Source organism: Pelodiscus sinensis, chromosome 5 (genome assembly GCF_049634645.1).
Source record: "Pelodiscus sinensis isolate JC-2024 chromosome 5, ASM4963464v1, whole genome shotgun sequence".
NCBI lineage: Eukaryota > Metazoa > Chordata > Testudines > Trionychidae > Pelodiscus > Pelodiscus sinensis.
Genome location: NC_134715.1, coordinates 45,438,315 through 45,726,672, shown reverse-complemented (window position 1 = coordinate 45,726,672; position 288,358 = coordinate 45,438,315). Strand labels below are relative to the sequence as shown.

At 42.4% G+C, this 288,358-nt stretch overlaps 1 protein-coding gene and 2 long non-coding RNA genes across 4 annotated transcripts; 2 read left to right on the top strand and 1 right to left on the bottom strand.

Moving 5' to 3' along the window:
• Positions 1-82,520: 82,520 nt before the first annotated feature.
• On the top strand, positions 82,521-267,881 carry LOC142829588 (uncharacterized). The gene is made up of 4 exons (XR_012904135.1): positions 82,521-83,041; positions 99,111-99,249; positions 249,911-249,962; positions 267,714-267,881. It is a non-coding gene; the product is annotated as an uncharacterized LOC142829588 (long non-coding RNA).
• On the top strand, positions 140,868-147,950 carry LOC142829421 (uncharacterized). The gene is made up of 3 exons (XR_012903821.1): positions 140,868-140,991; positions 142,234-142,352; positions 147,555-147,950. It is a non-coding gene; the product is annotated as an uncharacterized LOC142829421 (long non-coding RNA).
• PCDH18 (protocadherin 18) lies at positions 264,678-275,249 on the bottom strand. Of its 2 annotated transcripts, none has more exons than XM_006124418.3 (4): positions 272,340-275,249; positions 271,331-271,419; positions 271,059-271,222; positions 264,678-265,820 (listed from the first exon to the last, which is right to left on the bottom strand). In XM_006124418.3, exons 1-4 carry the CDS (start codon positions 274,842-274,844, stop codon positions 265,165-265,167), a joined length of 3,414 nt encoding a protein of 1,137 aa, XP_006124480.2. In that variant the 5' UTR covers positions 274,845-275,249; the 3' UTR covers positions 264,678-265,164. The 2 variants fall into 2 exon arrangements, with proteins under 2 accessions (XP_006124480.2, XP_006124481.2); XM_006124419.3 differs by having other exon boundaries at positions 271,331-271,416.
• Between the last annotated feature and the right edge of the window lie 13,109 nt (positions 275,250-288,358).

Genomic DNA, 288,358 nt, shown 5'->3' with positions numbered 1-288,358 from the left:
GGAGTCACTTCCCGATGCATCACCTACCAATTTCTCGTCTTCATCTGATGCCGCCTTCACGCCAGCTCCACCTTCTGCTGTGAATGATTTTGCCCACTTTAATGCGCTCTTTAAGAGAGTTGCAGCTGAGCATAAAATTGATATGGAGGAAGTCTCCAAACCTCAGCTCGAGCTCACTGATATACTACAAACCTCACCAACATCAAAAATTGTCCTCACCATCAACCCTGCCATTTTGGATCCTGCTAACACACTTTAGCAAACTCCTGCATCGATTCCACTAATGTTTAAGAAAGCAGATAAGAAGTACTATGTATCCACTAACACCGTGAGTGTCTGTTCCCTCATCCCACACCAAACTCTCTAGTGGTAGAAGCTGCTCACCAGCAAGAAAAGCAACATCTTTTTTGCACCACTCCACCAGATAAGGATAGCAACAGACTCGAACTCTTTGGTCACAAGTCTTACACTTCTGCAACTTCACAGTTTAGAATCCCATCCTAGTCAGCCCTGCTGGTTAAGTATAATTTCCATAATTACTCCAAACTCATGGACTTTGTGGATGATATTGTGGAAGCAAAGAGACCTCAATTTATGACCACTGTATCTGAGGGGCAAGTTATTTCCCATTCTGCCCTCCAAAGCAGCACTTGATGCCATAGATACTGTATCTAGAACCACTGCCACCACAAATGTGATATGCAGAACCTCCTGGTTCTTCTCAGTCACCTTCCCTTGGTAGATACAATACACAGTCGAGGACTTACCCTTGACCACAAGAAGCTCTTTGCAGTCAAGACCAATGAAGTCCTTAACGCCATGAAGGACTCTCACCATCTTAAATTTTTTGTTATGGTCTTATTCAGCTTTTATATCATTTGTTTCCTTTGCCTACAATGGAGATGTCATCCAAAATTATTTTCACCCCAGGTAGACTTTACTGCACTTATGTGAGTCTTCTCTGCAACAGCTCAGTTTTGTCTACACTGCCAGGTTTTTGTGCAAGAAGCATTTTGCGGAAGAGATCTTCCACAAAAACTTCTTGTGCAAAACTACGTCCACACCTCAAAAGTGCATCACAAAAGCGATGTGCTTTTGCACAAGAGAGTGTCCATACTGCATGGATGCTCTTGTGCAAGAAAGCTTTAATGGTCATTCACAGAATGCTTTTTCTGATAGGCTCTTTTTGCACAAGAAACCCCTGCGGAGTTTCCACACATGCCTTTTTGCACTAAAGCTGTATCACAAAAAGGGGTTATTCCTCTTGGGGAGAGGAATAAGTCTACCTGCAAAAGCCCTCTATCCTGTCGATTTACAGTATTTTTTTTCACAAAAACCCGCTTGAAGTGTGGCCACTCCACTGGTTTTTGCACAAAAACCTTGTAATGTAGACATAGCCCTCGGGTGATGGGCTTATGCTCAGAAACATGCATAGCCATCTGTAGCAACTAAATGATGTTATAATGGTTGTCAGCATGCTGGACCGTTCATCTAGGCTCATGTGCCAAAAACCTATGCTTAATGTCATAGAAGATAAAAATTCTGGTTTTGAACAGTTCCATGAAGACATCAACTTCAGGCAGATGACAGTATGGGCTTGTCTAGGCAACATCAAAGATTCGAAAGAGGATATGCAAATTTCACAGCAATTTGCATATCTTCTTCTGATCTCACTTTCGAAAGCAGAGCTTTCGAAAGTGAAAGTTATTGGGATGCAGCTTTTTCGGCAACCCCCCCCTTTTTTTGAAAAGCCATGTAAACATTTTTTGAGGAAAAGCAGCTTTTTGAAAAAGGGGAGGGTGCTGAAAAAGCCGCCTCCCTACTATTTTCACTTTCAAAAGCAGAGCTTGGATGAAGATATGCAAACCTTTCTCGAATGTTCCGCGTAGTCTAGAAATAGCCTTTCATCTTCTCACTGCCCAATTCAGTGGCTTTAGTCTTATGCAGATGCTAATTTGTCAGAAGGCCCTTTAAAAAAAAACACCACTATGTGGCTTACCCAGGCTGTCCTGGCCTCTACAAGTGCTTAAGATACCTTCATTATGAAGACTTTTATATCTGATTACATAGTACCACTGGACTTTTCCTTCATGGTAAGCATACAGGTTCCACTGTGGGGAATAGTTCTAGCCATAGGTCTTCTTCGGGGTACTTGTCACTTCTGAAACCTCCTTATGCACTTTTAACATTGTCTTTGCTGTCCAAGGGACTTCCCCTTTTGCTTCTTGCATTACAGCTATACACGTCTAATTCTGTACATTGATCCATGATGTTAGTGTTATGTTAGTACTTGTGTTGGTACCATCAGATATTTTTCAGGACAGTTACTATAATGTCACTTTTCTCCTTCAGGCTGCATTATGCTCTCATTGTATATTATTAAATTGCTCCTGCGGTCTGTAATGGGTAAGTTTGAATCCAATGTGCCCTGAGGAATTACAGTGCAAAAGAACCCAGTGTCCAGCTGATCTGTCATAGGCTGTTTTCCTTTGAATATGGGTACATTTTCCTAGAGGTTGATATTGACTTTTATTACTGTTTACAATTTTACACTGCAGTGAAGAAAAACAACATTCATTCGGGAGATGAAAAGCTACTACTTGGTTATATTGATTGTTCTCGTTTTCAACAAACTTGTTAAGAGTATCTGTTGCTGGTATCACAAACCCCATAACCCTCTCTATCTTGCTAGGAAGAATCAAAGATTTCCCCAAATAATAATGGCATTGTATCAAGATACTCTTAACAAGTTTGTTGGAAATAACAACAGTCAATATAAACAAGTAGTTATTTAAAAAAAAGGCTTTTCATCTTCTGAATGAGTTTTGTTTTTTCTTCTGCGTAAAGCTGTAAACAAGTATCACTGTTCTGCCAAGTGCCAAGGCCAGATATAAAGGCTTTCTTCAGTGAATCTAGGGTTCTTTTCTAAAACAAAAGAAACAATTACTTGAGTCCCCATCCAGAGTCACACACTTATTTCTGACTATGGGAAACAAACATTCTTTGTGATCATCTTGCTATTTCTGTTCTGCTTCCATCAGTTGGGGAGACCAATATTGCAGGAAATCATCTTAGCAATGTAACCATCACCATCAATCCAGTTGAAACGTAGGGTGGTCAGTTCTGCTCCACTGGTCCTGCCCTTGATGTGGATTCAGTTCTGCTTCTGCAGGTCTGCCAGATCCAATCCCACAGATTCCTCTGTCTAGGGCACAGAGTCTAAGGTAGCATTCTTACCTCTGGAACAGAGCTCTCCTCTTACAGCATTCTTCCCTTTGCTGACCCTGAACTTTGAGTCCATTATTCATCAAGTCAGGGTGACCCCTCACACTGGGCATTTCTTACACAATTCTCATACCATTTCACGAATGCAAGTAAGGATAATCCACTATCACATTTACTCATCAAAACATACAAACCACAACAAAACCAAACCATAATAGGTAATATTGCAGGTAAACGTAATTCATGAAACTAGGCTAGACAGCTGGCTTTTACATAGTGCTTGAAAGAGTAAGCAGAGAGCCCTATTCTTTTAGGGTTGGGGCTTATACAAGGAATTCCATTATTTGGGGTTTCTCCAGGAAGATAAGCCCAGTTCTAGATTAAGGAGTGCCGCCATCTAAAGAAAATACATTTATCTTGAAGTGAAATCTTTACTCTGCTCAAAATTTTACACTGAAAACTAGAAGTAAACAGCTTACAATAACAGAAGTGGTGCTCACAATATTACAGAAGTTGGACAGTCTTTCATGATGGGCTTTGTTTGACTTAACAACAGGGTGGGTTAAGAAAAATGAAAATAATATAAAGAGGTAGATTAAAGTATTCTGTTGGAAAATAGATATAATATAGGTTTAACCTCTCTGGTCCAGGACTCTCTGGTCCAGCAACATCTATGGTCCACCCAAAAGATCCCTGGATCAGAGAGTCCTGATGGCTAGGAGGGGGGGGGGGGCAGCTGGGAATCTGGTGATGGACGGGCTAGAAGACTGGAGCCTATCTGAGGGCTCAGGGGCAGAGCAAGAGCCCTGCTGAGGGGCCAAGAGTGGAGCTGGTCGGGGAAGTTGGCAGAACAGAGTCCAGTTTGGAGGTCAGAGGAAGAACAGGAGCCTGTCCAGGGCACTGGGGCTATTTCTACACTATGGGTTTTTTCTGGGATACCGGATCCCAGAAAAACTCCGCTACATCCAGGGAACACATCTGCTCTTCCACTTTTTTTCCAAAAGAGGAGGCTTTTCTGAAATTTGGCCCACTATAGAAATTTGGCCCAAATTTCAGAAAAGTCTCTTCCAAAAAAACTATCAGAAAAAGGTACACAAACTGCAGGGCATAATTTGCATACCTTTTGCCACTAAATCATTGTAGTGTAGATATAGCCTGGGAGTAGAGCTGATCCTGCAGCTGCAGAGCTAGGGGCTAAAAGCCCATCAGGGGGCCAGGACTGAACCCAGTCAAGGAGCCAGTCAAGGGGCCAGGAGTGAAACCAATCCTATGGCTGGGCAGTTCAGAGCTCGGCCAGGGACCCGGGAGTTGAGCAGATCCAGTACTTGAGGCAGGAAGCCTGGCCGGAGCCGGCAGATGAGTTAACTGGTGAGGTCCAGCTGTGGGGTCAGCATCCATGAGGTGAGACTGGGAGGCTGGCAGCCCCTGAGGAGAGCCCAGAGATCAACAGAAAAGCAGCTAGAATTGACCATCCCTGGTCTGGCAAACTACCTTGTTTGGGACCAGTCAGGTGCTGGACCAGGGAAGTCCAACCTGTAAAAAATTTACAAATACAGCCATTATGATAATATTTTGGATGTTTTTAGATATAGTCATCTATGCTGGTTCATTGGGGGACAGTGACCAAAACCCTGAGGGGAGTGGGAAAGTCGGATACCGGGAAGAAATGCAAAGAGGAATGAGCAAGAAAGGAGGACCTCTGATTTGAATGGAGAAGATAGGGTGATCAATTGGTTATCAAATGCGAGAAGCCTGGGCAACAAACAGGGACAACGGGAGGCCCTGGCCCAGTCCAAGAAATATGATTTAATTGGGATAACAGAGACTTGGTGGGATGACTCGCATGACTGGATCACTGTCATGGAAGGGTATAGACTGTTCAGGAAGAACAGGCAGAGGAGAAAAGGAGGAGGAGTTGTACTATATGTAAGAGAGCACTATGATTGCTCAGAACTCCAGTATATAGAGGGAGAAAAACCTGTTGAGAGTCTATGGGTTAAGCTTAGAGGTGCAAACAACAGCAGTGATGTTGTAGTTGGTGTCTATTACAGGCCACCGAACCAGGTGGATGAAGTAGATGAGGCTTTTTCGGACAACTTAGAGAAGCTTCCAGATTGCAGGCCCTGGTTCTCATGGGGGACTTTAATCACCCTGACATCTATTGGGAGACCAATACGGCAGTACACAGGCAATCCAGGTAGCTTATGGAGAATGTTGGGGATACCTTCTCGGTACAAGTGCTGAAGGATCCGACCAGGGGCCGTGTGCAGCTTGACCTTCTGCTCACAAGCAGGGAGGAACTAATAGGGGAAGTAGAAGTGGGTGACAACCTGGAAAGCAGTGATCATGAGATGGTAGATTTCAGGATCCTGACCAAAGGAAGAAAAGAGAGTAGTAAAATATACACCTTTGACTTTAGAAAAGCAGATTTTGACTCCCTCAGAGACCTGATGGGCAGAATCCCCTGGGATGCTAACATGAAGGGGAAAGGAGTCCAGGAGAGTTGGCAGTATTTTAAAGAAGCCTTATTGAAGGCACAGAAAGAAACTATCCCGATGCGTAGTAAGAGAGACAAACATGGTAGGAGACCGGATTGGCTTACAGGGGAAATCCTTGGTGAACTTAAGCACAAAAAGGAAGCTTACAAAAAGTGGAAAGTTGGACAAATGACCAGTGAGGGGTATAAATGTATAGCTCGAGAATGCTGGGAGGTTATCAGGAAAGCACAATTGAAATTGCAACTGGCAAAGGATGTGAAGGATAACAAGAAAGGTTTCTACAGGCATGTTAACAAGAAGAAGGTGATCAGAGAGGGTGCGGGGTCCCTACAGGATGAAGGAGGTAACTAATGCGCTAAGTGACGCAAGATGGGATGAAGATGGACAGCCCTTGGTGGGTAAAGAACAGGTTAGGAACTATTTAGAAAAGCTAAACGTACACATATCCATGGGTCTGGACTTCATGCATCTGAGGATACTGAGGGAGTTGGAAAATGTCATTGAGGATCCTTTGGCCATTATCTTTGAAAAGTTGTGGAGATCGGGAGAGATCCCAGATGACTGGAAAAAGGCAAATGGAGTGCCCATCTTCAAAAAAGGGAAGAAGGACAATCCAGGGAACTATAGGACGGTAAGTCTTACCTCGCTTCCTGGAAAAATAATGGAAGGGATCCTTAAGGAATCCATTTTGAGGCACTTGTAAGAGAGGAAAGTGATCAGGAATAGTCAGCATGGATTCACAAAGGGCAAGTTGTGCCTGATCAATCTGATTAGCTTCTATGATGAGGTATCTGGCTCTGTGGCCATGGGAATGTCAATGGATGTGATATACCTTGACTCTAGCAAGCCTTTTGATAAGGTCTCCCACAATATTCTTGCCAGTAAGTTAAGGGAATGTGGATTGGAAAAATGGACTGTAAGATGGATAGAAATCTGGCTAGAAGGCCGGGCCCAGCGGGTAGTGATCAATGACTCAGTGTCAGAATGGTGGTCGGTTTCTAGCGGAGTGCCCCAAGGTTCAGTTCTAGGACTGGTTTTGTTCAATATCTTTATTAATGACCTGGATGAGGGGATGGATTGCACCATCAGCAAGTTTGCAGATGACACTAAGCTAGGGGGACAGGTAGATACTCTTGAGGGCAGAGATAGGGTCCAGAGTGACTTAGACAAATTGGAGGATTGGGCCACAAGAAATCTGATGGGGTCCAAAAGGTCAAGTGCAGAGTCCTGCACTTGAGACGGAAGAATCCCAAGCATTGTTACAGGCTGGGGACCAACCAGCCAATTTGTAGTTCTGCAGAAAAGGACCTGGGGGTTATAGTGGATGAGAAACTGAATATGAGTCAATAGCATGCTCTTGTAGCCAAAAAGGCTAATGGCATATTAGGTTGCATTAAGAGAAACATTACCAGCAGATCCAGAGATATGATTATTCCCCTTTATTTGGCTTTGCTGAGGCCACATCTGGAGTATTGTGTCCAGTTCTGGGCCTCCAACTACAAAAATTATGTGGACACATTGGAGAGGGTCCAGCGGAGGGCAACGGAAATGATTAGGGAGCTGGAGCATATGACCTATGAGGAGAGGCTGAGGGAGTTGGTCTGTCTAGTCTGCAGAAGCGAAGAGTGAGGGGGAATTTGATAGCAGCCTTCAGCTTCCTGAAGGAAGGTTCCAAAGAGGATGGAGGAAGGCTGTTCTCAGTAGTGATGGATGGCAGAACAAGGAGCAACGATCTCAAGTTGTGGTGGAAGAGGTCCAGGTTGGATATTAGGAAAAACTATTTCACTAGGAGAGTGGTGAAGCACTGGAATGGGTTACCTAGGGAAGTAGTGGAGGTGTTTAAGTCCCTAGAGGTGTTTAAGTCTCAGCTTGACAAAGCCCTGGCTGGGTTTATTTAGTTGAGATTGGTCCTGCCTAGAGCAGGGAGCTGGACTTGATGATCTTTGAGGTCTCTTCCAGCTCTATGGTTCGATGATTCTATGCTGCAGAATGCATTTGATTCTTTAGTTTCCATGCAATTCATATGAAAAAATGTGACTGTTCTAAGCCACAAAATTGGATTGCTGCCAACTCAAGGAGACATTTGGTTAAAAAAAAAATTGTCATGGCCTAACATCTAATATCACAAAGTTGAGCAGATATCTTAGGACAGTAACAAGGAAGAGCCACCAATGTGCCAAAACAAGAACAACAAAAAAGACTGAATAGCCATCTTAGTAGAAGTAAGTAATTCAATGGAGAGTGTGCTCTCTCTTTTATGAAAAATGAAATTAATGTTCAAATTAGTTTACTAAATTTAGAACTTATGTTAAGCATTTATCAAGACAATATTGAGAGTGAAGTCATGGTCTAGAGCAGGATAATTTCAGATATGAATAAAATAAACTTCAAAACATTAGCGCTGAAGATTTGTTGTTGCTCCTTTCTTTTAAAATAAAAAACTTTAAATTAATTTTAAAGAATTTGAAATTAACCAGACTGACACATTTAAGACTATTTAGACACTTCCTGACACTTTAACATTGCAGCTCACAACCTTACCTTTTCAGGGACCACGTATGGGGCGGGGGGAAAGACATTTAGTCTTAGCACACACTTGACACTTGACTGTTTTCCCTGAGAATGCAAGTAATGTTTCAGCTTGTGTCAAGTCAAATGTTAATTTTTGTGATGCAAATACCAGCCCAAGAATAGCAAGACTGGAATCATCAGGGTTTTTTTTTTTTTCCAAAGTAGGTTAGTAAGCAACCATTACTAACTTCTAAAAACATGGTCACAAAAGAGCGCCCTTTTTCTTCTTTACCTGCTTATGTCAATATATGTGTGAAACAACATCCCACATCTAGAAAACTGGCCTCTTATTACAAATGTTCAAATCTAAAGAGAGGTTTTGCACATTCAAGGATCATTACTATTTATTTTATCATGTCCAAAATTCTGCTAGATACTGTGATGGGGAAGCCGATCCCCGCACTCAGCCCAGCTGGCCGGCGGGTGTCGGCAGTGGAGAAGGGCCGTGTGCCAGGGGAGCCTATCCCCGCACTCGGCCCAGCTGGCCGGCGGGTGCCGGCAGTGGGGAAGGGCCGGAAGCGGCCACAGCGGGCACCTGGGAGACCGCGGGGGAGAGCCGAGCCCTGGCAAACCCCGGCGGCCTTCCAGGGGCTGCCCGGAGTGAGAGTGCCACCGGCGCTGCAGACGGCCGCAAGCTGACTGCCTGCGTGGCTGCAGACAGTCAGGAGACCAGGAGGGCGGGCACCAGGGCCCAGAAAGCGCTCTCTGATGGAGGGGACGTAGGAGGGCGGGACGCCGCCCAGGATGCCCAAAAGGGCAAACGCGGGGCTTGGGGATGAGGGAGAGAGCAGGGGCTGGCTGTGCTCTCAAACCCCACAGGTGGAAGCGAGGCACTTGGAGGAGGGACGGATCCACGGGCCTCGGCCCACCAAGGCGAAGCCGCGGACACCAGCAGGAAGTGCTGAAGGGATGGGCGAAGCCGTGCAGCAACCGGCGCCCGACCCGGACGAGCCCGGAATGGGCTGCTAAGAAGCCAAGGAGCCCCAGGGATGCTGGCGGCGTAACCGGCGACCGGAGGATGGCTAGAGTGAGCTGGGGACTGATAGGGAGAGACTGAGAAGGGGGGGGGCCGCAAGGCTGGACTGACAACCCCGCTACACTGGTGGCGAATGTGGGCAGAAAAGGGGGTGAGGTGGTGAACCCTTAAAAAAAATTTTTTTTGGTTTAGGGTAGACACCCTGGGAAGGGAAAATGGAGATAGATAAGTTGCTGGAGTGGCTGGCTGAGAACCAGCAGCAACAGCAACAGCAGCAGACCCAACTGCTTCAGCAGTTGACCAAGCAACAGCAGCTGGTGCGGGAGTTAGTGGAGCACCAACAAAAGCAGGGGGGAGGGGTAGCAGGAGGCCCCGGGGAAGGAATGGGATGCTCGGCCTTAGCCCTACCCCTGAGACTGGTAAAAATGACAGCGGGAGATGACCCGGAGGCCTTTTTAGTGACCTTCGAGAGGGTTGCCACCACCGCTCGGTGGCCCGAAGAACATTGGGCGACCCTGCTGGCACCCTACCTGATGGGGCCAGCGCAGTGGGCGTACAGGGGTTTGTCCGCGAGAGATGCATTGCACTATAGGAAGGTCAAGGAAGCTATTTTGGACCAGGCTGGCATCACCCCAGAGGCCCATAGGCAGAGGTTTAGGGCCGAACGCTACCAGCCAGGCAAACGGCCGAGAGCCGTGGTGCAGCGGCTAAGAGAGGCCGCCACCCGCTGGCTCGACCCGGAGCGCAAGACTGCAATGCAGGTGGTGGATATGGTTGTTTTAGATCAGTTCCTACAGATCCTGCCACCTGACAGCCGGGTCTGGGTACGGCGACACCAACCCACAATGCTGGGGGAGGCCATCTCGATTCTGGAGAACTACATGTCGGCAGAAGGGGAGGAAAGCAGCCCGAAAGTCACTAAGACACCAGGACGAGCCCCAGCGGCTACAGGTAGGGTGAGACTGACACGGGGATGGGGGGCTTGATCCGCACCCCCCATCCCCTGGGGGCGCTGGGGAGAAGGGACGGCACGAGCGCCGATGCCAAACCCTGAGGACGCCAGCAGCGGTCCGCCAGCAGAGGCCCCCGCACGGTCACCCGAACCGGGAAAGCGGGGTGCCTGCTTTGAATGCGGACAGGAGGGCCACTTCCGTAGAGACTGCCCCTTTATGGACTGCTCCTATGGCCAAGCCCGAACCGCCCCAAGCCCACCACCACGCTACCACCCACCCCGGATGACGGTGCAGGTAAGAGTGGAAGGGCAGCCGGCCTGGGCGTTGGTGGACAGTGGATGTAATCAGACACTGGTCAGAAGGGAGCTGGTGGTGCAAAAGGGGGGCCGGGGCCCACCGATAGCCGTGCAGTGCATTCACGGGAAGGTGAGATGGTACCCCACGCAAGTAGTGAGCATCAGGGAGGGACCACGACAAGCTCAGCGCCGAGTGGCGGTGGCCGCGAAATGAGCATACCCTGTAATTCTGGGACAGGACTGGCCAGGATTTAGGGCCTTGATGGCACGGAGGTGGCAAGACTGCGGGCCGATGACCACCGCAGCGGGCCAAGCCCAGGTGGCCAGCCGGAAACCCATGGAGGCTCAGGGAGCCGAGACCCCGTGCGAACCAGAAGGCAAGAGCCAAGTGGGGGAGGAACCGGACTTTGTACACGAACAGCGCAAAGACCCCTCTCAGAGCCACGCGTGGGAGCAGGCCAGCCAGGACCGCAAAGCCGGACAGACGATTCCAGCGGGCCCACGGTTCGAGGTAAGAGCCAACCGGTTGTATCGGGTCGCAACCCGGCCGGGGGAGCTGGGGGAGACGTACCAGCTGTTGGTGCCAGCGCGATTCCAGTGGCAGGCCACCTGGGGGTGGAAAAGACCCTACAGAGGATTTTACAGCGCTTTTATTGGCCTGGGGTCTACAAAGAGGCCAAAGACTGCAGGCTGCTAAGAAGCCAAGGAGCCCCAGGGATGCTGGCGACGTGACCGGTGACCGGAGGACGGCTAGAGTGAGCCGGGGACTGATAGGGAGAGACTGAGAAGGGGGGGGGGGGGGGCGCAAGGCTGGACTGACAATCCCACTACAGATACTAGGAAGAAATCAAATGATGTAGTTCTTGTTCTGAATAGCTTAATAATAAAGATCCAAGCCCTGCAACCCAGGGATGCCATAATATTTATGTCTAATATAATTATATAGGATGAAAACATGGAAGTGGAATTGGGATCAGCTCCATTCCTGGTGCCCTGGATGAGCTTCTGCTCCTCCTCTGGCCCCCACCCTGGGCTCTGAGCTGCCAGACACCCTGACCAGTTCCACTCTTGGCCCCTTGGTAGGGCTCTTGCTCTGCCCCTGGCATGTCAGCCAGGCTCCAGGCTTCCAGCCTCTCCATCACCAGACTCCCAGCCAGCCCTCCATTCCTAGATACTGGGACTCTCTGGTCCAGGGGTTCTCTGACTGGACCACAGATGTTGTCAGATAAAGTTAAAAGCTCTGATCATGCAATTAGTCAGTTGCACATATTAATAGTTTAAATGGGTGAATGTATTTAAAAATGAAAATATATAAACAAATTGAATTGTTGCAATGTATAAGTGAGACTTTTCAGGAGGACCTTTATGAAAGGTTTACCACAGAAGCAAGCTCTTTTCAGACAATATCACAGAAGGACAAGAAATGTCATTTGTAATTACAAAATCATTACTTGTAAGAAAATGAATTCATACTCCTTTTCTTTCAGACAGGTGAAGGACCAAGGCCTTCACAAACAACGACATCCAGAGAGGCTTTTAGAATAGTTCTTGTGAGCTGTTTGCTGACTGGAAAATACTTACTGTTAAGGTAGGGAAAGTTTTTCACTCATTTTAAGCATTCTTTCCCATGACACACCTCCAAACATTCTTATTCATAAATTGAAAAACGGGACAGAGTTGATTCTGAAGGTCTCTAGTTCGTGTCACTCAAATTCAATAAGTAATTTCAGTAATTAGTACATCGTGGATTATTTACTCTGTCAGCTTCATCTATTCTTCTGTTTGTGAACTGTCTGACAATAAGCTGCAGATGTCCATATATGTGCTGTTAACTTAAATGTAAAGTAATTTCTATAAATCTTTTTTAACAAAAAGTCAAGAGCCTTTTACAGAGCTAAACTACTTTAGGAAAATACATGTCCGCACAAGAGTAATAAGCAAGCAATGTACATAATTGATGTTGTAAGAAACACATAAAGTTTATGAAGATTGTTAAAATGATGATAAAGGTTATTAGTCTCTTCTCCTCTCCATGATAAAGAATGAATGCTGTGAATTCTTTGAATTCCTCATATCTTCTGAAGTGCCAAGTAAAGAGTTTACTTTTGGACCCTCATCACCCTGTTAATACAGGAATATTATATTAACAAAATTCTTCTTCCCATTAAATGGCAAGCAAATGACTAACATTTTTGAGAGATTGCATCACAGTCCAAAAATTAATTACAAAAATTAAATTTCTTTATATGCTTTATAGTGATAAAGGGTCATTTTCTGTTCTGATGTGTAGTAATGGAAAAGTTTCCCATTTGGTTATGGTGGCTCTTGATAACCCATGCTAGCAGTTCTGCATCCATTGCATACAATTAAGTTGTTCATGAAAAGTAAATTCTCATTATTTGCAAAAGAATAAAAAGTAATACAATTTAAAAAATCAAGCCATCAATAACACTTAGAAGCCATGTGTATGCCATGGTTTGCACACAAATAGATTAATCCAGGTTGGTGTGAAACAAAGATAAAAAATAATGTTGCACTCTGATAGAGACTCAGCTGTACCAAGAACTTGGTATATCAAAGCTTTAACTTTGGAATACTTTTTGAAAAAAACACTTGTTGAAAAAAAAAACCCACAGTCAAGATGGGGATCTTTTGACAGAAATGCCCCCATTTTGAAAGATCCTGTAACTCATTTTTTGAAAAAAGCCACAGCCACCATTATGTAAATGAAGCGGGGGAAATTCAAATTCTGACTTCATTTACAATTTCAATATGTCTAATTTACATTCCTTTATCAAAAAAGGAATGTAGTTAAGACATATCCAGAGAGAAGCTCAGCTAGAAATATTTCTCTTGATTTCATAGTAAGCCACAACTTCTTTCAAGAACTCTTGAAGTACAGGTTGTTTCTTGAAACTACACCCAGATTAACTCATTATATTTGAATCGCAACCCAAATTTGGTCAGATTTATAACATAAGCAAAAATCAGCAAGGTTTTACCCAGTTCCTATTTAGCAACTGAAGGTTTGTACTATTTTTAAGCAATATTTCAGCTTTTCCTTTCTGTGTAACTCACTGGGTTTTTCAACTGTTACATTAAGGTTTTTCAGAGATTGGCATGTCTACACAGAAGTTAAACACCTGTGACTGTCCCAGGTCTGTAAAATTTGGCCTCTAGCTTGATTCTGGGACCCTCTGAGGTTGAGTAAGAGGAGCCAGGCCAGCTACAGCCATGGGTCTTTTATTGCAATGTTGTTGTCCTTTGACAGGGTAATTAAAACAAAAGCCAGATTACATTACTGTATCAGAATCTGGTAAATCATCTCATATACATAGTATAAATTAAAATGCTATGCTAATGAGTTGAAAGCTACTAAGTGATACAATGAATCCTATAGATAACAATTTTTCCCTCATACAACCACTTCTCTAATCATAGGTTTACCATAACCAAAATTGCTATCTTCCCATTGCAATACAAAAAAAGAATGTTTCATTCCATTTCACTATAAAAAGCTCCATTGTATCCAAATTCACACTACATCAATTCATCAAACTTCTACCAATGCGCACAAGGACAAAAACATAAGGGTGCTGAAAGTGTTTTTTGTTCATCTACACAGGCAATTAAATCATTTTGAATTCAAAAGGAATGTACTATTGAGAACCTTTTTTCTGCAAAGGGTTAATTCCCTAGCATACATATGGCTAAAGCGTAAACTCTTATCTAGGTAAATCAAGATTCACATGCTGATCTGCATTACAAAGATCTATTGCACTTTATGCACTGTTGTATCCTTTAACTTAAACAAAATTCTGTATAAGGAATGAGTACAGAACACGCACAGAAAGGCATAATTTAAGTGAGAGAGGAGAAGGCTGTTCCAAGCTGACAAGGCTTTTTCATTGATAATGTAAAGTACTTGCATCAATTATATTTTCATATATTTCATTGCAAACAGCAAAACGTATATTTATTTTACTACCTGGAAACTTTTTCTTTTATGCTTGGCCCTGGATATTGGAATTCTCATTGGGCTTCTCATTATAGTTAACATGTCTGGATGGTTTCAGTGGGTGTCTACAAACTATCAGTATGGGCACACACCTTTACAAGTAATGTATGATTGTGGTGCAACAAATAAGGAGGGATTTCTTTCTGAAAATGACTTCCAGGTTTGAAAAGGCATTAGTATGTAAAAGGGATTTCTGAATAAAACCAGAAACCAGTGTAGGATTAGATTCATAATATTTGAGCACCTATACTCGAATAAATTTGCATAAAAAACCCCAAACCAAATACCATCCTTCAAAGACTATGTTCTTATAACTGCATTATTTATAATAAATACTTCCAAAAGATACACAAAAAATAAGGGTAAAAGATTAATAGCTTAATACAGTACCCAATATATAGACCCCTAAATAAACTTGACTCCATCTATTATTTTCAGGAAAATGCAGATTTAACCTCTAAAGGAGAATTGTTACACTAAAACAGTACAACATAACTTGGTGCTTTCAATTTCTTAAGTTTAAATAGTCTAAAATTTTCTCTGTAACTGATTATATTCTAAAAAGCACATTCAAGCATCCTAATTATAAAGGTGCAGAACTTTAAAAATACTGAACCATTTTCTCAGACTATGGACTATAAAATAAAGCTTCATTAGAATATCCAGTGTAAATTCTCAGCCCTGCTTCACTTGCTTTTTGTCAAAGTCAGGGAATGAAATCAGAAATTAGCCTTGTCTTTCCTAATAGAGACATTGTGGACAACTTCACAATAGGGATAATAAAACTGGTATGCCCAACTCTTACAGAAACATATAATCTAACTTTCAATGTTAAGGGAATTGCTTGGCCAGTAATTTGTGCTCTGGATACCTCCATCTGGGAGAATTTAGAGCAGCCCACAATGTGCTCTATACTCCATCTTGGCTGAAGCGAAAACACCTATAAATCAGAGAGTCATAATGTGCTCCCTTATAATCTTCTCTCTGCTACATGTAATAGATCTCAATCCTATGAACTGTTCACCGTGGTCAACCAGGGCCTGAAGAACCCTGGAGAAGTAGCCCTTCCGATTTACGTATTGGGCCACTCTATGACTTGGTGCCTGGATTGGGAGGTGGGCTCTATCGATCGCTCCACCGCAGTTAGGGAGTGCCAGGGCAGCAAATCCTGCAACGATCTGGTCCAGGTCTCCCACGCAGATGACCCTGCTCAGCAGGATGGAGTTGATGGCCCTCGCAACCTACAGAAGGATACACAAAACAGAGAATGAGAGAGGGAGTGCCTGAGCCCTTGGGAGGTGCCTACCCCCTTCTCCCCCCCTTCGAACACCCCAGGAGCCATCCCCTATGAGGCTGCCCTCCCAGCAGCAGGGCTGTGTGAGGGTGGGATGGCACAACCTCTGGGGGACTGGGTTTTACCCCCCATTCCCAGCCCACCCCTACAGCCCCCCCCCCCCCAGGGTCTGCAGCCCAAGAGTGCCTTACCTCCATAAGAAGGGCCTCGACTGTGGACTTCCCCATGCCAAAATGGTTGACCCCTTCTCCAGGAGGATGGTGGGCTGCAGGTGGGTGTCCTGTCGTCGGAGGGCAGGGGTGAGCCAGGCACACAGCTCTAAAAAGGTGGCCTTCTGCATGCAGAAGGTTTGGAGCCTCTGCTGTTTATCCCTCGCTCCATGACCAGCTGGTCCCACCAGCCCAAACTGGTGTCCAGCCTCCAAAACTATCTCTCCCCTATAGGGTGCAGCTGTAAGGGTCTTGCTTGGTGGTAAGCTCATGCAAGGCAGCCTGCACAAACTGCTGCAGAAAAAACTGCAGCATGGCCTTGTGGGACCATCGCATACCCGGGGCAGCTCTGGCTCCATGGCAAAAAGAATGCTGTGGCACCCAAAAGATGGGCAACCAGAGCATGCACTGCTAAAGCTTTCCTTTCCCTTGGAGAGGGAGGCAAGCATGAAGCAGTAGCAGAGAAACAGCTGTCCAGAGGGGTCCTTTTAAGCGCATCTCTCAGCTAGGCTAAGGCAACAGCACTCGGAAGCAACTGCTGACCTAACGGCCTGCCTGAACTGGTTCCGGGTGGCCTTATATGTGAGATAGCATCCAATCAATGTGGATGCTATCTTTTGTAAAAGCAGATTGCTTTTTTAATGTGCTTTTGCTGTATAGATACTTTCTTTTGAAAAAAGCTTTTAAGTTCTTTTGAAAGAACCTTTCAGTCTAGACGTAGCCTCAGAGTGGACCACAAGCAAACTATGAATCACAGTGTAACAATGATTCACAAAAAGCAAACATCATTCTAGGATTTGTTAGCAAGAGCATTGCAAGCAAAACAGAGACTGTCAAGAGAGTAATTTCCCATTCTACTCTACTTGCTGTAAGTGGTCTAAATGCCACTACATGGAACAGTGAACCACACTTGGTATGTGGGTTACACTTGGTCCTGCAATGAGGGCAGGGGACTAGACTTGATGACCTCTTAAGGTCCCTTTCACGTTTAATATTTTATGGTTCTGTGGCAAACAAATAGCAACTTGATACTAATAACAGGAGTATTTTCACAATAAATAAATACATGAAAACTAGGAAGAAAAAAACCATAGATTAAGAAAACAGAATGGGAGGAGGTGAAAACAGGCATCTGAGTAGGAAATTTTTTTTTGTTCCAGGTTTATAATCTTGATGTATGTGAGAGTCCAGATCTCCTCCCAAAATAGTCTTGCACTGTCTACTTTATTGCATAGTTGACAGTGTGGTATCCTGTATAAGATGAGTTCATTTTTAATGTCTAGATTTTTTCCTGAAAATTTGCTTAAATTCATTTATTATTACTAGCATGCTGTTAGGTGTTTGATCAGGAAAAAATGTTGCTCTGTCTAGCTGTAAGCTACAAGATGATGAACTTTGATTTACCAGTTGAGGGTTTTTGTTACAGTGAGAAGAAATGTATTTTTCTGCTCATATATATAGATAGTATAATTTAGTCTGCTTGACGTTGTTTTCATAAATAAACAAAAAAATAAATAATTTCACAAAAGGGTTAACACTGCCAGCTTTCTCAACCACAGTGAACACTACAATTCATATAGAAGCTTTGGTTGGTATGAAACATATCATGAAAATTTACTTAATGCTAATAATGGTGAAATCCAAACTCTCTCTTCCACCTTCTCCACAACAAACTGTTTTTACACAAAAATGGAAGCCTGTTTTTATGTGGTACAATAACCATAAAATGAATGCAGGTATTTCATGGATATTAGAGATTTGCAAACATAGCGCTTTATAAAAAGAGTTCCATTAAGAATAAAGATCAAATACTTTCTACAAAAAATAATGATAGAATTTAATATTGAAGGTGTCAGGTATGAAGACCACATGGTTATTGTGAGAAATAACATTTAACCTTTCTCTTGTGGCTGATGGAGGCCAATGGAGTATTTTATTATCAACATTGGCAGGTGATTTATTACCACTGTTTCTACTCCAGTGAAACCACATTAGGCTGTGCTTGATGTATCATTTGTTATCTTCAAATTCCCCACACACTTTCTGCATGCATAATCTCTTTCTTGTAGCACATTTTTACAGAAAATGGTAAATATTTAAACCATGGTTTCAGATTCATCAAAAGCTTGGGGGATAAAATACAGTAGCTAAATGGATTATGCCAGACAATACCTGATGCTAGCACAAAGTTCTCATCTTTCAAAGAGTGATGTAATACATCTAAAACATCAGGTATGCATAATAGAACATTAGTATAGATTCAGGAGTGATTGAGAATAAATCACAAGCAGACTTCAGAGGCAAACAAAAGTTTGTAGAATAAATTCAGGTCAACTATCAGTATGCCAGCTCCTGGTGTCACAGCTAATAGTTTTAAATTGAGGTATTATATGAAATTGTCTTTTAGATACACCAATGATAGATTATCCAGGTAAAATCCCAACACCTTTGAACTCAGTGGCAAAAAATGTCTGTAAAACATAAAACAGGTGCAGACTTTTCCTCAACATTGTAGAGCTAATGCATTAGCCATGTTTGCATTTGGACTTAAGTAGTAATGGAACCTTATTATTCATAAAGATTTGTCCTCACTTATGTCTTCCATTTGGGCCTCTGAGCCCATCGTTAGCTGGATCAACTGTTTCTCAAAACTTGCCTGCTGAGCTTCTCCTTAGGCCCGGGCTTGTTGTGCCCTGCTTCTGCAGGCCCTGACAGGGCCAAACCACACTGATACAGAGATTCTCTTTGTAGTCCCTCTGAGCTGTTCCTAAAATGATTACGAAGTGAAACATTGTGTTCCTCTCCACTATGCTTCTTTAATTTAGTGCACTTGCATTTGTCGGCACAGGGTGTGATGGATTAGTCGTGGGAGCGTATCCAAGTTCTCTCTCATGGGAGTGCATAGTATTAATATACAGCTACCCTCTACACATTTTAATATAGGTTTCACTACACCTTCAACTGGTTACCCTATATGGCCACTTGGGTGACCTCAGCCAACATCTTGGATCCTTTTTAGGCAGGTTGAAGAATAAGACATGATTCTGCTGATAGTAATAGAGGTTATTTGGCTATAGACAATGCATTTTTAGACCACTGGCATTTTCAGCAGCCTCTAAAACTATTGACCAAGGTGCTTATGTCATTCAAGTAGAGACCTAGTAGGACTAACTACAAACTGCAATCTTACAATGGTCTTCCAGGAAGATCCCCAAAATTTAAATGATACTTGCACTTTGCCAAAACCACTGCAAATTCAGTCTCAAAGATCAATACTTTCTCCAGCCACTTCATTGTTGCATGACTTCAGAGGGCCATGAGACACTAAATACTTCAGTGTCACCAGTGTGAGTATAATAGTCATCAGTCCCCTTTTTTTCAGTGGGACCCATAAATTCTAGGCTGTGTGGTCACTTAGAACATGACATCTTTTTACTTTTGAAAACTGAGCATTATTGTTCAGGGAATCATTGAGACACATGATAAACGGGAGTCTGGTTTCCCCCTTTAAGGAGAGTCACTCTTCAGAATAGAGCTGCACTTTTGTAGTAAACACAATTTTGGTTGGGCTCTTTCAGAATGCTTTTACTTTGTAGATTTTTTTGTGTTTACCTATATTTTGTAAAGAAGCTTCCACCCAAATTAAGATTTTCACTGAAAATATTCAAGATAAAGGAACTTTAATAACTACACGCTGTCAGATTAAGAAGTTGAAAAATACATGGAAAAGTACTCACATAGCATAACATGTTTTGCATTATATTTGAATAACTTTTATTAAGGATTGTAATAAGTGACATTATTTCTGAGATAGCTCTCTTCCTTTTATCTTATTTTTAGCATAATTATCCCATAATCTATTAGCTCTCTGCTTATAGTGTTGCTCTTTGCAAAGTGGCATGCCAAAACATCAGAAGAATTAAATTTAAAATGTATATATAATTTCTTGGGAAATTGAAAAGTGTATCTAACAAAGAAAATGCCATATGTGTTCATATATTCTCTTAATTATTTTATGACATTTTGTTTTTCTTATTTGAAACGGGCATGTAAGGAGCATCAACAATTCCTCAAGCGTAACTCCTGTGCAAAACACAGAAGGAAGGGAGTACACAAGTACCATGTATTTATGTCAGTGAGAAAAAATACATATTTAGTTTCTTAAAGGACTGAAAATAATTGGATTCAAAATGGTGACAACCAAATTAGCATAATTTTTTTCCAACTCTTAAAAATCAGAATAACTATAAAGATAGAAATTGGCATTAAGGGGCTATTCCTTGATTGCTTTCATCCCACTTGCCTTTAAATCTTCCCAAATATTTATAAACAGGTTCTCTGGAAATTATTTTTTAACATCTAACACGTCTCAAATGACAGACACACGATTTAACAAAAGCATTACCTCTGATTCCTCAGGGGTGCAGGAGCACCATTAGGTTAACTGGGGACGGGTGAGAAAAAATAATTTTCTTGCATTTTTCTGTTACCTCCGTCTAGGGGATCCTCTCAGCACTGCTTCAGATACTTCATAAGTTTGAACAGACTCAGCACTACTCTAAATTACACCGATTTTTACACCAGCATGGATTACTGACAATAGCCTCCAATCTTTTTCTCTCTATGTTCACCTTTCCCACATATTCACCCTTTCCTCACTCTACTTTGTGTTAGGTTTAAACTTATATTCAAAATGAGTAATTGCCAGACATTAAGAGGGAAAATAGAGGGAGTATTACTAGTGGGTCTGCATAGCAGAAAAATTATTTTTATTTTTAATATTTGAAATATTTAACAACAATATTTATCATGGACATATTTCTGTTTATTTAGCCAATCTTGGTCAATGGGAGCATAGTCGGAGGATTGGGCCCATTATCTCTGTTTGTTGGTTTGGTTATTTTGTATTGGTCATGGGTTATTTAATCATACACTTTTTTTCTCACTTCCCAAGAACCAAATTCATCTTTATAAACTCAAATAATTCTGGACTAGCTTTCAACACCTTGACTTTTTTTTGCTAGAGGGTGTGACGGGGCAGTGGAACCCTGCACTGCCAGAGAGTTGCCTGAAAAAGTGGCCCTGCCAGAAAGCCAGAACCACATCAGCGCGGAGTCCAGTGACATGGTGGCTGGCACAGGCCAGGGGCAGGCAGAGTCAGCAACAGCAGTAAGCCCTGGCACATGCGCAGAGGTGGTAGCCGACACCGGGACATAGGAAGCCATACCTGGAGGTATGGGATGGCACATGGGGATGGGGGATGCTGAGGATTGGCTGGGAGAAGATGGGTTAATCCATCAAAAGGGTGTGACGGGCCCGAGTGAGGCACCAGTGTTCAGAGAAGGGGGCAAGATTACAGGTGGATAGGGTAGCCAGTCCATGGAGAGAATTCCTCCGTAGTGAGAGCCTGGAGGGGATGAGGAAGCAACTGAGGGCAGACAGCTGGAGTTCTGCCTGTGGGCTGATGAGTTTCGGCAGACAGCCCCATCAGCCAGGTGGGGGAGGAGTCCCCCCCACCATTGGGTCCTGGATTGGGACTTGGTGAGAGGGCAGGCCCAGGTCCCCCTCACTCCCCCTTGTGGGCATTGTGGGGAGTGCATATGGTTGGGGAACAACCCAGAGCAGGCATAGGATTCCAAAAAGGGGGCATACTCTGGGCTGTGGGGGGCCGCAGCCCCCCACATGTGGTGGAGAATATGGGCATAAGGTCCAACCCTGGATTTAGGGTAACTGAGGGCAGGCAGGCCCAGACTTAACTAAGAACATGGTTTTGTTTGGAGAAGACATGGATGTATCAAAATTACTAGAATGGCTGATAGAGAATCAGATCCAGCAGAGGCAACAGCAGACACAACTCGTGCAACAGCTGGCCTCCCAGTACCAGGAGCAGCAGCGGCAGTTGATCTGGGAACTAGCCAAGCAGCAGCAGGCAACCAGGAGGGTCCGGACTGGTGGGGATCTGCCACTGAGAAGTGAGGAGAGCCTGGGTGTGGGGACACAGTTGCCAATAAGGCTGACCAAGTTGGAACCTGAGGGGGACCACGAAGCATTTCTTATGACATTTGAAAGAGTGGCCACAGCTGTGAAGTGGCCAAAGGAACACTGGGCCATCCTCTTGGCTCCCTAGCTGACAGGTGAAGCCCAGTTGGCATACCGGGGCTTGTACACAAGAGACACTTTACATTATTACAAGGTAAAGGAGGCCATCCTGGACCAGTTAGGGGTGACACCGGAGATGGTTCCGTCAAGAACACTACAGTACTGGGGAAAGACCACGGGCAGACAAACAAGATTGAGAGAGGCGGGTTTGAGATGGCTGGAGCCAGAACCCAAGACAGGAATGCAGGTGGCAGAGGCAGTAATTTTAGAGCAATTCGTACAGATCCTGCTGGCTGGGGGCCAGAGTTGGTCCGGCGTCACCACCCAGCCACTCTGAATGTGGTGGCCTTGATGGCTGTGGAGGGGGCCTAGGAAAAAGGTAGGATGCCTTTGGGAGCCCCAATGGCTAACCCCCTTCTCCCCCCCCCCCACCCCGTATCGGGCATGAGGGCCCGCGGCAGCTTAGAGAGGAGGGACACTGTGAACCAGGAGCAGGCAGAAGGGAGGAGACTGGCACCAGTCTGGCGGATGCCCGTGTCTGAGGTCATGTAACCCGTTGCCCTTGTGGCCTCCCCGAGTTCGGGTGGCCCGCGTCCTGAACAGAGGACTGGCCTCCTGGCCTTCCGCCTAACCATGGTTTCTGGCCGACAGTGTAGGATGTCTGAGCCTGTGTTGGCTCGCGGGCGCCGGGAAGGGGGCTCGGGCCCTTCCTCACTCCAAGCCCCGACCCAGGGCCCTAAGACGGGGACGCTAGTCCCTAGTCAGTGGAGGGGGCTAAGTTCCCCCAAACCCTCCACTTGCGGGGGTACACGGCCCCACCCTGGATCGCTTCTTCCCGGCCAAATCTCCGTCACGTTCCCCAGCGAGGAGACAGACTCACCCGGAGTCCCTTCCCCCGGGACTCACGTGCCTCCCGTAGGCCTCCCGGTGGGCCAGGGTCTTTCCTCCCATCCCAGGGGCTTCCCCCCTGCTGCCCGTGGCTGGTCCCCTTTTGAATGTCCCGCTCCCCTGACGCCGGGGCCGGCGTGGTCCTGTGACTCCGGGCCCCGCCCCTCCCGACATCCTCCCCATCACCTCCCGTGACGTCATCGGCAGGCGCCGGGTGAACCCGCGGGCTGACGGCCGTCCCGGCCGTGGATGCTGCTCCCGGGTTCCCCGTTTCAGTGCAGGGCGGCGCAGACAATGCGCCTGCCCCGTCACAGGTCAAGAGTGAGAAAGTACCCCAGGCAGAGGAAAAGGAGAGTGAGCATAAGGGGGTGGGAGGAGCAGCTAAAAGTGTTTGTTACCAGTGTGGACAGGAAGGGCACTTTTGACATGAGTGCCCCCTGATGGATTACACATTTGGCCGGGTGATTTTGGCTGACCATCTTCCCACTGGGTCAGAGAAGACCAAGGCAATGATGAAAATAAAGGTGGACAGGCAACTGGTGGAAGAGATGATAGACTCAGGCTGTGGACAAACCATTGTAAGAGCAGACCTGGTGGAGGGAGGCCACCCGACAGGAGGGCCCATTTGGATGCAACGCGTCCATGGCAACATGCGGCCCTATCCCACGGCCTGGGTTCAGATACATGATGGATATCCGGATGGGGGAAGTTATGCCAAGTGGCCCTGGCCATGATGCTATCCCAGTGTTTTTCAAACTGTGTTCTGCAGAGCCCTGGACATCTCCAGGGGCTCCGCAAGGTTGACAAACTGGAAACATCGATAGGTACAACACATACAATCAGTGGACAGCTGGGGCTCCACATACATTTTTACACATGTAAAGGGCTCTGGAGCCCAAAAAGTTTAAGAACCACTGTGCTAGCCGATGCTGTTTTGCTCGGACGAGACTGGCCGGGGTCCTACCAGCTACTATGGCAATGGGGGCAGGTGGAAACCCCCAAGGACCTGGTCGTAGACAGGGAGTTGCCCCTTGCTGCACAAGGGGAAAAATTGACCATGATGCCGGTGATGGGCCTCCGACCTCCTCAAAGTCCTCAGGCATTGCCGCGGACCAGCTGCCCTTCAAATGGAGGTCAGGGAAGGAGATTTTTTTCAGCACCAGAGGGATGACCTGACCCTTCAGAGGGCATGGGAGCAGGCAAGTGGATCTGAGGGGAGGACAAATCTGGCTCAGGCTCATGCCAGAGCCCACGGTTTGAGGTACGGGGGGACCGGCTGTATCGGGTGGTGAATGGCGGGGATGGGAAAAGGGAGAGCAGACAACTGATGGTGTCCACGAGATATAGATGGCAGGTTATGGAGCTGGCCCACAACCAGAACTCTGCTGACGCGCAGTCCGGAGACGCAGCAGCCAGCATGGGCCGGGGGGAGAGAGAGCCAGCATCGGCACTAAGCCCCAGCGTATGCGCAGAGGCGGGGGCTGATGCCAGGATGCAGGAAGCTGTACCTGGATTTACAGGATGGCAGGTGAGGGCAGGGGACACTGGGTATTGGCCGGGGGAAGACCGGTTAACCCATCAAAAGGGTGCGATGGACCCAAGTGAGGCGCCAGCATTTGGAGAAGAAGGCAAGGGTACAGGTGGATAGGGTAGCTGGTCCGTGGAGAGAATTGCTCCCAAGTGAGAGCCTGGAGTAGGTGAGGAAGCAACCCAAGACAGGCAGCTGGAGTTCTGCCCCATCAGCCAGGTAGGGGAGGAGTTCACCCCCACCTTAGGGCCTTGGGAGAGAGGGTGGGCCACGGGTCCCCCTCACTCCCCCTTGTGGGCGTTGTGGAGAGTGCATATTGTTGGGGAACGACCCCGAGCAGTCATAGGATTCCAAAAAGGGGGCATACCCCGGGACCGGGGGTAGGGGAGCAGCCCCCCACAGAGGGAAACAAGTAGGATTGCCAGTTTAGGTTGGATGTATTTCTGGAGGCTTCCTTTCATGGCACAGTCTTTAATTAAAGATTAATCTTCAATTCCTGGAGGCTCCAGGACAACCCTGGCAAGTTGAGAACCATAGAAGCAAGAACAAGGCTTATTTCCCCCTATATTCATGAAATCTGAATGATAATGAAAATATACTCTTACTTAAGTTATACCCATAAAATAATTCAGACTAGCCATATTCAATCTAAACCGTTTATTGTGTTTAACTAATATAATCAGCTTGTAAATAAATATGTGTATTATACAAGTTACATCAGCAGAACATCGTGAGTGATTAAAGAATCTATTTGATGTCCTTTGGTGTTCTTTGATTTAAAAAAGGTCTTGAAAAGCATTTTCCATGATTTTTAAAGCAATTATTTTGCCTGTGTATAAACCACTGCAAGCTTGAAATTTTACTGATGAATACAGATGTGTTATTAAAGGTTTGTTCAGGAGTGCAAAATTAGTGGCGTGTGTTCTCTCTTTCTTTTCTTTCACCGCTTCCCCCCCTCCCCCCAAAAAATGATTGAAATATATTCTGAGGAATTTGTAAACGTTTGTTTTAAGATGGTCAGATCTGAAGACTGGCAGTTTCCATTTAAGAACAGAAAAGTTTCCTGCTTTTTATCTAGCTGGCAACAAAACATGTTTAACTTTTCTTTACTATTCACAGGCACATTACTTGAGCTGTGTCTGAGATACCTGACAATATTTATCTCTGATAAAATGCATGATTATGTGAAAAAATGAGCAAAAGTTAAAGGAGCAAGATAAGGATTATGGAAAATTGTATCACATATTCACTCAAGAGCATTTCTTTAATGCTTGCTGAGATGAAAGCAGAGGTTCCATATGGGGGAAAATGTCCTACCACTGCAGGTAGCTACTCCAGCTGCTGATTTACATGCACAAGCCAGAATGGGTACTGAAAGAATGCCTGAAAAGGAAGTATACAGATCTTTTGTATAAAGGGGTCCCATATTTGTTTAGGGGAAGGAGAGAAGTAAAGACAAATATACCCCAAAGAGATACCTTGGTCTTATATTTGGGCCCAAGGCAATGCTTTGAACTCTGGCTCTATTGAGTACATGAAGAGGGGATTGCCCCAAACTCAAAGTCCCTCCTGCCAGGTTAATATAGGTTTAGTGAACTCAGTGTTCCCAAAGGTACCTGCGGGATATTAAAACTTTGCCAAGCATGCATCCATGGAGGTGGACAATATGTTCATCAAAGATCCTAAGACTATGGGCTGGATAGGGTAAGCATGGAGAGATACAGCTGCACAAATTATGGGTATGTCTACACTACTCCCCTAGTTCGAACGAGGTGTACAGCTAGTTCGGATTAGGAAGCCTAATCCAAACTAGCTAGTCCGTGTTGCGTGTAGCCGCGCGGCATGGGGTCCGAACTAGCCGGCATTTAAAAATGGCGCCGGCCGGCTTTATGCAAATGAAGCCCGGGAAATTCAAATCCCGGGCTTCATTTGCAACTCCGTATGACTACATTACCCCCCCTAGTTCGAACTAGGGGGGTAGTGTAGACATACCCTATGGTACAGTTAAAAGAGTGCCAGTTAAAAAACTGGATGTTCTTCCAGAGGAAAACATAACCCTCTGGTTTGGGAATTTTTAAACTCACATTACTCTTAGCCCAAAGAGAACCAAAGTGGGAGTGAAGTATGCTTTGAAAGAGGGAATTTGGGAAGAGATAACTGTAAATATTTAGGTTGGAAAGAATATATATATGTGTGAAGTTATTAGTGTGATTAAAATGTATACCAAAGAATCCCCTGTACTTGACCCAAAGGAGGAAGAGACAGACATTTTTTCTGCTCTGCAGGGTGGGGACACATTACCAGAGAGAGAGGAAAGAGTATTAGCACCCTCACTGAATTAGCCCTTCAAATTAGCTAGGGTATGTCTACATAGCAGGGCAAAAGTCCAATTAAGATATGCAATTTCAGCTACATCGACTGCGTAGCTGAAGTTGAAATAGCTTAATTTGGCTTTTGGTGCTGTCTGCACAGCAGGAAGCTGCAGGAACTACACTCTTCCTTTGACTTCCCTTACTCCTTGTGAAGGGAGGGTTACAGGTGTCGGAGTAAGAAGTCCTCCATCTCGCCATTATTTCAAAATAACTAATCTACATAGCCGACAGTTATTTCAACAAAATGTCAAAATACTGTTAAGCTGGAGGACTTCTCAAGGTACATCTACACTGAAATGCTATTTAGGGATACCAAAGGATCCCGAAATAGCTACCCTGCGTCATTTGAACACACCCGCTATTGAAAAATATAGTGGATTCACTATTCTGGCATCCTTGTAAATCTCGTTGTACGAGGGATAAGGGATGTCTCGAAATAGTGCTTTATTTTGAAATTTGGTGCTGTGTAGACATGCCAAATTTCTAAATAGCCTATGTCAAAAAAATAATTTAAAAAATATGCACAGAGTGTTCAGACCTCAAGAGCGTTTTTGCACAAGAAAATCTACAGTCAATTGACAGAACAGAGGGCTTTTTGAGGTGTAGGTATACCTCCTTCTATGAGGTATAACTTGGAGAACAAAAAGATGCGTGTGGACGCTCAACAGGGTTTTCTTGCACAAAAAGAGCCTATCACAAAAAGCACAGGTGCTCTGATGGCAAGATATAAAGGAATATTGTTAATCTAGCTTTTGCACATAAACCCTGTAGTCTAGACATAGCCTTCTAGTATGGAAAGGTAAAGTCTGATTTTTATGTCTCTGTGTTTGTTTGTTTTCCTTTTCTTACTATCTCATCTTTGAATCCATGATATTTCTATAATACACTTTTTTAAATTTTAAAAATAAACTTTTAAATTGTACACGAAGTGGGTCTTTGTTATGCAAACAGTGTGATGTGAATGTGCCCAGGGAAATTGGTAATTGGGAGCAGTCTTAATTGCTTTGGGGTGACAAACCAAAGAGGAAAAGTTCAAATAATAGTTAAGAACTTGGGGAGATATATTTGGAGGAATTTGGATTAGATGATGTTGTGGAGGAGTACATAGTTTGGTGGAAGCCAAGGTGTATCTAATTTAGAGGAAGACAAGATGATGCCTTATGCCTGTAACCTAGCTAACAATGTCAAAAGCTCTAGTCATAGCAATGTAGCATTAAGACACCCTGTGTATGGCTACACTAGCCACCCTATTTCGAACTAGGGTGGCTAATGTAGTCATTTGAACTTGAAAATGAAGCCCAGGTTTTAAATATCCCAGGCTTCATTTGCATGTTCCCGGACGCCACCATTTTTAAATGCCCGGTAGCTCGAACTACCTGCCCACGGCTACACACAGCACGGGCTAGGTAGTTCGAATTAACACTCTTAATTCGAACTACCGTTACTCCTCCTGCAATGAGGAGAGCACTCGGATGGGTGTAGGACAGAAGATGGAGTGCTCTGGTCCCTCTCTTCAGGGAAATTTTGTTTCCTTCCAAGGGGACTTTGCCAGTCTTGCTTTACTGCCTTCCCTCCTAGAGGACTCTAGCAGTTCCGCTCTCTATGGATGTGTGATTCAAGGGAGCAGGCAGTGAGTCCCAGATCTACTCTATTCCTTTCTGGATTGTCTAGCTCTCTGGCTAAGCTCAAGTACCTTATTTTAAAGCTCTGCTGGGTCAGCTGACCTGTCACCTTTTGAAAGGGCCAGTATCATTTTCTGAAAAGGTGTTTCCTGTGTTTTCTCTTTTAGGTGTGTGTCATGGTATATGGCTATTTAAATAATTACCCCCCCCTCCTTTTACAAGAGGGAGGTGGAGTTAAAGGAAGTGTCTGTGTCAGATCAAGAAAACTTTTGTCAAAAAGCCATTTTTATTTCAACAAAATAACTAACCATCTTCAGTTTTATAGAGAACAGTTCTTAGAACTTGTTTGGAAATGTACTAAAGCTCTCTGAAATATCTGATCACGCATTCCTAGATTAACAAGGGAACATGCTTCTTTCTTAAAGCCTTCTATATTTCAGCAAAGCGATATTTGATTTCATAAGTTGATGATATTGCGGAAGATAAACTACATTCCAAAAGATAGATAACATTAGGTAACATTACATATTCCTAGCAATTTATTAAACTGCTCCCAGGTATATCGTCCCTTTTTAGAATGCAAGATATGTGATATTAATAAACACAACACATATATTCACATCATCAGTTTAAAACTTCTGAGTGACAAGTTTACCTAAGTTAAATGTAACTAACTTTACCAGATGCAACCCTGCTGAAAGCAGGTACAACTCCCACCATCACTTCAGCATTACATTTAAAACGAAATACCACTTCTGTAAGTAGCTCCAACTCTAGGGAAGTTCTTTCCCAAAAAGAGCTTTTACTTAAAGTGTGAATGCATAGACCTGTCTATCCTGCTAACTGATCGTTACTTATCTTTTACTACTACCTAAAAGTAAAATAATCTATAACTTGCAAAATCTGCAATTAATGGTAATGCGGTGCTCCAGATGCTATGGGGAATGGCAGTTTTATTTCTTACTCCTTTGTTTAACAGTAGGGATATGCCTACATCGTAACATTATTTCGAAATAACTTAGTCCACGTCTACACAACAGGCAGTTATTTCAAAATAATGTCAAATTACTGTCAAGCTAGAGGACTTCTTACTCTGACTCCTGTAACCCTCTTTGTACGAGGAGTAAGGGAAGTTGGAGGAAGAGTGCTCTCTTTCAAAATAAGTACTATGTAGATGCTCCTAATTTTGAAATAAGCTATTGCGAAATATGATACACAATTGACACAGCTCAATTTGCATAGCTTATTTTTAAGTTAAGCCCTGCTGTGTAGATGCACCCTAAGTGTTAACTTTGCTTGGATTGAGTGTCTTGAAAAATAAAATGTGAAGCCCATGAAGTTATGAAGTAACTTGACTTATTTTACGTGAGATAAAAAAATATTACCTAAGATATTTCATAGTGAACTGAGCACCTGAAAAATAATGCTAAGGCTTTAGTTTAATCATTGGTAAGAAAACTAGATATAGGAACAAAATAGATTTTTCAAAACTGGGCATCATTGAAGCATAGTTTAGGTCTCTCTATACATCTCACATAGCAAGAAAGACACCACCATTCTTCTTACACTGAAAACAAAAGTCTGTGTAAATGTCTGAATAAATATATGTGAATATAAGCAAGTTTTAATTTATTTTTTGCCTGGACCATCTGTTGTGTTTTCTTTATCACCTCCTTCACTCTCTGTCTGTCCTTTATCTGTGGAACTCATTACATCACTCTGACTCCCGGGGTAGACATTGAAAGTATCTCTGCACTCCATAGGGCTTTGACATCAATGTCTGGTAATGGGTTGACCATATTTGCTTCCCAATTATTCCTTTTTCTACTGTCAGATCTGATAGCCCCTCCCAGCCCCTGCTCTGAGTTGAAGCAGATGCACTAACTCCTTCAAAATTCATAACAACCCCGATGCTGATACAAAGGAGGAGTCAGCACCTGGACAGTAGCAGATCAAAGGAACTACACCTTTTCTGAAAAGCCTCTCTTTCTTCCCCCAGCAGCAATGGTCAAAGTGACTCCTCAGTACAAAGCTGAAGTTCTGGAGATAGCAATAGGGGGCCAGAGGCACTGCAAAGACAGATTTTTCACATCAAGGCTATGTCTATACTACAGAGATTTTTGGAAAAACAGCCATTTTTCAAAAAAAAAAATCTCACAGAGCATTCACATCTCAAGAGCATTTTTGTACAAAAAAATCAAAAGAACAGAGGGTTTTTTCCAGCATAGGTATACCTCATTCTACGAGGAAGAACACCTTTCTGAGAGAGAGCTCTTTTGCAAAAAGGGGTGTGTGGATGGGGAAAAGGGAGTTTTTGCGCAAAAAGAGGAAAGAGGAAAAAGCACAGATGCCCTGGTGGCCATACTGTGCATAGCAATCAGTGCTTACTCTCGAAAGTAAGCACTGATTGCTATGCACAGTATGGACGTTCTCTTTCGCAAAAGCGCATCACTTTTGCAGTATGGACGTGCTCTTATGCAAGAAGTTTTTGCGGAAGATCTTTTCCGATAAAAGCTTCTTGTGCAAGAAGCCTGCAGTCTAGATGTAGCCTCACAGACCTGCTCTCCTCCAATCTTGAGGGAAAACCAGCTTTAGAGCAGGGCACTGCAGCCTTTTCCATGATCAAGGGAAAAGCTGAGGCCTGCCTTCCAATATACTGATTAGAGCATGGGTTCCCAAGCTGGGGGACATGGTCCCCTGGGGGGACATGAAGAAATTCCAGGGGAGGGTGAGGTGACCCAGTCCCCTCCTCCCCCCATCAAGTTTTGCTGCCCCCGTCAGTTCAGGTTTGTTTCTTTTCCTCAACAAGTTTTGCTGCTTTTTCTTTTTTGGGGGGAGGCGGTAGTGTGAGGGTTTTTAAAAAATCAAAAAGGGGGCGTGATGCCAAAAAGTTTGGGAACCACTGAATTAGAGACAACTGCAACAAGAGAGTTTCTTCCCCCTGCATTCTCTCTTGCAGTTATTACCACAGAAGGGGATAATCTGGACAATAAAATCCAAATTTAACAGGAATTCTATATAGATTATATTCTCCTTCCTCTCCTTTTCATCCTTTATGTATTATTGAGTTATCTCCGACCATGCCTGTGACAAACACAGATCAGGGAATAATACCCTGGACTGGTCTTTCCCAATTAAAGACCCCTACTCCCAAACTATACATGACATTGACAGTGACTTTCTTAAGCTCAAGCAGCAAGGTCACAGTGCCAGAGAGGAAGGGAGATTAAGATGACTAAAAATACATTTTTGAGGCTGCTGCCTTTTGACGGCATAGGTCCTAATTCTGCAATGACCTGCGACTGTATGAACCTCTGCACCAGCAATCTATATGGCTCTGTGCAAGAGGCTTCCAACACAAGGCCCATTGGAAGATCAGGGCTGCAGTTTGTATTCAAGATTTTATAAAACCTGGTTTTATGCTTGAGAGAATTCTTAAGATTTTCTAGAAGTGTTGTAGTACAGAGCTTTAAATTCTATTTGGTGCCACTCATAGCCTCAATGGTGCAGAGAACAAGGGTTTTACAAAGAGAAATAAGAAAGTTATCTGTCTTAACAGCACACAAAACTTCCCCAGGATTCACCATCCTATATGCAGTACATACTAATCTGCATGGTATGATGTCTAAGCAGAAGCATGGGAAAGAATACTACTGGATGGGACTTGCTGGAGGGGCCATGTAAAACAGATTCTATTGTTTCCCTTAGATAACTGACAGTAATTCCTCCAACTAAAAAGAACAGGGAGGGGAGGAGAAGGGGGTAGTTTTACAGGATATGACTTCATATGGGTTACCTTTTGTAGGATCTGTGATTTTCAAATGCTCAGTCCCAGTACGACAATAAATATTCACAATGCATAGAGATTATGAGTGCTCTTTGTAGACAGCAATGACAGCTACTGCAGTGAAGCCTGCCTTCAATATAAAATCTAGAAAGTAAATAATCACTTGGTTGGGAATTCCCTTTGCTGATGAATATGGTGCTTAATTCACTTCCCTGCAGAGTTAGTATTAGATGGCACACTGTTATCACATAAATAGTGCTATTTTCAGCATGAGCCATCTATCATTGTCATATATACATTAATCAGTAAAATGCTCTTATGCTCCCATGCAGTAGGTGAGCTATAATCTCCACAAAATGGAGGTGCTGCTACTGTGAATTGCTCCCTCCAGGAGGCTGACCCTGTAGCAGAGCTGAATATTTAAGGGAGAGACAGATTATCTCTGGGAAATAGTATCAATGATCCCTGCAGTTCAGAGCAGCTACTTTACCCTAGATCCCAGTACAGGTGGAATGTAAGTCTGTGTCTCTGCGCAACCATGCATTGTTGCCACGCCAGACTTGTACCATAAATGCTCGTTGGAATGTTACACTGTGGCTGGGAGTTACCGCTTTGTCATTTTGTATTACACAGCTCTAAAAGGAAACATACCATATAGGTTAGCTATTCCCAAGTTCCTCTGTGCTGTTTTCTGATCACACACCCAGCCAACTATGCTGTTCACTTTCAAAATTTTGTCAGCCACACCGGCAAATATTGAAAACATTAAAACACAACCACAGCCATGTAAGCTATTTTAGTTAGCCAGAACAGATCATATATCACTCCTGTTACAAATGTAACTCCACTATTATAGCCATAACAAAGCTGTGAGCTCCCCCAAAGGGATTTTCATTTTTAAAGCCTCCAATATTTCTACAGACAAAAGCTCTGTGAAAGTTCAACATCTAACTATGGTGCCATAAATACTCTGTCCACACTTAAGAAGGCTCAGGTGAGGGAAAGCAAAAGGAAAGTCAATGTTTAGTGAAGGTGGAATATAGAACCCTCACTTGGACAAGTTGAAGGTGGGGAGGGCATGATTCAACTGCTGACTTGCCTGAGAAGTAAGAATTTATAATCCCAGGTCTGTGTTTGACTCTCTGTGACTATGTCTATACTGCAGCGCTATTTTGAATATCAGCGTTATCCTGAAATAGCTATTCCGCATCTTAGGAGAGCACCCATCATTTCAAAATATAACAGGCTCACTATTCTGATGTCCCTGTAAACCTCATTCCATGAGGAGTAAGGGATATTTTGTTATAGCAATTTATTTCAAATAAATGCTGCGTAGACAGCACCAAATTTCAAAATAAGCTATTTCAAAATAACATGGAAATGAGATACGCAATTTGCGTAGCTCAAATTGCATATCTTATTTCAACCTACAGTGCAGTGGCAGTGTAGATGCACACTGTGTCCCCTTAGGCCAGTAAATTTTGCAACCAAAATTTCCAGACTCAGACATGAATTCTAGGTACCTCCTGAGACAAATGTCAAATAAAATAAATGTAATATTTATCAGCATCACATGGGAGATTTGAGGATCCCTTAATGATTTTAAAACAACTACGTTTTGAGTACCAGTGGCAATGGAATTGACATTCCCAACCATTTTTCAAAAGCAAACCACCTCTCTATCCCTGCAGAGATTTCCATTACAATAAAGTCTCACTATTATAAAGTTTGTACAAGGTAAACTAGGATTTTTAGTAGATTTTAGCATGTTTGCTAGACTCAAGCTGGGTAAATAATTCATGATCATTTATATATTCAGTAAAAGTTACAGATTTCTTTATTCACAAACTATCCATGAACTGATTGGGATTTTTTTTTCATGCTTTGGTCAGTAGATGCTTTCAGAAACAGTCCAGCACAACGGCTTACAATTTCAGTGGTTTTCATTGGTGATTTAAGTCATGAGATATGTTTCTATGCTAATCTGATTAGCATAACTCAGATAATCCATTTTCCTGTGCAAGTACTCATGAATTTCAAATTCCACATTATTACAAAAGGATATAGGAATTACCAGATTAGATCAGACCCTCTAGTCCAGTGGTTTCTAGAATGAGGTTTTATATCCTATCTAAAAATAAAGCATCTGCTACTATAAAACACCAAACATTCTTTTGGGTACATAAACATCCAATGACTCCTTGAAACCATTAAATTCACTTCCTTTTTCCACAGACCTTCTCATCTTTATGGCTGACCTAGAACAACGTTTCCTCAACTCCCGTCCCCTTTCACTCCTTCTCTACCTACGGTACATCGATGACATCTTTATGATCTGGACGCATGGCCAAGAAACACTGGAGATATTCCACAGAGATTTCAACAACCTACACCACACCATCAACCTCAGCCTGGACCATTCTACACGAGAGATCCACTTCCTGGACACCACAGTACAAATCAACAATGGAAAATTAGACACCACTCTCTACAGAAAACCCACCGACTCATACAGTTACCTACATGCTTCCAGCTCCCATCCAGAACACACCACACGATCCATCGTCTATAGCCAAGCCCTTCGATACAACCGCATCTGCTCTAATCCCACTGACAGAGACCAGAAGCTTCAGGATCTCTACCAAGCACTTATAAACCTCAACTACCCACACGGAGAAATAAAAAAGCAAATTGAAAGAGCCAGACGAATACCTAGAAACCATCTACTTCAAGACAGACCCAAGAAAACCAACAATAGAACACCACTTGTCAGCACCTACAACCCACAACTTAAACCTGTCCAACACATTATCAATAAACTACAGCCTATACTGGAACAGGATACCATACTCCAAGAGGCTCTGGGAGACAGACCCATAGTCTCCTATAGACAACCACCTAACCTCAAGATGATTCTTACCAACAACCACAGGACATACCACACTAATACCAACCCTGGTACCTTCCCTTGCAACAAACCCCGTTGCCAGCTTTGTCCACATATTCATTCTGCTGATACCATTATTGGACCTAACCGAGTGAGTTATAAGATCAAGAACACATATTCCTGAGCATCCAGAAATACAATCTATGCTATCATGTGCCGAAAGTGTCCGTCTGCTATGTACATTGGACAAACATCTCAGACACTTCACCAAAGGATTAATGCCCATAAAACAGATATCAGACAAGATCACAAAGAAAAAACAGTTTCTTGCCATTTTAACCAGAAAGGACACTCTCTCAATGACTTAACCACCTGCATTCTGCTACAAAGACCTTTTACATCTGCACTTGAAAGGGAATCCTCTGAACTGTCATTCATGTTAAAATTCGACACTCTCCAAAAAGGAATGAACAAACACTCAAACTATCTTACCCATTACCAAGATAGCTTCCCCAATTATCACCTCTAATACCATTAACTCACAAACATCCCACTCTCCCCACCTCTAATATCATCAATTCACAGACACTTACCTTCCTTCCCCCTCCACCCCCCGCATCTCCCTCCTGTTCTGAAATGTGATTTGTCCTTTTCATATGTGTTCACTTTTTTTTAATTGTATCCTTTGGTATATATGGTTGTGACTATTTTCTTCCACTATTTGATCTGAGAAAGTGGGTCTGGCCCACGAAAGCTCATCATCTAATAAACCATCTTGTTAGTCTTTAAAGTGCTACATTGTCCTGCATTGTACAATAGGAGTTGTGGACGCTTAATATTAATGCTTAACTGGCTGATGGGTGGTCCCAACCTCCATTGCTTTTGGGGGGACTCAGATTGGGGGTTCTGTCCACCCTGCTCACTTGGAGGAACATTTTTGGTTTAATGTGCTCTGAGGTTTTTTTGTAGCTGCCCTGTCTAACTGACTGCATTTCTGCTACTCATCCACTTTGAAAAGCATACACTGATTGTATGCCAGCAAGCCAGGGAAAAATGGTCCTACACCATAGTTTTGAAAATTGTTCAAAGACATCTCTGCTGTGCAGAAATGACTTCAGCTCTTAGAATGGGATAGGTTTGGCACAGACATGTGTATTATTCTATTATATGAAGAATTTATAAACTACTAAAATTTAATCCCGTGCTTTCAATTGTTTATTGCCACCATATGTCATTCAGCTTTGTTCTAATATGATGATTAATATCTTTCCTCTGTTCAGTCAGAAATTATATTGACTTTCCTAAGTTGGTAGATAATTAATCATGCATTTCAGCCTCCTTGCTTATAAACTGTGTTACAACTAGCAAAATTTCAGAGATTAGGTCTGGCCTTCAAGTTCCATGTCAATAACTTATGCTTCCAGCTTTTCAACATTGTATCTTTTAATGGGCTAAAGCTGCTGAAGTTTTAAAGAGATCAGTTTTCCTCAAAACACTAGAGGAGAAAAATAATTTGCCTCTCTTTTGATGTGATGTCAGTGTTGCGTAGATGTGCCAAAGTCTGTTTATATAAAACTGCTTAGGAGAAAACTATATGAAGGTGGTCCACTAAACACTTTTATCAGAGTTCATATAAATTTAATATAAACTAAAGCATTTTAAACACTGTAAATAATAAATGTAAATATATTTTACTAGATATTCACTCCCCTTTGAATGCCAAAAAACCCTCATAGAGCAAGGATGTGGACTTGATTATGTGAACTCATCTCTGCTAAGTGGCAGGTAAGTTTTATAAAATTGTTGCACTTACAGGAGAAAATCTTACATGAGAACATAATGAAATGATATAATGAAGATATGTTTTCCTTCTTGTGTACAAATCCTATGTAGCCTTCCTGAATGCTAAGGATTTTTTACTACCACATATATAATAAACAGATACTACCTTGACTTATAAAACTGTTCTTGCTTTTATATTTAACTCTTACTTATAGTTTAATCCTGAGGACACTGCATGAGTTGTATATCGTGCTATGAAGCATCACTCATGATCCCCTCAACAAGCATGAACACAATCAAACATAACTTCTTTTTCAATGCCTGTTAACAACAAGTTAATAGCCCTGGAACTAAGTTAAAAAAAAACCAAACAAAACAAAACCTGGAAACATTACTTCCATTTGCCAATGATATTTTGTGTGTGTGGCTGGTTGCTCTGTCCTTGCCCTGGATAAGCCAAGTTCTTTTCAGATGGTTTTGAATCTGATTATATGAATAGCTCTAATCTTTCAACAGCATTCTCAAAGGATAAGTCTAATTAGGGTGACAAATGAAGGACGGTCATGGCAGAAAGATTTCCTTATACAGAGGTAAGTGTTGAGAAATTAGGAAACTATTGTGTGCCTGGGAAATGATAAACCTCATTAGTGAGCCAAGAGAGGGTCTCGTTATTCCCATTCCAACAAACCTGATGAGATGGATGAATAGAGGAACTCTAGAAAAGGAAGCTAAGTGCCAGGCTTTCCATAATTTTTCATTTTGTATATTCAAATTTGTTTCATATTTTCGCAAGTACTAGATTATGGCCCCCTCAAACCAAATTTTAAAGGGAGCTCTTTCATTTTAAGTCTTACCAATGTGTACACCACTGCACTACTTCTACTGAGTGGAGTGGGTTTAATGACAAATAGTCAAAATGATGCTGCAAAGTGTGACATCAATAACTTTTTACAAAGAGGATAGATGAAAAGATCATAGGAGATAAATTAGCAATTTTCAAACATTTCGATACTCATCAGGAAATACCAATCTTTCTTTCACTCTTCAGAGTATAAAATAAGACTTTGAGTATCATAAAAAGATGTGCTTTATCTTAACATTCTTACCATCGCTATATGACTAAAATCCACCTCTCTTAGCAGACTTTTAAAATGTACTTCACAGTGTTTATTGCTTGTTTGTTGTTTGTTTTTCCTCCTGCAAAGATGGTTTACTAAAGAGAATCCTTTTCTTTTCATTATAAAAAAAATGATTCCTTCTTTATCCTTTACTACTTAGTCCTAACTATACATAAGCATTAATTATAGGCAGCTATTAAATATTTGCTCTATTAAAATCCACTGCCAACCTTTGACAGAATCTCTCTCATAGTCACAAAAACAGAAGTGCCTTTTTAGGAATTTTTTTAACGCCTAATGATTTTTTTTCACCTTTCTCCTTAAATACTGTCTAAGTTTTTGATGTAATGAACAAAGCAAAGTGTTTAAATGCCCTTCACATAATTAAAATCTACCACAGTTCAGAATGATTGGAGAGGAAAAAACTGATATTTCATCTCATCTACTATAATTAGGTCAGTTACTATACATACCGATTGACAGTAAAGGGACATTGATTAAAAGAAATAATTCAAGTCAGTTTCATTTTCTGCATGTCTCCAACTTGATGAAAAACAGTCCTCTGCTCTTTGTAGTAGACCCTTGAATTTTTAAAATATAATCATGCAAAACACCATCATTTTTCATTAGGATTGAGTTCTATGAGAATGAGCATTTCCCTTAGGCCCAACTATCTGACTTCAATCTTCAGACTTGAAATGCCAATACATTCAGCAGCTGCAACAACTTTTAGTCACTTGGCGCAGAAGAACTGGCTAGAAGGAAAGGCAGATTTCAGCCCACACTTCACAAAATATTGATTTAGTGTTGTATGGGAGAGAGTGTGACTGCCTGGCCTATTCCCCCAAACAGGATACAACAGTTTCAGGTGTCTTCACATGTGTTGAAAACTGGGAGGGAGCTGGTCCACCACTCTAATGACAGCAATTCTATATCCAAAGGAAATATAATGTAAATTTAGCCATTCTAGACCTGTGTAAAGGAGCCCTACTTCCATTCAGGTAAGGAGAGCAGAAGGCAGACCAATGTTCAGTTTTGGACAGTTTCTCTTGTAGTAATCTGACTAGCCTCCAAACAATAGGAACCCCAAATGCAAATCAGAATCTTCAGCTATCCCTGGGTATGTCTATACTACAGCACTAATTTGAACTAACTTAATTAACTTAGTTAATTCTAAGTAAGCTAATTCGAATTAGCGCATCTAGACTTAAAAACTAGTTCGAATTAGCGTTTTGCTAATTCAACTATCATGTCCACATTGAGTGGACCCGGAACTGAGGTTAAGGATGGCCGGAAGCAGTGCCGGCAGGGCATCAGATTAGGACTTAGAGCGTGGAGCTGCTGTCTCAGCCTAGCCGAGGGCTGTGCTTAAAGGGACCCAACCCCCACTCTGGACAGACAGTTCTCAGGGGTTCCCCGCTTGCAAAGCAGTCCTGGGTTGGAGTGCCCTGAGTGCCCACACTGGGCACATCACAGCACTCGGCCATCAGCCCGACTGCACTTGCTGCAGGCTGCCATCCGGAGGAGGGGGGGGGGGCAATCAAGGGGCTTCAGGAGAGAGTCCACCCCAAGGAGCCCACAGAGCCACCCCAGTCCTCCCCATCGGGGGCTCGTACCCCATTCCTCCCTCACCTCCTTCCACTTACCCCTCCCTATCCCCCCTTCCTGATGTACAAAATAAAGGACACGTGTGTTCAAAAATAGAAACTCTCTTTATTGAACAAAACTCAGGGAGACTGGGAAAAGGAGGTGGGAGAGGGGAAGAGAGAGGCTGGGAGAGGGGAGGGCAACTAAAATGATCAGGGGTTTGGAACAGGTCCCATATGAAGAGAGGCTAAAGAGACTGGGGCTTCTCAGCTTAGAAAAGAGGAGACAGAGGGGGGATATGATAGAGGTCTATAAAAGAAAGAGTGGTGTGGAGAGGGTGCATAAAGAAAAGTTCTCCATTAGTTCCCATAATATAAGGACTAAAGGACACCAAATGAAATGAATGGGTAGCAGGCTTCAAACTAACAACAGAAAGTTCTTCTTCACAAAGCAAATAGTCAACCTGTGGAACTCCTTGCTGCAGGAGGCTGTGAAGGCTACAACTAGAACAGAGTTTAAAGAGACGTGAGATCAAGTCATGGAGGTTGGGTCCATGGAGTGATATTAGCCAGGGGGTAGAAATGGTGTCCCTGGCCTCTGTTTGTGGAAGGCTGGAGATGGATGGTACGAGACAAATGGCTTGGTTATTGTCTTCGGTCCATCCCCTCCAGGGTACCTAGTATTGGCCGCTGTTGACAGACAGGCTACTGGGCTAGATGGACCTTTGGTCTGACCCAGTGCGGCCATTCTAAGCTCAGGGCTCAGGGTCGGAGGTCTCAGTGGACCACCTTGATTTTCATGCAAACCTGCTCCTGCGTGGCCAGGCTGGCAGCTATCCTGCCCTAGACGGCCACTTTCCTGTGCCTAGTGCAGAGGTCGTGGTTGAGGTCCATGATGTCTGCACTAGACCAGGTGGGCGCCTGCCTCTTGCGGACCTGGGCAGGCTCCCGGGCACCGTATCCAGACCATGCCCCTTTAAGGGCTCCGGGGCCGGGAGGGGGGCAGACGAGTTTCCCTGGTGGTGCCCAGAGTGGCCAGCAGGGAAAGCTGGGGAGGGCTAGCCTCCCACTAGTTCAAATTAAGTGGCTACACAGCCCTTAATTCGAACTTGTTAATTCGAACTAGGCTTAGTCCTTGTGGAATGAGGTTTACCTAGTTCCAATTAAGCCCTCCGCTAGTTCAAATTAAGTTCAAACTAGCGGTTTGCGTGTGTAGCGCCTATCAAAGTTAATTCAAACTCATGTCTGTTAGTTCAAATTAACTTTGTAGTGTAGAAATACCGCCTGATACTAACACTATTGTGGGCAATGTTTTAGAGAAGTGAGAAAGGAGGATCCAGACATTATCTGCTTGTATTTTGTGCAACATTCAGTTTCTTTGTTACTCTGTCTGGGTACGTCTATTTTTAAATGTCCGCTAGTGTGGACTCCGTGCCGTGCGGCTACACGTGGCACGGACTAGGTAGTTCAGACTAGTAGTGAAACGAGAAGTAACAGTAGTTCGGAATAGGAAGCCTAGTCCGAACTACCTAGTCCGTGCCGCATGTAGCCGCGTGGCACGGAGTCCGCACTAGCGGACATTTAAAAATGGCGGCGCCCGGCTTTATGCAAATGAAGCCCGGGAAATTCAAATCCCGGGCTTCATTTGCAACTCCGGTTGCCTACATTACCACCCTAGTTCGAACTAGGGTGGTAGTGTAGACATACCCTCTCTCTGAAGTTCTTCCTCTCCTCTCTGTGAGAAATTAAATGCTTCTAGGTTTTGTTCAGATTATCCAATAAGGAAAAAAATTATACCATGTGACTTACATCATCCATTTCCTATATCATCAGTTGTATAGCATGCAGGACTAACTACCTGCGGGAACACTCACCATGAAGAGCCCAAAGAATCAAGAATACATAATAAAGGCTATACGTAGAATTACATTAATGCAAACGTTTTCTAGTAGTGAATAAAATATCATGAAATGAAATTATGGTATATTTAAAAAAAAAACCTTCACCATAGCTTGCTTGCAAACAGGTGAGTGCTAACAGGAAGTTTAGAGAGGGAGTTCTCCAGGTAAAGAAGAAGCAGATACAGGACTCTTGAGGGAAGTGTGTGTTGTGTTTGGGGCTTTCTTACTGTGTGCTGAGTTTGTGTTTGTGAGTGAGGGTTGGTGTGTGGTGTTTTTTTTTCTTCTCTGTGTTTGTGAGTGAGGCTTTAGAGAGGGAGCTCTCCAGGTAGAGGAGAAGCAGATACAGGACTCTTGAGGGAAGTGTGTGTTGTGTTTGGGGCTTTTTTGCTGTGTGCTGAGCTTGTGTGTGTGAGTGAGGGTTGGTGTGTGTTCTTTTTTTGTTTGTTTGTTTGTTTTTTCCCCTGTGTTTGTGAGTGAGGCTTTTTATTTTTCCCCCCACTTTCCTTTTGCCCTCCCCTCTCCTTCATGGAATGTGTGCTGTGATTGGCAAGTAGAAACTGTTGGCTTCTAATTAAAATTTGAATTCTAGAAGCCTCTGCTGGTTGGCTGAGCCTTGGCAGGGGGAGGTACTTTCAGGCAGTCCAGGGCTTTATAAGGCAGTGGGCAAGCAACCAAGGAGCTTGCAAACAGGTGAGTGCTAACAGGGAGTTTAGAGAGAGAGTTTGGAAGGGGAGAGGGAAAGGCATGAGGTTCTCTTCGGTTCTTTTTAAATCCCTTCTCCAGGACAGCAGTGATGGATGGTTATGGTCTGCTGTTGTTACTTGCATGGAGTGTGCCATGTTTGTCTTCTTCCTGGAAGAAAGAACAGATTTCATCTGCATTAAGTGCAAGCTGGTCTCCATTTTGAAAGAAAAAATTAGAGGACTGGAAGCCCAAGTGTCGACCCTACGCTCAATCACAGAGGATGAAGACTTCCTCGATAGAAGGCAGCATTTAATCCTTCAAGCATGGCAGGCGGAGGAGCCAGAGAGAGCAGTACAGGACAAGGAAGAGAACTGGTAGCATGTAACTTCTAGAAGGGGAAAAAGGCCAGCACAGGAATCCCCTAATGCTATAGAGGTAAGTAATCGCTTTCAGGTTCTCTCCACAAGATCTGCAGTGCTGAATGCTTTGGAAGGGACCTCACAAAGAAGAAACCAGAAGGAAACACCATCTACTGGAAGGAATGGGATGCATAGTCTTAGGGATGGCAGTTCCATGGCCACCACCCCCAAAAGAAAATGACGGGTGGTGGTGGTTGGGCACACCCTCCTAAGAGGGACTAAGCCATCCATCCGCTGTCTGGACCTGGAATCTTGAGAGGTGTGCTGCTTACCGGGAGCTCACATTCAGGATGTGACTTAGAGGCTTACCAAATTGATCAAACCTTCGGATTACTACCCCTTCCTACTACTCCATGTGGGAACTAATGATACCGCCAAGAATGACCTTGAGTGGGTTACTGCGGATTATGTAGCGCTGGGAAGAAGGATCCAAGAATTCGGAGCGCAAGTGGTGTTCTTGTCCATCCTCCCTGTTTAAGGGAAAGGACTGGGCTGTTGAAGGGATCGTCGAATTGAGGAAGTAAATGCGTGGTTGTACAGGTGATGTTGCAGAGAGGGCTTTGGTTTCTTCGACCATGGGACTCTGTTCCAGGCACAAGGATTGTTAGGAAGAGATGGGATTCACCTAACCAAGAGAGGAAGGAGCAACTTCTCAGGCAGGCTTGCAAACCTAGCAAGGAGGGCTTTAAACTAGGTTCGTCAGGGGACGGTGACCAAAACCCTGAGGGGAGTTGGAAATTTGGATACCAGGAAGAAATGCAAAGAGGAACAAGCAACAAAGGATCCCTGATTCAAATGAAGAAGATAGGGAGATCAACTGGTTATCTGAGGTGTTTGTACACTAATGTGAGAAGCCTGGACAACAATCAGGAAAAATTGGAGGCCCTGGCCCAGTCCAAGAAATATGATTTAATTGGGATAATAGAGACTTGGTGGGATGACTCACATGACTAGAGTGCTGTCATGGAAGGGTATAGACTGTTCAGGAAGAACAAGCAGGGGAGACAAGGAGGAGGAGTTGCACTATATGTAAGAGCACTATGATTACTCTGAACTCCAGTATAAAGAGGGAGAAAAACCTGTTAAGAGTCTATGGATTATGCTTAAAGGAGCAATCAGTAGCAGTGATGTTGTAGTTGATGTCTGTAACAGGCCACCGAATCAGGTAGATGAGACTTTTTCGGACAACTGATCGAAACTTCCGGATTGCAGGCCCTGGTTCTCGTGGGAGACTTTAATCACCCTGGCATCTGTTGGGAAACCAATACGGTACACAGGCAATCCAGGAAGTTTTTGGAAAATGTTGGGAATAACTTCTTGGTACAAATGCTGAAGGATCCAATCAGGGGCAGCTTGACCTTCTGCTCACAAACAGGGAGGAACTAATAGGGGAAGTAGAGGTGGGTTACAACCTGGAAAGCAGTGATCATGAGATGGTAGATTTCAGGATCCTGACCAAAGGAAGAAAAGAGAGTAGTAAAATACACACCTTGCACTTCAAAAAAGCAGATTTTGACTCCCTCAGGGATCTGATGGGCAGAATCCCCTGGGATGTTAACATGAAGGGGAAAGGAGTCTAGGACAGCTGGCAGTATTTTAAAGAAGGCACAGAAAGAAACCATCTCGATGCGTAGCAAGAGAGGCAAACATGGTAGGAGACCGGATTGGCTTACAGGGGAAATCCTTGGTGAATTTAAGCATAAAAAGGAAGCTTACAAAAAGTGGAAACGTGGACAAATGACCAGGGAGGAGTTTAAATGTATAGCTCGAGAATGCTGGGGGGTTATCAGGAAGGCGAAAGCGCAAATGGAAGAGCGACTGGCTAAGAATGTGAAGGATAACAAGAAAGGTTTCTACAGGCATGTTAACTAGAAGAAGGTGATCAGAGAGGGTATGCGGCCCCTAATGGATGAAAGAGGTAACCTAGTGACAGATGATGTGGGGAAAGCTGAAGTACTCAATGCTTTCTTTGCCTCTGTATTCACGAACAAGGTGGGCTCCCAGACTAATGCGCTAATGACGCAAGATGGGATGAAGATGGACAGCTCTTGGTGGGTAAAGAACAGGTTAGAAATTATTTAGAAAAGCTAAATGTACACAAATCCATGGTGTAAACTGGTTCATTCCTCGGAGTCCACTAACGGCCGATCTGACCACAGAAGGCTAGGCCTGGGTAGCCACCCTCTAGGCCGGGGGCCCTTTTTTATTCCGCAAGATCGCGTTTACACCCGAGCTGGATCGGCCTGCCGGCGGAGTAGGGGGGTTCGGGCCCGCCCCCTCTCCGAACCCCAGCCCAGGGCTTAAAGGCAGGGACCCGCGGTCCCTCCCTAGCGGATGGGGGAGTGCCCCAAAACACACCCGCTCACGGGCTCCACGACCCTGCCCTGGGCCGCTTCCTACTCCACCAGGCCTCCCGGCCCACTTCTCTTGGCTCCTCCTGCCTCACCTCTCCCTCCGTTTCTCCTCCCCTTGCTCCGTCCACCGTCCTCCCTGTGCCGTGCCAGCCCCCGAGTTTAAATCCCCCGCCGGCTCCTTTCCCCGGCTCCTGCGTCACTTCCTGAGCGACGCCTCCTGGCCACCCTTCCCCCGCGACGTCATCCCCCTGCGCCTCCCCGGCCCCTCCCTCTAGGGCCCTACTGGGCGGCGCCTGCTGCCTCCCGACGCTCCCCGCGCCGGCTGCCGGCGCGTTCCGGGAGTCCACCGCGGCGGGCTGGGCCGTGTTCTCCGCCCCCCTGTGTGGCTGTTCGGCGCCTCCTGGCGCGTTCTCCGTGCGGGGCGCGGGTACCCCGTCACCCCGCTCGGCGCCTCCTGGCAGGCTCCCAGTGCGGGGCCCGCGTGCCCCGTCACACCACTCCCCCCTCAGCTCTTTGCTTATACTCGCCCCCTCCCCTGCGGCTCCCTCCGACCTTCTCGATAGGCAGTCCGCGTTCTGATGGGCACTCCCCGGTCGATGCACGATTTTGAACTTGTATGGCTGCAGACTCAGGTACCACCGAAGTATTCTTGGGTTGGTGTCCTTCATGGTATTGAGCCATTTCAGAGGAGCGTGGTCCGTTACCAGGGTAAAGCAGGCCCCTGCAAGAAAGTATCGTAGAGCATCTACCGCCCACTTAATAGCTAGTGCCTCTTTCTCGATAGTGGCATATCCCTTCTCTCTGTCGAAGAGTTTCCGGCTTAGATACAGTATCGGGTGCTCGGCCCCCCCTATCTCCTGCGTTAACACGGCCCCTAACCCCGTTTCCGACGCGTCAGTTTGGAGGGTAAAGGGTTTTGCAAAGTCAGGTTGGGCGAGCACCGGCGCCTGAGTCAGTCTCTCTTTTAGGGCCTGAAAAGCCCTCTGACATTGCTCTGTCCATTGGACTCTCTGAGGCTTCCCCTTGCGGGTCAAGTCCGTTAGCGGGGTGGCTAACGATGCAAAGTGTGCCACGAATCGGCGATAATACCCCGCCAACCCCAGAAACTGTCTTACTTGTCTTTTTGTGGTGGGGATAGGGTAGTCCCGTACTGCTTGAATTTTATCTACCAGGGGTCTCACCGTCCCCCGACCCACCGTGTACCCCAGATACATCACCTCCTTCTTCCCAAACTGGCATTTCTTGGGATTGGCCGTGAGGCCAGCTTGTCTCAGGGCCTCCAGGACTGCTGCCACGTGTCCTAGATGTTGCTCCCACGTCTCGCTGAATACTATGATGTCATCAATATACGCGGCCGCGTAGGGCTGGTGTTCTCTCAAGACCCGGTTCATGAGGCGTTGGAAAGTCGCGGCTGCCCCATGCAGGCCGAACGGCATGGTCCGGAACTGGTAAAGGCCGAAGGGGGTCGAGAAGGCCGTCTTTTCTCGGGCCGCTGGCGACAGCGGGATCTGCCAGTAGCCTTTCGTTAAGTCGATCGTGGAGAGATACCGGGCCTTCCCCAACTGGTCCAGCAGCTCATCGATGCGAGGCATCGGGTATGCATCGAACTGAGAGATCGCATTCACCTTCCGGAAGTCAATACAAAACCGGAGGGCCCCCTCTGCCTTGGGAACCAGCACAATCGAGCTCCGCCACCCGCTGTGCGACTCCTCGATTACTCCCCAGTCCAGCATATCCCCCAGTTCCTTTTTTACGACGTCCCACATCTTACGAGGGAGGGGTCTCACCTGGTCCAATACTCGCTTCCCTGGTTCGGTGACGATCTCATGCTGGGCCAGATGCGTCCGTCCCGGTCTGTTCGTCAGCACCTCCCGATGTCTCTCTAGTAAGTCCCGAAGCTCCTGTCGTTGTTGTTCCGTGAGTTCGGCCCCAAGCGTGGCTTCCTTGACCGTCACCTCCGGGTCTCCCCATGGTCCGAATTCCACATCCTTCATCTGTGTCTCTACCAGGAAGGCTTCCCGGGGCACCCACCGCTTCAACAGGTTAATGTGGTAGATCTGGGTAGCCCGCCGAGGCCCATCCAGCTGGATCTCATAGTCCACCTCCCCAACTTTCCTCAACACCCTGAAGGGCCCCTGCCAGCGTGCCAGTAACTTGGACTCCCTGTCTGGTAAGAGGAGCAACACCTGGTCCCCTGGCGCGAACTCTCGGACCTGGGCTCTTTGGTTATATTGCTGGCACTGCCCTTCCTGGGCTTTCTGTAAGTTCTCCCGTGCCCAACCGGCCAGGGAGCCTAGTCTCTGCTGGAGCTGTGTTACGTAGTGGACCACCCCCAGGGCCGGGGTAACCTGAGCTTCCCATCCTTCCCTCACTAAGTCGAGGACCCCCCGGGGCTTCCGTCCATAAAGCAGTTCAAAAGGCGAGTAACCCACCGAGGCCTGTGGCACCTCCCGGATGGCGAACATCAGAGCAGGGAGCAGCTTATCCCACCCCCAGGGTTCCTCCTGTACAAATTTCCTAAGCATACCTTTCAATGTCCTATTGAACCTCTCCACAAGGCCATCAGTTTGGGGGTGGTAGACAGAGGTGCGGATCTTGCGGATTCGTAGGAACCTACACAACTCGGTCATCACCCTCGCCGTCAGGTTAGTGCCTTGGTCTGTCAGTAGCTCTTTCGGCAGGCCTACCCTTGAAAACACCTTGACCAGTTCCTCCGCTATCACGTTAGCGGTGGCCTTCCGCAGCGGGATAGCCTCGGGGTAGCGGGTCGCGTAGTCCACGATTACCAAGATGTAGACATGCCCTCTCCCCGACTTATCCAAGGGCCCCACCAAATCCATGGCTATCCGTTCGAATGGGACGCCCACGATGGGTAGGGGAACCAGCGGGGCGGGGGCCACTTTCTTGCTAGAGGTCCTTTGGCATTGGGGACAAGACATGCAGAAATTCTTGACCTCTTGGTATACCCCGGGCCAGTAAAACCGCTGCAAGATTCGCTGCTGGGTCTTCTCGCTGCCCAGGTGTCCCGCCCAAGGGTGATTGTGCGCTAGCTCCAGTACCTTCCATCGGTATGGGCGTGGCACTAGTAACTGGGGGTTTTCCTGTCCGTCCGCCCCCACCGCCACTCGGTAGAGTCGCTCTCCCCGTACCTCAAATCGTGGTCCCAGCTGCTGCCGTCCTTCTCCCTCTGGCGCTTCCTCTGCTTCCGCCCGCACCTGGGTCCACGCTGTCTGGAGCGTCGGGTCTTCCCTCTGGTGTGTCAGGAAGTCCCCCTCTTCCACCTCCAGGCGTAGCGGGGGGTTCGGCCCCCCGGCCGCAGGTTCTCCTGAGGTGGGGACCTCTTCCCCTTGGGCTGCCAGAACGGGTTTCCCTTGTCCCGGCCCTGGGCCCTCGTGACCCGTCCCCCATTCCTTTAGCAGGGCGGCCAGCCCGGGCCAGTTTCTCCCTAGCAGCGCTGGGTAGGGGAGTTTGGGGGATATAGCTGCCTGGCAGCGCGCCCGGATCTGCCCATCATCGATCCATACGTGGGCGGTAAGGTACGGATGTACGTCCCCGTGCACGCACCTCATCCAGATCTGGGGCCCCCGGGCCTGGGAACCGGGGACTAGGTCCTCCCGCACCATGGTTTGGCCGCATCCCGAGTCTACCACCGCCCTTACCCGCTTCCCATTCAGGCTTATCCACCTGGTTACCTGGGCTCTTGACGAAGTGGTCCCGGCCGCCCCGTCCCGCCGTCTCTGCCCGAAGGTACAATCCATCAAGGGGCAATCTTTTTTGAAGTGCCCCTCCTCGCCACACTGGAAGCAGGCTCCCCTCGGGCTAGGGTCTGCCCTCGGGCTGGGTGTCCCGGGATCCCCGCTCGCTCCGGGTTGGTTCTCGCTCCTCCTTGGCGGGTTCCAGACTGGGGCCAGTTTTCGCTCTACCCCCGGGCCCCACGATGGTCTGCGGGCCGGTGGGTCTGCCCGGTGTGAGGTGTCCGCTCCTCCGCTACTGGCCGGGCTGCGTCGCGGCCCCGAGGGAGTGGGAGGGGGGTGCCTTCCCCCCGTTTCCTCCGCTGCCGAAAAGCGCTCCATGAGCGTGACCGCTTCTTCCAGCGACTCCGGCCAGTGCCGGCGAACCCATTTTTGCCCCTCGGCGGGCAGGATCCGGAGGTACTGTTCCAGCACCACTTGTTCCGCTACCTGCAGCCCGGACTTGTTGCCGGGTTCCAGCCATCGCATGCCCGCTTCCCTAACCCGCTGCCCCAGCGCCCGCGGTCGCTCCTTCGGGTCATAGCGGGTATCTCGGAATCGCTGTCGATACGTCTCCGGGGATATGCCTAGCTGGTCCAACACGGCCTCCTTAACCTTGTAGTAACACAAAGCGTCCTTGTCGGCCATACTTCTATAGGCCAACTGGGCCGGACCTGTTAGGAAGGGGGCTAGCAAGGTGGCCCAGTGCTCCTGCGGCCACTTCGCGGCGGTAGCCACCCGCTCAAAGGTGACCAAAAATGCTTCCGGATCATCTTCGGGTCCCAGCTTTGTCAATCGCAGCGGCAGCTGGGCGCCCGGGATGGCGCCGCCTTCCCCGTCTCCAGGGGGGCCCGGCTCTGCTCCAGGCGCGGTTCCTCGGGCCGTCACCCCTTCTCTGATTTCTTTCAGCATTTGCCACTGCTGGTCCTGGAATTGGGTCATCATATCCCGCAACACTTGATTCTGGTGCTGCTGTTGCTGCTTCTGGTTGTCCACCAGCCATTCTATAATCTTGTTAACCTCCATCCTGCGTTCGGGGGGGGGGGTCAATTGTAATACGCGGGAGGTCAACCCCTGCTTCTCTCCCTACCAACACCCCAAACGGACCAGTAGTCCTACTTCCCTTATTTTATGCCCCCCCCCCTTTTTTTTTTTTTTTTTTTTGTGTTACCCTACTTCCTAGAGCCCCTTCTCACTCCCGGGGCCCAGGGACCCATACCCACATTCTCCACCACGTGTAAACTGGTTCATTCCTCGGAGTCCACTAACGGCCGATCTGACCACAGAAGGCTAGGCCTGGGTAGCCACCCTCTAGGCCGGGGGCCCTTTTTTATTCCGCAAGATCGCGTTTACACCCGAGCTGGATCGGCCTGCCGGCGGAGTAGGGGGTTCGGGCCCGCCCCCTCTCCGAACCCCAGCCCAGGGCTTAAAGGCAGGGACCCGCGGTCCCTCCCTAGCGGATGGGGGAGTGCCCCAAAACACACCCGCTCACGGGCTCCACGACCCTGCCCTGGGCCGCTTCCTACTCCACCAGGCTTCCCGGCCCACTTCTCTTGGCTCCTCCTGCCTCACCTCTCCCTCCGTTTCTCCTCCCCTTGCTCCGTCCACCGTCCTCCCTGTGCCGTGCCAGCCCCCGAGTTTAAATCCCCCGCCGGCTCCTTTCCCCGGCTCCTGCGTCACTTCCTGAGCGACGCCTCCTGGCCACCCTTCCCCCGCGACGTCATCCCCCTGCGCCTCCCCGGCCCCTCCCTCTAGGGCCCTACTGGGCGGTGCCTGCTGCCTCCCGACGCTCCCCGCGCTGGCTGCCGGCGCGTTCCGGGAGTCCACCGCGGCGGGCTGGGCCGTGTTCTCCGCCCCCCTGTGTAGCTGTTCGGCGCCTCCCGGCAGGCTCCCAGCGCGGGGCCCGCGTGCCCCGTCACACATGGGTCCAGACTTAATGCATCCGAGGGTACTGAGGGAGTTGGCAAATGTCACTGAGGAGCCTTTGGTCATTATCTTTGAAAAGTCATGGAGATTGGGAGAAATCCCGTATGATTGGGAAAAGGCAAATGTAGTGCCCATCTTCAAAAAAGGGAAGAAGGATGATCCAGGGAACTATAGGCCGGTCAGTCTTACCTCAGTTCCTGGAAAAATCATGGAAGGGATCCTTAAGGAATCCATTTTGAGGCACTTGGAGGAGAGGAAAGGGTACGTCTACACTAGCTAGTTAGTTCGAGCTAGGTAGGGTAATGAGGGCAAGCGGAGTTGCAAATGAAGCCCGGGATTTAAATATGATCCATGATTCCATGAGGTGTAACGGTAGTTCGAATTAGGATCTTTAATTTGAACTACCTACTCCGTGCCGCATGTAGCCATGGGCACGGAGTTCGGACTAAGGGGGATTTAAAAATGGCGGCACCCAGGAACATGCAAATGAAGCCCAGGATATTTAAATCCTGGGCTTCATTTGCAACTCTGCTTGCCCTCATTACCCTACCTAGCTCGAACTAACGAGCTAGTGTAGATATACCCAAAGTGATTAGGAATAGTCAGCATGGATTCACAAAGGGAAAGTCCTGCCTGACCAATATGATTAGCTTCTATGATGAGGCAACTGGCTCTGTGGATGTGGGAAAGTCAGTGGATATGATATACCTTGACTTTAGCAAGGCTTTTGATACAGACTCCCACAATATTCTTGCCAGCAAGTTAAGGGAATGTGGTTTGGATAAATGAGGACAGGACAAGGAGTAATGGGCTTAAAGTGCAGCAAGGGAGGTTTAGATTGGACATTAGGAAAAAATTCCTAACTGTCAGGATGGTCAAATATTGGAATAAATTGCCAAGGGAGGTGGTGGAATCTCCCTCTCTGGAGATATTTAAGAACAGGTTAGATAGACATCTGTCAGGGATGGTGTAGACGGAGCTTGGTCCTGCCTTGAGGGTGGGGGGCTGCACTCGATGACCTCTTGAGGTCCCTTCCAGTCCTATTATTCTATGATTCTATGACTGTAAGATGGATAGAAAGCTGGCTAGAAGGCCGGGCCCAACAGGTAGTGATCAACGGCTCGATGTCAGGATGGCAATCGGTTTCTAGCAGAGTGCCCCAAGGTTCATTTCTAGGACCGGTATTGTTCAATATTTTTATTAATGACCTGGATGAGGGGATGGATTGCACCCTCAGCAAGTTTGTGGATTACACTAAGCTAAAGGAAGAGGTAGATACACTTGAGGGCAGAGATAGGGTCCAGAGTGACTTAGACAAATTGAAGAATTGGGCCACAAGAAATCTGCTAGGTTCAACAAGGAGAAGTGCAGAGTCCTGCACTTGGGACAGAAGAATCCCAAGCATAGTTACAAGCTGGGGACCAACCAGCTAAGTAGTAGTTCTGCAGAAAAGGACCTGGGGGTTACAGTGGATAAGAAGCTGGATATGAGTCAACAGTGTGCCCTTGTAGCCAAGAAAGCTAATGGCATATTAGGTTGCATTAAGAGGAGCATTGCCAGCAGATCCAGAGATGTCATTATTCCCCTTTATTCGGCTCTGGGGAGGCCACATCTGGAATATTGTGTCCAGTTCTGGGCCCTCCACTACAAAAAGGATGTGGACGCATTGGAGAGGATCCAGTGGAGGGCAACCAAAATGATTAGGGGGTTGGAGCATATGACTTATGAGGAGAGGCTGAGGGAGTTGGGTCTGTTTAGTCTACAGAAGCAAAGAGTGAGGGGGGATTTGATAGCAGCCTTCAGTTTCCTGAAGGGAGGTTCGAAAGAGGATGGAGAAAGGCTGTTCTCAGTAGTGACAGATGGCAGAACAAGGAGCAATGGTCTCAAGTTGTGGTGGGAGAGGTCCAGGTTGGATGTTAGGAAAAACTATTTCACTGGGAGGGTAGTGAAGCACTGGAATGAGTTACCTAGGAAAGTAGTGGAGTCTCCATCCCTAGAGGTGTTTAAGTCTCGGCTTGACAAAGCCCTGGCTGGTTTGATTTAGTTGGGATTGGTCCTGTCTAGAGCAGGGGGCTGGATTTGATGACTTTCTGAGGTCTCTTCCAGCTCTATGGCTCTATGAGTCTATGATTCATAGCTACATGGAGTGAAAACAGTGCTTGTCAGGGTGAAGCAAAATTTGAAAACCCTTAAAATGTGTCAAGCCTAAGCATCAAATTAGGCAGAGAACAGTAAGTTTGTGGCTTAAAAACCTCTCTTGTAGATAACTCAAGTAAAATCTTCAGAAGGCCCTGATACTGCAGCATGAGGGGAGATTTGTGAAGGCTGGGTAGAGGACATAATGCAGTTCTCAACACAAGGGAGCACTATTTTCTGGGGACTCCATCCACTGTGTTATTTCAGGGGGCTTTAGTTTGGAGGTGACCATGAACCAAGGAGACTGAAGGGACATGAGCAGTAGATCCATATCTAACCATATATATTGGTCAAGACTCTAGACAAATTACTGAAGTTTATAAACTCAAGCATCAATTGCAGAGTAACCCTGCTGCCACTCTATCCTACCGAGCCTACATGAAACTGTCCTATGCAAATTCTGTATGCTTTGAAAGAGAATTTGGGCTTAATAAAATAAAAACGGAATTTTCAATTTAAGCAATGTATTTTCAAGAGGAAGGAAGTATAAATAAAACCATATTGGATTGAACCCCCTAGGAGACATAAACAGCAACATGGGAACCTGGGAAAATGTAATCATTCAATTCAGACATTCTATTTTTATATTTTGATTGCAAAGGATAACTCATCCTAAAGCATTCTCATATGCTGGCAACTTGGCTGAGAATATATTCAAGGAACCCATCTGGAAATCTCCCAGATGAGCTATTATAAAGGATTGATATAGATTGTAATTGGTCCTGAACTGAAGTCTGTCAGGAATGCATTTGGTACAGACCAACAGTCTAGAAATCTAACTTTTTTGGCTACCTTCTTGACATTTAAAAGTAAATATATGAGGATCTAGCATTGATGGCATCTGCACAGGAGCATTTCTTCCTTCCTCCCCCTCAAAGAAACTCAGATGGGCTGTTTTTTAAGTTACATGAAGGCAAAAAATACAAGTTTTAAGGGCTTGATGGAGAAGATCAGGAAGTTGATGCTTATATATTTTCTTTTAGTCCTACTATACAACAGAATTATCTACTGTTAACATTGCAGCCATAGTAGAACTCACTGGGATATTGTTATTTGTTAGACATTTACAAATAATTTCTCAGGCCCCAGTTTATCTAATTAAAACCTGTTACAGGTTCATTTCTTGATGGAAAGTAGAACTGAGACTTGTATTGAAGCACCAACAATCAGGTCTGTGCTAAGATGAAAATGTGAAATAATGAGGACATTTTTCAGTACTTCTAACTGGATGTTCCAGGCAAACTGTTAGTGCATATTACTGTTAACTGCAACAACTGCATATCACTTATACTGTCTCCTCTCCCTATGGGCATTACCTCTGCTGATGAGGACTTATGAGCTAAAGTAAATGTGCACTTAAGCAAACTTTATAAGCTACGTAATTTGGGTCAGTTCAGGTACCATCCATAGCTGTTACCTTTTAAGAGGAGAGTGGCCCAGCAAATTCTAAAAAACCTATTGAGGAGAAGGCTCAGCAGCTTGCATCTCTCTCTCTTCTGGCTTGCTCCACTGTGTGGTCTTTAGGGACAGACAGGTAGACAGCTCAATCACTATCCAGTGCTCTTCAAGAAGTGGGGAGCAAGATGCTACAGGTATTGTTCTCCACTAAAAAGTCTGCGCTCTCTCTCTAGGGTATACAACACATTTCTCATTGGAAACGGTGATTATGCCCTTGTTTTCAAGGCCTGGCCCAGCATCTTGAGTGCCATTTCATAGAGGGATAAGGGATCTTTCAGAAAAGGCTTTATTTTCCGCAAGATCAGCGTCTAGACTGGCGCTTTTCTCTGGCAAAGTTCTGTGCCGAAAAAAAGCGGCAGCCATTTTTATGCTAATGAAGCGGGGGAGATTTAAATCCCCGCTTCATTAGCAATTGCGATACATCTAATTTACATCCCTTTTATGAAAAAGGGATGTAGTCTAGACGTAGCCCATGTGTACTGACCCTCTAATATTTGTGAATCCCTACAAACATTGGCCACACCAAGGAAGAGATGGTTGAATTTCCTGGTGAAATTGATAGCAGACTAACTGGTTGCATATGCACTGCACTTCAGTGACCACTCTTCCATCCTAATGACCCCATCACATCATGCTTGTATAACTCATCCATTGTTTGAGCTGTCACATGTACTTTTTGACTTCCAAATGGAAAACTTTAGTTCCATATTGCATTCTTCTGGTCTCAAAACAAACAAACAAACAAAAAAAAAACGCCAAGCCCTAAAGGCTTGGCTTTTTCTACTTCCAAGGTATTTCTGTTCAGTTTAAGAAAGGATTTAGCAACCAATTCACATAATATAGAACATATGGAGCTGTGGCTGAAGTCTATAAGAACACTGCCATTCAAAGCAGGCAGCTTCATAGCTTGTATGATAAGGCTAGCATGGAGGAGGAAGCTGAGGGAAGTGTTTCAAGGCAGGTGAGGTTAAATGAGTACAAGAAGAAAGCTGTCCATTTTACTGGGAGCTTAGAAACCAGATATATAACTTTTAAAGGTAATTTAAACCATTAGCACATTTTAACATAAGAACATATGAAGGGCCATACTGGGTCAGACCAAAGGTTCATCTAGCCTAGTATCCTGTCTTCCAACAGTGGCCAATGCCAGATGCCCCAGAAGGAGTGAACAGAACAGAGAATCTTCAAGCAATCCCTTTCCTGTCACCCGTTTCCAGCCTCAGACAGAAGCTAGGGATACCATCCCTAGGCTATATCTAGACTGCAGGCTTCTTTCAGAAGAAGCTTTTCCGGAAGAGATCTTCTGAAAAAGCTTCTTCCGAAAGAGAGTGTCCAAACAGCAAAAGTGCATTGAAAAAGTGATTTGCTTTTTCGAAAGACAGCATCCAGACTGAATGGACTCTGTCTCGCATGTAAGCTGTGATTGCTATGGGCAGAATGGCTACCAGGGCACCTATGCTTTTCCCTCTTTCCTCTTCTTGCGAAAGAACTCCCTCTTCCCTGTCCAAACACGCCTTTTTCCAAAAGAGCTGTTTTGGAAAAAGGGTTCTTCCTCGTAGAAAGAGGTTTACCAGTGTAGAAAATCTCCTCTGTTCTTTCAATTTTCTTTTGAAAGAACATGATTGCAGTGTGGACATAAGTGAAGTTTTTCTGCAAAAACAACTGTTTTTCCAAAAAAACCTCTGTAGTGTAGACATACTCCTACCCATCCTGGCTAATAGACATTGATGGACCTAACCTCCATGGCTACGTCTAGATTGCATCCCTTTTTCGGAAAAGGATGCAAATTAGACGTATCACAATTGCTAATGAAGCTGGGATTTAAATCTCCCCCGCTTCATTAGCATAAAAATGGCTGCCACTTTTTTTCGGCACAGAACTTTGCCGGAGAAAAGCGCCAGTCTAGACACGGATCTTTCGGAAAATGAAGCCTTTTCTGAACGATCCCTTATCTCTTATCCCTCTTAACAGGGGCTGATGACGGTTTTGCGGGACTCCGGGCAGCATACTTCCGCGGGGCCCCCCCTTTGCCACGGCGCATGCGCAGTGACACCATGCACATGTGCAGCGGCGCCACGGCGCATGCATGGGGCTTTCTGAAGCGCGGGGCCCGGGGCGGCCGCCCTGTTCGCCCTGCCGTATATCCACCCCTGCCTCTTAAAATAAGGGAAAAGGTTTTATTTTCCAAAAGATCCGCGTAAAAAGTACTTCCGTGAAATCATGCCAGTCTAGATGCAGCCTCTAAGTATTACTGGTATGGCAGTTACTTTTGTGCACACTGAATAGAGGCTTATGTTGGAACTAAGCACTTTGGTATATGTGACTAGATAGCTATTAGGAAATATTATTTTCCCCCAAGTAATATAACTTTACGTGTACATAGTCTGGCTGTAGGAATCAATACCAGAGAGGAGCTGCAGAGTAAGCACTTCAGAATAGAAGACTAGGGTAGAGTGAGTTGTATTATTAACTTTCACCTTGTCTCTGCTGTTTTAAAGTCTTTTTTTCCTAATAGAGAAAATGAGTAATCTAGACCATATGTAAATTGGGATGCAAGTTAGGTTTTCCATGAGTTCATTCGTTTGTTGCACAGGTGAACTATCCTGCCCCCACCTTATAAGTGAAATCCATGATATGGAGGCAGTCTGATTCTAAACAGTTCTGTGAAAGAGAGCCTACAAACAGCTAATGCATGCTGCTAGCATATGCAGTTGGCAACCAACCAGAGCAAATGAGAAGGCTTTAATTCTCCTCACTGCTTCTGCATCACAAGAGAGCACTGTATGACCTCAGGGCAATGGTGGATTTAAGCGTTGCACCTAGAGTCTTTGGTTATGGGTTTGTGTACAAGCCCCTACTGGTTAGATAAAGCCCTTCTATTACATAAGGCTCTGGATTACATTTGTGTGTGTGGCGCTATGATGTATATGGTCACAATGCAGGTGGACTTGGGGAGCCAGGCACAACCCCAAAGAACAGGAGCCACCCTCACTTCATGAGCATGGTGCAGGCTCAGTCTCAAGCCTTCTGTAACACTACCTTTGGCAATTAATTAATTTTGTATACTACCTTCAGCAATTGCCTACTGTGGCAAATGATCATTGTTACTGTGGTGGGTTGCACCTTTTCTTTTGGTGAGAGCTGTCAGGGCCCCCTTTTGCACCTATGTTTGGGTACTGCATGCTCTGCTTGTACCCTGGTATGGGAGAGAGCAAAAGGAGTGAAGGGATCTGGGTAGGAGTTCTAGTCTCTTTCCAGTAGCGATATCCTCAGTCCTTGATACTGGGGGGCTGTGTCTAGACTGAATCCCTTTTCCGTAAAAGGGATGCAAAATTGGCATATCGCAATTGCAAATGAAGCCGGGATTTAAATCCCCCCGCTTCATTAGCATAAAAATGGCTGCCGCTTTTTTCCGCCTCGGAGCTTTGCTGGAAAAAAGCACCAGTCTAGATGCGGATCTTTCGGAAAATAAAGCCTTTTCCGAAAGATCCCTTATCCCTCATTTTAGGATGGTCACATTTTAAGATGAGGGATAAGGGATCTTTTGGAAAAGGCTTTATTTTCCGAAAGATCTGCGTCTAGACTGGTGCTTTTTTCCCTGGCAAAAGCTCCGAACCGGAAAAAAGCAGCAGCCATTTTTATGCTAATGAATCGGGGGGGATTTAAATCCCGGCTTCATTTGCAATTGCGATACGTCTAATTTGCATCCCTTTTACAGAAAAGGGATGCATTCTAGACACAGCCGGGCAGTGTCTCCCTTCAGCCAGTTCTCTAATCTTTCAGCCACAATTCCAATCACCTCACCTTTCTCACTCTACCCAGACTGTCTATAGCTTGGGGACGGGGGAGGAGTTATTAGGTTCCTGACAGGGTCTTAATTGACTACAGGTGCTTCAATTAATCTATAGTCACTTTCCCTAATCTATAGGGAACCATGCCTTAACTAGCCTTGTTGGATCACATTAGGTTCCTGACAAGGCCTTAATTGACTACAGGTGCTTCAGTTAGCCTGTAGTAGCCTTCCCTAGTCTACAGAAAGCCATGGCTTAATTAGACGAGGGCTTAGCTATCTCCCCTCACCCACTGATCTCTGGCTCTGCTATATAACAGTAGTAGGCTTGAAAAGTTGCCACATATACCTAAAGGCCACTGAGAAGATAGGATCAATCATCCTCCATCTCTCCTATTAGTTCCACTACTACCTCAGGACACAAGAGGAAGACTGGAAGGAAGGAGAGGAAATAAAGGATTCTGTGATATTGCGTGATAGAGTTTTAAGGAGGACAGTTATAAGGAAGGCGATATGATTGGTGGGGCAGGGAGAATGAACAAAGAGAAAGAGGTGACATTAAAGAACAGAATACCCAAGACAAACTAGGAAATAGAAAAACAAGACTGAAAGGGAAAGGGAGGGAGAGAGAAGAGCGAGAATTTACAGCTGGGAAGGTTTCTTTCTCTCTCTGTCTCTCTGTCTCTCTCTCTCTCTCTCTCTCTATATATATATATATGTGTGTGTATAGATAGATAGATAGATAGATAGATATCATGCCCTTCTGTGTCCACAAGAACAAGCCCCACTCACCCCCAGACTAGCCCTTCTTAGGGCCCATGTGGAAGGCTGGGGCTGCCTATGACCCAATCCTCCCCTCCCCTTCCCAGCAGCCAGGGGGAAAGCCAGGCCCAGCAAGGCTTGGGTCTGGCCCCTCCCAGCAGCCTGGTGGGGGAAAGCGGGCCCAACCACTCCTAGCTGCCAGGGGCAAAGCCAGGCCCAGCACAGCTTGGTCCCCTCCCCTCCCCTCCTGGCAGCTGGGGGAGCAAAGAGCTGGGGCCAGAGTGGGCCCAAGATCCAGGGGGAGGGCAAAAGCTGGGATGGCTTTGGGGCTGGGCCTTCCCAGCAGTTAGGGGGAAGGGGAATGGCTAAGTTGGCCTTGGACTCTCCCCAGTGGTGGTGGGGGGCTAGGGAGGAAGAGCCAGGGCTGGGTCGCTTTGGACCCAGGCCTTCCCCAGCTGAGAGGGGGGTTGGCGAGCAGGGGGGAACTTCCCCCTAGTGAAAAAATAGAGAAAGTTCAGACTCTAAAAGCTCCCCCTTCTTTCCTGTTGAATCAATGTAGGTGGAATAAAGGATCTTAAGAGTTAACGGTAATAACATGACTCAGTTTCTGTCTGGCTCTTTTCTTGTATTAAAGATCCAGAAACAGCAAAACAAATAAAGTATTTCCAATGGAAAGTATTTAATTTTAACAACATCACTTTAGCTGGAGAGTTTTAAGAAGGACTGTGTCCTTGCCAGACAATCACTGACAGGTAGTCTCTTGATCTGAATCATATGGAATTAAATATGCCAATAACTATGTTTTGGGGGAAAAAAATGGTTAGTGGAGTCCTGTTCTATAAAAAGACAAAACAGACAAAGGCAGAGCCAAGCATAGCAAAGTTAGAAAATACAGCATCTGTCTCTGTTTTTACTCTCATGTGCAACCTCACTATTGGAAAAAAATACAGGCACCTTAGCTCCCCCTTCCTGCCCTCTCATATCTGGCAAACTTATACCAACATCAAGCTGTTAAGGGCATACATAGCCTTTACCTGCCTTTCTGGCCACAGGCCAACAATAGTGTACTAGAATATACAGTATTGGCCAGCAAGCTAGAAGCTTATTAGACAAAAGGGGAGAAAATGGGAAAGAAGAAATAAGGTGGAGAAACAAAAGGACATCCCTTTGCAGGAAAGGGGGGAAAGAACAGCCAAAGTATATCATGTGTGGTATTCAGGATTTGGCCAGAACCAGTGTCATCTAGATTCCTTGTCTGGACAAGTTCTCTCACAGTTAGGACAAAGGAAGTGTGAGGGTCCAAGATGAAGAACAGCCATGATGGGGAAGGAGCAAACTTCACTTTCTTTCCAGTCACTTTGCACCATACAAGCCAGCCCCTTCCCCGCCCACCTGGCTATTTTTCCTGTGTTTCTGTTAAAACAAAACCAAAAAAGCAATGGTGGATGAAATAGCTCCTCCTCTCATTTTATCTACCAATTAAATAGAATTGCTGACACACTATCTTGGGGCTCATTAGTTTCTGTTCCCACACTTGGTTACCAGGTATAATCTTAATGAAGTCCTGGAGTTATATTAGTAGACCTTTTGAGTTTGGACTAATTCAGTCTGTTGCCCTTTTGTACTTTTTTCCCACCAACAGCTAACATAGACGATTGTGACATCTTATGAACTTTCACTCACTTCTGTTGAGCTCTACACAGAATTGCTTGGCCAGATCGTGGCAGCGTCTGAGAGACATGGGGCCAGTATGGGGGAGCCTGCCTGAGCTCCACTGCACCACTGATGGGGGCTGCCTGAGGCAAGCCATGCCTGGCTGTATCCTACACCCCTCACCTCTCCTGTACTTCAGTCTCCTTCCAGACCCTGCACCCTCACCCTGAGCTCCCTATCCAAAGTCAGAATCTCCTCATTCACACTGTCTCCCAGATTCACCCACATTCAGGCATTCCAACTGCCTGTTCCAGGTTGGAACCTCCTCCCACATTCCAACACCCACCCGGAGTCTCCTCACAACAGGGCTGTGTGTGGCCTGTGACTGATTTTTGTTGTGAGTCAGAGGTCCTGGTTATAAGGGGGCAAAAAGATTCTCCACTTTTGCCTTAGGTTCTTAACTCTGCATTCCTTGGGCTGTTGTGCCTTTAAGTCAACTTCAATAACTCAGAAAATCATAGTTTATTCCCAGTTTTACCTCTGGACTATTGTCTCGTTACTTAGACTTAAGGCTAAATTATGGATTTACCACTAAGGGGCTCATTATCACAACTGAGTGAACAATCAATTCAGGCACTGCCAAAGATCTGTTTGGGGGCTATAAATCCTGTCCCACATACACAGTAAACACAATCCAATCAAGCAATGAGTCCTGTTTACCGCACATTATATAACTAAAGAAGTAGCTGAGTAAAGCCACGAAGCACAGAGGTAGCAACAGAGGGGTTAAACTATAGTTTGATACAGATGCAGACTTCATTGTATTTCAAGGTGAAAACATTTTTTCATGCTTGAAAGCTGCTTGCCAGGAAAAGAAAAGAGGCAACACCTTAGTGTGAATAATAAGCATGGTCCATAGCAATCCTGCAAAGGTCTTTTTCAGTGTTGTAATTAGCTCTGAACTCAACTGAATCCTTATGCCATGACTCAGTGGATGTGAAATAGATTGAGTAGCTGTGAAGTGCTCAACACACTTGGAAAATAAAATTAAAGTAAACAAAAAAATGCCTGTTTGAATTTGCAAATCAACACTACATTTGGGGTGCTTTGACCATAATATTTCTGCCATTATGGTTTTTATTTAAACTTGTTATCTTGTGTAAGATATTATTTAAGAAGGCCATCTGCTGCATATTTTCTTGTAATAAAATTTGATGTTGTAAATATAAATAACACCTTTGTTAATCCCATTGGAAGGGGGAATGGCTTCAGTTAGAAGACATTCAGGAGTGTGACTTTAACCATACAGATATAACAGTCTCAATGTTACCTTGTTCTTTTTTTATAGTTTGCTTTAAAACCTCCCAAGTGATTTTATTACTATAAGCTACTGAACCATATCTGCATAACATTAGGTGCAGTTTAGCTTTCCAGTCCCTAGAGGTCTCTGCATATCACATTTTAGATTACTGAAGTCCCTGCAGAAAGCAGTTTGAAAATGAGTTCTGAGGGGAATGTGTACGCAATATTTATGATCAGGGACACTATCATAAGAATTTAGTTATCTCCAATAAGTTAAAGAAGCTAGGGGGAAAGGAGGAGATGGGAAGGAAGACGAGACTCCTATGTTAACACTAGCTAAAGCCAAGCACAGTGCAACGCACTCTTCAATATTATTCCTTGGGCTTCAGACAGGCAAACCTTTTGATCTTCAGTGTTCAAGCAAAAGGTGGTTGAACCCAAAGTATTGATTCTTCTGTTACCTGCAAAGTTCAGAAAACATTCCAATCTTTTAGGATCCACAATCAGCCTCATCCAAGCATGGGGTCCTAGAGCCAGCCTTTTCCTGGCCATCTTTTTCCTTCTTCATGTGGTTGGTCCAAACTCTAAAGTCTCTCACAAGAAGCCCCTTTCTGGTCCCCTACAGTTATACTGGCAAAAACCTCTAGTTAGGGATTGTCACTGTGGTACACGAATGTTGATACTGGTATAGCTTATGCTCATTTAAGGAACCAGATCATAAGCAATATCAGAGTAAGTACAATTTCTTGAGAGCTTCTTTTCATTCCCATTTACAGATTATGACATCTTTGGTGTCAAGCTGGGGGACTGCATAGAAAAGCCCCATCCATGGGGGAGGGCAGAAGTACTCTTTTGCTAGGAAATAGTTTGTTCCATCTATGACACGAGTGCATCCTCTGACCACTTCAGTTCTCTCCATCACTGAGGGTATGTCTACACTACCCCGCTAGTTCGAACTAGGAGGGTAATGTAGGCATACCGCACTTGCAAATGAAGCCCGGGATTTGAATTTCCCGGGCTTCATTTGCATAAGCGGGGAGTCGCCATTTTTAAAACCCCGCTGGTTCGAACCCCGTGCAGCGCGGCTACACGGGGCTCGAACTAGGTAGTTCGGACTAGGCTTCCTATTCCGAACTACCAGTACACCTCGTGGGAAGCCTAGTCCGAACTACCTAGTTCGAGCCCCGTGTAGCTGTGCTGCATGGGGTTCGAACCAGCGGGGTTTTAAAAATGGCGGCTCCCCACTTATGCAAATGAAGCCCGGGAAATTCAAATCCCGGGCTTCATTTGCAAGTGCGGTATGCCTACATTACCCTCCTAGTTCGAACTAGCGGGGTAGTGTAGACATACCCTGAGAGAGCTAACAGAACTACCTCTCATGGCCACAAAACTTGTCTTTTTCCAGTTCTTGTCACAGTACAGTTGGGCCACTCAGTTACTTGAGTTACCCCCAAAGCTGGTAGAACCTTTGTCCAACAGGGGGTTTGAAAGATGTGCCTCTTTCTTGGTTATATTTCCCTAAGACTGATGTGGGTGCTTGGGGGAGATTCACATCATATTCCTGCACATGATCTGTCATATCTTTATTCCTCGGACAAGGAATCACGACAACCAAAGCTGCCAGTGTACTTAGCTTCCCTAAGTCTTTAACCATTCTTCAGAAGTTACAAAGCCAGCTTCTGTGCTGAGGTCTTCTGCAAACAGACGTAAGATGCACACCACTGCCCTTACTTCCATACCATCCTTAGCATTTAGTCTAAGACCAGTCTCTGAGACAACAGCAGGGGAGGAGTTGCCAGATGAGAATCTTGACACACACACACCATCTGGCACCACAGACTTTAGCATCCCCTAGATTGTCTTCAGCACTGAAGGCTGTTCCAGCATCATTAGAATAGACAACTCTCAATGCCAAATGCAGGGCACAAGAATATAGAGTCTCTTTTGACCCAATGTGGGGTATAAAAAAAGAAAGAGGGACCATCCAGATCCCCAGAAAGACACTAAGGGGAAGAAGAAAGAGACATTTTACTTTTTGCACCAGTAATGAATGTTATCTTGCCAATCTCAATGTCTCGTTTGGACCTTTTCCTTCACAGCTTAAGGCCCTGGTTCCAATTAACTCATATATTTCACTGGCATATATGCCACCTATGCCATTGCTATCCCCTTTCTTCCCCAGAGAACCTCCCTTGAGGTTCTTGGCTAATACCACTGCTGCTTGATATGTGCAGCGACATTTGTTATATACCTCAATCCAAAATATTTTTGAGGAGCAATGGAATTCTTTGGAGCCAACCAGGCAGGCTCCTCTGATCCAGTGCAAGTAGCCTTTCTACCTCCCATCACCAAACTCCTGAAGGACTTCATGCAGGGCCGCTTCAACTTTTAATGTAGTTTTAAAATCAACCAATCCACGATTTGTTGATGCAGGGTCTGCTAGATGCAGGCAGATCAAACATGGTGCTGACTTTGGCATTGATAATATTATTGGCATAAGAGGCACTTTTTTCAGCAGCAAGAGCTTTTCTGGCACAGATCTAGTTTCAGGCATTGTCTTTACACTGTTGCTGTGTTCCAGTCAGTGTCCACACTGCAAGCTGCAGGACTGACATGGCTTCATTTGCAAGATTTATAGAGTATAATCAAATGAATGGAAGCAGACTTTCTCAGGGAAAATGAAACAGTAATCCTTAAAAAGAACATATGCATAGCATGCCTCTTTAAGGGTACGTCTACACTAGCTCGTTAGTTCGAGCTAGGTAGGGTAATGAGGGCAAGCGGAGTTGGAAATGAAAGCCAGGATTTAAATATCCCAGGCTTCATTGGCATGTTCCCGGGTGCTGCCATTTTTAAATCCCCTTGGCCGAATTCTGTGCCCTCATTCCACGAGGAATAATGGTAGTTCGAATTAGGATCTTTAATTCGAACTATCTACTCCGTGCCACGTGTAGCCGCGGGCACGGAGTTCGGACTAAGGGGGATTTAAAAATGGCGGCACCTGGGAAAATTCCAATGAAGCCCAGGATATTTAAATCCCAGGCTTCATTTGCAACTCTGCTTGCCCTCAGTACCCTACCTAGCTCGAACTACTGAGCTAGTGTAGACGTGCCCTAAGATGAAATCAGTGCTTTATTGGCTTTCTGCCCTGATGAACATAAACATGCACAAAGTTTATGGGAAGAAAGTATCAACTGCTGTAAGAAACCATTTCTCAAAAGGTATGGTCCACCTGGATCACAGCTTCCAGAGCACATACCCTATGTGTGTGAGATTGGAGTCTTTTGGCCAGTGGGAACTTGGATGTTCCTGCACCTCTCCCTCATTCCAGGGAATAAAAGCTACCATCCCTCAATTCCTTTACCAATATAGAATCTCAGAACTATAGGACTCTAGAATCAGGGAAGGAGGGCAGGTCCTGGGATCCATGTGCATAGTACACATTAAATAAACTGTCCTTTTAATTGGTTAAGAAAGTTCTTTTAATTGTTGACATGCTCCTATTTGTAGTGACTAGCAAGTAGTAAACATACCATTGGAAGGTGTGTGAAGAGGTGCACCCTCTCACTGGCAGAGAGAAGACTAAAGAGCTCTTGTGGGCCTGTTTACCACCAGGATGCATATTGCATAGTTTGAGCTACTGGGGGAGGTGCTTAAAAGGAAAGCCTGCGATAGGAAGGGGTGGTGAATAGGAAAAAGGCTGTTTACTGCAGGCAGACTTGCTGACAGGGAGACCACAACAATCCTCACTACTCCTACAGCAGCAATACCCAGCCTCAGATCAGTATAAAGAGGGGGTGGAGTTGTGCCCCGTTTACACATAGCCACTGAGTTCCAGGTCCCCCTTTCCTCTATTTTCCCACAGACTCCCTCGTCCTACAAGGAAAGAGACAAACTTTTTATTTGTTAGATCCAAGAAGCCCCTGGGGGTTGTCTGTTAGGGTGGAGAGAAAGAAACAGTATAGGAATCTGAAGTGGGATCTATAGGGGATCCCGGTCTCCAAAAAGGTGGATGCTTCTAGTACAACTTACACAAAAATTGCAGGGCACGTCAGTTGATTCAGGCATCTGATTTTGAAATTTCAAATATGGAATACTGCAGAATAGAAGACTCTGATGTTTATAGGTGGCTTTAGGTTGGTTGAAGTGGATTTTTCTATCAGTTTAATGGAGATGACCTCTTGCAAAACCATCATCTGTATGTCTATGGGATGTTTTGCTTGCCAGGTACACTGATATCAACCACCTTTACATTTAATAGAGGTGAAGCCTTACAAGCTCTTTTACATAAGTGTAGTAATCTCTGTGACCAATAAGTGAGAGATATGCTCTTCTAATAACATTGGACAAACCTGTGGGCAGTTGACAAAGGCCAGCGTTGTTCAGAATCTTTCTTGTGGGAGACTAGAGTCAAGATCAGTGAAAGTTTATCTGGCTTTTCTGAACTCCTTCTTCAAATTGAAGTGAAGATTGGTTATTGTTATTTCAAGGCTCACTGCAGTAAAAAACATTTGGATTACATGCCACAAAGGGGTCGCCAGCTGTGGTGATTTCTTTTGATTACCCAGTTATCAATATATGGCTAAACTTGGATATTTGCCATCTTCAGCAAGCTGCTAGGCTAGGTAGGCAGTTGGTGAAAACTCTTATAAAGACCAGAGAGCAGGGTCAGAGTTTTATAGTGAATTTTAAGTTCCTGGAAGTGATTTTCTTCTGTGCTAGGTGTATGGAGATAGAGAACTATAAACAACACTTGAGGGGATTGTAGAGGCCAGAGTCACCATCTGGAAATTGAAACATAATTCATTGAGGCATTTAAGGTACGGGTTCTGCCAAGCTCTCAAATACAGCATCAGATATTCTGCCAAAGGAAGATTGAATGCACAGCATCTGAGGAGGTGGCAGACAGTTGCCTGTGTTGGAATCTCTGCTTCTTCCTGAGTGATCGTGATGCACTACTACTATAAAGGGGAAGAGACCCTGCTTCAATGAGCTTTGATGTCTAGCTTGCTTCCTTGCATCTGGGGCACACACACAAGTTCAAAGTGCAAGGCAGCCTTATAGTCTTTGAATAAATGGTGGCCCTGTGAGTGTTGGAGTTGAAGTCACTGCTATAAAAGAGAAGGTGTCCTACAATTGTTCAAACCTTTCTAGGTATTGCTAACAACAGGAATCATAAGGATCTTTGCATCACCATGCTGCCTGCATGTAGCTGTGTCAAACCTATCCAAAAGCAGTCTGTAGGGAAGATTGGGCAGCTGCCTAAGCATGATTTGTGACAGTGGTTCTCAGCCAGGGGTACAGAGGTCTTTGAGGAGGTCATTTAGCCTGTTTTTACAGCAAACTACATAAAAAGCACTAGCAAAGTCAGTACAAACTAATATTTCATACAATCAATGACATGTTTATACTGCTCTGTATACTATACACTGAAATGTAAGTACAATATTTATATTCCAATTGATTTATTTTATAATGATAAAAAGGAGAACGTAAGCAATTTTTCATTAACAGTGTGCTGTGACAAGCATCTGTTTTTTATTATTTTTATGTCTGATTTTTGTACGCAAGTAGTTTTTAAGTGAGGTGAAACTTGGGGGTATACAAAACAAATCAGACTCTTGAGAGGGGTATGGTAGTCTGGAAAGTTTTAGAACCACTGATCTATGATGAGTGATCCTGGCATTGAATGTGAATAAAGAGAGCTCCAAAGCCTTTGGGAGGGACATGATGTGTCATTTTTGAATGGTGTCAGTATTGATGCTGCAATTGGTGTCACACTCCAATGCATCATATGGTAAAGCAGTGCTGCAGTCAATATTTAGCTAAACTCTTTATCGACGGTCCTTTGATGGCTGTGCTGTTTGTGATCCCTGCTTATCAGAATGCAGATGCCACTGAAGAAGAAAGAAGGTTTGAGAGTGAACTATACACAAGATGCTCATGCATCTTGCCCTCTGCCTCAGTGTTCTATTTGCATTTTTGGTACACTGTGGGCTAGGGAGAAGGTGGTTGGGAGTATATTCCCTTATATATAGAAAGAATGAATGACATTATCCTAGGGTATGTCTACATTACAGAGGTTTTTTCAGAAAACAGCAGTTTTTCAAAAAAAAAAACCCTTTAATTTTGTCCACTCTGAAAGAAAATCGAAAGAACAGATTGGTAATCCTCATTCTACGAGGAAGAAGCCTTTTTCCAAAAGAGCTCCTTCAGAAAAAGGCGTATGTGGACGGGGAAGAGGGAGTTCTTTCAAAAGAAAAGGAAAAAGCACAGGTGTCCTGGTGTCCACTCCATCTATAGTAATCACAGCTAACATGTGAGATAGCATCTACACTGAATGGATGCCATCTTTTGAAAAAGCAGATTGCTTTTTCGATGCACTTTGGCAGTGTGAATGCTCTCTTTTGGAAGAAGTTTTTCCAGAGATTGCTGGAAGATCTCTGGAAGCCTGCAGTCTAGACATAGCCCTAGTGTGAGACTCTTCCAGCATCCCTCAGATGAGATTTTTCTATAGTTACTGGTAAGTAACTCTTTTCTATACTGGGAAAGAGCTCTGCCCAGCATAGCTAGTAATAACACTCACTGAAAGTCAGCAAAATGAAACACCACACACAGGTCTCGTCAACAGGTCTAGTAATTCAAAAGGGCTTCTGGCTGCTGCTGCTACCACAGGAGAAGCAGTGGCCACGGCTCTGAACCTTTTAAATCAGTGCTCTAGGTGGCACTGAGGGCTGGCTGTCCTCCTGTCCTGCCCCCTTCAGGGGCATGAAGCCACCACTGCCCCCCCCCCCCCCGACTTTGCCCAGGAGCCCGGCAAATCTGTTGGCCTTCTTAGACACGCAATTCTAAAGGCACAGCTAATAGTGTAGACCTATTTCTCAGACAACTTCTGGACTCTTGGATGCCATACCCTGTCTTCCAAAAGGAAATGTGTGGTTTCTTAGGTTAGACTGGCAGAACACAACTAGAATTGACCCTGAACTGTTCATCCAATGCCCTTTGTATACTCGAGATGTTTAGTCCAGCATAATTTAGGCCTTGTCTATCTATTTATAGTATTTTTCATTTCTGGCAATCAGTGGAGATAGACATGGGCTGATTCCTAAGTTTAGACTAGAACACTCAGGTTTGCAATGATGGAGCTAACTGGCTTTATCCATGTTGGAGGCAGAAATAGATATTGATTAATACATGCAAATTCTTGTAACCCTCTATCTACACCTGAAGCTCACTAGAGGTGCACTAAACTAAGTGTTGAACAACAATTGTTGTAGCAAGACTATTCTAAAATGTAAATAAGGCTGTATAATAACACTATCTCAGAATAGGCGGGCTGACTGATCTCCCATACCATACCCAACAGCGCACAGACCTACTGCCATGAGGCAAAGAAATGGACAGACTATCAGAGGAAAATTTCTTTGTTTACCCTTTTCACATAAACAAAGGTAGCTTGTTATGAACCAGTGGAGTTGCTGCCTTCATTGCCTGGGCCTTTTGTTTTAAGGACAGCACCATTGTGTCTATGTGGAAGAAGAAGGAGAGGACACTGTGACAAGATGTCATTAACTATGAGAGGGAAGCCTTTTGACAGAGAATATACAAGGTAGATATTAAACAGCAGCAGTCAAAGATCACTAGGACAGCAGCTTATTTGCATAAGTACGGCCATATGAGGCCATGCTCAGTTCCATAGTGTATATACTTTGTGCAGGGGATACATTTGCACCTGTGCCTTAAATGGAACATTAAACATTGAGTCAGGCCAGATGGGGGCTTCAGAATTCCGGATTGGGCTCTTAAAGAATTTGTTTAATTTGTTGCTTTTTACTAACAACCTACTTCATGTCAACCAACTGTACAATGGATTTATTTTCAAAATTAAATGTGTGTTTATTTACTGAACTGTACCACTTTTAAAAAATTTCTTCTAAGAAGGCAAGGTACTTGAGAATTTTCTGCTTTGGGATTTATATTATATTTGTAAATATAATGTAGGATTATAGTGAACACTTTTATAAAGTGTAACACTTAAATATTTTTTGGTTTTGTTCTTAAATTTGTAAATTCTCATGAAAGATGCTGTAAGTGGGACTATTCAGAGTTAGCAGAGAAACCATTCTTAATTTATCTGCCTGGGCCTAGGTGTTGTACCACACATAATAGCATTTAATGAAGGAGATAAAGTTGCCCACAAGAGACCTCTTTATCACCATTAAGAAAATAAGTTCATTAATATAGTTTAAAAACCAAGTTACACAATTACATGCGCATTACTTTAAAGTCAAAGGCCCTGCTGGGTATATTGAGTATTTTAATAAATATCTTGTTAGAAGAGCACACACAGTGCACAGAGGCAGCACAGTCTTGGAATAGAACCCAAGTGTAATGTTTAGCATTAATGTGTATTCAAGGGCCCTCTTATAGTGCAGGCCACCTTGCACTCTGGTGTGGCACCACAGATGATCCCTGCCTTGATGATCCCTACCACAGATGATCCCTACCTTCCCATCCCAGAGGATTTATCTAAATTTTATCCTACTTACAGAAAGTGAAGAATTGTTTCTTGGAGAGAGAGAGACATTTCTGTCTCCCTCAGCAGCTGGAGAAAAAAACTGTCAGGACAAAGGCGGCAACCCCAAAAATTCCTTTGTCCTAGTTTGAGATTCCTACCTACATTCCTATTGGCTAACTCTACCTGAGTTAGGTATGGTTAACCCCTTAGTCCCTAGGCTGCTGACTAACCGTCATGATCATGACACCTACCTTCCCAACCCAGAGGAAGTGGACTTTCAGATAAGAGTGCCCCCTGTTCGGGATCTTCTTCATTAGCAGAAAAGGCCTATACAAAATATAAACAAAGCCTTCATCCCAGCTTGTTATCTGAGGGACAGTCAGCGGTCTTCATTTTTTGTCCTACCTGAGTCCACTGCTCACCTCTGCCAGTGAGGAGCCTCAACTCAGATCCTGTTCCTGGAGTTGTTTTAAGAGTTGGGGTCCATGAAGATCTGTCAATTGCCACTCTGCCCCAGGGAAGCATGTAGTACATGGCCAGCCAGACTTCCTGGATTACAGACCACCTTCTGCAGATCTCCCTTGAGAAATATCCTATATTTGGGAGCATGCTTTTTAGGCTCTCCGCTGTAGGGAGCTCTTCTGGGAACTTTTTAGCCCTAGGAGCCACCTTCTCTCTAGAAACATCTTCTCCCCAAGCACACCCGCCCTTACTAACCTCACATCATATTTGTATTAGTTCCAGATGCTCACTTATGAGTTAAGCTTTAAGTAACTCTGAGGGGCAGACAGTTACCCTCAGACAGGCTTTTAGAAGACCATCATGAGTGGGCCCCAATCAAGATTAGGTCCCATTGTGCAGAAGCTGGGAAAATATTGGAGAAGACAATGGCTCATGTCTAGAATAGCTCACAGTATAAAAAGAAAAGTGACCCTCACATGCAGGCCAGGAGCATGAGGAATATTTATAAAAATTGTATATATTTGATTATGTTCATACATACTAGGGGGCTGTGCCCTCTGCTTCCTATGCTCACCAACCCCACTCTCTCTGGGGATAGATGTCTGGCCAGGGGGAGCAGGCTGGGGGTAGGAGACTGTCCAGGGGAAGGGTGTAAGAGCAGGGGAGGGTACAGGAGCAGGCTGGGAATAGGTGTTTGGCCATGGGGGAGGGATCAGGATTGGGCTAGGGATGCAGGGTCTCAGTGGAAGGAGAAGGGATGGAAGGGGAGGGTCAAGCTCAGATGGTGAAGGGGACCCACCTCCAGCAGTTCCTCCCTCATGGTACAGCCCCCGTGTGTGAAGCAGGAGCCGGAGCTGGAGCAGCTCATGTCCAGAGAGTATAACACAGAGGCTGCCACAGCAAGTGGATGAGGATGGAGATGGAGGTGGGCAGTGGCAGCGGCAGCATGTGGATACTGATGACATGATGATGTCATTCTGTCATCCTGCAGGAAATATATGTATGTATGTTTGAGATAATAAAGTGTTAACTATCCTTAGTCTATCCAGGTTAAAGTAGCAGGATTTGTTGCAAGAGTCATTGAAGCCGAGGTAGGTGTAGAGGAGAGAATTGAAGAGGAAGAGTGTCGTGGCCTTATGGATTTGTTCAGAGAACATATACCAAGTGTAAGGGCAGCAAGAAAGAAGGCAAAAATGTTTGTGTGCAGCTGACAAACTGACGCAAGATAAAGCTGTCTTTGTTGGTGAAGCAGAGCAGCCAGGGGAAATACATCTCTGTCTTCTGGTTTTTTTTTATTATAAGGACTAGAGGCTTGAACTTTGCACAGTGAGGCTGGGGAAACAGTGAAAGGATGTGTTGTTAAGTCTGACAAGAAACGAAAATGATCTAAGCATTTATCTTTTGCCAGAACACATGAGGTGAGGGAGGATGTTGTCATAAGAGATACTGGAAAATAGAAGATTACAACAGTCAAGATAGGAGATGAGTTTGGGTGAGAGTTTTGGCTGCATAGAAAGGAGAGCGCCTAAAGGAGAGCACCTAAGCCTTATTTAGGATAGACACAGAAGGATTTTGGATACCAAATGGATGTGTGAAGCAAAAAGAGGGGAAATAAATGGTTAACCACAACTGCTGCAAATACAGTAAACTAACTGGCCTACTTGACAGCCAGAGTAGCAGCCAGATCTGAAATCTGTGTCTTAGGTACATGTAACTTCAACAGTTCTATGTATTTACATACTGCTGTTAATTATTATACATAGAATATAGTATGCAGTTGTAATGTCTGTTTTTTTCATTGTGCCACTTTTAGCTGCATAAATCTGATGCGATGAAACAAATGCCAATCTTGCAAAATCTTGACACATTTCTGACTACACACAGTGCATGAAGTTAAGCACACATGGCAGACCTTTGCACAAGGAGGATCCTAAATTGCAAATTGGGGGAGGAAATCCTGTTACTCTCCGTGTCTAGTATAATGGGGCTCCAAATGCTTAGGATTTGGGGAAATATCAGAATAAAAATTAGTCAGTCATTTCTTAACTTTTGAGCACTTTTTTTTAGCCCTTTTTTTAAAAAAAAAAACTTACCTTGCAACAGCTGCCGCATTCTTTCGAAAGTAAATTGAAAGAATGTGGCAGTTTTTTTGACCGTGGAAAACCTCATTTTACAAGGAATAACACCTTTTTTGAAAGTGCTCTTTTGGAAAAAGGCACTATGTAATGCAAACTGTGCTTTTTCGAAAGAGAGCATCCAGACTGCCTGGGTGCTCTCTTTTGAAAAAGCAGCTTGCTTTTTCGAAAGTCCTGGTTGTAGTCTAGACGCTCTTTTTCGAAAGAGGCTTTTTTGAAAGTATTTTTTGAAAAAGCCTCTTTCGAAAGAGGCTTGAAGTCTAGACGTAACCTTAATGTAGCTGTTTGGTTAGTGGAAATTAAAGCAAAAATGAATGGGGGATGGATGTGCCACTATACTGACTGTCAAGTTAGGTCAGGGATGGGTAATAATTTTTGCCTGGGGGCCATTTCAAAAAAATTTTAAGTAGCCCTGGGCCACCCCAGAAGGGGTGGGGCCTAATCAGGAAGGGGTGGGGCCTAAATGGAAAGGGGTGGCGCTACCCCACCCTCAGACTATAATAAGTCTGGGGGTGAAGAGCCCCTTTGCCCCCCTTCCCACTAGGCACCAATGGCCTGGAATAGTCTTGGCATGCTACCCCACTTCCAGGCCAATCAGGCCCTGCGGGTGAGGGAGCGTGGGAAGCCTCCTCCCAACCTGCAAGGACCACGTGGCACTTTGAAGCACCACGTGCTTCTGGCAGGGCAGGAGGAGGCTTCAGGTGCTCCCCCGTCCCCAGGCTCTAATTGGCCTGGGGACGGGGGAGCAGTAGGCCCCCTGCAGGCTGGATCCACCCCCTTGGCAGGCCAGATCCAGCCCTGAGAGCCCCTTTGGACCACCCCTGAGTTAGATTATCAGAAAGGTTTAGACCTTTAGATCAATGGGACAGAACTTTACCACTCGAGTTAATGGAGTAACTGATACCAATAGCAGACTGTTACACTCTAGTTGAACCAGGGGAGATAGGATGCTGCTAGTGGATTTTTCAGATACTCATTGACAACAAAAGTATATAGAGAGTGACAAAATTAGGAGAGAGATTTAGGTGACAAATCTGAGGAACTGTCCCAAATTGAAGTGTCATTAGAGAACGTTTTGTAACAAATTGATAAACTTAACAGTAACAAGTCACCGGGACCAGATGACATTCACCCAAGTGTTCTAAAAGAACTCAAACAGGAAATTGTGGAACTATTAAATGTGGTTTGTAACCTATCCTTTAAATAAGCTTCCCTACCTAATGATTAGAAGATAGCTAATGTGACGTCAATATTTTAAAAGGGCTCTAGAGGTGATCCTGGCAATTAGAGAGCGGTAAGTCTAATGTCAGGACTGGACAAATTAGTTGAAAATATAGTGAAGAATAAAATTGTCAGACTCGTGGATGAATATAATTTGTTGGGGGAAAGAAAGCATGGTTTCTGCAAAGGGAAATCAAACCTATTAGAGTTTTTGAGGAGGTCAACAAACATGAGAACAAGGGGTATCCAGTGGAAATTGTATACTTACATTTCCAGAAAGCCTTGGACAAGGCCTTAACCAAAGGCTCTTAAGTAAAGTAAGTTGTCATGGAATAAGAGGGAAGGTCCTTTCATGGATTTATAACTGGTCAAAAGACAGGAAACAAAGGATAGGAATATATGATAAGTGGAGAGAGGTAACTAATGGGGTCTTCCAAGGGTCTGTCCTGGGACCAACCCTATTCAACTTATTCATAAATGATCTAGAGAAAGGGGTAAACAGGGAGGTGGAAAAAATTTGCAGATGATACCAAACTGCTCAAGATAGTTAAGACCAAAGCAGACTGTGAAGAGCTTCAAAAAGATTTCACCAAACTAAGTGATTGGGAAACAAAATGCCAAATGAAATTTAATGTTGATAATTGTAAAGTAATGCACATTGGAAGAAATAATCCCAACTATACATACAATATGCTAGTTAATTCGAACTAAGCAAATTCGAACTAATGGATCCAGACTAAAAAACTAGTTCGAATTAGCGTTTTGCTAATTCAAATTAGCATGTCCACATTAAGTGGACCCTGAACCGGGGTTAAGGATGGCCGGAAGCAGTGCCGGCAGGGCATCAGATGAGGACTTAGAGCTAGCCGAGGGCTGTGCTTAAAGGGACCCGACCCCCACCCCGGACAGACAGTTCTCAGGGGTGCCCCGCTTGCAAAGCAGTCCTGGCTTGGAGTGCCCGGAGTACCCACACTGGGCACATCACAGCACTCGGCCATCAGACCAGCTGCACTTGCCACAGGCTGCCATCTGGGGAGAGGGGGCAACTGGGGGGCTGCAGGAGAGCTTCCACCCCCAGAAGCCCGCAGAGCTAGCCCAGACCTCCCCATCGGTGGCTCGTACCCCATTCCTCCCTCACCTCCTTCCACTTACCCTTCTCTAGACCCCCTTCCTGATGTACAAAATAAAGAAAACGGGTGGTCAAAAATAGAATCTCTCTTTACTGAACAAAACTCGGGAAGACTGGGAAAAGGAGGTGGGAGAGGGGAAGAGAGAGGGTGGGAGAGGGGAGGGCAACTAAAATGATCAGACGTTTGGAAGAGGTCCCATATGAAGAGAGGCTAAAGAGACTGGGACTTTTCATTTTAGAAAAGAGGAGGCTTGGGAGGATAGGATAGAGGTCTATAAAAGCATGAGTGGTGTGGAGAGGGTGCATCAAGAAAAGTTCTTCATTAGTTCCCATAATAGAAGGACTAGAGGACACCAGAGGAAAGGAATGGGTAGCAGGCTTCAAACTAGTACAGAAAGTTGTTCTTCACAAAGCAAAGAGTCAACCTGTGGAACTCCTTGCTGCAGAAGGCTGTGTAGGTTAGAACTAGAACAGAGTTTAAAGAGAAGTGAGATAAAGTGATGGAGGTTGGGTCCATGGAGTGGTATTAGCCAGGGGGTAGGAGCGGAGTCCCTGCCCAAAGTTTGTGGAAGGCTGGAGAGGGATGGCACGAGACAAATGGCTTGGTCACTGTCTTTGGTCCATCCCCTCCAGGGTCCCTAGGGTTGGCCGCTGTCGGCAGACAGGCTACTGGGCTAGATGGACCTTTGGTCTGACCCAGTACGGCCATTGTAAGCTCAGGACTCAGGGTTGGGGATCTCAGTGGACCACCTTCATTTTCTTGCACACCTGCTTCTGGGTGGCCAGGCTGGCAGCTCTCCTGCCCTAGACGGCCACTTTCCTGTGCCTAGTGCGGAGGTCGTGGACGAGGTCCATGATGTCCGCACTAGACCAGGCAGGTGCCCGCCTCTTGCGGTCCCGGGCAAGCTCCCGGGAGCTGCCAGCCTGGTCCTGGGAAGAGGGGGAAGGCTGGGGGGCATCGGGTGGCTGGCTCGAGCTGTGCCAGGTGCAGGGTCTGCTAGCTGGGTGCTGGCAGGCTTGCACCTGGCACGGGCACCGTAGCCAGCCCTTGCCCCTTTAAGGGCTCCGGGGCCAGGAGGGGGGCAGTAGAGTTTCCCTGGTGTTGGCCAGAGTGGCCACCAGGGAAAGCTGGGGAGGGCTAGCCTCCCACTAGTTCGAATTAAGGGGCTACACACCCCTTAATTCGAACTAGGAAGTTCGAACTAGGCTTAGTCCTCGTACAATGAGGTTTACCTAGTTCAAACTAAGCGCTCAGCTAGTTCGAATTAAGTTCGAACTAGCGGAGCGCTAGTGTAGCGCCTATCAAAGTTAATTCGAACTAACGTCCGTTAGTTTGAATTAACTTTGTAGTGTAGACATACCCTTGGACTTTTCAGCTTAGAAAAGAGGAAACTAAGGGGGGATATGATAGAGGGCTATAAAATCATGACTGGTGTAGAAAAAGTGAATAAGGAAAAGTTATTTACTCGTTCCCACAATATAAGAACTAGGAGTCACCAAATGAAAGTAATAGGCAGCAGGTTTAAAACAAACAAAAGGAAGTTTTTCTTCATTCAGTGCACAGTCAACCTCTGGAACTCGTTGGCTACATTTACACTTCCCTTCCTTGCAAACGAAAATATGCAAATAAGGCAAAGCGGTGAATATTGCCGCACCTTATTTGCATACTTAATGAGCTGCCATTTTTGTGCAAAGGGCTTTTGTGCAAAATCCCCCTCTTGTTCAAGAGCCGTTCTTCCTGAAAAAAGGTGGCAGAACAGCTCTTGCGCAAAAGGGGGGTTTTGCGCAAAAAGGAGCCATGTAAACGGCTCCTTTTTGCACAAAAGCCCCTTGCACAAAAATGGTGGCTCATTAAGTATGCAAATGAGGCACAGCGATATTCACCGCTTTGCCTCATTTTCATATTTTCTTGCGCGAGATGGGGCAGTGCAGATGTAGTCCTTGCTAGAGGAGGTTGTGAAAGCTAGGACTTTAACAGGGTTCAAATAGAGTTAGATAGATTCATGGAGGTTAGGTCCATCAATGGCTATTAGCCAAGTTGGGTAGGAATAGTGTCCCTAGCTTCTGTTTCTTCGGAGATTAGTGACAGGGGAGGGATCACGTGAGGATTACCTGTTGTGTTCACTCCCTCTTGGGTATCTAGTATTGGCCATTGTTGGCAGACAGGATACTGGACTGGATGGACCAGTGGTCTGACCCCGTATGGCCATTCTTATGGTCTCATGAAGATTCCTGGGTTTGGTTCTAGGTCTGCAGGACAGTGTACTCCAGTGCTTTCCTGCCCCAGGCTTGTTTCTGTTCCCCTCCTCTCTCTCTTGTCCTCTCCTCCCCTAAATACACACTTGTGCTCATCTCCTCTTCTGTGCCTGTCCTCCTTTTTCCCATGCTTTATCCAAACTTGTGATCACCTGTAACCCACTGTCCCATGTTACTATTTCACATCTCCCCATTTCTATCCCTTCTGCATTCCAGGGTGACTGCCTGAATCTTCACAGTTTACTCCTAGCTTTCATTTCCGGTGCTGGACAGCACAGCTGCCAGGAGGAAAATTGCAGGGAAAATCCTGGGCTGGACTATACTCAGTTGTTCTGTAGAACAACTCACATGTCTAGCCTGAGAAATACATAGGCAAGGGGGTGAGGGTGGAGCATGCTTAAGTGCAAATGGAGTCTTTGGCAAACTGAATTACCAAAGCCTCTCAAGCCTCTACTGCACATCTCCAGAGACTCATTACTTGGCCAAATTTGGGTGAATTTTCACAGGGTTAGCAGAAGCCATATCCTTACCTCCTCCCAACAGGAGAGCAGCTTGCAAAGTAGTGGAAATCAGGAGTCAATAAACAGCCAAATACATATTTTGTGGTTATTTGCCTGAAGGAGAATAGCATCACTTTGAATGATTTCATTTTTTTTTCTTTTCAAACCAGAGCTGGAATATGTCTGTTTATTATATTTTTGTATATTGTGAGTAGTGTCTGCTAAAGTTCATCTCTCTTTGAAATAGTTTTGAAATTATCTGATTCAGTCTGTGATTTGCCCTATTTCTTATTTTACAGGCAGTCCCCGACTTACGTCGGATCCGCACTTACGAATGGAGCTTTCTCGCCCCGGAAGTCGGGGCGAGAAAGCCCCGTTCGTAAGCTGCTCCGGTGCCCCTGGTCTGCTGGAGACCGTCTCCAGCAGACCAGGGGCACCGGGCGGGTTCCCGCGCTTCTGAGGCTTTGCCAGAACAAAGCCTCGGAAGCGCGGGAACCGCTGCTGCTGCCACTTGGGTGCCGGTGCCTGTGGTCTGCTGGGGACCGTCCCCAGCAGACCACAGGCACCGGGACCCAAGCGGCAGCAGCGGGCAGGTTCCCGCGCTTCTGAGGATTTGCCAGAGCAAAGCCTCAGAAGCGCGGGAACCCCCGCTGCTGCCGCATGAGACCCAGTGCCTGTGGTCTGCTGGGGACGGTCCCCAGCAGACCACAGGCACCCTGACTGAAGCCGCAGCCGCGGGGGGGTCCCGCGCCTCTGAGGCTTTGCCAGAGCAAAGCCTCAGAGGCGCGGGGAACCGCCGCTGCTGCCGCTTCAGTCAAAGCGGCAGCAGCGGCGGTTCCCCGCGCCTCTGAGGCTTTGCTCTGGCAAAGCCTCAGAGGCGCGGGACCCCCCCGCGGCTGCGGCTTCAGTCAGGGTGCCTGTGGTCTGCTGGGGACCGTCCCCAGCAGACCACAGGCACCCAGACTGGAGCGGCAGCAGCGGCGGTTCCCCGCGCCTCTGAGGCTTTGCTCTGGCAAAGCCTCAGAGGCGCGGGACCCCCCCGCGGCTGCGGCTTCAGTCCGGGTGCCTGTGGTCTGCTGGGGGCCGTCCCCAGCAGACCACAGGCACCCAGACTGAAGCCGCAGCCGTGGCGGGGTCCCTCGCCTCTGAGGCTTTGCCAGAGCAAAGCCTCAGAGGCGCGGCACCCCACTGCCGCTGCGGCTTTGCTCCCCGTGTCCCTGGTCTGCTGGGGGGGGGGGGGGGGCGCAGCTAGTGTGCTCCCCCCCCCCCCCCAGCAGACCAGGCTTTTGTTTTGGACTCTGGGGCAGAGCAGCTGGGGCGCTGCCGATTGGTCCTGCAGCGCCCGTGGGCACTACTGGACCAACCCGGCAGCACCCCAGCTGCTCTGCCCCAGGTCCTGATTCAGCCGCTGCTGGTCAGTTTCAGCAGCGGCTGAATCAGGACGTCTGGGGCAGAGCAGATGGGGTGCTGCTGGGTTGGTCCAGTAGCACCCCAGCTGCTCTGCCCCAGGCGTCCCCAAGTCAGCTTCTGCTGAAACTGACCAGCGCTGACTACAGGAAGCCCGAGGCAGAGTTGCTCTGCCCCGGGCTTCCTGGAATCAGCTGCTGATCAGTTTCAGCAGCAGCTGACTTGGGGACGCCTGGGGTTCTTAAGTTGATTCTCTATGTAAGTCAGAACTGGCGGTCAGTTTCAGCAGTGTCTGAATCTGGACGCCAGTTCCGACTTACATACAGATTCAACTTAAGAACAAACCTACAGTCCCTATCTTGTACGTAACCCGGGGACTGCCTGTACTTGTATATTTTGTTTAGTCACATCTTAGCTGAATAAGGCGATATATTACCGGAGTTTTGAAAGGGGCTGCCCCACAGTCTAAATGGTATCTCTTGAAATAAAGGCTTTTATCACAATGTATTATGAAGTTTTCTTTGTGGTGTTCTATGTGACCAGATATTTCAGAACTGAGGAAAATCTCATTAAAATGTGTGTTGTGACCTAGTGTCCTATAGCTTCCCCAGCAGCAGTGAGAAGGGGTGTTTGAGTTAATTTTGAAAGTGATAATTTGTGTGAGAATAATTTCTAACTAGGTGTTGGCACTATCATACTAGCTGAAAACAAACACCAAAACTCCCAAAACTGCAGAACTTCTCTCAGATATATTAGAAAATAGGGACATAATAATAGCACTTATGGTAGATCTCTGATTTCTCTAAATATTTCATCTCCACTGATTTATATGTGAGTTCATTAAGGGTACGTCTAGACTGCAGAGTTTTTCCGGGATACGGAGGTATCCCAGAAAAGCTCTGCCACATCCAAGGAACACGTCTCCTTTTCTGAAAAAAAATTCGGAAAAGCAGACACTTTTTCCAGAATCCCTATGAACCTCGTTCTATGAGGAAGAAGGGATGTTCCGCAAGAGGCTTTTTTCCCGCCATTTGGCCCAGTGTAGACAGAGCAATTTTCAGAAAAGCCTCTTTCGGAAGAAATGCGGAAAAAGATACGCAAATTGTGGTTCTCAATTTGCGTATCTTTTTCCGATAGAACTTTGTAGTCTAGACATAGCCTACGCTGACCTGCCACCACCCCTCCTGCAAATGTTAGTAAGGATATTTCTAAAGTCTTGTTCCCACTATGATTTAAAACCTTCAGGGAAATATAGTGTACTAGTGTTTGATTGAAGTAAGTTCTATGTTTTAAAACTTTTTAATTATATGAAAAATGAGAAAATACCTGTCACTGGTACTTCATGGATCCTTTATTACTCAGTATAGAGTGCATAGGGTTATTTCCAGCAAAAAACCACAATGCTAGCAATAATAACCTCCTACCATTGGAGGGAGCCAACGGCACTTGTTCAAAAAAAAAAAAAAAAAAACACATTTCTGTAAGAGACAATAACTGACTTGACAAAACTGCTTTACCATTCATAATACCTGAATGCTATACTAAAATTATCAAGAATTATCATGTTAGCCTGAATTCAAGCACTACTTCAGAGGCTTGTTTTGAATTTATATAAAATTAAGGTGTCTGTTATGCTTTTGCTAAAGAGCTGCCTCACATTTCCCTGAGTACATGTTAATAAAGGATTAAAATAACACAAGCAGGACATTTAACAATGTACACTACAGGTCAAATTCTAGCCTCCTTTATTATTATGCAAGTCCCCTGCCATGTTACAGACAATATAAAGAAAACTATATAGAAAAAATAACTTATTTTAAAGGATGGGAGGGTGAGGTATTATGGGACAAAATGATACACAGGTCAGTGTTAGTATATGGGTTAAACCTCTCTAGTCCTACATTCTCGGGCCTGGCAACATCCGTTGTCCGCCATGATTTTAGTTAACCGGATGTTCACTAATCATGGGTGTATCCAGTTTTCTAATGCTCCTATAACATTTGTTTACAGCCATCAGTCATGGCTTTCAGTGTTCTGTGCTGTTATGTAGCCCTAATTTACTCCTAAATGTCTCCTAGAAGCCCAGTAAGCAGTAGAAATGTTGGTAATGCTGGTCAATATTGGCAAATTCTTTGGTTCAACACTGGTCAGGTCCCAAGGGTGCCATACTAGAGTTCAACCTGTATTTATTTTTTTGCATTGGTATTGCTGAAATCTGGGACCAAGTGAACCCTATATTGTTCTGATAAAGAATGTTAGAAATTAGGCACCCATAAGGGATATCCTTTAAAGCAAAAGAAGGGGAAGTGACCTTAACTATGTCAATGCAATGAATAGTCCACTGTGTTTACATTCTTCTATATACATGTATTTCTCAGCTCTTGGTCACATAGCTGAGTTTCACTTTCAGCTGACTAGCATTGAGTTAACGAACCATGGAGAACACCAGAGGGTATACACTAAATAAGAAAAACAACAAAGATTTTGCTCTAAATAATATTAGTTTGATGAATGTTGACGGAGTGCTCCTTTTCCTTTCTGGTTGTAACTAACTGAACTCAGAATACAGACCATTTTATTGTTTAGATTTTATAACTCAATATAAACAATTATTACTGGTGCAAGAATTTCACCTTTGAAGTGATTTCCAAATATTTTAGGTTGGAAACTGGCTTGACAATATCCTTCCACAGGGCAATAAGGGTAAATAAAACCTTCTTTAAGTGAACCACCTTGGCCTTCAGTCAGGACACTAGGCATGAGCATTTGCTAAATACCAGTTTATTCTTCCAGAACACAAAGATGGGGCTGGCTTGCATAATGGGCTGCTGATTGGGGTGTGATTGTACTTTTCTCATTCCTGGCACAAATTAGAGTATCTTAAGTTATGTCTGGCTACCCATGTCCTCACGGGGCTATGTGGTTATTTCATAGAAGTCTTGCAGGGGTTAAGGTAGCACAGAAGGGGCTGCTTAATTACAGGCAGACACCTGGGGGAGAGAAAGCTTCAGAGAGTCAGGCTTGGGTGATGAATTACTAATGAAGGGCAGCTGAGAGAGAAGGTGGGACATTTGTAGTGTAAGGGGGCTGCAGCTAGAGAGCTTTTCAGTTTGGTTTCTGGGTATAGAGAGGAAATCTTGGGGAAAGTAAAAGGCCTCAGGGCCCTGTCCATGATAGAAGAAGTTTACCCAGAATCAAGGGGGAAGCCTGCAAAAGAAAGAATGAAAAGATAGCTAGGGAATGAGTAGTGAGTTGGAGACTATGTAGATCTTGGCTGTTGTTAATTATGTATTCTGGGCTGGAACTGGGACAGGCCTGGGTTCCTCCACTGTCTCCTGAGAACTGGCATAGGACTGGTGAAGGTAACGCCCAGGAAGGAAAATACCACATTGATATTCAGATGGCTAAGTCCTGAAGACCAAGCACCCCATGTCATGGAGCACTGGAAAGACTTCAGGGCAAGTGAGCAATGGAAGGGGAGGCAGACAGGATGGTCCACAGACACAGCCAGGAATGGACTCTGCAGTAGTAAGTGAACTCTGTTACAGGTCATGATAGCAGTCAGAGAAGATGGCTAGGGTATTTCTGTACCTCACTGTTCCCTTTATGCTGGAAAGCTCTAAAGCAGCTCTGCCCCACCCTGAAGAGTCCCCTACACAGGACAAATGAGCAGGGATCTGGATAAATACAGTGTTAGTGCTCACAAAGGGTGGCAAAATGGGGCTTGTTATAGTTCTGTTAAAACTCATTTGTGGGGCATGTAGGCTTTAATTTGGGAACTATTGGCTGCTTAAAATACAAAGATTAAGTAAACACTTGAAATCTGGTGATTACAAGATAAAAATAAAAATAGCTCAATCCTTCAATCTCTCTGTTGTTTAAATGTTAGGATCAAATGACCAAGTTTAACTTCAAAATTAAGATTTCTATATTGCCTCACGTTCATTGCTTTTAGGATATTGATTTTTTTTAAAAAAATCACTATCACCTTCCTTACTGAATCCCTTCATTTCCATCTTCTGCTTTTATTATATCAAAGACCACTTAAAAACAGATTCCAAATCATAACTGAACAGATGAGTGTCCAAGTCATTACTTTCAGGATTATTAATTTCATCATTTTGATACTTCACTCTTTTATTCCTAGTAGGAAAAATATCAATGTGGAGTATAAATTTATATGAAGAGAAAGCAGCTGGCACATCCTGTTGGAATATTTGCTGACTTAAAATTTTAAATTTCCAGGTGGTTGGTACCAGTGCAGTGTGTAGTTGAATTCAGATGATCTGAAAGTGATACTTTCTTTGGGGCTTTAATGATCAAAGGTGTTACACACCCATGACTGGAGCATTTTTGTAATCCCTCTGTGAAAATACCTGAAGAGAATAGGCATATTGTTAGAACTGACTGTATTCTTCAGTTTTGCACTGCAAAGGCAGAAGATCCATTTCTGTCAGTGGGATTTTATAGAAATTCCCTCTGCAATAAAATACCAGCCTTAACTTAATGGAAATGCAACTAATGAAAATGCAGCTTGGCTCTAAAGAGAAACAGGGGCAGCAGCTTGCCTTACTGTAGCTTTATAGTACTGTAAAAGTAGAGCCTAAAAGAGTCAGTGCCTGCTTTGCTATGCTGATAGTCCTGTCACTTTGCCATGCTTCCTCATGAGACCACCTGGAAACAAAACAAGTGTATGTTCCAGCATACTTTGTGTATTTTGATTCATTGCTGATCCAAAATACCAACATAGTGTTAAAAGGACTGTGGTGGGGTATTCTGTCATCTGGAATGTAAACCAGGTTCTATTTCACTACTGCATTGCCAGGGCAATTATTTACAAATATAGACCACTTTAATGCAGTATAACTTACAAAAGAGAGTGTCAGATGGAATCTTTTGTTTATCTAAAATTCCACAGTTCCTACCTGGGTGATAGGAAATACAAAGATTCTTATTTCACCACAGGCTGCCCTGCGGTGGTAGATGAAATGTTTCCTAAACTGATAGTTTGTCAAAAAATTGACATCCTTGTGGAAGAAAGGAGTTCTGCTAATGTTCACTTATACTTATGCAAGCAGCTTTGCAGAACATTCCAAGTATTGGAATGAAATGATTTAATTCATTTGCATTTAATCACTTCTGTGATATTGCAAGATACTTTTTAAACCATTTTTCATTAAATCGTGATGATGCTTGCTTTTTTGTAAGCACGAATACAAATTGCCAATATATGCAATGTTAGTAAGCCATAGACCAATTTCCATAATCTATGCTTTGAATATTTTGACAATGTACTGTGGTTACATGAAGGCACACAAGCTTTGGGCAAATGGTTTCTTTAATAATTTAAGGATTTCTCAAATTACTATTCCACATGTTGCCTCTGAGTATAGACATTTTAAAAAAAAGTTAATGAAAATATGGCTAGTTTATAATGGTATTTCTCTGAGTGAAATCTCTCCTTTGAATCAATTCATTCAAAGCAAAAAAATGTAATCAAGGTATTTTTGTTAAATATTACTTCTGCCTAAAATTTAATTTTAATTATGTAATGTGTTTAATAACAAGAATTGGGTTTTAATGAAAATCCTGTCTGAGAAAAGGCTTCAAGGGATATTTTGAAATTCTAATACCCTATATAGATACAGCAAGTAATATAGTTTTGCTGTGTAGCTTTTAGCAAGAGAAACCATTATGCTACTACTCATTTTCTTTACATAAAATTTTGCATTTGAGTGATTTGTACTATTTATATTGTAAGTACTGCCCTATTCTGCTACTTAGTCACTGGCTTACTGCCTTCAACTTAACATAACTGAAGTTGTATTTGGTACTCCTTAGGTGTAAGATGCAATACAATTGAAATCCTTTTTGGTGTATATCACACTTATTTCCTATGAAGTAGGACAACTTAGGGTTAATATGTAAACAGCAAGAGAAAATGAAAATTGAAGAAAAAACTACCAATTGTTGGAGGTGAGGGGGAGAGGTTTAGTGGTTAAGTTCTGAGATGCCATAATAACGGTACTGGTACAACAACCTGAACAGAATACAATAATGGAATTTTCGGAGACACAAGAGGATGGGGAGGAAACTTGGCTTGTACCCTAGCTTCCTCATAGTTAGTGATCCTGGTATATGCTGTGGGACTCTCTAATGTCCCCGCCCCCTCTCCGGGGTAGGGGGGCCATCACGCTTCTCTGTCTCGCTCCTGAATAGTCCTCCGGTAACTGACCGGGTCGGAGGGGGACCTGAGCCCACCCTCTCTCCAGGTTCCAGCCCAGGATCCTAAGGGTGGGCATCCGTGACACGCCGCCTGACCGGGGGGGGGGGGGGCTATGGCCGCAACTCACCGGTCCCCGGGAATTTCCGACCCCATCCTGGGCTGCCTCCTACGATCCCTTCGGTCCCTTATGATATGGGCTTTGGTTCAGCGGGTTGCCGGGGCGACTCACCCATGCTGGTCGTGGGGGTCCTCGGCTGTCCGTCCTGGGTCCGCTGTTGGTCCGACCACGGCGCCGCAGTCCTCGGTGCTTGCCAGCTCCCCGTCCCTCCTGGGCTCCGTCCTCTCCCTGTGCTGCCGGCCGCCCGGCTTTTAAAACTGGCGCCCCGGACCAGGGATGCCGGCGCATGCCCCCCTGGGGGGCCGGGAGCATGCGTGGGCGGAACGTCTTGGAGGTCCCTGTGCCTGCGCTGGCAGCCGCCGTTGGGCCGGCGCATCAGAGCCACTCGGGCGTTCCAGCGGCAGTTTCCCGTGACGCCCCAGTGCGGGGTTGGGGCTCGTGATCCCCACCACCCCATCACAGACTCAAGTTACCATCACTACAGAACTTAGGCAACATTACAGACCACCCTAAATTGGACAATGAACAAGCCCTAGACCCTTTACATCACCATCAGGGCACAGCAGTGAGCTGCATAAGATTAAAGGGTTAGCTGGGGGAGGCTAGCCCATAGTCCAGAGCCAGCGTCTACCAACCTGGTTTAGGGGCCTGGCAACTCTTTCTGCCCTCTCCCTCCCCCTCTCTTTTCCTGCTTCTATGTTAGCTGTCAACATAGGATCTAAGACTAAGATCTAACAGGAAGTTAAAAATATGTGGTCCATAGAGATGTAAAACTCATCTTCTGTGAGCTACTCAACTCACCTGCAAGTTTTTACTGCTAGAAATCATACAAATAAGCACTTTCTATTTTAAAATAAATATATAGGCAGAGCAAATAAAATGGCTGATTGCATGCATGTTGGAAAAACAATTTATAGATGTATGCAAATACGATACATTGGTAAGAGGAACCTATGGGCTGTAACAGTTGCTGTTGCAAAAAATGAGCATAATTTTATTTAAATTAAAAAGTAGCTTTTATACTACAAATATATGTACTTTTATGTCCATTGAATATAAATATTTTGTATGACTCAGAAATGTGTTTGCAACAATTGAGGACAAACAGCATTTTAATTACATTGCTCTCAATGGTTGGATAGCTCTGACCTCTTGTTAGTGGTATTTTTCATTTGCTAGTAAAGAAGTAGCATTATTTCTACTTGCCTTCAGCAGAGTGACTACTTAGTTCTAAGAATGTGGAAGCTGTCACCAATTTACAGTAGCTTCTCCAGGCTTGTGAGCAAAAACATTTGTCTGATATTTGTTTGTTACAAATAAATGTGGTGTAAACTCTCCATTGTGAAGAAAAATCAAGCAATTCCTCCCCGTCCTAACTTCTCTCCAGAAAACTAATAGCCCAGTTGTGCATCTATGATCTGAACCTTTCATGCGTGTCTCCCTTATATGCTGAAAAGGGACATGGTTGCTTCCATTGCAACATCTGCATCTCCGTCTTCCTCTGGACCCTGTGAGTGCTGTTTGCTGAGTCGAGAGCACAAGTTCCTGAACTTCTTATTTTTTTTCCCCTGAGGCCTGCCCCAGCATGCTATAAAAACCAACACCTCCCTCCCCCAGGCCACAGCTGGGTTTAGAATAATAGAGAATTAGAGTGGGAAGTGGGGATGTGAAATGTTAACTGGTAAACATCATCCAAAACGGGTACTGCTTACTGGTTCCAGTTAATTGATAGGGGCTTCCCACTAACTCTGGGCAGGGGCTGCTCCAGCTCTGTGGGGTCCTGGGCAGGGCCTGTCTGTGGCAGGTCTTGTCTGCTTTCCTCCCCCACTCCCCACAGCAGATCACACCCTGGCTCCCTGGGGGTCAGGACAGCAGAGGATGCTAGCCCTGCTCCCAGGAAGCCAGCTGCAGACCCCACAGCAAAGCCTCCTTCCCTCAGAGCGGAGCTGGCAGCCCTGCTCCCAGGAGGCTTCACTGCAGGCTTTGCAGTATAAAGCTTATTTAAGCGTTATATAGCAAAGCCCACAGAACATAGCTGCTAGGATTATTAGCAGTGACACTGTTACCTTTTGAAACAAATTTTTACATCCCTAGTTGGAAGAGACCTCAGGAGGTCAATAGTCCAACCCTCTCTTCTCCGCCTCTTTCCCCCCGCATGCTCAAACCAATTCCTGCCTGCATATAAAAGCCACATGTGTTGGCGTATAGCAAATGGGGAAATTGCCTGTTCCCATACCACAGAGGCCCCCCCCCCCCTTTTGCTCAGGCTTGGACTTCCACTGCAGATGGTGGGGCTGTTAGCTCCAGACTTTGGCACCAAGTCATAGGTCTTTACTTTCTGCCCTGAGCCCCAGAAAGTTTTAATGTTGGCCCTGCTAGGAGAAGGCCAAAGACTTCTGGTTAAGAATTTCTGGTCTAAAGAGCTATGTGGTAGGAGGGCTGAAGAGGAACATGGGTTGCATTGGGCGACAGGTTTGACCTAAGCCATTCTCCGAGAATCCAACGAAGTTCAGTGAATAAATATAAAACCTAAATCTGTCTTATATTTCTGCAATCTCCCCAGTGTCCCCCCAAATGGTAGTAAATCTTCCGTTAAGTAGCTGGGTTCCAGGAGTAGCCACTGGCAAGCTGAAACCCTGATAGAATAATGCTAGTGAAGCTGCACTGCAAGAGAAGGGAAAAGAAGGGACTCTGCTGACATGGAAGTTCTGGATCTCCTGTTTTATCTCCCAACCCAAGATCTATAGACCTCTTTGGGGAATCTGAGGTTGAAGGCTGACTTGGACAGAACAACTAGCATGAATTTTCTAGTTCTTCCACTTTTAATCGTCTTCCTGAGGCTTTTCCTTCAGGGGAGAGCAATTGTGTTCTACAGTAATTATCAGAGTTACAGGATTGTTTTCTTATAGTATGAGGACATAATGTTTTGGACACTTATTACAGAAGATTGTAGCTCTACTTTGTTTAAATAAATGAAGTAAAATATAAAAGTGTAAATACAAATACTCGCAACCACATTTTTGGGAAGTATATGGTGTTTTTCTCTATGTAGATTTTAAGTGTATAAATAAAATGAACCAAGCTTCCAGTATTATGCATATGTAGCAGAGTACAACTAACTATATCCCAAGTCTTTCTCAGTGGGTACGTTTGGGGGAAACTCCATTTTGTGTTGTGAATATCATTTTTTTTTTTGGTGGTGGTGGTAACTATCGTTGTTGTTTTTTTTTTTTTTATTGTAACCCATGTTGAATTAAGACATCCAGTTTATTGAAGAGCAGTCTGATCTTGACAAGGTCAGTGCATTCTAGAAAATGTCACACTCCTGCTGGGTTGTATCTGGGTCAATACAGAGAGTACAAACAATGAGTGCCATCAGTATGAAATGACTGTGCCATGTGAAGACCATAGGCTGCACTGATAAGGGAACTGACATTGGGATGATTTGTATGGAGAAGCTTATTGGAGAAGAGGGTGATTGCAGTCTGGAATTCTCTTTGCTGAAACAGAAACCTGAGTAGGTAAAGACTGTATTAAAAGATGGGTGCTTCCCTGAGCAAGGGGTCAACCACTTCCATGTGGAAGGAGACTATGCTGGGGGGAGGAGAGACTGTGAGAAGGCCACCCAGCTTAAGGATTCTGAGTGGGTCTCAGACACATAGGAGTGCTTCTCAGGACTGTTACTTTTATAAAGATCTGTAACTCTGGTGTCTTCAAGAGTAAGAGTTAAGTTTTTGTTCTTTGCTTTCCAACCCTGTGGCCCTAAAGTGTTCAGCTATAAACCAACCTCCCGTAGATGAGCTATGTGGGCTGGGAAGAGGGAACGGAAGGATGTGACATGTCTAGTCAATTGGGGGCTCAGCTGGGTTTAGGCTGCACGGTAGGATGCTATTGTCCAGGGAGGGCATCAGATGTGGAATCTGCACCTACCTTCAGGGATGCCAACAGGTGATCAGTCACTAAGCAATGTAAGGGAGACCTAGGATTATTGTTTTTCCACCAATTACTAAACAATGTGTTTCTGTAGGAAATGCAATTAAAAACAAACTATTTTAAAGGAACAGGAGGAGAAGATCCATCTAAAGAGCCTAGGGGATCTGCTGTCCTGACCACCCCTGCTCTCTCTGATGCTTCCCTCACTGAGAAGTGAAGAGATTTTTCTGAGATTCGAGTCAGTCGTTGTGTCTAATAATCTGGTTCGGGTGCTTCAAAATAAAAAGGCAAAGCGTTTAACCTTGTCAATGTCATCTATTTTTTTAACTATAATGGAAAGCTTTTTTTCAAGTGAGCATGAATATTTATAACTGACAAAAAATTAATCAATGGCAGTAATAATTAATAAATAGGCCATTCTTTTTAAATTATTTAGACAGATTTTTTTTGCCTGGGGAAGGCCATATGTCTTCAAAACTTAATGCTGAGTTGTATAGTAGTATGTTTGACTGGTGTGCATATAAACATGGACTAACATGCATTCTCTATACCTTGGATATTGAGTAAACTATGTACATTCAGATATTGTGGTGGTTTACTTCTGTGCATTTGTACAGCCTCACTACAATGGGTTCTGATATGTGTGAGTTACTGTACAAATAAAATAGCTGCTTATGCGTGTGGGGAAATACGGCATTCTTATACCGATGACCATCAGCTAATTGTGGGGTCAGCTGCATTTTGTGTTCTATGTAGTAAGTAGGAGCAGTGCCTCTGAGCTGTAATGCTTCCAAAGAGCCTGGCATAGAATACATACTCTCCAGGATGCTGTCTCTCTGATCCAAAATCCATTCAAATCAATGTACAGACTCCACCAATTGACTCCAATAAGCTTTGGCTCAGATCCTTTATAAAATCAATAGTGCCATGCTAAATGCTTCTGTTCTAGATGATATAAAATATGGCCCCTCAAAATATATTCTTTTGTTATTTCTAAAGATTTTTATCCTTTTTCATGCACTGATTTAAAATGTCTGCTGCTCTGTGACTTAAAACTTCAGATCACATCATACGGGGGATTTATCAGTGTACCACAATGCAGGTAATAATATCATCTGGTTTGTTATTACTGAGGATGCAGTAATTTACTATCATTCACTGTGCACTCAAATTATTTTTGGGTAGCTGAATGTCCTACATCCAACTTACGTTTTTATGTCTCCAATGATCGCTGCTTGCATATTTGAGCAGTCTATATATAGTATCTTTATTTACTGCATCTATTTATGCACAGCCCTCCAAATTCCATTAACATCACAATTGCTGTATATTGATCACTAATGTGCTACTATTCAAAACCTAAATCTGCATTCTGCAACCATACAGGTGAGGAAATTAGGTTTTTTTTTAATGCCCTTGAGTTCTCCTATTGAAATAAATGGGACTATTCACATGAGTAAAGTGCTAAATACATGAAATAGTTCATTCTGTGAAGCAGAAATAGCATTGTAATGTACACTGTTATGTAAATAGTGTCTGATACTTAGGTGCTGTTGAATATCTTATCTAAATGATTTCAATTATTAAATTCCATTTTTATAATGAAATGTAGGCTCTCAATTGCCTCTGATTTTAAGTGGGATTGAAGTCGTGTAAGCATGGTTTTCAAAATTTCTCTAGATGTTTCTTTCCCCACATTCCCACAGCACTTGTATCTGCACACATGAAATAACTTGAAGTTGTATTAGCACAACTTCAACTGCCACCTAGTCAACTACTGTAGTACAATAATGCAGGAATTATTGTGACTAAATAATTCTTAAAATTAAGATAATAAACTACATACTTAAAAAGGTATAATTGCCACTTTTTAAGTAACTAACAACATATTGCTTTTCATTTGGCAGAGACACACAAAGATGACTAACATAAGTTGTTTGCTTTTGGGGGGCAGAAGGGGGTGATGCATTAATGGCATTTCCACAGCCAAAATATTTTGTGGGCCAGGTATTGCTGGCATCATATGTGTAAAGAAGCTTCTAAAAGATGCTAATGACTCATACTTAAGATTGTTTGGTGCATGCTCAGATTATATGCGGGTCATTTACTTGACTCAGATTTTGTAGCTATGAATAGGCCTGCAGTGGAACATGGCATGTTTAAGGAAGATTGCTTCAAGCATTGAATTAATGATATTTGGTATTAAGGTGACGCACAAGTTAATACATACACCTTCATATTTTCAGGCTGGTTTGCCTTTTCTTTGGATTGATTCTGCCTACATGAGCTCATAGTATTAATTAGTGTACGTTGACGTACTATGTGGCATGATGGAAAGAGTCAAGGTGTTAAGATCTTTAAGGCAGGGAGCTTGTTTTTATGACCAAATATAATAATCTCATGGCACACTATAAACTCTTAGGGTGCGTCTAGACTGGCAAGATTGTGTGCAAAAGCAGTTGCTTTTGTGCAAAACCTTGCCAGCTGTCTACACTGGCTGCTTCAACTTGTGCAAGAGCACTGACTTTGTAATGTACAAAATCAGTGCTTCTTGCGCAAATACTTTCATGCTCCTGCTCAGGGAAAAGCCCACTTGCACAAGAATACTTGCTCAAGAGGGCCAGGGTAGACAGGGAAGAACTGTTTTGCACAAAAAAGCCCCGATGGCTAACATGGCGATCAGGGCTTTCTTGTGCAAAATCGTGTCTAGACTGGCCACAGATCCTTTTGCGCAAAAGCATCTGTGCCAATCTAGAGGCACTTTTGCAGAAATACTTTTAACGGAAAATTTTTTCCGTTAAAAGTATTTCCACAAAATCATGCCAGTCTAGATGTAGCCCCAATGATAGCATGGCCAACAGAATTTTAAAGCAATACAGTCTATGAAGTTGTTCACAACTTGAATGTATTGCATGTATCAATATATAATGCATATTCAATAGGTACACACACTTTTGTACTAAATTTCCTTTGATAATATCAGATGGAGTAGAAGTTTTTATTTATTAAATGATAAAAATATAAAATGGAAAAAATGAATCCCAAAAGCATATTGGCAACTCCTTGTGCCCTCAGTAAGCATGGAACCAGTAAAAGGTAGCAGAAACCATGTCCTCTGCATCCTGAATTGAGAAGTTTACATCTCAAACTATTTTCTATTCTTGTATCATCTACAGGCTACAATCAGGGATAAGTGTCCAATCATACTGGACTCTGGAAATCTAAAAAATCAAAACAAGCTTTTTTTAGCCTAGCAGGTTTTAGAGGTGCTAACACTGATTAATAAGAAAAAAGAGGTCAACTGTGTTGAAAGGCTTATGGAAGCCCCATATAATCAATTTAGATTAGGTGAACAAAAAACCTAGATTTCATGGCTACAATGTTGGGGACACAAAGATAACATTGCAGCTCTGAATTAAAATATTTTTGCATGTTTCCAAATGGCAACTGGTATTTACCCATATGCCCTGCATGTTTAAAGGATGCTTGTGTAGTCTCTTGAAGGATTTAATTTTGCAGAGCAACAGGTACCCCACTGACTTATTAATTTTGAGAATGCGTAGCTGCTCACGGGACAGGCACAAAAGCTGGGAAAATTGATCCCTAAAAGGGCTTGTCTATATTGCATTCCTCTCTTGAAAGAGGAATGCAAATGAAGCAGATCAAAAATTCAAATGAAGTACAGATTTGCAAATCTTGCGCTTCATACACATAATCTCACGAGCGCTTTTTTGAAAAAGGGTGGTTTTTTTTTTTTTAAACCCAGAAGTCTAGACAGGGTTCTTTCGGCGGGGAAAAAAAATCCTCTGAGTTCTTTCAAAACTTACTCATTTTTTCAGGAGTACCCGACTGGGTTTTTTCGAAAAACCCCTTTTCAAAAAAGTGCTGTCATGCGATTATGCAAATGAAGCATGAGATTTGCAAATCCACGTTTCATTTGAATTTTTTATTTTTCATTTGCATTCCTCTGTCGAAGGGAATGCAGTCTAGAGATAGCGTAAGTGGGATGGTTCTCAGATATTCTGAAGTTGTAGGCAATGCCGTAACTCTGAAAATCAGGTCGCAATTATCAAAACTTAATTATAACCCATATCTGAGACACCTTGTAGTGTAGAAATATGTTTCAATTGATACTGGAGAACAGCTTCACATAATGGCTCTTAAAAAAAAATACAGAACATTGAAGTTGGGTTGTGCTACAAACTGTATATAGTGCACATAATGCAGTCATACTACTACTGATATGGCATGCAACATAAAAATACAAGTAATTTAAACAAAGTTTTGAAATTCTGAAACTTTGAAATGTTCCAAAATGAGAGTATTCCAAACACAAGGGAATTTTTCCATGGAAAGTTCAGATTAAATTATACTACTTCATGAAAATATCAACAAAATTGTTTTCTTCTCCCCTCCTCTGCTGGAAAACTCTTGGGATTAAATGTTCTGACAAATTCCAGTATGTCAGAATAGAGTTTACAGTGAAATAAATTGTCATTGAAAATCCACAAGGGGCTAATAATACATGTGAGGGGATCATCCTCTCAGTTCCCTGTACCTACAAGCTCCGCATCTATACTGTTCTAGAAACTTAAAGGTCCAGGGTAAGTAGGTTTGAAAAGAGAAATGGCAGGGGAGCACAGAAGAGAGAGAAACTATGAGAGACATAAGGGCAAAGAGAGCCCCTCCCCCCAAAAATAAAACAAATATTATCTGGCTTTAGGGGTAATAGCAGTAAAGCACTATTTTTCTGGAGGAAAATAGTTCCCTTAGCATGCCCTGCTTTCAGACTCGCAATATAGTGCAATTTGGGGTGCTCCTGACCTAAAAGCAAATGTTACCATTTTATTGTCTTCACCTACTATCTGTTCCCCATGTTTTCTATGATGTCTTGAAGGTAGGTAAAGAAGTATTTTCTAAAAAATGTATATGCAACACTTTCCATAACACCCCCAATAATCCTGCTAATTGTCAAACAAAGGGTTATTTCACTCTAAAAGCTGGAGACTGCTTGATTCATAAAATATTTTTCTACATACATGACAATTATAATATCAAGCTCTATGTAGTTGAACAAGTAAACTATCTAAATATCAGCTGACTTTTTTTTTAAATCAGCAAACAGAGTACATAACATTTCAATTGGATAAATGTTTAACTTGAGCAGCCAAGAACATTGATTCCAGCAGAAACGTTCACAACAGGTTGTAAAATATGCATCTGGAATTTTTAAAATCAGCAAAATATACTGAAAAGAGAGATCCTGTATACTATGATTATTCAACTATACAGCTGAGTCGGCAAATTACCATATGGAACTATTTTATTTGAAAAGCATGTTAAGTGGACAGTGTATTTATAACTCATGCAGCCAATTATGCAACTAAATCACCAAGCTATATGAAACATTAACTATGTAGGAAGATTTATACTGAAATAGTCACTGAACTAGTAACACAGTATCTCTGCCTGGGATGACTTTTGTCTTTTAAATGTTTAACTCACTGCAAAATACAGGACTATGTACATAGTCCTGTATTTTGTTTCAGCTACACCAGACTAACACGGCTACATTTCTATCACTAACTCACTGAAGTTTTCCTACCTCATTCAAAATTCCATTGCAGGAGGATAAAAACATAATATGTGGAAGTCCTGATGATTAAGACATATTTTAATATTGACTAATCCATTCCAAACAACTTCGGTTGACTCAGCTCCAAGTAACTGAAGTAGGATTGTTCTGGATGAAATTTCAGCTAGCTTTGCAGTTTGGGCCAATGTGAAGACATAATGCGCCATCTGATATTCTTTTGACAGAGCTCTGGGTTCAGTGTCCAGAATGGAATGAACACTTACATGAGAAGTCTCAAAGGGGTAACTGTAACTTCAAAAACAACGAATAGTTCTGTGGCACCTTGGAAACTAAATAGATAAATAGATCATGAGCTTTCATGGGCAATCCCACTTCTAAGGTTAGTGAGGTATGAGAAGATTGTGCTTTGAATTCCTAACTCCAGAATCAGCAAAGTACAAAGAGCTTTAAATGGATCAGAGAACCAGGCCCTCTGCATTTTCAGCTTGCAAAGGGCAAAACACGTTTACTAAACCTTAAAACCCATGAGCTAGAATTTAAACGTATCCAGTACAAACACACATTTTGTTCCAATTATTAGAGCTTTTTTACTATTGGTCTTAAAACCTGTGAGAACAGAATTTGCCCCCCAAATACAGAAATAAGTTTTATTGGTTTTTTTTAATCTTTTTACAAACGTGCATTGAAACTGCATTAAAAATTATGCAGATAAAATGTAAATTCGCATTCTATGATTGCCATATTATTAATCTCGTCAGCTGTGCATGCTATCTTTTCAGACAAATCTGCCCCATAAAACTGACTATATGACATTTAACAAGATAATTATTAATTATAAAATGACAATTTCATGTCCTTTTATATTACTTCAATGTAGATTGTACGGTCAAGTTTTATTTTCAATGTACTATTTAACACACACCATTCATATTGTTTGGTGTTTAATTGCTTTAAAATTATGAGATGAACATGCTGAAATGTGCTAATGTATATGAACAACCATAAAGGATGTAATGCAGACAGTGGTGTGGAAAGTGTTTGGTATGGTAATATATCCAGGTAAGGATAAGAAAAATGTTTACAGTTTTAGAATGAATCTGAGTTTGGCTCTTCTGAAATTCTGAGCCATGGTAATTGATTACAATCATAGAACTGGAAGGACCTCTAGTCCAGTATTCTGTCCTCCATGGAAGGACTAAGCAACATCTAGAGTGCAGACTATCCCTGACAGGTGTTAGTGTAATTCACTCTCATCTCCAATAATGAGATTCTACAGCCTCCCTGGGCAGTTAATTCATAACCCTGACAGTTTGCTATTGGAGATGGAGAGGGAGCATCCTAAACATACCTTAGTACAATTTAAGCCCATTGCTTCTTGTCTTATCAGGAGTTGAGGCGAATATTTTTGCTCCTTCCTTTTTAGGTAAGGTTGAAACTCTCTTAATAGGGGCCTCTCTGATCTGGCAATATCTGTGGTCCAGAAGGCAGGCTGGTGGGGCAGCGGGAGCCTGACACGTGACGGGGGTGCTTCCCAGAAAGGTAGTGGGGGTAGCCCAGTAGGACAGTGAGAGCCTGACACACATGAGGCAGCAGGGTACTAGATGCTGCAGCCAGAGTGGGGAGCTTGAAGGGGGCTGGTTGCAGGAGGTGTAATCCCCGCAAAATCCCTCTTCTGGGATCAGCCAGGTCCTGAGGGTGTTTTGGGTCCAGTCAGGTCCTGTGTGGTTATGCCCCTTTGATCTTTTCCAGACTAAACAAACCCAATTTTTTCTAGATCTTAAAAAATTGTTGTTGCTCTTTTCTGGACTTCTTCAAATTTTTCCATATCCTTTCTGAAATGTGGCACCCAGAACTGGACACAGTACTCCAGCTGAGACTTAATCAGCAACAATTGAGTAGATACTTACTACTTTGCATTTTCACACTTGCCCAATCTGTAATGTACCAACTGTAGTGGTCTCTTCAACGCCATTTAGCTTTCTTCTGACAGTGCTCTGGAATTAGTGTCCAGAGTAGACTGAACACTTTAAGAGATTAAGATTAATGAGGTATGGGAAGATTGTGCTTTTAATAGGAGTCTTCCTTACCACACTCCTATTAATACATCCCATAATGATTGAGGTTGTTTTTTGCAACAGCATCACTTGTGGTCCACTCTGACACACACCCCTGCCCCACCTGATGCCTTTCTGCAGTATTCCTTCCTAGCCAGTTCTTTACAATTTTCTGTGTGTGCAACTGGTTGTTCCTTCCTAATTGGAATACTTTGCATTTGTCCTTATTGAACTTCATCCTGTTTACCTCAGACTATTTCTCCAGTTTGTCTAGATTGGTGGTTTTCAAACTTTTTTTCCTCATGACCCAGTTGAAGAAGATTGTTGATGCTTGTGACCCAGCACAATTATATCTTTTGACTAGTGTGCGGTTTTCAGGGTGGGGCTGAAGGGTTGTGGGAGGAGGATAAAGGCTTTGCCTGAAGGTGGGCTCAAGGATGGGGCCAGAGATGTGAGTTTTGGGGTACAGGATGAGGAGGGGCAGAAGGGTTCAGTATGTAGATGGGGACCCTGGCCTGGGGCATGGAAGTGAGTACAGAGGGTGCAGGCTATGGCATGGGACTGGGGATGTGAGGTGTCTAAGGTGAAGGAGGGGTTTCTGGGTTTGGAGGGGCTCGGGGCTGGGACAGGGGATTGTTGGGGCACAAGCTTACCTCCAGTGGCTCCCAGTAGGTGATGCAGTAGGATGGCAAGGCAGGCTTACTGCCTGCCCTGGCAGAGTAGTCTGCACTGCACCCTGAAAGTGGCCAACAGCAGATCCAGCTCCACAGGGTTCCCCAGTCCTAAGCTCTGTCTCCACACATGCATTGGCCAGTAGCTGGTCTGTCACCAAGCATTGCCCAGCAAAAACGGATGGAGCTCATTTTGGGCTTGTTTTGAAATGGGAGTGGCTTCATTTTTTGGCTTATGTTGCTCTTTTATTTGGTGAGATTTGGATACTTGACTTCACCTGGAGCTGGCCTGCTGCTGACTGCTTCCAGGACACAGCATGGTCTGCAGTGCCAGGACAGGCAGCCAACAAGGGTGCTAAGGGCAGTTTCCTATCTGGCCACCCTATAGCAGGGCAACCCATTGCCTAACTTTCTGCAACCCAGTACTGGGTCACAATTCGTACTTTGAAAATCACTGTGCTAGAGCATCTATGAGGTGTGTAGACATTGTCTACAGATAATCACACAGCCTCATGAAACTCATAAATGGTAGCTTATTTGAGCAATCTTGAAATCATTGTGTCTAGGTACTGACAGAGGTTAACATAGTGAAGCACAGGCTTCATTGTGAGTTTAAAATTTACTTTTACAAAATGCAAGTTAAAGAACACAGTTTCTTTTTATGAAATAAGGATCCCTCAATTATTCCCACTAAAACTACATAATAGTTCTCAATGTTTCTGAGCTCAATGCAGTTCAACATGTATGCGATAATATGAAAGGGTAGGTAGAAGGGATGTTATTGGTCACTCAAATGCTGTGTTTATAATCGCTTCAATCACTTCAAAATACTCTGTGGAACACAGCAGTAAGGTTGAAATTCTCTGCTTCTCACTCAGACAGCCATTTCCAATAATGCTAGTTTTTTCAGAAGCTTATAAGTACAGCATGTGAAAGCTAGATGTGAGTCAAAACTAGAAATTCTAATCTGACTGTTTGCATGTGTTTGTTTTTTTTCAGGTAGTTAAGTCTGAAATCTGTGGACCCATTTTACTGTGTTGGTTTCAGCTCGTATTGAAAACTGGATGGAACCCATTTTTGTGCTCCCAATGCTGGAAATATCAATGGAGTAGGTGATCAAACATGGCAGAAGTTTAAGGTGAGCTGACTGCATGCAAACAAAAAATCAAGCAAACTAACCACAATCTGCCTCTGAATCTAAGCATTAATTCTGTTGTTAGTAACAGCCATAGCCTTTTTAATGTTCTTGCAGGAATGTTTGCAGTATAACTGAGATTAGAATTTCTGATCATGGTGGATTACATTTTGTAGTGCTTCCTTTAGATTCTTTTCCTTCCATGTGACCAGAGCATTGTGCTGAGCAGTTTACTGGGGAAACCATCATATCCACACATTTCTCACCTTGCTGCACTGATCTCTATGGCTATTATAGATGGCCAAAGGCTATCTCAAAAATCAAAGTTTCTCATCTGAATTTAGAACAGTTTGGTAAATTCAAAGAGGAAAAACAGGGTTGTCATTTCTGTTAATTCACATCAACACAACAGCAAATTGTGGTGGTTATACCATGAGATTGAGGATGAGGAAATCTGACTCTTAATTTTGTATTTCATTCTCTCATAGTTTGGTCTTGGACAGATCATCTCATTTCTTATGTTGATCTGAAAAATGGAGCTATTCTAGTAACTCATGAGTAAGAAAACTCTGTTACATGTAGACCAGATTTCAAGAGGAGAAAGAAATAAAAGGCTTAGCTAGTCTGTTTTTCCACAGGTTGAATCTCTCTGGTCTGGAAACACCTATGGTCCAGCAGAGATGTCCATTTAACACGGGTATAGTCAAGCTTCCTGCCGTCCCATAACATTTGTTTACAGATACCTGTCCTGGCTCTGAATGTGCTGTTCTGTTGTTTAGCTCTTATTTATCCTTAAATGTCCTATAATAGAAGACACTTCTAAGGTAAGCAGCAAAGTGCTGACAACTCTGCTAAACAATATTGACCTCCTGTGGTTTCGCAAATTCTCAGGTTTGACACCGATCAGGCCCTGAGGGTTCTAGGCTAGAGAGTTTAAACCTGTATCAACAGTACCTACAGCAAAAATGGTAGAAGCATGTACTATCGAAGTAAAGATCCTACATTTTCTCCTTGTTGATGTGGGTAATTAGTGCAAGGTGGGAAATGTCACATTGAACTTTTGTAAGAGTTGTGTCCATAACAAGCATTTATCTAATTGGTTAGAATGCGTATTCATAATCCCAAATGAATAAAATTAATCTACAGAGAAAATTATAGAGCCAAGTGGGCAAAATAATATATTTGGAAAAAGGGCTGTAAGGCGGACTGGCAAAATTTGTTTTATATGAGGCATCAACCGTGGTTTTATATATTGTGTTGTTTCATGGTTTGGGTCAAATTGGTGACTTTCTCCTATACAAAATCAGAACTCCTATCTCATTTCAAAATCATGTGTTACAATGTTTCATATTTCACTGTGGTAGTATACACAATAGTGTTCTGGTGTTTTGTTGTGTTTTTTTAATCTCCTTAGGTAATGCCGATTCTTTTATATGATTATTCTGATCACAATCTGGGTTCACTGTGTTTTTTTATCACAATGTGATGTTACATTGAATCCACTGCAGGCAGTTTGTCACAGATTTTCACTGATCATGTACATAAGATTGTTTTCTGGACAGCAATGTTGCATACGGTATTTGTCACTCATGGAATGTGGTATGACAAGGATGGCCTGCTAGAGACTGCTGCCTGTATATAAACTTTGGATGCCTAAACAGTTACATAATTATTATACAGTTTCAGTCTTGGAATTGGTAAGACTGAGAAATAAAATGTCTATTTTTAATGAATCCAGAATGTAACAGTGTGTGTTGTATCAATAATGCTGAGGGTTCAATTACAAGGTTGCCCCATTCTGATATGTACTCTTCTATAAATGTTTGCAACACTTTTTTTTTCCAGTTCTTCATGATATGGGGTGGCCCATGCATAGAGGCAGACTTGGCAGTTGCCTAGAGCGCTGCATTAAACGGTGCGCCCAATGGCGATGCACCGCCATTGAGGGCTTTGGATGCGGGGGCACCGATCGCGCATTCCGCCTAGGGCTCCAGTTGCCAGCAGCTTGTCGTGGAGGCGCTGATTGCACATTCCACCTGGGGCACCAGTTGCCGGCAGCTCGTCTCGGACCGCCCCTGCTCATGATACAATCCAAGGTGCAAAGCAGAAAAGTAAACATGAGTGAAGGGGACTTTAGAAACCTGAAATCATCTGTTGCACCTTTCTAACACTCCAAGTCAATAATATCGATGCAGTTGTCTCAGTGAAGCACTTTGCAAATGCCAAGAAAACCCCCCAAAAAGGAAATTAATGGATATTGAAGGAGATGATTCAAAGATAATTCACTTCCATTAGATCACACAGTTTTATTAAAGCTATGGTAAATTTCCCCTGAAACACTTCTCTTATCAAAGTGCAACATCTAATCAGACTATACTGGGAGGAGGCAGAGAAATCACACAGTTCATTTAAATAGCCAGTTTTTTAATGGAAGGGGGGAAAGTCATTGACGTTATTGATTATGTAGGATTACTACTTCAGCAAAATAAAATTACTCAAAGAATAGCTGCTGAAGCTATAAGTTTAGATTTTTTTTCCCCCCTCATTTGCTCCCATCTTTATACTGCTTGTGCCAAATCCTTCAATGGTATTGTGAGAACTAATTTATTTATGTAGCTGTTATTTGAAAATATATGAGATTGTAAGAACTTGCAGATCAAAAGGAATATCTTAGTGATGAGCAAACCTCTGGACTGCGTGAGATTCAGTTTAGTTGAAATGAACACTTAGTATTTTTGGTGCTTTTAAAATCTGATCTGAGTATTTGTACTGAAATAGGTATGGAGAAACTTCAAGAGTTTTAGTCTAGGTTTTGGTATGATCAGCATCCAAAAGAAAAAAGATAAGTATGATATTCTTTCCACTTAAATTTGGACATGACATTTTTTAGATATATATATACACAGCAATTGTTTGAGTTCAGCAGCACAAGCCTTGGCAGTACTCGTTTCAGATATGGGAGACCCATTTCATTTCCTGCCTATCACCGAAAGGTGGGAAAGGGGAGACCCCTTGGTCCCAATCCTACCTCTTGGGAGCATGCTCAGACTACTGACCTATGGGCTATGCTGATGTGGGTCTGTCTGTCTCCTGTTAAGCTGCTTCACAAGATAAATACTGTAACAGTGATTGCTACAAGAGGACTAAGCCCTTGATTTCCCACTTCTTAACCAGGATATTAGTCTCTTTCGCTTGCCCGTCTTTCCCCATATGTGCTCTGACTGTTCCACAATGGATAAATACTTAACTAGACAACTGGCCAAAGAGGAAATGAGAGCAAAACAGTGATTAAGGTATCTTGGGACTCAAGGCCCAGCTTCCCCTGCTCCGACCACCTTTTTGTAGTTCACCCACAGTGGAATTCATTAGTAGGAGAGAATGAGGGAGCCAAATACCAGCATATCTTTTTTTGGTTCTGTGGCATTATTCTAGAAGAAATCTGATCTGCGGCTATATGGAATGTTTATGTTGGTCAGTTGTGGACAGAAAGACACATACGGTGAATGAACTAAAACTTCATTGTGTTCATTGAAGTGCACAGTGACGATGATAAATTACTTTCTTTTCACCGTAAAAACATCTTTTTAATGGGATTTATTCAAAGTTGGCTGAACCTTTAAATGTAAACAAAGGTATGCACTTAGTGTCTTTTGGTTTTTTTTTTTTTTTTTTGACAGTTTTGCATTTCAAGTATCAGAGGGGTAGCCGTGTTAGTCTGAATCTGCAAATGCGGCGAGGAGTCCTGTGGCTCCTTATAGACTAACTGAAGTGTTGGAGCTTTCGTGGGCAAAGACCCACTTCGTCAGATGCATGTCAAGGAATCTGTAACCTTTTTAGTAAGACCAGTCCAAAAAACTCACCACAGCCCCCTGTATTTAAATCACCACTGCAGGAAGGCTGAGCAGTTCTTGTCTTCTGAGTGGTTACTTATCCTTAATACAATGTGATGGTTCAGCAGTGAGGTGCCTTGCCCTCTGGGTCTGTGGAGAGCTAGTCAACCTCACTCCATCTCTCAGGACACTGATGATTATGGGGAATTAGCAGTGCAGCAAGAGTCTGCAGCTTGAGCCTGTAATCGGGGGCCAAGCAAAAAATACTGTTCTGTAGCCTGGACTCTTGGGCAAGGCAGTGAGTTTATGACTCAGGTTGGGGTTCCGGGCTGAGCAGCAAGTGAAGATAAGTAGCCCAGGCCCACAGGTGTGGTGAGGTACAAAGGTGTGTGGCTCAGGCCTGCATTCAAGATTGAGTAACAAAAGGTGGTGGGTTAACCCTGTGAGGCCTGTGGTCAGGGTCAAGTAGCAAAGGACTAGGACATCGTGGTTCTGGCAGATGGCTGACAAGAACTGGCTCCTTAGCTTCAAGAGGGAAGGACTGCAACCTCATGTGTCAGGGTAGTGCAGGTCCACCCACTGCATTCTGCTTTGGCCCAGGGCTCTACTGATGGCAAGCGGGATTTGACACTCGGTCAGGGACACTGACTGCAACATGCTGACCTATGCTGCAGTCAGACTAGGGTCAGCTGCCCTGAGAGCACTTCCTCCTCAGATTTGAACCTGGTCCTGTGGAAGGTTGTCCAGATAGTACTGGCAACAACTTCACTGTCAGGTTGGCATATGGCTCTTACTACTGTGATCAGTCCTCAGCTCCCCAGAGGCAAGCAGGATGCTGCCACCCAACTGAGCTTTTACGCCTGCCTTTTATACTTTCTGCCCTGCCCACTGACTTCCAATAGGAGAGGTGGGTATGGCTTGCCTCTTCCCATTCTGGGGGATGCCACTCTGTCTATTTAGTCTTAATTTAAATGTCATTTGTGTAGTGATAGAGCCAAATCCATGCCCACTTTCCATATGTGGAGCCTTCAGATAGTTCCCAAATTTGCTGGACTTCACCATCGCAGATTGCTCCCATAGATTCTCCCAAGGTGGCTGAGCTGTCGCTAAATGCAGATGGGGACACAACCCTCTCCAAAGGCAAAATCTAACTCCTGGTTTATATGTCAGGCCATTAGTGACATGAAAGAATATTGTAGAGGATGAGACTTACCGGATGCATAGCCTAAGACCATGTCTGACAACTCAAATTTGCACCTGCCCTTTTTTCTACCCTATCATCTTGATGTAAGAATGGCCATACTAGGTCAGGCTAACAGCATCTTGAGCCCAGTATCCTCTTTCTCTGATGGGGACCACTGCCAGATGCTTAAAAGAATGTGTATGGAACAGGACAATTTGAGTGATCCATATGGCCCCATCTTCTGGTAGTCATGAGGTTGCATCCCTGACCATTTTGGCTGCTAATCACCGATAGTACAATTGTCTGTGAACTCTACCCTAATTCACTTTGGAACTCAGTTATGTCCTTCACATCATCTCTTGGTGATGAGTTGCAAAATTTGATCCTGCAGTGTCAAATATTTCCTTGTTTTTTAAACCTGCCATCTTACTCTTGTCTTATGAGGTGTAAATAACACTTTCTTATTCACTTTCTCCATGCCATTCATGATTTTATAAATCTCTTACAGCCCCCTTTATAATCTTTTTTTTTTCTAGGATGAACAGTCCAGTCTTATACTTTCTTCACATGGCTTCTGCTCTGTATTCCTAATACATTTGTTGCCCTACTCTATGCTTTTTCCAATTCTAATATTTCTTCTCATATAGGATTACCAGAATTGCACATAGTATTTAAGGTGTGCCCTGGATTTAGATAGGAGTCTTTTGGAAAAGGATAAGAGAAAATATAATGCTACTAACAGTTTTTTGACTGTTGCTGTAATTGAGTGGGTGTTCCCAGAGAACTATCCATAAGAATTGGTGGAGAACCAATGTCCCCAGAGGCCAGGGTAGTGTGTTTAGGAAAAATTGATTAGTTTAGCCTAAGTACTAATTTTACATGCTAATTTTTAGCCAGTTTTGCAGCACAAGATATTTTGGTTGTTTAATTTCACATTGGGATACACAGCCAGCAACAGCATGCTGAGCTATGGCTTCAACAAAGCGTGTGTGTGCATTCAGCTGAGCTGCAAATAAATATGATTTGCAAAATTACTGCAAAAACTGTTAATGAATTTGTAGTATTCAAAACTTCTACAAGTTCTCTTCAGTGGCAAGTTAGTTGCTTGCAATGCTAGTTATCCAGAAACCTATCAGAGTAGCCTGGTTTTGTTCTATGGAACTGCTCATGGAAGGTACTGGACTCGCAGCCTTGGCAACTGAAGTCCTCTCTGAATTCACACAACAAATAACATGGATGAAATTCTTTACCTCAGTCCTGCTGCCAGTGTGCTTGACTCGGACCTTTAGGGTAAGAAGTTGATTGCATTTTCCATTGAATCCTTGACTATTCTTGTGAGACTGAAAAATGATCAGTGCCATTAGCTGCTGTATATTTTGTTGATGGGGGCATATGTCCTGTAGAAATGGAATTCCCAGGTCATGTCCCCTACATTATGGTTTATATTTCATATTTTTTTCCTTTGTATGTTTTTCTTTCTCAAGGACTCTTTATATGCAATAGGGACAGATTTTTCAAAGGTGAACCAAAATTACTGAGCACATGCACTCAATATTCAAGCACTTAAAACAGTGCTTGCTTTAATGTTAAGTCATTTATGACCTGAGAGATGAAGCTGCACTCTTGTTGGAACATAACAAATCACTTCTCACAACTTTGAAAATGTTTAGCTAATGTCTCAGGCCCATTGTTTACCCAGATAGAAATTAACCAGCCTCAAAGACATAAAATATTCCACCAAATTTAAAGGCAATGTAGCCCCACTTGGGATAGGGCGTACTCCATAGCCAGGACAACCTTGTTCCAAAATATCTGTAGGATGAAGAATAGAAATGCTGAAGGACAAGAAATTGGGGGAACCACAAGACACAAGGGTTTTTTTTTTTTTGGTTCCTCTCTGTGTATGTGTGTGGTGTGTGTTTGTTTTAAGGTAAGGAACTTTTTGATAGGGGAAGGGTTTTTGTGTTTGAAAAGGTTTTACACTCTCTCTCCCCTTGTTTGGCCTCTCACAATGAACAGATGCGTATGGCATGTTTCTCATTTTTTCCACATCATGAAACATAACTGATACTCAGCACAGAAAATAACACCCCAATAATGCACACAAACATCTTGGAAAGTTGTAAATTCTTTCAAATGCCATGTTCCAAACATTAATCTAAAATTGCCATATCCAAAATGATGACATTAGTTACACAATTACTCAAGATGGCATAGTATAAAATCAACATGGTTATTTTTCTACGTACATACAGGTACTGCATTTCTCTTCTAACAGAAAAGAGATGGTATTCAAGTGAAATAAAAACAACAATCCTTTGTGCAGTATGGACATAGAACAGAACTTGTAACTTACAGACTGAGAAATCTGGCCTGTGTATAGCATCTGCTGAAAACTTAACATCAAATAGATTGCTGAGTATATAAATTATTATCCTTTCTCTCATGGGGAGTACCACAGCAGCTTACTAACAATTGAGCTTAACTGCTGGGTTTTTTGCCACTGGGAAGCATCAGGTCCAATAACTGATTCCATAATTACTTTGGCATTGGAGCAAACTTTTCTAGAAATTGGCCTAATCATTATCTTATTTTACAGAAATATTTGATGGTCCCAAATGAACCAATCTACACCTTCCAAATATGCACTTCCTGTTTCCAGCTTACTTGGTACGTTTTTGTCTCCCCTTTGATGTGCAGCAAAGACACTGGGCTTCATTCTAATGCGAGACGCAAACAGACTCAGCTGTGTGTGCGTACAGTGTCTGATGTGATATGGTATCATATAGCAACAATAAATAATACTATCACTCTTTTCATCAAAATATTTACAAACTGCTCTAGTACAGAGCCCCTGAGGTCTCTCCGGTATAGGCAAGAATATCTGGTCTTTCACATTCTCTTTGAATGATAATGTGCCATCAATCAGACCTGTGACAATTTTACATGTTGGGAACGAAATAACTACACGTTTTTTGAGGTTAAGGTTGCACCATGAGCAGAGAGTTTTCAGTTTTATGATTAACATCTTTTACCAATAAAAGAGCTACTTTGGCCTGATTAAAAAATTCTGAAAAACCCAGTGGTCCCATCTCTTGATGTAGATAATGGCATTCCATTGCTCTTATAATAGAGAAGAAACTCCTGCTTCAGATATTATGTGAAAATTCATTTAATATCTATTATGAACATTTTCATATAAGAACATTTTCATATAAGAACATTTTCATATAAGAACTGCCATACTGGGTCAGACCAAAGGTCCATCTAGCCCATTATTCTGTTTTCCAACAGTGGCCGATAGCAGATGCCTCAGAAGGAGGGATCATAACAAGTAATCCTCACATGTTCACCCACTTCCAGAGAAACAGAGGCTAGGGACACCATTCCTACCCATCCTGGCTAACAGTCATTGATGGACCAAACTGAACCACCATGAATCGATCTAGCTCATTTTTGAACCCCGTTAAAGTTCTAGCCTTCACTGCATCCTCTGGCAAGGAGTTCCACAGGTTAACTGTGCACTTTTTATACATACACTTATAGGATTTGCCATCAGAGTAATCTTAGTGAAAACTGATGATTTCCTATGTAACAATAATGAAAGTTCAACTCTCTGTAATTTTTAACTAGCTGACTGTTTCTAATAAACACTCATTATGTCAATATTCAAATAGACTTCAGTCTTTTCAATGTTCTGGTGGCTTTCAGCTGTCATTGTCTCTTCTAATCTGCACTCATGATACTGAATGGAGGCATGGAGGAGAACTCACTGGCTGCCTTTCAGTGTCAATAAATCTTGATGCTAGCATCTTAAGGAAAACCACCACAGGAATTGGCAAAGCTGATATTTCTCCCTTTGTGTGTGTGTGTGTGTGTGTTTTTCCTATCATTTTAAAAACAATGAGTAGTCCTGTAGCACCTTAGAGCCTAGCAAATTGTAGTATCCTGAGTTTTTGTGGGCAAAACCTACTTCAGATGGAATGATCTTGAAGTTTTCTCCATGAAAACGTATGAAACTTTGTATAAAATATATAATTTGTTAGCCTATAAGGTGCCACAGGACTACTCATTGTTTATAAAGTTACAAACTTACACAGCTACCCCTCTGAGGGTATGTTGACATTACAGTGCTAATTTGAACTAACTTAGTTCGAATTAGTTAATTCGAACTAAGCTAATTCAAACTAACGCAACCAGACAAAAAAACTAGTTCGAATTAGTGTTTTGCTAATTCGAACTAGCATGTCCACACAGAGTGGACCCTGAACCGGGGTTAAGGATGGCCGGAAGCAGTGCCAGCAGGGCATCAGATGAGGACTTAGCGCGTGGAGCTGCTGTCTCAGGCTAGTCGAGGGCTGCGCTTAAAGGGACCCGACCCCCACCCAGGACAGACAATTCTCAGGGGTGCCCCACTTGCAAAGCAGTCCTGGCTTGGATTGCCCGGAGTACCCACACTGGGCACATCACAGCACTCGGCCATCAGACTGGCTGCACTTGCCGCAGGCTGCCATCTGTGGAGAGGGGGCAATTGGGGGGCTGCAGGAGAGGTTCCACGCCCAGAAGCCTGCAGAGCCAGCCCAGTCCTCCCCATCGGGAGCTCATACCCCATTCCTCCCTCACCTCCTTCCACTTACTCCTCCCTAGCCCCCCTTCCTGATGTACAAAATAAAGGACAATTGTGTTCAAAAATAGAATCTCTCTTTATTGAACAAAACTGGGGGAGACTGAGAAAAGGAGGTGGGAGAGGGAAAGAAAAAGGGTGGGAGAGGGGAGGGCAACTAAAATGATCAGGGGTTTGGAACGGGTCCCATATGAAGAGAGGCTAAAGAGACTGGGACTTTTCAGTTTAGAAAAGAGGAGATGGAGGGGGGATATGATAGAGGTCTATAAAAGCATGAGTGGGGTGGAGAGGGTACATACAGAAAAGTTCATTAGTTCCCGTAATAGAAGGACTAGAAGACACCAAAGGAAAGGAATGGGTAGCAGGCTTCAAACTAATAACAGAAAGTTGTTCTTCACAAAGCAAGTAGTCAACCTGTGGAACTCCTTGCTGCAGGAGGCTGTGAAGGCTAGAACTAGAACAGAGTTTAAAGAGAAGTGAGATCAATTCATGGAGGTTGGGTCCATGGAGTGGTATTAGCCAGGGGGTAGGAGTGGTGTCCCTGCCCGAAGTTTGTGGAAGGCTGGAGAGGGATGGCACGAGACAAATGGCTTGGTCACTGTCTTTGGTCCATCCCCTCCAGGGTCCCTAGGGTTGGCCGCTGTCAGCAGACAGGCTACTGGGCTAGATGGACCTTTGGTCTGACCCAGTACGGCCATTCTAAGCTCAGGGCTCAGGGTCAGGGGTCTCAGTGGACCACCTTGATTTTCATGCAAACCTGCTCCTGGGTGGCCAGGCTGGCAGCTCTCCTGCCCTAGACGGCCACTTTCCTGTGCCTAGTGCGGAGGTCGTGGACGAGGTCCACGATGTCTGCACTGGACCAGGCGGGCGCCTGCCTCTTGCGGTCCTGGGCAAGCTCCCGGGAGCCGCCAGCCTGGTCCCGGGAAGAGGGGGAGGGCTGGGGGGCATCGGGTGGGTGGCTCGAGCCGTGCCAGGTGCAGGGTCTGCTGGCTGGGTGCTGGCAGGCTTGCACCTGGCACGGGCATCATAGCCGGTCCGGGGCCGGGAGGGGGGCAATAGAGTTTCTCTGGTGTTGGCCAGAGTGGCCACCAGGGAAAGCTGGGGAGGACTAGCCTCCCACTAGTTCGAATTAAGGGGCTACACACCCCTTAATTCGAACTAGTAAGTTCGAACTAGGCTTAGTCCTCTTACAATGAGGTTCACCTCGTTCGAACTAAGCGCTCCACTAGTTCGAATTAAGTTTGAACTAGCGGAGCACTAGTGTAGCGCCTATCAAAGTTAATTCGAACTAACGTCTGTTAGTTTGAATTAACTTTGTAGTGTAGACATACCCAGAGATTTTTCCTGAAATTTGGAACACCTGTATTCAATTTGTTTGCATCTCCAGGTGCTGTTGGATGATCATATAGAAGCAGAGGCCAGAAATGTTTTTTATCCTCTATATACCTGTCCAGAAATCTGAAATCATTTCTTTCTGATACAGGGACCTTGTTACTATAATCCAGGTCTTTATCTCCTCAGGACTGGTCTTCTGCAGTGCACTTCACAGAGAAATATTCTTTAGGGCAATCCAGAAACTTAATCCTCATCATCAACAATCACAAGCTCAACGCCTGTTGGTGCCCAATGCCTCCATCACTCTTTCCTTCCATCTTTCCCTGTCCAGCAAGGAGTAGCTTAGTTTCTGTAGACTAGCTCTGCACCAACCTACTATGTCATCTACTCATTCTCTGAGGGGTCTGCCTCTCCTATTCAGACAATCCATTTTGCCAGATACCAGGGTCTTAACTTTTCGCTCATTCGTTCTGCAGATATGCCCGTTGTATAACCTTCTGCAGTAGGTTCTCTTTCGGTTGTATCTTCCTATATAATTCCTCGTTGGTGACCTTCCATATCCATCCCATTCTCAGGATCTTTCTATAACATGTTACAGTCTATTGGTGTTTCTTGGTGGCAGTAGATGTTTGCAGTGCTCCATAGTTTACACATTGAATTTATGGTGCTGAATTTGATCTATAAAGCCGTAAATGGGTGGTCCTTTTATCATGAGACATGATAATCTTTGTATCATATTGAAACAGTTGAAATAGGTAAAGACATTTGAGCTGCTTACACAATCTAAAATTGAGTAGGATTGGTAGTAGAGCATTCATTTTGAAGTGCCTTGAGTGCTGCTATAGGTTTTCCCTGAGGTAGGAAATATACACAAGTCTGTCCACCTTCAGATTATGCTACAATGCATCTCTATGTACACTGTTGCAGATGAGGTGGGGGGGGGGGGGGCTTCTGAGATTAATCAAATATTGTGGTGCTGTAAGATTTAATTTTGCTTTCATAATTTCAGGAAAAAGGACTAGGAGACTTTCTAGCTACGTCTACTTTTAAAATCTAATAGTAATCGCCACCTTGCTCTTGCTAATACTGAACTGGAAACAATTTTCTCTGCCACTCCCCCAACTACATCTTTCTGGATTAATAAACAGATGACTGAGCATGAGAAAAAAACAAAAATATATGATTTCTACCATATCTTCCTTTTCTCTTGAGTAGTGTATATTTACCATAATTACCAGCAGGTATCATGGGCCTCTGGCAGTATTCACTGTTCTAAAATCAGTCCCCAGCAGGCCTGAAAAACTCCTGACACACTGTCATAGTATTGATAAAGAATGTCATGTGAGATCTTAAAGGAAAACCAGGATCACGTGAATCTACATAATCACTGTGTGATGTGGGCATGGATATTTAAAAAGCTGGTATATGTACCAAATGCATTTGTTGTTCTCTGTTGCTTATGTAAATTAAATATTGTAGGCCAACAATAGAATGCAAATTTGCTTATGTAGTAAACAAACTAAACCACAGAGGGTTGTCCTATCTCTGCAGGCAGGTGAGGGGGCAGAAAGGGTGATCAGCTTTGAAGAATATAAGTAGAATCTGAGGAGGTCCTTCATTATCCATTCACTGAAGAATCCCCTTGAAGAGAAGTTTGACTGGATGGCCAGCTACATTGTAATGACATTTAAAAAAAAGGATACTTAGGGATGCACAGAGATGGTGGAGTGCTGTGCTGGAGGACGGAGGGCTCGAGACATAACTGGCAGGCAGGAGAAAAGGTGCACCACCAGCCCTAAGCTCCCTTATCCCAAACTCCCTCCCAAAGCATGCACCCTGAACCTACTCCTGCACCCCAACTGCCTGCCCCAGGCTCAGCTCAGAGCCCCTCTCACACTCCAAATTCCTGAGCCCAAGACCAGAACCTGTGGTCCAACTCTCTGCCCCTGCCTGATGGAAAGGAGGGGGGATGGGGAAGGTGAATCTTACATTGCACTTAAATTCAAAAAGTGATCTGTGCTTAAAAAGGCTGGAGACCACTGAGTTACAGACTAACTCAGCTATACCTCTTGGTTTCCCTGATAGCCCTGCAAAAGTCTGAAGTCTATGGGGAAACCTTTATTGAATAGGTAATACAACCACTGATAAATATACACCAAGGCTCCATTTTATTGTTTTGTTTTATACATAACTATTCCGGTTTTTGTGATCATAACTCGCTATCTCTTAAATCTTAGCCTTTGATACTCTTTTATTTATAGTGAGCACCATGATCTTAGTTCTGTTAGATTGGAATTGACCCTACATTAAATCAAACAAGTTGGTGTATGTGCTGTCTCTTAGAAACCGCTTACTGTTATATGTGTGTGAGCAACAAGTGCTGAATATTACAGGGAAAGGTTTCAAGGAGGTTTGGAGTCTTCAGGTTAGCAATTGGTATGCTCCAAAATAAGAATAGGCAAAGTCCTGAGCAGATTATTTGTGGGGCTTCTAAACTGGTAGTGTGCTATGATTGTGCTAACAGGACATTCAGTAAAACCATTTGAAAAGTCTTACTACAGCGTGACAAAGTTACCACAGTGGCATTTTGTGTAGGGGTACCAAGGACTGCAAAATGCCTCACGACTATCTTACCATAAGGAAACCGTATCTTTTTTGCCGGTTGTGGGATTAGCTCCCTGAAACTGTCATCCTCTGGCAACTCAAACACTACCTTCTAGGTCTGTGCAGGTTAGCAACAGGCATAAACCCACCCTCAAATCCTCCGAGCATCCTTCTGAAGTGCTCAGCCCCATTTCCATGGAACACTCACAGAAATCTCAGATTTGTTATTCCCAAAGGAATAGCGCACATCAGCTTTTAAGTCTCAACTTGGGATCACCAGTCAACTTGCAAGAATAGGCTTAAGTAATCAGAACAGAGATTGGAGTGATAATTGGAATGTGGGGGTGCTGGTGGTTATAACATCCTTTCTAAAGTCAAACCTTGACTAATGAGGCATTTCCCTGTCTCCTTTACCCCCTAAGTCCTTTTCCTAGCATTTTCAACCAGAATAGCTGAGACCCCTTCTGCATAGATTACACCCTGTGGTGGCTTGCTTTGAGCTCCAGTTAGTCTTTTAGCATACGGCTACACAGCAGATGAAATAACCTAGTCGGCATCTACATTACAAGTAGTTACTTTGACATGTCAAAATAATGGTGAGCTAGAGGACTTCTTTCTTGGATTCCTGTAATCCTCACTTTAAAAGGAGTAAGGGAAGTTAGAGGAAGAGTGCTCTACCTCGGACTTCCTGCTGTGTAGACAGCTTATTTCGGCTTTTGGCGGTATTTTAACTTAAGCTACACAATTGACGTACCTGAAGTCATTTGGACATTAGAAAAAACTTTGTCAGGGTGGTTAAACACTGGAATAAGTTGCCTAGGGAGGTTGTGGAATGTCCATCTCTGGAGATATTTAAAAGCAGGTTCGTTAGATATCTATAAGGGATGGTCTAGATGGTCCTGCCATGAGGGCAGGGGATTAGACTCAATGACATCTTGAGGTCCCTTCCCGTTCTAGTGCTCTATTATTCTAAGTAGCTCATTTCGGCTTTAGACCCACTGTGTAGATGTGCCTTTTGTGTGTGAGGACATCTGCATACCCCATGTAGTTTCAAAAGTTGATTGCCTTACTCCTAAACAGGAAAACTCCTGCTGTTTAGTTTTTCTTTCCCCTTTAGCCTCCACAATGTACTGATTTAGAGCTTTGCTCAAACTGTGCAAGGGTTTTAACTGTGAAAACTATACAGTTGTCAATTTGCATATGGCCAGCTACCATGAGAGAACCCCATCAGGAATGGGAAAAGATGCTTATGTGGATCATCTTTTGGTGACTTGCCTTGACTCAGACCTAAATAATGTGATATTATCTTCACATAGGTATGGATGCAAAATCTCTCAAAGATCATAATCAGTGTGACACATGTCAGTAGAGACCTTCAAAGACTATCTTTGGTCTAGTAAGAACATAGAACATAAGAATGGACATACTGGGTCAGACCAAAGGTCCATCTAGCCCAGTATCCTGTCCTCCAACAGTGGCCAGTACCAAATGCCCCAGAAGGAGGGTTCATAACAGGTAATCCTCAAGCTATCCCTACTCTTTCACCCACCTCCAGAGAAACAGAAGCTAGGGACACAATTCCTACCCCTCCTAGCTAATAGCCATTGACAGACCTAACCTCCATGAATGTATCTAGCTCTTTTTTGAACCCATTAAATTTCTAGTCTTCACCTCATCCTCTGGCAAGTTGTTCCACAGGTTGACTATGTCCTGAATGAAGAAAAACTTCCTTTTGTTTCTTTTAAACCTGCTGCCTATTAATTTCATTTCATGACCCCCAGTTCTTATATTGTGGGAATAAGTGTATAACTTTTCCTTATTCAGAACTGGTGTCCAGATTCAGCTGCGGTTGAAACTGATCAGTTTCAGCAGCAGCTGACGCCAGTTCCGACTTACATACAGATTCAACTTAAGAAACCCAGGCGTCCCCAAGTCAGCTGCTGCTGAAACTGATCAGCGGCTGATTCCAGGAAGCCTGGGGCAGAGCAATTCTGCCTCGGGCTTCCTGTAGTCAGCCGCTGGTCAGTTTCAGCAGCGGCTGACTTGGGGACGCCTGGGGCAGAGCACCTGGGGTGCTGCTGGGTTGCTCCAGTAGTGCGGCTCCTCGGCGCTACTGGAGCAACCCAGCAGCACCCCAGCTGCTCTGCCCCAGGCGTCCTGATTCAGCCGTTGCTGAAACTGACCAGCAGCGGCTGAATCAGGACGCCTGGGGCAGAACAGCTGGGGTGCTGCCGGGTTGGTCCGGAGCGGCGCTGCAGGACCAACCCGGCAGCCCCCAGCTGCTCTACCCCAGGGGTAGGCAAGAAAAGCCTGGTCTGCTGGGGAGGGCACCAGCTGCACCCCCCCCCCCCCAGCAGACCAGGGAGACGGGGGTGGCAGGACCGCCCAAGTCCTCCACGGCTTTGCTCCATCTCCCTGGTCTGATGACCTGGGAGATGCGGAGCAAAGCCGCAGAGCATGCGGGCAGCGGGACAGTCCAGGTGCGCCACGGCTGTCCCACTGCTGGCGAGCTCCGAGGCTTTGCTCCCCGTCTCCCTGCAGACCAGGGAGATGGGGAGCAGCTTTCCTTGCCCCGGAGGATGGGGGCAGCGGACCGCGGCATATCTGGGCGTCCCGCCACTCCCGTCCTCCGGGGCGAGAAAAGCCCCGTTCGTAACTGCGGATCCGACATAAGTCGGATCCGCATAACTTGGGGACTGCCTGTATTTCTAAGCAGTCCAGTTATATTTACCTCTTGAACCAGATCTTGTGCTCTACTTAGGACTAAATCAAGAATAGTCTCTCCCCTTCTGAGTTCTAGAACCAGCTGCTCCAAGAAGCAGTCACTTACTGTATCAAGAAATTTTATCTGTGTCCTGTCCTGAGGTGTTGTGTACCCAGTTGATATGGGGATAATTGAAATCTCACACTATTATTGAGTTTAATTTAATAGCCTCTCTAATCTCCCTTAGCATTTCATAGTCACTATCACTGTCCTAATCGGCTGGTCAATAATATATCCCTACTGCTAAACTCTTATTATTGGAACATGGAATTACTATCCATAGAGATTCTGTGGATCATTTAGGCTCATTTAAGATTTTTGCTTCATTTGATTCTATGGTTTCTTTCACATATAGTGCCACTCCGCCACCAGCATGACCTGTTCTATCTTTCCGATGTGTTTTGTACCCCAGTATGATGTTGTCCCATTGATTGTCCTCATTCCACCAAGTTTCCCTGATGTCTATTATATCAATACTAGCCAATTAGCCCGTCATAAGACTGGATTTTTAGGTCTCTCCTCCACATCTGTCTTCTCTCCTGAGCCTCCCGTCTCTTGCTCCATGTCTCTTTTTCCTCCTCCTCCTACTACTGCCTCCCCCTCTCTCTCAGCTCTCCTCTGCCTCTCTCTCCATCTCTCTCTTTCTCTTCTCACCCTCCTGACTCTCACTCTCTCTCCACTCTCCTCTGTCTCCGTCGGGGATGCACGCTCGTCCAGGTCACCGCCCCGCCCCCTTTTGCCTCCCTCAATGGCGCTCGGCTGACTTCTGTGCCGCTCAGCTGGGCCGCCGTGTGGGAGCAAGTGGCTGTTTGGGCCCCGCACTCCCCATCCCCACGGGTGCTGCATGGCAAGCGTGGGGCCCAAACGGCTGCTTGTGCTCCTTGCTCCCATACAGCAGCCTGGCTGAGCAGTGCAGAAGTCAGCCAAGCACCATGGCAGGAGGCAACAACGCAGCCCAGAGGGAACAGCCAGCGTTTCAGCGTTAGTCACAGACATTGGGCTACTATATATATGATCCTCCTTTAAAACTAGGCACTCTAGTTCATCCATTTCATTATTTAGACTTCTAGCTTTTGTGTATAAGCATTTTAACAATTTGTCACTATTTATCTGCCTGCCACTTCCTGATGTTACTCTTTTTCATTTGATTGTCTCATCTGATCTGACCCATACTTCCATCCTCTCCTCCTGACTAGAACATAGAGCATCTCTATTAATAGAACTTCCTCTAATAAATGTCTCTGTCCAATCCATGTGCTCCTCTATACCTGTCAACTTCCCCCCAGCCCTTAGTTTAAAAACTTCTCTACAATCTTTTTAATTTTAAGTGCCAACTGTCTGGTTCCATTTTGGTTTTCATGGAGCCCATCTTTCCTGTATAGGCTCCCCTACCCCAAAAGGTTCCATAGTTCCTAATAAAGCTAAACCCCCTCCTCTCTACACCATTGTCTCATCCACACATTGAGACCTCTCTCCTACCCTTCCCTATGTCATTGGTACTTACATGTACCACAACCACCACCAGCTCCTCCCCAGCACTACACATATGTCTATCTAGATGTCTTGAGAGATTTCCCCAACCTTCGCACCAGGCAGGCAAGACACTATAGGGTTCTCCCAGTCATCACAAACCCAGTTATCTGTTCCTAATGATTGAATCCCCCATTAGTAACAGCTGCCTTTTCCTAATGACTGGAGTTCCTTCCCCTGAGAGGTATCCTCAGTTCGAGAGGTAACCATAACATCCTATGGTAGAGGGGTACCAACTTTGGGAATCTTTTCCTCTGCTCCAGTTGAATGTTCTCCTTTCATCCTCCATAAGAGCTCAGGGGCTGTCTGGCTGGAGGTGGGACAGTTCTACCATGTCCTGGAAAGCCTCATCTACATAACTCTCAGCCTCCCTTACCTCCTCCAGTTCAGCCATCCTGGCCTCCAAAGTCTATACGCGGTCTATGAGGGCCAGAAGCTCCTTGTACTGAATGCAAACATATGCCAGCTGCCCTCAGTGCAAGTAATCATACATCCTACATTGAATGCAATAAACAGGATAGCCCCCACTCTGCTGCTGGGCTTCTGCCTGCATTCTCTCTTACAGCTACTTAGGTTATTTATAGGGTTTTTGTTTAAATCAGGCAGTTTTATTTTTAGTTTAAAAATTTTAAAGAATGGCAAGTATACTTCACCCCGTTCAAATTCCCCCTGGAAATTCCCTGTTAGCTGTCCGTGATCGCTTATTAATGGCCTTCTTGATAGCCCTGCCTACTGGCTAAGGCTTGACCAATGTACAGAGGGTTCTAGATTTCAAATCCTCGTTAAGAAGCTCGCAGCTTCTACCTGCTGGCCACAGCACATGGACTTCAAACAAACAGCTCAGCACTTGAATCTCCAAACAAATATAAGCACAGTTTCTTTCAGGCAACTAACAAGTAACCCATAAATAAATAAATAAATACACACACACACACACACACACACACACACACACACACACACACACACGACAGCCACTTACCTCAAGAGTCCTATATTTGCTCTTCTTTCACCTGGAGAACTCCCTCTTGAAACTCCCTGTTAGCTGCCCCTGTTCGCAAAGCTCTATACTCTATATACTATACTCTGGGATTTCTGTAACCCTTCTATACCCCCCATGGCCACTGTCAGTTAGTACTGAAAGGCTTCTGGGTCACTCATAGGTACACTGAGCCATATGCCTTGATTTTTTTCAGGGACTGTCCCAAATTTGAATACTCTGTCCTAGTGCCCAATCAAGTAGTGGAATGTCCAAGAAAGCCCCACCAGACATTTCACTATTTGATGGGGAGGTACCCGCAAAGTGCAGGTACCAGGAATTTCTGGGGGTGAAGCTGAATGGAGGGGAGGGACGGGCATCAGAGGAGAGATGTAATTGAGGTATTAGGAGAGGGAATGGAGGGTTAGCTACAGATGATCAGAGTGGGGCTAGAGGAGGAGTGGACTCGGAAGAGAAGGGCTGGTACAAGGGAGGGGCAGGTCCCCCACAGGGCTGAGGGGAGTGAGAAGGGCAGGAGTCAGGACAGCAGAGGGTGAGGGTGGGGGGCAGCAGCAAGCACCAGGGGAGCAGATGAAGGGAGGGTGGGAGACATGGCAGCAGAGGGAAAAGGGAGAGGTTTAGAAGATATTTATTAATAATGTGGATGCCACAGTGGCACACATCTGAACAAGCCTCAATACTGATGCACAAGACAAAATTCACTCAGCTCATGGGAGGAAATCTTAGAGGGAACACTACCCCCAGCCTCTCCCCCCCCTCCCCCCCCCCCGATAGTCAATGCAATACAAATTAGGTTAATGCAATTGCAGGATAGTTGCTTGAGGGGTTCTATGGAGGCCAAACTCATCCCCATTGGTAGGACGATGGTGGGAGAAGTTCTTAGAGGGGTCACACTATATCCTTTGCTTTTGGTCATGTGTCCATCTTGACCCCAGGAGTACTGCCTTCAGGGGTGAGATTTCTTGTGGCAGGGGTGTGGCTAATGTGTCCCTTATTTTACTTTAGAAAATATGGTGACCATACTCATAGGAAACGTCTAGTTACAGAGAGAACAGAAATCTGCAATTTCTGTGCTGTATTAAAAATGTGACAATCTCTTGCCGTCTGCCTCGGTAATCCACTCAGACATCCAGCATTACTTGTTGGTGTGCTCCTCACTTCCATCCATAGTCATAAAGATTAAGGTTCTTTTTTTAAAAAAAAAATAATTGGGTTGCATTACAGAGTTGACAGGCATTAATCTTCCCCTTCGGCTTGATCTGCTGCTCATCCATCACTACCTGAAGCTGGATAATCAACATGACACATGGGAACAGGATTGCAACACTTTTGAGGTTGCAAGTAACTGTGGTATGAAAGATGTAAGGCCTTTGGTAAAGCTTGATGAAAGCCCGATATGTTCTAAAGTAATTGACTTAATAAATAGTCTGTCTCCCACCAACAGTTAGGCAATTCTGCTAATTTTATCCATCTGGAGGAATATATAGGTCTACACCAAACCTCTGCCACCTTTGATTCCAGACATAAAACTAAGTTATCATGCAGTCATTAAGCATGATAGCAATACTGAGTGTTGGGTACACTTATAAAGTAGTGAGGGGAAAGCAAAGCCAATGTGTGCCTTCAGGTGTTAGAACTATTGAAGTTATCTCAGTCTGACACAGAGCTTTGAAGGTATTTTCCCCTTGAAAATGCTGTAGTGTTTTTCACGTGTTGATTCATGCTCTTGTTTATGGCTTATTCTTTACACTTGATATTGCAAAAATTAAACTGCAGTCTACATACCTCCCAATAAATCTGTCTCTATTAATAGAAAATGGAATAAGCAAAGGGGCGGTGACCATACAAATATTAAAATCCCATTCCAGTTGCTTAATATATTAGAAATCCTAAACACTCTGGTTTCAGGGCACAGTTTAAAGCAATTATGAAAAGCAGGACGATCATGGAAAGAAAAGGTTTCTGAGGCAATCACCACTCTGAATTCCTGTGGGGAAATTCCCTGGTTTCACAATCAATATTATGCTGAGTCTCCTAACACAGTGTTTGCAGATTTAGACTAAAATGGCCACTCCTCTGAGACAGATAAAATATATCTTTAATTCTAATATGAGCCAGGCTTACTAGGGTAAGGCAACCTTGGTTTGTATGGGCATCTAAAAACTAGAATGTTAATTTTAGTTTCTCAAACCTTTAGGATTATACCGGGGAGGTTAACAAAGTCTTAAAAACAGGCCATAGGCCAAAAGTACCAGTATTTTCTCCTTATGACAGAAATATCAGGAGGAGAACTTTTTTCTTGTGGTAATTCAGCTCTTCAGCTTCCAGTCCCAGACAGTCTAGGATTACAGATTGTATTATAATTTGTTTTGACATAGAAATAGATGGAGCCATCCCATCTATAGGATGGTTTGGGGCAGTTGCCCTGGACTCAGCACTTTGGGGTACCTGTAGGGTCACAGGAGGGATTGTTTCAGTCTCTCAACCCACCAGTGGAGGCAGAAACTGCAGGAAGCAGCAGCCATGAAGAAAAAGGCAGGGCGGGGACAGAGCCTGTGGTAGAAGGGGTTGTCCTGCGTTACCCTAGATATAGTCCTGCAGATAGATCAACTCAACAAAAAGTCTGATACTAAACAGAAAAAATACATTCAAATTTAATTTTTAAGGTGTAAGCAAACTAGGTTAACAACAGAGAGCCAGAGTTAGAACATGAACATTTTAGGTATTTGAAAAATACCCCCCAAAAACCCTGTCTCTCTCTTCCTCGGTTTTAGGAATTCAGACCCACATCTAAACTTTTGTGTGTCCAATTTCTGCAGTGTGTTGGAATAAAAATTGTCATTTCAATGTTCCTGAACCTTTGGAAAAGTTGTATTTAGGTGCAACAAATGTAAAAGGGTTAAAAGTGCCCATTCTTAGGGTTGCCAGATAGTTTAAAAAAAAACTGATCATGGCGGGAAAAAATTTGGTTGAGCAAAAAAACCCTAAAAAAGAGAGAGAGAAAAGAGGCACTGCGTTTTTAAATCCTCACACTGCATGTCCCAAGTGGCCTTCCATCCAAGAAAAAACAGAAAATACCGGACATTTTACATGTGTTTTTTCTTTTACCGGACAGAGGCCACAATACTGGACGCCTGTCAACCGTACCCATTCTTCAAGGCAAAACTATTGACTGACTGGAGCTGGAAAGAACCTTAAGATTCTTCCACAAATATATATCTTGTGCCTTCACTTGAAGTTTTTGCAGTGACTGACAGTCTAAAAAGACTGGTTATACCTCTCTAAATTGGGACTCTTTGGTCCAGCAACATCTGTAGTCTGGCAGGACCATAGATGCTCCTAGACCAGAGAGTCCAGGGACAGAAAGGTCAGCAGCGTGGCCAGGAGCCCTGTGGCAAAGGGGGTTCAGGTGGCTGAAGGTGGGGGTAAAGTGGAGCCAGTAGGAAGCTGGGTGGTTAGTGGCAGGGAACCTTCCCTGGTTCAGCAAATTCCCTTGATTGGGACCAGACAGTTCCCAAGGGTGCCAGACCATGGTTGTCCAACCCATATGATGATTTCATTTCTGCATGAGTGAACCACAGTGTTAACGAGGGGACCTGACATGAAAACATTAAAAACTCTCTGCTTTGTATTTTATTAAACCAAGGCACCACTATTTGTTTCAAGATTATAAAGCACTGTATATAGTAAATAAGTTCTTATTTTTCTATGAATCTCTGCCGTTAAATGCTGTGTATAAGAAATTTATCACTTGAGCATGGAGCACTGTTCACTAGTTAGCAATGAATCTTTTCTGTTAGAGGCAGTGTGAAGGCCTGCAAGTCAAATGGAAAAGCAAGATTAATTATTTTGTACTTTTCTAAATCAAGATTAAAATAAGAAATTGGGATGGAGGTTAGAAGATGAGGCCGATTTGCAAGTGTGGCAGGAAGCTTTATGAGTATTAATGATGATGTGTGGCTGAGTGGAAATGGAGGCCTCGGTGTTGGAAGAGGGAAAGGAAAGCTGTTTTTATTAAAGCATTTAAACTAGTGAGATAGTCACACTGTTCAGTCATGAACATGGATTCCCTTTTTGAACTGTTGGAAGGTTGTTCTGGAGGTATTTCATATATGTATGAGACTTGTTGTGCTTGATCTATTATATTTTGAAAAGTTTGTTTGTGGATTTGTTTGCACAAAATAGTCATATTTTCCAATTAGCTGCAGATACCAAATGTTGCATGAAAAATTCTGCCACTTAAATTAGCTGAATGCACTATTTTTTTACACTGGAATATGCTTGATGAAAGGTTTAAACAATTACTTTTGTTTTTCATTGGGAAAAGATCATGACTATTTTGATTAGAATTCATAAAAATATTTTCTAACAATTAAAATCGAATTGTCTATTCAACTGTTATTTTAGCGCAAAGAATGTTTGCTGTTCCAAATCACAAAGTAATTCAAATTTAGTTAGGGAAAAGAGTAATGAAAGCTTTGAGTTTCTGATCCCAATTTACTATGTATGGTAATTCAATAAAATGAATAATGTTTGACGTTGAAATTCTACACATTTTAAAACTGTTGTTTTAATTCCCTTTTGCAAGTACATTAATAACAAATTATATTGAATATATTTAATTTCTTGAACTTTGCTATAAGTGTAATCTATGCAAAATAACTCTGCCCTGTCAACAAGGGGCCTCAGTTGCTACCAGTTGAACTGCTCTAGTCTGGTACTCCTTGGGAACTGACTGGTTCTGAACCAGAGAATTTTCCCGGCTGTGGGAGGTCAATATTGTCTGGCAGCATGAGGTTTTAGCATTGAATAGACAGCTGCAGTCCTAGTGAATTTTACTGTGGATCTACACATGAGGCCAGAATGTGGCTTGCCCAACTTACAAAACAGGCTTTGCTTCTGTACAGCCTACATCCTGACTTGGTTGCTTCTGCTGTATATTGTCTAGCAGCATGACGAACCCTTCTACAGCTTACTGGGCTGTTGAGGACATTTTAGGGATAAATTAGAGCTAAATAACACAGAACAGGGAGCTAGGACTGGTGGGTGTAAACAAACTTTGTAACCATGTGAAACTTGGCCACACCCGTGAGAAGTGAATGTCCAGCTAACTAAAATCATTCTGGATGACAAATGTTTCTGGACCAGAAAGGTCAGGACTAAGAGGTTCAGCCTGTAATAACCTATATTTGCTCCCATGTGTAACTTTTTGATGATGTTACTGATTGCAGAAAGCCAGGATGAGTAGATTACAGACCAGTGATGCTAGTTTCAGACAGCTAATGAGAACTTATGATACTAGCAATACATACATTGGAATCTATATTATAATGATTTTCCAATGAATTGAGGGAAGACGGGGGACACTGAGACCAATCTATGATACCATTTACAAGCAAGAGCACAGTTCTGCAGTTATGTATCTGGAGAGATGTTAAAGATATTTACACACAGAGAGAGAGAGGGAGAAAATCATCTAGATAAAGATCTGTTTGGTGAGGTTATAGCATTGAATAGACAGCTGCAGTCCTTCTGAATTTAACTATGCATGAACACAGAAGGCCAGAATCTGGCTGGCCCAACTTTCAAATCAGGCTTTGCTTCTATACATCCTGCCTCCTGACTTGGTTACTACTGCTATATATTTATTTTATTTTCTCTCCATGGTAGTGATAAATAATAAACATTATTTCTGGCCTATAATTTGATATTGCATCCATTGTCGAGTTTTGCTTAAAACTGCATTGTTGAAATTTCTAGTTTTCCTAAAAATCTCATCCTTAAAGCAAACATTATTAATTTCACAAATGTACTATATCTAAATTCCCAAGTTTGCCAAAGATTCCTTTTTAATACATGTAGTAAAACATGCATAAGAAGGTTTCCTCTGGGGAAAAAAAGGGGGGGGGAGGGGAGTGATTAAAAATTCTCAGCCATATGCAGAGATTCCCTTTTATCGATTACTACTAAGAGATGCCATAAAGGCCTTACTTGATAGATTTCTTGTGTTTGTCCCTCCTTTTGTTACCTGAAAGATTTATAGTTGGTTATTTCTCTGTTTAGATAGATGGGATGAGATTTCATGATGCTTTGTATTCATCACTAAGTGCCACATGTTTCCCATTTCACTGCATTTCTGTGGAAACCTGAAATGAGCTCAGTGTGTCGCCTTTCAGTTTCCTGAAGGAAAAATAACTTTTCATTTCTTTGGCATGCTCAACATCTAAAATAATTAGAATTTCATTCCAAGACTTCCTTTCTGCAGTATATTAAAAATGTAATTAGCTCATGTTGTTTATTTGGTTGATATATACCCATTTGGTTTTATGAACTAAAACTAATCTGAATCACACCAGGCATAGCTATCTGCCTAATAACTTAGATAATGATAGAGGAATATTATATATACAAGAATAGTGTCATTAGTTAGATTTTTGGCCATGGCACTTACGTATGATGATTGATCTGATAGACAGACTACAAAAATCCTATTAAGACCACATGTGTAATATGGGCATTCTGCTTTTATTAATGTTGTCAAAAGTACTGTCTATTTTTCATTATCATGGAAATATCAAGAGTAAAGCTGGTCAAATATAACTAAGGTAATACATATTTAGTTAAATTTGTCCTTTTAATTGAATCAGCCCTCTTTTAGTTATTCAGTTCTACTTGAAAGATAAGATTCAACTATGTTGTATTCTGCTATAATGTCAAATCTTTTTCACCAATGTGCAATTCCTCTTGCAAAGTACATATGGTTTTACTATGTTAAGGACAAATTACGGGTTACTTTATCACCTAACAATGGTGCAAACCTATACTAGGTATGAATGACCTGCTACTTAAAGGGATTGTTTGTAATTCTTGTACATCATATACTGAGTACTGTTTGTGGAATTGAAAGCTATTGCTTTAAGAGTGTGTATTTGTGACAGGGTGAGCTTTCCATAAGGGTTGTAGAGACTAGAACACAATCCATCTCCATTATATGGTTTGGCCCCATCAATATTTTGGCAAGTCTGATCCACAAAGACAAAAGAAGTACATGGGAGAGGAAATGCTTCTGGGAGTAAGTAAGTAGTGTTCAGGAGGGCTCCCATTACTTTCTGGGACCAGGAGTCTTGAAGAGTGGGCTTTCTTTCTCTTAGCCAATAGGGATGATGGTTGGGAGGGACACCAGTATATATTACATCTCCTCCCTCATATCAGTGCACAGTGGCAAGAGAAAGCTACCTGTTGAAATCTCCCAACAGGCTAATGGGGGTGTGGGGGAATGGGAGACTAGCTGAAGGCCACACCATTCAAGGACTTGCATATGGCCTAAATCCCAGCTCCAAGAAGGAGAGCTGAGTAGAAATCCTGCCCTGTTGAGTGACTTAATTGCCTAAGCCCCTTCCCAAGCATCATGGAAGAGAGCTTGGGGAAAGAGGCTGAGCATGGGAATCACCTCCATAGCTAGCTTGGAAGATGCCACAAGGCAACAAAATCCAAGGTAAAAATAGCAGTTTTCAGATGGGGTGATGATGCTACCAGCTAGAATAAAAGTAGGAGCTCCCCAGGGAAGTGGTGAAGAAACAGTCCTTAGCTGAATAAAATAGGGTTCTGAGGCTAGAATTGGGAGAGAAGAGGTCTGGGGTTCTCCTACTTGTTTCCAAGAATCAGAGTGGCAGTAAAGGCATCAGGAGTGAAAGGCCAAAAACCTTCTGGTTTCTGATGGAGGCCGACGGCTGGGCTTAGATCACTAAATGTTGGGACGTTCTGTCTTAAGAATTTCAGGCAAAGGGAACAACAGGCTATTGTGGAACCAGGACTGATAAGAGGGCATTGCACTTAAAGAATGCCAGAAACATTGCCCTGACAGGAGGGGTCTCCCTGATAGTGAGTTAACCACATAGCAGAGGGTTTGCAGGCTAGAGGGCTCAATTCATATAACAAGAGGTGGGTTGAAAAGAGACTGCTTGCTTAAAATAAGTTAGGGTGAGTTGTACCTCTGCTTTAGGGTGCTGCCTGTTTTGTTTTTCTGTTTTGCAGTTCTTGTGTTCACTGACAACTAAGCAACAAAGCACTACTTTTTTTGTCTTCTATCCGAGCATTTATGCCTTTATGTAATGTCTTTGCCTTTAATCATGGGTGGCTATAAGACAAACAGGAGTCTATATGGCAAATATTGTCAATTTATGGTTAGTGTTTCATGTTAAATGTATAGCTCTATTAACTGTATCCTAAGAAGAGTCCTCTTAAATGCTTGTGTACTGATGCATTGTCAGAGGTCTGAAATATTCCATACTTGCAACTTCATTTTTGATTGTCAAAGTAAGAGTGAATGATAGCAATTCTCCACAGAAAGGAGTAAACATGGACCAACAAGTGGGGGCCAAACAACTCTCACCCAGACAATCAAATGGATGAAGGCAGTACTCTTTTTTCCCCCCCTCCCGCCTAGTAGAACAGCCTGACTGACGCAGTTTAAAACCCATCTGAATTAGCCTATGCTAAATATTAGGAACACAGAAATTGCTGTATAATTGGAGGTTGATTTAAGTTTTGACAGTTAAAATTCCTTTTTAAATTTTATTGTAATTGCTGTTTAAACTCTGGATACTCTTGCTATCTGATTTATTTAGCTTGAAGCCCACTAAATGCTTGCCTTTGTGACACACTTCCATGGATAAATGGTACATTGTATGAAAAATTAATTTATCAATTTTTGAATTTGCCAAACAAGCAGGGCATATGACTTTGAGCTGTGGTGGGTTCCCAGTCCGAGCTTAGGTGGCAGCTGGAGCAGAAACAGGCAGCACATTGACCAAAGGTCAGTGCTTTTGTTTGGCTGCAGGTGAGATTCAGTAGTGCTTTTTGCTGGGCTTTCTGCAAGAAAAATTGTTGGTGTGTGGCCTTGTTGGTTTTGGCTTTTGTTCAAGTTTAAACAGGACTTTATAGACTTTGTGAATAAAAATAGGCTCCAAAAATTCTGAGTCTGTCACCAATTTATCTTCCAACAGGAAGCTGCCGCCTCGCATAGCTGCTGCCATGTGGAGGAAAGTTGTATGATGCAATAGCTTTCTAAGCAGGAAACAAAGGTTGCCAATATTCCAGAAACTTGTTGAATGGGAGACAATATTAAAAGTAGGGTAAGGCTGCATGCTCTTTTGCTGCTTCTGCCTGAATGTAGGAGATGAATGCTCCTCTCCGGGCATGGTTAAATTGGTTAAATCCAGAACACCAGCAATTGGGGAGTTTTCTTATTCTGGTTAGCAAAGCCAAACCAAGAGTGTGCGAATGTGTTCTTATTGCTGGGCTTTACTGTGCACTCAGCATTAATATGGTGAAAGATCAGAATTAGATCCACTGGTAATCGTGCTAGTAAAACAATGTGAGCAAAGGCACCTGCTGATGTTCTGCAACTCTAGCTAGCTGAGCCTTCCTCCTGCCCTCTTTGATTTCCATACTTGATAATGTTAGCAATTTTAAAAGGTCTCTGCTGAGCATTGGAGTTGAAATATTGGTGATACAAATCAGCAGCTAGTTGCTGTTTGTCTGCCCAAACAAAGCGGTCTGAACCATAAGAGAGTTGCAATTCCTGTTTGTACAAAAAGTTGAGAGAAATCTTTAATTCGGGATTTTTGTTTTTCAATATTTTTCAGAATAAATGTCTTCAGTGTGTATATAATTTTCAGTAAATTTCTCTCCAACTGAATATAATTCCCTTCAGGCAAATTACCATGTTTGGGGATGGGGTCTTTTTCAGTCATACTTTAATGCTTTTTTTGTTTAAAAAAAAAAAAACCTTTCCTATAATCACTCTATGTTTGCAACAGAGGCTTTCAAATACATTTTTAAACAGAAAACAGGTAAAGGTGCTAAGATTACGGGCATTGTGTGGTCATTTTCATTTAAGATTTTCCAAGGTCCTTGGCAATAAGTGATACAGAAGGTCACTAATATTGCAATGATGGTACAAACTGTTTGCCACACTAAGCGGTATTTAATTCTGTAAATTATCTGCATAAAAAGACAATGTCCTATAACTACAGGCAGTCCCCGGGTTACTTACAAGATAGGGACTGTAGGTTTGTTTTTAAGTTGAATCTGTATGTAAGTCGGAACTGACGTCCAGATTCAGCCGCTGCTGAAACTGACCGCCAGTTCCGACTTACATACAGAATCAACTTAAGAACCCCAAGCGTCTCCAAGTCAGCTGCTGCTGAAACTGATCAGCGGCTGATTCCAGGAAGCCCGGGGCAGAGGCTTTCTGTAGTCAGCCACTGGTCAGTTTCAGCAGCAGCTGACTTGGGGACGCTTGGGGTTCTTAAGTTGTATTCTATATACTTATGCAAGTTACTCATCTTCTGTTATTTTTTTAAAAAAAATCCATTTCATCTGTTTGTTTGGTCTAAAGTTAGGCTTGTATGGTGAAATGTTTATCTTCCTAAAATGTTGCAATATTCAGATTCACTTGGTAGAGTCCTAGTTTAGATTGTAATGATCTGTGGAGTTTTTAGATCTGATACGTTAACGTTTGCTAAATGCACTCTCTAATAAGGTAGGATACAGTAGACTTCTGCAGGTCAAGCACCAAACAAATGTTTGTGCTCCAAAAATAACTAGATAGCTTTCTTAGGAAATACTGATAAAAGTCAAATTAGGACTGTTAAAAATGAAATGGAGCTGTGTAAATTATACAATATGTACTGAGCTGGGGCGGGGGTGGGGGAGAGAGCTATAGTCCTATTTAATAAAAAAAGATGTTCTTGCTCCAACCAGAAAGTATTAAACTTAAGGGTAAGATTCATAGTTTCAAAGCACCTAAAACACAAAAGATCAAGACTCCCCGTCTATAAATCTCATATTATTCTTATCTAATATCTTAGATCTGACTAAATCAGGCACTGAATCACACTTGCCAGAATTTTAATAGCTGACTTCGACACTCAGAGAAATATTGACTTTTCAAGAATATAAATTCTTAAAGAAAAGTGGTGGTGAGATAATGTAAAATCCTGGTTTCATTGAAGCCGATGGGAACTTTATCCAACATTTTAAGTTGATATTTTTTCAGCTTTAAGATATCTCTGTATTTCTGCACTGGTATTTCTTATTGAAGTGATAAGAAAATCAGGAGTCTGGGAAGTAGAAATTTCAAAAGAGATGTGAGCTACATACAAGGTCACCTCATGCCACAGGGAAGCCTCATGGGAGGCAGCTTAGGGGAAATAAATTTCTGTCTAGTTACCCCCACGGAGTTTTCGCTGATCCTACTATTGAGCTAGTTCCTTACAGAAAGGGCTGTGGAACCTGACTCCACAGAGAATGTGAGATTTTTCCAGACTTCTGGGGATCAGTGGCAAGCCAGGTACCTCATACAAAAGCCCTGTGCTCTTCCAGCAACCGGTCGTTCTTCTTACTGCTTCCTCTCTGTAGGGGTTTCCCTCTTGTGCGGAGGGGCTTACGTCCGCCCCCCTCAGTTTCTCCGTCGTTAGCGCCTCAAAGTGGCCGGCTTCGCTTGGTTCCGTTAGGCGGTTGGGGGAAGGGGGTCCGGGCCTGCCCTCGCTCCGGACCCCAGCCCAGGGCCCTAAGGTCAGGGAAAGATTCCCCACCTAGCAGGGGGGGTTGAGACCCCTAAACTCCCCTGCTCTCTGGGTCCACGTCCCCGCCCTGGGCCACTTCTTCCCCCACGTCAGCACGTCCCGCCCCCAGGCTCCTGCCCTGGTCCGGCCCAGGGTCGCCAATACCTGGGTCCGTGCGCTCGCTCCCAGGGGAGGTCCGTCTCCTCGGCGTCCTCCCTTCTTGCTGGGTCGGTGCAGCCTTTTGAATTACCAGCTGGTTGCAGGCAGATGACGTCAGTCCCTTCGTCATCCACCGGCCCCCTCTCGGGCCGGCCTCCCTGTGACGTCACCTCCCCCGCCTCCTCCTTCCCCCGCCCTCTGCCGCTGCCGCTTGCCGGCCCCGGCTCGTCACCTGGCCAGTGCGCCGGCCCCCCCGCTCGGGGACAACAGACGACTCTGCCAGCCGCGTGGGGGAGGGATCCTCCTCCCCGCGAACGCGGCGTCCCGGCGGCTTCCGGGAGGGGCGGGGCTACCCCGCCACACTCTCCCTGACATCACTGCTCCACTGAAGTCCCGTTAGTAGTTACTTCTGGCCATATTTCCCCATCTAAATCATCCCACTTGAAGAGGATGTTCCTCACTGCACGGGCCTGCAGGAAGAGTAACACAGGGACAAACAGCATTCTATTTGACCCCACTTTTAGGCCACTCTGGATCCGGTCCCCACAAAGTATACAGTATTGAAACCTTCGTTCTAAAATACTCTGCACTTTCTGATAGAAAATAATTTCATCTGGAAACTTCTGACTAGCTCTATTTATTACAAACCCTTGATATTACTGATATAAAGAGTTTTGGTATTGTTGATATAAAGAGTCAAAGACAAACAGCTGCATTAAAACTTCATGGGTAATAGGTATTTAAATTGTACCACTGCACCTTCTGGCAATTAAATTAAGACCTGCAGTCAGATAAGTCTCTGGAATCTAGAAGAAATACTGTTTATATTCTTGCATTAGTTATAATCTAGGGAAGATTCTACTAAGCAAAAAGGTAGCCTAGGCTATATTATATTATACTATGCTAGCTGTGCACCTGTAAACTTCAATTGACTTCAGTGGAATTGCTCGTGACTTTTTCACTAGGGTAGGTTAATTGTAGTCAGGCCCATTTTGTTTCAGAGTTAAATATTATAGAACCATATATTGCCACCTCTCTTACCACTCTCAAACAAAAGGAAAACACTATCTGTGCACATTATGCACTATCTGATACATTTTTTTTTTTTGCTTTGACTACACATACTTTCTCAATGGATTCCATTTCAAAAGTCAAAATTTGTCCACTGTTATGACAATGTTAAATTTGAAACACCCTTCCCTATATTTAGAATAGGAAAATGAAATAGCTGTGGTATCTTGGATACCATTTTATGGTAACTAATATAGATATTGATTTTTTTACGCATATTTGTACTATATATTTCATAAGGTAAAGAGTAAAAATTAGCACTGATACTTTAGTTCTGGTATCTGTGCTGGATAGCATTTTTGTAATTTTTTTTCTAAATGTCTTCAGAGATTGAAGCATCGGAGCCATCAAGTGGGAAGAGGCATGTCTGTAAAAAGCATAGGCTAATTTATAGCTTATGTTGTAATTTACCAAAAGGAATATGGCTTTTTTCACCTTGTTTTTAAACTTTGCTTGCTTGACAGCCACAGTAAATGTTTCTGCATCACATAAATAAAATTGGATGAAAAGTTTAACTTGGGCTTTCTGCATCATTTGTGTAATGTGAGCTTTCCTGCAGAGAGAAGTGTCAGTAGAAATGCATGGATAAATTCCTGCTCTATGCAGAAATAAAGAGGTTTTGTTTTCTCTTGCCAAAGGAAATAAAGGACTTATGTGCCATTTTTTAAATAGGTAAGAGTTGAATATTATTTCTATAGCAACAAAAGCTTTTAATTTCCTGTTCCCCCTCATGCTATTTGCTATTAACCTGAGCCTGCTCTGGTATGTTGCAACCAATAAAAAGACGCACAATATTTCCTGAATATGTGCAGTTAGGCTACTCTTAATTTAACCCAAATGTGCACAGCAGTCTGGCACTTGTTCCAAAGCATGCAATTAAAGGTGTAAAAAAAATCCATTAAAGGCAGAGTTAAGGCCACTCTGAATGCTGTTGTGCATTTTTATACTGGTTTCTATTCTGCACTCTTTGTGTGTGTGTCTCTAATATTGCTAGCAGACAGAAGCAGGAAGAAATGAAGGGGGGGAAAACAACAAAAACCATTAAAAGGTAGCAATCATAGGTGCTGGTGAAATGCAATCTTGCCAATTCTTTCTGCCTAATATTTCTTAAATACAGGTTTCCTATCCATTCATGCAGCTACGATTCATGTCCAGGCTCTCAAAGTTGCATCTTGATTACTACAGTATCTCTGGCCTTCACAAATCCCATCTTGCCCTGCTCCTGACTAATTAATTAGTCACTGGTGTCAGTTTTCATCGCTGAGTAGTTTAAATTTTTGAACAGATGCCTTTGTTCTTTCTCCTCTGCTGCCCTTCATACTTGGGAAGAGTTCCCAGCAAACATTCACAAAGTCTCTTCACTGTTCTTCAAACCTTTCCTTAAATCTCTGTTGTGATGTCTCACAAATCTGGACAACAATGAGGTTTCTGGTGAACTGTGATCACAGCTTGTTGTGCTGATCCATATTATCTCAGTGTTTCCCTGTGTTCTTGCATCTGCCCATCCGTTGTTCTTTGTTCTCTCTTGTATTTCACTTAGACTGCAAGCCTGTTTGGAGGAAATATTGTCTCTCTTGTTCTGTGCTTATACAGCACCTGGCACAGTAATAACTTATGGGTCCGATCTGTTATCATTATTACTTGTATTATGGGTAGCAGCTAGGAACCTCAACCATAAATAAGTTATCAATGAAGTGTTTGGTGTTTACTCTATTTTAGGGAAGCTATAAGTTCATAATATCGAACCATCATCTAACGAGTCATTTCAATTTTTGGAATTCACCTAGCTAGATTAGGATGTTGTGGGTCATCATTGAAACACTTGGCAGAGCTGTATAAAGAATAGGAAAGCTAAATTTATCACAAACTAAGGCAGGGGTCTCAAACTCTGACTAATAGGCCATCTACAGGCAGAGCATTTTTGTAATCTGGCCCAGGAGTCCCTGCTGCCTGCATGTGTGTATCAGTCCCCATCCCCCAGGCACTAGGCCTTCCCCACCCTCTCCCTCCCATTGCACCCCATCTCCTGTGGGGAGGGCTGCTGCGGGGTGTTAGCAGTGGTTGGCCCTTGCATGCATTGCAGTTGCAGTTGCTCACTCAGTGAGCTCACTCGCTCTGCTTCCCTGCTTCAGGCCTCCCCATCTAGTAGTCCCTGAGGCTACATCCCTTGGAGTGCAGGGTGGTGGTGGGAAGGAGAGGGAGTTGGGAGACAGGGACAAACACACCAGATTATGGCCAGAGCATTTTTACAGATGGTCTGTGGACTGTGAGTTACAGATTCCTGGACTAATGGGAGGAACTATGCGTGGAAATCTAATAGCATGACTGGAGGAAATTGAGAAGGAGAAAATTCAGATAAAGTACTCAGAAAATTTCTAACAATATGGTCAATTCTCTTGGGCATCTATGTTCAGTTGTGCAGTTTGGAACTACACTTGAACCTCTTTAATCCGGCAACACTGGGGAAAACACTAAGGAATAGTGAGTGGAAAGAGATATGGATAACTTTTTTTTTTTTTTTTAATACAAAGCTCTTGTGTGGACGGAAATATGTTATGGAAGACATATAGAGCTTTTGCTTCAGGCCCTAGATCCTGCTTCCCCATACTTTTCATGGCATAATTAGTGTCTAAACATGCAAACACTTATCCACATATTTAACTGATATTAAAAGTCAGTGGGAGTTTGGTCCCTAACTTCTGTGTGAGCCTTGGAAAATCTTTTCTATATACCCCTATTCAACAGGCTACTAAGCACATGTCTTACCTGTGAGCTACTTAAACACACATCATGATGTTTTTTAAATTGCTTACCTGTACAAATTCAAAAACATACTCATTGGTATATCCACAGGTACTTCTACAAAAAGATCTGTTTTTAATGACAAAATGCTACTGTTTACCTCTCCCAAATGCTGTTGGGCTGGTTGATCATTTTTTGTTCTTTTTTTTTTTCAGAAAAAGGAGGAAGCGGTACAAAATTTATTAATATTGGGGATTGCCCTTCCTCCCCAAAAGTGTGTACATTCTCACTCTTAGGTTTATGGGTGAAACAGGTTTTATTTCCCCCATGAAATTGGGAGTGCATGGAGAAATCACCTTTTGATAGGCAAAATTTCATACTCAATGGTGAAAATGTTGATACCACTGATGTTTATTTAGGTCAGATGAGCTCTAAGCAGTCACATCTCCTGTGGGCTCCCATACCATCCACTGTGTGGTTTTTTATGAGAGGGTTCTCATTTATTAACTACCTCTTCCAGGTAGAAAAGGAACTGGAAAAATAGGAAAACGTTGAACAGCCCGTCCATGGTTCTGCATAACTTTGTTAGGTGGATTAAAGGACAATCCATCTATCCTTTACCTTTTCCTCAGACCTAGCTTTTCTTTGCATTGTTAATGGTCCAAAATGAGTTTCAATAAAGTTTAAAGGATATATTAGTACTGATAAATGTGCACTGTGCAATTTACACTCCAGAACACAATTCTTTACAAGCTAAAAATATCTTAAATACTGTTCAAGTTACAGAGCATGATGTACTTATTGCATCCATTTAATGTGAAAGTTGCTGATTTTTAGATAATGGACTACACCAGAGTATAATAAATAAACCCAAATATGTGTCAATGTAGATTTCAAAAACAGAAAGGATCATTGTGATTATCTAGTCTGGCCCCATGCAAAACACAGGCTATAGATCTTCCCCAAAATAATTCCTTATTTCCTTTAGGAGAAAAAAAACCAAACCAACCAATCTTGATTTAAAAAGTCAGTGCTGGAGAATCCAGCATGACAGCTGGTAAATTGTTCATGTGATGAATTACTTTTTTTTCTTTTTGTTTTTTTTTTTTAAACGCACCTTATCTGGCCTGAATTTCTCGCTTCGACTTCTACCCATTGGATTGTTATGCCTTTATTATAATGTGCTCTATGTGGGGCTGCCTTTGAAGAGTCTTTGGAAGCTTCAACTGGTCCAGAATGTGGCTGCTTGAGTTTTAACTAATACTCGTTATACGGCTCACATTATGCTGGTGCTCCGGCAGCTGCACTGGCCTCTGGTATTTTTCCAGGCACAATTCAAGGTCTTGGTTATGACTTATAAAGCCTTGAATGGGTTGGGACCAGGGTATTTGAAGGGCCATTTCCTCCTTTATGAACTTTCCTGGGGCTGGGGAGTCTCTATTCCGTGTTCCTCCACTTAGAGATATGGCTGACATGTACATGGAGCAGGGCCTTCTCAGCCTTTGACCCTTGGCTATGGAATTCTCTTCCCCCATGACATTTGCCTGGCATGAGATTGTTTTGGCACGAGGGCAAGGTCACCTTTTTTACCCATGCTTTTATTGGTGTTTAGTTCTATGCGTGTGTCCCTCTTCTTGAGGTGTGTTAGCAGGTTTTATCCCCCCCCCCCTTTGGGGTCCTGTATTTTACTTTATATATATAGTGGGGGTTTTTTATTGTAAGCCGTCTTGAATATTTTAAAGAGGTGGGGTAAAAATATTTTAAATATATAAATATCTGCCAAACTGAAGAGTTCATTGATTATTTGTTCTCCATGTCCATTTATATAGATTCTAATCAAGTCATCTTGGTCCTCTTGGTTATTTAACACACCCAATTTTTATACAGGATGGAGGCTCCTAATGTTTTAGGCAAAATGGCCCAACACCTGTCTGCACAGCCACTTTTCCATCTGAGAAGCCAATGAACAGAAAAAGTTGAGCTTGGACACTGATGTTCTAGTCTGAGCAGAAGTTGGATGTCATGGTCTACATTGACAGCCTTTGTAGTAGATAGAGACATGAGACAATTGGGCTGCATCCCCATTGCAGTGTGTAGTTACATGAGGCAGTGCGAAAGACTTCACTGCACAGGTACCTGGTGCCACTGTGGTCACTGAGGGGAAGTGGGGACACTATACTGCTAAAAATGTAGACAGAGGTGGTACTACTTGGGCATGTGGAGACCTGTGAAGGATACTTGCTGTGTGTAGGGCATGTAGAGACCTGTGAAGGATACTTGCTGTGTGTAGGGTACTTCACTGTAATATGTCTTTTTATTCACCTAGGCAACGTGTCACTATCCATGCTGCTATTTATAACCATATTAGGGAGCTCATGGTACACATACTTCACTCATTGCTGTGACTGTAGATATAGTCTTAAAGGATATGAAGTTCTAGATACTCTCTAAAGAATAAAATATCCCACATTTTAGTTAATACTGTACCCTCCATAAATGTTGTCTTTTAAAGCAATCATGGGACATTGACGCCACGTTCTATCAAATCATACTGAAAGGATTAGTGCTTTCTTCAGAAGAAAGTACAGTCCACTGCTCAGAGATGCTATGTGTTTCCTTTTCTGACTTCTCTCTTGCTCATATGTAGATTTATTGGCTCTTTCACCAGAGAACAGGTCCCGTGTTAATGCAGGTTAGACACTGGGAATCACCCTCCAGGTGTCAGATTGAGTGCTCCTTCACCATGTGAGTTGTTGTCTGTAATGCTTGCACAGTTATAGCATGGGGAGGAAACCAGGCCATTCTCAACAAGATGGACTAGCTTCTTGAGCCTGAATCAAGTTCTATGCTCAAGTAAACAAGGATGTAGATACAGTGGTGGACTCTTGAATTTCCACATATGGCTTTCCCCAGTTGTTGCTCTCTGCAGAGACAGTATTCGGCTCCCTAGTGGTGGTGGTCATCTGCATGGTAAAAAGACAATAGCATGCTTGTCCAGAAGTATATGGCTGCTGCAGCAAAGGGATGTTAAGAGATCAACTATGGTGTCACACTCCAGTCTGGAGAAACATGATTCCTCTCTTGAATAAGAGCAGATGCTTTAAGTTGTTGGAACATGTTATTGACTGTCTGGGAATAGCACATCAGTCAACCACAATTGTCTCGGGTTGGGTTCATCTGCCACAGCTCTCCTAGAAAACTTACAAGTAATGGCATCTCATTGGTGGGCTGGTACAGCAAACTGGAGGGTGGTGCTTAACTGAAGCAGTCGTTTGTATATGAGTGGCTGACGTTAGCTCCTTGTTGAACACCTGAGTGTGGTGGTTGCCCCCTCACACCACAGAGAAGTATTCAGATGGAGCAAACACCAGGGCTAATATAGTTGTACAAAGGACCAAATGGTTTGCTCTGACTAGGATAGCTTTCCAGGCACTAAAAGTGGCCTATTACCCAACTGGCCGTACCCACCAAATATTTATAGAATTCCCCACTCCACAGTGGGGGGAGTGAGTGGTCATGGGGAGGGAGAAGGAAGAGAATTCAAGCCCTTGCTGGGAGTGTGCAGTTATGGGAGGAGTCATGTTTTAAATATGAAAATTTTGTACAGTGCACAGGAAAGACTCAGAAGGAGCAGAAAACTGAGACTACCAGGTGGCCTCAAACATTCAGCTCTTCAAGCATAGCTGTACCACCCCAGCCCTTCCATGCAGCATCTGTACAGCACTCCCACCAGTTAGGGCTGGGGATGGTACAATAGTGCCAGAGTGGCTGCCCAGTGGCCCACATTCTGCTCCTTTTGCTGCTATATTACCAAAATCTCTGGTGCAGCAGGATGACAGAATTCCCCACTCCATGGTGGGGGGAGTGAGTGGTTATGGAGAGGGAGACGGAAGAGAATGCAAGCCCTTGCTGGGAGCATGCAGAGTTATGGGAGAGTCATGTTTTAACTATGAAAATTTTGTTGTGGGAAATTTACCTAGGCGCTTATATCCTTATGGGAGTTTGGTCAAGGGCATAAGCCACCTCTATAAATATAATCAATGAGGCTTTTTTAACACTCCATGAAAATGAGAGAACCTCTTAGGATTCAAAACCCATTTTCAAACTATTTTATTTGTGGATCAGAAACTTTCTTCCAAATTGCATTAATGTAGCAACTTAAACAGCTCTCTCTGTGCTGCTTTCACATAGAAGGGTACAGTCCCATGGAAATGATTTTAGAGGTAATTTTACCTCTGGCATTTAAATTTACAGTTGTTTATCATCAGTTTTTATTCATTTATATATAATTATACTAAAGGTAGCTATTTGAAACCAGGAGAGAGAGAGACAGCGAGAGAGAGGTGTGTGTGTGTGTGTGTGTGTGTGTGTGTGTGTGTGTGTGTGTGTGTGTGAGAGCGAGAGAGAGGTGTGTGTGTGTGTGTGTGTGTGTGTGTGTGTGTACGCATGTTGTGGCCACTATTAGAAACAAACAATGTAAGGCTACAAACTGTAGAAGTAGATCAGGCTTTTGAAATGTGGATTATCTGATTTGTTTGGCAACTTGTTTCTTTATCAGAGCTTTTTAATGAGTAGCAAAAACATTCAAGTTATTCCATTAATAAAGTTATTATATGTTTAATATAGACAATGAATACTCTCCAATCAGCTACAGAGATTACCGAATACCACAAAACTACACTAGATATTTTTGGCAAACATTAAATGGCAAATTTTGATGTATTCAAATAACTGGTATGTCTAATGTGCCAATCACCTTTTTGTATAGATCTCATTTTATAATTATGAAAGAGAGGCGGCCATGGCCATGGCTTATTCATTAGTGAAACATGTGGTGCACATTCTAAAGCCGTGGTCCCCAACACGGTGCCCGTGGGCGCCATGGCGCCCGTGGGGGCACTTGCATGTGCCTGCCAGGTGCTCGGAGCTGGCCTGGCCCCGGGCACATGGCGCGGCACTTGCGGGGAGCGTCGGCCCCGGGCGCGCGGCGCTTGCAGGGGGGAGGGGGAAGCCCCGGCCCCAGGCGCGCGGCGCTTGTAGGGGGGAGGGGGAAGCCCAGGCCCCGGGCCCGCGGCGCTTGCGGGGTGGTTGCGGGGGGGGGGGGGGCACCGGCCCCGGGCGCATGGCTATGGGAGGCCCCCAGCCCTGGGCAAGCGGCTATGGGGGGGGCCGCCCCCGGGTGCGCAAGTGTCCCCGCCCCCTGGCACCCGGCGGGCGAACAGCCACGCCCCCTGTCGCCCAACAACCTCAAAAGGTTGGGGGCCACTGTTCTAAAGCACTTATAAATACATGGACTATTGAGTTTATATCATGAAAACCTGTGCTTCCAGAGCTGTTGCATACAGAAGATAGGTGCTTACCCCCAAAGATCTTACAACTATCTAAGCCAAATTAGTAATGGAAGTGAAAAAACAAAAGAAGTCCTTAAACTTATGTCTATACCTGGTTAAAATAGTTTCCTATCAGAAATTGCAGTTTCTTCAAAATTGTTTCATGGGAACATGTTAATATCAACTAAAACTCTTGATTGCAAGAATCACTTAAACTTTTGATAATGTTTGTCAACTGGTTTTGTTTGACTTATCTTATAAATACATATTAAAATGTTAATATCTGACATCAGAACAAAGCTATTCAACATTACTGAAACTTTTCAGAGGTTCTAAACTTAAAACTTACAAAATATTTTTTCTGTAGGAAATTATGAAATTTCAGGATATTTTTGTTTCAATTTGAACAGCATTGTTTAAATGGTTTAATTTTTCCACTGAATGAAAATTCTGCATTCCCACTAACTGCAGTTATTCACTCTGAAAGATAATTAGCTATCTGCCACTATAATATTGTTTCTTGCCTTTTTAATTATAGCCTATTTTCTGGCATATTTGTCTACCTACACTAATTAAGTAGCATTTTCTCTTTTTTTATAACATTGTTTATTTACATTGTATGGTATTGTGGTAAGTTAAATTGATAAAAGGATTAACACTCCCCAACACCACTAAAAAAAATGGAAAGCATGTCATCAGCTCTGATGCTAGCCAATTCAGTTACTTGTCAGTAAAAGTGACATTGTTTTCATTCTTATGCTATTTTTATTACATGTATTCTCCTTACTACAGAGCATAATTCTTGAAAAATTAGCAACCTAACTGGATCAAATGGATTTCCCAACTGTTATTGTTTCCTGTCCTATGTCTACACTTCAGAATGAAACACACCTGAGAACTCATAATACTAAGAGAATAAATCTGGTCAAGAAATATCTCCATGTTCAGCCAGTAGATGTCTCCCTTATACCCATCCAATGATTACATTAATTTGTTACACACACACATTCCCTCCTACCCGATCTTAATGTCCTCTGAACGCTAAAATGGAGAAAGACTATCAATTAATCTTGATTTTTTTTTTTTAGAGGGAAAATAAATACAGTAGTCATTGTAACTTAAACAAAGTCTAAATGTCAAACATTTTACACAATAACCCCACAAGAAAAAAAACTGTGTGTGGGGAGTAGAACTCAGAAACAGTATTTGGTTTGTTGATGCTGCTCTTCCATATGTTATACTCTGCTCTGCTATGAGTGAGAAAATTTTGCTGTGCCCATGCTGTAATACTAAGCAGTTCAGAATCAAAGGATTTCAAACAACAAAGTTGGGAGGGTGGGGGAGAGGAGGAGTATCTCATTTACCACATAGGACTAGAACTAGTGAATGAGAACTAGAGATGGACAAATATTTCAACATGTTTTCCAGATGCATTAATTGGAATTTGCTTTAAATGAATTTGAAACCTCTTCAGTGTCAGATTTCTGCACATATTCTAGTGAAAAAATTGAATGGTAGCAAAACTCACCAAGTAGCATATTTAGCAGTAGTTGCAGAAAACAATTTAAATAAACATGAGTATTTGATTCTAAGTGTCAGCACAGAAATGTAGTATATGACCAATAAGTTCAATAAATACAGCTTGAATTTTGATTTAAATTAATTGCTTGAAAACCGGAGGGAAGTGGGAGGGGGAGGGGGGGAAGAAGAGCAGCACACTTGCCAGACCCCTGGGCAAAGTGTGAGGGGAAGGTTCTGCACTCCTGGAAGGGGCAGGGCTGTGACAGCCCAGCCCTTAGCGCTTCCCAAAGCATACCTCTTTCCCCACCCCCAGCTCTCAGCTGCATAGAGTCTGCTGTGTTATGATCCGGTAGCGATTTAAAGGGCTCGGGGCTCCAGGCAGACACTACCACAGGAGAAGCAGCTGCTGGGAGCCCCAGGCCCTTTTGAATTGCTGGACCCCAAGGCAGCTGCCCCCTTTGCCCTTCCTGCTTGTAAACAAGGTACAAACTGACACGTTGGCAGAAATGACTCGGGAATCATTTAAAATGACTAATATATGATCTTATCCTACAATGCGGCATGTCCACGTATTGGTCCCCTGCAGAGCCCTACTAACTATATCAGCTGCAGGGCTCCTTGAGTACATTACTTTGCAGGCTCTGAGCCAGGGTGGCCAATAACTTTCATTTTACCCTGGGCAAGGTGGGGAAGGGGAGGGGGTGGGATGGCTCTGGGTCACTGCAAAGGGGCAGGCATGGTGACTAGCCTTCCCCAGCCAGCCTTTCACTGCTACCCACAATGTGGACTCAAGCGGCAATTTAAGGGGCCTAGGGCACTTACCACTTCTGTGGTAGAAGTGGTGGCAGCCAGGAGCCCTACACCCTTTTAGATGGTTAGACCTCAGGGCCACTAACCCTTTGCCACCCCAGCCATAAGTGGTCCTGCTCTGAACCAATAAATTTCCGGTTCAGCATTATCAGTATCTGTGTAGTAATAGTGATAGAAATGTAGCTGTGTTAGTCTGGGGTAGCTGAAGCAAAATGCAGGACAATGTAGCACTTTAAAGACTAACAAGATGGTTTATTAGATGATGAGCTTTCGTGGGCCCACTTAATAATTCACAAGCAAAGGGGATCAGTTAAATGCATCTTATTTTCTCAGCTTAAAGATAAACTTGCATTTCATTTTTTTTAAAGGATTAAGAAATGGCATTGTAACTGCATATGACCTCATGTGGTAGCCATCTGTACATTAACAAAACAGTTCTGTTATGCATTTTAGCCTATGCTTTTTTATATAATACATGCAGATTGCTTATAAATACATACATGTTTTTCTAGCACTCTATGGCTTTGTCTACACTGCCAGTTTTTTCCAGTTAAGTCGCGACATCATTAGCATATTTTCTGCTGTTTCTTTTTGCGCATGGGGTTTTTGTGCAAAAAGCAGCAGTGTAGCCACTTCTGTTTTGAGCAACCCTTCTCCCCCCACCCCCGTTTTGCGCAAGATCCTTATGCCTGTCCCGGATAGGATCTAAATGGGGGGGTTTGCACAAAATGGAAGTAGCTACACTGCTGCTTTTTGTGCAAAAAGAAACAGCAGAAAATATGCTAATGATGTCATGAGTTATGCTAATGAGTCCCTCATTAGTATATTTTCTTGTAATGTAGACATAGCCTAATTTCTTTCCATCTCCCATTGTGTCTCTGGTAAAATACATTTTTCTAAACACCATCTTACAGCCGTATTATTCTGATACTGAGCTCAATCCTGCATGTGGAGTGACATTAAATACCATGGACTTCAGTGAGCATTGAGGAAGCTCATGACACCAAGGAAGTCTTCTGTATCATATGTAGAGGTAAGTATGCTAGGCCTGGCAAAGATTTTATCAACTTTCTTCCTTCTGTCACTTAAGAGATGGCTGACTATTGGGTCCCCACACCATAGAACTGCCTGTCTAAATCCCAGATACCTAAAGTTATAAATCACTAACGTGTAGATTTACATACTTAAAGACCAGATCAGCAGACTCAAGGCTCAGGCTGTGGGGCTATTAAATCCTAGTTAGTCTTTCAGGCTGTGAGACCTCATGAGAGGGAAGGGTATCAGATCCCAACCTCCAGCCAGAACCTGAACGTCTGAACTGCCAATTTTAGCCCTACAAAATGAGTTGGCTGACCTTGCTTCTGAGACTGTGCCAGGAATTTTTCATGTCAGGGTACACTTATCTGTAGATGCTTTTGAAAATATCCCTAGGTGCCTATCTGCATCTTTGTGAACGTAAAAGTCTTTTAAAATCTAGCCCCAATGTGCTGAAATTACTTTTGAATGATTTTAAGTTCCTGCATCACTTGTGCCATTTTGATAATTTTATCCTAAATGAATATTTTAATTTCTCAGCTCAATGTTAAGCTGAAATATTGTTACAATTATGAACATTAGGACATTCTGACTAGGCACAGTTCCCAACAAAATGGGCGATTGATTTTTATTTCTTCAGTCCCACTCTGGTGCAGTTTTCAGCTTCACTGGAAGAAAAGTTTAACACACAAAAAAATATTGTGTCAGTGTTACCGACCCAGAAATACTTTCCTTTCTCTTTCCCCCTCTTTCCCCACCCCATTATATGAGGGTGGTTTCTTAGGTTTGGTCCTGGCTCTTCCGTCAGCTTCTTTCCAATCCAGATCTTTTGACTGGGTTAAATACAAGATTCCAACGAGAGGTTATTTATCATGTTTGGTATTGGATGCTGTGGTGATTGCCTTCTATTCTTTTCTGACTGTAAAACTGAATTAGAGCCTACACCATGCAAATGTACACAATGCACATTATGATGGCAGCTGGTGGACTGCTGCTGTAACCAATTCTGAGTCTTTCTGGTCACAACTTCTGTTTCTTCTCTTTAGTGCTTAGTTTCTTTCTCTCCCCCCCCACCACTCCAAAATCACCACCCTAAAGAAAAAGTAAAAAAGTACCAGTCAGCAGCACCAGCTGGTCCTAGTTCTCTGAAAATAGAGATTCATCCACCCTGCTCATAATCATGGTTTCTAAAGTCTACATCTAGGCAAATAAATAAATAAATAAATAAAAATTGCTCGCAAAAAGTAGATAAACCGTTTAGAAAATAGATTTTTGGGATTCTCCTATTCAGTCCTAGTAGCTTAAATATCGAAATAGTCAACCTCTTCTTACCCAGTCCCCATTCACAATAAGAATAAAAAAAGCAAGACTACTGATCTATCTTTCTCAGAGGTGGGGGTATGACAAGGAATGAGTCAATACCTGTTTACAGCTCAGAGGTCTAAAAGTTTAGAAATCCTAATGAGTGCGTGTCCTGATAGCACATATGCTGTTAATTGTTGTGCACGTTACTGTCACGAAAGGAAAACACAAGGGTAACAGCTCTGTGAAACATGGTGTAAATAGCAGCAACCAACAGCCTTTCCCTCCTCCTTTCTTTAACTTTAAACCCCTGAGTTTAAAATGTCTTAGTTCTATAAAAACAAAAGAAAGTCACTAGAAATACCAATATCTATATTCAGAGGTTCTGAGTAACACTGTACATCAAGCCACTTGCTTATGTGCCTCAATATAGATTTAGTTGCTTAACTTTAGGCCACTGTCCACTTTTCCTGATAAGTGTGCACTTAAGTGATCTACTCTGTATCCCAACATAATATAAACTCACCTGAGGTTACTGTTTACTGACACAAGACAATTGATGTCTTGATATGATCACCTAAGTCATGGATTCTCAAACTGGGGGGACGTGAAGAAATTCCGGGGGGGGGGGGCACAAGGCGACCCAGCCACACACACACTCCCCGTCAATCCCACCCCAAGTTTTGCTGCTTATTTTTTTGGGGGGGGAGCATGAGGGTTTCTCAAAAATCAAAAAGGGGGGCGTGATGCCGAAAAGTTTGGGAACCACTGACCTAAGTGATGGGCCAAAAGTCCTTGTTACTACAAGGTTGCTAACAAAGGCTGATTTGATTTTTCTGCTCCCTGATATTACATTAAAGAAGAGCCTCTGATTTTTCAGTTGCTATTTTTGTTCAATTACTAAAGCAGCTGCTGAGCCTCATCTTTTCTCTATTTTCCCTGATCTTAGTGAATTGAAACTTTTATTTAAACTGCAGAAATCCTGAGCTTCACATTTCTGAGCTATTTGAGACTTCCACACAGCTGTTTTACATCTGGTCTAAGGAGCAGGAGACACTATGACACACATTAATCACCCCTAGTATAAATAAGATTTGTGTAAAACCTTTTAGTGTGTACTGCATTTTGAACTATGGTTCATCTGTGTCCTCCTCTTTATCAGCAAGTTTAGTTTCACAAATAGTGTTATACAATCTACTTTCTCTATGTGCTTCAACATGATAGCTCTATCTTCTTCCCTTTTGAGAGCTGAACTGAACTGTTGTGTATGTGAACCTGTCCAGTGTGGAGTCACTTGAATTTTGGTTTTGATTAATTTCAAATACTTCAGTCTGCAAAGTACTTTTTTTACCCACATTCACATTAGACCTCTGTAAAAGATTTGTATGGCATTGATATGAAACCTTAAATCTGCTCAAGTTTTTGTACAAAAGGTTTGTCCTGAGACTTTAACTTGAAAAAAACCCACAGTTTTAATGAATTGTAACAGATGTTTCCATAATTGTAGATTCAGGTGCAGAAGATATAAAGGGAATCTGAGGGTTCATCTACACTGCACGGTAGATCAAAATAAGATACACAATTTGAACAATGCAAATTGTGCAGCTTATTTTGATCTAATTTCAAAATAGCTTATTTTGAAATTTTGCGTTGTCTATACAGCACCAAATTTTGACATAAACCGCTATTCCAAAATGTCCCTTAACCCTCATGAAATGACGGTTACAGGGACATCAGAATAGCGAGCCTGTTATTTCAAAATCTATTTTAAAATAAGAGGCTGGTTCAAAATCCCATGATAGCTTACTTTGCTTAACAGACTTTGGTGAGAGACCTTGTCAAAGGCTTTCTGAAAATCTAAGTACACTATATTCACTGGATCTCCCTTGTCCACATGCTTGTTGAGCCCGTCAAAAATTCTAGTAGATCTCCCTTTTACAAAAGTCAACTCTTTCCCCCTAACAAATTGTTAATTTATATGTCTGTTTTGTTCTGTACTTCAATACAGACAAACGAATTGAAACTGAAGTCAGGCTTACTGGCCTGTAATTGCCAGAATCACCTCTGGAACTCTTTTAAAGAACTGGTATCACATTAGCTATCTGCCAGAAGCTGATTTAAATTTTAAACCACAATTAGTAGTTCTGTAATTCACATTTGAGTTCCTTCAGAACTCTTTAGTGAATGCTATCTGGTTCTGGTGACTTATTTCTAATTAGTTTATCAATTAATTCCAAAACCACCTCCTATCATCCTCAGATTTGTCACCAAAAAAGAATGGCTCAAGTTTGGGAATCACCCTGAAATCCCCAGCCATGAAGACCGATTCAAATAATTCATTTAGTTTCTCAGCAATGGCCTCATCCTTTTTGAATGCTTCTTTAGCATCTAAATCATCCAGTGGCCCCATTGTTTGTTTAGTAGGCTTTCTGCTTCTGATATATGCTTAAAAAACAAAACCTTTTGCTATTTTTGAGTCTTTGACTAATTATTCTTTTTTTTTACTATATTTTTACACTTCATTTGCTAGAGTTTATGTGCTTTTCTATTTTCCTTACTAGGATTTAACGTTCACTTTTTAAAGGCTGCTTCTTTTACTTTGTTTAGCCAGGGTGGAACACTTTTGTTTCTCTATGGTTTGTGGGGTTTGTGTTTGTGTTTTTTTTTTTTTAAGTTGGGGACATAGTTTTAAATTGAACTTATGTTGTTGTGTCATGAAAAAAAATTCCATGCAGATGGTAGAATTTTCACTTTGGGGTCTGTACCTTTTGAATATTTGTTTAAGTTCCTCATTTTTGTGTAGTTCCCCTTTCTACAATTAAATGCTGTGGTAGTTTCCCCACCATCCCATTGAGATGTTAAATGTAATTATTTTCACATATCGTGCCACTCCAAACAAGCATGACCTGTTCTATACTTCTGATATATTTTGTACACTGGTATTACTGTGTCCAACTGATTATTCTCATTCCACCAAGTTACTGTAATGCGTTACACATTTTTGTGGAGGTTGTATTAATGGAAATTATGTATGCCCAATCCATGTACTTCTCCACACTTGTCGGCTTTCCACCACCCTTAGAGGTGAGACCATTCTACTATTTCCTGGAGCATCTCATCTGTGTACCTCTAAGTCTCCCTTAGCTCCTCCAGTTTAGCCACTCTGGTCTCTAACATATGTTAACAGTCTCTGAGACCCAGGAGCTCCTTGCACTGAATGCACACATGCACCTCCTGCCCATAGAGTAGGTAATCCTATATGGCGGCAATGCGTTCAATAAACCAGATGGCCCCTCTTCCCTTGCTAGACTTCTTCCTGCATTCTCTTTTTAGTCCTGCAGCTTGTTCCTTGGTTGTTTTGTTTTATCACAGGTGTGTTTAGGCCTTAAGTTTAAAGAATTAAATGTATCTAGGTCTGCATCAAGCTCCCTTTCTGAACTCCCTCACACAACTGCCCTTTTTAGCCACTCCTGTTGGCTAGCACACCCCACCATAAATTAAAACTGCATGCTCCACAGCATGTCTGCTGTCCCACGTTCACTCCCTGACACCCGTCTGAAAGTTCTAGCACAGCAGTCAGCAGAGCCATTTCTCCCAGGTTGGCACCAGTTTTTCTATGCAGGGGGAGTTCTTCAGTGCTGCCCTCTAGCTGATTTGGTTTCATTTTGTGCCATACGTGTGAGTGAAACATAGTGAACTAGAGAATCCACCCCATCAATCTTATTTTCCAACCATGTCCACACAACTCTACATTTGGAGATGCTTGATTGTTTTACGTTCCATTTCTCAGCATGGGTTCAGCCATAGAGGATGCTAATTGCTTCCACAGAGATGCTCCCAAGCCCCACTGAGTTCATTGTGACCACACGGAATATCATGTGTTGTTTTGCCATTTCAGGAAGGACAATTCTGACTAGAGATGGATCGGACTCTCACAAATTTAGATCTGAATTCAGATCCAAACTTCCCCCAAGACAAGGGCTCTTGGGATCCAGGGATTAGTTCAGCTGAAGATCCTGAACCGACTAAGAGCTCCACTGTGTGAGATCTCACTAGACCCATCATAGAGCTCTGTTTTACTAATAACTGCCAGTTATAGCACTGTGATTTTAAGGTTCTGTTCCTATCACTCTGACCTGTCTAGTGATGGGTAGATCAGGATCAGGTCTATTAGGTAACTTTGGACATCACCAAATGTTGTAATGTTGATGCATTGTTTCCTGTTTATGCTTAGAACATGACTAAACAGCAGCCAAACTTCATGGCTTCTGGAATATATGTTAACCAAACTCTAAAATATTAATACACACAAATAAAGTTGTCTTTTTCCTTGGAAAACTTTTCTCACTGATCAGTACAACAGTCACAAACATTTGCAAAGGTAAACATGGGTGGGAAAAGAGAGAGACATGGGAAAGATATAAAAAGAACAAAATTGTCAGTTTAAAGCCTTGCATCAAACATCATGCTGTAAGCTATCTGCATCATGTTTAAAATTTAAAGCAAGGGAACAAAACATTCAGAACATACAGATAGTAAATAACAAAATAGACTGTAAATGGAAGACAGCTGGAGACAGCAATTTGGAAGCTATAATCTGTCTTGAGTATATCTGCAACTCAGTACTCATTCTTCCTTCTTGATACTAACAAAGAGCAACAGTGATTCACTGAAACTTGTTCTGAACTTCTGTATGAAGAATTTAGTTTTTAGTGACAATGAAAGAAAGCGGCATGCATTTAAAAACCCAGTAGATAGCTGTACTTATGGTTAGAAGACTGGGAGTAACCAAAAGCATCTCAGCTTCTGAGTATCAAAGTGCGGGCTTCCTACCTTTATAAAAATTCACAGTGGAGGATACTGAATCCATTTATTTTAGGATAAATGAGGATTACTGCCTGTTGGTGCAAATTGGCTGAAAACAGGAACAATTGAGAGATCCCGTTACTCTCCCATTCTCCTTTTACAGTGAATTATGCTGGAATCTCAAGATTGCCAAGTGCACTCATTGTGGTTCAGCATCATTTGCAAATAAAAAAAGGTTATGGAAACCCAGGCCTAAGTCACAGCCGGAAGCAGCAGGGGGGATATTGGCTGAATACTGAAGAGCAGATTCCACTCCCATAGATATGAAAATAGAAAGCAAACATGAGACTGTGGATAGGAGAAATGCCTCCTTATATCATCTGGATAACAGCCTAGAAGACAGTGATCTTTTAATATGTGCAAAGAATATATTTTTCAGGACCTTCTCTTACCAAGAGGATGATGTATCATGTTTTGGCTCTCTAGATAACATCTTGACAGTTTTACTGTGCTCTACGATTTACTAAACATTTGTATAAATGTGGTTTTTGTCTTACACTTTCAACTATGTGGTGTTATAAGTATTCAAAATAAGACACATAGACAACTCTAAATTTTTGGTTGTTAGAAAATCCCGAATAATCAGTCTCAGGTGAAAGAAAGGTAAAAATATTACAAACATTAGTTCGTCATATTGCTGCTGCAAACTTTAAGGATGAGAAAATACAACCCTGTGTTTATAGGACATAATCCTAGCTCAACTCTCCAGAACTGCAAATCAACCCTAAATCTGGATATCCTCAGGTACCACCCTAGCATTTCCCCACTCATGAACTCTGTGTATTGGTGTGTGCTCAGGAGAAGGGGGCATGCAGTTTGATTCTCCATTTTGATATTGTGGGAAGCCACCATAGGTTAAAGTAGCTCTTGGGCAGTTCTGATTCACACTACATATATGATCCAACACACTCTGGCTCCAGGATCCACAGCTGCAAAAATGACACCTTTGCTCACCTCCTCTAATCTTGCCCAAAGCACAGCTCAGTCAGCCTGGGGGATCTTGGCACTGGAGTTCTTCATAACTGTAATCTATGTAATACAAAACGAAACAGCACCTGCTTTCTTTTTCACTATTTAAAATATATCCCTAGTTAGATCCAAGTCCCTAACATATGCAAGTCAATAGCCACAAACATATAGCTGCAGAAATTTGTCTATTAACCGACTGTATATAAATCTGAGGTATCCACACAATTCAAATACCTGTCTTGTTTTCAACCAAGAAAGGATGCTTATGTGAGTCTAGATTATTCCTGGTGTGAGAGGGGAGCTAACTTTGTATATGTGAACATATGCACAGTTATTTATTGTGTGAGTACAAATATGGCTTTATACACACAATGGTTGCTCTCTGATTTTGGAGGTGTAATTAAAACTGCCAGATTTGAAATTTTTGTCAGACCAAATTGCAATTTTGATATGCCACAAAATTTTCACTAAGCTATAGATGGAGATGTGGTACAAGGCAGATTTCTGTCTGATAGCTTTGATGCACAATCCGCATGTCAAAAAGTGCTGCTACATGCTCTTTTCTCTTTTACAATCTAAGCACTTGATCACAGCATGCATAGACAGCTCCACAGCTGAAGAAGCTCAATTTGATTAGGTTTTATACCTAAAGGCTAGAATAACTATTTCCTGAACTCAGTGGTGGCTGGTGACCAAAATAATTAATGGAATGCACAGCTTGTGTGCTGACCAAGTATCATCAAGAGTTAAAACAACAGCAATGATCTCATTCAGTTTATATCACAAGGCAGAGCAGCTGCTAAAAGTTACAACTTTGATAATGACAGGAAAGCATTCTGGGGCATTATCTGCTCAAATAATGTTTTGGTTTTTTTTTTAGCTTGTCCTTCATTTTGTGTAGCAGCTATCCAAATCCTGTAGTTTGGATTGCTGTGTCTCACTTTGTCACCACTTCTAGGTTCTACCTTCTCTTTTCCAGTTCTGGGAGCCACTGCCTATAGCATACAGGGGAAGGGAGTAAGGGGGAAATAAGCCCCTCTTTTCAAATGTAACCTCTTTCTGGCTCTGGGGGAGAGAGGGGTACACAAGAGAGTTCAGTGGATGGTGGGTGAGGCCCTCACAGCTACTGTTCTCACCCATAGCCTCCCATTGATCAAGGTGGGGGCAGCACACAGATATATACACATACCAGTGCCTCAGGGAGACAATTGCTGGTAGCTGGGCAGATCAAGCAGCTAGAAGCTGTTCTAGTTTCACTGTGATGTAGATGGTGGCAGGCAGGGCTGGTGGGCAATAATTGGAGTGGCAGGCTGGGCTGGGAAAGAGACCTGGTCCCAAACTTTTGTGGAATCAGCCCAACCAGGCTGGGTATATTCCTGGTGCCCAGACACCATGGGCCCATATCATTTGCCTAGTATGCCCACTGGGGAAAACCAGTTAATCTAGACTGCTCTGTGGAAGCAGGCAGAATTTGATTCCTTCCCCTCAGTAGTCAACAGCATTTACTGGGTAGAAGAGAGGGAACAGCTGATCCCATTCTCACAGAAGGTGAGAGTGAGAGGAGCAGAAAAAGCTCAAGATGGCAATGTGCCCTCCTTTCCCATTTGCTGTGAAAAATTAGTTTGCCAACTCCCAACCCTCTTTCTCAACTCTGAAACACGAAACCTTGGAAAGGGGAGGTGAAAAAACCCTGGAGCTGCAGTGGGAGCGCATGGACCAGGGCACATAAAATTTTATACGGCACTGGTAGGTATAGTTCATAAAGCCTTTTAGAAAGCCTAGGGTGGAAAATTCAGAGCAAATGCACAGTATTTGGGAGAGAGCAGGAGAGGAGAACAAACCTAGTCAAAAGACAACATATCAAGGAGATCATTGCCCATAGCAAAGTAGTAGTAGTTCAGTATGGACTCAGAAGAATAACTAATTTACAGTAATTAAAAAAATCTGAAGTGTTCAAGTAGTGTTTTCAATCTCACTTTTGTTAACATGATGAAAAAAGTGTTTGTGAATTGTTTAGAGTGCCTTCGTCCAGTTTTGAAGCAGCTCTGCCTTCAATCCACTTCCTGTATATTTTGAGTTTGGGTCATAATTGCTTAAAGTAAGGAAAAATGAAGGAGATGATAGAGGATAACATATAGTGTCTCCCTGCATACAAGTTAGTTCTTCAAATACATTTTTGAAAAAAAAATAGGCACTCCCACAATTCCTGGAGTAACTACAGTTATGCACTGACGCAACCAGCTGCTCAGATTTCTCCCATAATCAGCCCTATTCTTAGCTAACAAGATCCACCCATGTGTTTATTCATCCTAACATTTTTGGTGCATTTTTGACTGCCATGGTATAGTGAACAGAGGTTTTCAAACAGCCAGCCACAATAGTACCCCAGTCCAATTTCCTGACTGGCTTCTGTTAATGTAGAGCCCAGAAATGTATGAGTACCTCAAATTATCCCACTGAATATTAATTATCTTACAGTGAAACCATGAATTTCATTATGCTACTATGCCGAGCATTGACTTGGTTTTATCTGACCTTTCTAAAGCTCTTCAGGCCTATCTAGTTTTAACTAATAGAAATAATTGTCATATGAAAATTTTACCCCTTTACAACCTACCTGTGTATTGAGGTCTGATTTCACTAGAGAACATCCTGCATTTCCACTGCACTTCACTCATTAAACAAGGCATAAGCATGCTATTCTTCAGTGAATGTTTTTGATGGAGAAGAAAAGCCACAGGGAAAGACTTTGAATGATCCATCTCCTGTATGCAGCATGCAGTTAAAGACTGCAAAGTGGTACTACACAGACTGTACCTGTTAACCTTTTGTGAGATTATCAATACCTATTGTAAGATGCTAAAATGGACAATTTAATCTGATAACTGGGTCTGGTTGGCCATGTCATAGTAGAAGCTAGGTTGATGTGCTGCAAGCATAGATCATATTTGACTTCACCCCAATCCTGTCATGCTTTCCTCCACTTTATCTGTCTCTCTGTTTGGCTGTGTCTAGACTGCAGACTTCTTTCAGAAGAAGCTTTTCTGGCAGAGATCTTCCGGAAAAACTTTTTTCGAAGAAGAGCATCCACACAGCAAAAGCGCAACGAAAAAGCAATGTGCTATTTTGAAAGATAGTGTTCACATTGGTCGCTATCTCCCATTCAAGTAGTGATTAGTATGAATGGAGTGGCCACCAGGGCATCTGTGCTTTTTCCTGGAGGCCTCTTCTTTGGAAAGAACTCCCTCTTCTGTGTCCACACATGCCTTTTTCTAAAAAAGCTTTTTCGGAAAAAGGCGGCTTCTTCGTAGAAAGAGGTTTACCGCTGTTGGAAAAAAACCTCCATTCTTTCTACTTTCTGTTGAAAGAACACAATAGCAGTGTGGACATAAGAATAGTTTTTTTGAAAAAAACATCTGTTTTTCCAGGAAAATGCTGCAGTGTACACATACTCCCTGTCAGGCTAAGGATTTATACCCCATTTATCATGATAGCATCTAATGCCTGATTTACATTACAGCAGGAGATCAAATTAAAGTATGCAACTCCAGCTACCTTAATTACGTAGCTGGAGTTGATGTGTCTTAAATCGTGTTTCTGCACCGTCCACACAGCGGGTGGCCGATGGGAGCAAATGCTCCCATCAGCTTCCGTTACTCCTCACAAAAGGAGGAGTACTAGACACTGGCTGGAGATACCTTCAGTGTTCGATTTATGGGTCTCTACTAGACCGGCTAAATCAGACACCAAAAGATCGACCTCTAGAACACCGATCTGCAGATAAATATAGATATGGCCCAGGTGCCTGTCAGAATGATCATCACTATATTAGAGCTACCTACACAGGATCTAGTGTCTCTGCTTACTTCCCTTGATGCAGTAGAATGAAAAATTTTCAACTCCTTCTTTTCCATTTCCCTTTTCCCCTTTATTGTTGTTTTTATTGTGTCCGTGTGTAAGCTAAGTTGAAGACATGAGTTTTACACTCTTCTGAAAGTGACGAGATTCATGGCCATTCTTGCCTCCTTCAGAAGTGGGTTTCATGGGCTTCGGCAGGCTGCTGAGAAAACTGTCTCCTGCTCTCACAAGTTTCAACCTCAAGGTTGACAACTTCATAGATCTTAAAAAGGTAGTTGTCTACAAAGATTGTCATTATGGAGATAGGCTGTTTCTGCCCTTTTCAAGAATGTGAAAGACTCCAAACACCCATTTTTCTATCTCCCTCTCTCATTTCCCTAGTAAAGCATGGGCAATGCTAAGCAAAATATTGTCTAGAAAAGGAGAATATAGAGAATTATCTTTTTGTTTATGGTTGTTGTATGAAAATGTGCAAATGCTGGTATCACCAAATTTTTTTATGAATAATATTTACAGCAATATTCTTTGTGTATGAATAGACCCTCATTTCCTTTTAAACACTTCCTTAACTATCAAACAATTCCTGGATAGTTTGGTTGCATAATCCATAGGCAGCAGATATTTTATTCAGCATTCACTTGAACTATTCACTATTTGCTATTTTTATTAGTCACAGGGTATTGTTGCTGCTTCCTGATTGAGTGACGGAAGCTTTTTAAACAGAATAATGAATAGTGAATAGCCCATGTCTAGTCTGAAGACCTCGTTTGTGTTAAAATCCATGCATCTTTTATGATAAGTGAAAAATTTCATGAATACTTGGCAGCTGACAGAATCCTTCTACATTATGAATAATATAACTCCATAGTTCATAGTTACCAAACCTCAGTGCAAGACTCTTGGCACTATTGTAACACAGAGAAATTTATAGCAACAATAATGTGTTGGCAGAGATCAACCCACCTTGTAAAAGTTTAATGAACCTGCATTTGAAGCCATTTGTTATCCAAGAACTGAACAGTCTCACTTCTCCATCAAAATTCTTAGACATTCATACCCCTGTACTCCACCTCCCACTCACAAGCCTCAGAAAAGTTTAAGGTTAAGGCAACTATGTGAGGCAGCAAAGTGCTATTTTCATTTTACAGATGGGGACAGAAGCAGAGAAAGACAAAAGACTAGACATAAGTGCAGCTATGCTGGGTCAGACCAAAGGTCCATCCTCTCTTCTACCCGTTGCCCTAGCAGGGATGAACAGAACAAGTGGATCAAGTGATCCCTCCTGTTGTCCATTTCCAGCTTCTGTGAAACAGAACCTAGGGAGAGTATCTCTGCCCATCCTGGCTACCTTCTGGATAGATATCTGGCTAACTCATGTAGGTTTTTTTTTTTTTAACCCTGGTTATAGTCTTGGCCTTCACAACATCCTCTGGCAAGGAATTCCACAGGATGACTGTGGGTTGTGTGAAAAATACCCTCTTAAGTGCTTTTTTGCCAGGTCATACAGAAAAACTGTAGTGGAACCAGGAATTGAATCCCAGTTTCCCATATCTCAAGCACATATCATAACCAATGCACACTCCTTTCTTTTTTATTCAGGCTTGATCAGGTTGAGCTGAATTCCTCAGCTGATTGTTTGCACACCTTAGAAGCTGATATGCACCTTATCCAAAACTGAGCTTGTTACTTACAAAAGACTTCACCTTTCCTCCATCATTTGTAGTAAGTCATCAGCCAGTATGTGCAAAAAAATCAACATCCAAGCTGTTCACAAACTGTACAAACTATTCACTATTTTGCAGTGTGTGATGTCATTTAGATCATGTGGTATTTGTTTCTTGATTGGATGATTGAAACTGTTGAAATTAGAGAACAACAAATACTGAAAGGCAATTTGTGAATAACAAAAGTTCTTATTAAGAATGGATATTTTTGTCTGCACATAAACATGAGTGTTTTGTCCAAGGAAAATCTTTTCTCCAAACACTTGTGACAACAAAAATCCAGTTTAGATGAATACCAGTTAAATAGGGTATAAACACTGTTGAATCAAAATAAGTTTCAAAATTGGAATGGAAGTGCACTATGCATGAGTCTTCCAGAACTTACTGGTTTTATCTATCTTGGGAATCCCCAGAAAAGCTACTTGCTAATAGTATTTCAATATTTTTGGCCAAAAAATTAGTTAGACAACATTTTAAATATTGTAACAGCTGCTTTTGAAAACTCAAAAGGACTGAATTTAGTTTACAATTTAAGTGCAAGTTCAGGTTAGTTTTTCCACTGGTTCCCCCCCATATAGTTTCCCATACAGGATCCATACTAAATTCACCACTTACTGATTCACCATGATACTAAAGCATACGCCTCACAGGGGAGGGATAGCTCAGTAGTTTGAGCATTGGCCTGCTAAACCCAGGGTTGTGAGTGCAATCCTTGAGGGGACCATTTAGGGATCTGGGGTTAAATCTGTCAGGGCTCATCTAGACTACACTAGAGTGTCAAAAGAGGAATTTGCATATCTTCTGATCTTACTTTCGAAAGTAGGTTTATGTGGCTTTTCTGTAGAATTCCTGTAGAATTTGCACATCCTCTTTCAACACTCTAGTGAAGTCTAATTCAGCCCTTAGGGATGGTACTTGGTCCTGCTGTGAAGGCAGGGGACTGGACTCGATCTTTCAAAGTTCCTTCCAGTTCTGAGATAGGTATATCTCCATATATTATATTAGGCATGTGAACAGTCTCCATTGAAGTAAAAGGTACTACTCATGTGCTTAAAGTTAAGCATGTGCTTTAGTTCCTTCCTGAATCAGGCCTTGGGAACACAAATCCAGAAACATGTCTAAGATATACTTAGCATAAGATTTTCAAAGCTTTAACAGAGGTGTATTTCAGTGAATTCCACTTAAAATTGATGGGTGCTATGAATGAGAGAGAACTCATTTCTTCTCAAGTATTGAGTTTGGTGTAACATTTTGAAATTTATTGTTAGAGAACTAAGACTTACCTTAGCGTAGAAGTATTTATCATAGAATACTAGGACTGGAAGGGATCGCAAGAGGACATAGAGTCCAGTCCCCTGCCCTTATGGCAGGACCAAATATTGTCTAGACCATCTCTGATAGACATTTATCTAACCTACTCTTAAATATCTCCAGAGATGGAGATTCCACAACCTCCCTGGGCAATTTATTCCAGTGTTTAACCCTGACGGTTAGGAACTTTTTCCTAATATCCAACCTCAACCTCCCTTGCTGCAGTTTAAGCCCATTACTACTTGTTCTATCCTCAGAGGCCAAGATGAACAAGTTTTCTCCCTCCTCTTTATGACACCCTTTTAGATACCTGAAAACGGCTATCATGTCCCCCCTCAATCTTCTCTTTTCTAAATTAAACAAACACAATTATTTCAGCCTTCCTTCATAGGTCATGTTCTCTAGACCTTTAATCATTCTTGTTGCTCTTCTCTGGACCCTCTCCAATTTCTCCACATCCTTCTTAGAAATGTGGTGCCCAGAACTGGACACACTACTCCAACGGAGGCCTAACTAGTGCAGAGTAGAGCGGAAGAATGACTTCTTGTGTCTTGCTCACAACGCACCTGTTAATGCATCCCAGAATCATGTTTGCTTTTTTTGCAACAGCATCACACTGTTGACTCCTATTCAGCTTGTGGTCCACTATAACCCCTAGATCCCTTTCTGCTGTACTGCTTCCTAGACAGTTGCTTCCCATTCTATATGTGTGAAACTGATTGTTCCTTCCTAAGTGGAGCACTTTGCATTTGTCCTTATTAAACTTCATCCTGTTTACCTCAGACCATTTCTCCAATTTGTCCAGATCATTTTGAATTATGACTCTACCCTCCAAAGCAATTGAAACCCCTCCCAGCTTGATATCATCTGCAAACTTAATACACGTATTTTCAATGCCAATATCTACAAAACTACAAAACATTGATTACCTCCCCAATAACACCATCCTTGCTACCATGGATGTAGAAGCTCTATACACCAATCTCCCACATGAAGACGGATTACAAACAATTAGAAACACTATCCCAGAGGACACCACTGCCAGTCTGACAGCAGACCTATGTCACTTTGTTCTCACCCACAATTATTTCCAGTTTGAAAACAACTTATACCTCCAGATCAGTAGCACAGCCATGGGTACACGCATGGCCTCACAGTACACTAACATATTTATGGCTGACTTAGAACAATGTTTCCTCAGCTCCTGTCCCCTCTTACCCGTTCTCTACTTATGCTACATCGATGACATCTTTATGATCTGGACGCATGACCAAGAAACACTGGAGACATTCCTCAGGGATTTTAACAACCTACACCCCACCATCAATCTCAGCCTGGACCATTCTATACGAGAGATCCATTTCCTGGACACCACAGTTTAAATCACCAGTGGAAAATTAGACACCACTCTCTACAGAAAACCCATTGACTCATACAGTTACCTACATGCCTCCAGCTCCCATCCAGAGCACACCATATGATCCATCGTCTATAGCCAAGCCCTTGGATACATCTGCTCTAATCCCACTGACAGAGACCAGAAACTTCAGGATCTCTACCAAGCATTTATGAACCTCAACTACCCACCCAGAGAAATAAAAAAACAAATTGAAAGAGCCAGACACGAATACCTAGAAACCATCTACTTCAAGACAGATGCAAGAAAACCAACAATAGAACACCACTTGTCATCACCTACAGCCCCCAACTTAAACCTGTCCAACACATTATCAATAAACTACAACCTATACTGGAACAGGATACTAAACTCTGAGAGGCTCTGGGAGGCAGACCTAGAGTCTCCTATAGACAACCACCTAACCTCCAAGATGATTCTTACCAACAACCACAGGACATACCACACTAATACCAACACTGGAACTTTCCCTTGCAACAAACCCCATTGCCAGCTTTGTCCACATATTCACTCTGCTGATATCATTATTGGACCTAACCAGTTGAGTTCTAAGATCAAGAACACATATTCCTGGTCATCCAGAAATATAATTTATGCTATCATGTGCCGAATGTGTCCGTCTGCTATGTACATTGGACAAATGTCTCAGACACTTCACCAAAGAATCAATGACCACAAAATAGATATTAGACAGGATGACAAAGAAAAAACAGTTTCTTGCCATTTTAACCAGAAAGGGCATTGTCTCAACAACTTGATTACCTGCATCCTGCTTCGAAGACATTTTAACGCCAGACTTGAAAGAGAATCCTCAGGACTGTCATTCATGCTTAAATTTGACACTTTACACCTAGGTCTTAACAAAGACACTAATTACCTTACCCATTACTAAGATAGCTTCCCCAATTATCACCTCTGATATCATTAGCTCACAGACATTTACCTCCCCGCCTTATCCCCTTTCTGTTCTGAAATTTGATTTGTCCTTTTCATATGTGTTCATTTTTTTATTGTATCCTTTGGTATATATGGTTATGCCAATTTTCTTCCACTATTTGATCTGAGGAAGTGCATCTGGCCCACGAAAGCTCATCTCCTAATAAATCATCTTGTTAGTCTTTAAAGTGCTACATAGTCCTGTTTTTTTTTTTGTTTCAATATCCAAATCGTTGATGAAGATATTAAACAGAGCCAGTCCCAAAACAGACTCCTGCGGAACCCCACTTGTTACTCCTTTCCAGCAGGATTGTGAAACATTAATAACTACTCTCTGAGTACGGGTATCCAGCCAGTTATGCACCCACCGTATAGTAGCCCCATCTAAGTTGTATTTGCCTAGTTTATTGATAAGAATATCATGTGAGACCATATCAAATGCCTTACTAAAGTCTAGGTATACCACATCCACTGCTTCTCCCTTATCCACAAGACTCGTTATCCTATCAAAGAAAGCTATCAGATTGGTTTGACATGATTTGTTCTTTACAAATCCATGCTGGCTCTTCCCTATCACCTTGTCACCTTCCAAGTGTTTACAGATGATTTCCTTACTTACTTGCTTCATTATCTTCCCTGGCACAGGAGTTAAACTAACTGGTCTGTAGTTTCCTGGGTTGTTCTTATTTCCCTTTTTATAAATAGGCACTATATTTGCCCTTTTCCAGTCTTCTGGAATCTCTCCTGTCTCCCATGATTTTCCAAAGATGACAGCTAGAGGCTCAGATACCTCCTCTATCCGCTCCTTGAGTATTCTAGGGTGCATTTCATCAGGCTCTGGTGACTTGCAGGCATCTAACTTTTCTAGGTGATTTTTAACTTGTTCTTTTTTTTATTTTATCTTCTAAACCTACCCCCTTCCCACTAGCATTCACTATGTTAGGCATTCCTTCAGACTTCTCTGTGAAGACTGAAACAAAGAAGTCATTAAGCATTTCTGCCATTTCCAAGTTTCCTGTTACTGTTTCTCCCTCCTCACTGACCAGTGGGACTACCCTGTCCTTGGTCTTCCTCTTGCTTCTAATGTATTTATAAAAAGTCATCTTGTTTCCCTTTATTCCTGTAGCTAGTTTGAGCTCATTTTGTGCCTTTGCCTTTCTAATCTTGCCCCTGGATTCCTGTGTTGTTTGCCTATATTCATCCTTTGTAATTTGTCCTACTTTCCATTTTTTATATGACTCCTTTTTTATTTTTAGATCATGCAAGATCTCGTGGTTAAGCCAACGTGGTCTTTTGCCACATTTTCTATCTTTCCGACACATCAGAACAGCTTGCTTTTGGGCCCATTAACAATGTACCTTTGAAAAACTGCCAATTCTCCTCAGTTGTTTTTCCCCTCAGTCTTGATTCCCATGCGACCTTACCTATCAGCTCTCTGAGCTTACCAGAATCCGCCTTCCTGAAATCCATTGTCTCTGTTTTGCTGTTCTCCCTTTTACTCTTCCTTAGAATTGTGAACTCTATGATTTCATGATCACTTTCACCCAAGCTTCCTTCCACTTTCAAATTCTCAACCAGTTCCTCCCTATTCGTTAGAATGAAATCTAGAACTGCTTCCCCCTGGTACCTTTTTCAACCTTCTGAAATAAAAAGTTTTGTCACCAATGCAGTCCAAGAACTTATTGGATAGTCTGTGCCCTACAGTGTTATTTTCCCAGCATAAATCTGGATAGTTGAAGTCCCCTATACCCACCAAATCTTAGGCTTTGGATGATTTTGTTAGTTGTTTAAAAAAAGCCTCATCCACTTCTTCCACCTGTGTAGGTGGCCTGTAGTAGACTCCTAGCATGATATCACCCTTATTTTAATCCCATTTAGCCTAACCCAGAGACTCTCAACACTTCCGTCTCCTATGTCCATCTCCATTTTACTCCAAGTGTGTTCATTTTTAATATATAAGGCAATACCTCCTTCCTTTTTTTCCCCTGTCTATCCTTCCTGAGCAAGCTGTACCCTTCTATACAAACATTCCAATCATGTGTATTATCCCACCAAGTTTCTGTGATGCCAACAATGTCATAATTGTATTTATTTATTAGCACTTCCAGTTCTTCCTGCTTATTTCCCATACGTCTTGCATTTGTATATAGGCATCTAAGATACTCATTTGACCTTGCCTCCCAGTTTTTCCCTGACCCCATTTATACCAGTAATGAAGATGACCTTAGCAATCAAAGTGAGAGGATACAAATTTGTATCTTACGGTTATTACTCTTTCTGTATCACAGTATTATTTCTCTTTCTGAAACTTTACTTTTGTTTTCAAGTATTTTTTCCATGTTTTATAATGCAAGTTGCTATTCAAAAAGAAACCCCAAAAAAGACATTTCTAGCTTTAGTCTTGCATATATATTTGTTTTTGTTTTTAAATTAATTTTGTAAAGCGTTATTAACCACTGCCTAATTTAAGACTAGTTAAGCGCAACAAAAATGAAAAAGAAACGAAAAATTATTGAGGAGAAGTTATACAAATAGTATGTGTGGTCAGATTGTTGATCCAATGCTATTTTGTAAGTTACATCTTTTACCTTTTGTAAACTTTAGAAAAATAATAAAACCTTAAAAATGAAGGCAACTAGCAGCCTCAGCAGTAGTTTTGCTGTAGAATGGAGCATTCCATTTCATAGAAATTTGATACAGTACTTAAGCAAAACAATGGTGTGTCTATTTTCTGCCATGTTGGTTTTTTAACATATACCAGACCTGTCATATGAGCAGCTTGTTTGCCTGCTCTAGGAGAGGTTTTATGTTCTAAAAGGGCTAATAGTGGAAAATAAATCAATTTCATCTGCTGGTAGTCTGATTTCTAGATGGTTGGGGGTTTTTTCCCTTCCTTTGTGGGCCCCTTTCCACAATGCCATATGGCAGCTGAGAGCAGGCTAGGGCAATGATCTGCATTTTCTGCTCTTAACAAAAGATTCAGCAGCGTCAAAGAGGCTCATGAATGCATGAGACACATTCATGTACAGAGAAATGCCTCCAGCCCTGTCAGGGAGGACTAAAGAGAAGGCTGATAGACCTGACACTGCTTTAGTGTAAAGAAAGGCAGCAGTTCTCTCTGCGGCTCATCATGCTCCCATCCGTCTCCCCCCTCCTATTTTCCTTCCCTCCCCCTTTGGTCCCATGCCAAAATCCCATTAGCTCTATTAATGACATGTGGTTTGAAGTAAAAGCGTGTGGCAGAACAAGAAAGGCACAAGATCAACCATCTTATCTATTCGTTTTTGATACGTGTATCACGAGATAGAAGTATATCAACAGGAGCTGTGTCAGCCATGCTTTAGCAGCTTGGCTATGCGAACAACAAAGAGAGAGGCACACAGCACTGTGATGGGTTTCTCAGCTGTTCCAATTCATCGCCTTAATTCTTAACCCATGAAGAGATGAAATAGAATAATTTTTGAAACAAGTCTTCAATACTCATTTTGAATTGTAACTTAAGTTTTATTTTCCCCACAGAGATTTGATCACTACAGTCCATTAGTGGCAAAAAAAATATATAGTATACGTTATTAAAACTCTTTCCTAAGTACTGTGTCTTAGCTAAATAGCAAACAAATTTTAAAGTATTCTAAAGTAATGGTCCAAAATGCCAGAGCTTATAGAAGTGGTAGAGAAGTACTCTACTACATTATTAGGTTTTATGCAGTAGTGGCTCTATTGCTTTAGTATTAGTATTCTCAAAAACACAGGAAAAAAAGAGAAAATAAAATCTCATTTTGGAAGGAACAAAAATTCAAATATTTCACACATTAATGCAAGACCTGATTTTGGTTACCAAGTTTTAGAGGTGTAAAAAGTGTAGAAATATTATACATCATGCTGTTTTTATTCCTTGTGTCCCAGATGAGAGCTGCTGTTTTGTTCACTACAAATCAAGACACAGTTAAACTTTATATTTTTAAAAAGACAGACCTTGTTACAAGCTCAATGCTATTTTAAAAAGTAATAATAACCCTTCAATAAGAATGTTAAAAAGGCACCTGAATCCACTCCAGTGTTATAAACTGTTCATTCAACATCTGTACCTAGGTTTATGTCTAACCTCAAATAACTCAGCCCAGAGCTAATGAATTCAAGTTGTCTCAAGGGCAAAAACATGAAGTTGAATGTTTCTGTTGGATTTAGCTGAGCTGAAAGAGTGGCTGGGTTTGTTGGTCATGGCAACCACTCTTAAAACCTTCAGCTGTCAATTTGAGCAGAGCTAGAGCAGAACAATTCAGCTATTCAACATTTTCCCTTTCTCTTCAGGAACATCTGTTTACATGGCCTATGTCCACTCAACAGGGTGTGGACATTTTATCAGCTATGCAGCAGTGGAAGGCAGCTTTTGGGGCCCAGAAGTCTTTGTCTGTTATGATCTTTACCTTTCATGTTACACACAAGTTTGGGGATTAACTATGGTATTAGGTTTTAAGCAGTCCATCTTTGAACTTTTGTTTCTGAAGTCTAGCTATAGTCAGAGTAAGTGTAATATGCCAAAACGGTCAAGAGTAAATTAAAATGTACCAAAGCCTTTAGTCTCAAAATGTTTAATACCTTGTTCAGACAGTACAAGTGCTCACTATGGGTTGGTTTGTAACTATGTCTCTTTTTCGTCACTGGTTGGCCACATACCCTTAACAAAAGTTTTCTTTCACTTGTGATCAGCAGTTACCTACCTTATTTTATATATAAGGCAGCAAAGTACCCCATTTTGGAGATATGTCTTTTTTCAGAGTGTACAGAGTAAATTTTGCTTCCCCCAATTGCAATGAACAGAACAGTTGAACCTGTGGGGAAGGCAGCTATGTGCATGAATATAAAGTGTATCTGCTTTAGAGAGACCTAAGGTAGTATCGCAGGTAGAAAACAAATTAATCTACCTTGGGTTTTTTCAATAGCTTTTTTCACCATAGTATATGAATACTCAGACAATAGCAAGATTAGGACAATTTGGTTCAAGAGTATTCTTATCTAAAACATAACATCCAAGTCTATTAATGTCAAAACTATACATAGGTTGAACTTTTCTAGTCTGGCACTACTGGAACCTGATGGGTGCCAAACCAGAGAATGTGCCTAACCAGGGGACATCAGTATTGTCTAGGAACATTATCAACACTTCCACTGCTAAATGGGTCTTAAACATTTAGTGGTAAATTAGAGCTAAATAACATCACAGAACACTGAGAGCCAGAACTGGTGGTGGTAAACAAACTTTACTGGATCATGGAGAAATTGGCCATGCTCGTGATATTTGAACATCCGGCTAACTAAAATCATGCTGAACCACAGATGTTGCCGGACCATAGAGTATGATACTGTGTTTTGAACAGTTGTGGTCGCTTAAGAACTCAAAAAGACAAAATACATTAAGGTCAAAGAAACAAATAAGAGGTTTTTTTACCTGGATTTGGAGGGATACTCCAAGCTGCAGTATAGACATGCCCCAAAGTGAACTTAACTTTTAACTAAGAATATTGCAACTGATCATTCCATACATTTACACTGCTTGGGCTTTTGTATTTTCCTCAATGTCTCACTCTTCATGTTTAGTTCCAGAGGATAAAATGCTTCCTGTAAAGTGTAGCAGAACAACATGAAACATATAAATTTCTTCTCATTGTTTGCATTAGCTGAGCTAGAATAAGGTCTTAGCATGAAGTGACTTGAAAGAGAGGTTCATCACCTGGTCTAATAACCACTTGATCGGAACTATCTGCAAAAGACTGACATGGAGCCAAACCACGGGGGGTTCAAGTTTTGGATTAAAATAATTTTTCCCATGTATTTTCTCTCTTCTTAGTCATCATTGTATCCACGCTGGTAGAAACTGTAAGGGTGGCACCCTGGGCCTGGCTGGGTGTAGCATTTTTTTCCTAGCTAGCAACTGATTCATTTCTATTAAAATTCTGTTACTTGGAGCTATTCCTCTCATAGATTGTAACCGTTTTTCTGAAAACAGATCAGCAGCTTTCAGTATAATCTTACTCTAACTGGAACAAGATCCACTTCTAGTAAATCCTGCAACTGTATGTGACAAGAATAGAAAATGTCATTTCATTTCCTGCTTGCCACCCAGACAGGTCGCAACAAAAGTCATTTTGAAGTTTCCTGACTCCAGACCCAGTGTTAATTGTCAGCTTTTAGTGAAAGAATGTGGTTAATGTTAAACATTTTTTCCCCACAACAGCTTTTGATATTAAGAAGAAATAGCAGGGGAAGGGTCATTCCTCAGATGTTTAACTGACAAATAAAAAGAGGCAAGTGGAGAATAAACATGAGAATCTTAGCAGATAAATTAAAAAGGCAATTTTCTTAGCTTGGATGTTTACAAAACAGATGTATTTAAATAAATTAAAAGCAGGACATGCACTATAAATATTGTGAACAAACTTGAAAAGTTATTTGTATCTTGTATAGTGATGAGAAAATAATTTACCTCATGAATTTGGTCTCCACAGCACCTTTTTCTCCTGAAGTTTGTTGTGCATGTATAGAGTCAAAGGGATTCCATTCAGGCGCAGCTCACTCGCAATCTTCACGATATTGCAGGATTGGGGCCTTGTTCTGCTAGTGGAAACTTTGCAAGTAATTTTCAGTATCATTGAATATGGACAATACATTTTTTGCATATATATATTGTAATCTATTGACTGATTGCAATAAATTCATGTTTGAACTGCATTTATTAGATATGATTGGTCACAAGATCAGGGGATTTTATTTGTATTTCTGGCCTGATGAGTGAAATGTATCATCATAGGAGGAATAGAGAGGTGCTTTAAATCTGTGGGGACATGGTTAACAGGTCTAGGAAATCTTAAACTATGAAATGTTGCTTTTCAGACCCATGGAGGGCTCACTGGATGAGTCATTACTGGAAAAATGGACCACTATAAAATGTATTATGTGCTGAGTTCAAATGTAATTTTCTCTGATCTTTCAAACAAAATACTTGCATGTGCAGGCACTGTCTTGATTATGATGGGCACTGTGACATCCTTGTCTGTCGTCTTTACTTTCTTCTGTGCCTGGGTCAGTTAAAAGTCTGTTGGAAATCGTATCCCATCTCATGTAAAACAGGAATTGTGTTGGCATGTGAGATTAAAACTTGCATTCTGTGATTGTTTGTTTGTGTCTCTGTCACTCACGGGCTCAAAGAAAGTGACTGGGGAGAGGAGGCACAAGCACAGATACAAAAATCATTTTAATATGAAATGCACATGAATATTGGCAGAAATATATATCTATATATTGCAGTTATGTATTGTGCTTACAGGGCATGTGTGATCTGCTTCTTTGAACCAAATATCAATCTTTTCATGTTTTCCCATCGATTTAGAGGCAGGCCTAAGAGTAAACCCCAGAATATTTTCATAAACAATACCTCTAGTAATATATAAAAGGATTTAACAGTAATTGAAATGTCTCAATAACAATTATTACATCATACATGCCTGTTGTTATAAAGCTACAGTAAGTGAAAGCAGGATTGGAGTAGGTTTGTAGGATAATAGTAAAATTAACAAATGTGATATTACCCCTATAACAGGGGGGAACTGAGAATATAGCACTAAGCATGAGTGTCTTGTAGACTAGAATGAGCATAAGTATCAAGGACCTTCTAGAAAGCACAAACTCCAGAAGACTGGTGTCTCTCAGATACTGGCATTATATAAGGCTACCATAGAAAGTTCAGTCTATTACTGAAGCTGTACAAAAAACATTTTGGTGGTACATGTTGGACTCTGTGATCTGAAACCTCAGGTCCTGACTGATCTCAAATGAGGGAATTTGCCAAACCAGGGGAGGTCCCCTGACACTGGCCTCCCAGTGCCCACCATCCAAACCTGCTGTTAGCTCCTTATGGCCCCACCCTCCCTGCTGCTAGCTGGTTGTTGCCAGCCCTACAGGACTTCAAGCCATGCCGCCCCCCTGCTGCCAGACCCACATAGTTCCTGGCTGCGCCCTGGGGTTCTGATGGCTTCACTGACCCTCTCCTGGCTACACTGCCAGACCTCCCTACCCTTGGGCTCTTTGGTCCAAGAATAACCACACTCCAGCAAGGGGATACAACTGTAGTAAATTTCAGAGCTATCTGGGTTGGATACAGAGACTGTGATGATGAGCTTCTCCATCCACACCACCCAGCCACCATGGACACATGGTGGTAAGCAGGATTTCCTATAGTCTTTGCAAAACATTATCATCACTATCAACCAGGAATAGCTCAAACAAATTTTTAAACTGTAGTCCCTTTATCACAGTTCCTTGGCTATCTCCTGTGCTTCTAGCTCCATATACATGTGGAGCATTGCTTCCCCTAGGTCTTTTGGCCGGCAACCATTTTGTGCTGGCAGGCTTGGGGAACCAGGTAAGCATGGGGGCTGGATTCGAGGGTCTGGGGGTGTTGGGAGCCTGGGAGGAGGCTGGGCGCTGAGTGTTTGTAGGGTTCCAGGTGCCCAGCATTTTTACCTCCTGGCTGGGGAAAAATTCAGAAAATACCGGACATTTTAGGTGTCCGGTAGTCTCTGAATTTTTTTACTGGATAGGAGCCAAAAATATCAAACTGTCCGGGTGAATATCAGACACCTGGCAACCCTAGCAGCAGAGCCTGCTCTGCAAAGCAGCCGCCTGCTACCCAAAGCAGAGAAGCAAACCCTAGGGCAACACAATGGCAGGGCGGAGGGTGGAGCGACCATGGGTAGAAAGGTGACTTCCCCATAGCCCAGTCTTTGGATGTCCCAGTGGAAAGTGGGAATTCCACCCCACTCACTTTTGGATGAGAGCCCATGGAAAGTGCTTAAACAACCACAAAGCACCTGTGGGCTTCTGTCCTGGACTACAGCTCCACACCCTGCTTGAATGGTACTCAGGGACAGGACTTCTTCTCCTCCCCAAGGTGTCACTCCTAGGCCAGAAGCAACCAGCTGAATGCTCCCAGCCCCCGATCGTGCCCCACCTCCCAGCTACTCTGCCTGCCCCCGCCAGGCTTCTGATGCGACCAGAGCTCCCAGCGGTGATCACGCCCCACCTCCCAGCCACTCCCCCCGCCCCCACCAGGCTTCGGATGTGACCAGAGGCTCCCAGCTGGGACTCCCAGGCTGGGAGGCAGGGCCGTGATCAGTGCTGGAAGCCTGTGACTGCACAGAAGCCTGGCAGGGGCGGGGGAAGTGGCTGGGAGGAGGGGCGCGATCACCGCTGGGAGCCTCTGGTCACGTCAGAAGCCTGACGTCCCGGCCACTCCTCCCGTATACATCAGGTTTCCCTCTGGTGCCCAGCCGGAAAAATCAGAGAATACTGGACACTGCACGTGTCCAGTATTGTCTGATCTTTTTTTACTGGGCAGAAGGCGCAAAGACCGGACTGTCTGGTAGGATACCGGACACCTAGCAACCCTAATTGAGCAGAGTGCTGAATCTGTTGTTGTTAGTTATAGATCTGTAAGCAATTGCTAATGTTGACCATATTAGATACTGGTTATCATGTTTCTTTCTTCCTTCTGCATTTCAAGAGAAAGTCAGCCATATATGGCTCTAATCCTGGGTACATGCCTTGTGTTTCCAATCGGGGATTTGTGCTTTTATCTGCCATATGCAACAAGAAGGGCATAAAAAAGTACATAAAAGAGGAAATGTGTAGATCTAGTCCAGGCAATTACAAAGAAACTTATGCGGGTTCCTAATTATCCCAAACACAGAGATTACTATGCTTAGATTTTACAATGCTGATCATAGGATTTGGGGGGTAAAAGCAGTTTTTACCATTCCCTTATTCCCCTCCTTAACCACCACAAAACAAGACTTTCCACCCCTATCACACATCTGAGAGAGAGGCTTTTGAAGGAAGAGAATACTAGTGAAATGATTCCTTAGGGTAAATCCCAAACATATCTGATTCATTTTACAATAAATAATATACTGTACTTGCAGTACATTTTTAGGTTCCCCTCCCCTAGATGTTTTGTAGCAGAGGGGTCTAGAAAGCATTGCCTTTCAACCATTAGATTAGATAAGCATGCATTTCCAGGCTATTTTTGAAAAGAAAAGACTTTCAAAAATATTTAAATCTCAGATTCTTCTGTATAATTCTATTTCTTAAAAGGATTGGTTCCTGTTCTGGGCCATATATCCTCATTTTCTCTCTATTATACATTTATTTAGAAATTAATGTGTGAGAGATTTCTGCAGTATCAGACTTGTGGCTGTTGGCTAGTTGACTGGAGAGGAGGATGTCTCACAAATATCACTAAGTTCCAGATGATGCAATAGACATGAGGAAAAAGCAGGTAGGACTTGTCATCCTATACTCTTGAATGAGAAAACCAGGCAGTCTGGCAGCTATTTACAGTGTTTTGATACTTGTCAGAGTTTCTGCCTAAAGCAAAAATTAGAGACAGACAGATCCTCATCTGGATCTTTGTTGAATCTATGTCAGTTTACTCCAGCTGACAATCTCCCCAGTGTTGTTCTCTAGGTGAAGCTGTGTGTTGGAACAAGCACACTTTTGGAGAAAAATAGGCAGTGGTCACACGTGTATCTAGTGGATATTGAGAGGAAAATATTATGCAACCTTTTAAGCCCATTTCATGGAGAGATGTGAAGCATTGTTTACTGCAGTAGTGATAGTGCTGACACAATTATCACTAATAACCCAACAATGAATGTGGGACACTTTTAAATTTGTGGCACTAATCCCCATAACTGCCAGCATGCTGCTGGAATGCTGACAGGACTTAAATTATTGCTCTATTCACACTTGAATAGAATTCTACTTGAAAATCATTTTGGCAGGCAAATTCTTTTCTATCTTATAAGAACTGACGAGATGTTCATTCTTTGCTTTTGCTGATGGATTTATAGAATTTGAAAAAAAAGCCCACATAAAGTCAGCTGATAAAAGATACTATCACCTTGGGAATCAATCACTACCACTCCTGCTCCCAGCCACCATCTTCTCTTCAATGTAGTAGTGGTTATACAAAGGACATGATAAATCCACATTTTGTTTTAATAGATTATCAGATCATCAGGCTTTGGTAGCCACTGAATGGCAAATATGAATCTAGATATTGAGAGCTGCAGCAGGAGAGGTGCAGACATACAACCAGGGCTAGCTCAGGGAATGTGCTGGAAGGCAAGTTAGACAGAGAGGAAGTGGGTGGTGGAGTTGTGCATAATTAAAGGTATTGCCGTGGCCAGGCCATCTCATTGTTTGAAGCTATTTTTAGTCTCTGCTATTACAGCTTGGCTTGTCCCTGAAACTCAGATCCAAATCCTCTGCATTTTAGGAAAGGTTTGGTCCCAGACTCTGCAGCTCAGAGCTAACTGTGTAATAGAATCAAATCAGAACTGGTATACTTTGGGACTATGACTGGGAAAATGAGATTTCTTTGAATATGAATAAGGACAAATCAAAATGACTGCATTAGTGAGCATTTGAATTTCAAACCAGGAATTATATTTGTGTGAGTCTTGCCAATGTTATTGTTTTGGGATAAAATTACTTTTGAGGCATAAAACCTGAGTGCTAGGAGGCAGTGGGTCCTGCACTACTGATGACAGCAGAGAGGAAGGATGGTTGAGTGATATGAGTGCTGAATGGGAAGCAAGGGTTCAAGATGCATTCCATGACATACTCCCAGTGGGACCTTGAGCAAGTCAGTTAGCCTCTTCGCATCAGTGGTGTTATGAAGATCACTACCTTAAAATACTGTGAGGTGCTTTAAACAATGGTTATTTAACAGTAATGGGTGTTGAATATGTACCTTAGGTACTGTAGGTAATTCAAAATTGAACATTTCGAACATAGCCCAAAAGGTATTTGCAAACAGCAGTTGCAAATTCTCTTCAGTATTTGCAAACTCTTTTTTATTTCCTTTGCTACACTCAGGTGAGTGAATTTTTTTATTTCAAATATGTTCAAGCAAAGCAAAATCCTCACTGACCTTAGTGTAAAACCTGTTCATTCTGGAAGTGCTTCTGCAGCCATTTTAAAGGCTGTGTGTTTGGGGAATTCAAAGAGAAAGGACTGCAGTTTTAGTGAATGAGAACCAGAAAACAAAACAAACATAAATAGAATCCATAGCCAATAACAAATAGGTTAGTGCAAAAGTATCTCCTTCAGGAGAAGCACTTTACATATAGGGGTGGGCTAGTCATCAAGCAGTGTGCCTGGAGTATGGATCACTCTCCCTCTGGAAGCACTTTTCAAAATGGCATCAAGAAGCTTGTGTGTGATGTGTCCTAAAGAGGCATCACAACCATGCAAAACACTGAAGATATTCTGAGTCAGTCAGTCAGGGAATGGCAGTGAATAGGGGGAGTGGCAAACACCAGGGCTACGACTACACTGGCATGATTTTCCAGAAATGCTTTTAACGGAAAAGTTTTCCGTTAAAAGCATTTTCGGAAAAGAGCATCTAGATTGGCACGGACACTTTTCCACAAAAGCACTTTTTGCAGAAAAGCGTCCGTGCCAATCTAGACGCGCTTTTGTGCAAAAAAGCCCCGATCACCATTTTAGCCATCGGGTCTTTTTTGTGCAAAACAGTACTGTGCTGTCTACACTGGCCCTCTTGCGCAAATGATTTGTGCAAGAGGGCTTTTGCCTGAACGGGAGCAGCATAGTATTTCCGCAAGAACACTGACGATCTTACATGAGATCGTCAGTGTTCTTGCGGAAATTCAAGCGGCCAGTGTAGACAGCTGGCAAGCTATTCCGCAAAAGCAGCTGCTATTGCGGAAAAACTTGCCAGTCTAGACACAGCCCAGTACTGAGAGAAGAAATGAAGCTGTTGATGCTGGTAGATGTGTTGGAGTAGCAGCATCTGGATGCTACTCTTGACACCTATATTTTCTTGTTGAAAGAACTTATTTGTCACGTTCTTGGTTACTTTGTCTCTGACAGGGTGAAAAAAGAGAGCAAGCACATGCTTGTGGTACAAAAAGAGGGTCTTTTGCAGCAGCTACATGATGCTCTGCAGAAGATGTTGAGCCTGAAACTAGGAATGCAAGAATTTAACCAATAAGTTTATCTGTTTCCGTTGTGGTTAAACTCTTCTGCCGGCGCACACCAGCTCCCAGAGAGCCAGCTGCTGCCCCACACTGCAAACTCTGCACTGTAAGCCTTATACTGCAGAGCCTGCAGTGCAGTCGGCTTACTGGAAGCAGGGCCAAGAGCTGGTGCACATAAGCCAGCTGCTGTCCCTACTCCTGGAAAGTTGGCTGTCACCCCGCACTGCAGGCTATGCAATTGGCACCCCTCCAACATCCTTCTCTCCCTAGTCCCACACAGCCAAAAACAGTTAACCATGCAACTGCTAGGATTTTTAATGGTTAAACAATTACTTTTTTTAAAAAAATCTTTTTTATATCCCTACCTGAACCCTTTACCAATACTTCATAAATAGAACTGCATGAGTACAAATAGGAAGAATCCTGGAACACGTGGATCTGATATCTGATATAAGTTGAATGAATTCTTTCTAGAACTGTAAAGAAATTCTGTTACTTCAAAATTTGTTTGGCTCCAAATGAGAGCAAAACCTGTGAATTTCAAAATTTGCCATGCAAACAACATTTTTGAAAAAATATTTTGGGTCAGAAACATTTTACATTTTTATTTATTTCATGACTAACATGACGGAAGAAATTTCAAAACAAAGTTATTTGGAAATGAAAAATAGAGATGATCAATTCAATGTTGAAATGGAATGTTTCAGCTTTATCAAAATACTTTTTTTCAAATTTTATACCAGAAATTTTATCAAAATACTTACATTCTCTCAGGATATTTTAGCTGATTAAACAGTATTTTCCAATGGAAAAACATTATCTCGGGTAATTTTGATAAGCTCCAAGTGTTTCAGGGTGGGATATTCCATTTTTATTTTATTTTATTTTACCCTTTAAAATTGTGTCTTGTATGTGTGGCAGATTCAGTCATTGTCACTGGGGACTCTTTTGTTACTAGATAGGCTCATATGGTCCACTTTGGCAATAGCAAGGCTTAAGACCTAATATTAGAATTTCTACCAGCTATTTTAAAATTTCATTTTTTACCAAATTACACTTGAACACATTCTTTAGTGCTCCAGCAAGAATTTAGAAGTATTTTAATTTACTTCTCTATATTTTTACGTTTTCAGTAATATTTCATTCCTATGGTTCACCAGTCAAGCCTAGGAAATAGGAGACAAGCAGAGACTGGTGTCTCCAAATGTTGTACAGAGCATAGCATACTCCTTACATTTGTCAAAACCATAGTTTTTCTGTTCCCAAATGAGATGCAATGTAAGAATTATCCTATGCTGTGTTCTCTATACTAGAATATAGGCTCATGAGACCATATCTTAGCTAGTGATTGGCCATTAAGTAGTTTCAGGTATGAAAAACCACTCTCCAGCTAATATGGTTATAGTACAAAATTATTTTAGGTCCTGGCCCTGTATCAGCCCTTTCAAATTTTTAATTGAATGGTACATACAATACATCCTATGTCTACACAAACATACATTTTATATGTACATATTAAAGGCTTTTAAAATTTAACATGAACTGCTTTGCCATATTTTTCATTCTATAGAACTGCTGATAATTATAAAGAATATTTCTGCAAAGCACTGTAACTTACTGTAGCAAAGTAAAACTATGTTGACTTTTACGTGTAAAAACATTATACAGGCAACTTCTAACCATATAACATAAGATGAGCGTGATATTTTCCAGCTCAGTTTCACACAGCATCACATAATTTATGTGAGGCACAGGAAATTGGTAATTTTTGTGGCACGATGGACCATATTTTATAGCTTGACTCCTTTCCAAAGAAAACTGGCATTCTGTGATTGAATTATAGTGATAAACAGGTACATTTATGTTGCTGATCTGGGTAACATGTCACTTGGTATCCATGAGCTTGAATAATGTAATTTTATCATTCCATTACTGTCAGCATTATTTAATATCTACTTAAGCAAGTGTTAGCTAAGCTAGTTAGGAAAGAATGTAATATTCTTATCAACCTTTATGATTATTGTAGATCTTCAGCAGAGCAGAATATGTTTATTCCCACAAAATAAGCAATATATTGCATGTGCTAGACAACATTGAGCATGATGCATTTCAATTTGCTCATTGAAATAGTAAGAGTATAAATATGGCCATACTGGTTCCTACCAGTGGCCCATCTAGACTAGTGTCTTGTTGTCCAACTGTGGCTGGTGCCAGATTCTTTAGAGCAATTTTCAAGTCAATGGAAAGACTCCTCATTACAGATCAGCAAGAACTGGATGTGCCATTTTAGTAGAAATGTAAAGAGTTTGACATTTATTTTCTGTTTCAGAATGGAATGAAAACAAAAGAATTCAAAATTTTCAGCAAAAGGAAATTCCCCTCTCCCCTCTTTAAAATCTGCTCCCTCCAACCACCCACCCCCCCAAAAAAAGCTTTGGTCAATTGAAGTATTTTATTTTGATACAACCAAAACATTTTGTTGTGATTTTGATATTTTAAAATATTAAAGAACTTTTACAATATGTATGTCAATTATTTTTAAATGAAAAATCAAATAATTCCCTGACAGAATTCATCAGGTATTTGCTGCCTCCTGCTGGAGGATCCCAGTCTTTGGTTTATCTTGCCTTAAGGTGATGATGTGCTGGCAGGGAAGAATATATAGGTCAAATCTTCAGGGTTACCTGAAGAGTTGATCCTCCAGCACCTAGAAAGGCCCAGAGCAAGAGAAACCCAATCAGGGCCCAACAGACTAGATAAAAAGGGCTATCTGCTTTTGCTGAGAGCCACTTCTGGATGAAACCAAGAAAGGGAAGGAAGGCCTGGCATAATCCAAATAAGTTTGCCCAGTCAGGACCCTTTCCTTGACAATATTGACCTTGGCTTCCTGAGGAGGACTAATGTTTTAAATTGTTTAATTCCCAAGTGGCTGTCTTGGGTTCAACATTAGTTTGTTTTCTGTTAACCTCAGAGACTGAACCAAGAGTTGTTTTGGCTGGAAAGTCTAGGCCATGGGAGTAGCAACCCAATCAGAACCAGGACACAAGAAATGGCAGTGTGGAAAACACCTGCCATATTGCATGTGATACAAGGGGTACCGTGGCAGTTTCATTCTAAAAATGTCAAAAGTGCTATTTCGACTTTTTCAAAGCGGATTTTTCCCCTTAAAACAGAATATAATCATAATCAACTCATTTAACTCTCAACAAACTGGGATTTTTCAGATAGAAAAATGTTGTGTAAGAAAATTCCTGATCAGCCCTACTCCCAATGAACTTTGGTTCAAACCCTTTACATAAAGTTCTAAGTGAAGGGCAGTGCATTACTGCACTGCTCCAGAAGGACTGAAAACTTCTTGAATATTGTTTGAGGGCAGTAAATTACTATAGCATTTAAAAAGTTGTAGGTTGCTTCCCATCCCTGTGAGCAGCTATTTGATTCAATAACACTTTACCCCATATCATGTTGTGTGTATGCCCCATCCTGAGGCAGGATGGCCACAATCTAGAACACAGACCTAGGGTTCAGGGCAGCACAGCCTAATGGCTAGAGTCACAGGGGCTTGGAGTAGCAGCCCCAGTGCAGGTGCAGGGGCAGGCTCACCTAGGCCCACTCTACCCCACTGGGCCCTGACCCATGGCCTTGTCAGTGGGGCTGTAATCCACCACTCCTTCAGCAGGGAATCTCACCATAACATGCTGACCTCAGTCAGGTGGGAGATACCACTTGTGCACTCTCTTTGAGTCACTTCCTATCAGTTCTCACATTGGAACGATCCATGTAGTTTCTGAATCCTCTGGTTATGTATCACCAGTCTCTTAGTGAGGCTTCATCGGCTCTAGAGGCTCAATGCAGTCTCCGGGTAATGTTGTCCAATGTCTCCTGTGGGATTACTGCTGGAGCTCCTGGAGCAGTTTGTTCTCCTCCATCATCCAGACCAGACTGAGCTGAGCTGCTCCCTTTTATACTACCCAAGCCCAGTGTAGCTGGGGCAGGGGAGCGGTCTTCCTCTGCCCACAGGGCATTAAGCCCTTCTTGCCCAGTGCAGAGTATGCACACCTCATGACACCTCCACTTTGTACAAGGTGTAGGGAAATGCAAAATCAACCCCGATGCTGATTGAGGTATTCTAGTAAATAACAGTTATATAAAACATTGCTGTAAATTAGATGCATTTCATACACTAATCTTTGGACAAACATTATTATGATAGAAGTTGTGAAAAGGAAATATTTACCTTCTTAGCCACTGAGGAGAACTCACAAAAAGGACCAGAAAATAGAACTCATTAATTTCCTATGTAATGAAAAGCAAACTCATGAACTTTCAATTCCTGGCAAATAAATATGCCAAATTACTAAATTAACATTACATTAACCCACTAGTTGCTATGGTTTTCATGGGTAACATTTCATAAACATTTCCTTAAAACAGAGCTTCCACTCAGATTAAAAAATGAATTATCTGCTATGAGTTCAGGGTTCAGAAAGCATTTTGTCCATGGCTCAGGAGATTGCATTAAAGTCATAATACCCTTTTTTAACCCAACCTGAATCCCTGCTCCATAGTGGCTTTAGGAGTCTTTGACAGGCCACCCCAGTAAAATCATGTCACTTTCTCTTAGCATTTTCTTGTTTCATCTAACTAGGTATGACAACTGCCAATCTTGCCATAAAGATTCAAACAAAAGTTTTAGTTTCTTGGGAATATAGAACAAAACCACTTCAGAAAACATGAAACAAAACTCACATTGTTTTCACACCACATATTCTAGAAAAAAATGATGTCATTTTCAGACAAATCTATAGTCGTTCTCAGGTCAAAATGATTGGTATTTATTTTCTTCTGGGCAATACAGGATGTGAAAAGATTTTTACATTAACTGCATCTGGTGTACAGATGTCATTTATTGCTAAGGCCGGAAATGTGGAAACCTGTGTAAAGTCTGGTATCAGAACAGTTATTCATTTTTACTGCTGACTGGGAAGTTCTGAACATACTTCTGCTATATTTAGCAAGGGAGTATTTAAATGTTTTCTTCAGTTTTAAAGAAATAAATGTTCTCATGGAACCTTTGTTGTCTTCAATGTAAACACCTATTAAGTAATTCAGACTGTAATGCACTGTAAACATTGTGACTGGTGAGATTACTGGTGCTTTCTGGCTACCGTTTGCCTCTGAGTACTACACAATAAGATTTGCACGCAGTACCATATACTATCACTCTTGCTCCTAGTAGGAATAGAGGCCAAATCATGCTTCTTGTTACTCGCTTGAACCTGATGGAATTAAATGTTGGAATGGATTTTGCCCAGGAACTACAGAAACACTCAACAAAAATTAAGTTAATGTTAGAAGCAGTTAGCCGTGGTTTTTTCACCCTCAAAGGGGGTTGTCTTCAGTTTGATAGAAAATTGATTCATGTCAAAGGACAAACTCACTGGCCAGTATGTTAAATAAAGCTTCTAAAAGCAGCAGCATTTTGGTCCTATTCTTTAGGCTGTGTTTTTTATTTAAAAAAAATCAGTATCACCAAACTCTTGTTGACTCTTTAACTCCTAGAAACACAGGCCTAACAGCCTGGCCTTTTAAAAAACATTTCAATTACGGCTTTTTTTTTTAAATCACAAAATGTTTGTCTTGAAATTCAAACTTTTTTTCAGAAATGTATCAGTTCCAAGAAAACTTTGATCATGCCCAACTCAGAATTTCTGGTCAAAAGGTGGGAGTGGTGGAGATAGAGACAGACAGACAGATACCTTACTAACCAATAGTTTGGTTCAGAGCAGGGATCTAAATCTGGATCTTCAGTTCCCCAGGGGTACGTCTACACTGCATGCTTATTTCAAAATAAACTATTCTGGAATAGTTATTCCAAAAGAGCTTATTTCAAAATAGCATGTTTATGCTGCAGGGGAACCTCAAAATTAGTCTGAAGTAGGCTTCCCTAATGTAGATGGATTATCTTGATCTAGAGCCCTAGCAGGCACAGGGGAGGAATAACTTAGAATGGCCCTGGTGAGGGGCTGTTTCAAAATAGCAGCATTGGAGTGTCTACACACAGCTTATTTTGGAATAGGCATTATTCCTCATAGAATGAGGCTTATGGATTTTGGAATATGCAGCCTGTTATTTTGAAATTATTTCAAAATAGAGGAGTGGCTGTGCAGATGCTCGCATTGTTATTTAAAAATAACACTACTTATCTTGAAATAATGGTACAGTGTAGATGCACCCCAGGTGAGTACCCTAAACACTAATCTGTTAGGGTATGTCTACACTAGCCCCCTAGTTAGAACTAGGGAGGCTAATGTAGGCATTCAAATTTGCAAATGAAGCCCAGGATTTAAATATCCTGGGCTTTATTTGCATCTTCCCCTCTGGGCACCATTTTAAATCCCCTTAGTCTGAACTAACTGCCTCATGGCAGTCAAATGTTAGCTCCACGAGGTGTAACAGTTAACTCGAACTAAGTCCTTCATTTGAGTTAATGTTTGACTGCTGCGTGTCGCTGTGGGCAGTTAGTTTGGACTAGGGGAATTTAAAAATGGCGCCCGGACGGGAAGATGCAAATAAAGCCCTGGATATTTCAACCCTGGGCTTCATTTGCAACTTCGAATGCCTACATTAGCCTCCCTAGTTTGAACTAGGGGGTTAGTGTAGACATAACCTTATACTTTTTCCTCATATATTTTTCAGTTTCATCCTGGTATGGAATGTAGAAATGTTTAGACAGCTTGAAAATGTTCACAAGATGGGGGAATCCTTTCCCATCCAGATGTGCCCTGAAGGTATCCTACTCTAGTCTTTCTTCCTGACTGGTACTTAGATCCCCTTCTATTTCCTTACCTTGATCCTGCATCACCCTCTGAGTAATCTCCCTTCTCTAGGGCATGCCATCTCCCTGCTGACTGAATCACTTGACTCAGCTTGTCAGCTAAACTATGAAATGGAGATTTGGGTCACATGCCTGTACCCAATGATGAGTGCCCTTGGATTTGGATTGGTTCTTATTTGGCCTGAACACTTAGGTTTCAATATACAGTAGACTTCTGATTATCCGGTACCCTTGTGAACCGAGGGGGTGCCAGATTATCGGATATGCAGGCGGATCGGGAGGTACTCCAGGGGGGTGCTGTGATGGGTCTCCCGGGACCTGCACTGCGTTGGGGGGGGGCGAACCCTCTGGCGTGTTGCAGGGAGGCAGCTTGCAAGCGGGGAAAGTCAGTTTCCAGCTTGTAAGCAGCAGTGGTGGAGAGGGGGCGAGAGGCAGGCAGCTGTTTAAGGCGGATGGGCGGGGCTCAGCAGGGAACACTGCCTGCCTCTCATCCCCTCTCCATCGCCACCGCTTACAAGCCAATGGCTGAGTTTCCCCACTTGCAAACCGGCTGTGCGGGGCTTCCACCACGCCTCCCCCCCACCTGCCTTAAACAGCTGCCTGCCTCTCACCCCCTCTCCGCCGCTGCCTCTGGGAAGCTCCAATTGTCTGGCTGGCCGAAGCACTTCTGGGTTCCAGTTGATGCCAGACTATCAGGAGTGCCAGACCACTGGATGCCAGACAATTGGAGTTTTACTGTATTGTGAAATAAGTACTGAAATAATAGGGAGTTGTATGTCATTTTCAAACTAAGCAGGAAATCAGAAGGTCAAACAATGAGTTGTTTTCCCAGCACTGTAGTATAAATAAATGACACATTCATTTAATAAATTCCTGATTGCCCTATTATTTACTAAACACCAGCTTTCTTAAAGGAATCTAAGTTCTTTTCCTGTAAACACAATCTAGCAGTAGGATAGAGTAAGTGAAATTTGTAAGCAAAGTGCAGGGAATGAATGCACAGTAAATTGTGTTTTTATACCTTTCTTTTAATAATAACATATACTCAACTCCAGTATGCAACATCCCAACCATGATAATCAAAAATGTGAACCAAAAGAACTGTATTTTTAACAGCACATAGTGTATTGATATATAATTTCTTTGAATGCAGCTTCTTCATCTAACTGTGTATTTTTCCAGCTATGTATAAATAAGAGAATATTCAAACAGACCTACAACTGACACAGTCCAAAACTGTAATCTAATGAATGCCTTGTGATTATGTGAGAAATGTGTTTGAATTTTAAATTGGGACTATTTGATCACCATCAAAAGTTCTTTCCAGTTAAGATAAAAGATGTTCTTCGGTAACTGACAGTATTTACTCACATTTCTGCCTTTTCAGGCCCTATGCCACTAGAAGATAAAACCATGTTACAACTCAGTTGTATGTTTTCAAACTACTAAAAGTCCCTCTTCAGATCCACTTTAAATTGTCACCACAGCATTCTGTGGACTGGTGAAGCACTTTAACTGTGTTTTGCCAGCATCAGGAATGTATTTGGGGAATACAGTAATGGCCCTAAGGAAGTCTCAGGAACGCTTTTGCAGGATGCACAAGATACATATAAATCCCTCTTTCTTGGAAGAGTCTGTTTTCACTTCTATAGCAGTCCCTTTTCAGCTCAGAACCAGTGCTGCAGAAATTCTTCATAGGTAAAGTAAAACTTTTGTTATACAGTGTTGGCCTTCCCACGAGACCTTTTTTTCACTTGACTTCCCAAGAACTCAGTTTGACTCTAGCCTTCATCGCTCAAGTATCTTTATTTGACGTATAGTAATGCTACACTGGATTGATCAGACTCACAAGCAGGGAGGATGGATGTAGGGTATATCACAACTCCAAAGTTAAACTGAAATCCTCTCCCTTTAATATACATTACGCATTTTATTGTATTTGTTTCACATTGCATCACACATTTAGGTTGGCTTGGTTACTTTACAGGAACCAATAACTGTGCAGGCTGCATTTTCTACATGCTGTCCATGGTTCAACTTTCTTTTATCACTATGTCTTTGTTATCTAGTTCATTGTAAATAGTTCTTCCTTTTATCTTATTTGGCTCAGGCTCTCTGTCATCTTATCCTACTGACAAAGCCATCCCTTGCATAGGACCTCGCAATATGGGGGGGCCGTGTGGGACCCAGGATATCCCATGGGATATGGCTTCAACAGCAGGGGTCAAGTCTGCTCCCACACTCGCTGTCATCTGCAGGAGGCAGAGAAATGACTCAGCCCACCTGCTCCAACTCCCATATGTGTTGATTTCATAGAGAGGGCTTGGTGAAGGGGTGGAACACCTGCCCTTTCTGGTGGCAGCAGAAAGTAGAGCAACATAGCTGGGAATCAGGGGACAGGTGCAGAGCAGGCTGGGGTCAAGTCATTTCATCACCCCCATTGCCACTGCTGGTGATTGAGGAAGTGGGCCTGATCTGCTGCAGATTCCAGGCCTTCTGCTAGTTCCCTATCTGCATGGCATGGAGGAGAGGGATTGGGAAACAAGGTGGAATGAGGGCAGGGCAGAGATTGAGCAGGGATGGGAAGAGTGGGCATGGAGGCAGAGAAGTTTGGGGTGGAGGCAAAGTGAGGGTAGAAAGAAGGAAGGCCTGGGGGCACAGAAGAGGGTTGTTCCAGGCCCTGCCACCCCTTAGGGATGGTCCTGCTTACTGACCTATTAATGTACCTTGTTCACCACAAACATTTTGTTTCACCATGATGATTCTTTTACCTCTGTCATTCAGTCTTCCAAAACTTAAGGCCTCTCTTTGTGTATAAAGTACACGTGAGGCCAGACATCCACTACATAGAGGACCAAGAGAATCCATGTCAACAGCTTCTTTTCAAAAGCTTAAATTGTAAAATTGAAAAAAAAACTTAAAGAACTGTAGCTTCAACACAGTTTCTTAGATTGTTCAATATTGCAGCATTCATTCCTTACTTATCCTTACACAACCAGCTGAAATTCGCAGCCTTGCAAAGTGAATTACATTTATTTCCTTAGTAACAAAATGCTCTCAGGCTTTGTCTATACTGCAGCGTTTTTGCGCAAGAAATCTTTTGCGGAAGATCTCTTCCGCAAAAACGTCTTGTGCAAAAGCACGTCCACACCTCAAAAGCACATTGCAAAAGCGATGTGCTTTTGCGTAAGAGAACGTCCACACTTCCTGGACAGTCTTGCACAAGAAAGTTCTGATTACCATTCACAGAATGGCCATCAGAGGATCTGTGCTTTTTGTGATAGGCTCTTTTTGCGCAAGAAACCCGCGTTGAGCGTCCACATGCAACTTTTTGCACAAGAACTCTTGCGCAAAAAGGAGTTATGCCTTGTAGAAGGAGGTATACCTAAACTACAAAAAGCCCTCTGTTCTGTCGATTCACTGTACATTTTCTTGCGCAAAAATGTGCTTGAGGTGTGGACGCTCCATGGGTTCTTGCGCAAAAACATACGTTTTTGCACAAAACCTCTATAGTGTAGATATAGCCTCAGTGACATATTAAGAGACAAGCACTGATGGGGAAGACCTGAACATTCTGGTTCCTTCTATAGTTTGGTGGCAGACCTCTGAGTGCACGTATAATATTCCAATTTGCTGCAGACCTCTGAGTACACACATAATATTCGCATACAATATTTGTATGCGCTTCTATATCTACACATGTAAATCTGGGGAGTGAGCTTCTCCCTTCCCAGTTTCAATAAGTAAATGTGAATTTGTGAGGTTTTTTTTTTCATGCAGCCCAACAGAAGACCTTGAAAATGTAGCCCTTTAAGTTAATGGTTATTTAAGAATAGATATTCAAACATCCCTTTCAGAAAAGATTTTTAAAATTGTTCTAATTGTACCTGAAAATACTGGCAAATTATCCTGTTTCCTGAATTTCTCCTGTTGTACAGGGTATCACATTTATAAGGAAGATTATCATTTATGTAAAAAAAGGGGGGGGGGGTTGTCTCTCCGGACTTTTGAAGTAATAAGATTACATGTTGGCTGCATCTAGACTGGCATGATTTTGAGGAAATACTTTTAATGGAAAAGTTTTTCCGTTAAAAGTATTTCCGCAAAAGAGCATCTAGATTGGCACGGATGCTTTTGCGCAAAAAGTGCTTTTACACAAAAGCATCTGTGCCCAGTATAGATGCATTTTTGTGCAAGAAAGCTCTGATGGCCATTTTAGCCATCGGGCTTTCTTGTGCAAAAAATTAAGGTGCCTGTCTACACTGGCCCTCTTGCGCAAGTATTCTTGCACAAGAGGGCTTTTCCCTGAGCAGGAGCGTCAAAGTATTTGCGCAAGAAGCACTGAATTCTTACATTAGAACGTCAGTGCTCTTGCGCAAATTCAAGTGGCCAGTGTAGACAGCTGGCAAGTTTTTGCGCAAAAGCACTTGCTTTTGCTCAAAATCTTGCCAGTCTAGAAGCAACCAAGTTATGTATTGCCCATGCATTTTATCGGCTCGTATAAATAAACTACAGTTCTAGTCAACAATCACTGCAAGAGTGTATGAGCACAATTCCAAAGATGAGATTAAACAGAAGCAAATGGCTAAACACAACATAAGCACTCCTGTCAAATTATTAAATAACTAATTCATTAAGTTACAGAGCCAAATAGAAAAGCTGGCCATTTGTGCATGTGGTCACACTGTAGTTAAGATAATTAGGACCAGCTGTTGTACTCTTTTGTTTTTGGAAGAGATCCAACATTACTTGAAGGCAAGCAGGCTGCAAAGTGATCCAAGTGCCCATGCTTTTACCCTTCAAACCTTCTTTCCTCAAGCAGGTCATTTGACTGTGATGACTCAAGTTCTGTCCAGCTTGTCTAATGATCATAAGCCAGCTGGGTCGGACTGCATCCAGGATAAGATGGTGAAAACACATGATTTTAACACTTTCTGGTAATTCTTCCACTATGGATGGTATTTATCTCCCTATAACGTGTATTTATTTCCTTATGGCATTATAGCTGAATGATTCTTATGGAGCTGATAGAAGAGAGGTTTTGGTGATAAAGATTGACCCAAAAACAAAACATTGAACAAATCAATCCATTCTTCTGATACTTGTTATCAAGCGAACATTGTTGTTGTCTCAGATACTGCCCAGTGGTAATCAATAGGCCTAATTCAGACTGCTAGATACTTTTGAACAACCACAACATTTTTATTTACTTATTAATCCTGTTGTTTTATTTAACTTCTCTGGAATTTGGCCTTGAATAACCTTGATCAAGAAATGTGGGCCTTGACAAAAATAATTGAATGCCCCTTTTATAGACTGTGTTATTTTTACAGAGAGACAACAGCTAGCACAGAAAAAGAAAGTTTTTCATTGCAAAACCAAGTAGCACCGTGGTATAAAAATATTTCCCCACACACATAGGATGCCATCTCATAGTATTTGTGGCAAACATATGCTCATTCTCTTTCATCTAGAATAAGTTTGAGAACAACTGGGGTGTTTCCTCGATGATTAAAGAGATAAAAGCTTGACCCACTCATCCCTTATAACTTGAGGCATTTTCCTTCAGATGGGTCTCTTGTTTATAAGCAATATTAATGCCATTACATTTTTAAATAGGTGATAGTATTTTGTCAATGCTCTGTTAAATCCTATGCAGAGAGAATATGAATTACCATCCTTAGTCAGAGAGAGAGTTTAAAGAAAAAATATGTAATCATTAAATACTCTGTTTCCATTGGCCTAACTAACTCTCTCAACTTGTTCCGGATTCCTTATATAAAAGGAACAGTTCCCACTGGCCCATAATATTATGAAATACTTTGCAAGGGATGGAAACAAATTACACACACACATGAACTACACATAGCACAGTCATATTGAGCAATCCTGTTGCTAACTTCTTTCATTAAACTGTTTCCTGGAGTCCTTTTATCTCAGAAGCTAAGTAAGAAATCAACACAATTACGTGCCAGAAATCCATAAAAGTTCCTTCTGAACAAAACCTTTCACCACATCCCTTCATACAAATGTAAATAAAATGCAATAACCATTAGATCTGAATGGTGATGCTGAAATGGCTTTAGGCTGCATACAAAATTAAAGCAAATCAGCTAAGGAGATATATTTATAATCTGATATTATTCCATATCAAATATTAGGAAGTGGATATTAGTATAATATTTAAGGCCAAAATATAATATGGCTAGGTTATAAAATATTATCAATTGGGAGTCTAGGACAAGGTGTTACTGCTCTGCTCCATGAGGAGACCAAGCAACAACTTTTGCCCGGGTGAATCAGTTTTGTTGCTGATTCTCCCTTTGATGTAGAGGAGGGGAAGGACCTTATACCAAGCAATTACTTCTCTTCTCAATGACTCTGCTGCCCATGCCACCATGTTTGGGAAGGCCATGATGCAGTCAAGACTCCACCATTTCTCCACTCCAGCCATCATCCTATGTGAGAGGAGGAACAAGGATCCCACAGTTGAACCAAGAGCAATGCTGGTAGTCTGCACAGGGGAGTAAGCTTATGTTTTGCATCCCTGACCACAGTGCACAAGCACAATGCGTAAATGACAGTTAGAGTTCAACACTGACTACTTAATCATAGAATACTAGAACTGGAAGGGACCTCGAGAGGTCATCCAGTCCAGTCGCCTCTGGACACAGAACAAATGATTGTAAACAGAAGTGCTCATTTGTGTGAAGAAATGCAAAACATGTGGACTGTTTAGACAGTTCTGAAAACTTGGCATTTATAGTTTTATACAGACTGAAACATTTAATGTCTCTTTCTTACTCCCTTGTCCAATACAATAATCTATTGACCTTAATTTTCAGATTTTTTCTTTGAAATGTCCGGATTGATCTAATGTATTTTGACATTCATTTTTTCTAACTTAATAATATTTGGGACTTGGTTCCTTCAAATCTTATCCAAAAATAATTCTGTGGTGACCTGATGGTTACAAGAGGAGTACCAGTGCCTACCAGGCCCGCTTTACTAGACCCGCTGAAGTAAATGCCAGACCATCGATCTCCAGCGCATAAGTATAGACGTGACCTAAGACTGCAAGGCAAGTATTAAGAAAAATTGCAGTGCTTTCAAGCTCTTGCCAGGGTTAAAGAGCTCAAGGGTACCCCATAAGAAGGAATTCCAAATGCTCTTTCCTGGATTCTCAAAGGGGATTTTGTATTTAGATGGTGGCATCAATACCAAGCCAAAGCCAGGGAATCTGTGACCTTGGGGAGTTTTTAAATAGAAGGCTTTAGTGGCAGATTATTCCAAGTCTCTTGTGAGCCCCTACCTTCTGCACTCAGTGCCAGAAGAGGAACAGTCTTGATGGGGGTGATAATGAAAGTTAATTTTACAAAGCTGCTGTGCTATTGGGAATGCTACACTAATATTCAAAGAGATTCTTATCCGAGGAGGAAAATAACTAATGAATACAACTTAGGTTCAATGCTTTCTTTCAATGTATTTGAAACGAAAAATGCTGAGTTCTTGTCACTGTAATTTACATTAACACCTATAGGTTTCTGGTGGGAAACAATAATCTTCTCATTCAATGTAATATCAATATCATCATTGCAAATGATCCCACCCGGTCACTTCCGTCAGGCACCTCTTTTAGTGTGTTCCCACCCCCCCCCCTTCAGTCATCAGCCTCCGCAACCCACTTTATCCTGCTGCAGGAGTTACTGTTGTGGGCGGCGGGGTAGGGGGACTTGGGCCCGCCCACTCTCCCGAGTCCTGGCCCAGGGCTCTAAGGCAGGGAGATCTCTCCCTGACCAGCGGATGGGGGAGTAACCCCAAAACTCACCTGCCCTCGGGTTCCACGGCCCAGCCCATGGCAACTTCCTAGCCCTGGACCACCATCTCTTTATTCCCTAGGGTGCCGTGTGCCCCGGCCCTGGCACCCCCTTCAGTGCTCCCTGATCCTGGGTGCTTACCGGTCTGCCAATTTCCCCATTCTCCAGGCTGCCATGGAGGCTTGTCTCCCCCCCCCTTCTGTGGTCCTGGTGGCATTTTTAAACTTCCCGCCGCTCCAGCGGGTAACATCATCAGCCGGTGCCGCCTCCTCGGCGCTTACGGAGCTGGCGCCGGCATCTACCACAGCCCTGACTGCCCCTCCACGCAGGCTCGGTGCATCTTCCCCTGGCACTTCTCAGCTAGGGGTCCTTCTGGCCCGGGGCCTTTTTCATCCCCCTCCAGTGTGCGGTTGCCTCACCCCGTCACAATCATCATAATAGAGTGGGGGGCATCCTGCAGCCCATCAAGGTTCTATATGTGGCCCTCGAGACATTTTATTTACTGTTGCCCAGACACAGAGTTGCTAGATTCCACTGGTTTCCAGCCACATCATTTTTTTCCTACTGCAGTTGCTAAAGTGACACACACATAAAACAAAGGCACGTAAAGTGAGGTGCATGCTGATTGCACACTACATTGAGAGCTGTATATCCCCTTTGCATGCAATCAAAGCACTGCTACAGTTCAATCAGCACACCCTGCAAATTGTAGGTATGCAAGTGTAGTTAGCAAAACTACCTTGTCCCAGGAGATCATCTTGATTATGACAATCTTGCGGCCCACTGAGATGGAGGGCCACACATGAGGTCGCTCACTAGCCTAGGTTGCCCATCGTTGCCATAATACTTTTCACTCTATAATGACTTTAATCTGAAGATTTCAAAGCAGTTTACATACTTTTAATTAAATCCTCTTTATAACATCTGTTGCAGGCTTAATACTTCCATGTCTGAGCTCCAACTTGGCCCACACACTAGAGGTGTATTTCCACTAGGGAGCCAGTTATAGCTCCCTGATTCTGTCACAACCTGATCTTCACATTAGTTAGAACAGTATAAGGGTTTCTCTCATTGATTCCAGTAGGCTGTGAGTTAAAGTTCTACTCAGCCATGTCCCTGGCCCAATCCAAAAATGGTCACTCTCTCCCCTGGAAGGTTCTTTTGGCCAGGATTGGGATGGGGAGTTTTTGCCAGGACTATGATGGGGAGTTTTTGCCAGACTCTGCAAAAAAAAAAATAATAATGAGACAATCCCTGCCCCATGTAGATTACACTATAAATAGCCAAGACAGACAAAAGGTTGAGAGGCGAAACAGGCATAGGTAGGTACAGTGATTTGATGAGGTTGCCCAGCAAATCAATCACCAAGCTGGCTACCGATTTTCTCATCCCTTGATAAATGCCCTATTCACTTGATCAGTTGTCTCCTGAATATACATCCATCCATATACATATATAAATATATGCATATGTATATAGCATAGATGTATGTTGATGCAGATTTTGTCCAAAAGACTTCTTTATATAAAATAGTTCTTCTAGAAGTGAACACATTTTGGATTTTCTACAGTGCCTCTTACACACTGAAATGCAAGGATGTAATGCTGACGAGTGTGGCTGAAGAAAAGACCCACTCAGAGACATTCAGTTACGAGTAAATGATTGTAATTTCCAGATGATTTCATTAGTGGGCTATACAAGTGACATTTTCCAGATAGACACTGAATGATATATCAGCTGAGCTATCCAGTTTCCAGTACGCGACTAACATTGGCCTTGAGCATTCCAAAATAAAATGGATATCCGTAACCCTGCGTACTTAGTGAACTATGTGAGCAATCACATGGTAAAATATTTGTAATCACTTTTGGACTGTTAAAGTTTGTAGAAAGCAAATTAGTCACAGTTGTAGAAAAATGTTTTGAAATGTTAACAGCACAAGCCTTTTGTTGATTGCAAAAGAAATTTTCCATCTGGTTCCAAGCATGAAAATATCCTGAAGTGACCCAGGGCTCAGCTGAGCTGAATGATAATGTATTCCTGCAAAAGCCTCAAAATGGGGTAAATGGCCTATTTACTTTGGGCGTTATTATGCTTCTACTGATGTAAATTGCAAAACTCAATGGACCAGACTGGGCCCATGTCATTCAAGTGTAATTATAGGTATTGAGAGACATACCATGACCCATGTACTCCCAGAGCAAAAGTCTGGCATTTACAGTAATCTCTACCCTAACATTTTCTTTTATGGGTTTTTGGGGGTTGTGGTCAGAAAAAAAGCTAATATTAAAACCAAACATAAATTAAAACTGTGTGACGAAATTTACAGTTTATGTGAACTAAAGTTAATGAAAGAGATACTTACAATGCAATGAGAATGAGAGCAGCTGCAATATTACTGACACATTTTCCCTCATTATATCTTAAATTATCTGAAACCACAATCTATTGCTGCCTAAAATATACACAGAGTAAAAGCCAATTGCAAACAACCTTTACAAATATGCTCATAAACACACTTGTGCATCTCAAAACTGATACTCTGAGGCATTCCATAAAAGGGAAGAAAAAGCTTGTGAGCAGCCTCCACACGACTACACCGAGAGAGGCTAAATTAACCCTTAGAGTGTAACAGATAAGATTGTAACTTTAGATTATAAAGTCAGAATATTTAAATATTAACATTTTCCCTGGTTGCCTAACAACCAGGCACTATAGTAAGGCACTACTTAGAATGGCTAAGATACAGGCATGCTGTTTTATTGCACATTGGATTTAGTTGGTCAGGCAACGATTCTTATTTTACCCAAAGTAATTTGCTCATTCCCTTTGCTCACATTCTGTATATATTCATCCATTTTATCAGTTTATTTTCTTAGAGTTGTTTAGTGGCTCGGTATAGAAGATTTTGCTGTATTGGTTCCAAGGCTATCTGATTCAGTGCAGTTGTCATGGGGCAGATGACAGAAGAGGTTACTTCCGGTTCATCAATTTTTGATCATTTTGTTTTTATAGGAAACCACACAAATATTAAGATATCTATTTGGATACAATATAGATTTGTTTTTAAAGTATGTTATGCTAGACTTTTACATTTAAATTCTTCATAGCCTCAAATGTGTAGGAATCTAATACTTATAGGTGTAGAGAATTAAGGTCCCTGTGGATTCATAGGCCTAGAACTTGGGACCAGGAACAGGATAAATCAAAAGAAATAGAGTAAACAAAGATATAAATAAATGTGTATAGTGACATTTATTGCTTTGTCATAATCACTGTATCAAATGTATGCTTGTATCATTTACATTGGGAGCTTACTTTAATTTTACTTTATTGAATAATAATAGTCATCCACATGAGATGTTTTCATCAGATATTTATAGTGCTACTAAATTATTTTAAATAACAAAGTGGCAATGCTAAGAGAGAGACTGCCTTTAGGCACACAGTCCCCGGGGAAACCAAGAGGCCTTACTGCCTCAGAGGCACAGTGATGAAGAAAAATTTGTCTTGGGACTTCCCAAGTTGTACTGGAAGTTTAGGGGGAAAATTGCAACACCCTGTTTCTGGGATGTAACGTAATTTCTTGCTGGCATAAAAGGTCAGGGAAATCATGACTCCATCTATCCCCTTGCCCACAAATGTGTTTGGCAGTGCAGCCTCGGGGAGTTTACTCCCTCTTAGGGCAATGGAGACACTTGAGAGGTCAGAGCTTCCCTGTTGGGCTATTTGAGAGAGAATGCACAACACACCCTTCCTGTTCCAAGGACTCTCTGACATGGAAGGTGCTCCAGGAAATAGGCAATACAAAAGTCAGAGACTGATTCCCTGAAGAATCAGTCCAGTCCACCATTTCTCATGAGTGCATCTCCCAACATTCAGAAACTGCCGGAGATGTCCAGGGGCAGATAGAAAAACGATAGCTGTACCTTTAATTCATACTAATATTCTTGTGTTCTGGCATAAGTCTTCAGCCTCAGGTGCTTTCTTTAATTCATAAGGGCATAATTTTCTTTAACTGGTAGCCAGCTTTCCAATGAATGACAAAGTGGTTGCTGAAACATTAGCAGGCTATCTATACCACTGAAGATGCTATAGAATTTTAAATCATCAGCTTTACCTGAATGCTCCCAGGAGCAGTTTTGTTCATAAATGTTTAAAACAAAAGGACCCTATACCAGAAATTGAGTCATGCTTCTGACTATTGTAAGGCAGAATAAGTAGTAACTGAGGAAGAGAAAAATCAAGGTGCAGATGGTGAGCATACTCAGGCGAACACATAGACACCCCCGCAGTGCATTAATACTGATTGTTGGGAAACCCTTAAGGGAAACAGCTTTGTTGAATCATTATTACATTTTGTGGAATTTTTATTTTGCATGCCAAGGTCTATGGAGCACAGCTGAGTTCCCTAATGTAAAACTGTTTGGCAGGCAGATTTTTCTTTTCAAACATTTTTACCATTTGCAGTAAGATTTTAACCTACTATCCAAGCACAATCAAATGTTTGCTTATCTGGTATCAGTGGGCCAAATACATTCCTGTTGTAACTCTGCTGCCATAGAGCTTCACCAAGGAAAAAATTAAGACCAGTATCTTCAATTGATAACACACACTTCTTTCCCCAGGCCATGTGTGTTATGCTCAAGATGAAAGCAGACCTACCACAACTTTGGTACCAGATCTTTCTGTACAAAATAGAAATGATGGAGATCAAAATTGAGATGTGCCTGTGCTGACAACTACCACAATTCCTTCTTTGCAAAAACCTCACTGGATTTCTAAAGGAGAGCAAGGGCACAGGATGGAGAAGGAGAGAGGAGGCATTAAAGGGAGGAAAATTGTCTCTGTTAAGCCCAGGATTTTTAGTATCTAACACAATTTTGAGTTTAAGCTCCCAAACTCATCTTTTGAAAGTGGTATATAGGTTTTCCTTGAGGCTGAAGGCTGAGGTCAGATATAAAGTGACTGCTTTGTAAAGTGGTCACCCACAGGTGATGGGGTGTACTTGTCATTTATCACTTTCCCACGTGAGTTCATTTGACAGCGTAATGATTGGTTTCACTCACATGTCTTGTAGCATTTAGTGCACTGGATGTGCTATGCCACATATGATTGGCAAGTGCTGGTGCTGGAGATAGCACCAGCTGCAAAATTCAGCTCCAGTTTTTCACACATCCCAAAGCATAGAAATGTCCAGATCCATGGTTTTGGTTTGGCTCATTAAAAAGACAGAGGCTCTTTGCAAAATTTGCATCTGATTTTTCATTCAGAATATTCCTAGCCTCCAAGTTCAGGAGCGTCTGAATGAAAAGTTTTGATTCGAATATGTCTGAAGTCACAATGGAATTTGAAAACTCCAGGGAAAGGCTGACGTGTGTTCACATTTGGGTCATGGTGAGTTCAATTTGTTTGAAACTATCCCTGCTAGCTGTGCCTTTAGATATTTGCAAAATGTTTGCAACAGAACTAAAACCTCTCACACAGCTCATGTGGTTTGGAGTTTCATTACAAACTCCTAACTTGCTCAATGTACTCTAAAGGCAGTGGTCCAACTGAATAATTTGGCACAAAGCTCATTCAAATAGTTTTACCAGACACTGTTGGTGAACATTTTGAGCAGTCACCACTACTGCCTCTTCATGAAGATGAGGTTGGAGTTTTCAGAGTGCTGAGTAAGGAACTTTCTCTGCCATGGTGTAAAGAACTTACCTCAGTAAAAACATTCTTCTTGAACATCCCGTAGGGCACACATCCTCATTTCCATTAGCCTGACTTAATTTTGCTCTTGATTCACAATTAGATGCATCCATATGTGATTTTCAGTGATTGCAAAGAGTGCTTTGTTACAAAGCATATCTTCTCCAGCTTGGAGTGGAGTTGAGAGATTTTATCTTTTTGTATCAAGACTACATGAAATTTAGTGAATTAGCTTGACTCTTTCTTTGAGATTTTGACTTCATTCAAATCAAATCTTAAAGTAAAATGAATGATGAACTACAGCTCTATTTATAGTTGTGGGGATCTGAATATGAATGGAAAATAATGGCTAATAATGAAAGAGAATGCTGATTGTCTTTCCTCACGTCGTATTGTAACTTACACACCTAAGCTACATCTACAACATGCATTCTTGTGCAAGAAGATATGCGGCGATGAATATTGCCATGCCTCATCTGCATACCTAATAAGCTGCCATTTTGCTCAAGGAGCTTTTGCGCAAGAAGGAGCGATTTACACTCCTCCTTCTTGTGCAAAACCCCCCTCTTGTACAAGAGCCATTCTGCCACATATTTTCAGGCATGTTCTACAGCCTAAGCTGAGAGTCGTCTGCGTTTATAGCTCAAGTTGTAGAGGCTCCTACCCTAAGTTCTAGAAGACCCAAGTTCAAATCTGCCTGGTGGAGATTACAATATCACCTATTATCCACTTCACAGTACTGATGCTAGTGTCCCTTATGGTGAAGTAAAGATGCTTATTTTCAAGCAGAACGGCTCTTGTGCAAGAGGAGGGTTTTGCGCAAGGAGGAACAGTATAGACTGCTCCTTCTTGCGCAAAAGTCACTTGTGCAAAAATGGCGGCTCATTCGTTATGCAAATGAGGTGTGGTGATATTCATCACCATTCCTCATTTGCATCCCTTCTTTTGCAATAATGTACAATGTAGACGTAGCCCATGGCTATGTCTAGACTGCAGAGCTTTTCCGAAAAAGCAGATGTGTTCTTTCAGCATCACTGTATTCCTCTTGGTGTTCTGAAAGAGGAGTTTTTTCTGAAATTTGTCCCCATATAGACTGGCCAAATTTTGGAAAAGCCTCTTTTGGAAAAAAAAATCAGAAAGACACGCAAATTGCGTTTAGACATAGCCCTAGTATGGTTCACTGTCCCATGTAGTATCATTTAGACCACTTGCAGTCAAAGATAAGAACAAGGGAGTTCTACAGCCTAAGCTAGGAGTCATCTGATTTTATAGCTCAAGCTGTAGAGGCTCCTACCCTAAACTCCAGAGGACCCAGGTTCAAATCTGCCTGGTGATTATTACAATAGCACCTATTATCCACTTCACAGTTCTGATGCTAGTGTGCCTTATCATATATATAGTAGCCCAATGTCTGACTCTGTAATGCTGAAATGCTGGCTGTTCCCTCTGGGCAGCACTGTTGCCTCCCTCCGTGGCGCTCGGCTGACTTCTGCACCGCTCAGCTGGGCTGCTGTGTGAGAGCAAGCAGCACAAGTGGCCATTTGGGGTCCGTGCTCCTCATGCAGCACAGGTGTGCTGCATGGGGAGCGCAGGGCTCAAACAGCCTCTTGTGCCGCTTGCTCCAGCGTGGCGGCCTGGCTGAGCGGTGCAGAAGTCAGCCGAGAGCCGCGGCAGGAGGCAACAGCTCTGCCCAGAGGGAACAGCCAGGGGCGTGGGGCCTGGATGAGCGTGCGTCTCTAACATCAGAAAAGGGTGCTGGATTCAAAAGGAGGAAAGTGGAGCAAGACACAGAAGAGACAGAGAGGAGAACAGAGGAGGCAGAGAGAAGGCGGAGGACAGACAGAGAGAGAGTGATGCAGCAGGAGGAGGAGAAGAGAAACACAGAGTGAGAGATGGGAGGGGGAGAAGAGAAGAGAGATGGAGGGAGAGAGAGGCAGGAGGAGGAAAAGAGGTGAGCGAGAGAGAGGATGAGGCACTAAGAGGAGACGAGAGAGGCCTTTTGTGCTGCTTACTCCTGCGTGGCGGGCTGGCTGAGTGGCGCAGAAGTCATCCGAGTGCCAAGGCGGGAGGCGAAGAGGGGCAGGGAGGTGACATACACACCCAGGGGGCAGGGCATGGACGAGCGTGCATCTCCAGCAGAGACAGAGGAGAGCAGAGAGAGAAGGAGAAGAGAAAGGGAGAGTGAGAGGCAGGAGGGGGAGAAGAGAAAGAGAGAGATGGGGAGAGAGAGGCAGAAGGTGGAGGAGAGCTGAGAGAGAGGGGGGGAGGCAATAGAAGGAGGAGAGAGAGATACCTGAGGCTCAGGAGACCAACATGGAGGAGAGACCTGAAAATCCTGTCTTATGGCGAGCTAATTGGCTAGTAGTTAAGTAAAGACCCTTTTGGAGAAGTAAAAAAAAGAAAAACAGCAATAATAAAAAGCATCTGCACTGGATTAAACTTTGGAAGTGGAAATAGAAGTATGAATTACATTAAGAATGTACACCACACAGCCCATAAAACTTAAAGAATGTGAACTAGTTACAAGCGCTATTCTTAGCATCCATTGTGCCTGGAAGCCACAATCCTCCATCAATGATATATGGAGTCTTCTGGCCAGAGGGTGTTCTCAGAGAGATAGGATCTGTTAAAGGGCTCTGGGAACCTGGAAGGGAATCTGCTTCTTGCTACACTGTTTTGGTCCATGCATATGCTCCTTGTGTCTGTGGCAGTATAGGGACTGTAATTAGGTGACAATGCCATGGAAACTACAGCAACTTCATATCTGGAAAATAATATAACCAAATTACATTATGGGCCAATTTTTTGGCAGACTTACATGCACAGAAGTCTATGAAGTTGCACCAGCAGAAAATTTTGGTGGGTATCTTTAGTTCAGTAAGTTCTTATACTTTCTGAGAAGGTGAATGACTATGTCACCTTGCTCTTTATTTCATTTCTCCTTGCCATCTGTTGAATTTTTCTCATTTGGTAACAATTAATTCCCTGTGGGCCATAAGCGTGAGCTCTGCAGAAAAACAGTGGTTAATACATCACAATATGTGAAGCTCTATCTTATTGTGTAAAAGGTTAGGACCCCTAAGTTCTTCGGGGCACATATACGCAGTACCTGAACTTTTACTTGAAGGACTTTATGCTGCAAATTTATCTCTTGAGTGGAGCAATAAAAGATTAAAAATCCAATAGGGATAAGATCCTTAGCCAGATGCATGAATCTCTTGGTTTTCTCCCAGAACTGGCAACATGGCTGGCCAATGTGCCATTCTGTCCTTTTGGTTCCCTCCATACTTCCAATGTGCTTTTCATTGCCTATGCTGCCCTTTAGTTATACTGAGGTATGTGGTAGGATGATGTTAATATAGAATCATAGAACACTAGAACTGGAAGGGACCTCGAGAGGTCGTTGAGTCCAGTCCCCTGCCCTCAGAGCAGGACTAAGCACTGTCTAGACCATCCCTGATAGATGTCTGTCTAACCTACTCTTAAATATCTCCAGAGATGGAGATTTCACAGCCTTCCTCGGCAATTTATTCCAGTGTTTAACCATATTGACAGTTAGGAACTTTTTCCTAATGTCCAACCTAAGCCTCCCTTACTCCAGTTTAAGCCTATTGCTTCTTGTTATATCCTCAGAGGCCAAGGAAAACAATTTTTCTCCCTCGTCCTTGTAACACTCTTTTAGGTACTTGAAAACTGCTATCATGTCCCCTCTCAGTTTTCTCTTTTCTAAACTAAACAAGCTCAATTTTTTCAGTCTTCCGTCATAGCTCATGTTCTTTAGACCGTTAATCATCTTGTTGCTCTTCTGTGGACCTTCTCCAATTTCTCTACATCTTTCTTGAAATGTGGTGGCAGAACCGGACACAATACTCCAATTGAGGCCTAATCAGTGCAGAGTAGAGTGGAAGAATGACTTCTCATGTCTTGCTCACAACACTCCTGTTAATGCATCCAAGAATCATGTTTGCTTTTTTTTGCAACAGCATTACACTGTTGACTCAGATTTATCTATAACCCCTAGATATCTTTCTGCAGTACTCCTTCCTATACAGTTCCCATTCTGTGTGTGTGAAACTGATTGTTCCTTGGTAAGTGGAGCACTTTGCACTTGTCCTTATTAAACTTCATCCTATTTATCTCAGACCATTTCTCCTGTTTGTCCAGATCATTTTGAATTATGATCCTACCCTCCAAAGTAGTTGCAACCCCTCCCAGTTTTATTTAATAATATAGCTTTATTTCATTTCAATATGGCTTCTCCATTTCTCTATAGTGAGAGAAGCATAGAGGCTAGGGTCCCAACAGACTTGCTGGGACTGTAAGCAAGGTGGGAGGTGGCTCTGCACTCCTTGAAGAGATGGATGCTTCAGGCAGAAGGGAAGGGGCTGTGGAAACCCAGCCTCCAGTGTTGGTTGGAGCATGCTGCACAGCATTCCAATGGCGATTTAAAGGGCCAATTGATCCAGCTGCTACCAATGAAGTGGTGGTGTCCCTGAGCTCTGGGCCCTTTTCTATCACCGGGCCATAGAGCAACTGCCCTCTGTCTTCTCCTGTCAGTGGTCCTGATAGAGGCCTAGGTTATGAAGCCTATGTGTAATACATTAACTGTGTTTATTAATAAAGAGATCAAATACTGACTATGCATGCACAACACTCGAGTTGTGCTCCAGCCTGTCTCATGGTGACCACTGTCAGCCGAGTCTGGAAAAGGGTCCAGAACAACTCATCATCAGTGACCTAGAGCAGGAAATCTCAAACTTTTCCTTTCTAGTTGAAAAATACTAATCTAGGTAACTGCTGAAATGGTTTGGGGAGCAAGTACAAATAATCTTCCCACCGTCTGACCATTCTTCAATAATTCTGTCCTTGGCTTTGCGATGAAGATGAGAAGACCAAGATTTGGATGTGTCCATCAGGGCCAGTCCAATACCATGTCGAAGATGAAATCTGCATCCTGGATGAAAGCTCCATTTCAGAGCTGCCAGGATGCTGTTACAATTATTTGGACTTTTTATGTTCTTCACAGGTGGCTGACAATCAGCTGCAGCCTCCTCCTCCACTTCTGACAAGGACAGAGGTACTTTGAACACATGGAGAACTTCCCTCACATCATCCTCCACAGGCCAAAGGGGTGGTATGACTGAGTCCATTTTTAGCATAGCCATCACATGCAGCCCTCTTCAGGCTTCCTCTGAGTTAGCTTCCTATGAAGCTAGTCTATGATGCAGGATTTCCAGCTCCTGCTTACTGTATATTTCAGTCAGGACAGGAATTGCCCCTATACATTATAATAATATCAAGATGCTAATTAAATTGTAGTCTCTAAAGCATGTATCAACTCTTCTCTCACTCTAATATCACATTTCTTCTCCCTCCTCCCATTCTCCAGCTCCTAAATTAAGAGGATATAAAATAAAATGAAAAACATTGTGGTCTTATTGCAAGAGCTATCATTGTAATACCCGCTTCTAATCAATAATCCTCAAAATTCAGGGCCATCATGCACAAAAAGAACTATAAATTGAACAAACTATCTGAAAAAAAGCTGTCAGATCTCGATATAAGCAGATAGAGTGTTCAAAGTTCACTCAGTCAGGATTTTATCAGACATCTGTCCCACATACGTTGCTGTATGAGGCTACATTTATGGCATCTCTTTTTGATGCTGTTCTGAGATTGATAGGTAGATAGATATCTACAGTGTCTCATCTATGCTGAGGATTAAGCATTTATACATACTTTCTTCAGCAAGTCACTGGCTACTATAAGCTTTAACACATGCCTCTAAGCTCTTTACCACTATCTGAAAAGGGGCACAAGAAGGGTTCATAAATAGCTTCTCATGTTTGGATTCAAGTAGGGCATTGGAGAAGACTCTGGTCTGCCCATTGGCATTGCTACCCGGAAGTCATATTGCATCTGTTTTGCTGAGGATACTAGCAACATTGCACAGCCATAAATGGTGTGTTTAGGTGGAATGGATATGTAGTCAGGTTCCCTGCTCTGCACACCAACTAATGCCAGAGGGTAGTACTGGAGAATATGCAGGTGAAGTAAGTGCCATATTGGGCATACGGTCCCTAGTACCTCTAGAGGCATGATATTTTACTTACATTTAATGCCTTCCCCCACTATTACTCAAGCAATACAGTTGATTCCCAACTTTACTATCTTCCAGAGCTATAATAGTATTTGATGTCTGAGAGGTGAACAATGATAAAAGACTGAGTGTATTTGTCTAGTTGCTGTCCACACTACAAAACTGCCACCATGATAGGCAGTAATTGACACCTTGGTTGTCATTCTCAGAGACATTAAGAACTAAAATGGAAAAGGAAAATGAACTTCATTTCCAGCACTATGAGTGGTCTATCCAGGTTCAGATTGAGACATGTCGGCCTGGGAGAGTTTGGAGGGGTTGTATTGGTTCTGCTTCAGCAGGGTTGGCTGTCTTGATAAATGGAGGTCTTCATATTCGAAAGGGCTGAGAGTTTGACTTAATTTTTGTAAAGAATGTAGTATAGGGACTATGTTAAAAGCAGAAGACATATAGAAGGATGGGTTGCATTGCTACAAAAGCAAATCCAGGGAATTGATGTATTTTTGAGAATCCTTAAAATTTAGGATGCCTTTTTCATTGCTTGTTGCAGTGTTTCATATAAAGCATAAAACAATATAGACTACTGAATTATCATTGCTAACTGTGCTGGGAGCTTTCATTATTAAAAGGTATACAGTTCAGTGAGGATTCAGCCCAAGCATAAATAATTCTTGTTTGCAGCTGCTTGATATGCAGCAAGCAAGAATTCCATCAAGGCCTGGTTATCTCTACTCTAGTTTTAGATTTTTATCCTAGAAAATCATTCAGCATATCCCAAGTCACAATCTAAGAATCTAAATATAACATTTGAAAAATACTGAGAGGGGTGTGTGTGTATAGAATTAGACAAACAATTTCATTCAAATAATCATTCTAAGTGTTTTGTAAACTAGTAAAAACAATGAACTTCACACTTTATCCAGGTTTTTGCTTCAGCTATAAAATAAGATCCCCTGGACTAGCTATTTGGCACCTGGAACAGCTCAGGAAGGTATAAAGGTGGCTTTACATAAACTCATGCTGTCTCAGCTTTGTTGACTACCAAGTGCTGGGCCATTCCTGAGATGCAACATAGTAGGCTCCCAAACGACTGGCGATCAATATGACATAGCAGTCCCTTCGGCCCTGGTATGATGCAAAATATGCTATGCTGCATGTGGGAGCTGGAATGGAATAGAAAATGTGTAGCTAGGTCCCATATTATGACATGCTGGGATTTTCTTAACCTAGGAAAATCCTCAATTAGCCAATTAAGGCAGCCTCATAGCTGATTTGCACGGGCACACCTATTCAAATTGGTTATGCCCAGGGCCAAATCTGTCCCCTCAACTCATCCAGAGTTCTGAGACTCATTTATAACCTACTATAGAGAAGTGAGTTTATAGTTTCACCAATTGTAGTGAATTTCTCTTTTGTACCATAACCTGAAGCAACCCGTAAATTTTTATGAATATATCATTTTGTGATTTAAATAAAATCATATTTCCATAAATGAAATAAAAACTGCCATGGGTTTGTACAGGAGTGGGAACAGTGGAGCCTATTAGTTTTGTACACATAAACATATAGCATATACTGTACTTTATATACCATGGATTGGCAATCACACAGTGGGTTTGAAAGCTTCATTTGAACTCAAATGATATTAGAATAAACATGTAGAAGAGATGGTGATTAAAGGGAAAGAGAGTGAAAAGAAGAAAACTGAAAGAAAAATGTGTTTGGTGGCAGTGACAGTAGTGAAATTCTGCAGCTCCTTAGTCAAGGGTTTATCTAATATTTCTATTAACATAGAATTTTCCCTGTCTGAGTTGCTGAATTTTCTTCATAGTATTCTTCCTCTATGTACACCTTTCTCTTTGAGCTATCTGTTTATTAATGCAGGGTTTTGTTGGAGTATGAATTTTCTCAAAATGCCTGGGCTATTTTTTATAATTCTACTCGCATCATGTGAATCCCATAAAAGAGGCAGCAAACAGCCTTTGTGAATCCTAAAGAGTCAATTCCAGCCAAACCAGTCAACATTTCCTTTGAGCCAAACTCACAATAAGGTAACTTTTACGGAAAAAAATAGATCTCTAATTTGATTACTAATCCAGTGTGACAATCAAAGAGACTCAAAGCCAGAGGATTCAGAACAAAATGTAATAACAGTGAGGATGGGGTTGTGGTAGTAAGTTAAAATCTAATGGAAAAAATAAAAATGGTATTTATACTGTATTCTGTTCCTTGCTGAGGCAGCTTGGCTTTCAAAGGGCTAGGTTAGGAAGTAGCATCTGTAATTCTTAGCAAAAGTTTCCCTTTAGCTAAGCATACTATTTTTTTTTGAATTGTTTTATTCTTGGGGGGGGGGGGGAGTTTTTTTTGGTTCCAGGAAAAAGATACTGTTGGTAAACTCAAATGAGTTTAACAGACTAAAATGTAGTCAGAGATATTTGCAAAACTTTTAGACTTGTCAATACTTCTTATGTGTTCTTTGAAATGATTATAACAGGGGCATTAATACATGTTTAAACACGCATGTCCTTCTAATAGTAGATGCATAAAATGTTCACAATAAACTTTGAAATGTGCAGCATTTGAGCATTGTTTAATTTTAGTATAAATTCAAAATTGGTGCTGTTTGTATTTTGTATTGTATTACCTCATGCTATCCCATTGACTTTCAAGTAGACACAGGGAAAATGTATGCTAAGGGGAAATGTCTCTCAATGGCACAATTTGAGTTACATTAGTTGTGTAACTCACATCAACTTAGCTTAGATCTACTTATTGAGGGATCCATGCCACATTGAGTCAATGAGAGAAATTCTCCCAGGGTATGGCTACGCTAGCCACCCTAGTTTAAACTAGGGTGGATAATGTAGTCATTTGAACTTGCAAATGAAGCCCGGGATTTAAATATCCCGGGCTTCATTAGCATGTTCCCAGGTGCCGCCATTTTTAAATGCCCAGTTGCTCGAACTACTTGCCCGCGGCTACATGCGGCACGGGCTAGGTAGTTTGAATTAACACTCTTAATTCGAACTACTGCTACTCCTCCTGCAATCATAGAATCATAGAATCATAGAATAATAGGACTGGAAGGGACCTCGAGAGGTCATCGAGTCCAGCCCCCCGCCCTCAAGGCAGGATCAAGCTCTGTCTACACCAGCCCTGACAGATGTCTATCTAACCTGTTCTTAAATATCTCCAGAGAGGGAGATTCCACCACCTCCCTTGGCAATTTATTCCAATATTTGACCACCCTGACAGTTAGGAATTTTTTCCTAATGTCCAATCTAAACCTCCCTTGCTGCACTTTAAGCCCATTACTCCTTGTCCTGTCCTCAGAAACCAAGAGGAACAAATTTTCTCCTTCCTCCTTGTGACACCCTTTTAGATATTTGAAAACCGCTATCATGTCCCCCCTTAATCTTCTTTTTTCCAAACTAAACAAGCCCAGTTCATGAAGCCTGGCTTCATAGGTCATGTTCTCTAAACCTTTAATCATTCTTGTCGCTCTTCTCTGTACCCTTTCCAATTTCTCCACATCTTTCTTGAAATGTGGCGCCCAGAACTGGACACAGTACTCCAGCTGAGGCCTAACTAGTGCAGAGTAGAGCAGCAGAATGACTTCACGAGTTTTGCTTACAACACACCTGTTGATACAATCTAGAATCATATTTGCTTTTTTTGCAACAGCATCACACTGTTGGCTCATATTCAACTTGTGGTCCACTATGACCCCTAGATCCCTTTCCGCCATGCTCCTTCCTAGACAGTCGCTTCCCATCTTGTATGTATGGAACTGATTGTTCCTTCCTAAGTGGAGCACTTTGCATTTCTCTTTATTAAACCTCATCCTGTTTACCTCTGACCATTTCTCTAACTTGCTAAGGTCATTTTGAATTATGTCCCTATCCTCCAAAGAAGTTGCAACCCCACCCAGTTTGGTATCATCTGCAAACTTAATAAGCGTACTCTCTATCCCAATATCTACATCATTGATGAAGATATTGAACAGTACGGGTCCCAAAACAGACCCTTGAGGAACTCCACTTGTTATCCCTTTCCAGCAGGATTTAGAACCATTAACAACAACTCTCTGACTACGGTTATCCAGCCAATTATGCACCCACATTATCGTGGCCCTATCTAAGTTATATTTGCCTAGTTTATCAATAAGAATATCATGTGAGACCGTATCAAATGCCTTACTAAAGTCTAGGTATATGACATCCACCGCTTCTCCCTTATCCACAAGGCTCGTTATCCTATCAAAGAAAGCTATCAGATTAGTTTGGCATGACTTGTTCTTCACAAACCCATGCTGGCTATTCCCTATCACTTTATTACCTTCCAAGTGTTTGCATATGATTTCCTTAATTACCTGCTCCATTATCTTCCCTGGGACAGACGTTAAACTGACCGGTCTGTAGTTTCCTGGGTTGTTCTTATTCCCCTTTTTATAGATGGGCACAATATTTGCCATTTTCCAGTCTTCTGGAATCTCCCCTGTCTGCCATGATTTTTCAAAGATCATAGCTAAAGGCTCAGATACCTCCTCTATCAGCTCCTTGAGTATCCTGGGATGCATTTCATCAGGACCTGGTGACTTGCTGACATCTAACTTTCCTACGTGATTTTTAACTTGTTCTTTGTGTATCCTATCTTCTAAACTTACCCTCTCTCTGCTTGTATTCACTACGTTAGGCACACCTCCAGACTTCTCGGTGAAGACCGAAACAAAGAAGTCATTGAGCATCTCCGCCATTTCCAAGTTCCCTGTTACTGCTTCTCCCTCCTCACTAAGCAGTGGGCCTACCCTGTCCTTGGTCTTCCTCTTGCTTTTAATGTATTTATAAAAGGTCTTCTTGTTTCCCTTTATGCCTGTAGCTAGTTTGATCTCATTTTGTGCCTTTGCCTTTCTAATCTTGCCCCTGCATTCCCGTGTTGCTTGCCTATATTCCTCCTTTGTTAGTTGTCCTAGTTTCCATTTTTTATATGACTCCTTTTTTATTTTGAGATCGTGCAAGATCTCCTTGTTAAGCCAAGCTGGTCTTTTGCCATATTTTCTATCTTTCCTACACAGCGGAATTGTTTGCTTTTGGGCCCTTAACAACGTCCCTTTGAAATACTTCCAACTCTCCTCAGTTGTTTTTCCCTTCAGTCTTGCTTCCCATGGGACCTTACCTACAAGTTCTCTGAGCTTATCAAAATCTGCCTTCCTGAAATCCATTACCTCAATTGTGCTGGTCTCCCTTCTACCTTTCCTTAAGATCATGAACTCTATTATTTCGTGATCACTGTCCCCTATACTGTCTTCCACTTTCAAGTTCTCAAGTACTCAATGAGGAGTAATGGTAGTTTAAATTAAGAGTGTTAATTTGAATTACCTAGCCCATGCCGCGGGTAGCCGCGGGCAGGTAGTTCGAGCTACTGGGCATTTAAAAATGGCGGCACCTGGGAACATGCTAATGAAGCCCGGGATATTTAAATTGTGCTAAAATTAAACAATGCACTTGCAAGTTCTAATGACTGCATTAGCCACCCTAGTTCGAACTAGGGTGGCTAGTGTAGCCTTATCCCCATTGACTCCCCTTACTCATCTCATTTCAGTGGAGTAATAGAGTCAAGGTGAGAGCTATCCATGGTGCAGTTAGTGGGTCTGTTGGACCCCTGGTGGATTGATCATTGTAACATTGATCACACCGGCACTTTGGAGACAAGCTCTCAGGCTATAAAGTCCCTAAATCTCTCAAATATGGTATTTAGGCTTCTAAATAACTTAGATGTTTTTGACTTTTGTTTTTTAAATTAGTTCTCCTTCTCTTCTTCCTTATCTACTGTCAGATCCCACTCTAGAATCCCATGCAGCTGCTCATAAAAATTGCATCTTTACAGCCATGACCCAGACCATCCATTTACTTCCTTTGTCATATTCTATTCCTGCCTGAGCTCCTTACTTTTCACATGGCACTGCTGGGCATCCTTGTGGTATCCTTTCTCCATGATGTCCTTTGAGATCTTCGCATAGATGTCAGCATTTCTTTTGCTGCTTCATAGTTATGTCTGTACAGATTCCTTTCCCCACACAGCAGTGAGGTACAGGATCTCCTGCATATTCCTTGCTGGTGCTCATTTGAAATTCTGGGCTTTCCTGGTCAGGTGTGCTACTGAGATGTGCTGCCTGCTTTGAGGTCTGCTCACCATGCTGGCCACACAGGAAATGAAATTTGTACTTTACTGGGGCTTTTCTTGTGCATCTGGAGAACAGCAGAGTTGAAATTCCTAGCCAGAGCAGTCACAGCAGGGGCACTGCAGGACACCTCCCAGAGGCCAAGAATAATGACTTCCCCAGTGCTGCATCTGCACTACCCTAAAGTAAACCATGCAAGATTGAAGTTAGCATTACACCTTGTGAGAAGCAGGACTACTGAAATTGACATTAAGGGCCCTTAGCATCAACCAAATGGGCTTGGTGGTATGAACTCATTGTTTAGAAAATCGACCTAATGTTGCTAAGTTTGACCTAAACTTCCAGTGTAGACTAGACCTAGGTCTAGGTAGGGCTAATCAAAAATAGTTTTTCATTTTTTTTTTTTACAGAAAACCAGGTTTACATTAAACAGAAAACTTGCAGAATGTTTCAATTTTTTTTGTTTAAAATAATAGCAAATAATAAAAATAAAATTTCTGAATTCAATGTGCTACCTCAGAGACTCCTCAAAATTGGCTTATATTTTCCCCTGTTTATCAGGACTTCATCTCCCATGATGCATCATGGCCATGGGGGTGCAAAGTCACACTGCCTCTCCTCACAAAGAGGGGAGATCATAGTGCATGGGAGCAGGAGGTATCCAAATTGTAACTCCCATGATACATGGTGGTGTCATTTCTGAAGCATAATATTTGTGTTGTGTTTTTTTATTTTTCACTAAATATTTGATGTTTTCTCCAGGAAAAAAAAAATCTGAGATGCTCTAATAATTGTTCTGTTACATAGTTTGGTTTAGACATATTAATAAAACTAAATTCTTAAAATATGCCAACTCTAGAGGCATCAATACCTTTGTAGCCCAACCCCTGAAAAATAAATATTAGTGATAGAAATGCTGACAGGCCATTAATAATAGCAGTGATGGTGACTGTCCATATAATAAAGACCATAGAGTGTGTTTTTTCTCTCTTTCACATGTAGGCAGCACATCAAAAACCCAAGAAGTGCAAGTTGAAGAAATTTACTAAACAGATTCCAGGTGTTTTTAAAGCCCTGTGTCAGTGTGGCTAAATACTTTAAGTTCATTTCTGGACCTTTGTTGTTTCATCAGATAGTAGATTTTCCAAAGAAGCGTGTTTCTGTTCCTCATCTGGCTAACATTATGTCATGTTCCTCCACACTCCTGAAGTATGTTTCTAATTAGGACTCATAATAGTGTTTTCTATCAGAGGAAGAAGGTATTTTAAAAGTAGAAGTTTTATTCCTTTTAGGCCAATTAGACTTGAGCCCTGCCCCATTTAAAATAATTAGTATAATACAAAATTTTGAAAAACAACAATTAAAAATAGTAAGTGCATGTTTATTGTATAATATATATAGTAGATTTACTCGTGGCAGGGTATAAGAGCCCCACATCCTGAAATAAAGTAGGAGACTCTTCACAAGTGCAATTTATTTTCTCTAGGTGGTAGATGTGGAACAGAACAGGAATGCATTTGTAGAAGAGCTGCTTCTCAGCACTGCAAGTAATAAAATGATATACTTGTGCTTTGAGTAAAACATAGACTGACATTTTTCTTTCCTTGCTTACAGAATTCCTTCAGGGTGAGGATAGAATGAGTATGCTTATCCCCAGTGTCTAACCCCTGGGAATGTTAGAGAGGGAATTACTCAAAGTCAATTTTATACTGACTTTGCAGTTGTGCCACCACTTAGTTGTTTATTAGCTGTTAATGTCCCCCCCCCCCTTTTCCTGTTCCTTTTAGAAGAAATATTTACTCAGTTGTGTTGCCTTATGAACCAGACCATTTGTCTCAATTTGAGGGATACAGTCCTGGTTTTCCAGTTCCTGGGGGTCTCAAGAACTTTTCAGGACACCAGAAATGTCTATTTATTTTTCCAATTTCTTCAGTAATTCAGTTTGTGTGGATTTTTTATTTAAAAATGTTCTTGACATACTTGTAAGCCAAATACTTTTTTCTTCAAGACTATCAGGAACACACAATTCAGTAGTCAGTATTCAGTGTGATAGACTGTGTTTGCATCAAGAGAAAAGTCAAATGAGTGTAGGAATGATCAACATTGCTTTTTTGGTCAAAGTGAAGGCTAAGTGCTTTGTGACATACTAGAACATTAAAACTGAAAAAGATCCTCCTAGCCGAGAAATATACATGTTTCTGTACAGTCATAGCCTTATCCTGGTCACACCAGCAAAAAAAATTGAGACGCTTTTGTCTTTTTAGGAGTATTTTATAACCCCAAAATTGTTGACACCAAAAGAGACTGTTTTTTATTTTAAAAATGGATGACATAATGCCTAATTAATTTCTTGGATCAAGTGCTGAATTTGTTTCTTGACCACTAGAAAATGCATCCTCCCTGGTTTACTTTGTATCCAATGCAACCTGATTTTGAACGCCTATGGGAAGTTTAGAACAGAAGCTTTCATGTGAAAAGACCCACTTCATCAGATGGCATGTGTCTTTGCCAACGAAAGCTTATGCTCCAATACATCTGTTAGTCTATAAGGTGCCACAGGACTCCTTATCGCTTTTGCAGATCCAGACTAACATGGCTACCCCTCTGATAAGGGAAGTTTCAAACTCATGTTACATACTTTTTGTTCCTTCTGAGCTATTTGTCATATATCTTTCTGAAAGGCCAGAACAAGTGCCAGTGAACTCTTGCTATTCAAGAATTTCATTTATTTTATGAAATAAAACACAATAACTGGCCCATTATAAAGAGGCATATGGCCAGTTACAAAGAGGCATTAAATGCCAGTGGTGAGAGCCTTGGATGAAAGTTGCCATGTAAATACAACATGTAATTTGTCATCACAGGAAGAAGGTACTTCTTTCAGAAGAGAAGAAATCGTCAATTTTATGCACCCCAGTCATTTAAACTTAAACGTGCCTATTTGTTTAATGCTTAGATTAATAACTGGAGCAACTTATGAATAAGAACAATTACCATGTCCATTGTAGAGGAATAAATCTTTGTGGGCTTGACTTTCAATAGATGAAATTTCGTGCAGAAAGACCATAATCCTGATAACCAACCATGCACAGATGAATATGTGTTTAGTGTGTGCTGTTATGGTATTTATGTACACAATGTAGGTGCGTATAATTGTGAGTGCCTATTTTGAGAAACAGGCACTTTAAATGCACCCAGTTGCTATTTCAGAACATTGGAAATGCTATTGATCCTTAATAATAATTATTATAGTTAAAGAGGTGGTGCCCTCATTGGCTCAGATCTGTGGGGATCTAACTTTCAAATAAACAATGCTTCTATGGTTGCATAAGGATAACTTTTTTCCTATGATTCAATCAGATCATTGGAGAGATACCAAGAAATTAATAAAAACAAAGTCTCCACCCTGTTGGTCTGTTTTTTTCTATTTGTCATAAGATCCATGATGAATAGACCAAAATATAAAATTTCCAGAGTCTTGCCAAATTCCATGTGTATATGTCAGTAATAATTATAAGCCTGTATCACAGCCTTCCATTTCTTCAGTGACCATAAGAACAGGAATACTTACTAATAATGTGAAGTTAGTTCAAGTTCAGGTTAAATTTGTAAAAAATAATTTTCAATGTACCTATGAGAGTTGATTGAATAATCAAAACTCTTGACTTTATAAAGGTACACCCTACATCATAGAATCATAGGATGGGAAGGAACCTCAAGAGATCATCAAGTTCATTCCCCTAAATTCATGGCAGGAACAAGCACCATCTAGACCATCTTTAGCAGGTGCTTGTCAAACTTGCTCTTAAAAATCCCCAGGCGTGGCGATTCCACAACCTCCCTAGGCAATTTATTCCAGTGTTTAACAACCCTGCCAATTAGGAAGTTGTTCCTAATGCCTAATCTAACCCCCCCCCCCGCCCCCCCCATTGCAATTTAAGTCCCTTGCTTCTTGTCCTATCAGAGGATAAACAGAATAATTTTCCCTTCTCCTTGTTACAGCCTTTTAGGTACTTGAAAACTGTTATCTCCCATTCTCAGTCTTCTCTTTTCCATACTAAATACACCCAGTTCTTTCAATCTTTCCTCGTAGGTCTTGTTTTCTTGAACTGTAATCGCTTTTGTTGTTCTTTTCTGGACTTTTTCTGTCAGCCCACATCTTCCTGAAATGTGGTACCCAGAACTTGACACAATACTCCAGTTGAAGCCCAATTTTTAAAACTGAAAAGTGGGAAGTGGCTGGTGAGATTTTGTATAGATAGGCACAGGGCAGATTCATTTGTAGCAAGTATGTAACACTCCTTTTGGGATCCTAAGAGGCACTTTAAGTGTTTTCCCTTTCACATCATGACTCTTTAAGGGAGGTGGGAAGTGTAATGCAATGCTAAGTTGTGTTATACTATTCAGTGGTTGTGTGTAAAAAAAATAGTTATTTAAATGAACCTTGGGGATATCTGGCAGGACATTAAAGGTTCTTATGAGGAGCGCACCTGTTGTGTTTAAGCAAACTGTGAGACCAGTACATATCTCATTTAAAAGTACATGACATTGTGTCAAGAGTAAACTATGAACTGTAACAGAAGGAAAACTGCAAGAAAGGTTAAAGGCTGAAGACACAAAGTTGCACAATCTCACCAATATGCCACTTTTCAGTGCCACAGAAACTTCATCTTTGACAAACCTTCACAATGGTGAGCTTGGAAACATTGTTTTGCAACATTCTGAATTTCAAGTAAACTCCACAAAGACATTGGAAATGTAAAGATAGCTATTTAATTTATGCGATGGTGAAGCAGGTAATCATATTTTTAAATCCTTTTATTTAAATGAAAGCCAACACAAAGATGAGTATGAATGCATTCTAGCTATGATTGATGCATATTTTATATCTCAGAGAAATATGGTTTATGAAAAAGCATGTGTTCACCATGTAATTCAAGAACGAGGGGAAAATGTTGAATGTTTTATAAGAGCTGTGCATACATTGGCTGAAAAGTGGTTTGGGTGAATGCAAAACATGAAAATATCAGAGATCAGCTGGTTATTGAGTTAAGAGATAAAAATCCTTCCACAGCAGCTGCAATTGAAGAAAGATTTAACCCTAGCCACAGCTATTCAAATAGCAAAACAGTCTGAAAAGAGATCTGTGGGGATTAGATGTATTTACACCAACAACAAACTATAAACCGCTTGTAGCTCTAATCAACAGACAAGACCCTGAACAAGCACTTTTGAGAAGCCAATTTCTGTTGCTAAGATTAATGTGATTTAAGCCAATTGCAAATTATATTGCTGGGGAAAATCTGGTAGCAGCACATACCTATGAAGCCCAGCATTGGACTCAACATCTGTGAGTTCGAAGATGATGTAAAGGTGTATGTGGATGGTATGGACACATTGGAGTCTGTGTCGGAAAAGAGATTACTCCAGCTACAAAAAATAACCTCAACAGACACTCAACTTCAGGAAGTTAGAAGTTAGTCCTATACAGCATTAGAGAAGTGACAGACTACTTTTCAGTGCTTAGACTTTTAAGCAAGTCAAATGGAGTCTCAATTAAAGGAAACTACATCCTAATTCTAAATGAAATGAGAGGAAATCATAAACCTCCTTCATAAAGGACATCAAAGATTAACTAAAATCTGTGAATACGCCAATCAATCAGTGTAGGTCTGGACATCAGAAAAAACATAAGGAATAAAGTTTCTGCATGTGAATATTGAAGAACTTACAGACTAATCCGCACAAAAAATCCTTTAATACCCCTACTAGACAGATCTTGGAAGAGACTAGCTGCAGTTGTATGTAAATTCAGAGGACATCATTACCAGATCTCTTGGTATAGGTTGTATTTCCCTAAACTGGTATTGGTACAGAAGTACCTGACAGAAATTATTGCCTTATAGATGCACTTGAACTCACCATCCTGAAATTCTTCCTAAGATAAACTGCTCTTGATCCCTGTGAAAGAGAAAAGCCCCTACCGCTGCCTACTAAGGCTCCCTTCTGAGATGGTAGGGATACTCCAGGATTTCTCTTACAACTTAGATACCAGAGTGTCCAATAAAATTTAAAACTAATCAAAATGTAAACACATCTCCCCTCCCCCATACACACACACCGGTTTGAATAAACAACTCCAACAAACACTGAATCTTTCTGAATGAAAGATGTGTATTGGAGTCTCAGCAGCTGGCAATTTCAGCTTAATGTTGTGAAATCAGAGGTGCCTCAACACCCACTTCTTCTCTGTCCTGAATCTCTTCTCCCAATAGGTTTATTTCAAAACACTTCTTGGGAATAAAGAAAGACTTGCTGGTCAGTGAAAGATTAAGGGAATTCATAACACTTCACATTATTTAGCACTTTCCATCAGAGAATCTCAAAGCACTTTACAAACTAATTAAACTTCACCACATTTCTGAAAAGTGAGAAACATTACATGCGCTTTAGGGATCACTACACCCACCATTGCAACGAAAGACATCTGCTCACAGCGGCATTACATGACAGTTTAGAACAGGACTAGAAGAATCCTGCATCAAGCTAAACTACAGAGACAATTTAGGTAGGAGAATGTAATTATTTTGTGTTAGCATTTGGCTAGGACTCCTGGATCAACGCTAGAACCATGGAAATTTCTCATAACACCTCATGTCCTTCATAGAGAGCATGTTCATATGTACTGACTCTTATGCTCTTCAAGATTATTTTGGCCAGTAGTGTCTGTCATAGCTGTACCCAGAGTGTCTTCATGCTTTCGTACTAAGGCATAAAGGTCAGAGCAGGCCCACTCAGTTCCTTCTCACTGCCTCTGTGAGGTGGTGCTCTTCAGCATATGTTTGGAAAGATCCATTTTCCTTAAAATTGTTTAGTGTTGACAAGATATTTTTAATAGCTGGTAATAGTTTGGAGAAGTTTCATCTTCCTTGTTTTTCTTTCCTAACCAGGATCATCTTTGCAATTCAAGGGCTTAATGATGTCCCCTCCCAAATCATTCAACTTTAGGTATTGTCTACCTTTTGAGGCACCTATTCTGATTAACGATGAGCACATTAGATGCCTTTTTGTTTTTGTTGAGTCCCATATCCCCTAAAATGCTCAATATGTAAGTCTTTTTATAAAAGGACTTTAAAATCTATGAAGGCACTACAGGTTGAACGTCCCTGGTCCACCCTCAGAACCTGATCAATCCCGGACCCAGAGAATTTGCCAGGCCAGGGGAGGCCTGCTCTTCTGTTCCTGGCCACCAGCCCTAGGGCACTCCCATTCCCATTCCCTACAACAGGCACTGGGTTTAGAAGGAGGACTGATGTCTAATCACCCATACAGTTAACCATAATAGCTCTGAGTGTTTCCCTTCTAAGAACTTATCTGACACAGCCATATTAATTTATGAGCTTTAATGGGATTTCAGCTCAGAGTCATGTGGCTGCAGATGACAAGATGGACTCAAACAATATGAAGTCTATCAGTACCATTCCTAGATGACCTGGATAGGAAGACAAAGGAGTGCCAAAATTTAAGATGAATTTAGATAAGCTTGAGTAAGTGTCCAGTTTTTTTTTTTTTTTTTTTCATTAAGCTCTCAAAGATTTTCTGATTCATTACCACAGTTTACCCAGATTATGGAACCAGCATGTTTTAGAGGAGGAAAAGGTTTATACCTGATATTAACAAGATGAATATTATCAAGTCAGATTTTGGTGGCAATGCTCCAGGGAAATGAACCTAACTGTTATGGGAATTGGAACGATCTGGTCTGAAGCCATCTGTATGTTCTGAACCACTTGGGAAAGCACACAACCTTGCTGAGACAAATGTTGTCTTTTGACAAATTGATGTTCTCATGGAAAATGTTAAGGATAATTTCTATTAAAAAAAAAGATTCCATTTAGCCACAATCAGCTGGATTTAATTATAGAGAATGAATTATTGAATGTGTGCTGCTATTTTCTTCAAGCTTGAAAACTACAGCCATGCAGACTCAAATCATAGCAACACAAAAGGGCATGTTGTACTGAATCATTTTCCCACATTCCTTTTTCTCTTTTTGACTGCAACCTTTCCAGAGGTAACTTTAACTGAACATGCTAAAAGCAAAAAGAGATAAATGGGAGTCTTCAGTAGAACTGTTTGCTCCATAAATTTGAGGAGAAATTATTTAAAACAAAGTAAAGCAATGGGACCAAAAGTCCTATCAATTAGTGAGGGACTAGTTTGTCATAGTTAGCTTTAATTTCCATCAATGCTCTTGTTGGTGGCTTCATTGCCTAACTATTTGCATGCACTATCAATTCATCCTCCGTCTTCATAAAAAAACCTTTTAGATGTGTGCTTTGTATAAGGTTTCATCTCAGATGATGTCTGTCTTGACAGGAAAGCTAAGCCTGAAGATGAAATATTGAGCCCAGCTGGGCATGTCCTTAGGTAACATTCAGCTTCAGGTATTCTTATCATTTTTCCTTGGGAGGGCCATAGACTATTCTGACCATCTGAGGAAGAGGTTTAAAACAGATCTCTTGAGTGTTGTTGCATAGTGTTACATTGTGCATTTATTAAAAAGATCAAGAGAATAGTATTTGAATAGGGTATTTTAAAAAATAATTTGTCTAGTCAGAGCCCATTTTTTAATAGAGGAAGATCAATCTCGTCTTCTCTGGTCTATCTGTGCCTTAATAAAAGTTCATTATGTTAGGTACAGATGTGAGCGGTTTGTCAGCATGTTACATTTCTCTCCACAACCCTGGTGCCCTGTCCACAGTGGAAGTGAATCTGTTTTCTGTAATTGTTTTGGTCAGGGTAGTTCAGTTGTGATTGCTGAGGTCCTTTTGCTTTCTAATTGATACAATTTGACTATATTTTTCATATTATATATTTCTTAAAATATGGAGAATTAATTTTAGCTTCATTATGTAATAGGTCCTTTTTGGGGTTGCAAAGAGAAAAAGTCTGAAAAAGAGAAAATAACCTACTACATAAAGCAGTGTAGCTAGAAAAAAGAAATATTTAAATGCATCTGTGTCATTAGTCAGTGTGTGTGAGCTCCCTCAGTGAATCAGATAACTTAGAATTGCAGAGGTTATTTATACAGTATTTACTGTGTTGACTGTTGCATAATATTTCTGTTCTTTCACTTCAGTCTGTATGGCATACAGTACTAACAAGATCCATTACATAATGAAGTTAAAATATATATCTCCATAGTTTGTGAAATTCACTACATGGAAAAGACTGAAATTGTACAAAATATATTGAACAGGACTTCAATGAACAAACAAATGTTGCATTAGAGTTGACTACCCTGGCCAAAATCAATTACAAAAAATGCAGAAAGAAATATGTTCTCTATTAACATTGCATTTTCATTAATAATGTATACATTTATATAAGATATACATATACACACACACACACACACGTATACTAAATTAAGTTATATTTTAAAGCATGAAAAAGCAAATTTTTTTTTACTGAAACCTGTTGTCTAATATCCAATGTTTATTATATATACAGAGGTAAATGATTTAAAATTCCAAAAGAAGCACAGCTTGAATAAGAAAGCTATCTTCTTTTACAAAGTGAAACTTACTTTAAAAAGTAAAACTCAGCATTCTTTTAAAAAAAGGACCATAAACTAATACATGGTCTGTAATAACAGGTAAGTAATTTTCTTCTGTTTTCTTTCGTATATCATGGTAAGCTGTGACTGTTTGCTAGAATTTCACTAAAAGGCACCGAGTGTGCTTGCTTCTGACAAAGGTGATTTGGCTGCAAATCTATTTCAAGTCTGCCAAGCCTTTTCTATGAGGTTTAGAAATGGAGCATTTTTTAAAAATCAATCAAGGTTTACAATAATTATTTTAAAATTAGATGACCACATGAATGCAAACTCTCTCATGCTCTTGTTCATACAGTTTAATTTGCAAGAGCCTGTAAGGTATGATATTTGGAGTTCAAAATACATTGTTTGAATGATTCCTTGGGATGAAGGTTTGATGTCACATAACTGAGGGTACGTCTACACTTGCCCCCTACTTCGAAGTGTGGGGGGGGAAATAAAGGATACTGAAGTTGCAAATCAAGCGTGGGATTTAAATATCCCACGCTTGATTAGCATATTCGCGGCCGGTCACCATTGTAAAATGCCAGAGTACCAGTTAATTTGAGGGAAGGGATTTAAATCGGACTACTGGGTCTACACGCAAGTTACATCAGGCGACCAGCATTTTAAAATGGCAACTGGCCACAAATATGCTAATCAAGTGCTGGATGTTTAAATCTCATGCTTGATTTGCAACTTCGATATGCTTCATCTGCCTCCCTACTTCGAAGTAGGGGATAAGTGTAGACATACCATGAGGGAGGAATGAGATGATCCCGAACCATGTATCCTGTCCTCATTGAGCACCTAATGTATTTCTTTATGCTCTAGATACTGTTTGACTAAAGTATTTTGCTTTCTTGTTAATGCCTATGACAAGGTGGAGGAGTCTTCTGTGGACCTCTCCTGTTACCAGGATGGGACCAAGAACAGATCATTATGGTTTAAAAAGTGAGGACAAGTCGAGGAACTCAAGGCACAGAGAACAGACAGTTCACAGGTGGTTCTTGGGGACAAAGAGCAAAAGAAGTGATATACTAGGGCTGAGGGACTCGCATGTAAAGCTTTAGAGTCTGGGAAACAGGGATATACTTGAACACATATGGGAGTGTGCTTAAATGAAGATGATTCATTATTACAGGCAGGAATAAGGGAAGAAGCAAAATAAGGAATTGGATTAGAATTTTCAGGTTCAAAGGTTTGAACTGGAACAGAAGTTTGAAGACCTCAGAATAGATCAAGACACATCAAGAAAAATGATTGGGGGAAGTGTTTATGCATATTGTGGGATTATTTGGTAGTGAGCTACCAAATCTTTGGTAGTGGGATAAACTTGGATTATTAATTATTGGTATTTAGTAGTAGTTGTATTATCATTTCTTCTAGGACCCCCGTTGTCCTATACAAACACAGGGGGGAAAAGGACTGGTTTTTCCAAAGACCTTACAATCACTATATAAGACAAGAGAAAGCAAAAAAGGCAGTACAATGAAACAGTACTACAAAATTGGCATGTGACATCAGTATACCACAGGCCTTAAGTGTGTAGATAAAAATGTGAAGCATTTTCAAACAGAGAATCATAGAATCAAAGAACTGGGAGGGATCTTGAGGGGTCATCTAATCCATTCCCCTGCACTTATGGTAGGACTAAGGCCACGTCTAGATTTTCATGAAGATTGACAGTGTGGCATTTGATCTTGCAGCATTCAATTTATCAAGTCTTGTAAAGACCCACTAACTTAGTGGAACGTGCCTCCATCACCCAGTACTCCTCGCTGTTGCTGTCACAAGGAGTAAGGGATGTCAACTAAAGCATTTTTCTTTTCAATCTCCTGTTATGAGAATGGCACCAAAGTTCTACTTAACGTAGGTCGACTCCAGCTATGTTATTTATGTAGCTGGCATTGCACACCTTAAGCTGACTTTCCCCCATGTTATAGACCTGGTCTAAGTATTGTTTAGTCATTTCTGATGGGTACAATTTCCTTAGGTAACTTATTTTAGTACTTCCCTGACAGGAAACTTTTCCTATTGTTCAACCTAAACCTCCCTTCCTGCAATTTAAATCCATTGCTTCTTGTCCTAGCCTCACAGGTTAAGAACAATACTTTTTCTCCCTCCTCCTTGTAACAACCTTTTATTCATCCTGTCCCCTCTCACTCTTCTCTTTTTCAAACTTGCCGCATAGGTCATGTTTTTAAGACCTTTGATCATTTTTGTTACTTTTCTTGGGACTTTCTCTAATTTGTTCACATCTTTCCTGAAATGAGGGCTCAGAACTAGACACAATGCTGCAGCTGAGGCCTAAGCAGCACAGAATAAAGTGGAAGAATCACTCCTCGCAACTTTACACCTAGTGCAGATACCATTTAAAAACATACTAGCTAGTAAGTCAAGCCTAGGACCTCACTCTAGGTTTGATCAAGACCAGCTAATGCCTTTTTAAAGATATTCAGTAGAGCTATCTGAAGAATAAAAGGAGAAATCAGAATATGTTCATGGAAAAATCTGTCCTTTTTAACCAAAAAATACAAAAATTTGTATTTTCCAACCAGCTTCAATAATAATCTGTTTAATAATCATTGCAAAGTAGTGTTTTAAATCATTAAGCTAACACCTTTTCAAACACAATCTATTTTTCTAAGGTAGAAAGGACCTTAGAACTCTATGGATTTTATTATATTTATTATATCCAAACCTCTATGGATTTATATGATATTTTGCATTACAGGCAGTCCCCGAGTTACGCGGATCTGACTTATGTCGGATCTGCAGTTACGAACGGGGCTTTTCTCGCCCCGGAGGACGGGAGCAGCGGGATGCCCAGATGCGCCACGGTCCGCCGCCCCCGTCCTCCAGGGCGAGAAAAGGGACAGCCTGGGCGCGCTTGAGCTGTCCCCCTGCGGGCGTGCTCCGCAGCTTTGCTCCCCGTCTCCCGACCAGCAGACCAGGGAGATGAGGAGCAAAGCCTCGGAGCACGCCCGCAGTGGGACAGCCGCAGTGCGCCAGGGCTGTCCTGCTGCGGGTGTGCTCTGCGGCTTTGCTCCGCATCTCCCAGGTCAGCAGACCAGGGAGACAGAGCAAAGCCGTGGAGGACTTGGGCGGTCCCGCCACCCCCGTCTCCCTGGTCTGCTGGGGGGGAGGGGATGCAGCTAGTGCCCCCTCCCCAGCAGACTAGGCTTTTCTTGCCTACACCTCGGGTAGAGCAGCTGGAGGCTGCTGGGTTGGTCCCGCAGCGCTGCTCCGGACCAACCCGGCAGCACCCCAGCTTCTTTGCCCCAGGCGTCCTGATTCAGCCGCTGCTGGTCAGTTTCAGCAGCGGCTGAATCAGGACGCCTGGGGCAGAGCTGCTGGGTTGCTCCAGTAGCGCCGAGGAGCCGCGGTACTGGAGCAACCCAGCAGCACCCCAGCTGCTCTGCCCCAGGTGTCCCCAAGTCAGCCACTGCTGAAACTGACCAGCGGCTGACTACAGGAAGCCCGAGGCAGAATTGCTCTGCCCCAGGCTTCCTGGAATCAGCCGCTGATCAGTTTCAGCAGCAGCTCACTTGGGGACGCCTGGGTTTCTTAAGTTGAATCTGTATGTAAGTCAGAACTGGTGTCCAGATTCAGCCGTGGTTGAAACTGATCAGTTTCAGCAGCGGCTGCCGCCAGTTCCGACTTACATACAGATTCAACTTAAGAACAAACCTACAGTCCCTATCTTGTACGTAACCCGGAGACTGCCTGTATACTTGAAATCAGGCAAGCTTCCTCTGGTTTTAAATTTTGGTAAGAAAGTTTTTTATGGCACTAGTTGCAAGTTTATGCTCCTGTCCAGGTTCTGTGTGCATAAAATATGATCTGAAGGGGCATACTTGTTGCAATTTGAGCTGTTCACCAGACTCTTTGGTAGAAGAAAGAGTGAAGAGCAAACCATGAGAAGACAGAAAAGTGGAGTGACAGGAATAAGGGATTGAGTTCAATCATGCAGATATTTTAGTGCCTAGTTGCTGAAACTGTCCTAATCCTTCTACTGCTCACCAAGTGAAGTCTCTTGGGGTACGTCTACACTACAGCGCTAGTTCGAACTAACTTAGTTCGAATTAGTTAATTCGAACTAAGCTAGTTCGAACTAACGCATCTAGAACTAAAAACTAGTTCGAACTAGCGTTTTGCTAGTTCGAACTAGTAAGTCCACATTGAGTGGACTCTGAACAGGGCTTAAGGATGGCCGGAAGCAGTGCCGGCAGGGCATAAAAGGAGGACTTAGAGCATGGAGATGCTGTCTCAGGCTAGCCGAGGGCTGCGCTTAAAGGGTCCCGACCCCCACCCCGGACACACAGTTCTAAGGGGTGCCCCGCTTGCAAAGAAGTTCTGGCTTGGAGTGCCCTGAGTGCCCACACTGGGCACATCACACCACTCGGCCATCAGCCCGGCTGCACTTGCCGCAGGCTGCCATCTGGGGAGAGGGAGTAATTGGGGGGCTGCAGGAGAGCTTCCACCCCCAGAAGCCCGCAGAGCCAGCCCAGTCCTCCCCATCGGGGGCTCGTGCCCCATTCCTCCCTCACCTCCTTCCACTCGCCCTTCCCTAGCCCCCCTTCTTCTTGATGTACAAAATAAAGATAACGTTTCTTCCAACATTGACTCTGTCTTTATTGAAAAAAACTGGGGGAGACTGGGAAAAGGAGGTGGGAGAGGGGAAGAGAAAGGCTGGGAGAGGGGAGGGCAACTAACATGATCAGGGGTTGGGAACAGGTCCCAGATGAAGAGAGGCTACAGAGACTGGGACTGTTCAGCTTAGAAAAGAGGAGACGGAGGGGGGACAGGATAGAGGTCTGTAAAAGCAGGGGTTGGGTGGAGAGGGTGCATTCAGAAAAGTTCTTCCTGAGATCCCATAAAGAAGGACTAGAGGACACCAAAGGAAAGGAATGGGTAGCAGGCTTGAAACTAGTAAGAGAAAGTTGTTGTTGTTGACAAAGCAAATAGTTAACCTGTGGAACTCCTTGCTGCAGGAGGCTGTGAAGGCTACAACTAGAACAGAGTTTAAAGGGAAGTGAGATCAAGTCATGGAGGTTGGGTCCATGGAGTCCTATTAGCCAGAGGGTAGGAGTGGTGTCCCTGCCCAAAGTTTGTGGAAGGCTGGAGAGGGATGGCACGAGACAAATGGCTTGGTCATTGTCTTCGGTCCATCCCCTCCAGGGTCCCTAGGGTTGGCCGCTGTGGGCAGACAGGCTACTGGGCTAGATGGACCTTTGGTCTGACCCAGGACGGCCATTGTAAGCTCAGGGCTCAGTGTCGGGGGTCTCAGTGGACCCCCTTGATTTTCATGCACACCTGGTCCTGGGTGGCCAGGCTGGCAGCTCTCCTGCCCTAGACGGCCACTTTCCTGTGCCTAGTGCGGAGATCGTGGACAAGGTCCACGATGTCCGCACTAGCCCAGGAAGGTGCCCGCCTCTTGCGGTCCAGGGCAAGCTCCCGGGAGCCGCCAGCCTGGTCCCGGCAAGAGGGGGTGGGCTGGGGGGCATCGGGTGGGTGGCTCTGTGCCGTGCCAGGTGCAGGGTCTGCTAGCTGGGTGCTGGCAGGCTTGCACCTGGCACGGGCACCGTAGCCAGCCCGTGCCCCTTTAAGGGGTCCGGGGCCGGGAGGGGGGCATAGAGTTTCCCTGGTGTTGGCCAGAGTGGCCACCAGGGAAACCTGGGGAGGGCTAGCCTCCCACTAGTTCGAACTAAAGGGCTACACAGCCCTTAGTTCGAACTAGCTAGTTCGAACTAGGCGTTAGTCCTCGTAAAATGAGGTTTACCTAGTTCGAACTAAGCGCTCCGCTAGTTCGATTCAAATTCGAACTAGCGGAGCGCTAGTGTAGCGCATAGGAAAGTTAGTTCGAACTAACGTCCGTTAGTTCGAACTAACTTTCTAGTGTAGACATACCCTTGGATATTAATAAGTGCTGCTGTTTCTTTGTTCTCTGCTAACAATATGTTCCTCAGCATCTACCTGCCTGTTCTTGTGGGACTAAAATGTGGTGGTGGTGTTGTTTTTCCAAACAAGCAGTTTACTGTTATCTGTTGTGAATCAGGCTGATTAAATCTAAACACCTAGAGAGTTAAAGGTCATATGTTTATTTTTATATAATTTTCTGCCCAACATTTTTTTAAAAATGTGTATGTTGCCTTTCATAAACCACTTTCAGCCCTGTTCATTCTATACTTGGTATGCAGATTTATTTTCAGATGTCCAAGACATACATTTACTGGCACTTTATTTTTAATATCATAATTTAAAAATGTGTAAGATAAATCATAAAAACAAGGAGCAAAAAAGATAATAGTTCAGCAGCCAGAATGGTTAATATAGGACACAGCTGATTGGCAGTCTCACAGCAGATGAGAAGATAAAAGAGCTGGGAAGCAGAAAGGCAGTGTTTAACAGAAGAGTGAGCTGGCAGAAGTGAGGTGACCAGATATCTCAATTATATAGGAAAAGTCCCAATATTTGGGTTTCTTTTTATATAGGCTCTTATTACTCCAAACTCCAGTCCTGATTTTTCATACTTGCTATCTGGTCACCCTAGGCAGAAGAAGGGCACACCTGTCAACAGACTGATAGAGGATAATATCCCTGCAAGGTGAAAACAAACTGAAGAGCCTGCAGAGGCAGAAGGGGAGATAGGAAGGAGCTCAGAGGACTGTCCAGGCATGTCTACACTAAGAAATTATTTCAAAATATCTAACATAACTCTCAATTTAACAAAATCAAAATAGTGTGTCCCCACTACGGGGAAGCATCAAAATTATTCTGAAATAGTATGTCCACATTGATTGGAGCCTGCCTCAGACTTAAAGCCCCCGGAAGCACTCCAGGAAGGGCACCAGGAGGGTGGATGCTTCCTGTGACTGCTTGGTCACAGGCCTCATGGTGCAATGCTTCCAGACTGCCTGCATGTTGCTCCAGCAGGACGAGGACCAAGACCTGCAAGACGAACCCCCAGCATGGACCATTGGCCCAGCTCACCCAGATCCTGATGCTGCGCATGCCCTTCAGTCTCCTGGATGCAAACTCAGACTTGTGCAACCACATCGTCCTGCAGGGATGGGATGATCAACAGTGGCTACAGAACTTCCGCATGTAGAAGGTCACCTTCCTCAAGCTCTGAGTGGCTTGCCCCTGCCCTCAGGTGACAGAACAGTGGCATGTGAATCACCATCCCTGTGCAGAACCTTGTTGTCCTCGCCCTCTGGAATCTTGCCACACCAGACAGCTACCACTCCATCGGGAACCAGTTCAGCATGGGGAAATCCAGAGTCAGGGCCATGCTCATACTAGTAGTGAAGGCCATCAACCACGTGCTACTATGGAGGGTTGTCACTCTGAGGAACGTGGAGGAACATGGACAGCATCCTGAATGGGTTTGACGCCATGGGATTCCCCAACTTCCCACCAGGCCTCGGACTTCATCAACAGGAAGGGGTACTTCTCCATGGTGCTACAGGCCCTCGTGGATCACAAATGACACTTCATTGACATCAGTGTTGAATGGTTGGTAAAGGCATACAGTGTCCACATCTTCTGGAACTCCTGTCTGTTCCAAAAGATGCACGCTGGTACTTTTTTCCCCAACCACACTGTCAGAGTCAGGGAAGTGGACATGCGAATTGTAATCCTGGGCGACACAGCCTACTTCTTTTCCCCTCAGTTCATGAAGCCCGACACAGGCCGCCTGGAACCCAGCACGGAGCACTGGACCCCAGGCTGAGCAGGTGCCTTATGGTCGTCGCACGTGCATTCAGCTATCTAAAGGGGAGGTTCAGGAGTCTCCTCACTTGTCTGGATGGCAGCAAATGCAACATCCCTTTTGTAGTGGTGGCTTGCTGTGTGCTCCACAACCTGTGAGAGAGCAAGGAGGAGACTTTTCTACCACGCTGAGGCTGAACATCTGTCCAGGGAATTTGAGCAGCCTGACACCAGTGTCAGCAAGAGAGCACTGCAAGGGGCTGTATTCATCAAAGAGGCCTTGAAGGAGAGTTCATGCAAGGCCAGTTTAGAGATTCTCCCCTGTGGCTCTCCACAAAGGGCCTCTGCATTCATTGTGTATGCCTTTTATCTCCCACCCCTCCCTTCCTACCTTCCCCCTGCTCCCCTGCAGAGCAAATAATAAAGACTTGTTTGTTGAAAAAACAGGACTGTTTATTGGGGGGACATAGAACAGGGGAGGAACTAGAAAAAGAACCTGGAAAGGAGGTTGAGAGGTAGGGGCTCAGAAATGGGGCTAAGAGTGGCACCCGCCTCTGGGTGGTCAGGAGGTTTTGGCTGTTCTAGAGGTCCTACAGCCCCATGTTCTGGGATCCCAGAAACTTCTGGTGAGGCTAAAGAGGTGAAGCTATGTGGGGGATGGGGAGGTGGTTAGTGACCTGCTGCATTCACAATGCCATGCACTCTATCATCTAAGTGAGAGAGAAGCACATGGTGTTGTCCTAGCTCACTAGCTAGTCCCAGGTGGCCTTCCCTTGCTCCCAGTCAGCTTGGCACTCCTCCCGGTTGGCAGCTCACTCCTTGAGCTCTCGGATGAAGGACTGGAGGCAGGCCATCTGCCCATGCATCATGTCCTCTTGGGTGTGTTTCCTCCTGTGGGTCACGTGGAGTCGGTAGATGGGATGGGATGGGGGATGCAAGAAGATGGTATGGGGTGGGGGATGCAACAAGATTGCAACTGGCCTAGCTGTGAAGAAAAGTTACAAGAGCGGTTATCACAGGAGATGCTCTGTATGAAGTATAGGCCTAATCTCTCTCATAAGGTCTCAGTTCTGACTACGTTGATGTGCTTTGAACAAGGCCATATGTTACCTAGACAGCAGGCAATTTCCTGCATGGGCATGGATGTCCCAGGGGAACATTGCAACACCCACAGCCTGGGGACAAGCAGTTATAGGAAGGTTTCAGCCAGGAAAATAGACTGCAGCAGGAAGAGGGCACATGCCTTGCTTCCTTCTGCATCCTGAACATGCTTGGTCCGACGCTCGCAGTGTCCCACAGAGAGAGAACTTCTATCCTTGCCCACTGGAGAAGGGGTGAGGTATCGGGGAGGTGTGTTTACAGCAGACCTGGATTGCCAGAGAGTGCTATTTGGTTCTTCTCTTCTTCCTCCTACCATCTGGTTTCCAGTGCAGGGGATCAGTCTCCTCTGCATTGCTGTGCTTCACCAGGAGTGAATGCTGCCTGAGTGCAACATGACCCTCTGCTATGCGCAGCACTGCTGTGTGGTTCCATGACCCCAGGCTCCTTACTGATGACTTATCATGGGAAGATGTCCCACCACAGAGGCCAGAGTAAGGCAGGCCTCTTCAGGAACCTGGTGAAAAGGACCAAGGGGTACCTGTGTGAACACGTCATGGGGCTTAATGCGCTGGACTGGCACTCGATGTGCCCCCACGTGCAAAGGCTATTGGGTAGCCTCCATGCTAAGTAGGCCAAACAAGGAGCATATAGGCCGTTGCCTGCCCCTGCATGTGTATAGGGAAACTTATAGAACACACCTGACGTGCCTTCTCTGGGTTCATCCACTGCCTGGGGAGACATACTAGGAGTGTGGGGACTGGCTCCTGAGTGAGAAGCAGGTCCTGGTTGGCAGGCATGGTCACCTGTCTGCCTTCTCCTCTTTCTCCTCCTCCTCCTCCACCACCTCACCCCCTTGGAGGTTGACACTTGGTGTCTCCTGGCTGGACTACATGATGACAGCAAGGGATATGACCAGCCCAACTCCCAGGATGACAGCAGCTGTGTGGTGCCACCCTGGAGCTGTCTCTCTGCTCCCTGGCCTTGTGGTAGGCCTATCAGAGCTCTCTTATTTTCATCTAGCACTGGCTGAGTGTCCGGGTATGATGTTTGTCATCCAGGCTGGTGGTGATACGGCTGTAGACTTCGTCATTTCTCTTTCTAGTGCAGAGATCCTGTAGGCTGGTCTCTCAGAAATAAGGGATATTAGAGAGGCTACCAAATTAAAAAACTCAATAATAGTGCGGGATTTCAATTGACCCCATATTGATTGGGTACACGTCACCTCAGGATGGACTGTGGAGATAAAATTTCTTGATACGTTGACAAAAGTAAAATCTCTGCAAGCTGCATGGAAACTTTTCAAAGACAGCATAATAGAGGCCCAACTTAAATGTATACCCTAAATTGAAAAACAGTAAGAGAACAAAAAAAGTGCCACTGTGGCTTAACCAGGTAAAAGAAGCGGTGAAAGATTAAAAGATATATCTTAAAAAGTGGAAGTCAAATCCTAGTGATAAAAATAAATAAAGCCATAAACTTTGTCAAATAAAGCAGGAAGCCAGCTAAACAGCCAGTGGGGCCCTTGGGTGATCAAGATGCTAAAGGAGCACTCAAAGATGATAAAGTCATAGCGGAGAAGCTAAATGAATTATTCGCTTCAGTCTTCACGGAGAAGGATATTGGGGAGATTCCCAAACCTGAGCCATTCTTTTTAGGTGTGACAAATCTGAGGAATTGTCCCAGATTGAGGTGTCATTAGAGGAGGTTTTGGAACAAATTGATAAACTTAACAGTAACAAGTCACCGGGACCAGATGGCATTCACCCAAGAGTTCTGGAAGAACATAAATGGGAAATTGTGGAACTATTAACTGTGGTTTGTTACCTATCCTTTAAATCGATTTCCGTACCTAATGATTGGGAGATAAGTAACAGGATGCCAATATTTTAAAAGGGCTCTACAGGAGATCCTGGCAATTACAGACTGGTAAGTCTAACATCAGTACTGGTCAAATTAGTTGAAACTATAGTGAAGAATAAAATTGTCAGACACATGGAAGAATATAATTTGTTGGGGATAGTCAACATGGTTTCTGTAAAGGAAATCATGTCTTACTAATCTGCTAGAGTTCTTTGAAGGGGGGTCAACAAACATGTACACAAGGGACATCCAGTGGATATAGTATATTTAGATTTCCAGAAAGACTTTGAGAAGGCTAGTAAGTAAAGTAAGTTATCATGGGATAGGAGGGAAGTTCCCTTCGTGGTAACAGACAGGAAACAAAGAGTAGCAATAAATGGTAAGTTTTCTGAGTGGAGAGAGGTAACTAGTGGGGTCCCCCAAAGGTCTGTCCTGGGACCCATACTATTCAATTTATGTATAAATGATCTAGAGAAAGGGGTAAACAGTGAGGTAGCAAAATTTGCAGATGATACCAGACTACTCAAGATAGTTAAGACCAAAGCAGACTGTTAAATGAATGAATTAAATGAATGGAGATTGCCTATCTCCTAGAACTGGAAGGGACCTTGAAAGGTCTTGAAACTTCAAAAAGATCTCATCAAACTAAGTGATTAGGCAACAAAATGGCAAATGAAATTTAATGTTGATAAATGTCTGGTAATGCACATTGGAAAAAATAATCCCAACTCTATATACAATATGATGGGGATTAATTTGGCTACAACTACTCAAGAGAAAGATCTTGGTGGTGTTGTGGATAGTTCTCTGAAAACATCCACTCAGTGTGCAGCATCAGTCAAAAAAAGCAAATAGAATGTTAGGAATCATTAAAAAAGGGATGGAGAATAAGACAGTAAATATCTTATTGCCTCTCTCTAAAACCATGGTACAACAATATCTTGAATACTGCGTACATATGTGGTTGCCTCGTCTCAAAAAAGATATCTTGGCATTGGAAAAAGGTTCAGAAAAGGGCAACAAAAATGATTAGGGGTTTGGAATGGGTCCCATATGAAGAGAGATTAAAAAGACTTGGACTTTTCAGCTTAGAAAAGAGGAGACTAAGGGGAGATAAGATAGAGATCTATAAAATCATGACTGATATGGAAAAAGTGAATAAGGAAAAGTTATTTACTTATTCCCACAACAAAAGATCTAGGGGTCACCAAATGAAATTAATAGGCAGCAGGTTTGAAACAAACAAAAGGAAGTTTTTCTTCACTCAGTGCACAGTCAACCTGTGGAACTCCTTGCCAGAGGATGCAGTGAAGGCTAGAACTTTAACAGGGTTCAAAAAAGAACTAGATATATTAATGGAGGTTAGGTCCATCAATGGCTATTAGCTAGGTGGGATAGGAATGGTATCCCTAGCCTCTGTTTCTCTTGAGGTGGGTGACAAGGGAGGGATCACATGAGAATTACCTGTTGTGTTCCCTCCCTCTGGGGCATCTGGTATTGGCTACTGTTGGCAGACAGGATACTGGGCTAGATGGACCTTTGGTTTGACCCAGTATGGCCATTCTTATGTTCCTATGTTGCCCCAGACCTTGATGATGTTGAGGATTTCTGCACCAGTCTAGGCCAAAGCTCTCCTGCTTCCCTGGCCAGTGGCAGCAGAGGGAGCAGCAGGAGTGCTAGCAGCCAAAGGAGAGTCTGCTGGAGCATTGGGATTGCTCATGGCTGCCTCGGTTGCTGCTGTGTTGCACAGGGCTTTCACAGCTCGCCTCATGGGACAAGCCCTTCTCCTGCTACTTGGACTTTTAAGCTGCACAGGAGGAGAAGGAGAAGGGGAGCAGTGGAGACACTTGGTGTGGCCAGAGTAGTCAGAGCAGGAACTACAAGAGGCCTCTGGAGGCCAATTATTTCAAATTAGCAGCACCGGAGCATCCACACTAACACGGTTTCAAAATAATTATTTCAAAATAATCATTATTCCCCAAGAAAAACAGGAGTACAGATTTCAAAATAACCAGGGCATTATTTTGATGTAAGAGGCTTACTAGTTTGGATGCTCCACTTGTATATTTGACCTATGGGGGGTTATATTGAAATAATGCCCTCGTGTAGACCAGGACTCATAGTCAGCAAACCCTAACCCTTCTTAACTAGCTTGAGAGCCCCAAGAGTGGATCTGAGAGGATTTCTAGATTTCTGGACTGAGTGAACTGAAGCTATGTGCCCCCTGTTTGGCCAGAGGAATGGAAGCACCTTTATATCAGCACGCCATCTCATATACACTAATACACTATATCAGAGTAGCGCAGTGCAACCCACATGGTGCTTACTCTCTCTCTGCTCTTCCAAATTTGATGGGAAAACCTCTATTTTTATTTTTCCTAAAAACACTCTTTGGCCTGGCAAACAGCTGCTAATGCTCAGGCAAACAGAAAATACAAATGAAATACAGTACCAATGTAAGATTAAATTAGAGGACTAACCAAAACTTCTTCTTTAAGTGATTGTGCACATATATTCCAGTGTAATTGTATCTCTGCCCAATTCACTGAAGTGGAAGTTTTTTGCCAGCAGTACCACTAGGCAGCACGTGTGTTCTTAGTTTCCTTGTGGTGTCAGGCAGAAACATAAAAAGGGCAGATCCACTATTTCTCCCTGTGATTTGTCTGATTATATATTTGCAACAAATCTTGTATAAAGCGTGGCATGTAAGATGTGTCTCAACTGCTTACCAGTGACATAGAAGGACCCTGAAGGACTCCCAGTCAGTGCTTCTCTTGCTGGGAATTTACACTCCATTTACAAAGAGGAAAACATGTAGGCCACAGTCTTACTCTTTCCAACAATGGTCACAGCATGATTTTAAGAGAAAGGTAAAATCTCCTTACTTATAGAAGGCCCTTCTCACCAAGCCACTGTAACCTTCTAGTGTTCATTCCGAATTCTGTGTTCATTCCGAATTCTGAATCAAGGGCAGCACACTAACCATATCACCTCCCTTTGGATTATACCTGTTCTCTCACTCTTTCATTGTGCCTTGGACAACATTGCCAGACACGTGAGTGCTCAGCATAGTAAAGGAGAGATGTTATGCAATTCACCTTCCTTTTCCCAGCTCACTTTCTCCAGAACTTTTCAGGGACCCTTCCCATGTGACTGAATTACTTTGAAGAAGTTCAGTCTCATCTGGAATTGGGAGAGAGAGAAGTTCCTTCCCAACATGGAGAGGCTTTGATTCCCACTATTTCCTTTTCCCTAAGAGAGCTTTCACAAAGGTAGTTAGTCTTTGACTGGGAAACTTAAGAAAGTTGAACCTTTTCCATTAAAAAAAAACCAAGATGGTTCCCTTGGCTTCTGTTAGGCCTTCTCTAGTGATTGACATACTTCCTTCTGCATGGCTATAAATCCTGTCCACTGGAAGTGTCTTTGATTCATAATGGGCAACAACTGTTACCAGTGTGAAGTATTTCTCTTTAGGCTTCATCAGCCTCAAGATTCTTGACTAAGTGCTTGTAGTGATACCAGCCCACCTCTACCCACTGGGAAATCAAATATTTCCTTACCTAAATGACTGTCTAGTTCAGTGGTCTCCAGCTTTTTAAAGCATGAAATCATTTAAATTTAAGTGCAATCCAAGGATCTACCTCAACCCCAAATACCCTTGCCCTACCTCTTTTTTTCCCCTTCTCCGAGGCCCCGCCCCTGCTCACTCCATCCTCCTTCCCTCCCCTCATTCTCCCTCACTTTCACCAGGCATGGGCAGCAGGTAGGGGTGCAGGATCTGGTCTTAGATTAAGGGATTTGGTGTGTGAGAGGGGCTCTGAACTGACCTTGGGGTAGGTAGTTGGGGTGGCAGAGGGGGTTCTAGGTGCAGGCTCTGGGAGCAGTTTGGATACAGAGGTGCTTAGGGCTAAGACAAGGGCTTGGAATGCAGGAGGGGGTTCATGACTGGGGTAGGGTTTCAGGATGAGGGCTCCGACTGGCACTGCTTACCTCACATGGCTTCTGGGGGGTGATACAATGAAGCTGAGGCAGACTCACCCCTGCCCTGGCTCTGCACCACTCCCAAAAGCATCCAGAAAACACCATCCCAGGTCCTGTTGTGCCCCCTCTCTGCTCCATGAAGATAGGATACAAGATGAGAGAGGGGGCCCCTTGACATCAGCACCCCTCTTCTCTCTCCCTTGCCCTGCATAGCAAGCAGGAAGCTCCTAGAGTGGGGGGAGGTAACTCCAAGGCAAAGGGCAGGTGCACAGCAGTAAGGGGAGGGGCAGCTGAAGTGCCGGTACATTTTAGCTTCTGGGCCAAACCAGTCAAGATCACCTGTCAGAGACGCCAAGATCTACCAGTGGATCCCGATCTACTGGTCAGTGATCACTGGTGTAGTTCATGGAATATGAAGCACCAAGGTCCAAAGCAGTAGTCTTATCAGACAGTTGTTCTCTCATCTGGACCCCTGCAACTACATTTGAACAAATCACAATCACAAGTAACACAGCACAGATGTGAGCATTATGACTATCATGGCTTACCTACTAAGGCAAAGGTTTCACTTGATAGCCTTTCTTTCTGAAATCTTCAAGTCCAACCAAACAACATCAGTGTATGCCTGCCTTCAGTTCCTGGGTCATATGGCCTTGTGCACATATGTAACTCTGAATGCCAGATATAACCTTTGCTGTCTGCAGCCTCGACTCTATTCAGTATGTCATCCCTTCAGGCACCTTTTGGACATAAAGATATATATGTAAAAGTACTTCAGTCTCTAGATTGGCAGTTGCATCTTTGTATAAAGGGAGCACCATTTCTGTCCCCAAATTCACTGGCTACGTCTAGACCAGTGGTCCCCAACCTTTAGAGGCTCCCGGGCGCCCGGGGGTGGGGCTGCACATCCTGGGGCACGCCAGGGGCGGGGATGCTCTTGCACCCAGCGCCGGCATGTGCCCCAGGGCCGGGGCTGCCCGAGCGCCTTGTGCCGTGGTCCCGGGGCCAGCGCCCCCCCCCCGAGTCGTGCGCCCGCATGTGCCCTGGGGCTGGGGCCGCCCGAGCACCGCGCACCAGGCGCCGGTGCGTGTCGCGCACCTGGGGCCGGCGCCTCCAGTGCGCCAGGGGCGGGGCCGGCCCAGGTTGTCAGCAGGCACACACAAATGCCCTGGCGGGCGCCATAGCACCCACAGGCACCGCGTTGGGGACCACTGGTCTAGACTGACATGATTTTCCGCAAATGCTTTTAATGGAAAAGTTTTTCTGTTAAAAGCATGTGCGGAAAAGAGCGTCTAGATTGGCACAGATGCTTTTCCGCAAAAGCACTTTTTACGAAAAAGCGTCCGTGCCAATCTAGATGCGGTTTTGCGCAAGAAAGCCCTGATGGCCATTTTCACCATCTGGGCTTTTTTGCGCAAAACAGTTTTCAGCTGTTTACACTGGCCCTCTTGAGCAAAAGCATTTCTGGAAAAAGGCTTTTGCCCAAACAGGAGCAGCATAGTATTTGCGCAAGAAGCACTGATTTCAGACAGTAGAAAGTCAGTGCTTTTGCGCAAAATCAAGTGGCCAGTGTAGACAGCTGGCAAGTTTTTCCACAAAAGCAGCTGCTTTTGCGGAAAAACTTGCCAGTCTAGACACAGCCACTATGTCTGTGGTAACACGTGTTTGCAAAAGATTGGGAATGGGGGGGCAGGAGACAGGAACAAACTCTTTAGTCACTTTCAAAAGTTTCACTTGATATAAGTGTGCTGGAACTTTGAGCTACTTCTCCAGCCTGTGAGATGTTTCTATCACCATCAGGAACCAGTTGATACAACGTCTTGCAGACAACACTACTCCCATGTTTAGCTAAGCATGCAGGGAGGTGCAGAATAGTCTCAGTTATTAGTCTGAGAGAACACCTCAGCTGCTAGTGAGAGGGGGGGGTTTCCTATTTTTTCTGCTGATAAATCTCCCGATTCTTGAAACAGCTACTCAGTGTTTATCCTCCTCGTTCTGATCCTGTTCCTGCATGAGATCTCAGTCTGACTCCCTCCAAAATAAGATTCCCTGCCTTTGAACCTATGGCTTACAACCTTGTTACATGAATTGTCTATGAAGACAGAATTTCTGGTGGCAACCACCTCAGCAAGGAGGAAGGTTTCTGAACTTCAACCTCTCCTGGTGGACACTCCTTTCAGACTTCTCTAAAGAAAGCTTTCCCTTAGGTCACATTCTAAATGTATGTCTAAGGTAAATCAGTTTTCCATCTAAGCAAAACTATATTTGTCTTTTTTCTCCACTAAAGCTCATCTCAAAAAGTGGGTTTTGCCCACGAGAGCTCATGATACTACAAATATTTTTGTTAGTCTCTAAGGTGCCACAGGACTACTCATTGTTTTCAAAGTTACGGACTAATATGGCTACCCCTGTAAGACTTTTTCCTGAAGCTTTAGTCTTCCAAAATTGAAGAATGATCTCAGATATTTCTGTAGCTTTGGCTTTCTATGTGGATGACACTATTTCCTTTAGAACCTCTTCCAGGTTTCTGTAGCCTATTCTGAGCTTTAAGAGTCAATCAATATCATAGTGTCAGCTCAGCAAATCTCATATTAGACTTCTGACTGCATTAAGCTCTGCTATAATCTTGCTAAAGTCTTTCAACTCCTGAGAATGACTCACTCCACTTCATGAATCCTTCTGAGTAATATCCCAATAGTTGATACTAGCAAAGCATCAACATGTTCATCTTTTCCAGTCATTACACCATCACTCAAGCCTCTGATATCAATGCCACTACCAATGCAAGTCATTCTTACAACCTCTGTTCAAGTGATCAAAAGTCCAAAGTTGATAAAGGTTATCACTGATAAATCGCATGTAGTAGTAGGTTTATGCGCATAATAACTTCCAGGACTGCACGTATCTTTGAGATGTTCCATGAGTGAAGGGGACTGGACTTCTCGAGGTCCCTTTCAGTTGTTTAACTCTATGTATTCTGTACATACACATTCCAGGGCTCCATCTTTCCTTCTACTTGAAAAATTACAAAGCCATTGAAAGAACAGAGTGGGAGATAGTGGACAAGCCCCTTTTATATTCTCACCTGAGAACACAAGGCTATATGGAGCTTGTGCACTGTCTAGTGGTAACACAGGCCAGTCTCCAACTTGAGTGCATTGAAGTAGAACATGGAATGTATATGTGCCCAACACATCTGTAAGAACAACAGTTTACTATCCAAGTACAGTAAATAGTCAGAGCTCTGAAGTCAGTGGAACTATGCCAGTTTACACCAATGGAGGAGCTGTCTTGCACACATCTTCTATGTGTTGTCTAGCAGAGTACAAATGCCAGCTGCTGTTAGGTTTTTTTTCCCTAATTCATATTATAATAGAAAATGCAGTGCCTCTCCAAACAAAAGAATTTCAAACTCATTAAAATAATGTATTTCAATGTTTTTAACACAATAGTGTTAAAAATTAACACATTTCCAAAGAAAGTTTTTATTTCACATCAGTTTCTAAAGAAAAAATATTCCATCAGAAAATGTTCATGTACTCTATGCACAATGAATAATTTGTGATATTTTATTACCATGGTCAGGACTATTAAGCAAAGTCTCTTTCTCAGACCATTGATTTAAGAGATTTTAAAGTTTAAGGACAAAGAAGGAGCCAAACAGGTCCACAAGGTATCCTTGCCAAAATAGTTTTTTTTTTTTTTTTTTTTTTTGCTGGGAAAAAAAGGCACACGTGCAGTATAAAGCTGCTGTTATTTAGGAAATTAAATCTTTTCCCTTTTTCCAAAATACCCACTACCACTTCCAAATGTTTCCTTTGAAAAAACAGAACTTTTGAGCAGAGATAAAAAACTTGTGTTTTTGCATTCTTGCAACCATAAAGCTTACAACCCCCTTTCTCCCCATTTCTCTAAGAAGCGCTGCTCCCACTTGTTATAGTTTGAACATGGACAGAATTTAATTGTGTGTAGGCAAGTCCCTTGAAATTGTGGTTTTAGAATATAAAACAGTCTTTACTATAAAGGAGTGAAGGATCTCTAAATAACACAAAACACAGATGTCAAATGTCAGTTTTTGAGCTATGGGAAAGGGGGAAAATTGTAGGAAACTATAGAATCATAGAGCACTTCCTTTCTATCTAGCACAGCTTATTCCCAGGGTCTACAATGCCAAACTGGATCCTAAGAAATGCAGGTCTGAGTATTCTCTGGGCCTACCAAATTAGTCAAGTAATTTACTGTCACTTAATAACTTGAACTGAGAAGCTTGAATCAATATTGATTAAAAACTCCAGCTTCCAGCTGGGTTGGGTGTTCTCGGGGTTAACAGAACTTTCAAGCAGGTACAAAAGACACCCACAGCTGAAACTCAGGACACAGAAAGAAGACCTTAAACTCTGATGAATTATATGCCAACTCAAGGCCCCAGTAACAGCAGACCAGCTCTCACTTTGAGAGATAAATCAAAGCTTTAATCGGCCTGTCAGTAAAGCAGGTGTTTTGACTGCCTGTATGGTTCATTTTTATGCAAAAGGGTTGTGGGATACAGAAATCAGGGGGGATTGCAAATAAATGGCACTGACAGCACTGATCCCGCCAGGCGAGGGGGCCAAAATCGGCCTGTCTTTTCATATTATGAAATATACTTAATGGCAGCCTCTTTAAGCCTTGGTTATACAATGCACTGTCTGTAAGCCCAGGATTTTTCTTTCTTTTTTTTATATGCCAGTGGCTCTTTTCTATTCTTTCATGATAAACTGCCCCAGCAGCCATAGCAGGTTTAGAATGTTAAAGAGCCATAGCTCACACGATTTGACAAAAGGATTCTGTTTTAAAAGGTTTAAAGGACACTGTAGACACTATCTACAAACCCATTTCAGGATAACATCTTTTTCTTGGTTTTCATAGTTCAACAACAGCAGCAAAAAGCACATCATAAAATGTGTCAATGTAAATTTTCCAGGACTGGAAAAAAGAGTATCACTCAAAAAGAGGCTTATTTTAATGTTAAATTTAAATTGAAAAGGAACATCGGGCAATTCAAAAACATGGGAAGAACTGTGTTGATTATGCTATTTACTCTCAAATTGATGTTGTTTTCTGGGCTCAAAGTTGGCACTCACAATTTGAGATTTATAGATTTTGACTACATTTAATTCCTATATTAAAATTTATATCAGTTGAAATTGTTTGCAGTATTTCAAATGCAATAAGATATTGGAATTTAAAAACACTTCTAGCATCCTCAACCTATTCAGCTGTCTGTTAATTAATATTTTATTTCATGTACTTCTATACGCTTTTCCAAAAACAGAAAAACTAAACACTTTTCTTGACTCTAATAGAACTTAATATTTGTTAAAGTGTATTCTGTATCATAATTTGAAATATTACTGCAAGGCATTGCTAGTCAATTTCATTCATCATTCACAAACCATAAAGCAGGCTAGTAGGAAAGTTTTGCAATGACTCTAGTTTCAGACATATACTTACTCATGTCTAGTAGCTCACTATTCACAAGTGACAGTTTTCCCTGGCTTTATTAAGGATTTGATTATTTTTCTTTTTATTTAATTAAAATATTAAAAAATAATGCACAGCTGGCATTTTCCTAGAACAGACCACCTTGGGACCACTTTATTTAAATTTTAATGAAATACTTGTCATATAAATGACAGATACAATACACTAGAGAGCCATTATGCTCCTGCCTACTGCTGCAACTAGACAAAAAACTTTGCATCAAAGTTAAGAAAAAACATGGAAGCTTTTAACAGCTTAATTACATAGGAAGTGAGATCAACTTCCTTTCTTACAGGGGGTGTTTGATGTTCTTAGATTCTGATCTGGCAAACACTAACACATGTGCATCTTTATAAACACTGGTCCTATGTAGTTCAACAGAACTACAAACATACTCTTCCAAGTTTTTTCAGGATTCAGGTCTTGGAGAGCAACTTAAACCCTGGTTCTCCAAACATTTGCCTGAATGCTTAATAATGGGAATATTTATATGAGCTAAGTAAGCATACATCTAGGAATTTTTCAGAAACAGGGCCTCAGATATAATTTATCGTTGACTTGCCTCGAACTGACTGCTTATGTCAGTGAAGTTACTTCTGTGCATAGTTTCAGGATTGACCCCTCTGGCCCCAGTTCAGCATGTGGCTTGCTGAATCACAGTCTCAGTTTCTGCCAGAATTTAAATGATGAACAGACCCCAGTAATCTCCTGAGAACAAAGATGATGCAATATGCATACTTTGGTCATTAATCACAGCAAATATTTTTGACTCTTGACTACAATATGCTGTAGCTAGAAAGTGTGTCATCTTTTCACACTAAAAGAGTTACTGAGACCATTGTTTTGAGTTATGAAACCAGAAGGTTTATTCTAAAATTTTGATTAATGTTATCTACTTACACACCCCCACATGCTAAAATGAAAGGAAAATTAAGGCTCTATTGTAAATGTTGCCTAGCCAGTATTGCTCAATTTCTGGTCATCCATTTATTCATTACAGTTGGGCTCATTTACTCATAAAATGTGCATATCTTCTGACTGTCACAAACAATATGTGATTTTTGTTAACATATATTCTAATTATAACTGGTAAAAAAAACAACAAAACCAAAATATTAATTTTGGCAATTTTTCTGATGAGTTCTATAGTTTTAATAGTTTTTGAAATAGCAATAGATATTTGATCACCATGAAGATGTGATTGATCCTGGAGCCTTTACTTGAGTAGTTCTATTGAAATCAATGATGAAAACATGTTAGTTAGAACCCAGGACATATCTCATATTCTGGGCCATCAGGGTATTTAGAATGTCCCATAAAACAGTTGCATTCATATATGCTGATGCAAATGACTACAGGTGTCAGGATCTAAGCATTACTGAGCAGCACAGTCTAAACCCTAATACTTTGAAAGTGTAGTCACAAATTTTCAAATATAAGTAATGAGTTCAAGGACTACATTAAGTCTGAAGTTAAGAGGAGAAGAGATGGGGGGAAGGCCCTACACCACTTTTTTTTCACTACCCATTTTAGAACACAGAATATTTCAGGATTAGCCAGTTCAAACCACAATTTTCTAGAGCCACAAAAGGAGTCAGGACTTCTTTGGGGGTAGGTACCAGAACATACACACATGTAATAGTTTTCCTTGAGCTAGTGTGCTACAAAACAGCAGTGCGGTCACAGCAGTATAAGCAGTGGTTCAGGGTAGTCACCAGAATGCAATCCTGCTTAATCCTATCAGTTCTTAGTCAGGTGGCTAGCCTGAGCCACTGCCTATGCCACTCTGGCCTCACTATTATATTTAGCATGCTGGAAGTATGTCTCTTGAGCTAAGAAACATATCCCCAAGTCTCAGTGTAGATATACCCTAAGAGATCACTGTTCTTTCAGTAAGAGAAAGGAGTTCTTAACCATAACTATAGCAGAGCTGGTGTTCCACTGTAATTTGTGGTCTATAGCGCACATGAGATGAAGATGATAGATAGAGAGAGCAAGGAAGTGCATTTCAGGGCCTACTTCAGTAGACTCCTGGGCTTTTGAGACTTTCTTCCTTGTCCATAGTAGCCTAAATTTGTTAGCCTTCTGGGAATACTGCACAGCCTTCAATTGCTCCCTTGCACAAAGAGCAATGGATATTGAGGAGGATGGGTAATCATGGTGTGTGGCTCTTATAGGGACTAGAGCAGGAGTCAGATTGATAATTGTCCAAAGTATGCTGTTTCTGGGTTATTTGATTTGATCTGGAATACCTGAAAGTCTGTTTACACATCACCGTAATTAAAGATTGACAAGTGTGCCCCATAATGTTGGACGAATGCCCTCGACTGAAGTTAGTAAGCATTTAATACATAAATCATACTTTTATGAAAAGTGGCACTTGCTCTTTAACAACTACAAATGGTTAAAACTTCACTTTCATATCTTATCCCAAGCTACATCTACTGGGAAATGGAATTTCCAGTTCACACAGTCAAATTGATGTGATGCTAGTCAAATTGATGCTAAAAACAACAATGTACCCAAGTTAGCATAGGCTATAACTTTGCATAGCCACCCAAGTACATAACCAGGGGATCCAGGAAGCTATGTGTTTTGACAATTAGTCTGTTACTGCTACTACACTGCTATTTTTAGCAGAATGAAGTAGAATTATTGTGGGTATTTTCATACAAGGTGATAATCATACCTCCCAGCTCAAATGTAGATGGACACAGACAGTAAATGCAACAACATCCAACATAATGCCTGAAAACTGACTCCAGGTGAAGAATGGCATCAGCAACACCACTTCCTGCAGGCCGTTGGGTTTTTCTTAGTCTGAACCAAAGTCACAAACTTTGTTGAGCTTTATTTAGAATTAATGACATTACAGGGCAAGTTGGAAAGGTTTCAGGCTTAGCTTGTTAAATATATTTTAAGAGTTGACAGTGAGTTATTTTTACTTTGTGTCTAGCCTGTTCAGATTATTTTAAATGTCACTGATTATCCTTTCTCATAGTACAGTACACATTTAAAAATAAGACAAAGGAATACTCTTTGTACAATGGGAAACTAACCGATGGAACTTACTGTGACAAGATGACATTGTGTTAAAGAGGTTATAGGACTCAGTATTTACATGAATAATGAGATCCTCCACAATTCTATTTGGCAGTTTACTATTAATCTCTATCTTTAACCACTGACTGACAGAAATAGCAAGAAAATTCCCTTATGGGCATGTTGCTTTGTAATTGTCAGCTACAGAATTTATTCCACATTTCTTTGGTGGCACATGGTTATTAACTATTGTCAGTCAGGGTATTGGACTTGATGGACTGCTGTTCTGATCTGCTTTGGCAATACCTATGTAATATGCATTATATTTTTGTATGTCATCCTTATTTAGATGGTGATCTTTGGCTGATCTAATTTTACATTTATTTAAAAAGTTACCCAACTGATACGACAGCGACAAATATCCTATTTAAGTCTGTCTAATTCAGACCTAGACATTTCTTTGCCTACACGGTCCATCTTGATTTTAAGCTCGTCAGTGTTTCATCTATTTTATTGAATGAATAGAGCCCTGAAAATCCACAGACATCAGCAGACCATTGTTGCAGATTAGATACGGATACAAACTACGTATATGGGCAGGGCTCTAATAATCATTTGGTGGTCTCTGAAAAAACCTATTAGCATTCAGAAACTTATGACTTATTAGGAAATAATTAAACTGATGCCACTTCAAGTTGAATATCCTTAGAGTGTCTTACTAACATTAAATGTAATAGTATGAGAACTATAGTAGATATCAATTGCATTTCTATGCCAAATTACAATTTATAAATCCAATTTATATTTTACAACTCTCAAAGTATTTCTGCTTATATTGCAGTTTGCGAATCAAGATATAATATATGCACAATATACAGAACCACTCTAATAGTCAATCAACTTGATGTGTCATGTGCATTATTAAATCACCTGCCCTACTCCCTAGACTCTTCATTTATCTTCTCTCCTGCCTCCATCAAGTGCCTTTTCTGAGCAGTTCTGGCTAGAGAGAATCTTTTTGTCCAGATGATATTTCAACCAACCTCCCTCCCCCAAAAAGGGAGGGGGGAAGTGGACCCTTTGCTACCACAGATGAGGGTAGGAAGTTGATCAGGTGATCAATGCTCAGACATAAGAGCCAAAAACAGGACACCTCACCCACTTCTCTCTCTACTTCACAGCTATTATTGATAAATGGTATAGTCAATTGCTTGACCATACTTTGATTCATTATGAAATATACTCCAGAGAAGACCAAGTAACCAATGTCAGTCAGATTTATTAATATGGCACAGGAAAAAAGTTGTGTGTGATACCAGTCTCTGAAGAGCAGTCCCATGCTGCAATGTTACATTTACCTTATGCAGAAGTTGTGCTCCCCAAGTTACACATTTCAGCTGGTAGTATTTATATGATGATTTTACAGGTAACACTTTTCTTTACACATCACTAAAAGTCAATGTATCTGAATCCATCATTGCCATTCCCTACTTTGTTTGTTTGTTTGTTTGTTTGTTTGTTTGTTTGTTTGTTTGTTTGTTTTGATGCTAACATTCCAGGTGCTGGATGGACCATGAAGATACTTCTCTAGTTTGCGCTATAACAAATATATCTTGACTTTTGACAAGTTTCCTATTTGCTTTTTTACCAGATGCTTACTTCAGCAAATGCAAGAAGTTACGGGATACCGAAAACAAGTGAACAGGATTATAACATAGAGGAGTTTAGCCTTTAAACACAAGCATTTTAACAGTGATAATGTTATTGCTGCCGCTAGTATGTTTTAGGATACATGCTACCATAGTCAAATATGGTGTCTGCTTGAGGGAGCTACAACCTAATTTAGACAGTAGCGATACAAGACATGAGAGTGTGACAGGAAGGGTTGTAAAAATCTTTCTCAGTTTTTATAGTCCCCCATTATTGAACACCTGGCAATGAATATATCATCTCAACCCTTCTTTGAGGCATAGGAATACCATTGTACCCTTTTCACAGATGGGAAACTGAGGCGCAGAGAGGCTAGGTGACTTGTACAAGGTCAGACAAGAAGCCTAAGAGAGCAGGGACATGAGCCTATATCTCCAGCTCATGTACAGTTGACTGTACTGACTTACTTGCTAAAAATATCAGTAACTGAAAACCAGACATCTTGAAATCAAGGATATATTCATTGTGCCAGATCATTTAACTGGTGTAAATCTCCTTGACTCTTTTCACTGCAAAGAATACATCCTGATGCATACTGGCTGCAAATGACATTGATGTGTCATCTTAAACTGGTGAGACTACTATCATTTACCAATTAACAGGTAATAACTGCAAAATCTGTGGTGAATTGCAGAGTTCAGAAGGAGTTTGTAATTCTGTGCATGAATACGTATAGACTTCAGCCCCTGTTGGTTCCTCCTCCATGTCACAATTCAAGATGTCCAAGTAGCTGTCTTACTTTTAAAAAGTGTTTATCCACCATTTAAGTCAGTATATCTATCTGGGTTCAGGCTTTTCACCTGTCAGCCTGAACAGTTCACGTTTTTGTAGTTTTAAGTTTCTGTCCTGTTGTACTGTTTAACAGAGCACAGCCCATTTGGTTTATTATGACTGTGTGTGGCTCCAGACGCCTGCAATTGTACATTTTAAAATGGAACCTTGGCAAAGAGTCTCGACGGAGGGAGGAGGGCTGTAACTGAATTTATACTTTAAAAAAATAACCTTGAGATTCATCCCTCACAGTCATACTTATGCATTCAGTTGGGTGATTTTTAAAAAAAGCTCAGCAAATTGCCCAGTCTTGAATTGCTACCCACATGACCTGGCTTTGGTACTAGAGGTTTAAAGGAATTTGACTTTCAAAAAAAGAAAAGTGACTTCAGAGCAGAAAGGAAAATAAAAGAGAGAGGTAGCAGTTAGTTTAAAAATCTCCTATTTTTACCTAAAGCTGTTTAGGGGGCTTTTTTGCTCTTCATATAAAATGTTGGTTTTTTGATAGTCAAAAGAGCTCAAGTGCCATTGATTTTATATCTGCAAAATTTCCAAATTCATGTCAAGGACCCTTAGTCTTAACACGGGATTCTTTACACAACTGTTTCTTAAAAATGAGCAAATTGTCCAATAATTTTAGTCTCCCCCCATCAGTACCGGCAGGTCTTTCTGTTGGCTGGATCTCTCCTTGACAGATCCTTGCCCACCAATAGTAAGTGGGGTTTCCAGTGTCTGATAATGGAAGGCTGGTGGTAGGGCAAAGACACAGCATGTGTGGCTGGCTGCTTCCCCTACTGGTCCCAGCTGCATGTCCGTTTTCAGGCAGCAGGGCCCCATCACTGTTGGCTTTCTGGGTGGCACTGGCTGGGTACTGCGGTGACTGATGAATGTCACCAGGCGGTGAATGGTTGTCATCTCTGCTGCACACCCATTGGCCCTTTATCTTCTCTCTCTCTCTCTCTGTCCTCTCCCTACTCTGCCCTTTAACCCCTCCCCTTGAACCCTAAGCTCCTCCATATCCTCCCAAATGGTGAGTGCATCCTGCTGCCAGTGCTGTGTGGAGAACCAGCCCCTGATTGAAGTGCTCAGCTCACCCAGGAGCCTGGAAGGAGGGCTCCTTCCCTTCCCCACTGTGTGTGGCTGGGCTGGTGTATTAGGAAAGCCTAAGACCCTCTGGCACAGGACACTAGCCAGAAGGAGACAAGCCCTGCATGTGCCAAAGCATCACACAGCATATGCAGGAGGAAGCCTCTTCACCTTGGAGCTAAGCCTTGGAGTGGGAGGAGGGAAGTGATTTCCAGCCTATGTACACCCCAGACCTGCAGGCTTCACAGCAGCCCCCACAGCAGGAGTTTAGCATCCTCTTACCTGTGCCTCCCCTTCCCTGGGCCCTGGGCTTTGACTCCAGGGAGCAAGAGGCTGCTCCATCCTGTAGGCATCCTCTCCTTGCTGAGCCACCTCTTAGGCTGCATTTGCTGAAGCTGCTGCAGTGAGGTTACCTGGACGCTGGTGCACAATGCATCTTAGGCCTCACCCCGTTCCTGCCTGCACTGAAACAGCCCCTATCCCTTCCCTCCCATTCAGAGCCAAAACACTGCTGCTGGCCACATTCTGGTGTGGACCCTAGCAGAAATCTGGAGAGGAGGATGTGACCCTGCATTCCCTCTGCCTGTGTGTTGCCTTGGGAAAATGTAGTGCCAGGTACCAGGAGAGGTGGGTCTGTCCCAGAGCTCAGCCAGGCATGGAGGGTGAAGAGTTCTGGGAATGACAGTTGGGTTAGTCAGTCACTTCCTCCTGTGTATAAGAGGTGTATGGTAATATGTGTGTCACCTCTACCTGTATCTATATGGGGGCAGAAGGAAGTGGTGTGAGTATGCCCCTCCTCTCCGTGTGCTCCCTATAGCCTTAAAAATAAGGTAATAAAAAGAATCCAACTACACTGTATTTCTCTTTAATAGTGCCTCAGTCAACTTGATATTAATTTGAACATTTCTACGTTTGATTGCTGTTGAACTTATTTGAATACAAGTAATTTTACCAGATGTCCTGTATTCAGTATAGGGAAATATGATCACCCTACCCGTTCCAGATTTCTGGGTTTTGTAAATGGGTTTTCCTAAAACACAATGATAAAGAGGGGAGGGGTTGGTAGAGAAAAATATTATTATTATTATTATTATTATTATTATTTTATGTATTATTTATTATTTATTATTGCTACAGCCTCTGGTAGTGATAGGTTTACTTCCTCACAGTTTATCAAGTAAAATGGAAGGTTCTTCCAACCACAAAATGGAGATGCTATCAAATCTTTTCATTTCTCCCCACACTTGTATTTTCTTTTATTCTCAAATTGTTTACTCTTTTTTCTGGGAACATCTGGGTATGATTCACTTCATATTCTAGCAATATTACTTTTGCACGGCCACAGGGTGGCATGAGAGGTACTTGCCACTCCTTTCTCTCTCTATGAGAGACATGGTCTAAAAGATGATCTAATAGGTGTTTTTCTCTAATTTTCATGATATTATGATCTGCAGAAGCTGCCTTTGCCATGCTTACTGCAAGTCCACAAACCAAAGTAAGGAGCTCAGATCCCACATTTGGCTCTCCCACATCGAAGCAAATTGCAATTGTACCAGTTTAAGAAAGTTACTTCTGTTTTTCATCTTTCACAACTATAACTTAGCAATTTGGCTAATTATAATAGGAATCTGAGAATTTCCATAATTGTAAAATTAGCATGATTCTGTTAATAAAGTCATTTGTTTTTATTTATAGGCATCTCTGTCACTCATGACTTGATTATCTAAGGGCTTGGTAGACTCCAGTTAAATAAAAGTGCTTGTTACAGTGAGAAAAGAGAACATCTATAAAGGAGATGGTTGGGGACAGTAGTGAGAACAGATAAAAGCTCAAGTAGCAGATATTCCTAATACTCTGTGTCAATTACATTGTGTGCACAGTGTGAAGTGTTTTCTGAAAACTCCACTGAGTAAGATTAATATTTTGTAATCTACCATAGGAGGGGCTAGTTAAAACCAAATGTTATGTGGAGCCCTTCATATTTAGGTCAGTGGTCTGAACCTTGTCCAATACATTAGTAATTGCTAAGAGACATTAATCTTTGGCTGATAGGTGGCCTGTCTGAAATAAGCCAGTTTCAAACTTGGATGTCTAAATCTAGGCACGTACATTCGCCTTTTATTCCTAACTACCCATTTTAAACACCTTTACCTGCCGATGTAAGCACTAACATTTAATTCCTGTTTTCCATTGGTCAAAGTCTATATTTTATAAATAATTTCATCCTGGCGTCACTGCAGTTTGTGTTTGGTTTAAAGGAGACAAACTTCCAAGTTGTCTTTTTCTTTGGGCCTTGTATCTCGCTCATCCCAGCACTAAGATGTTGTTCTATTATCATTGGTTTTTTGAAGCCCTGAAATATTTGCATGCTGTAGGTAGGCCCACCGATGAGGAGAGGGAGGGAGCATCTGCCTCGTGACTCAGTGATACAAAAGAGCCTGGAACATCCATGTCCTTTAAATCACTGCTGAAGTACCCCACGATGCTCTCCAGATTGTACTGAGGGAGGTGCAGCTCTCTCATGGCAGCGCAAAGCAGCTCCAACCCTCCCACCCAAAGTCCTGCCCTTTTTGGGGGTGAAAAGCACCCCCACACCACCTTGCCTAGGAACCCAGCAAGATTGTAGGTATGTTTTGTAGGTGAGCTGTCAGAATTACGATTGTTTTCTTTGTATATATCAATTATGAATGAGATTCTACACCTTTTTCCCCCCCTAAAGATCTTAACACATACACTTTTAGTGTTATAGCAGGGAGATATTTTTTTCATATTTCAACTTTCCTGAAACTTGGAATGAGAGTAAATCTATTAATACTATTGGCACCTCTCAATCATTCTCTGTTTCTCCTCCACTCCCTCTTCAAAGACCTAATATTTCCTTTGTACCTGAAGCAAAACTCTAGATCCTGCTGAGGTTTGGAAAAATGTGGCTTGCATCTGAATTGAAACTTTGCAACTTCAGTGTATTTCTGGGTTTGGTGTTACATCACTTTCTTTAACCAGGTATATTAAATTTCTGAAATATAGTTGAATATTTTCAGAATGAAATGTGCTGGATTTATATTAAAAATAGCTTTATAATACAAGTGAATCCCTTCTTCAGGTTCTAGAAACAAGCCTCTCAAGTTCTACTCCCCAATTATATAACAATTGATCTCTTTGATGGAATTTAACTCATGCATTAGGTCAAATCAGGAAAGAGATCTTGGAACTATCGTGGATAGTTCTCTGAAAACTTCTACACGGTGTGCAGCAGTGGTCAAAAAGGCAAATAGGATGTTAGGAATTATTAGAAAAGGGATAGAAAATAAGACCCAGAATATCTTATTGCCTCTGTATAAAACTATGGTACGCCCACATCTTGAATACTGTGTACAGATGTGGTCTCCTCACCTCAAAAAAAAGATATTTTGGTCTTGGAAAGGGTTCAGAAAAGAGTAACTAAAATGATTAGGGGTTTGGAACAGGTCCCATATGAGGAGAGGTTAAAGCGACTGGGACTTTTCAGTTTAGAAAAGAGGAGACTGAGGGGGGAATATGATAGAGGTATATAAAATCATGAATGGTGTGGACAGGGCGGATAAAGAAAAGTTATTTATTAGTTCCCATAATAGAAGAACTAGAGGACACCAGATGAAATTAATGGGTAGCAGGTTTAAAACTAATAAAAGGAAGTTCTTCACACAGCGTGGAGTCAACCTGTGGAACTCCTTGCCAGAGGAGGCTGTGAAGGCTAGAGCTATAACAGAGTTTAAAGAGAAGCTAGATAATTTCATGGAGGTTAGGTCCATAAAAGGCTATTAGCCAGGGGATAGAAATGGTATCCCTGGCCTCTGTTTGTCAGAGGCTGGAGAAGGATGGCAGGAGACAAATCGCTTGATCATTGTCTTCAGTCCACCCTCTCTGGGGCACCTGGTGCTGGCCACTGTGGGCAGACAGGCTACTGGGCTAGATGGACCTTTGGTCTGACCCAGTACTGCCGTTCTTATGTTCACTGCATTTTTGGGGGGAGGTAGAGGGGTTCATTTTTTATATTATCTTTAGTTCCACGTATCTCAATAAATCTAAACCATTTCTTTAAAATCAGACGTTTTTCATGCTAGGTTTTTAAGCTGGTGGAGTAGCTGCACCACTGCCCACCACTACTGTGGATACAATATGCAATGATGAAACTTGGTTTAAAATTGGGTTACTTTGCACCCATACAAATCACACTGTATTGGCTTAAATCGTGGATTTGCATCCAGATAGCTACATTGTTATAGCTCAGTGTTTGTAAAGGATCTTGAACTTCAGAAATGAAAGGTTTTGGTTCATGTAATCAAAATAATCGTATTTCCCTTTTCAGAAGGGTTTACAAGAACCTTGTTTATTTAACAGTCAGACCGTCATGGCCATCAAAGCACCTGGTGTACTTTCTAATGTTCTTGGCAGTGGCTGTTTACAGATGTTATTTTACAACAGACCTTTGGTCAACATTCTTTTTTAAAAACTATTAGATATTCTCTATTCCACTCTTTCAAATATTTAAGAAAAATTTATATACCCTAATAGGGCCCCTTCCAACAAACTTCTCTTAAAAATAATTTGGTTTTCATATTACACAAGGAAAATTACACATCTTTGGCAATATAAGATGATCGGAGTAACAAAGGTCATTTTACTAAAACATTTTACTATGCTTTTGTCCTTAACTAAGGTCTGTGGTATCTCTAAGCCAAACTCATTGCTCCCTGGAGAAAAGTCTTTCTGATTTCATTCCTGGTGTTTGACCCACTTTGTATCCGTATTCTCAAATGTAACTAAAACAAACGCAAACAAGAAAACGCCTCACTTCCAATATCCAAAACCATGGAAACTAGTTTAAAATCATTTAGTAAACAATCCTTCATTCAGAGATGGTTTATGCCAGCCCTTCCCTGCTAGTTTGCCTATTGTGTTATACAATATATTTTAATCCCAATAACATCCAATAACATTCTAGGTTATTGCATATCCCACAGAAACTACATATTCTTCAAATGAGTGTACTAAAGGAGTAAATATGCCTTGAAGGCACACCCCTAGCTGGGCGTTAACGGGTGCATAGCCCCAACATGGGCTTTTTTGAGGCACTGAGCCTTAGACAATTGTGCCATTTAGTGAAAAGTGTCTTTTGTCCTCAGCTATGGAAAGTGTCTCTTATCTGCATAGTATTAATAGATCTTTCTTCTTTCTTTTAGACTATGTCTAAACTACATCCCTTTTCTTGAAAAAGGGATGTAAATTAGAAACTTCAAAATTGCAAATGAAGCCGGAATTTAAATTTTCCGCGTGTCATTTGCATAATGGCAGCCGCGTTTTTTTTTCCAAAAGGGGCTTTTTGAAAAAAAAAACACTGTTTAGATGGGGATCTATCGAAAATAAAACAGGAGTACAGGATCTTTCGAAAAAGGGTTTATTTTCGATAGATCCCCATCTAAACGGCATTTTTCCTTTTGAAAAGCCCCTTTTCGGAAAAAAACGCGGCCACCATTTAGCAAATGAAGTGCGGGAAATTTAAATCACGGCTTCATTTGCAATTTTGAAGTGTCTAATTTACATCTCTTTTTCGAGAAAAGGGATATAGATTAGACATACTGTGAGTCTTACATCTCACTGGAGTGGGGTTAAGGGGCCAAGAAAGGTAAGGAGTGGGGACATTGGGAAGAGGAAGAAGATCATGGTGGGGTGCTACAAAGAGAGAAGCAGATGCTGGTTTTTGAAGATTATTGGGAAGGTGGGAGAAACACAGCAGTATTTATTCATATACTGCTAGTTTCTAGAAGTAACATCTGAGTAAATTCTTATTTCAACCAAAATGGTGCACTCAGACCTTCTGTAATTCTGAACTGAGAGGTAGGGAAGCATAAACATGCCCAATACCTTCTCATACTTACAAAAATCAAATCATACTTTATCGGTGTGGAGAAATATTTCACACGCTACTCCCCTTCATATTTCTACTTCCTGTAATTTCTGCAGTAACGATTTGTGGGAGAATACGATTAAACTCTAGAATGTTGTCCCCATTCCTCTGCTGTTTCAAAGGACATCTTGAAGTAAATATCTATCTCACATCTTGTACCTTACCTATTTTCCCCAATATTCCAATGTTACAAATTTAACTAAAATGTCCCAGGATATCCTGCAGTTCTTATTTAACACAACCCAGTCTATCCTCTATAAGTGGCTCTTTTCTAAAATCCCATGAGAACGTACTGCGCATGCATTCCCAAGCATGAAACTATGACGGAACATTTTTCTCATGAGCAGTTCAGCAGGGTGACATTCCTCTCCCATTCCAGATTTGCACCCTTCATGACCTTGCAGAGATGTGAAGTCTGCACTCAAATTTGTTTGCATTTGCCTCCTGTTGATATTTGTGGGAGCCTTGCTTCTGAGAATCTTGCAGTGCTCTCTAAATGTTGGCAGGGGCTAGTGTATGTGCAAGTGACACAAGTGAATAAGCCATACTCAGTGCTGACAGAATTTATTTTCATTTCTGAAATCAGGCAGGCTTTCATTTAATGTGTATCGACTCTACTGAGAGATAACAACAATACTGCTGGGAAAGAAAGACCGTTACTGAGGACTATACTTTCAGTAAAAATGCCTCAGACCTCATTATCTCCAATCTATTCTTTACTTTGATGATCTCTACCCAGAGGCATTTTGCTTGCTCTGTGGCTAGTAGTGCACTTGAGCCTGTGTGTGTGTGTGTGTGTGTGTGAGAGAGAGAGAGAGAGAGAGAGAGCGCGCGCTCTCTCGGCATCAGCCTGAGTGGAACATCTACAGTGCTACTTTTAACCCCACCACACATGCCCATGTGCTCAAATCCTCTGGGCTAGGCTCTGAGACTCACTGTCACAGAGTTTCTCTTTCTTTTCTTCTCTGAAGTGGAGAGATACCATGGGAGTTTTGGGACAGAGAAAGAGCCTGCATCTAACTGGGCATCAGCCCAAAAAGTGAAGAGAAGAGCGAGGGAGCATGATTCCTCCCCATGCTCCACCACAGAAATGGGCAGATGAGCTGGCAGAATAAGCAGCTTTCTCCTGCCAACTTGAGGCGTCTTGCCCACGGTACAGTCACCATATGTTTGTTCCCCAACCTGGCACCAGACAGCCTAAGGAATGATACACTGAATTCAAACAGATTTCTCTCTCAAGAGCTTACAGACGTCAAGCTTTTTCATTGTTTTGCCAAGTTTTAAACGGACAATGGTGGAATCATGAGACTCAATGATACAAATTCTCCACAAACATGACATGTGTCCTCAACGGTTAATGAAAACATAAAGGAACAAACCTGGATGGCTCACCAATCACAAACAATGAAACACTCTGATTAACTGACCTGAAGAATGCATGTGTTAATGCCCTGTTTTCTGTGGATACATCTATAGCTGTTCTCCATTCAACACACCTTTTCTGAGCAAGATGAATGTTAATGCTGCCATGTGGGTCACATGCTGGGTTATAAGTCAGATCCTGCTCCTTCCACCAACCCCCCAACTTGCAAACCCATGCGTACTCATGTCACTGAGTATTTTGGATGAGGGGGAAAAATGCAGGCTTATGTCCCAGATTTGAAAAAAAGCTTGGTTAACTAGTTATCTGTTTTGTGTATTTTGCATCAGTTCCTGAAATAGTAACAATGGCACGGTGGAGTTTTCCTCCCTGAATTTCACTGAACTATAACATAAACATTTGAAGCTTCCTAATGATAATTAAATTAGCATTGCTGATGGTATATGATTTGGCAGCCTATTTAAGTTCCATTTCTAATGAAACCCTCACAGAAAATGCACTCATGAAGAACTTACTTGCTGTTCAATTGTGAAATATGAAACTACATTGCAAAGGTCTCTTTATCAAAATTGTCAAGGACATGGGAGTATTTAGATGGGCCCAATATAAATAAACAGCAAGTTATACAAACTCTTGATGATAATCTCTAACCTTCAGGCTTCCATTAAAGTAGCAGCTAAACAGCAACATAAGAGAGACACCAGAACTCAAAAAAGAATAAATAGTGCGATCAAAATGTTTGTTGTCTCCCTCTATAGCCACTTATCTCAGTTAACATTCATTAAAAAGCTAAACTAATAAGGTTAGCATTGCTTGTGAAACATTAACTGTAGATGTGTAGATATTTTTATCCTTGCTTTAATTACATACTTATGTATTATTTTGCAAAATTACAGCATATTGTACGTTTTATGCACCCCTAAATCCACATTAGAAATTTTTGTTGTTTTTCATTCTTGTACACATAGACTAGTTTAATTGCCATAATGATCCAATATATCCTTACTGAGATATACTTTACACATATACTCTCTTTTTTCTATGGCATATATGTTAACAATTTAGTTGATGATATATACTCTGTATATATTATTTTTAACCATCAGCACAATTTCCTTGGGTGACATTCAGGGGATGAGAGAATTAGCAATGAAACTTTGTTGAAAATGTAGGTGACCTACATATGCTGAATTTTCACTATAGCTCTGGGCCGTTAACCATCTCTAGCATGTTGTCTAAGAAAGAGTTTACTGTATTCTACTTTACAAATGATTTTTTTGGATCTTTGTAAACTACTGAAAATATTTTAAAGCAATTCAGACACAGAGTAGTTTCGAAATCTGTGTGGTAATCTGTGAATTCCAGACAACAAACTAGTAGTCAACAGTGCTACGCCTCTCCTGTTCTATGTGGAAAACTGTGAGCTTGGCACATGAATTGGTGGATCATTTTTTTCTGCATGAAGTGGGACAATAGAAGCCAGGCACTTAAATATCTTTGAGGAACTGAGTCATGGTGATGACCCCACAGTTGAGTACCCATGAAGAGCTAGCCATAATCCAATCCACATTTTTTATGCTATAGTGTTTTAAAGATCAACAAGGCTATCTACTCCAGCCGTCTGAATAACACAGCACAAAGAACAATATGAGTCAATTTCTGCATTAAGACCATAACTTTTGTATGGCCTTATATTTCAAATAAGTTATCTAATTATTATTTAAACACTGAAGTTGCTGTGTTGTCTTCCCAAACAGGGGCCAGTCACAGACTGATTGGATGAAAACCAGGCATCCAAGCACTGGGGATGTAAGTATGAAAGAATTTTAGTGGTTGCTGCTGCTGTTCTGGTGGTAAATGTACACCCAACTTATTGCAACATATTAATGAAAATTATACAGTATCATGCAACTTCTCCACATTCTGCTTATCTATAAGAAGGAAAGTCTAGAGTATTCTGCAAAATTTGGGCCAGTCCAAGCTTGTGTAATATTTGTTTTAATGTTGTCCCATTTATATAGTGAAGCATTAGCATGCTTCCCATCTAGATACACATCAGAATGCAATTCTGAGAAATATGACCCAATTATCCTAGGAACTTATGTGAAACCCAGGTGGTTCCAAGCCCACCAATTTACGAATCTGAAGTTTTCATTTTATTCAAGTAAAATATGCCTGTCAGTGTTTGTTGTGGGTGTGCTGAGCTACTGTGGTGATTCATCTGTTATATAACCAACCACAGGTTACCTGTCTGTTTGCAAATATTGTGGATAATAAGTACCATATTATTACTTAAAGCAGCATGAGCCCGATTAACAAGAAAATAGAAATTCTTCAGCTACTCATTTCTGTCCTACAGTGTGTTATGATGATTTGGGGCTGGTGGGAGGCTCCATGTTCCCACCTCCCCCTGCAAGCAGTGCATTCAACCAAGAAAGCAATGTTCTTACAGAAAACTCTCTGTATTTGCTCCTGTCACCTAGAGCCTGAGGCCGTGTGGTCACTGCCAGAGCAAGCATGTCTAACCTTCAGCCCCCCTGCAGTACAGCCAGGGTCTGAGAAAGGGTACATCTAGACTACATGGCTCCATCGATGGAGCCATGTAAACTAGTTTACCTGGCATAGTCAATGAAGTGGGGATTTAAATAATGGTTAACAAGGGAAACAAGGTTTAACGGAGTGGTCGACAAAAGCTTCCCTTGTCGACCGCACCGAATCTAGACTGCCGTGCTGTGCGAGATCGTCTGATCATTAGCACAGCACGGTGGCCATTTTTATTTTAATAAAGCGGGAATTATTTAAATCCCCGCTTCATTGACTATGCCGGGTAAACTAGTTTACATGGCTCCATCGACGGAACCATGTAATCTTGACGTACCCAAAGAGTCCTGGGACCTATAAGGAACAGACTGTGAACTGTCCTTTCACTCTGCAGACTGCTGTTTGTGATGTCCCCATGCTACAGAGCAGGACTGTGTGTTCTCATTTAACCTTTCTCATTTTTCCTTATTCTTTTCTTTTTAATCAGTTGTTGTTTAATAAATTGTGTTTACTTTAAACTGTATGAAATGATCACTGAGTCAAAAAAGCATGAAGTGTGCAGAGAGCACCCCAGAGTGGGGAAACCCTAGCCCCTGCCCCAAGTGACTACAAGGTTGGGGATTAAGCCCCAGAAAACCTGGACCCAGCCTTGTTGGGATTTCGAGGACTCTGCTTCTCAGGAGAGTGGAAGGGGAGCCCTCAGGGTCAGGGAGGCCTTTGGGTAAAAGAAGTGGGAGTGTGGACTCAGATCCTTTCACTGGTGCATTTCACCAGGGTAGTTTGGAAGCCAGGAAAGTTTCCCACGATAGCGGGACCATTCCCCTGTTACAAATGCTATAGACTTGATGTGGGGAGGGAAGATTTTCAAGTTAGGCAACAGCTCTCACTGACTTTCAGAGCCAGTCAACATGACTTTCCTCCTTGGGTGGTAGCTCAGATTCTGACCAATGAGGTGAGCGGATTGGTATGGCTATTGTTAGCACAGTAGTGTGAGCCTGAGTCTCTGTCCAGGCACTGAGACTTACTGCGTGGACAGGTGGGATGGATTCATTGTGTGTTGGGGGGTGGGGGGGTAGGGGAGTTGGGAGGGAGTAGTTGCAGTATAGTCATATTTAACATGGGCTTTGTGCCTTTAAATCTCTATGTAACACCACAAAAAGATTCTCAAACTGTCTGCAGCCATTCCACCTTGTAATGTGACCTTGTTCATTCACTAGATAGATGTGTTGGGATGTGGTCAATGCACTGGCAGGTGTCTTCCAAGGAACATGCAGGTTCTATTGGAAAAGGTCTTGGTGATACACGTTGGTTCAGCACTGATTCAGAAGGAAGAGTGCAACAGAGTCCCAAAATGGCGTGAGAGAGACATGCTGCTCCTGAAGTGCTGTTTTCCACTGGAGAAGTTAAACAGCACATGGATGTTTTATTCAATGATAAATGGCTAGAGTTCTATCTGCAATAGTGTAGAGAGAAAGTATGGAGTAGTCTTATTTCAGTCTGAACCACTTTCCAATTCTTCCAGACTGAGTTTCCCTTGCAAGTCAATAATGTACTCTTTACTATCTGTCCTGCAGTGTTGTGGACTGTTTCAGTTTGTTTTAAAATGTTACAATTTATCATCACTGAGAGAGCTGTACCGTAGTGGAGAATTAATTGATTCCTATAAATAAGGTTGTTTTTTTTAATGCTTGCACATTGCTTTGATGGTGTCAAGCACTGTATAGTTGTTAAGTATTATCATTCCATGTTGACCAAAGTCAAAAGGTTAATGTATTATCTACAGAGTCATTGAGTTAATTATATAGTGCTATAAACAGAGAAAGAACAACAACCCAGGAAACTACAGACCAGTTAGTTTAGCTTCGGTGCCAGGGAAAATAATGGAGCAAGTAATTAAGGAAATCATCACAAACACTTAGAAGGTGGTAAAGTGATAGGGAACAGCCAGCATGGTTTTGGAAAGAACAAATCATGTCAAACCAATCTGATAGCTTTCTTTGATAGGATAATGAGTCTTGTGGACAAGGGAGAAGCGGTGGATGTGGTATACCTAGACTTTAGTAAGGCATTTGATACGGTCATGCAAGATATTCTTGTCAATAAATTAGGCAAATACTACCTAGGCTACTATAAGGTGGGTGCATAACTGGCTGGATAACCATACTCAGGGTATGTCTACACTACCCTCCGAGTTCGAACTAGGAGGGTAATGTAGGCATACCACACTTGCAAATGAAGCCCGGGATTTGAATTTCCCGGGCCTCATTTGCATAAGCGGGGAGCCGCCATTTTTAAAACCCCGCTGGTTCGAACCCCGTGCAGTGCGGCTACACGGGGCTCGAACTAGGTAGTTCGAACTAGGCTTCCTATTCCTAGTTCGAGTCCCGTGTAGCCGCGCTGCACGGGGTTCGAACCAGCGGGGTTTTAAAAATGGCGGCTCCCTGCTTATGCAAATGAAGCCCGGGAAATTCAAATCCCGGGCTTCATTTGCAAGTGCGGTATGCCTACATTACCCTGCTAGTTCGAACTAGCGGGGTAGTGTAGACATACCCACAGAGAGTAGTTACTAAAGGTTCTCAATCCTGCTGGAAAGGTATAACAAGTTGAGCTCTGCAGGGGTCTGTTTTGGGACCGGCTCTTTTCAATATCTTCATCAACGATTTAGATATTGGCATTGAAAATACGCATATTAAGTTTGCAGATGATACCAAGCTTGGATGTGTTGCAACTGCTTTGGAGGATAGGGTCATAATTCAAAATGACCTGGACAAACTAGAGATGGTCTGAGGTAAACAGGATGAAGTTTAATAAAAACAAATGCAAAGTACTCCACTTAGGAAGGAACAATCAATTTCACATACACAGAATGGGAAGCGACTGTCTAGGAAGGAGTAGAGCAAAAAGGAATCTAGGGGTTATAATGGAGCACAAGCTAAATATGGGTCAGCAGTGTGATGCTGTTGCAAAAATAGCAAACATGATTTGCGGGATGCATTAACAAGTGTGTTGTGATCAAGACACGAGAAGTCATTCTTTGGCTTTACTCTGCGCTAGTTAGGCCTCAGTTGGAGTTTTGTGTCCAGTTCTGGGCACTGCATTTCAAGAAAGATGTGGAGAAATTGGAGAGGATCCAGAGAAGAGCAATGAGAATGATTAAAGGTCTAGAGAACATGACCTATGAAGGAAGGCTGAAAGAATTGAGTTTGTTTAGTTTGGAAAAAAGAAGATTGAGGGGGGACATGATAGCAGATTTCAGGTATCTAAAAGGGTATCATAAAGAGGAATGAGAAAACTTGTTAACCTTGGCCTCTGAGGATAGAACAAGAAGCAATGGGCTTAAACTGCAGCAAAGGAGGTTTAGGTTGGACGTTAGGAAAAAGTTCATAACTGTCAGGGTGGTTAAACACTGGAATAAATTGCCCAGGGAGGTTGTAGAATCTCAATGTGTGGAGATATTTAAGAGTAGGTTAGATAAATGTCTATCAGGGATGGTCTAGACAGTACTGGGTCCTGCCATGAGGGCAGGGGACTGGACTCGATGACCTCTCGAGGTCCTTTCCAGTCCTGGAATTCTATGATTCCATGAATGTATTGCAGAAAATACTGCAGGACAGATTTGAATGTTAAGGCCCAGCTCTGATCCAGGAAAAAAAGGGAAGATGTGACTCCCCCTACTGTGATAGGTGGCAGCACACATTACAGCCTCCTAAGGGGTGCCAGTAGACTTCCTACACACCTTACTCAGTGTAGACAGTATGTTAATCTTTAAACATGAAATAGTAAACAAACAAGGGGACAGTGTCTAGACTGGCAAGTTTTTCCGGAAAAGCAAGTGATTTTGCGGAAAAACTTGCCAGCTGTCTACACTGGCCGCTTGAATTTCCACAAGAACACTGACTTCCTACTGTCTGAAATCAGTGCTTCTTGCGGAAATACTATGCTGCTCCTATTTGGGCAAAAGTCCTTTTGCACAAAGCTTTTGCGCAAAAGGGACAGTGTAGACAGCTCAGATTTTTTTGCACAAAAAAGCCCTGATCACGAAAATGGCAATCGGGGCTTTTTTGTGCAAAAGCGCGTCTAGATTGGCACGGACGCTTTTCCGCAAAAAGTGCTTTTGCGGAAAAGCGTCCGTGCTAATCTAGATGCTTTTTTCCACAAATGCTTTTAACGGAAAACTTTTCAGTTAAAAGCATTTGTGGAAAATCATGCCAGTCTAGACGTAGCTGGGAAGTGCAGTAATTGCAGAATTGGCTTATATTATTTTAGAATCAGAGCTTTTCAAAGGTCAGATTGCTGGAAAGTCCCTGTTTTTCTCAGCTTTGTGTGTTATAAATAAGCTTTAACCAAGATCTTTTAAGGGTTGTAAGTTGGGAAATAAATGGGATTTCCTGGGCCTTTCTATGGATTTAAACTCTTTATGAAAAGCTGGGAAATTTTTCATCAAGCCTTAGTTGCTTGGTGATGATTTTATTTTTATTTGTTTTATATTCATAGATTTTTAAGGCCAGGAGCGACGATCAGTACCATCTAGAATAACTTCTTGCATATTGCAAGCTACAGAACCTCACCCATACCCTCCTGTAATAGATCCCAAACTCGGGCTGAATTATTGAAGTCCTTAAATCATGTAGAGAATTCAAGTTACAGAGATCCAACATTTACACTAGTTTAAACCTACAGGTGACCCATGCTGTAGAGGAAGCACATCCCCTGCCATCAGAGTCTCTGCCAAAATTCCTTTTTGACCTCAAATACATTGATTAGTTAGACCTTGAAGAGCAGTTGGGCGAGACCCGCCCCCCAAGCCAGACAAATGGGAGAGAATTTCCGTAGTATCTCAGAGCCCTTCCACCCACCCATCTAGTATCCCATTGGCAGCCACCAGAAATACTTGCTACTAGCAATCACATATTGGCTAGGTAGTCTCATCATACCATGCCCTTCCTTAGTTTTGAAGCAAGTTAGGTTTTTTTGCCTCCACAATTTCCCTTGGAAGGCTGGTCCAGAATTTCACACTTCTGGTGGCATTTTTTGTTTGTTTGTTTGTTTGTTTGAGCTAACCTGCAACCTCAGCCTAGAGTATATTTACAATAATGGATTAAAAAGCAAAAAACAAAGACTATATTCACAACCACATCCTCCAAATTGTTTTTACTAATGGATTGTCTGGAGGCTAAAGCATGATGTACTGAATACAAAAAGATTTTCAACACAACTGTATTATGCCATTCTCAAATGATGGCATTTGAACTGCTTCTATTCTTGTATATCACTTCAATGGTATCAGATTTGGTCTTTATTTAACCACAACTAGGATGGATACAAAAACATGAACAGACCCAGGAAGTGGGGGGAAGGCTGGATTTGCACTAAGAGAGGTTGTGGAATCCCTGTAGTTGGCTGTTTTTAAGAAGAGGTTAGACAGTCAAGGTCTAGGTTTACTTGGTCCAGCCTTAGAAAGTAGGGTTGGAAGGAACCTTGAGAGATCATCTAAGCCCAGCCCCCCATTCTATGTTTCTAAACCTCGTATGTGAAACATTCCAGTATTTCCACGTGTGGTGGCAACAGGAGAAAATCAAAGGAAGATAGGACATAATGGCTGATTGGATTTTTATTCTAAAAAACCATAACCATCTAGAATGGTGGAATGATTAGCATACTCACTCAACAGCAAAACTCTTGTTAATTTCAAGGATGAAACCAGGCTCCTTGTTTACAGAGGTTCTATCTAGGGATGTTAGATCCTGTATCAGAGGCAGCAGGGCGGGATAATAGGTGGGAGCCAGTCCATTAGGGGATCGAGTTTAAAAACCAGCTCCCCTTGCAGACTAGCTTCTGCCTCTGTCTATGGGAGGTTGAGCTCCTACAGACAGAGGCTGCACCGGCATCCCATGGAGCAGTCTCTGTCTACAGCGAGTCTGGGCTCATCGTGAACAACCATGGTAACCTTCCCTGCCCACACTCTAATAGAGGCAGCAGAGCTGCACTGCGGCTGCTGCAGCACTGGTTTGTAAAAATGCATTAAATGTAGATATTGTCAAACTTAAAGCAAAGGTATCAACTTGGGGAGCCACGGTCCCTTCCGGATAAGTACTAGTCAATATTCAGGATGCCATATGCATTCTAAAAACCATGAATGCTAAGATGGGAGAGGGTTAAAAGAGACTTTTTATCAGCAGCCAGTGACCCCAGCACTGTGTCCCTCTTTTCTTCCCTTCCTCACTCCAGCAGGAGTCCAAAGCATACCCACCGTGGCCTGTGACCCCAGCACTGCTCAGCTGGGGACAGGGAGCCATAGCCTCATCCCTGGTAGGCTGCAGCTTCAGTGCCAACAGCTCCTAGACAGTATGGCCATGGCACCCACAGCCGCAGGGTTCCGGGCCCCAGAGCACTGGGCAGGCAACGTGTCCAGCCCCAACTCCCTCCAGGAAGTGCAGTGGCTGAGGGAAGGGCCACAATTGGCTGTTTAGGGATGCTTAGCCATGCTTAGCGTCCCCCCTCCCAACACCACCCACAACCCATGCGATTCTATCAGTACAGTATTAACTCATAAATGAGCCAGGCAGAGTCCAGCTATGTTTCTGCCAGTGTCCCGCTGAGAGACAGAGACCTTGGAATGAGGCAGCATCTCAACCACAACTTAAGGAGAGATTTTCAGTTTATTTCGATCAGATAAAGCATTGTCTAAGCAACACAGAAACTCCATAATACTCCTCTATTTAAAAGCTCCTCAAAGTTATTACTGATCTGGTACAGCCAGACTAATCATGGTTGATCACAAGGCTGCTGCCTGTCCATGGCTGGGCAACGTCTCCTCCTGAGCTAGGTCCAATCTTCAGGGCTCAGTGTGCAGGTACTTTATCTCTGACCAACAAGTTCCAGCTGGCAGTGACCAATGAAGATTTCAATTCTCTTGAGGCCAGTTTGCAAAAATGCATCCCTAATACCGATAAAAATCAAATAGTCAAAAATGCCCCTCAGTTGCTCTTTGCAATGCATGTGAAATAGCCCTCGTTTCCTGCTGCCTTGCCTAAGCAACTGGACTAGAGAGTGAGGGTAGCTGTAAGCCTGTCCCAAAGCACATTTAACTTGAATGGAACAGCTACAACAGACAAAAAAGCAGCAAGCCCGGGGCAATCACAGAGCAGGGGTAAACACAGGCACCCTCAAACGCACACCTGCTACAGTCCAAGCCCACAGCCAAACCTTTGGGCTACAGAGGAAGTCAGAAGCAGGTCCTGGCTTAACCAACATTTAAACAAACAGCTTCCATAGACAAGAGGGAAGCATCCCCCCCTCATCACCCAGGGCACATGCACCACAGCTGTGTTGGAAGTGCCTCCAAAGCCCTTCCTTAATGTAGGCAGAGAGAGGATTCAAATCCACAGCACCACTAAACAAGATAGATAGTCTAGCTACTGGACTGCAAAGTTTAGGGTTGTTACTGCCACCTGAATAATATTAAACTAACGTGTATCAGTTCAACAGGCAAACTCATGGGGTCCCCAGGCTTCATCACCACAGATAGCTGTATGACATGGACCCCATGATTGGGGCATTCACCTAGGCAGCAGGTGAGCCATCTTTAACTCCCTTCTATACATCTCTTTGAAGTCCTGTGCTTTGGGTCCTGCCCCTGAAACAGGGTGTTGGTTTAAATCCCCTTACTGATTGTTTAGAAATGAGTGACAGTGTGGTCTATTATCCTCAAGTGTTCCACTTCATCTATATAGTAACCAGGGCACAGTCAACTTCTAAAGTCCTCTGTGGTGTGAATGTCATTTGATCAAACTCCAGCTCTGAGAGCAGAGTCCAGGTAGTTAATCAAGAGGCCATGTGCAGCCCCTCTTGCTCTTTTAATTAAAGAGGAATTGCTGCTGGGCAGTAAACCCCACTACCCACTCTTTGCCACAACCTGGGCTTGTATCCTGATCATGGTGGACGACTCCCCAGAGCACTCCCCTGTTCTTTTGAGGGGCGTGAACTGGGGGGTTGCTACCTACTCAGGAAAGTCACGGATGAGCGGTCTCTGTCCAAATCTGCTCCCCAGCCCAAGAAGACAATGGCCTCTTGAGAAATACTGGGGGGGGGGGGGTTGGACAACCAAAGTGAGTATCCTGACCAAGGGACTAGAGCATGAGGGTAATGGGCTGTGGGCAAAGCCGCTTCTTGAGGAGTCAAGTGCCCCAGCCTGTAGTTCCCCCTCTGCACCACCTAGGCTCTTCCATCTCCCCATTATGTCCCTCTTCTCTCTGATTATCCAGTCCAGGCAAGTCCCCGAATCCAAATGTAGCACATGACATTTGGTGGAAAAAAACCCATTCTTTTAAAATGTCTTTCTGAAGAAAATGGAGCATGTTTTTCACTGCATGCCAGATTGTGAAGACTGGACATGCAGAAGGTACCTAATTAAAAGCTCTAAACTTGGGAATAAAAATGTCAGGTTTTTTTTTTAGGTATCCTGAGGTTTGTCAGAGATTTATTTGCTCCTCCTCCCCCCAAAAAAAGTAGTAAACCAAGTCACTTGTCCTGTTGAACACATTAAATATGACGGAATACATGATATAGCCCTTCTCTGATTACTTCAACAAAGACATTATTTTAAATTAATCTAGTAAAATAGAAAATATAAAACAGTCGGAGCAGTTTAGTGTGTTTCTAACCAAGTTCAGTTTTTAGAAAAAAGGAAACACGTCTTATGAAAATCACACCAAATAAATTAGATATGCTAATGAAATTTCATTATATATTAAAATCTGTTTCTAAAGATTTTAGTCATGCCAAAGGATTGTGTATCGTATTAAGGTATTGATGTTGGTGGAGTGTTCTCTTAAAACTAGTTCATCAATTACCTGGACAAAGCAGTTTCACTTTTACTTCTGACTGTCTGGAAGACCATGAATGTTGTCGCTTTAAGGGTTCTCTTCAACTATAGGCAGGGGTTAAAGGGAATAGAAAGGACAGGAAAATTTGGAAAGCAAGTTTTTGTACTATAGTGATTAAAATTAATCTGTGTATTTTATAGAAGAGTGGGCTTTTGAAGAATTTATTTTTAAAAACTATATATCTAAAGATCTTAGCATTTACGGCTAAAGCTGAATATACAGACTATGCATCTAAATAGCTATTCAAAGATTTTTTTAGAAATGTGATTTTCATGGGCAGTTGGTGAAGGTGTGAGCCAGCCCCACCTAACCCTGCCCCTTCTTCTGAGGCCCCACCTCCACGGGAGTCAAGCCCCCTCCGCATCCCCTCCTATACCACCAGTAGGAGGGACAGCATGCTTCGCACATCCCCCCAATCAGCACGCAAAAGAGAGTGTGGACACTTGCGTGCACCCCCAACCTCCTCACTCCTTCTGCTGAGGCCCTGCCCCCCATGGCAGCTAAGCTATCTCACTGCCCCCTCCCAGCTTTGGAGCATGGGCACTGGGAGCAGTAACACTCTTTCCCCTAGAATGTCTACAGTAGATTTTCTGGGGGGCAGCATGTGGATGGCACAAAGCTGGCAGTTTGGGAAGGATGTGCCTTCCCCCACTGGTTATACAAGATGCCCATGGTGATTTTATAATCTTCAGCAACAAACTAATGAAATATTTAAAACAAATTTTAAACTAAGGCCCTCTAGACATTGTAATGCCCAATTTTTTTTCCCAGTAAATTCAGGGTTGGCACATGTATGTAAAATGGTTTCATTATCCCTTAATTACTCTTTTAGAGGTTTGGTGTTATACTAATAGGTCTGCCAAGCTGAGAGGCTTTTTACTTTATAGATCCACTTTGGGGGAAGAGTCACCAGTCTGCAAGCAGAAACAGCCTCCTGGGGAGGTTGAGCAATAGGACCCTGGGAACTCATTGCTTCCCCCTGCCTCTTAGACCCACCACCCATGATACTTGTCCATGTTTAATAATCCTACCATCATGGGCAATGGGTACCATAGCCTGGGGGAGGGCTGTGCCTCCCCAAATGGCCAGGTGTTGCTTGCCCACACTCCTCCTCCAGCCCTCTCCTCCCCCCAGCTAGAACTTCCTTCTCTGCCTGCAGCTCCAGGCGGCCTGTGCAATAGCCCTGGCAGGTTGTGTGCAGCATGCCCTCCTAATGCTCTGCAGGGCCACTTGCCATTGTGGGAGTGACTTTGACCATGTACCACCCATCCTCCCAGTGCTCCAGAGACTGGAGTCTCATGGTGCTCCTCCTGGTGCCCTGGAGTTGAGAGGTCCAGCCTGGGGTAGGGCTGGTGGCCACAGTGGGAAGGGGGCTTGAGGGGCAGCGGTTTGAGGGCTTAGCCTCCCCCAGCTTGCAGTTCACATGCTCCTTGTAAAGCAATGCAATTTGAGGAGCTGTTCTGACTGCTGCTCCTTACGCATTGTATAACTGATCTCATTACCCGGTAACACCCTTCAGGCCACTGTACAAACCAAATATCCTTACCCTCTCTTGCAACAGAACTTCCTTCCAAGGCAACTTTAGGGTTTTTTTTTATATTTGGATGCACAGTGATACTGAGGAAATTTGCTTGCATCTATTTTTGCTTAGCAAGTCCCCTTTGCAAACAATGACTTTTAAATCATTGCGACTATCCATGTGAAATGGCTGTTGGGTATAAACTGCTTTAAGTATTTTAAATTTAAAACCAGTTGGTAATCCCCAGGGGACTGTGAAAACGGATCTTACCCAGCTGCCTTGAGAGTTTGCAGACAGTTACATTTGTTAAGCCTGAGCCTGAAGGTCAGATATCGTCAGAGAGTTAGCTGTAAGTTTATTTATTAAGGGGGAATATGTTTCACAGGATTTAAAGTGAGGGCTTTAGTCCCTATGTATATCCAGATTAATGAAAAAATCTAAAATCCTACTCTCTATCTGCCATGAAATAGGTGTCAATTTCCAAACCCTCCCTGCTATTATTAGAGGCTTCCATATTTGTGACTCTCTTTCTAATGGTCCCAATTTTTGCTGTGATTGTCCCACATTTCAGAAGCACATTCTCTGTGTTTATAATAATCCAATCCAGTGTTAGGCCTGGAGTAGCTACCTAACGAGGTATTCAGTTCAAGGTTGACCTCTTGTTATGAAAGGCTACTTTCCTAACCAGGCAAAGAGGGATAAGGAGAAGCTGGGGAAGTCTGATTAGCCACCAGACCAACTTTCTCCTGCCTGCTAAGTCAGTACCAAGGAGCTAACTAATACAAAGCATGTTGCCTCTTGTGGCAGTCCCAGAGGTACATGCAGCAGAGAAGTTAAAGGAACAGGAACACAGTGGGGAATGTAGAGTAGAGGACAGGCATGCAATAAGCAAGGAGAGATACAGGCTTGGGAAACATGCAGATTTAGGATCTCAGGGAATTCAGATGAGTGGAACTGAGTTGAAAAGGAGCAAATCTGGAACTGAGCCTAAATACGATGGTGATTGGCACTCTATAAATACCTAAGATACAGAGCAGCATTGCCATGGTGAGCTGGGAGAGGAAGACAATGGTGAAAGGGAGAAAAGGTAAGGGAATCTGGTGAAATACCTTTCACTTCAGAGAAAATACAAAGAGAACTGAAATCTGAGTGTCTCTAGGTGGGAAGGCTACAGGGGAAAAACCACAGTCACCCATCCTGCTGGCAGGTAGGGGAAGAAATGCACTTGGCAGACACTAGAAGTGAGAAATTAACCAAATGACCTTTCCTGAAGTCCACAAGGGGCCATTGGACATATCCCATTCAAAATGGCAGATGCAAGTAGGGTGAGCCCTACCTCAATGTCAGCTACTTGTTGCTAATAAATGCTATTTGGCTATGTCTACACTGGCAGCTTCTTGCACAAGAACGGCTATCATTATGTACTACACTGCACATGGCACACAGACAGTGCACTCAGCCCTCTTGCTGCTTTTTTCTGCCTAAGGAACTTTAAAAAGACTGTCAGTCTGAGGGGTGGGGCTCCTCCTGAACCACCTTGCTGCTTGATCCTTCAGCCCTGGGTCTGCTGATGCTTCTTGCCTGTCCTGCTGTCACTCTGCGGCAAAGGCTCGAGTGAGGCCTACCATCCGGCTGCAGGATAGAAGCTGCCTGAGGGAGAGGAATTTCCGAGCTTCTGTGGGTGCCTTCCTTCACAGCCTCTACCAAAGGGTGTGGGGATTTGTGTTTAGGGAACATCCAGCAGACCACCTAGGTTCCTTCACCCTCTCCGGAATCCTGGTCCGCTCCCTGTGGTGAAAGCCCTCTGTAAGCCAGACCTGAATCTGTGATTGACCTGAGCCTGAATAACATTGTGGGATACCTAGTGTTCCTCCCAGAAAGCAGGTTCCACTGCTGAACAGTAGAAGATGCTAGGATTTCTTCTTCCCTCCATATCCATTGAATACCATCTATCATCTAAACTAGACCTGTAGGCTGTGTCTACATTGGCAAGATTTTGCACAAAAGTGGCCGCTTTTGTGCAAAATCTTACCGCCTGTCTACACTGGCCGCAAGTATTCTTGCGCAAGAGGTCAGTGTAGATAGGCAATGTTAATTTCTTGCGCAAGAAAGCCCAATGGCAAAAATGGCCATTGTAGCTTTCTTACGCAAGAGAGCATCTACACTGGCACGGATGCTTTTGCACAAAAGCACATGCCAGTGTAGATGCTCTCTTGTGCAAATACTTTTAACGGAAAAACTTTTCCACTAAAAGTATTTGCGCAAAATCATGCCCGTGTAGGCCCAGCCATAAAGTATTTGAATACTTACCTTGTTGTATTTGGGGAATCACTTAGTATCTTCTTCTCTCTTCTGATTCAAGGGCGTGGGGTTGATTTACTGTTTACTGGCTGTATTGGGGTCATTGGTTTATATCATCATATGCTGTTTTACTTCAATAGAGTGATTAAATTTATATTTGAGTTGTGGTTTTTTTGGGGGGCCATAAGAAGTACACTGGTATCCATAGATACAGTATCAGAGGACTTGTGCTTCTGGTGGCAAGAACAAAATCAAAATCAGATCCTAGTATAAATTCCATCCATTTCATTGTCGTTACTTAGTTCCTGGGTAACAGTCCCTGCAGCTACCAAAAGTTCCTGTGTGATTGTGGGGAAAGTCCCATAAATCAAACTTTTCCCAGGTAGTCACTAATTGTGTGTTCCTCATTGTATGGGTGCTTGATGTGAGACTCTGGGGGTCTGATCTGGAGATGTGCTGAGCACTCACAGCTGCAGCTAAAGTCAATAGGAGCCATGCTCTGAACATATATATAGTGCTATGAACACTCAAAAATCAGGTCCTATGTGTCTTAACCACCATTAGTGGATATTTGTTACTTCCATCACTCTGTGCCAGTTCTCCAACTGTACAATGGAGTTAATACACCTGTGATATGAAGGGGTAGTATTATGAAAATAAATTAATATTCACAAAGCACTAAGATACTATAGTGATAAGCAGTATAGAGAAGCCAGTGTGGAATTTAATAATTATTTTTTCAGAGCAAGGTTTGAATAGCCTGCAGTAAATAAGGCATTGGGCACCGACTGACCAATGACGAGAAAAAAAATTACTGCATAGCTGCTTGTTAAGTAAGCATCACTGTGCAGTGAATGAGGCAGGTGACCTATGGGAAAAATAGTATGTGATCCTGAATTAAAGCCCATAAAATTCCATTGTAGGCTTCAATACAGAATGAGAATGACTGTTCAGCAGCTGAAAGAAGAAAGCTAGTGGTGATCTGGAGGTAACAATAAGAAAAATTCTTTTGTTTGGGAGAGAGGCGTCCCTCCAATTTACCCTTTTAGTCCCGCCACCAGAGAAGTCCTGACTGAGGCTGACCCCTCTGGGAGAAGTTGAGTGCAACAATCGTTAGGGCTTTTCAGTGTCAATGTTGAGTTGGCCAAAGGTGTATCTCCAAAAGCAGCACATTCTCTCAGTGATGGTTGTGCCCCTTGAGAATGCCCCCATCACTCCTCACCCCTCTTCAGAACCACCAATTAAATGAGCTGGCATAAAAATAAGAACATTTTAGGCTTCTTGGGAGTTGACAACTCTTTATTGTAAGAATGAAACATTGCAACAAGGTGTTGGATCAGTTACTAAAACTAATGTATGGATCATGTTTCAGTGGGGTTGGGTTTGTGCTGTAACAATTGAAACTCTTTACAAACCTGTGAAAAGCAATATCCCTGTCTCTTATTTAGTTTACACACCTGCTTGGCAAGAATGTCTAATAGTGCCAGATATATACACTTAGGAAAACATGCTTGCCATGGGAGTACAAAAATAAAATTTATTTGTTAAATTACACATAAATATAAGGTACAAATGTATTTTTAAAATACAGATAAAGATAATCACACTTGCATTGTGTACATATGAAAATACAGTATTTTAAAATTCAACATACACAGACACATTTATGATAAATGCAACTAATTGGCAATGCCAGTTCTTTTCATTCTGGTTCTTTTCCCCCCTAATTTTCCATAAATATGGAAAATATGTTATAAAAAACCCTCTAATTCTGCCGGACATCTTGCAGCAGCTTGTTAATTTCTGCTACCAGCTCGCTGGCATCCATTAGTTCATGTTTACCGTCACTGAGGTGGTTAAGCACATTGTCAAAGTCATCTTCTTCATAGTTCTCTGGGATTTCCTCCATGGCCGGCAGCCATTTAGAGGAAGGTTGTGCACTCGAGTGAGTCCCTAGAATGGCCCCAGCATTGTTGGCTGGGTTTTGGAAATGTGTGCTGGCTGCCCACGCTGCCACCCCTTGTGGGTAGCTTACAGTCTTGGCTGGCAAATGTCCCTTCCTGCGCTCTAGTGAGTTTGAGCGATTCATTTCATTGCATTCTGTGTAGGTGTCCAGTGAAGGAGGCAACAGGCGCTGGAACACACTGCTCATTTCAGAGAGGAGAGATGAAGTACAGATATCCTCTGACTCTTCCTCGTTTTGACAGTCTTTGCCAAATGTTGAAAAGCTCTTTTTCTTTTCATTGGAATCAACAGGCTGTGAATCTTCTTCAAAGGCCTGCTGCTGCTGCTGGGGCTGAAATTCCTCCCCAGGAATAAACATGTTACTTCTGTAATCAGAAGATGGAGAGGGCAGAGGCGGCATCCAGCATTGGTCAGAGTGTCCCAGAACTCTACATTCCTCTGTGCATAGCCTCATTGCTGTAATAAAAACCAAAACCTGAGACTGATGTTCAGATTCAATTATAAAAATTATAAAAGATTATTCACATATAGAGGAGGTCAGCCATAGTGCATACCAAAAGACCTGAGAGTCAAAGCTCTGTTCAGGATCCAAATTTCTCCAAAGATCAGAATTCAGATCCCGTGTTATTCTCCCACTATAGGAAATTTCTGGATCCAAATGAGTATCTGGATCCAAAGTTCAAGTTTTATTTTTCATCTGTAATTAAGAACCGTCAATCTATACAACTATGTGATTTTTAAATTGGTCTGATGATGAACATTTTATACCATTGTGTTAGTGAATCCTAAGAAAATAAGTGGCCTGGGCGACTTAACAGGAAGAGCACTGTCTTCTCATACCAAATTGTCTGACCAATAGAGACACAAGATGGGTGAGGTAATCTCATTCACTGGACCAACTTCTGTTGCTGAGAGAGACAAGCTCTTGAGCCATGCAAACTCTTCTTCAAGTCCAGGAAAGATACTCCAAGTGTCACAACTAACCACTTGAAATACCTTTTACCAGACCACAAATTGGCCCAATAATATCTTAACCCTCTTGGTTCTTTAACATCCAGGGACCAACATAGCTACAACTGCATATAATATATCTGATTAATGTCTGTCATGAAAGAACATTAAGATATTCCCTTTCATCTCCTATGTGCAATTAAGTGACGAGAACAAGGGAACAGGATGCAAGAATATTGCAGGAAAACAGAAAGGAAAAGAAAATAAGGGCAAAGAGGAGGGTGAGAGCAGAGATGATATGGAATGATAGCCATCTCCAACTCTTGTCTCCTCTTTAGGGGTCTGCTAGTGATGCAATGAATTACGAAATAGCCAAACCAGATTTTAATCCAATCTCATTGCATTTTAGGACACATTGATGTCTAATATATCTCCATTAACTTGAGTGGAGTAACTGTACGGATTCATTTGGTCTTGGGTGAGGAGGGCAGACTGTTTTAATACCTCTAGTTGTTGAGTGACACACAGTGACTATATAAGATCAGAGAAGAGCAATGAAAGATTTAAAGGATCTGGGTCAGTGCTGAATGCTAAATGGAGGAAATGGATTGTGTCACCTTTTTTTTTTTTTTTTGCCCAGTGTTTGTAGGGAAAAGAAGAAAAGGCAAGATTGGATAGCTTCCTCTCCTGCCAGATCCGTGTAGGATCAAATCTGTATTCCTACCCAAAGAGGTACTGGAGCTAATATCCAGCTCCCTGAAGAGTTCTCGTAGAATTGATCAGGAATGTACGCATGTGCAGCCCCTTTAAAGCACAGTGAGTGGAGGCCTGTCCAGAGAGATGATGCCAGAAGAGAGGCCTAATTTCCACTTCTGAATGCTGGAAAAGGACACTTCCCCTTGGTCAGATTTTGAGTTGCAGCAGCTCAACAGCTCTCAGGATTCTCTCAGTAAAATTCCAAATAAGAACATTGGGAACACCATCAGGATAGTGATCCATCTATCCCAGCATCCTGGCTCTTATGGAGGCCAGGACCAGATACTGTACAGTAAAGTTCAAGAAGTACAGCTATAAACAATGATCTAACAACTTTTCATTGTGTGATATCCTCCCCAGATGAGAATCTGCTTCTTAATTCCATCAGTTAATGGTTAGACTATGATGTGAAGAATTAGGGTTTATATCCCATTCTTTTTATTTTATATGCCTGTCTCAAATCTCTTTTTGTCTCTTTTTCTAAACTCAACAGTCCTAAACTTTGCATTGTCTCTGCAAAAGTTTCTGCATACCTCTAATAATTTTCCTCACCTGTGTCTGAACCACTTTAATAGCGATCACCTCATTTTTGAGATGGACTGACAGGTAATGGTCCCGTTATTTTTTTGAATCCATGTGCAGAATTTATGTGCACCAAGGCATTGGGTGGATGTGCCCCACAAGTAGAAACGCACACTGCCAGCTGTGGGCACCCTGCTAATCACCTGGGCAGCATTTGGATCTTTCCTGAGTGGCCACTCCAGCACTCAGATTGTAAGGAACACTGGTGATGAGAACAGAACATAATGTTCCAGGTGAGAAACGAGTACCATTGGTTGATGTAGTGAGACTCTAATATTGCCAATATTATTTCCCTACTATGCTTCTTTATGCAGTCTAACATATTGTAAATACCATTAAAAAGCAAACATTCCTCTAACTTACACTCACTTCCTTTCTTACATATGGATTATGAAATGTAGCAGAAGTATAGATGGCTGGAGGCCAGATTTTTGCATTGGTGTTGCAAATGAGCTAGTGGTGGTGAACGTCAAAAGGTTCATCTGCATAAAAAATGGTATTTAAAGTGTTGGCTTAGGTGTTTGAAATGCCTTCAAAGTGCTTTGTTTCCACTCATTCAATGTGCTCAAAATGTTTCATAGGCAATGCCAGCACTATTGTGATTGCACTAACTCCTGAGAAAAGTCTTGAAAATATCTCTCACCACAATGGTTAAATCAAACTATTTTAGTTCTAGTGTGGATGTGAAATGCAGTATAGCTACACTGGTTCAGTTGCTCCTTCCAGTGCAATGCTGTAAATTAACAGAGAACTGCAGGGCCATTAGTACGTCACCGTTCCTTGGCCAAGTTCATTCAAGGCCAAAAGCTTGTCTCATTTAAATCAGTAGGAGTTTTGTCATTCACATTAGTGAGACCAGGATTTGGGAGTATAAAATAGCAATATCCTCAACAAATGATAAAAAACCCTACTGTTGCAAGTGGGCTTGAACTTACAGTAATTTGCTTGTTCCAGTATAAGGAGAGAGATGCAAAAGGGAGATGAACCATTTCTAACAATCAGAATGTTAACTGTGAGGGTTAATGATGCCCCTACATTGTCTATAAGTCAGCAATTGGAAAGATATACATATACGACGGTATGAGTTAAGCCTGAAATGTCAGAAGTAACTCTGAATGTATGATTTTTTTTCAAAATTGTAAACATATAGGTAGAAGATTTTTTTTCCCCATTTTTAAAGGAGAAAAAAATATTTTCATGGAAAATTAAAATATTCCAATCCTATAATTTTTGAAGTTCTCCCACAAATTCATGTGTATGGGAGATAGTTCTTTCAACATTTCCTGCTTACCATCCAGATGGAATTAGGAAGGAATGAACCATCAGAGTATTTTGACTCTGTGTATTTAGACCATGGGCCAGAAGTCTCAAAATAGACACACAGAAGAAGGAAGCTGAATTTAGGAAACATGAAATAAGTTTCCATTGTAGTTTTTGAGAGAACATGCAGATTAATTCATATTTTTTCTTAAGCAGTTTGTGTATAACTAATGGAGTGTCTAGGGTGATGCACATAAGTGGGATTGTCAAAAGCACTCTGTTCGCCTCACTCTGTTCACCTCAATGGGAGTTTTATCAGTCACTTCAGTGGGTTCCAAAGCCTTTTGAAAAATTCACCCATTGGTTTTAGATTTGGAGGGCTCAGAGGAAGTTCTTTAAATGAACACTAGGAATTTCAGCTATCCAAGAGTGTAAACATTCCTTTCTTCCCTGGCAACCCACAATCATCCAGCCAGGAAGCAGACAATTATTCCTTAGCAGCAGCCACTGTGGAAGGATTCCAGTGCAAGAGTAATGCATTAATAAGTCTCCCTTAGCAGCTGCTGAGAATTAGAGTAACATTTTCACTACTTTACCACCCAAGAAGGGGATGACTTGCATCTAAAGTTGGGTGGTACAGTAATACGTGCCCTCTAAGCAGCAACTTTGTCAAGAAGGGAGAAAACTTAGGACTGTGGTCCTCAAATGAAGAGAAAGAGAGAGTACATAAAATCTTCATTTGAGGACCACAGTCCTAAGTTTTCTCCCATCACACCCATGCCCACTGCTTGGATTTACCAAGGGCTAGGTAGGATTTCTGGATGGTAGGCTGTACTTAGAGTAGTGTGAGACCCTACAATGGAGTAAAATACACAAGAGACATGTTGAAAGTTTGAAAAGACAGAACTATACATTTGGAGCCAAGATGCCCAGGTACATAAGGAAAAGAAGGGTTCCAGGAAGCTTTTCATCTTCAACTCTCCACACAAGGGCCAGCAAAACTGCAGGTTTAGTGCCCTTGGGGGTGTTAGCCATAGTAAAGAGAGGAAGGAGGTGGCAAGTCTTTGACCAGAGTAGGATGTGGTAGAGCCAATGACACTAGCTGGTTACAGAAGGAAGCATGCTATGCACCATTCTAAGGAGTAGTACAGAGGGCACTCTTATGCTGCACCCTAGTGCACAGGGCATTTTAGAGACACAGAAGATTAATTCAATACCCACAAGCCCCCATATGAACCTGAGCCATCCTGGCATAATTTGGCCCTATAGGAGATGGCCTTCATGTGCAAGAATAAAACATTTCCAGTCTGTTTTAAATAAATATTCACATGTAGGCCTCCTCCCATTTATTTTCCAAAGATTTAGGATTTTAAAAGTGCAGTTAATTGTATAGATATTGGGATTCTAATACAAAGCTCACTTCTGTGCCTAATGTGTTTTTCTGTTTTTTTATAGTACTTATTACTGAGCTTGAATTAAAAAAAAGGGTTATCTCTCTTTTGCATCCCCCAGATATACCTCTCTTCTTATGTTGGAACAAATCAACTTCTTCTAGCAATCAGATTGGCAGGCAATGATCTGCCTTCACATTCAGCACAGGTCATACTTATAGCTATTCATTCGTTAGTGGAAAACACAGTGCACCTCTATACTTCCCTATCTAGAAACTACAGCCCATCAGCTAACTAGTGCATTTTAAGCTCTCGAAGTCTGGATCCTATTATGGAAAATGCATCTGCCAAATTACAGTTCAGTGTATTTTTAAACACACCACAGCAGCCTGGATTTCCACAAACATCCACCCAGTCATTAAAAATCTAGGGACACAAAGCAGTTGATGCTTTTTTTGGGGGGAGGGGAAATGGAGGAAGGGGGCAGGGAAGGAGAGATTTAGAGCCAGATCATACAGCTGCAAATAATAGCAGAAACTGCCTACACACTGCTCTGGGAACATTTTCAATAGGGTCCTAGTCTTGAGTGCACCAGCTGTGTGCTGGTTTGGGGGCACGCTATTCGTAGAGCAGAGAAAGAGAGGAAATATAAACTTGAAAGGTAAAGAATTTCTGTTTTCACAATGCTAACTACATCAATGTGACAGCCAGGGAGCACTGCATATAAACTATTCAACTTTCATTGTGTTCTTACCTGCAGGAATTCTCCCATCTGTAAGGAAAAGGTCACTGAATCCTTCCCCAAGAAGTCTGTCAATTGGAGAATCTCTACCCAAATCATAATCACTGTCTCCTGCTTCACTGTCACCACGGCCACTGTCTTTCAAGCTAAATTTATCCATATCTTGTAGGGCATATCTGTAAACAGAAATAACATGATGATGGAATTATATTTTCTTATATTTATCTGAGAAAGAACATACTGAATATGAGATGTTTTGATCAGAATACAAAAGAAATCCTCACCTGTAACTTCTGGAATATTTGTTTCCTCGAAAACTTGGTCTTGGCTGGTATTGGCCCTGATGAAGCATTGAAAGAAGCTGAGAGACCTGCTAAAGAAAAGATGAAAACACTGATTTCTGGAACTAAAACCCAAATGTCTATTTATAAAATCTTTAATGAGTTACTTGTTTTTGGTTTCTGCTTTAAAATTTAATTAGAGTACACTCATGTGCATATGTAATGTAGTACAACTTGGGTATTTACAGTATACAGTGTGTTTGCCATGGAAAACATCTGAAGGCACTTCACAGACATAAAATGCAATGCTGTTAGTTAATCTCAGAACTCATACCAATTCACTAATTAACATTTTAAAACAATGGAACATAGAGAGGAGGGTTTTTTTTAAAGGAGAGATCAAATTAATTTTTGGCACTATGATTGTATTCTGAAAGAAAATTCCATTTAGAATCTGGCATGTCTCTCTATAAATACATACTGTATAAAGTTTTTAAATACAAAATAGGCAATTTCAAATTATGCAGACTTTAAAGATGCTGGATGCATACTCTCTCACACTACCACCATCTGCTAGAGCAGTTGCAATTAAAACTGTAGCAGTGTTTCTACCATAAACCCTTGTTTTCAGCAGTTTGTTCTGTCAACTGTACAAATACTTTGTGTTTTATACATTGTGTGTGTCTGTACAGTCACACAAACACATAGAAAACTGTACATCAGTAATAAAATACTATGTATATTAGGTGTATATTACACAAAGTTGTTTCAACTTAAAGGACAATATAAATAAATTATATTAGGTTTAACCTAGTCTCATGTGCAGGATTGTTTTTAGATTCAATTGACAGAGTGGTGCTGCAGTGCTGCATCCTTGATAAAAAATCTATAATACTTTTCATACTGTCTGTAGATAATCATCTACATGTCTCACAGACAGCATGAGGAACATAAGCACACTCTCAGATGAGTGAATGAGTGAATGTGCATGCAGAACAATATATGACCTTACCTCAACAGCAGGAGTTGCATGGGTGAGTTCCAGTGAGAAATTCTCTGGCACATGATTTGATGAAATTGTCACTAGACTGTTAAGTGACTGGTGACTATGGTGGCTTTGTCGACTGCTCATTTGTCCTCTTTCTAAGGTTGGAGATGATGAAGGAGAAGCTCTATGGTGAGATCTGATGGGTAAAGTGCCATTAACAGTTGGCACGAGTGTAATGTCCCCTTTGTGAATCTGTCTTGATGGTCTTTTGGGGTGGTGCTGATAAGTTGATTCTGCCACCCGGCAGTTGTAAGATCTTGTGTCCTTTTTCTCTCGATTGCATCTCGTAGCAAAGACAACCATAATGACCAACAACACTGCACATATCGATCCAAGAGATATAATTGTTATCATAGAGACATCCAGGGTAGGTTGGCTAATAAAAGTAGCTTCTGTGCTTGGAACTGGATAAACATTTTCCAAAACAATGCATTTCAGAAGTGCTTTGGTACTTAGTGGAGGGTTGCCTTTATCCTGAACTATCACAAAAAACTCCCATTCCTTAGGTAAAACAGATTCTATGCTAACATTAATATAGATGTCACATGATCTTGGATCCATTACAAATATGTTTTCTTCATTGTCAGCTGTTATGGAACAGCTTAATTCTGAGTTCATGCCAGAGTCTCTGTCTATAGCCCTTATCCTAGTCACATGGAAGCCACTCTCAGCATCTTTAGGGATTGAGATGTCAGCAGTGTTATTGCGTAGTGCTGGCCCCACAATGACAGGAGCATTATCATTTTCATCAATAATAGTGAGCACAAGTGTGGTATTAGTAACAAGCTGCTGACTCCCTCCATCTCTAGCTTGAACCACAAAGGCAATCTGATTTACTTCTTCATGATCAAAAGTTCTGAGTGCATAGATTGCACCATTGGATGGGTCAATGGTCACATAGGTGGTTATGGAACTTCCCAAAATATAGCTCTCCAAAATAGTGTAGGTGACCTGCCCATTGTCCCCCAGATCTGGATCTGTGGCTGTGACAGATGTGATGTAGGCACCTGGAGAGTTATTTTCTAAGATAACAACTTCATATCTATTTGTTTGGAAGCGGGGTGGGTTGTCATTTTCATCACTGATTTGGACAGTAAAATGTTTCACTGTGGAGAGACTGGGTGTCCCCTTGTCTTCAGCTATTACAGTCAAACTGTATTCAGATCTCTTTTCTCTATCTAGAGTAGCATTAGTCAAGATTAAATAATTATTTTCATAAGTCTTTTGAAGTTTAAAGTGGCCATGCCCATGAAGCTTGCAAACTATCTCTCCATTCACCCCAGAGTCCTTGTCTTGCACCCTGACTATGGCAACAAAAGTGTCCATGGGTGACCCTTCAGAAATGTGAGCTATTTCCTCATTCCCAGGGGACATCAAGTTTAAATTAATTTCGGGTTTGTTGTCATTGACATCCACAATTTTAATGATAATTTTACAATGAGCTGGGATAGAATTTGGACCCAAATCTTGAGCCTGAGCATCAATTTCATAGGATTTGGTGATTTCATAGTCCACTTGTGTCAGGAGGGTCAGATGGCCTTTCTCTGGGTCTATTTTAAAAGTCTCTATAATTCTGGAAGACACGTGACTACTGAAAGAATACACGACTTTACCATTAGCGCCCTCATCTGGATCAGTAGCATTGAGGTCTATGAGCAAAGTACCCACTGGTGAATTTTCTAAGAGCTGAATTATATATGACTGTTGCTCAAAAACAGGACTGTTGTCATTAGAGTCAGAAATACTTATTTTTAGGATAGACGATCCAGATCGCTGAGGTACCCCCTTATCTGATGCAGTAAGTTGGAGTTCGTAGCTTGACTTCAGCTCCCGGTCCAATTCCCTAACCACAATGAGTTCTGCATACTTGGCACCATCAGTCCTTGTTCGCACTTCAATATTAAAAAAATCATTTGCAGACAGTGAGTAAGTGTGCAGAGAATTTTCCCCAACATCTGGATCAAAAGCACTGTCCAAAGGGATCCGGGTTCCTACAGCTGCACTCTCTGATATTTCAATAGGTATGAGCGCTCTGGAAAACTGGGGAGAGTTGTCATTAATATCCAGCACTTCAACTTCCACATGGAAAAGCTGCAGATGTTCAGTAGGCAGAGTGATCACATCAAACTCTATAGAGCAGTTTAAGTTTTTCTGGCAGAGTTGTTCCCGGTCAATTTTAGCTCCTATGCTGATTTCTCCATTATCCTCTCGGACTACAAGCAAGGGAGAATTCCCTCTTTGCATGGCTCGAAAACGAACTGAAGAAGGGTTAGGAATTTTAAATAAAACATCAGCTACATCCTCTGATAGTCTTGCAATTACTGATCCAATTCTCTGCTCCTCATAAATCCTGTATTTCAAATTCTTGCTTAGCACACCTTTACTGAAAGATACTATCATCAGTGCAAACAGGAACATAAAGTGCATTTTACTACTGATTTGGTGCATTTGTAAGTTTTTGCAATTCATTTCTCCAAGCAAGTTAAAAAGCAGTTCTTTCAACTTCCTTTGGTACCTTAAACCCAATACACATTTGGTCCTTTGCTATATTATAAAAAGATATTTTCAAGTTTTAAAGTATTAATTTCTTACGATCTCAGAAAACTTTTTTGTATACACACCGTTTCAGGACTTCCAGATACAATCTGTATGGAATCCAATCTCTCTCATTTGTTTTCCTGCTCCTCTTCAAGGACGAAATTTGTCACATCAGTGTTTTCTCCTTCTGCAGTTAGTATCCATTTATTGCAGATTGCTAGCTGTATCTGCAGTGTATCTTTTCTGAGAGATCCTCTTTCCCTCTCACTGTTCAGCTGCAGACTAAACACCCTTGATTGCTGACTCCAGTCTAAAAATCTGTGCAACTTCACTTCAACTCACACAAAGCTTTTGCCCGGCATGTGTTGAATTGCTTCCAGCCAATCAGCTTGCTTCCAAATCAAAGAACAGTGAAGTCACACACAAAAAGAGAAGGAGAGGAAAGGTGGGGGGGGAGCCAGCTCCTCCCCGAACATTCACTTTCTGTGAGTGTGCCACAACAAAGAGGAGACAAATTACTAAAGAAAAACTTTAAATCAACTTTTTGTCCTCTTTATTTATATGACACTTCAAATTGTTTTTGTAATTTTAATTAGTCTTCTTGCCTCCACAAAACATGTAGCCATTCTCCTGATTTACACACTTGGAATCCTCTGTTTTTTTCAACAAAACCAAATCTTTTTGAGTGCATTTGCTTAGTAAAGGACTTTAAGGTGACATATCCCTAATTATGCCTCATGATCGTTTTCTTGCTTCTTATTAATTTGTTGGCACTTCTGCTTATTTCTGAATAACCTGCTTTTCTTTAATGTCTGTGTTGCTAAATGGAACACAAGCTGCTATGTCTCTCTCACAATTCTCTTCAGATTCTTCTTAAAGAAAATGTTTGCAAACCCTTGCCCTTTAACTGGTTTCTTCTTCAAGGATACTGCAGCAGTGTTTTGTCCTGTGTGCACTTGTCTTTTCCTCAGTAGGGCTGTGTGTGTGTGTGTGTGTGTGTGTGTGTGTGTGTGTGTGTGTGTGTGTGTGTGTGTGTGTGTGTGTGTGTGTGTGTGTGTTTGCGCTTTATTATTTTGTTGGTCCTGTGGTTCTTCAGAAAATCCTGTTCATCTTAGTTAAAAAAGCAGTTCACGCTGAAGCATGACAGTTCTGGTAGGCACACCTTGTACATGCCATCTGTTTAAGAAAAGCCCAGCAACCTGAAGGATAGATGGAGTAGATGTTCTGTAAGTGGCAATTTAATCATACTTCTTCTATTTGTGAAAACTATTTCCATACACTCTACACACATACAATTTACATGCAATAGTCACAATGCTTGAGTTGTTAATGTGTTTGGTATACATCAGAAATGCTATAGATCATTATGTGAGTCTTGTGCTGTATCCAGGTCACCGAAACTGATACATTCTCCTCCTTTCAAATATGATTATTTATGATGGGCTTTCTGTTCCCCTTCTCTGCACTTCCTTTTAGGTTTATATCATTATAGTCACATACTTGCAGCTTTCATTCTTCATGATTTCCATGCTTACTTTATCCATTTGCTTGTTTGCTCATTCACATAATCTTACCATCACTTCTTGTCATTTTTTCCCTTCTCCTTCCACTCCCCTATACCCAGAAATGTAAAAAGTAAATAGCTGGTTTTTTTCCATTTTGCTTATTCTCAGCACAGCTCAGCCAAAGTCACTAAGAAGGTTCTTGTCGAAAAAGAAAGCAGAGAAGGCTCAGCGTGAACTCTCCTTCTTTTTAAGCATTCAAAAGCATTTTATAAGCCATTGTCTTCTTTTTTTCAGAAACCAGCACCGTGTGGCAAATTGTGCAGAATAGAAATGCCTATAATGAATGTATTTAGTACTGGGTCACGCCGATGAACATTCTGCCCCCATGAATAATACTGTTTTACAAGTTTGCAGGCCTTTCACATTGCTGATCCTCAAACCCTATAGGCAAACTAGAAAAGCTAACACAAGCAACTGGGACTTTAGAAACCCATAGCCATCTGGCCTAAATCTCTAACAATCCAAGCCAATAATTATATCAATTCAGGCTTTAGTGAACCCCTTTGCAAACACCAAAAGAGCAAAGAAAGGAATTAGTGGCCATTCTAAGCTGGGGTGGAGGGAATTCAAAGATAAGCTAATTCCATTAGTTCATGGGCAGCTTTTCTTGCAGCTTTGATAAACCTTCCTAAAACATTTCTCCAAAACTCAGTCAATTTCTTTTCTGACACTAACTGGAGAAATGGGTTCATTAAATGTTCTTCCTAATGTCAATTACAAGGATTTTGTTATTTTAAAAAACCCTCATTTTAAAAAAGAGAGCAAGTGATGAATAATTCATCATGAAAAATAATTTCAGTACTCCATACTAAAATATTTAAAACACGGTGTAAATTAGTATATATCCACAAGGAACGAGTTCACATGAGTTACTGTTTAATGAATTTAGAAATGCTGTTTTGTTTTGCAAGATGTATTATACTTGTCCTATATCTCTTAGAGTAGCCATTCAATATGATGAATATAAATTCCTTTCAGAGTTATTAATTCCTCTTCTACTAGATAGCAACATACCTATATACAGTTCATATAGTGCTGCTTCTTTCTTTTTAAACTAGTTTGACTCAATCAAGTTACTACTAAAATGATCAACTATGCAACTTGCAACTAACAGTATGTGCTTATAATAAAGACAAACACTGAGATAGCATATTGTTCCTCATTTTGAATGCTAAACTAAAATGATGAATAAGCTGGCAAAATTAACTTTTTAAAGGGAACTCACTGGAACCTATGACTGATGACAGAAACATGTTTTGTTTTGTTTTTTAAAATGCAACAATCTGTTAATCATACCAAAGTTGATACTTATTTTGGGCTCCGTGGACTGTAAAGTGCTGATGAAGAATCTGAATCTCCTCCAGGCTAATTCCTCATGTATCCAGTGAAAGAGTTGTCCTTGAGTGTCCCTTAAACTCCAGTCCACCTTTGACATGGCAGACTTTGCTTACAAAGGAAGAGTTCCACGTGCAGCCAGCAGTGTGGTATTGTGAATGTTGTTAGGCGCGTGAGTGGAGTGCTGCTAACTCTCTAGTGAGTAATCTTGCTTACTTCTACTCTAATAAACATCTATTCACCACAAAGGTCTTCTCAAAGTCTACATTTTGAATGTTTAAGTGTCATACCTGGAAGAAAAACCAAACTGATTACAAACAGACTTCCACACACCTAAACTTTAAGTTGCCACTTCAGACACTAAAGTTACCCAGCAGTTTAAATAAGGTTACTCTTAGACTTTAAAAATGTATATTCCAAAGAAATAAATCCATATTTGGCTGTTTTATTTCTCAAAGGAGTTTTGTTGTGTATTCAGTAAAGTAAGATTTGTTCTTCTAAAACTCATTGATTTTCTTGTATTATGGCACCTAAAAACAGTAAGCACTTTGGAGAAAAGAGTTATATTGGACCAACAATCATTTACCAGGGACAATGGTAGAGTTTTTAATAAAAACAAGTGTCATATCCTCAACAACCTCAATGCAATGAAATTATACCCTTTTCTTTTTCAAAAACTGAATTTATATTCACTTTCAACCTGATTCATTGCCATATGTTGCATCATATTACATCATGTCATGATGCTCTAGCACACAAGATGTAGCAAGATAAAATGTGATCTGACACCTTTGTAATGTATGTGAAAGACAGTCTTGCCCAATCAGGAGTAGAGCCGAGAAGGATATTTCCATCATGAACAGGACAGACTTTCTTTCCTTCATTATTTCTAACTACATCTTTCATGAACAATGGGAGTGTTTTCCCATTCCCTCATGCCTTGCATGTGCATCTGAGCTTGCAGGAAGAAATAAGGTGCTGCAACCTGTGTAAATGAGGCAATCATTTTGATTTGGTGAGGATTATAGCCATTCACTCACTTTGCTCTGGTGAAAACGATGAAACATTATGCAGGGCAGAAACATAGCAGGCTTCATGGTTTTCCAATCATGAAGTACATTTTTTTTTAATGTGACCTTTATGGATTATTGCTGAAGTCAAGGTAGGGACAGGGTTTAGAAAGGGTCTGGAATTATCTGGATCTAGAGTGAGTATCTAGAAGAGACCTATCACCATTTGTTCCATCTTCGGCTACCAGCACTACTTGCCATGGCCTGATTTGCCATGGCTTTGCATCGTCTTATCATTTTCACCTTTGCAAAGTGCATGTAAAACACTTTCAAATCAGGATTCTACACTTGCATGTTGGACTGACTTAAGGAACTCGTAGACCAGAAAGCAAATGTGCAAAATCAGGACCTGGAGAGGGTAATAGGAGCTTATATAAGAAAAAGACTGAAAGGTCAGGACTGTGCCTGTAAAATCTGGATGTCTGGTCACTCCAGGGCTCTAGCACATGAAACCATGGCTGGGTATACACAGCAAAGAAAAGTCAGAAAAAGATACATCATTGCAAACCACAATTCTTCCACTTTTTTTCCAAAAGACATTTTTCCAAAATTTGGCCCATCTGCACGGGGCCAAATTTCAGAAAATCTTCCTCTTTCAGCACATCCCTTATGCCCAGGGCTCGCAGATCGCCTGAACCTGGCTATTCCGGATTGCAATCTACTCGCCACAGGCGAGTAGATTGCATTATTTGTCGAGCCCTGCTTATGCCTCATACAACGAGGAATACAGGGATGGCAAAGGAATGCATCCGCTTTTTTGGAAACTGGTCGGGAAACTGTTCCTTGGATGCAGCATAGCTTTTCCGGGATACCTCTGGAGTATAGATTTAGCCCATGAGGCCCCCAATGGGTCCACTTTCCCTCCCCTTTCAAGTGCCATTGTCAGGGAAGACCTATTCATCCTCTTCCAGAGAAGCACTGACAGGGGACCACTTCCCCCACTCAAGCCTAAGAGTACAAGCCCCCTTTACCTCTGATGACAGCAGCAGAAATATCTTCGTCTTTCCAGTGAGGCAGGGATGGGAATAAGGAGGCCTCCCAGTCCTTACCCCAGAAGCTGCTTAGGTGAATGGATTGAACTTATCGTACATTTCTCCTGGGCTGTGTAAAGTCCTTGTCCTTATCCTGTAGCAGTGTTGGCGCTCCCCAGTGAAGTGGTTCTTGGAGTTAACAACTCATAAAGATACGTCAGCTTACAACAGCCCTGCGAAGGGTATCAGGCTGTCTGCAGACTCAAGAGACAATGGATGCCTTATAGTGTGCCATCATTTCTGGTGTGCCCATAGCCACAATGCCCCTTCCACAGTGATTTCCATAGAAGAGGATGCTCTGGGCCTGTGTCTTTATTGTATCAAATTTCTTTATCCATTTCACCTGAGAGTAACTGTTATTATTTTAATTAATTTACAGTACAGGTTGAAACTCTTTTAACCATGATTTTCTTGTCTGGAGACATCCATGGTCCAACATGGATGCTGCAGGATCAGAGTCCTGGTGGACGGCCAGTGGCAAAGATCCCTGTGGGGACAGCAGGGCAGTGGACTGCCTGCAATGAGCCCACCATCAACGCATGGCAGCAGGCCTGGGTGACACGTGTGGCTGCCCAGTGGGGCTCAGCGCAGTGGTAGTTCAGTGGGGCAGGGGTCTGCGGTGCGCAGCTGCCCAGAGGGACCAAGAGTCAGAGCAGTGGTGGCTGCCCAGTGGAGTCGGCAGGGCAGTGGGACCAGCAGGAGGTGATGAGCTGGCAAGGAGGCTAGCAGGCCAGGTGGGGAGCTGGCAGCATAGAGTCCAGAAATGTCCTCCCCTGGTCTGGCAAAATCCCTCATTCAGAACCATCATGTTCAGAGAGTGCTGGACCAGGGAGATCCAAACAGTAGTAAGCGTAGAATGTGTACTATAACATATTAGATATGTGCAGCACCGCCATGTGAAAATGTTGGCATAACACAGAACTATAGCTATGCAAGGAGAAGGTGGCATGATGCCACTCAAATTCTGGCACTACCCAAAGGCTGATTTGATTCCTAATGCAATATACAGTAGCTTTAGTACAGTTCTATATTGTGCTCAGCTTCATCTAGCAGACAGGAATGTGTCCAAACACCACTGTACTGCAGAGTCTCCTGACTTCTTTTACAGCTTGATATGGTGTCCAAGAGTAATTATTCTGGCTCTTTCCTCTTTGGAAGCTAAGCGGCCTGAGGCAAGAAGAGCTAGTCATCAATATTTACATTATTCCACATTATTCCTTTACAAGCAACATGTGAAAGATGTGTTGTGGTAGATTCTTATGTAGTCTTCATCTGTGGGAAATAAGTGCATAAGTGCATCCTGTTACCAGTGGGAACAGATGTGAATTAAGGCCTATATCTGAGGCCCCAGCTTCCAGAGTCATGTTTGTGCATACAAATCCATGCTTTCTTTTAAAACAATATATTTCTAAACTGCAACCCAAAGACTCAAAATGTGACCCAACCATAATTGACACACATCATATTCACTAGCAAACTTGCCTCCCCTTCCCCCCCCCCCCCCCCACTAATCATGACTGCATATCTTTAGGATCTTGAAGAGAGGGGGGGAAAAAAGGTGCGACAGACACAAGTGGATCCCACTGTAATGCAAGCCATAATTGGGGGTCTTGCTTTCTGTAGCATTAAGAAAACATGAAGAAAGCTTTCCTACTGTCAAGGTGTGTAAGTACAGGAATAAATTGCCCAGAGAGGTTGTGGAATCTCCATCATTTGTGATTTTTAAGAGCAGGTTAGACAAACACCTGTCAGGGATAATCTAGATGATACTTTGTCCTGACATGAATGCAGGGAACTGGACTAGATGACCTATTGAAGTCCCATCCAATCTTATGATTCTATGACACTGAGACTAAACTTGTTTATAATAGTTAGAAATACTATCTCATGTTCAGGATTGAGGTACATCACAGGGTAGCAGGCTGGGTAACTGTTGTGTGGAGTTTCCCTGCAATCAATCCACACCTTTCACTCTCTCTAGAGGCACTTTAAAAAAAAGTCTAGTAATTTATAAAATTATATCAGAATGGTAAAATCATACCACCAACTTGCCTGTAAGTGAGAAATTTTTGACAGGTGACTTAAATATTAGTTTTGTATTATCATTAATCATCACATGAAAGGGTGAGTAAGCAGATTTTTCTGTTATGAGTGTAAATTTTCATGGCCTTTTTGCAAGGCTGTAGTACATACATAAAAATAAATTAAACCTTTATATATTTCACATTTGGGAAATAGCTTATCTAGATATTTTGGGTAAAAAAAGGGGGCAAGAAATTGCCTTCTTGAGCAATATCACTCAAAGTTTTACCGAACTGTGAGCGAGGAAAAAATATGCAGGACTTGTAGTTTACCAAGTCTTTATTAAAAACCAATGTCTAAAATATTTTTCCAGGCATCTCTACATTATCTGCAGAAGTTGTTCAGTTAGCAAAGAATGAAATGGGAGTTGCACTGTTTGATCATTCTAAAACCAGCTGTAATTTTATTTGCTTATTTCCTGGTAAAGCACAGAATATCATCTCTGATATCTTTTCATCCACAATTACTTTTAAGGGCAGGGGATGCCTCTTAGCACGATCAGTTTCTGTGTTTAAAAGCAAATTATTTTAACAATATATGCTTGGCTTATTTTAAAAGGACGTTTATATGAAAAATAGTTGGAAGTTTCTATTACATAATACTTAAAGAAACAAGACCACTTTAGGAAAATCACATGATTCCATCCTTTTATTTCTCCATTTCATTATCCTCCTCCATTATCTTCAAAAATTCCTGTGGCCATCTGAGTATTGGGCTTCTCCAGAATAAAACAAGGAAGCTTCATGGCTACTCTAATTTACCTGTAGTCTCCTAGAACTATTACAGTAGTTTGAGGTCACTGGAGAGACGGAAAATCCAGCCTCATTCCTAGATGTTCCTTACACTTGGACCAGAAGGGAAAGTAGTTTAGGAACAACTGTGCTATCTGAGGATTCCCATAAGTAGATGGAATCTTCAGGGGGACAAACCATCTCTCTGTGTGATTATTTTGTATTGCTGAAGTTTATGAAAAACAGACCAATCCTGAGGCTCTTTATCACCAGGTGTGAAAAACTGCCATTTTGGTGAGTGATCGAATTAACCTACGGAACCAACACATCTCATGGACTGTCCATGGGTAGCGTATACTAAACATCCAATTTAATTTGTGAATCAGAGAGAATTATGTGCTTTCAGTTGACAATTATCCAGATACTTAGATGTATTTTCTATTTGAAAAGGTGTCTAGAGTCTTAATGTTTCTGTCTTAAAATGTGACTCTAAAGAAGTCATCAAGGTTCTATCTAAAAAAAAAAGTGCTTGCAGCTCTAATAATATCTTTGTTCTAGGTGTGGGGTTGCACTGTGCTAGTACATCCATATTCAAGGTTCACACATCTGGTCTCATACATGCAAGGGTGACAGACCCTGCCCAAAAGTGAAGGGACCAGAGTCAGCCCCCCACCCACCCACGCACATTTTCTGCTCAAGAGCTTGTCTCAGACCAAGCTGGAAGCTAGAGCAGGCTGGGAATTGTGGTCCTTCCACCTGCCCAAGGTGAGCGAGTTGGGGACTGTGCGCAAACGTTGCTTGCCCCCTGCAACACCCTGTACGAGGCAGATGGATGGTCCACAGCACATCTCTCCACAGCTGCCAGTGTAAAAACCTCCCGAGACAGGGACTTTACAATCTCTAGTAGACCTTATCCAAAGCTTATCTATCCTTATGCTTAGAAAGCTTTTCCTAATATCAAACCTAAATCTTTCTTACTGCAGGTTAAGCCAACGAGTTGTCTTACCTTTGGTAGACCTGGAGAACAATTGATTACCATCTTTTTTATTGTAGCCCATAATATATTTTAAGACTATCATCAGGTCCCCCCTGAGCCTTGTTTACTCAAGACTGTACATTTCCTTAAAAAACAAAAAACAAAAACCACTTTTCCTCAACAGTTTGGCTTTCTAAATCTTTTACCATTTTTTGTACTTCTCTTATGGACTCTATCCAATTAGTCCACATCTTTCCTAACGTACTCCAGCTGAGGCCTCACCACCAGTGCTAAATAACGGGACAACTACAACTTGTGTCTTCTATATGGCACTCCTGTTATTACACTGCAAAATTACATTTACCATTTTTTTCATATCCTGGGACCAAAAGGATGAAGAAGGCATCCATAGAATGTTCCAGAGGGAGAAGAAATCTTCTTGTCTGTTTCCTGATTGGTAATTTGTCCATTTCTTTCCCCTTAACACTTTTCTAAGAGTGTTCTTTCATGGTAGAACTTCATCAGTTCTTCCAGTTTCTTTCACCTCAACAAAATAGGTGTTGGACATCAATACAGCAAATAGGCCTCAGACACTCTCATCTGCAGAGTTTCTGCAGTTCACATCATCCAACAAAGTTTAAGTTGTTGTGAAACTCCAGACCATTGTAGGTGAAGACAAATCTTCAGAAGTTTCAGAGCCTTGCTCAGTGATACTGAAGGAGGATAAGGTGGCAAAAGGAACCACTTCAGACTCTGGAGCAGGGATGGACAAAAGTACAGCCCAATCCCCTGCCCGAGCTAACATCCCCTGCTCCTTTACCCAAACTCCCTCCTGCACCCCAGTCCTCTACTTAAAGCTCCCTTCTGTACCCAATTTCTCTCCCAAACTCTGAACCTCCTCCATTAATATCATAGAAAAGTATGGCCCTTGACCACTTACCAAATTGGAGTGCCTACCCCCGTCAAAAATAATTGTCTACCCCAGAGTGATTTTTGAACAGCCTCGGAGTTACTTTTAATTGTGGTCAATTGTATCAGCCTCAACGGAGTTCAAAAGAACTGTAGTCGAGCCAAAGGTCTGGCCTCAAGTTTTGCTGCACAAAGGACTCCTGATTCTGATTCCCCATGCACAGACAAATCGATTTTCACAGGCAAAGGCAAGCTGGCAGAATCTGAACATCTCACCACTGTGGCTTTCAGTAAATGTGCTTTACTAAGGCTTGTCATGGAGGGAAGACCTGTATTAAAGACTTTCCTCCCTTCAAAAGAAAAATATCTCAGGCTTGCTTTGAGAATAAGGGGCAAATCCATGGGGGGCCGGGTTTGGTTTTAAAAAGTAATAAATATTTACACAGAACCACAGTGAGATCCTCTGACTTTTTTTAAAATTGTTCTGAAGAAAGAAATGTGTTCCCATTTTAATGTCATGATAAACCATGTGGACATGTAAGCCTGCCATAGGATGCAGACATATTGGGAGTTACTGGGGGGAGGGATGCAGATTTATCAGCAGAATATACAATACATACCAAGCATCCAGCTCTCCAAATAAGTTGTTAACAGTGCTTGATACAAATGTTTCCCTTCAAAGAATCAGATGTTCCTTCTTTTTTCTCCCAATAGCTGCAGCATGGTAAAACTGGTGCCATAAAGTCATTGCAAGAGACAGCAAACAACTTTGTTATCGTAATAGGCTTTTTTCTTCTTTTTTTTTTTAAACAATGGATCTAGCAGGTGGCATGTGGCAGAGACTGGGTCTATCACTATCTCCAGGGTGCCAAGATGTCCCTCAAAGTTTCTGTGGGAGGAATTTGTTGGTGGGATTTGGATTGTAAAGGCACGCGAGCATCTGGTGCCTGCTCAGTCTCATTACCATTCACACAATTAACTCCTGCAGCTCTCAGCCCAGCAGCGAGGGCCAGGGACTCAATGTTACTGCCTTTTGACAATGCTCATTATCATTCATCTGATCTTAGAGTTCCACTACTTTAAACCCAGAGCAAAGTTTTCTGTGAAAACAGATCACACAGAGAACAGCCCCAGTAATGAAGAGAGAATTGGCATAATGGATAGTAACAGCTTCAAATCAACTTCCCTAAACACAGTTCTATGGATTAAAAAAAATCAGCCTGCCTATTAGTGACTTTTATCTCTCCAATACAAATATTCTAAGAAAAGCTTTCCACGTTTTATATATTGACTTTTCACAAGCAGATAAAACATTTTCCAGTAGATTTTATATGCTTGTCTGTATTTTATAGACACATGCAGCATTAGTATTTTTAGCTCTTCTCCCCAACTCCCATCCAATTGTGATGTTAAAATCAAAGTGTCCTCCTCTGCATTGTGTACTGGATAAAAGTCTGTTTTCTCAATCATGAGGAGATCATTTCAAGCACAGATTAAGAAAGGGTTTTTTTTAGAAAAAGATTTAAAAGGAGAAAGTAATGACATATTCCTCCAGCAGCCCCAACATATTCAGAAACCCAACAAGTTTGATTTGCCCCTACTACACTACATAAACATCTGAAAATAAATGCTGCACATTGCTTTAAATGCTGCCACTCCAGATAAATGATCAGAAAATTGCAATTAGTACCATTTCATGTTAAATTGCAATGAGGTGATGCATGACTCTTCCTTTCTGGTCTACTGTACTTTTCTTAGTACCTAGAGCTATACAAATATGAACCCCGCTCCTTGTCTAAATTGAGATTTAGGAAAGCCACACCTTTTTGAAATAATCATTAAGATTTAAAAAAAGAGGAATTTTAACCTAAACTGTCTCTAGTGTAAAAAACCCAGCTATATTTGGCAAACAAAGAAAACATTATGCTGCCGGGACTGAAGTTGTGATAATCCAACCACATTTTGAAGGCACTTAGGATGATCATATGGGACCTTATTGAAGACCTTACTTAAGTACAGGGGAAAATATATTTACTTTAATATGTCTTTACATTAGACACCACTATTTATTTCAGTTTAATATTAGAAATATTATATTTTGAGCTAAGTCTGGCAAATGTATAACATTTAGAAAATGTTTTAAGGGTCAAGGACATTTTATCTTTTCCATAATCCATTACTATAGGTTTATTTTCCTCAAACCTGCCACTCTTATTAGAAGAATCTCTTTGTTCCTTGTCATAGTTGAAATCTTAAAGTGGTATGCTGCAGAGCTTCCAAAAATGGCACTTGTCAGAATTTGAATCCCACGAGGGTGGTGCAGTATTTTAGTTTTGCAAAATTGGGGTAATTAAGAAAGGAATGATACCGGTCATTAGACAGTAGTGAGGATTTTGCTCGTAGAACTGTCCCAGCTTTGGTGGTTTGTCATAGAAAAATGAACCTTGAGAAATTAGCCTATTATGTCAAATTACAAATTATTGAATTTTAAGTAATTCTTTGTTTACTGTTTTTGTGTTTGTGGTTTGTTCAAATTTGACATAGCTCTAGCCAGAATGAGAACAAACCAAATAGAGTTGAACCTTAAATTAGTCACTGTGGTAGTTCACATCACATAACTACAGAGAAAAAAAATAGCAGCAGCCATCAACATTAGTTTGTATGGAGGGTTCTTCCCCATTAGAGTATTATGTTTTCATTTAATGAAATGTATTACCTATATTTTATTAATTTATGTAGTTCATTAAAACCATTTTAGAACCAAAAAAATATCTAGGTTTGCCACCAGAATGAATTAATTATGATTAGTGATAGATATAAAAAATGTGCTGACATTGAGAATTTTTGGTTTTTCTATTGTCATTTAAATAAATACTTCATCCATCAGAGATTTTTATTAGAGTCAGATGTCAAATCAGAGTTAGTTGTCTTTTTGTTGAAAGTCTTAATTGCAAACTCATTCCAACATAATTAACTTAGTGGAATGTGTTTCCTGTCCAGGGTCCATTATTATGAAAATGTTTTCTAAAACGTTGTGCTTCCAAACATGTAACTCAAATACTGGAATAGTTTCAGTATGATGTAATGAGGCAACCAACACCAGCTCCTCATAAATTCAGGAATATAGAACATGTTACTAGTTCTGTGACAGGTACTTAAAGTAGAATCCTGTGAACACAAACTTTCCATACACAAATGTCAGATACTCACTGAGCTATATGGATTCACAGCTTGTTCACTTTTAAATATTATGTTTTTTGTACAAACAAAATTAGTTTGGTGGACACTGCTTCTGGGCTAAGCATTTCTAGGCTCCCTTCATATTACTTTAAAGTTTACAGTTTTAAAATATTTACATTTTTTGCTGCTCAGTGTTTTCTTTTAGGCCACCCTTGCATTCAAGATATCGTTCACCTGCTTTGTCCCTCCAAAGTCAACTTAAATCATGAAATGAAACCATTAAGCAAATGCAGACTAAGTCAAGCATGCACAGTAAGACATATGGGTAATTTCCATTAAAGAAGTTCAATATGTGGATTAAAGTAAAACTTAATACAAAGAAATGACAGAATCTAAATGGATTTGGTATATAGCTATTATGATTACATGTTGCACAAGCTAAGCTCCATGGGAATGTTTCATACCATTGCTAGGGATTGTTCCCCTAGATTTACCACATCATTTAAATACTAATGCTGTAGAACATTAAAATGTGTGTGTAATACACATTGTTTATATTGTATACT

What these genes read in the sequence shown, in the direction of transcription:
- PCDH18 (XM_006124418.3), bottom strand. Translation starts at nt 274,844, where the DNA reads ATGAATTGCAAAAACTTACAAATGCACCAAATCAGTAGTAAAATGCAC. An exon ending in AAATATTCCAGAAGTTACAG is followed by an intron (nt 271,223 to 271,330) that starts GTGAGGATTTCT and finishes TTCTGTTTACAG; the next exon opens with ATATGCCCTACAAGATATGG. An exon ending in AGATGGGAGAATTCCTGCAG is followed by an intron (nt 265,821 to 271,058) that starts GTAAGAACACAA and finishes TTTTTATTACAG; the next exon opens with CAATGAGGCTATGCACAGAG.